The following is a 288,358-nucleotide window of genomic DNA, read 5'->3' as shown; positions in this document are numbered from 1 at the left end:
ATAAGGTTTTCTTTATCTCAATAACTTTTAATATGATTTATTTTTAGAGCATTTTTAGAGTCACAGCAAAATTGAGTGGAAGATACAGAAAGTTCTCATATTCTCTGCCCCAACACGCTCACAACCTCTCCCACTGTCAACATTTTTTAAAAGATTTTATTTATTTATTTTAGAGAGAGAGAGCACGTGTGAGCAGGGAGGGGTAGGGAGAGGGAGAGGGGAGAGGAAGAAGCAGAGGGTGGAAGAATCTGAGGCAGACTCCACACTGAGTGTGGAGCCCAACTACAGTGAGTTCATGACCTTAGCCAAAACGAAGAGTCGACCACTTAACCAACTGAGCCACCCAGGCACCGCACCCTCTCAACACTTTCAACCAGAGTGGTACATTTGCTACACTGGATGAACCTACACTGAACATCATTATCACCCAAAGTCCATAGTTTACATTAGAGTTCACTCTTGATCTTGTACATTCTGTGGGTTTTAACAAATGTGCAATATCTCCATCCACCATTATCATATCATACAGAAAAAACTTTTACTGTCCTAAAAATCTTTTGCTCTCTGCTTGTTTATCCCTCCCTTCTAACCATTGGCAGCCACTGATCTTTTTACCTTTTCTATAGTTTTGCCTTTCCATTACATCATATAGTTAGAATCATAACCTTTTCATCTGGCTCCTTTCGTTTAGTAATCTGCATTTACGTTTCCTCCATGTCTTTTCATGGCTTGATAGCTCAATTCTTTTTATCACTAAATAGCATTCCATTGTTTGGATGTACCATAGTTAATTTATCCATTCATCTACTGAAGGACATCTTGATTGCTTCCTAGTGTTAGTGGTTATAAAAAAAAAAAAGGCTGATATAAACATCCATGTGCAGGTTTTATGTGGATCTAAGTTTTCAGCTAATTTGAGTAAATACCAAGGTGCATGACTGCTGGATCATATGATAAGAGTATGTTTAGTTTTGTAAAAACCTGCCAAACTGTCTTCCAAAGTGTTTGTACCATTTTGCATTCTACTTATAGCAATGAATGAGAGTTCCTGTTATTTCGCATCCTCATCAGCATTTGGTGTTCTTGATGTTTGTGCTGTTTTTTTTTCCCATTCTATTTGTAGTGGTATCACAGTATTTTAATTTGCAATCCCCCAGTGAAATATGATATTAAGCACCTTTTTTTTAAGCACCTTTATAAATGCATATTTGCCATTTTTATATCTTCTTTGGTGAGAAGATATAGGAGATACTTCTATGCAGATCTTTGGCCCATTTTTTAAATGGGTTGTTTTCTTATTGAATTTTAAGAGTTCTTTGTATATTTGGTATAACAGTCCTTTATTAGATATGTTTTTTAAAAATATTTTCTCCCATTCTGCACCTTGTCTTCTTATTCTTTTCACAGTGTCTTTCTTATAGTACAAGTTTTAAATTTTAATGAAATCCAGCTTATCAACTACTTCTTCCATGGATCAAGCTTTAGATGTTGAATCTAAAATGTTATCACTATACCCAAAGTCATCTAGATTTTCTCCTATGTATCTTCTAGGAGATTTATAGTTTTGCATTTTACATTTAGGTCTGTGATGCATTTTGAATTAATATTTGTGAGAACTGCTAAGATCCTGTGTCTAGATTTTTTTTTTAAGTAGGCTTCATGCCCAGCATAGAGTCCAATGTCAGGCTTGAACTCATGACCCTAAGGTCCAGACCTGAGCTGAGATCAAGAGTCAGATGCTTAACAGACTGAACCACCCAGGCACCCCAAGATTTTTTTTTTTTTTTTGGTATGTGCTGTTCAGTTGTTCCAGCACCATTTGTTGAAAAAACTATCTTTTCTCCATTGTATTATTTGGTTGAAGGTCAGTTGACTGTACTTATGTTTGTCTATTTGTGGGCTCTCTATTCTGTTCGAGTGATATATTCGTCTATTTTTTTGTTGGTACAACACTGTCTTGATTATTGTAGCTTTATAGAAGGTCTTGAGGTTGGGTAATTTCAGTCCTCTGACTTTGTTATTCTTTAGTGTTGTATTGACTCTTTTGAATCTTTGCCTGTCTACATAAATTTTACGTTATTTATTTATTTTTTAAAAATCTTATTTATTTATTTGACAGAGAAAGAGAGCACAATCAGGCAGAGCAGCAGGCAGACGGAGAGGGAGAAGCAGGCTCCCTGTGGAGCAGGGAGCCCAATGCAGGACTCGCTCCCAGGACCCTGGGATCATGACCTGAGCCAAAAGCAGACGCTTAACGACTGAGCCACCCAGGCTCCCCTATATAAATTTTAGAATCAGTTTGTCAATATCTGCAAACTAACAAGTTGAGATTTTGGTTGGGACTTCTGTGAATCTGTAGATCAATTTGGGAAGAACTGGCATCTTAACAATATTAAGTCTTCCTATCTATAAACATGGAATATATCTCCATTTATTTAGTTCTTTGATTTCTTTCGTCAGAGTTGCATAGCATATCTCATATAAATCTTGTATGTATTTTGTTAGATTTACACCTAAGTATTTCATTTGTGGGGATGCTGATGTAAATGGCATCATTTTTCATTTCAAAGTCCACTTGTTCATTGCTGGTGTATAGGAAAATGATTGACTTTCGTATGTTAATATTAAATCCTGCAACCTCGCTAGAATAGCTGTTTAGTTGCAGGAAATTTTTTGGTGATTTTAGTCTACTAATGAGCCCATCGAAGGCATTCTTCATTTCTGTTACTGTGTTTTTGATCTTCAGCATTTTTAAATTTTTTCTTTGAATTTCCATCTCTCTGCTTACATTATCCACCTATTTGTGGATTGTCTACTTTTTCCATTACAGCTTTTAACATGGTAATCATAGGTGTTTTAAATTTGTAATCTAACAATTCTAACAGCTCTATCACATCAAGTCTGGTTCTGATGCTTGCTCTGTCTCTTCATACTGTGCTTTTTACCTTTAGTAAGCCTTCTGACATTTTGTGAAAAGCCAGACATGGTGTACTGGGTAAAAGGAACTTAGGTAAATAGACCTTTAGTGATGTGGTAAAGCATGGCAAAGGAGAAGTGTTCTTTAGTCCTATGATTAAGTCTTAGTCTTTCAGCCAGCCTGTGTCCCGGGGCTGTGAACCTCACAAGTTCTTCTTAGTTTCCCCCAGTTAGGTGGGACTAACTGGAGTTGGTATTTTACTTCCTCTACATCAATATTTTTGTTTTTGGTTTGGCATGATTGCTCATTTTTTAATAGACTTAATTCTAAATATTTGATTTTGGGGGCTGCTATTTTAAGTAGTCTTGTTTTTATAATTTATGTCTCTAATATTTTTCTATAGCTAAAAGTGAAATAGATTTTTTAATATTAATCTTGTTTCCAATGAACTTTCTAAATTCATAAAGTAATATTAAAATTTCACAAATTTGCTTAGATTTTCTGTGTACATGATCATATTATCTGCATATAACAATTTTTATTTCTTCCTTTTCAATTATGATATCTTTTCCCTCTGCCTTATTGCTGTGGCTAGGACGTCAGCTACAATGATGGTAAAAGTGATGATAGCATAAATCCTATCTCATTGTTGATTTCCGAGGAAAAACTTTCAGTACTTTACTATTAAGTAGATGTTTGTTGTAGTTCCTTCCTTCCCCCACTTTTTTTTCGTGGATAACATTTGTCAAGTTAAGGTATTTCTTTTTATTCCTAGTGTATTGAGTTTTTGTCTTAAATAGGTATTGAATTTTATAAAAGGTTTATCTGCATGTGTGAAGATGATCATATGATTTTATTCTGTTTTGTTAATATGGGGAATTTCATTGATTAATAACTTGAAAGTTAAACCATTCTTGCATTTCTGGGAGAAATTCAACTTGATCATGATACAGTAGCCTTTTTATGAGTGGCTGGATTCCATTTGTTAATATTTCCTAGAATATATGCATTTATATTCTTTTTTTAAAAAAGATTTTATTTATTTGTTTAAGAGAGAGAGAGAGAGAAAGAGAGCACAAGCAGGAAAGAGAGGAAGAGAGAATCTGAAGCAGAGTCAATGCTGAATGCAGAGCCGGTTGCGGGGCTCAATCCTACGACCGCAAAATCATGACCTGAGCTGAAACTAAGAGTAGGTCGCTTAACTGACTGAGCCATCCAGAGGCCCCTATGCTTTTATATTCTTAACAGAGATTGACTTGTATTTCTTTTTGTGTGTGACTTTTTGGGATAATATTAGGTTGGCTTAATAAGTTGGGTTACTACTTGTTTCTCACATTTCTAATATCTGCAAGAGTTTGTGTAAGATCAGTATTATTTCTTCATTAAATGCTTATAAATATTCAACAGGGCCTGAAGATCTCCATGTAGGAAGATTATAAACTATGGATTCAGTTTTTGAAAAAATAGAAAGGGAAATATTTACACTTTTCATTTCTTCTTGCGTGGGCTTTTTTTCTGAGTTACTTTTTTAAAATAGATATATTACTGGGGCATCTGGGTGGCACAGTCGGTTAAATGTCCAGCTCTTACTTTGGCTCAGGTTGTGATCTCAGGGTCATAGGATTGAGCCCCAGGTCGGGCTCTGTGCTCAGCACAGAATTCACTTAAGACTTTCCCTCCCTCTCTCTCTGCCCTTCCCCCCTCACTGTCTCTCTCTCCAAAGTAAATAAATAACTCTTTAAAAAAAGAAATATATTGACATATAGTAGCCTATTCACTTCATTTGTGTATCATAGTGATTCAATATTTTTATCCATTACAAAATGATCCCCACAATAATTCTCATTACCCTGTTACCATACAAAATTATTACAATATTATTGACTATAACTATGTCACCATGATTTATTTTATAATTGGAAATTTGTACAGGCATATCTAGAAGATATTGTGGATTTGGTTGCAGACGAGCACACTAAGCAAATAAAGTGAATTAAATGCATTTTTTGGCTTCCCAGTCCATATAAAAGTTATGTTTATACTATACTTAGTCTATTAAGTGTGCAATAGCATTATGTCTTAAGAAACAATGTATTAATTAACAAATACATTATTGCTAAAAAATGCCAATTATCATATAAGTTTTTAGTGAGTTATAATCTCTGTTTCAAAGATCTCCACAACAGGGGCACCTGGGTGGCTTAGTCAGTGAAGTGCCTGACTTCAACTCAGATCATGATTTCAGGGTCCTGGGATTTAGCCCTGCATTGGGCTCTCCACTCAGCGGGGAGTCTGCTTGTCCTCTGCCCTTCTCCCCGGCTTGTGCTCATGTGTGCTCTCTCTCTCTCTCTCTCAAATAAATAAAATCTTAAAAAAAATCTTCACAACAAATATAATGGTAATGACAAAGTTTGAAATATTGTGAAAATTACCAAAATATGACACAGTGACATAAAGTGAGCAAATACTGTTGGAAAAATGGTGTCAATAGACTTGCTCAATGTGGGGTTGCCACAACCTTCAATTTGTTAAAAATGAGATATCTGTGAAACATAGTAAAACAAAAGTGCAATGAAAAGAGGTATGCCCATACTTCTTAATCCCTTCACCTATTTTGCCTACCCCTAAACCCCCTCTGGTTTGGTAACCAACATTTTGTTTTCTGTGTAAGTCTGTTTCTGTTTTATTTGTTCTTCTGTTTTGTTTTTTAGATTCCATGTACAAGTGGAATCATATGGTATTTGCCTTTTTCTGTCTTACTTATTTTACTTAGCATAATACCCTGTAGGTTCATTCGTATTGCCACAAATGGCAAGATTTCATTTTTTATGGCTGAGTATTATTCCATTCCATTTGTGTGTGTGTGTGTGTGTGTGTCTTTCATTATTTAGCGACTGATGGACACTTAGTTTGCTTCCATATCTCAGCTATTACAAATAGTGTTTCAGTGAACATAGGGGTACATATCCCATTTTGAATTAGTGTTTTTGTTTCTTCAGATGAATACTCAAAAGGTGAAATTGCTGTATAATATGATAGTTCTATTTTTAATTTTTCCAGGAATCTCCATTTCCATAGAGGGACACAATTTGTATTTTTACCGACAGTGTACAAGTGCTTCCTTTTCTACACATCTTTGCCATCACTTGTTATTCTTGTCTTTTTGATAATAGCTATTATGACAAATGTGATGTGCTATCTCACTGTGGTTTTGATTTGCATTTCCCAGATAATTAATGATGCTGAGCATCTTTCCACGTGCCTGTTGGTCATTTGTGTATTTGCTTTGGAAAAATGTCTATTCAGGTCTTCTGCCCATGTTTTAATTGGGTTGTTTGGTTTTTTGTTATTGCATTTTAGGAGGTCTTAATGTTTTAGATATCAACTCCTTATCAGATGTATTATTGGTAAGTATCTTTTTCCATTCGGTCTGTTGCATTTTCACTTTTTTGGTTTCCTTCACTGTGCAGAATCTTTTAGTTTGATGTAATTTCATTTGTTTATTTTAGCTTTTGATGCCCTTTCCGGAGGAGGCTGGTCCAAAAAAAATATTGCTGAGACCAATGTCAAAGAGCTTACTGCCTATGTTTTCTTCTAGGAGTTCCATGTTTTTAGGTCTTACATGGAAGTGTTTATCCATTTTGAATTTATTTTTGTTAGAGGTGTAAGACAGTGGTCCATTTTCATTCTTTTATGTGTAGCTATCCCGTTTTTCCAGCACCATTTCTTGAAGAGACTGTCTTTTCCCCCATTGTATATTCTTACCTTCTTTGTCATAAATTAATTAGCCATAGAAGTGTGGGTTTATTTCTGGGCCCTCTTCTAGTCCATTGATCTGTGTCTATTTTAATGCCAATGCTATACTTTGTAGTATAGTTTGAAATCTGGGAGCATGATATTTCCAGAGTTTTTCTTCTTTCTCAAGATTGCTTTGGCTATTTGGTGTCTTTTGTGGTTCCATACAAATTTTAGGATACCTTGTTCTGGTCCTGTGAAAACGCTTTTGGTATTTTGATGGAAATTGCATCGAATATGTAGACTGTTTTGGATAGTAATAAATCCCACTTGATCTTGGTGTATGATCTTTCTAATGTGATGTGGAATTCAGTTTGCTAATATTTTGTCAAGGATTTTTGCATTATGTTCATCAAGGATATTGGCCTGTAATTTTCTTTTCTTTTCTTTTCTTTTCTTTTCTTTTCTTTTCTTTTCTTTCTGTGGTGTCTTTGTCTAGTTTTGGTATCAGGGTAATGATGGCCTCAAAAAATGAGTTTGAAACTGTTCCTTCCTTTTCAGTTTCTTGGAATAATTTCAGAAGGATAGGTATTAACTCTTATTTAAATGTTTGGTAGACCTCTGTGAAGCCATCTGGTCTTGGACTTTGAGTGGGTTTTTGTAAGCTGTACTTTTCTAGGAATTGGTGCATTTAATTTAAACTTTCATTTTTTTTCTTTGGCATGAAATTGCTCATTATATGATCTTGTTATATTTTTAATACTTATAAAATTTGTAGTGGTGTCACCATTTTTTATTCTTGATGTTAGAAATCTCTGTCATCAATTATTTTCTTAATCAGCTTTTAGGTATTAATCAATTTATTCATTACTTTAAAGAACCATTATTTGGCTTTATTGAATGTGTTTTCCATTGAATATGTTTTTATTTTATTAATTTTTGCTCTTATCCTTATTACTGCCTTCCTCATACTTTGAGGAACTTAATTTGATTTTTTTTTTTTACCTAATTTCATGAGATAAATCTTAAATCATTAATATTTGGCCATTCTTCTTTTCAAATAAATTCATTCTAAGGCTAAAAATTTCTTTCTGGGTACAGCTTTATCTCCATTCTGCCTATTTTTTCTTTGTTTGTAAACAAACAAATTTGCTTTCATTATTGAAGGATTTTTTGCTCTGAATAGATTTTGACATTATAAATTCTTTTACTTTAGAATTCCAAATAGTGTCATTCTGTTTTTTCTTGGATCATATCACTTATTTTGAGATGTCACTTTTCAGGATTATTTTTGTTTCTCTGAAGGTTTTATATATATGCAAGTTAAGATTTTGTTTGCTTTTTCTTTTTTATAAGCAGTTTTGCTGTGATGTGCCTAGGCGAGATTTTCTTTATATTTATATTTCTGGGAGTTTATAGCACTTTTTGAATTTATGGATTAATGTTTTCCCTTACTTTTGGAAAATTGTCGGCCATCATCTCTTTACCTTGGTACTTTACTCTCTTTCCTCTTCCCTTCTAAGATATAATTACCCTTATGTTAGGTCTCTTCATCATGTCCCCTGTAGTATATTAAAGGTGGCCACAAGTTCTTTGCCCCTCTTGCCGTTAAGGGGCAGAATCTATTTTTCCCCTGAGCCTACGTTCTTGTATTCTGGACTGGCTCAATGACTTGATTTAACTATGAGTACCTCATTTCTGCAGCCAATGGTACACAAAGTATAGTCCCTGGACCAGCAGTATAAGGATCATCTAGAACTTGTTAAAAATGCATATTTTTTGGACTTATTCCAAATCTACTAAATTAGAAACTCTGGTGATAGGGCACTGTGAGTGTTTTTTGGCAAATCCTCTGGGTGATTTTGATGCATGCTAAAGTTTTAGAGTAACTGTCCTAGGCAATGGTGATTGGTCCGTGGGATGATCAGATGAAGTGAGACATTTGATTTCTTTTCTATGATTGTATGAAACCTAGAAGGAGGAAATTCTCTTTTCCTGGTGATATTGCTAAGGGAGTATGATATAGCCCCGGATAGAACCCCGACAACTTTGTTTGAACTCTGAATCCAACTGTGCCTAAAACTCCATATTAGCCCTTGACTTTTCAGTTATATGAACTTCTTTTTTTCTCAAGCTAGTTTGATTTGGTTTGTGAACTTATAAGTAAAGAATCTTGACTAATACACAAGTAAACTCCCACTTCTTTTTCCAAATGATAATCTCATGCAGTGCCCCTGGCATATAAAATAGATCGTTATAGATCTTCTCTGAGTGGAGCAGAGATAGAAGACTTCAAATCGTACCATGTGGCTTTTCCTAGGCCTCCCTCACCAACTCCTGGAGACTTTTTGCAGAGGTAGACCTTTTGGTGGCTTATGACACAACCTCTTGTTCTGCCTGATTTCAGCTGCAGCTGTGATGCTTAAAGTGGCCCAACTCAAGCATCCTGCTTTGTCTTTCTGCTTGTCAGTTACTGGGCTTTCTCTCAACTAGGGTTTGCTTAGTACAGAATAGGCAACCTGAAAATCCAGAGTAGTTCATTCCTCTGAGGTCAGACTTCTACAGGGATGGGTATGTAAGTGTCCTGGCCTTCCATCTTGTGGAAGCACTTTTCTTAGACACATTTTCTGTAATTACAGAGGCTCTCCAGTGGGATTAGGGTCTAGAAACCCACAGAAGTAACAAGATCAATGCTTTATCTTCTTTTTCCCTCTTTCTCTGCCTCATTGTGTATTTTTTTGGTGATTACTTCCAAAATAAGCCACCTGTATCCAGTTCTTTTCTCAGACTCTGCTTTTGGGAGGACCTCAACTAAGACATCAGTGTTATAAAGTATAGAACTGGGAGTTAAAACATATTTTTTGAATCTTAGCTCTGTGAGTTAAGTTATGATATAGGCCTAATCATTTCCTTTCTCTAGGTCTTAGATGTGTCATTTGTAAAACAAAGAGGTTGAATTAGCTTCTTACTTAGTTTATTTTATCGCTGAATTATCAGGTTCCTTCTGGCTCTGACTTTCATGTAACTCTATATACTGTTTCAGAAGCTGAATAATTACACATGAAATGAGAGTGATGAGGCTGGCCAATCTGAATAATCAGGCCTTTGTGGGTTTTCCATTTTTTCTGAACACCCTTCTTCATTTTTCTCCATATCCGCCGCCCCCCCCCCCCCCAGGAGTATCCAGATGACTTGCCTTACCCTTCTCCTTGATTGGTCCCTGTAGATACAGATCCAGAAAAACAACCAGAAATACCCAGCCCTGAGCAGACTACACATGGCTATTTTGACAGGCCAGCAGCTCTCAAAACCACAGATATTTAGAGCCTCATGTTTATGTAGGACATAAAGATTGAGAGTAAAAACAAGTATAGGCTGAATATGATCAACTATTTGGATGACTAAACACAGCATAATAGACTTAGTACTTTAGGGCTAGAGCCAAAAATATTTAACAAAAAAATGGCTTCAATTTCATATTGATTTAAAAAAATGAAATGTTACACCTGGGGATCCAGCCGTAGATTTCAATCTATTTTTCCTTGTAATTTGAGACAAATTGGAACCTATGATAATGAACACAGTCAGGAAGGAAAAATCTGTTCTTTTCTTCCTTCAGCAACTAGAAATGATCAATTTTAAATTTTATTGTTGTTGTTTTCACACAGTGGTGGCCTCCAGTGGGGCCTTAATACAATGATTGTGTTGATTCCTGTTGGGAAAAGAAGAGAGGGAAGAGATGCTTGCTGTTTAAAAGGAAGCAGGAAGAGGGTGGAGGGTGTGACAAAGAGGACATTCCTGCATACTGTTGTCAGGTGAGACAGATTCCCTCATGCTCCCCAAGGGTTCCCTCTGCAGGGCTGGTCTTAACACAGGAGGAATAGGAGCCACCTACAAATGTTGTTTAAGGGATTCATGCAGAGTTTCTGTCTTTCAATATGCTTTCTGCATTTAGTCCTTAATGTCTGAAATTCCTTTGAAGTCAGATCCCTTCCTTTTCTAAGTAAAGAAAAACTCTATTGTAAAGCACCTTTGAAGAGTAGTTGTGGATAGAGTCCTGAGTTGGTAGTCAGGAGGCAGAACTTTTGCCTCTGTTCTGCACATAATTAACTCTGTGAAATCACTTAACCTTTCTCTGGTTTGGTCTCCACATCTCTGAAATGAGTAGGTTCAGAAACAATGATTTCTGCCATTCTTTGCAGCTCTAAAATCTGGATTGTTGATGGAAATAAATGGTAATATTTAAATTTTTTAAAATTTAAGCAGATATGTTTTTTCTTAGAGTGGATTTGATGAGAAGAGTTGTATATCTGAGCTTAGAGAATCTGGAGGGCCATGGATAAAAAAAGGATGAAATGTGTTTCTTTACGATTTTTACCTGTCCTGCTTATTGTCACCCCATGTGCGACATTGCATGAAATGACATGAAATACAGTAGGAGGCTTAGAAGCGTCTAAAATGAATGGCCTTTATTGAAAGACAGACCTAGGTCACTTATCAGTGGTCACAGGAAGTTACCTCACAGCTCTGAGCCTCCATTTATACACCAATAAAATGAGGACAATAATACCTTCATTATGGGGTGTCAGATATACTGAGAGTGATAGTCAGGCAGAAATAGTCACGGGGAGGAAGATTATAAAGTTTTATAAGACAGTTTTGTCCTCTGGGTGACACTGTCTCCCTAAAACAGAAGATTGTAGAACTCTGCTATCTGCAGGGTATTAATGTGAAAGATGAAGGGAGTCATCGGGCATACTAATGCTTTGGCAATTATACCAAAAGTTAAGTTACATTATTACTGCTCAATGCTGTGTCATTTCAAAGATGGCAACCGGTGTTGATATCCTTAGAGTTTGCAACATTTTCCAAAAGCATTGATGCATCATAGATGTCATCAATATTACTTTGAAAATGGACTCATATCCAGACACATGAAAAGCAAAAGCATGGTTATGGATCATTGCTGTGCAGCACATGGGCTGTATTCAACACAGAAAATAGTCTGAAATAACTGAAACCATTATTTTGATGAGAATAGTCTGCACTGAAACCCATGCTTATTATTAACATTCATGATGTTGTTAGAAAATCATACTAATTTTCTTGCTTTCTAATAGGTTTGTTAAGTGTAAAGCTTCAACCATAGCAAAGAACAAAACATCTAAGGATATATTTTTAGTTGACTCTGGAAAGTCGTCATTCTACAATGTGCTCTTTATACCTTGGAGATGAATTGATGATAAAAAAAAAAAAAAAAAACAACAACTCCTTTTATAATTCCTGATTTTTTATTAAAAGGCTTTTAAATTCTTCTTTAGACCCGTGACTCCCAATCTTTCTAGTGTTATGTGATCAATCTCAAACCAAGGGCATTTGGAAATTCATCTTAACTCTGAGGATGATGGATTTTGAAATTCTTAAAAATGCTATAATAGTTTGGGCCTAATATGTGGACTACTTAAGATTAAAATGCTGCAACTTTTCAGCTCTCCCTATTATAGAATCAACAAAATTTATTCCTCCTTTTATTTCTGAACAGTAAGAATAATATTTAGATTTCCTGCAGCTCATTCCTGCAGGCCGGGGCATTGAGATGCAGATTACTAATGCCTACTGTGAAAAGTTGGTGTGGGAAAACATGCAAGTTTCCAGTAATTTTTCCTTCCTCATAAATTGATTAATAATTCCTTTTAAGTGAAATAATGCAACATATACTTTATAGGTATTACATGGCTCCTTATTAGGACTAGAAAGAAGAGCAGTAAAATGCAACAGGCTACCTACTTCTTGGTGGTTTTAGTACATCTATAGGTAAAACTACTAAACACACATTAACTCCTAACTGAAAGATTTTTTTTTGTATGAAAACAACATGTACATCTTAACTTCTTTTCTAACACTGAACGCCAAGTACCTACATGAGGAAGGGAAATAATATCTAGAGTCATTCAGAAGATTCCTGATGAGTATGACAAGGTCCCAACTTGCAGCATCCACACAAAATCATTTGATTAAGAAAAAATTTCTTTTATTAATGGAGAAACAGTGGGCTGTGTATTTCTGTTTCGGTTGAAAACTACCCAGCTCTTAATTAATTACCTTGGAGCACCTTTATTCTCAGGAACAACAGCATTATAATGGATGTACCATCAGGCAGCAACCAGATTTATTTCCTGAAACAGAGGAGCTTTGCAATGTATAGTAAGTAGGACATTACTGTGAGCAGAGAATAAAAACAGCTGAAGGAATTTACTAAAGTAGAGCATGCTATTTGACCTCTTATAATTGTATACTGTTTGCTAAAAGGTCAACACTGAGGTGATAAGGGAGGAAGAAAGTATGGGAGAGACAGAAGAAATGACGGGGTGTCCAGAAAACTTGAATTCTTTCTGCTTTGCAGCTTGTTGAATCCTTTGAAGGATTTCCTGTATGACCAGGTTGGTATTCTGATTTTGAGATGGTTGGATTCTAGTTGTGAGCTCATCACAGGGTGACCATCTTCATGTACTATTTGTATCATGAAGCTCTGCTCTGGTAGGATAAATTATTGAAATATTAGTTTGTGTTTTGTTTAGGCTGATCTGAAAGAAGCAGAACTACTGGGAGCTATATGTATGATATTTATAAATGTTGGTTTCTTTTTTTTTTTTTTTTTTTACAGTGTATCCAAGTCTTTTGTGTTCCTTGTCTCAAGGGTATTTCCTAGGCCTAACACAGAAATTGGTTGAAGGCAGTCTTTTCACTTTGCTTTAGTGATTACTTTTGAGGAAGATGTGGCAGAAGCAAGGGAGAGATATAAACTTCCCTAAGAGTGAGTATTGGGTGGAGGATGGTGGATCCAAGTATACTGGAGACCAATACCCTAAGCTTAGTTGCATGCCAGGTGGTGGGATCTCAGAAGGAATTGGTGGTGTGTCCAGACTGTGGGATCTGCAGGTAGGCTGGTCAGAGGATGACCTTTTACCTAGACTCGCTTTCCCAGAGTCAGCTCTTTGGCTTGGCTTGAATTGGCCTTCACATGGGAACCTGAAAAGACTTATAGAGTGGGGGGTGGAAGCAGAGAGAATGCCTCTAATGGTGTAGGTTGAATCTCCCAACGACTTGGCGGGAAAGAGACTTGCATTAGTTTGCTAGGACTGCTGTAATGAAATACTACAAACTGAGTGGCTAAACAACAGAAATTTATGGTCTCATAGTTCTGGAGGCTAGAAGTCCATGATGAAATTGTCAGCAGGGTGGGTTCCTTCTGAGGGCTGTTAGAAAGAATTTCTTCGATGATTCTTCCCTAGCTTCTGGTGGTTTACTGGCAATCTTCAGCACCCTCTCACTTGGAGGTGTATCATCCCAATCTCAGGTTTTTGGCTTAGTCATTTAGGGCTGCTTTAACAAAAATGCCACAGACTGAATAGCTTAAAAGACATACATTTATTTCTCACAGTTCTAGAGGCTGGGAAATCCAAGATGAAAGCATGGCAGAGCTAGTGTCTAGTGAAGACGCTCTTCTTGGTATGCAGATGGCTGTCTTTTCCTTGTATCCTCACATGGCAGAGAGGAGGGAGAGGAAGTAAACTCTCTTGTGTCTTCTCTTATAAGAGCCCTAATCTCATTCATGGGGGCTCCACTCTCATGACCTAATCACCTCCCAAAGGCCCTACCTCCTGTTATCATTACACTGGCAGTTAGCACTTCAGCATATGAATTTTTTGGGGAAAATTAATTCCATAACAGTGTTGCCACTTACTGAAATAGGGGAAATTGTGGGAGGGAAAGACTACAGGGTGGAAAAAACCTACAGTCTTTTGGCCAAGTTCAGAGTGAAATGCCTATAGAGACATAGACGTCAAGTAAATAGTTGGATAGATGAGTTTTGAGCTAAATCGAGGGGTTAGAGCTAGAATGTCATTGTCATTGTCATACAGGTTATATTTAAAACCAAGATCCAGATGAGATCATTTGGGAGAAGGTATAAACAGAAAAGAAGACCAAGGACAAGTTTTGGTGTACTCACATTTCAGTGATTAGAAAGAGGAGAGAGAACTAGCAAAAGTGACTGAGAAGGAATGGCCAGTGAGATAGAAGACAAGTCAGGAGAAATAAAGAGTTGGGAATATTTCAAAAAGGAGGGAGTGGACAACCAAGTTAAATGCTGCTGAGAGGTCAAGCCAGACGAGGATAGAAAAATACTCATTTGAGTTGGAAATATGGAAAACACCTTACTAAGTATGATTTCAGTGGAATTGAGGGGTGGAGTGGAAAGCCTGATTGTAGAGGATTAAGAGGAAGGTAGAAGGTGAAGAAGTAGAAATGTATTTGTATAGACAGTTTTTAAAAAAAGAATTTTGCTAGAAAACAGAACAGAGATATATGAATGGGGTTATACTGCAGTGACAAAAAAAATGAATAAAATCATAATAGAACTTGATTACGTTAATTCGGTAGCGAGAGGTCAGCTATTCGCCTACACCATGGGTCTTCTGATTTCTGGACACAAGCTGACAGAGCTCTCCCAACCTGGGACATGCTCTTTTGATGGAAGAAGGAGGGAGCAAGAAACAGAACTGTACTAATCTATGTCTCAAATCTTCAGCTGGCACTTGCCATAGTTGATGTTTGTTCACATTGCATTGGCCAAAACAAGTTACATGGCTAAGCCCAATGACAATGAGGTAGACAAGTATACTTCTCCAGAAGGCACTGTATGTACCTCACATGGTAAAGGATAAGTGTGTATACTCGACATTCTAAGGAAGAGGTAGTGAATACTTGGAAGGAATAATGCAATCCAGCCCCCCAAATCCTACATACATATACCTTTTTTTTTTCCCATGGGTGATATAAAGCATGTTTGTATCCTATTAAAAATAATGCAAGAGAGAGACACATTTATTGCAGAAAAAAGTCTGTAAGAAGGTGAGGAATAGGTTTTTTGTTTGTTTTTTAGGGATAAGCTCTTTCTTACTAACAGGAGGAAAGGCATAGAGAGAGTACAGATATTAAAAAGTTGGTAGTTTTTCTTTCTAAACTTTGGTTCCATTCTGACTTCCCAATGACTTCTAAGATCAGGATACTTAGAAGTTATATTTTGTAAAACTTGAATGTTTAGGAATCTTCCTTTGTTGCCTTCAACAAAAACAAATAGATTGGTCTAGAATTCTTTTTTAATCTCCAGATGTCTTAGAGACATTGTTACTTTGTTAATTGTAAAAATTAGGACTATAGAGGAGTTCAGGACTAAGACCTCATTATCTCCAGGACATGCCTCCTGCGTGTTATAGCAGCTTAATACTTACTTATTAATGAGTACATGCATGAACCCCACCCACCACATTTTTCAGGCAACTTTTTAATGCCTAATTCTTTAATATTTTAAATTATATCATCTCTTTTAATTCTGGGAGAGTGAAACCCAATTCCCTTGATGAATATGAGGTATGAAAGGAAAAGATAAATCTTATAAGCATATGCTTTGAGAATGAGGTCTTTAAATGTAGATAGATCAAGTACAATTAAAAACCCTTACATGTAAGTTGTAGCCTCAATTCTGAGACCAGTGAAGAAAAGTTACATATCTATTAGGGTAGTAAAGTAGCAGGGCTTTCAGAGTGGAAACTGGATCTTCTGTATTAAGAACATCAATCTTAGTAATAACTTCTACTAGATGAACAAATATGAAGGATTTCACTTACCTAGAGTTAAGAAATGAACTCATTTCCTTCTCATAAAATATTCTTTTCTTCATAGCAGTGATATAAGGTAGTAACTTAAGTAATTATCACTGAGGAATGAGAACACCTACTTAAAGTGCTCTTATATAGATGGTTTTCTTGCTCTCTTCCCAAAGCAAAACCTTTGGGTTTGGAGAAATGAGTAAGAATGCTCAAGTGTGTGGGCACTTCAATATGCAATAGAATTTTCAGCAGGTTTTGAGCTATTGAGTTGCTGCTTGTTTCCTCTGAGAATCATGATTCTTAATTATGAGAAACCCATTTTGACAAAGATTGAGAGTGGCAGAGACTTACGTGGGAAAGTTAGCTGTCAGAATATCAGCTGTCCCCCATTTTTCTGAGTTTGGGAGAGTATTTGGGAACAAAGTCCCAATTTCACAGCTAGTGCTCCTTTGCAGATAAATTAGCAACGATTTGGGAAAGAGGCCCATGTCATTTCTGCTTGGTAATTTTTAAATCATTCTCTTAAAAAAAGAGTCTGCTTGGTTCACTTTTGAAACTTAGTCATTGTCTCAACCAATAGCAAGCTCAGAGATCTCTCTAGCAGACAAGAAGTCTTCTGCTACTGTTTGGATATACGTGGACCGAAGTTTGAAAACCAGTTCTGCCATTTACTAGCTGGCTGACACTGGGCACATTCTTTTACTTTGCTGAAGCAGGTTTAACTGATCTATAAACAAGAATACTAGTACTTGTCTTACTAATTTATTAATTTATTCTTTTAATAAACATGAATTACTATATTCTCATTCCTGGGTTGTGGATCCTAGGGGTACAAATAACAATGACTAATGTCTGGTGAATATTAACCAAGCCACTCTAAATATACCTCCTTTATTCTTTGCATCAGCTTTATGAAAAAGTAGATACACTCATACTCTTATATCAGATAGGGAATCTGCTCCTAGAATTTAAGTAACTCATCTAAGTTACGTAAAGTAGAAAGCATGGAGACAAAATTCAAACCAAGGCAGCTTTCAGTTGAAAGTACATGTTTTTTTGTTTTGTTTTGTTTTGTTTTAAAGATTTTATTTATTTATTTGACAGAGAGACAGACAGCCAGCGAGAGAGGGAACGCAAGCAGGGGGAGTGGGAGAGGAAGAAGCAGGCTCCCAGCGGAGGAGCCTGATGTGGGGCTTGATCCCAGAACGCTGGGATCACACCCTGAGCCGAAGGCAGACGCAAAAGTACACATTTTTAACCATAATGCTGTAACCATTTTAAAGTTGCAAAGATACAATCCCTGCTGCTAGTGTGGACCCATACAAGAAAGTGAGCATTTATAGTAACTGGACACACAGAGTGTTCAGGCATTGTGGAAGAACAAGCACTTAATTCCTTGGGATTAACTTTGGTTTGAAATTGAAGACCATGATGAATCTACGGAAGTTTTATCTGTAGTGTTTGTATTGTTGCTGATTTCAGAGCTACTGATATTTTTAGAAATGTCAATATTTATCATTTAAAAGTCAACCTCTTTATAAAAATTAATGATGTCACGGTGATAAAGTACTAGAAATTTTACCAAATGTCCGCTATCTAGGAAATGCTTAGCCTATGGCAACATTACATTAAGAGGATGATTGGACTATTTAAAAGATTCTGATTTTGTTAATGATGGAAGTGTATTAAGAATACACTTCATGGAAAATATGCTAATATTATTTTCATTAGTCAAGTGCATATTTTAATAATAACTGAAAAGTGATTTTTATGAGCATATTATAGGAGGATGTGATATATGAACTGTGCTGTAAAGGCACCAATAAATCAGAATGGAACAAATGAAAGTGGTACATTTTTAATGACTTGAAGTTTGGGTCAGATAAAATGAAGCTGGAAAGTTTTGAATTAATAGCATACCACGGGCTTGGAGACTTGCATGCAATCCAATATATATATATATGTACTGTGTGCTATTAACTTGAAAGCAAAAATGCCTTCTGTAAAACATTGCTTTTTGTTAATTAGACAACTTTGAACCTTTGAACATGAATCATTAACTGCTGATATTGCCCTAAGGACAAATGTTTGTGATATCCTGGGGCTGTTAGAGAAGAGAGAAAAACAATGAGGGAAGGAAAGTGCTTATTTCTCAGTTTTAGATTATCTAATTATTTCAAGTAGAGAAATATCATTAATAGCATCACTTAAAATAGAATTAAGTGGGAAAATAAGAAGAAAGCATCTCAGTTGCAGGCATGGAATTTTGTGACAATTATAAAAAATAAAATTTATTGAAGAATAGCTATTTATCATTTTATGGTGACAGGAGACTAATGCGTTGCAAGTTTCTATATGTGAGGAAAATGTGACATGCACCAGTAACATCCATATTAATACGGACTGTGGGACTTTGTTTGCAAGCAAGCTGATCAGTCATTATTAAGGAATCCTGTGATGTTCTTGGCAAAGGCCAAGTAGATTGAAAGGGAAATTTCATTATATCTTTAAACATTTAAACATTTGGATTTATAGTTCACTGATCTTGAGCAGCCTGACTCTCATTTTGATTCAGGTTTCTTTTGTTCTTTGGGTTTTTGTTGATGGTGACTTTTGTATTTATTACATCATATGGAGGGATGTTTTTGCCCCTACATATACATAGGTTTACTTCCCATGTACTGTTTTTGTCAGTGATGCTGAGCGCTTTATCCAACAACCCACACTTCCTGGGAACATTTGTTCTGGTGTCGCTATCTGCTGCACATGTGCTGGGGAAAGGGACACTTTCCTACTTTACCCTGCAAAGTATATGTAACGAGGCCTTGCCTTCTTTCCCCGGCTCTTACATCTCCTCTGTGGCCTCTGCTAGGGAGCAATAAAAGGTGTAGAGATGGTAGGTGAGAACCAAGATGTTGGCCATTCCATTGACATTAAGAGATACCAGTCCCTAGCGATTGTAGGCAGTAGATACGGAAAAACAGAGTGGGGAGGTCATGTCAGGGAAAAATGGTTCTTAAACATTTTGTAAGTTGTAAAGTGCTGTATTTAAAGATTACAAATATTATTATTGTTTATTGCTTTGACAGCTTAAATTCCCTGAGATTTCTCTGAAATGATGTGAGGGACTAGGGTACATTTTTCCTTCTAACACTTTCCTTCCCTTTCTTTTTTTGTCTGCACTCTTCTTTCCATGCCTCCTATTCTGGGTCAGTAAGTGGAGGTTGGAAGATCCAGCCAGAGCTACTCCCTGCCCCCTCTCTCTTCCTGTTCCCCCTCACCTTCAAGCCATGAGTGAACTAAAGGCAGCATATTTTGTATCTTTTTGAATGACCATTTCACAGCACTGTTGTGTTCAGAACCTTCCATTTGAGTCACCACTAGCTCCCTGGCCCTGTATGTCTGCCTCTCCCATGTCCTCTCCCTCATACCTCACTTATCTGTGACCTATTCCTTGCCTCTGTGGGAGGTATTTTTCTTTTATCTTCTTTTTTTGGAGGGGGCCTCTTTATGTACTACATTTTAATGAAAATGCTGGCCCTTTTGTACTGGCTGGCAACATTTCATGATGGCCTTCAGGCAATAAAAGAGATAAACACATTTTAAATGAAAGCAACAGGCACAGTATGCTCAGATTGCCTTTGTTGGAAGCAAGCCAGTTTGCACAGCTAATGGTCTTCTTTTTGCATAGGTGGTTATTAGATGTTTAATGACCATCACTGTTAGAACTTTAGATGGTCTTAGATCTGGCTGAGCAGTTTGAAATCTGGCTGCATTAGCTAAGGCCTTGCTGTAGGAAAGCTTATTTCTACCTATTTCTAGATGAGATCCCAAGCAAGGTTTACTTTTTGACTTGGATAACCCTTATTTGGGGAGTGGGGGTCTTGAAAAGTATGGGTCTGTTTGTTAATGATTGTTATTAATCATGTAATGATCATTCATCATATAATAAGCACTTGGATATTTAGAAAGAAGGGAAATTCAAATGTTTGGAAAGACATCTTGTTTATAATTTCATTTATGAGGCAACACATTGCTCCTTGATTGCAGATTTGGGGATTCTGTTGTTGTTGTTGTTGTTGTTTTAATATTTTATTTATTTATTTATTTTATTTTTTAGAAAGATTTTATTTATTTATTTGAGAGAAAGAGAGAGCACGAGTGGGGGAAGGGACAGAGGGAAAAGGAGAAGCAGACTCCCCGCTGAGCAGGGAGCCTGACATAGGGCTCGATCCCAGGATCCTGAGATCATGACCTGAGCTGAAGTCAGATGCTTAACTGACTGAGCCACACAGGCACCCCTATTTATTTATTTGAGAGAGAGAGAGTGAGAGAGGGAGAGAGAGAATCTCATGTAGACTCCCCGCTGAGTGCAGAGCCTCATGTGGGGCTCAATCTCAGGACCCTGAGATCATGACCTGAGCTGAAATCAAGAGTCAGGCGCTTAACTGACTTAGCCACCCAGGCACCCCTTGGGATTCTATTTCTTTCTGCTTGTCTGGAATCTAGGAAGAGATTTGGTCTGAAAGGGACTCTTATTAAGTATTTGCTGAATAATGAATGCAAAATGAAACATAGGAAAGGAAATACATTGCAAGCAGAATGTAGATGGTCAGGCACCATGAATGAAGCCATTAGTTAGAGGCTACATCTCCAGTAGAAAAGTTGAATAAATAAAGTGAGTCTTGCTTTGTCTTTGTGACCTCTCTGTGCCTCAGTTTCTTCATCAGTAAGATAAAGGGTCTGAATTAGATCAGTATTTTTTAAAACTTTAGCTTTGTGCATGATGATCGCCTTGTTGAAGTGTTGGTAGGATCTGGGACTCTGGCTCCAGGAGTCTGATCTGGTGGTTCTGGGTGGATAGTAGGGGTCTGCATTTTTCACAAGCCCCAGAGGTAATTCTAAGGCAGGAGTCCATGAGTGATGTGTAAGCCCCTTATTTGCCTTAGAAACTTCCCTTCTACTTGTCCCAAGGTACTGACATCTGCTAAAAGGCCTTTATGTCTTCGTGAAGTCATCATTATGGTGCTGCTCACAACTCATTACTCCCCATACAAACCCAAGAGTTCCAATCTTCAGCATCTCTGTTGGGCAGAGATTTTCATGTTCAGCCACCTCCGTGGGTCAGTGGCTAGTTTAGGAGTTGGCTGCCCTTGAGTCAAGTTCAAAAAGTTGTGGGTAGAGTGAGGCCAGAGTCCTATGTACAGAAGATGGTCATCTCTGCTTGAGGTACTATTTCTCTCAGAAGGGTCTGTGCATGTGGGAAGCATTGTGACTGATCCACTCAGGACAGTGCTGTCAAACGTGGATCTCACATGCTCATACCTTTTTTGGAGACTCCCCTTCTCAAGGTCACCGAGATGTTTCTGGTAGAGTTGGAGTCACAATGGGTTTAACTGTTCCCTGTTCCACCAAGGAACATCAGCTTTCAAAATGCTGTGCTTATGTTAACAAAGCTGACACATTCTACGTGAACCTTTGCTGATATCATTGGTGAAAAATTGGTACCTGTTTTCTTTCCCCCCACTAAATCCCTTTTGGTGATGAATATTCTTTAGCCTGGTTTATGTTCTGTGGCACTCGTGACTTGAACTCCAGTATATATGCCTTGATTTCCCTTCTGTTTCATTTTTTTACATGATTTTTATAGGAATACATTTTACAGTGTTTTTTAGCAAGAAAAAGTGAATTAGCACAGGTAAACCTGTTAAATATCTCTCTCCCTTGAGTGCAGTGGAATTTCTTTTAAATCTGATAAATCTTTCTCATCAGCTTGACATTTCTTCCATTTCTTTCTTAGGTCACTCTTATTTTCTGGTTGATAGTGTCTGTAGCATTCTACAAATGGCTATCCCATAATAGGGCTTTGTGAGGCACGTAGTATTGTCCTTTGCCTCAAATTGCAAATATTGTCAGAGTTCATTTCCATGATATGTGTTGGGTACTAGTATGATGCTGAAGCAAGAATGCAGTGCTTGGCATATAGTAAATCCTGTAAATGCAGTTGAATGAATGGATTAATGCTTGGATGCTGGGTGTTAAAAAGTTTAGGGTCTAGTTCCTGCTATGCTACTTATGAGTTCTGTTTTCTCAGGCAACTCTCTCAAGCCTCTGTGAGCCTCAAATTTCTAATCTGTGAATGAGGAACTCAATCAGAGTAGATGGCTTCTTTCTGCTAAAAATACAATAATTCTAATATAGCCCAAAGCATAAAAGACACCCTGGGTAGGTACGGTTGTATATTGAATATTTGCCTCTCCCCTCAGTTAGGATATTTTCAACTGCAGAGCAAAATAATAAAATCCCAGACTCAAATGGCTTAAGCAGTAAGGATATTTATTCTGTCATATAACAGGAAGATAAGAGGTAGTACAGGCTTTGCATTTCAGGGATTCAACAACTTAACAATGTCATTAGGAGCCCAGGAGCTTTCCGTCTCTGCTCAGTGATTTCCCATAAAGCTGGTTCTCCTGGCAGCTATATGTAAATTAAAGCATGATGCTTCCTTTTTTACATCCATTGGGAGAGAGAAGAAAGCCTCCTAACCAACACAACAATATGATTCGTTTTCTGCAAACTATTTGAGCCAAGTGAAGACCTGTGTCCATTCTTGGACCACCTGAGTCCTGGGGGACTTGAGTGGGGTGATTGAATTGGACTGGTTATCTGGGTTAGAATGGACATTAGGGTGCCAACCACAATGTCTACTGCATGTAATTAACCATTATGTATTTGGTCTTGCAGTGCTGAGTAGAAGGCAAAATCTACTTTGAAGTCTTTATATATCTACATATGCAGTGCAATGTTACACCTGCCATTGTAACTGTGACAGACCAAGACCCCTCAGTTGCCCACTATAGAGTGGGACCTTTGACATATTGAATCCAACTTTGTTACCTTATAAAAGATTAAGCTGAAGTAAACAAAACGCAGTCCTTGTGTTCTCATAGGAGAAAAAAGAAATAAATATCTGAAACAAAGTAAATGAGAGTACAAAGAAAGTGTATGTCAAGTGTCAAAGGAACCATAACAATAAAGAAATTACTAGACACCTGCTGTGTACCAGGCATTGTGTTAGGTGCTTTGCATATGTGATTACATTTAATTCTTGCAATGACCTTATTAGGTACATGGTGATATCACTACTTGATAAAGGAGAAAACTGAGGCTCAGATTAAATACCATGCCCAAAGCCATTTAGCTAGTTAGTGCCAGGGAATTTGAACCCAGAGCTGTCTGTCTCCAAAGCCCATGCTCGCTCTACTAAGTTATGCTTTGGACAATGAGTGAAAGTTGAACCACAAACTTCCAACTAATTAAGCCATCTTATTATACTATCCAACCAATTATAGCATCTTATTTTGGGATGATGGGCTAAAAGAGGGTACAATTAAGAGGACAAAAGTCAGAATAAAAAGAGTTAGTTGTCGCTGGTTAGGTTCTTCAGAAGATGCTGAAATGGAAATTGAGGTGCAAGATATTTATTGGAGATCAATGCTTGTGAGCAGAAAGAGCACACAAAATTGGGCAGAGGAAGAAATCAAACTGTGATCGAGACCCAAACAAAGTTGTGGCCAACCCGGAGGGGAGCGTTAGAGTAAGCATTGTCCTGCAGAATATCCTGATCCTGGCTGAAGAGTAAGGGCTTTATACCTTCACTTTGCTTGGCCACTGGGTGCAGGGCACACTGGGAAAGTGTGACCTCAGTGAGCCGGTTCTCTGGAGCTGAGGCAGGCCCTAGAGAAGCTGACAGCTGGAGGCTGTCTGCTAACCTCCCTCCTTGCAGCTAGGTGGGACATTTCTGTGTCTGTCACAGCATTGCCAAGGGCAAACTGCCTATGTATCCCACTTCTGCCCATATTCTAATTTGTGTCCAGTGAGTGTTCCTAAAAGTGGTGACTGGGGGCCTGTTTGACTAGGAGACTGGGTCTGATAAGATCACAGATGTCATTTGCATGCTTGCTAAAATGCTTACAGGAGCCCATCTTTCAGTTTGGCTTCATTTCTTTCAAACCAGGGTCTCCTTTACTCCTCGAAAGTGAGATTTCACAAATCCACTACATTGTATCGCAAGACAGGAGTTAATGTTTTCTCATCACAGCAACACATTTCACCAGATTTCATTGTTTTTCTAAAATTGGTAAATTTCTAGGATTAGGCTCTGCTAAGGCAATTGCAGGATGTTCACAGGCTTTTACAGGTCAAAAATCTGCTCCTTTCATGTAATAGTTTTATTAGATTGATTGTACTAATCATTTCACTCTGTATATTTATATCAGATCATCATATTATAGACGATGAATATATATGGTTTTTATTATGTAAAAAAAGACTAATAGCAGCCCAGTGATAAAGCCACTCTTGGTGTGGCTAAGAAAACAAATACACATTATGCAGTAAAGTGTGGATCAGATCAGTGCAAATTTGAATTCTGCATTATCAGTTACTGGTTGTATCACCTTGGGAAAGCTTCTCTCCAAAGCGCTGTCTTCCTTTGTAGAATGGATTAGCTATCGCTGTTGCTGATGTTATGATGTTGGTTTTGAAATATTTAATCCTGTCGATTATTCTCTGCCTGCATTCTAGAACTTACCTCTTAAAATGTGAAGTTCAGACATGAATTTGATACGCTCGACCCAGTATGACCAAAGTGGTCTGCAGTGAGACTCAACTGTCCTTGTCCTGGACCAGACACATGTATGAACCCGGCACCGGTCTGCAATAGCATGGTTGATAACCACACACATTCTTGGTCCCCTTATGATCAATATCTACAGAATTTTTTTCTCACCAACTGCAGATAAGTCAGGTTTCCCCATGCCCAACCCTGACTCCTGTCTATCAAATACAATTGAATTAACCAAAAAGTAGGAGTTTATGTTTATTTCAGTTAAATTCCATATTATTTGAAAAGCAAGGGGGATGTTTCTCACCTATCATACACCCCCTCTCTACCAGTTGTCTGTGCTTTACTGGTCCATGCAAAGCAGGGAAAAAAAAAAACAAAAACAAAAAACAACTTATTCCTTTCATTTGGGGACCTTGGCTAACCTCCTGACTCATCCGCAGAGGCCTTGGTTAGCCAAGTGACCTGAAGATATTTTCATTCCCATACTGCCTACCTGTATTTTTGTGTCACAATTACGAGATATAAGAAAGTCTAAATCCACATTAATATCCTCAGAGAACAGGGCTGGAGGAGAGGTATGAACTCTCCCTTCTCAATCAGATATCATATGAAATAATGTTCCAACTTGCTTAGTGGCCAGACGAGTCTGGAGTAGTCCTTCCTGGCTCTCTAAGATGCTGGGGTAACTTGAACAGGAGGCCAACCCCACATAGGTTAGTGGGGATATTTGCAAACGAGCAGTTTGCACCTGTGAAAGAATCCTTCCACAGAGGCTTTGGGGCTGCCAATGGATTTTTAAAAACCATTCTCCCTTTTGCTACCCAGAATGTGCTATTTTCCTTCATAAGCCTTATCAGGCTCCTGGGCTTGCTGGGTGAGCATGAGAGGCCTTGATCTACCCTGTCTGGGCTCCCAGACCTTAAGCCATCAGCAACCGTAGTTGGTGGAGGAGCCTAGCTTTTGGCAGGTTTCCACATCAGCTCTATTGGAGTGATAATTGGAGGGGCTGTCATTAGGTACCTCTTAATGGCTTTCTTAAATGTGCTGACTTAAATTTATTTAGTTCCAGGGGTTCTCTGAGCAGCCATAACTATATTTCAAATAGTGATTTCTATAAATTAGAAATGCCATTTTTCTTCAGCCCAAGAATTTCAATGAACCAATTATTCAAAACCAAATTTAATCAAGTTCATTTTTTTTTTCTTTCCGTCTGCAAGTGTACATTCCTTGGGCCTGTAAAGAAACACGATGTTGCCCTCGGATTGGCTGAACAGAGCTGATAGATGGGGCTGTCAGAATTTATTGCTAATTTGGCTGTTAGGCCTTGGAAGGACTTGACAGCACTGGTGCCTTACATAATGATATTTAATGTTTGGTCTTGGGTTTGAACTTCACTTTCCCAAGTATTGGTAAACACACAGCTTTGCTCTGCTTGTGCAATACATACTGTCAGCTTAGTCCATTTCCTTTGGTAGAGGACAATTTTCAGGTGTGTCAATAATGCTAGTGCATTCTCTCTTTGTTCTAATTAGGACCATATGCTAAGACTTATATTGGGTCTTTTAAGTGACCACCTTTGACTGTGACATTGCAAACCTAGGGTATGGGAAAAATAAAACATGCTTGAAAACCTAGGATATGAATGGGGCGCCTGGGTGGCTCAGTCGTTAAGCACCTGCCTTCAGCTCAGGGCGTGATCCCAGCATTCTGGGATCGAGCCCCACATCAGGCTCCTCCACTGGGAGACTGCTTCTTCCTCTCCCACTCCCCCTGCCTGTGTTCCCTCTCTCACTGGCTGTCTCTCTCTCTGTCAAATAAATACAATCTTTAAAAAAATAAAGAAAGAAAACATAGGATATGGAAAAAATAAAACCTGCAATATCCTACTTTACTTCCTTGGCCAAGGGTAGGGGTTCATGCCAAAGGAACAGAATTCTGAGAGTAGTGTAGGATGGGAAAAATAAGAGGTTTGTTTGTTATCATTTAGAAACCCCAAATGTGTTAAGAACATAAGATTGTTAAGAGCCCAAAATTGCCTGGACCTGAATCCTGGCATCATTACTTACCACTTGTGTGACCTTGAGTGAATTACTTAAACTCTCTAAACCTCAGTTTTCCCATTTATAAAATGGGAATGATAATCTTTTTTTTTCTTCCTAGAGTTGTTATGAAGAAATAATATTAAGTGGTTGCCCATTGCCTGAGTTAAAAGTACTCACTTCATGGTGACTATTGTTACCATCAATTCAAGGGTAGACGGTATTCTTAAATGATTGTTTCACAGAATTCTGGCACAAAGTAACCCCATGTGACAAAATCAAGTCATAAGGACCAATAAATGATTCCTTTCTCACCTTCCACAAATATTCATTGAGTTTGATAGATGCATAGCACTGTAATGGGATTTCTGGCTACCCAAAACCTAACAATAATAAGAGAGGAAGGCCTTGTTCTCAAGGTTCCATAATCAAGATATGATTAGAATAAAAGATATATAAGCTATTTTTCAGCATAAAAGTCTTCTGTGATTGGGGGTCTCTTCACATTCAGAAAGGGTGATTTTTATCTTCTAACATCTCCAGGGAATGCTGGGATGAATCTAATAGTGAAGTCTTCAGTTTGGGGTTTGTGGCTATATATGGAGAAATGTGGAAATGCAGCCAGAACCTATTTTCCATCACTATCTCAGGCTTTCAGGACCTATCTCAGTTCTGGAGCTAAGCTGAATGACAGAAGGATTTCCCCAGGTAGTATGGCTAACTCCTCGGCAGCATGATAGGATTTGTCTCTACTATGGATAATCATTCCAATAGCTAATATTTATTGGGCACTTATTATGTGCCAAGCATTGTGCTAAGTACTCTATGTGCATGTATTTAATGCTTACACTCACATTACAATATAGGTATTTTTAGAATCCTTATAATTACCTAGGAGGAAATTGGAGTTAAGTGGGATGAAATAAGTGGCTGAGTTGGAACGTCAGTCCAGATTGCCTGACGCCGTATCTCCTGTTCTTAACCATTGTGTACCATGCTTTTGGTCTTGGCTTTGCCCAGTACCAGCATGGTGGCATGGACTAGTTCTTTCCTCACTCATGTTCTTACTCTTCCCAGCTGCAAACTGAGTTGTGCTGGGCTCTAACATTCCTCCAGTTATAACATTCTATGACTTTAGATGTTTCGAATGCTTTGTATCAAATAAAATATTGGCAACATCCACAAGCATGTAACTCATTTCCCTCTTCCTTCTCTCCTTTGACTTTCCCTTAAATTACCTGAAAATGGATTGCAGAGAAGTGCTTTATACCTACATTTTCTTTTCTTTCTTTTTCTTTTTTTCTTTTTTTTTTTCTTTTTGTTTTTAGTTTAAACTGACTCAAATAGGTCACCAACACACTTTGGACATTGCTGGGCTCTGTGTCTGGTTCTAGCCCTGAGGGACACCCATCCTTGCCTACAGTGATATCTGAGAGTAGCTCTCTGGGGACATTTGACAAGTCTTGGGTGAAGCGAGGAAATGGTTCTGTTGGATAGAATGTTTTCAGCCAAGTTAGAGCTGAAATATGAGGAGAACAGGTAACAGTTGACCCTCTATCAAACAGAAAGATTTGAGAATTTGGGAGTACTTGGGAATGTGTGATAATAAATATATGGTATAATTTTACTCAGATTTAGCCTATCACCCCTTCAGGTTTGATTATTAATAAGGAGGCTCTGAATACTAAAGCTCTCCCTGCTCTCTAATAAATGATACACGGAATTGAATGAAGTATGAAGACACAGCAAAGAGAAAGGGAGGGTTAACTAAAGAAGCTTCAAGTCTAGTCCTCAGAAATAGTATAAACCTTCAACTTCTTAGAGATTTTCGTCTCTTTCTTGGAACAATACATAATATAAATTTTATAAACTTACCCAATGACTGTGTTTTTCACTAAAACAGCATTACAGAGTTTTGACCTTAACCCGACAATTAGTGGCTAAGGATTGGTGATAAACAAGACCCATTCATCTTTTATTTATATGCTTATTTACCCACTCAATAATTTTAGCAAATTATCTGAAGCTCAGTTCCTTTACTCCACTACCACCTAGATAAATCCTTCCATTGGTCTGCTTTCAGCTTAATTATTTCCGGTTGGCTCCAAACTATTGGTGCCCCTGATGTGTGTTCTCGAAGGTGTTTAGCACTTCTCTTGTAATAGCACTTAACACATTTTATCGTAATTGTTTATTTCTCAGAGAGCTTTTGGCATTTTGCTCAGGACAATTCTTCATTGTGTTAAATTATTCCATATGTTGCTCAGTAAATGCCAGTGGATTATCCCAGTCATTGAACAAACCAAGATACCACCATTCTTTTCCATAGGCCCTAGAGGGGTGAATATTTTTCCTAGTTAAGAACCAATGGAAGAATATAAATTGTAGGAAGGCAAGCATCATACATGCCTTGCTTGCTCAATATGGATTCCTCGTACCTAGTGTGATGCATGGGACACAAAAATGTTCAATACAAGAATACTTTATTGAATGAGTGCAGTTTGGGACTGGTGTCGAGAGGGGAAGATAATAAAACTGTTTGAAGTGCTGATGGAGAAGACGTTGTATAATGCTGTCTGCCAACCAGTTTGCTGCTAGTTTTATTTTTTCTAAATCTTTCTTCATTTGATCAAGTAATAGAGAAGGGAGAACAGTAGAGAATAATGAAGTAAATGCTATATATTGAATTAGGATAGAGTAGGGGCTTCTTCCACCAATTTCATTTCATCTATCTTTCGGAAATCTGGAGATAAAATTTATGAAATATTGAAACATGGGGGTGTTTTTAGGAGTCATGCTAAGATTTCCCTATTGATGGTTATTTCCCCTACTTAAGAGAGAGTAACATCTCTACTTCAGCCTTTGAAAAGCAAACACAAAGCCTGATGGAGTTTTCAGTCCTCCATCTGTGTCTGGGTTCAGAATTGTTCATGTAGGATTGTGTCTGAACTTTGGACAGCTGTTTGGTACTTTTACTTCAATTTCTTTCTTCGTGCAATGAATTAGAAATTGCTAAAACCCAAGGACCTTGACATTTGAAGGCCACCATAAAATATTTGAAAAGGCAGATTTTAGGAGACTCTGCTAAGCTGGATGTATTTGTTTCTTGGCTGCCTGACTCTTCAAAGACTGAGCAACTAGTTTCGGGCACCTTCTGAAACTTATACATAGAACATATAAAAATATGGATGAAGGAATGGAGAACAAACAAAATTCCAACCATTAGCGTTATCATAACTGCCAAACATTAAGATTTGGCCAAGAGCCTCCTGGTCACAGGAGAAAAATGGAAACACTGAAAGTTACAAAGTTCTCTTTTTTAACCAGTTTCCTCAGGTGGCAAAAGATACATTTTTATTTTATCTCAGATGATAGAGATTTTACTATTAGAATATTCCAGAAGGTAAGGAAAGAGTAGAAACCCTCTCAGTAACCATATAGCCATGCCTCACTCACAGCTCAAATGTTCATAATAGCATAGCAGTTTTAATGACCTAAGAACAAATTTAAAGTGAGCTGCCTTCACAACTCAGATTTTTTCTGTCCTTGTTTATTTCCACTTCCTTACTAAGTGGATTGTCACTTCTCTATGTATATCATGCATTCCATTTCCCCAGGAGAGGAAAACTGATTGGAATAGTTGGTTACTAGCAATATGGAGAATTCCTATCAGGCGAATTCTTAAGCCAAGTCACCCCAGAGATCACTTCCCACCACATAGAACTCTATTTCAACCTGTTGTGGCTAATTTGGCCTGGGAAAATGGAGAAAGCATGCCAACCTCTGAGTAAATATCTACCAGTAATAGTTTTCTCAGAAGAGAGCCATGTAACTGGCAGAAACTGAGGCTTCATGACTATTTGATACACTCTCCTTGTTAGAAAGGAATAAATCTGTGTTAATCTCTCTACTCTATGTCTGGGGCAAAGACACTTTCCTTTTCTGGGATATGGTAAGCCTAGGGTGCGCAGTTGTTCCATTTCATCCAACTCATTCAGGGTGCCAGGAGAGTGAGTCCTGGGCTCCTGAGACTTTGTTTCAAGCAGTCATGCTAACAAGTAAAACAGGTGAGAGAATTTGAATAAGCAATCATGTTATTTTTTGCTACAAGGACTTAACTAGCACCAGTGAAAGAAACAACAGGCCTATAGAATCTAGAGATCCACTTGATGGTGTATGTTCAAGTTACCTTTTTGTTCATAGCTCAATTCTTCTATTTTGTTTATTTCCCAAAGTCCTCCTTAGACCTTTTCTCAAGATGGAGATAATAGATAACTTGTGGCTCCACTTCTAATTACTATTTACTTCATATTATGGACTGAATGTTTGTGTTCCCCCAAAATTCATATGTTGAACCCCCCCCCCACATGCTGATATTGGGAGATAGGGCTTTGGGGAGGTCATTAAGATTAGATGATGTTATGAGGATGGAGCCCTCATGGATGGGATTAGTCATGAGAGAACTTGCTTCCTCTCTCTGCTCTCCAATATGTAAGGATATAACAAGAAATCGACAGTCTGCAACATGGAAGAGGGCCAGAACCCAATCATGCTGGCACCCTGATCTTGGACTTCCAGCCTCCAGAACTGTGAAAAATAAATTTGTTGTTTACAAGCTATACAGTTGAAGGTACGTTGTTATAGCAGCCTGAACTAAGACACTTGATCTGTATGTAGATTTTCTCATTTTAGTGCCAGGGCAAGTAGCAGTGAGGTATCTACAGTGAAGTGTTTATCACTTGTTTGGCTTCCCACTCTGTTTTTGGTTCCTCCTTACTCTTTAAGAACAATGCAAACCTTTCCAAAGTTCCTCTTGATTTCCCTGACTGTATTATTTCCCTCTTTCATCATGATTTCTGACTGTGACTTGAATTTATTTACTCTTTATGTTTTTACTAACGTTCATATCTTCGCCTCTCCTGTTATAACTTGTTCCCCTTCCATTTATCATATTGCCCATTCAATATGTAACACTTTTACAGAAGAAACAAAGCTTTTCTTGGAATCAACTTTGAAAATAGGGTTCTGAAATGGACTCTTTTTGGAGATTGAGTAGGGCAGTTAAAAAATCGGTGATGAGTTATATAACAAAACTAAGACAATTTTGCTTTTGGCAACACCCAGTGCTCCTGGGCAGAGAGCCGAGGAGTCATACATGAGATTCCCAAGAATGGAAATATAAGAATTCCACTTTTTACCTTGTTTTTTTTTTTTTTTGGTCCTGTATTTCCTACCTGTGACAGATTTATCCCAATAATCTGTCCCTTTGTTGTTGTTATCTAGGATAATTTCTCAAGATGGGAAATGTCAAGTCAAATAGTGTGACAGGGCTTGCTGAATGATTGAGTCAACTCTTGACCACCAATGGCATTGTCAACCATGGCTGCTGAATTAATGAGGAAAATTAAAACTCGTTTTTTCAGCGGTCGAAAGAAGCTCACTTTTGTAGTTTGACTTCATGTGATTGATGACCATTTTTCCACCCTTTATTTTAACATCTTTGATATAGAAAACTACCTGCAACAGAACACCGCTTAAGATCAGAGACTCTTCAAATTTGAGAGGTGGCACCTTAGAAGGAACTGAATGGTAAGTGATCTGTGCTGGAATCCTAGCTGTGTGACCTTGGGCATATCATTGAACCTTTTAAAGCCTTGTTTTGTTTTGTTTTGTTTTTTAAACCTATAAAACTAAGGTCAGAATCTTTATTTCACTGGTCAAATAACATGGTCAAAATGAAAGCTTGCAATCTGTAAGGCACATTACAAATCTATATATGGCAATGCACTTAGCTTTTTTGGGTTTCGTTTGTTTTTGCTTAAAATTGTCTCTAAAAACACTATTGATCAAATTTTTCTTAAAGATCTTAGTGCTATATTTGATCTGCTTTTGACAGGCAAGTGCTATTAAGAGATATTGCATTAGAAATAGGATACTTCCAAACAAAAGACAAGAAAATTTTCCTTACCTTTATTTTTTAATTTAATTTTATTTTTTATTATGTTTAGTTAGCTACTGTATCACACCTCATTAGTTTTTGATGTAGTCTTCAATGATTCATCAGTTGCATATAACACCTGGTCCACAATAGCCAAACTGTGCAAGGAGCCAAAATTTTTCCTTTAAACAAGAGGATTCACTAAATTCCAAAAAGATTGTCCAGAACTCTGAATAGGAGTACAACTACTTAAGTGATATGGCTGTATTAGTTATCTTTGCTACTTAACAAATTAGTACAAATTTAGCAGCTTAAAACAACAAATGTTTATCATCTCACAGTGTCACTGGGTCAGGAACTCTGCTTAGTTGGGTGACTCTGGCTCAGTATCTCATGAGTTTGTAGTCAAGATGTCAGTTGGGGTTACAGTCATCTAAGGCTTGAACATGGTTGTTGGCAGGAAACCTTTAATTCATTGCTGCTTGTTTTTAGAGGCCTCCGTGTTTCACCTTATAGGCCCATCACTAAGGTTGTTTGAGGGTCTTCACAAAATGGCAACTGGCCACCCACGGAGAGACTGATACAAAAGAGAGAGGAGAAGTAACAATGCATTTTATGACCTAGTTTCTTAGACCACACACTGCTACTTCCATTGGGGTTGCCAGCTACAATACAATTGAAATTAATTCAAATTAAAATTTGAATTTCAGATAAACAACAAATAAAAAGTTTTAGTATAAGTAATATCCCACATAACATTTGGCATATATTTATACTAAAAAATTCATTATTTATCTCAAATTCAGATTTAACTGGGCATCCTTTATTTTTTCCCCCCAGTTCATAGTATCTTTATTTTAGAAAATAATGTAGGAAAGATGTTAGGGTTCAAAGCCAATGGCCAAGGAAGAATTCTTGAGATGTCTTTGGTGCAAGAAGGTGGTTTTATTAAAGCATAAGGATAGGACCCCATGGGCAGAAAGCACTTCACTGGGGTCATGAGGAGTGGCCCACTATATACTTTCAGGTTGGGAGGGGGTTTGGGATAATAAAAGTTTCTAAGGAATTTTGGAAGCAAGGTTTCCAGGATCTTGAGGGGGCTAGCTATTGTTTGGAAAAGGTCATTTATTACCATCTAATAAAACCGTAGTCATGAGACCCTTCAGATGTATATTGGTGGGCCATGTGCTTGGGGGATGATTACCAACATGTATCTTGGGGGTTTAGAGATAAAGGAAGTTTCCAAAAGAATTTTGTGTTAAAGTAGGTTTACAGGATTCTGGGTTTGGGGTGCGGGGGGCGGGGGTTGCTGTTGGGCTAGGATTGCCTTTTGCCCTTAGCCAAGTGTCAACATTGAGGTAGTTGAGTCCCTAGAGGAATGTCACTCTTATCTGTTTCAAGGACTTGTCAATGGGCTCTAGATAGTAGAGAAATTTAATGATTTTTCTTCTGCCTGTTTCCCACATCAGAAAACATATTGAATTAGACCTACTCCTTCCTTGTTCTGTGTATTTCTGTCCTCCACTTGAAAAAACATACAAATATATCTTTGTCCTTTCTGTCAGTGATGTAATAAGCAAAAAGCATTACTTGTTGCTTTAAAGAACCATTTAGAGTCAAACTCCAGGAATCTTAATCCTATTTCCATTTTTTGCCCCCTTTGCTTCACTTGGTCTGTCAAACTCTAGCTCTTTTCCTATGCAGATTTTAAGTCAGTAACCTTCAATCTGAGGAATTCTTTCTGCTGCTGCCACCTACCAGTTTGTTTCTCCACTGCTTGCAGCCTGGAGCTGGGCCTGAATCCAAACCACTGCCTTTACCATTCTTACGGTAATGCTACATTGTTGGAGGAAGGGGAATTTTAAAGGGTGCTGACCCCAAAAGTTCTCAGTACTTCTCACTTATCAGGAAATGGGAAAAAAGGAAAGGTTTTTCTCTGGGTATTACTTTGGTTGGTTAGTTTTGGTTTTTTTGGTTCCGGAAAAGGATTTTCTTAGGATCATGTCTCATTATCCATATAGGCCATAAACTTCAAAAAGAGTGGGCCAGGAGGAAAATATGGCACCAGATTTTTTTTTTAAGATTTTGTTTATTTATTTGAGAGAGAGAGAGAGCACGCACGCACAGTGGGGAAGGGGTAGGGGGGAAGGGAGAGAATCTCAAACAGACTCTGAGCTGAGTGCAGAGCCAGAGGTGGGGCTCCAACTCAAGACCCTGAGATCATGACTTGAACAAAAACCAAGAGTCTGACGCTTAACCAGCAGAGCCACCCAGGTGTCCCATGGCACCAGATTTGATTTCACAGTGTCTCTAAGCTTCCCAGACCCCAAACTGAGGATTCATTGAATAAAGAGTATTTGTTTTTTCCTTGTTTTCTTTTTGAGAAAGAAGAGATGATTTTGAAAGTCAGTGACTTCTTTCAATGTCTTTGATAACTTTTCAAAGTCTGATAAAGTGCTTGATGAAAGCAAGTCTCTTGTTGGGTTCCAGGGTAGTTTTCTAATTGATAGAATATAGAGAAAAATTTCAAAGTTCAGTGGAGTAAAAGCCAGCAGAAATGACCAATTTTAGGCACCAAAAAAGAAAAAAAGCTATTAAAAATTTAAATAGAATAGTTCATATTGTGTGTTTGTGTGTATTCCTGTTTTCATTATGGGTAACATAAAAACAACATCAGAAAGATGCACTTTTATAATGCAATTCAGAATTACAGTTTTAACAATACTCAAAAATTTTACAGTAATTCAGATTTGGGCATGATAATGACTATACATATTTGATAAATACACTTTTATTTCTCAGGAAGATTATATGAAAGTTATTAAACATTTATGAAAGCATATTTAACTTTCAGTTAAATATATGGGCCATTCATTTAGTTTCTTTCGGAATGATTTGTTCTTATTCTTTACCTTAATTTATGAGGGAATTTAATAAGATATCCATGTTTTTGAAGTTTAAGATGACCATTCCTGCACTTTTCATTAAGATGCATCCTGTTTTTATTTTTTAAATCTGACACCCTAACTTCTTTTTTACGTTATTGATGAGGACACGGAATACTCGTGAGGTTCAGTGGGGTGGAGTCCGGAGCCGACGACCAAGAAAGAATTCTTGAGGCGTCTTTGGTGCAAAATTGGTGGTTTATTAAAGCACGGGGACAGGACCCGTGGGCAGAAAGAGCTGCTGCACCGGGTTGTGAGGGGTGGCTGATTATATACTATGGGGCTGGGGGAAGGTAAGGAAAAAGGGAGGCTGAGAAATACTTTCATATGTTAAAGAAGACTCATAAGATACAAGAGTCCTTGCCATTGTCAAGTTAAGGTTGTTTACCCCTCTAGTAAAGTATTAACATGAAGGTAGTTGGGAACTTCCTGAGCCTGCAGATTACAAGGACACTTAATTGTATCTACATTCCCTTCGGAAGCTAGGTTATTGGTAGAAATCCTTCTGCTCTTGTAAACTGCTAAGACATTTGTAAACTAAGGGAGACTTAAGTCTTGCAGGATTGTGGTATCTATAGGTTAACTATTTCTTTGTCCTTTAGGGCAGCCAGGAGTGCCTGAGGAATGTCACATACATCCCATGGGTGGGGGGGGGGTTGCGGGGTGTCAGTTTCTGCTTTGTCCTCAGCTTGCCTTCTGTTCCCTCATCATTATCAGTTAGAAACTAGTCACCAAGTCCAGCCTACGCTCAAGAGGAGGGGAATTGAGTTCTACCTCTTGGGAGTGAGAACTAACAAAGAATTGTGAGCATATTTTTTAAACCACCATAATGGCATAGTGGAGAGAATGTGGACTTTTAAAGCTGACAGACATTGGGTTCAAATTCTATTTCTTCTACTCATTATCTGTGTCACCCTAGGCCACCCCTCTGTCTTCTCAGAACCTCTGTTCCCTTATGTGTATATTGGAAATAGTAATGCCTACCTGCTAAAGGTTACACAAAAGCCATTTACAATCTTCTCTCTTGCTGGATCCCACCACACAGGCTGAAAAGCTTAATATTCACACTGGCTATATGCCCCAGCTGTGGTCCCTGGAAAAGAATAGAAGTGTGCTAAGTTGGGGCCTTCTGCAGGAAAGCTTTCACTTTCCTTATATAAAGGGACAGACCTCTGTTGGCACCAGCATCTGATTGGCAGAGTCTAGGTCATATCCCTGTGCCCTAGTGGGAACGGAAGTTAAGAAGAAAGTGGCTGGCAATTCAGCTTCTAAGAAGGCAATGTTTTGATATGATTGCCATATATATGACATTGTGTTTTATAATAAATATTTATTTCATCTTCATCCCCATGCTGGCACAGAGTCCCTAAAACCCTTGGATTTCCTAAGTGAGGACAGCAACTACAAAGGTATCTTTTGTTATGTTAATAAGGTGACTTTTAGAATGCCCCTCACCTTAGAATGGAGGCTAGTTGCCAGCTGGAAACCAACCAGGTGGTTAGAGGGTCGGAACTTTCAGTCCCGCCCCCTCCACTTTACCTTCCGCACACCCTGACCTCTGGGGAGGGAAGAGGGGCTGGAGATTGAGGTCAATCACCAGTGGCCAATGATGTGATCAATAATGCCTATGTAATGAAGCTTCCATAAAAACCCAAAGGGGTTTGGGTTCAGAGAGCTTCTGAAAAACACGTGGTTTTTCAGGAAGAGTGGTGTGACTGGAGAGGGCAGGGAATCTTCTTGCCCTTTCCCTGTATGTTGTCCTATGCATCTCTTTCATATGCCTGCTGCTAAGTTATATCCTTTATAATAAATTGGTAGTCTATTAAGTAAGATGTTGTTCTGAGTTCTGTGAGACACTCTGGCTAATTAATCAACCCAAGCAGGGGATCGTCTATAGCCAGTCTATAGCCAGTTGGTCAGAAGCACAGCTGGCAACCTGGGCTTGCATCTGAAGTGGTAGGGGTGGGTACAAACTTGTAGGACTGAGCCCTTAACCTGTGGGATCTGACACAATCTTCAGATGGATAGTTAGAATTGAGTTCAATTGTAGTATACCTGGCTGGTGTTGGAGAATTGTTTGGTGTGGGGAAAAACCCACCACAGTGGAATTGGGTGCAGAATCATTAATATAAAATTAATTTATGTTTTTAGACTTTATAGATGCTCTGTAGTTAAATGTCAGACAATGTAAAGAGTGAGTAAAAATGGTAAAGATACAGACATAATACCTGAAAAAAGCAATTTTCTTTGAATAAGTGATGTGCAGTTCTGCCATTTTAGCCAATTTGAGTAATTTGCATAGATCACAAAAATAAAGTTAAGATGGAGGAAGAGTATAGCATAGTAGTTAAGAAGATGGCCTCTGTAGTTCCCATTCTAGCTATATGACTTAGTGCATCATTTATCTCATAGAGACTTGATTTCCTTATCTGGAAAATGGGGTTTTATTTTCTTAGGATCAAACAAATTTTCTATAAAATAAGAGCTTAAAAACTGTTGTAATTATTCAGGAGTGAATGAAATATAGAAATGAGTAAGAATTGGTCTCAATGGAGGGAAATTCTGTCTTTGACTAGCTAATCACAAAGAACCTTTGGCATCTATGTGTCTGGGTTTGATGAGTTATATGTGTGAGGGATGTAATTTGTCTTCTATGAAGCACAGGCAGATCATCATTAGATTATACCCCATATCCTATATGTGGTAAGCCATTAGAGGTCCAGTGATGAACCACACATTAGAAAACTTGGGTTTGAGTGTCTCGGGCAGCTATTGCTATAATAATGCTGTGTGACAAACCACACCAGAGTCAGGGGCTCACAATAATTAGCATTTATTTTAGACTTATGCATGTCTGAGTTAACTGGCTTCAGGTCTGCTCCATGAGTTTCTCATTTTCCTTGGATCAGCAACTACTTACTAGTTACCAGGGTATGTTTTCTCATGGTGAAAGACATGAGCACAAGAGGACAAACCCAACCATTCAAGTGCATTTCAAGCCATTGATTGTCTCAGGTCTGTGGATATCCTGCTGGGTAAAACAAAGCACATGGCCAAGTCCAAAGCCCAAGGGCAGGTACTTTAAACATCTCTTGCTGCAAGGCCATAGCAAGGGTGTGGATGTGTAGTACAAGTACAGAAAAATGAAGAATTGAGATCAAGGACTGGATCTATCATAGAATCATAGCTCTGTTTTGAGTTGTTGGCTATGTATTCATGGGTAGGTCACAGTGCCTCTCTGGGCTTTCATTTTTTAATTTGTAAAGTGAAGAGGTTGAATTTGATTAGCTGTTCTCAGCTCAATATTAGAATCAACAGGGGAAGATTTTAAACACCCACCCCCCCCACCCACCCACCCCCACACACACCAATTACCTGGGCCACCCAAGGCTAATGAAATCACTATCTTTATGGGGTAAGGCTCAAGCATTGGTATGTTTATAAAGCTTTCTAGATGATCCTGCGATATGGCCAGGATCAAGAACTACTGTGTTAGTTTCTAATGTTTCTTCTCTTCTAAAGCTAGTTTAGATTCTAATAGAACTGGTTGATTGGCCATAATGACTTGTTCAGTGCTGATTGGTAGAGTAAAACAGTTTGTATCCTTTAATAATTGTGGAGTTTTCCCATAAATAGCAGCAACTATATTGTTTTCTCTCAGTTCCTTTGCTTGCATACATTCCTTCATTTCCCCAAATGTCTTCTTCCCCCCCCCCCAACCCCCATCTTTTGCAGCTGCTGGAAAGTTTTCTAAAATAAATGAGAGCTCTTCTCCCTCTTCTCTGTCATTTATTTTTTAGATCTTGCTTAAATTAAACTTCAAATGCTGCTTTCCCCCTTTGCCATTTAGAACTATTAAGTGTCACCCACCTTCCCGTCAAGGTTGGCAGTGATGATTAGCACACCCCCACATGCTGCCACTCTTTACCCACCTACCCCAGTGTCAGCCTGTTCAAGGGAATTTGCATTTCTACAGCAACAACTGTAAGACCCGTTGAAAGGGGCTCTGGAATGAAATGCAACATAAATGCTTACTGTGCATTTCAGAGATGCTGTAGAAAAGATACTTGCAATGGGTGGGAGGGGGACAAGTGACCAAGAAGTTTTCATTCCCTGCAAGGACTCCATGAATATTGTGGGAGATATATGGTTAATTCACCATGATCATATTTTATGATTCGTTATTGGCGCTCTCTGTCAAGTTCCTTATTTTCTTCCTCACTAACAAGAATTATAATTTGGGGTATGTAAGTGAATGAAAAATTCACAGATAGATCTGAGGTCACTGAAAAATTAATTTAATGAGAACTTACTATTTTTCCTTTTTGTCTTCTCCCTCATTTTTTATCATTGTACTATTTATTTGAAACTAATATATCCCATCAATTCTAAGGTGCATTTTTTTCCCCCAGAATTTTATTTCTGTGCAATATGGATGTGTCTCATGGTTCATGGAATCTTACAATTAATTGGCAAATTTTTTTTTTCTTGGAGGCACATGCAATAATGGTGCACCTTATAATGAATAACATCTTAAAGGCAATGAAATAAGACATTGTCTAGGCTTTGTGCTAAGTCTCTTGCATACATTTTCTCATTTTGTCCTTACAATAATCTATTGATTAATTAATTGGTCAGTACATTTCTTCCTATTAAAAATATTTATTGAGGTAATATAATTAATAATAATAATTAACAACAATTGAGTAGGCCTTATGTAAGATGTTTACAAATACTGTCTGTACTTAGGATGACCCTGGGAAGTAGGTATTGATATTATTTGCATTTTATGGATCAGTGAAAGAGGCATTCAGAGGTTAGGAAACTTGCCAAAGTCATAGAGTTGGTAGAAAGTAGGCAAGACTCAAATCCCAGTTGCTCTGCCTTCGAAGCTTGTGCTATTAACCACCACCCTGCATTGCCCCAAATGCTTATTACTATTACAATTATCATTGGTGAAGTACTTTACCATTTACAGTAAGCTTTCTCAAGCACCCAATTTTATCCTAGACTAATAACTTGGCAAATGCAAATTCTTACATATCTTTTGCACTTAAGGATATAAAACACTGCTGAAAAACATTATTAAAAGCCCACTTAAAAAGATATTAGCAAACCAAAGAAACACCAAGGAAAGCTAAAAAGATGCAACTCTTCACTTCATTAGGGAAAGTAAATAAAAGTTGGGTCAGAGTTCATGCTGATTACTATCTGAAGGACAATTGCCTACTTGATTTTGGAAAGGCAAATTATCACAATGTACTCTGAGATGTAATTCTGCATTTCTAACTAAGTAAGGAAAATACTATCCAAACTAAATGGATTTTAAAAACAATAGATAATAATAGTTTGTTAAATGGATCATTGGAATTGGTAAATATGAAAAATTGAACGTAGGCTGATAACTCTTCCATAAAACTTCAATTTTATAAGGAATGACCCGAGAATTTAAGACATTAATGTATTTGGGTTAAGTCTATTGTTTTTTTATTCAAGTGATTTATGGACAACAAGGAATTCCTCAAAAAAGGGACTGTGTCTGAATGAACAGATGAATTATAGTTAGATTGACATTGCTTTCAAATAATTCTATTCCTATAATCTATTAAATAACCTAGAAACATCATAAAGCCACAGAATCACAGGTTTCTAGAGGTAGAAGGGCCCCCAAGGGGTTAAATGTTTCCCACTTACACAAGTAGAAGCATAAATTTTCTAAGACAGCAATCACTGTTTCGCTTCATTTCCTCTTTGCTGGATGGCTTCTTTAATATATTTTGTTCTGTCGAGTAAGACTTCATAGGTATCTGACTTGGGTTTATTGGTTTTGGCAACTCCTGTTTTTGGGGATTACCACCTTCTAATCTTCTTCTAGCTACTGAGGGTAAAATTGTGATATTTAGCTTTAACAAAGGGCTGGAAATCTTGCTGTTTTGAAAACTGGACATCCTTTTCCAAGTACCCCATGATTTATGCCAGAGATGAATTATGCTTGGTCCTAGATGATTGCCTTTTAGTCAGAGATCTCAAGGGTGAATTAAGTCCCTATCAAGTACTTAAAGGGTTATCTAACCCCAAACTTTTCCTTCTTCCTGTCCTCAGTTTCTGTGGTATAAAAACAGCCTTTATCCCACAAGACAGATAGTAATTCTTTATTTTTGCTTTGTGGAATACCAACATTTCATTAGAGTCCATTTTGCCTTTTTTTTTTTTTAATAACTCAATATATTTGTCATGGAATTATAAGAGATCTAGGGCTGAAATGTACCTCAGAGATCATTCATTCCAATTCCCATATTTGCAAACAGGAAATTTTGTTCCTGGAGCAATTAAATACTTTTTCCAAGAGTGTATAGCCAATTAGTGACAGATATAACTAAAACTCTGGTCTCCTGACTCTCACCTTAAACCCTGCCTACCCTTCAAAAATCTTCTAGTCAATATTGGTAACTTCTTGCAAATGAGAACAATGTCCATGAAACTCTTTTTTTTTTTTTTGAAAACAGCAAAAGACCCTGCAAGAGATTTCTCCTTAAGAGTAGGCCTCAGAAATGACCTTTGAGGGCATTTTCCATATTTCTGATTAGTGGGTGCAATAACCTTTACCTGAAGAAAAGGGCACCCAAAGAGCAGAGTAATAATAGAGGAATTACTTTGGCAATTACCATTACAATTACAAGTCCACCTGTGAAAATAAATGGAGAAACTAGTAATTGAAAGAGCATCACAGCCTATAAGAAGAACAGAAATGTCAATATCAAACATCTAGGCCATTCCATTGACTTTCCTGGTTGAAATATAATCGAAACCAAATAAACAGTGCCTTTTCCCCACCATAGTAAATGCTATTTTCCACATAGTTACATGCTATTAAACCAGAAGAATTACTTGGTACCTTTTCATTTGTATGAACCAAGGCCTCATCATCTCTAAAATGGAAGTAATATAACCTAACCAGACTACCTCATGTGATAAACATAAGTTTAATAAATGATCAGACTGAGAAACCATTGTGGTATTGAATGAAATGTTTGAGCTCTGTTGGGGCTTTCTCTTAATGAGAGTAGCTTTTATTTGCAATTTTGTAGACCATTTTATTTAAGTGTTGACTCCAGCCTCCCAGGTCTCTGTAGGATATGGAGGAATTCAAAGAGTATGTTGCCTGAGATCAGAAAAAACTTCAGGTCACCTTTATTTAACCTATTCAGTTTAGGATAACTGAGTGAGAGTAATTACCAGATGTACATAAGAGTATGCCTTCAACACTTCCCAAAATACAGCCTTTGTTCTGCGCATGATGGCATCATTAACAAAGCCCATCTTTGCATAGCAGAACACTGACTGGACCCATTCAAATCTTCACTTGAGCAAGTGAAATTTGCTCTAGCTTTATTTAGCTCTATTAAGGATGCAATGAGAATTTTTTTTTTTTTTTTTTACCTTTTGTCAGAAATCCACTTTTCTAGATACTCAAGTTCTTAACTTTTGATTTTTTTTTTTCTAGAATTAAGAGTTTTGGTTCAGGTGACATGGAGTATCAGTGGGAAAAAAGATCTTCACAACTCTGCCCACCATCAATTCACAAACCCACTTGGGACCATGACAGTTTTCTTGCATTCCTCTGTTTCCTCCTTGGAGGAGAAAAGCAGTGTCTTTTAATAGTTTACTCATTAGGGATATCCTGAGAATAAATGAAACCATTATGTGTCAAGATAATCCTCCAGACAAAGATGCTCTGAGAATCTAGATAACATTCACAGTTGTAATACATAATCACAGGGTCCAAACACCCTTGTTCTCCTGTGCTAAGCTACCCCTGAGATTTTTGAACATACAAAGGTTTTACTCCGAGTTCTCTCATTGGTTGAGGCGTAGGGCCTGTTGAATACCACTTCTTAGCTCTGTGCTAGGCCTTTTCTATCTCTAAAGTAGGTATTATCATCTTTGACATCTTAACCAGAGCTTCTAAGGAGCTTCCCACTTCCAATTCAGCATAGGACTCTACCTGGACAGATGATTTTAAAAGTGATATCAAATAAAAATATTTATACCTGTGTAGCATCTTTTTAGATATAAGCATATTTCCTCATTCACTGACAGAACATTAAGCTTAGATTTAGAAGAGTATGCTTTCCCCAAATCTGAAGTATTCTTCATGAACTAGCTATTAAGGCATCAGCCCAGCTCTGCCACTTAAAGTTTCTGTTTCAATTTTCCCCTCTGGGGCGAGGGCCAAAGATTTTACAAGAATAATGAAGCCACCACTGGATTCAGATAATCCCCTGGACCAAAAATGCCCTGTGAACTTAAAATAACATTAGTTATTCTGTGGGCTTTGTGTGTTGCTGTGCATGTATTTATGCATGACCATTCCCCGGGCACTCCTTCATTAAATTAAATTGTTTTCATGTTTGTTGTTTTATTTTTCTTTTAATACTCCTTGACCACATCAAGATCTTTGATTTCATGCTAGGCTTTGAGACTTTGAGAATGAACTATGCTACCTGGTATAAATGGGGGTTCCAGTTCAATCTAAGAATTTCAGAAATTGCCTTAAGCTGTAATCAGAGCAAAGGAGCAAGTATCAGAATATTTCTGTCTCTAATGGAAATAACCAGAGAAATGCAAAAAATCTTTCTCTATTCTGTTTTAACCAATTCTATTTTAGATTCCAAGGCAACTGTCAATTTAATATTAGGGCCCCTTTAAGCAGAAGTTTTGACTTGCAATGAATTTAACAGGCTGCAGGCTATTAAATGACTGACTCTTTTTATAAAAACTCCCTCTTTCCTTTGTTTAAAAAATTGAAAATGGAAATCACATAGCCTAAAATTCCTGATTATTTTACCTTCCTAACATCACCCCTCTAACCCATTGGGAGCAACAGTGCTTCGGGAAGAATTTCTTAATTTTGGTTTCCCTAGAAGCCAACCCTGAGAAAATAATTTGAGTGCAAGTAGTTTATTTGGGAGATAATCCCAGGAAATACCAGTCCAGGTGTGAGGAAGTAAGACCAGGAATGAACCAACAAAGGATATGTGATCAAGTAAATCACAACTATGGGTCACTGGAGCTTGTTCCCGCTAGGCACTTCTTGCAACATGGCTCCAAGCTATCTTGGGGGAGGATGAGAGAACTCAGTGTTTATATAACAACTCCAACAATTGCCACCGGATTTTGGTTGAGTGTGCAATTTACTAGCAGCAAGTCCTCGATGATGCCATTTAAATCATCTGAACTTTGTTGTGTCATGTGCAAGTTGGAAATGAATCTTGCGTCATAAGATTGTGGTAAGACTTCCATGCACTAGTATATTAGAATGCTTTCTAAGTTACAAAAGTTACTATACAAATATTATTGTACAGGTAAAAGATTATAGTTATTAATATAGATAAATGCATGTTCCATTTCCCCAAGGACTATTAAACCTTATGAAGAAGTGAAGCCATATACATAGATAAATAGCAAAAGCAGTTCATGATCAATGCCATTAGAGAAGAGCAAACTTCTCCGATAGCACAATGAGCTAAAAACTCAGGTATTGGTGTTCAAGCCTTGGCTCTGCCATTTATTAGCTGTGTGACCATAGGAAATGTATGTACCTTCCCTGAGTCTCACTTTTCTTATCTATGAAATGAGAATGACAAAATTGTTCATGGAGTTTTTACAAATATTAAATTAGAGAATGCATGTAAGGTGCTTAGTACTTATTAAACGGGGGTATTATCATCATTACCATCATTATTGTTATTTTTGCTACTACTCCTGCATGGGATTCAGAGGAGGGAGAGATCACAACTAATTTGAAATGTGATGGGCTCCAGGAAGAGTGTTGTTAAAAGAGATAGTGGACGTGAAGGCCCTTAGTAAATTCTTCTTTCTATCATGAACTTTAAGGAATGATTATTTATGAAAAAGGTTATGACTTGGGCATTATAGTAGGTAGAATTATGCCAGGCAGAGATGAGAGCAGAAAGGCATTCTAAGTTGAAATGAGTACAGACAGGGGTATGATGGGCAGGTTTGGCAAACAGTGAGCAGTGTGTTTGGGTAAGAGCATGGAGCATATTCAGAAGAGGAAGAAGAGCTAAGTGGGGGATGGAATCAGAGCATGTAACACCTTGAGGGGCAAGCCAAAGAGTAGGAGACCCAATGAATATTTTGAATCAGTGAGTGACTTGGAATCTTTGTCTGCTGGTTTGTGCTCCTGAGCCTTCATCCACTCACATGCTGCCTCTTCAGTCCTGAATTTAGAGCTAGCATTGTCTTGCTCCGCTTTAATTTCCTGCTTCTTACGCTGTCCTTCATGCTCTTCTTCTCACTCTCCCACATCGTATTCATCTCTTCTTGCATCTTTGTTTATGCTGAACTCATCACCTGGAGTCCCCTTTCCCTTCTCAAGTCCCCTTTCCCCAGCCTGTCATGTGTTTACCAACCTGCCCATAGTGATCTTTTCTGCCCTAGCACCTTTAACACTTTTTGTCTCTACCACCTAACTGACCCATCTCTCAGTAAGAGTAAGGCCTTGGAATGCAGAAAATGTGCTATCTATTTTAATATTATACACATCGCTGAATGTGCAGAAAATGTTCAGCAAATACTTGGCTGATGAGACAAGTAGCCATAAGATACCCAAGAGTCTCAGCTTGTGTCCATCACATCAATGATGTCTTTCTCTAATACGCCTCATCGTTGTTGGTGGAGCAAAATATGACAGGCCTGTCATAGCCCCTTCTCAGGAATGTCTAGTGATGTTAACATTACATGGCTGCTCTGTGAAATGGGAACTGTGAGGTTCCAGGTAGCAATTTGGGAAGAAAAACTGATTTATTCTATGATGTTTCAGATATAATTGACTTGTGTGCTATTAAAGTTCACCTTGATTTACTTAAAGCTCTGAGCTAGAAGTCAAGGGATTCAATTTTATTTCCAGCTTTGCCATTAATTAGCTGTGTGACTTTGGACAAGTCTTTTTTTCTCTCTATTAATAACAGCTGTTGTTTATTGGACACAAAGGGCCAGGTCCTTTGCAAGGTACTGTATATCCATTATTTCATTTAATCTTTACATCAACCCTGTGAGGCAGGGGTTGTATATAACAATGACTGTTGATGTAACAATGACTATTCCTATTTTCAAATGAGACTCAGTTCAGTGAAGTACTTTCCCCAGAGGTACAGAGCTAATAAATGACAGAATCAGAACTCAAAACTGGAATTGCCTGATTCCAAAGCTTATGAGTTTAACCATTATGCTTTACTTTAGTTTCTTTAAGTCTCAACCTTAAATGAAGAGATGAGATTGGTTTCACTAGGAAGCTTTTCAAGTTTGTGACTCTTTTTCTAAGAGCACATGTTATTTCAGGCATGAAATTGACACCTGTAATTTGTAACCTAGCCACAATCAACCTGGTTTCTAGCTAACACTACTCTAGTTTCCCTGAAGAAACTCTCATTTCCACTCTTACCTGGCAAAGTTTTCAGGGTTTAGTGGAGGTGGGTGCTGGCTTATGACCCAGGACTATGCCGGTCTCATGTTTCATCCTTGGGCTGGTACTTGGTTTAGGTGTTGTCATGTGGCTTAATTCAAGCTAGTAATAACTAAGCTTGGGACTTCTACTCTGACTTCTAGGGGAAAAGGAGTATTTGATAGCATTGAAATTGAACCTGGTCAGCAGTCACCCATGTTGGTGGCAGTTACCCATGTTGCTTCTTGTGGAACCTGAAAATTAGCCAAGACAGGGTAGAGCATAGCCCAAAGATAACATTGTGTTATTCCCTGAACCTACCCTCACCTGAAGTCAGGCCAAAGCCTGTACTTTGCAGATAATTGAGTCACTATTTTCCCTTTGGAAGATCCAGTTTTCTGTTACAACTACCAAAACATAATATGAGATAATGGCTTTTTTTTTTTTTTTTTTGGCACAAACATACCAAAATCTTATTGAACAAGTAATTTCTTCAGGATCAGGTCCAGCCAGAATGCATCAGGCCTTAAATCATCTTTAATTTTCGTAGAAAATACATTATTATAGTGGATGAAAAGGTACCTAATTTATCATTTTATAAAATATCTGTTAAGTGGTACAATGAAACTTTATGACTCCCTTTTGCCAGAAGGCTTCCTGATCATTTGCTTGTTTCCAGAAGATGTTAATTGCTAATTGTCAATGTGCTTTTCAGGAAAGTGAGCTGTGGCTTATGATGTCTGTTAGCTTTAACTGGCAACTGATTTCTGTCCCCTCCATTTCTTTGTGATTACTTTTGAACTTTGAAACCAAAATCATTTAGGTTAAGGCAATATGACTTGACTGAATGAATTATTTCTGCACTTTTACATAAGTCATTTTATTTTATTGAAAAATCACAGAATTTTAGGGTTGGAACAGACTTTTAGAGAACAGCTTTTTCAACCCCCTAATTTAGTAGGTGAGGAAAATGGCAGGCAGACATTGGCATAGAGTCATACAGTAGTTAGAGGTTGTCACAGACTAGAATCAAGGTCTCCTGACTTCAAGCCAGGATGATTCTTGCCACATGACATCACTTCTCTACCCTGTCCTCACATATTACATGAATATAAACTACAAAAGCCTGAAAGACATGGCAAGTAGTACAAGTCTGCCAAATGAGAATTCACCTCATTTAGTCTCCACATTCTCTATTCCAACCACCTCTATTCTTTTTTGGGATAGGCTAAAGGCAGCAGAAATGCCACCAGGGTAGCCAATCCAATCAGGAAACCTACCAGGAAGTCAATGTAAAGTATGGTACAATCTTGGGCATTTTTCCCCAGAAATTAAGGAATTTGTGATGGGTTTTGTGATTGGAAAAGAAAAGAATTTTCTAGAAAACCACTTATAAATACAGATAAATCTTGAGTTTTCATTGGAGTAGATTTGATCTATAACTCTGCCAGGGAATACTGTTAGGATTTCAATTTGTGTTATTAAATACCCTTGAAAATAAGGAGATCCCAATTATTCATTATATTCTCTAAGTTTATCTTTCTCCATTTCATATTCACTCTGTGCACCAAGATTTTAACCATGTAGGGTTACTGCCAACAAGAGAGAATATTGAATTTATTTTAGGATCACAAAGTTCACTGCTGACTAAGCCACTTGGCAGTTAGCGAGATGCAGGAGTGTTATCCTAAGTTTTCATCATAAGGGATTTTCTTTCTTTTATTTCCCCCCCTGTAGAAAGTTAATTTGTAGACTGCTGTCAGAGATTTGTCAGAAATAAAAAATCAGAGGAGAATCAGAAGGGAGACCAATAGGAGACTTAGAAGCTTAAATACTTCTTTGGATTTATAGGGACAGCTTTGTAAAGGTGGCTTTCACTTTAGTGACAGTAAATAACCAATTGAGGTTGGTTAACCAAGGCATAGCCTATCACATAGTCTTTTGGAGTGAGGAAGGACAGCTGCAGAAATTACCTTTTGAAAATGGACAATATAAATGATGGCCCTTTTCTGTTGTCTCTGAAAACCAACTATATTGTAGTTCATCAGTAGAGCACTAAAAACACAGGATCTCTGAAAATTCCAGCTTTTGATGGATTGACTTAACAATAGAAAGTGAAAATGTCGGTTCAGAATTAGAAACATAAATTAAAGATTTATAAAGTAAACTTTGATTTTGATACTAAAAAATCCAATCACAAATATGTGTTCAATTGTTGCTTATTGTTGATAGCATTAAGGTCATAAGAAGAAGAAAAAAAGTAACTTTGGGAGATATCAAAATAAGACGCATTGTAATTTTTCCAATAGTGAGATGATTTGAAAGTGATTATTTGTTTCTCTTAAACAAAAAGCAAGTGGTACTATTGATCCAAATAAGCTGGATTTTTGTGTTTTTTTTTTTAATTTTTATTTATTTTTTTGAAGATTTATTTATTAGAGAAAGAGTGAGCACATGAGCAGGAGGGGCAGAGGGAGAGGGAGAGCACATCTTAAGCAGACTCCACTCTGAGCATGGAGTCCTATGTGAGGCTTGCTCTCACAACTCTGAGAGCACTACCTGAGCCTAAACCAAGAGTTGGACGCTTACGGACTGTGCCACCCAGGTGCCCCCCCCCCAAAATTGGATTTTTAAATGAAGACAATAATCTTAGAATCCAGTTCTATCTTTTTTTCTTTTTTTAAAGATTTTTATTTATTTATTTGACAGAGACAGACAGCCAGTGAGAGAGGGAACACAAGCAGGGGGAGTAGGAGAGGAAGAAGCAGGCTCATAGTGGAGGAGCCTGATGTGGGGCTCGATCCCATAAGCCGGGATCACTCCCTGAGCCGAAGGCAGACGCTTAATGACTGCGCCACCCAGGCGCCCCGAGAATCCAGTTCTATCTTATATAAAAATTGTTGGGAGCTTAGTGAATGTCTGTTAGAAAATGTTGAATCCCTGTAAACAATTCTGCCAAACAAAGAGGAAAAGTTCCCACTCTCTGTTAGCAGTAAAGCATACTTTATGGACTTGAAATGTTAAAGGTGAATGGACAAGTTTACTACTGATATAGTGTCCTGTCTCTGCTATTTTCTAAAGGTGCACATAGTAAAGAAAGGAAGGCCTGTTAACAGGAACTGCCCCCTCGGAGCCATGGTTGGGGGTGGAAGGAGAGCTGGAGACTGAGCCGGGGGATGGCCATTTAACAAAGTTGGCGGGTGTTATGAAGGTGGCTGTGTTAACAATGTGAAAAGGCCCTCCAGAGTCTATTCAGAAAATCACTACAACAAAATAATCACAGCCACAACCTCCCAGGACAGTGAAAGAAGGGAAAAGAGCCAGATGGTAGGCCCTCAATCACATCTGATAGTCAGGTATAATGGCAACTCTCCCTGAGCACCCCAACACCCCCTAGGGCCTGTCTGCATGGTTGTGTCGACCCATATCTGATGTCTGCATGGTTGCGTCTACCCATATCTGAACTCTTCTCTGAGAACTGAGAATGCCCAAGTTCAAAGAGATCTACTCATTCTAATTAGTTTTGAAGATTAAATAATGAATGCATTCTTCAACAGATACTTATTGAGACTGTACTGAGTGTCAGACCTCTTTGCCTCATAACCCAGAAAAACTATTTATTTATTGAGCAACAACTGTGTTCCAGGCATGATGCTAAGTTAATAAGATGAACATAGGCCCTAGCCTTTGGGAATTTTTGGTCTAGCGAGGAGATAGGCAGTAAGCAAAAAAACAAAACAAAACAAAAAAACAAAACAAAACAAAACAAAAAAACAAATGACGAATGTATAAATTGTTGTAATTATAAAGAAGAAAACAGATAAGTACAATATAAGATAATAATAGGAAGAAGGAAGAAACTAGGTACGAAATGGATCATGACGTGTTTTAGACCACTCAGGAAGTTAATGGTTGACAGTTGAATCAAATCAGTAAGTAATTATTTATCTTTTACTATGTACCAGGTACTATTTTAGGCACTAGTGATATAGCACTGAAAACAAAACAGACTGAAGTCTCTAACTTGATGGACCTTAAATTTTATTTGAGGAGATAGCCAACAGATAAATGAGCAAATAAAATATACAGTATGTTTGAAATTTCTAATTATCATGGAGAAATTTAGAAAAACAAAGCTGGGAAGGGGGATAAGGAATACCAGATGGGGAGAGACTTGCTATACTAAGTATCTTGATCAAGGAAGGCCTCACTGATAAAGGGAATTTGGGGCAGGTACCTGAAAGAGGTGAGGAAAGGGGCCATGTGAATAATATGTCAGAGAAGACCATACTACACAAGAGTAGGCACTAACTACAGGTAGCTATTTACATTTAAATTGATTAAAATAAATACAATTAAAAATTCAGTTCCTCAGCTGTGCTAGCCACATTTCCAGTGCTTAATAGCTACAGTTTTCCAGTGGCTACCATATTGAACAGCACAGGTTTAGAACATTTCCATCATCAGAAACTTCTATTGGGTGGAGAGAGAGACTTATTTGCGTGTAAAGACCGTCGGAAGAAAGAGAGGGCCTGGAGTGTTTGAACATAAGCAAAAAGACTGATGTGGCAGGAGCAGAAGATTGAGTATGAGTGTAAGAGTTGGGGAGGTCATGACGGTAGTTGGCAGAGTAATAAGAGCTCATATTCAGCCTTACTGTCCATTTTCAGCCTTTTGCTCCGAGTAAGCTAGGAAGCCATTGGAGGATCTTGAGCTAAGGAATTATGTGATCAGTTTTATATTTCAAGAGGATCACGCTAGCTCTTCTCTCAAGAATAGAGTGTAAGAGGCAAGGACAGGAGCAGGGAGGCCAGTAAGCAGACTCTTGTACTCAACCGAGCAAGAGATGATAGTTACATTTGATTCAGGTGAGAACCAGTCAGACTTCAAATATTTTTAAGATAGACCATATAGGATTCTCCAATGATACAAGTAAGAGGTGATGGTGGTGTGGATTGGGTTTGTATTACTGGAGGAAGCAAAAGTAGTTGCATTCTGATTTTTATATTGAAGGCAAGGCCGACGGGATTTGCCAGTAGAACATGTAAGTGATATTAGAGGAAAAGAGGAGTCTGGGGTGATTGGAGTTTTGAGGTTTGAATGGAAGATGGAGTTGCTCTTAACCGATATGGAAAGGATTTGGGATACAGCATGTTTGGGGGGAAGATCAAGAGTTCAATTTTGAACATTGTTAACTTTAAAATACCTGTTAAGCATCAGTATAGAGATGTCAAGTAAGCAGTCGTATGTTGAAGACTGGAATTTAGGACAGAGGTCTGAACTGGAGATGAAATTTCAGAGCCATGAATGTGCAGATGACAATTTAAGCCCTGAGACTGGAGTGTAGATGGAAAGGAGTGTGAGAACTGAGCCCTGGGACACTTCATTGTGAAGAAGTCAGGGAGATAAGGAGAACCATCAACAGAGATGAATAAGGACTTGTTATGGAAAACCAAGAAGGTATGGTGTTGTGGAAACCAAGAAGGAAATAGCTTCTGGAGGAGGAGGTGATTGTTAGAAGGTGGAGCAGGAGGGACTATAAAGTATCCTTCAAACTGAGATGGTACCTTGAGACTGAAAAATGAAACAGGCAACTCCATACAGTTTACACAGTTCTTTTATGGATAATTTACTGACAGAGAGGGTCAGGTGGATGATGATTCAGACAGATGTGCAGTTTTTCTCTGCAAAATCTGGACAATAGTCTACAGATTTTATCTAGCAAGAGGATGTACAGGAGGATGTTGTGGTGAGGTCAAAGGGTCTGCATACACTTAATTGAGAACTCACACTTAATGGACCTCGTGCTGCATCTGTGTGTCAGGAGAAGGGCAGGGAGCAGAAACTATATTATCTCTAATAGTTATCTGAACAAGTTTAGGGAAGACCTAAGAGCAAGACTCCCTGTATTTCAGTCAGGACGTACACTACTCTCCAAGGGGGCTGAAACACATAGCCCTGAGGGAGGACATTGTGTGGGCATGGACAGGGCAGCAGGCCAAAGATGGATTCTCTATTTTCAGCATTCCTACAGTGGTGACTGTGTCAAGTGCTGCTCACCATTCAGGTAAAATGAGGTGTTAAAATCAACCATTTGATTGAGCAGCATGGAGGCCATTGTTGTCTTTGTCAAGACGAATTTCAGGGAGGTAGATTCAAAAGAGAATGGGAAAAGAGAAAGTAGATAGGAGTTTTGCTGTAAAGGGCAGCTGAGTGAGAAATGAGGTGGTAGCTTTTAAGGGGAATAAGTGGGTTAAGATTGTTTTGTTTTGTTGAGATGGAAGAAATTATAACAAGGATAATTCAGTAGAGAAGGAAATTTTCGTAATGCATGAAAGAGGGAACAATTACAAGGACAATATCCAATGGTAGGCAAGAGGGGATCTACTGTACGATTAGGGGGAATGAATTAGGTAGGAGTAAGGACAGTTATTCCAGGAAGCAAACAGGAGTAACAGGAGGGAAAACAAAGCATATGGACACAGATGCAGACAGAAGCATGTCTTGGGTACCTGCAAGACCAATTGATTTCCACTTCCCATAAGACCTACTTTTATAGCCCTAGAGGCTGGGGAGTACATACTGAGGTCCCATCAATGAGCAAATGTTTGAGAATCAGTAATATCTCCACAGAAGATTAAGGATGTTATGTCCCAGGTGTATACTTAAGGGTGGGGTTAAACACAAACAAAGAATGTTGGGTGTTCAAGAAGGCTTCCCGGCACAGAGTGGTCATCACAGAGGGTTTGTCCAAGATGGTGTTAGTCTGGTTCACACTGTGGTCATGAACTTAAAGGCAGAGCATTTCTACAAGTTATAGTTTTTTTCCCCAGCCATGTTCAGCTACACAGGTATAACAGTTGCAGTTAAATGACAACTAGTAAATAGTTGGAGTTAACTAGAGTAGGTATGAAAACAAGCAGATGGGGCAAGGGAATGGGTGTTCGATGTACCTCAAAGAATATAATGACGTATCAGGAATGTAAACTGGGTAAGGAAGAAATGACAACATGGGAGGTATAGGGGACAGTAGAATGGCATTAGAACTAATGGATTGCTTGTCCTGGTTGTGTACAAAGAATTATCAGAGTGAGCTGGAATGATAGGGGGAGAGTAGGTGGGGTGTGGGATATTTGAATTGAGAGTATGGAGGGTTGTTAGAAATGATAAGGTCCAAAGTATGCCTGTGGGGGTGAGTGGCTGAGGTCATGTGGGGCACAAAGTCATTGGAAGAGAGGAAGGAAGCCAAGGTATTAAGATGCTATGCAATTAGAAGGGTTAACAAAGGTAGATATTAGAGTCATCAGGAATTATGATAATTGTATCAGAGAAAGTGACAAATGATTCAGAATCTAACATCTCCAGGAATAATAGAGAGTGACCTGGGGGTCTGTAGAAGCCAGGAACAAGGAGAAGTAGTAAGTGGTATAGCCAGATATTGGGGTATTTTGTAGAGGAAGGAAGGAAGGAGAATGGTCTGTAAGTAGAATGAAGCACCTGCCACATCAGCCCTATTCTTTTTCTGAACGCTTGTGTCTTCACCTAGTTCCCATAAATAGGGAGTTCCTTCTAGATGAAGGAAAAGGGCTAGGTTCTGCTCCCCACCAGATAGAGTTAGCATTGTTCATGATTGTCAGTTGAGAACAATAACTGTGTGCCAACGTCCGAAGGTTAAATAGACACATGATTGTAGGAGATGTTGACGGGAACACAGCCCATTGGTGAAAGGTTTCATTTCCAGAACTAGAGAATCCTATGTTCAAATGCCTCTTTTCCTACTTATTAACTATGTGACTTTGGGCAAATCACTTAGCCTATTTTTGTCCTCCATGTCCTTATCTGTATAACAAGAATTAATAGTAGTATCTAGTTTATCAGATTATGATGAGGATTAGAGGATTGAAGGCTCTTGAATTAAGGGCTCTTGAATTAAGGGCTTTGAATGTACTTTGTGTTGGATGAGTTTTACTATTATTAATATTCAGATTATGATGTTTATCTTTAGTCAGCAAGATTTGTATCTTTTTTTCTTTCTTTTTTTTTTTTTTTTACAAAATACTTTCCTAAATTGGGAATTGGTTCATTCCTTTCTAAAAACTGTACTTGTAATTCAGGTAGGTGCCATCAGAGGAAGTAAGGGCTTGTTAGATTTTCCGGATACACCTCCCCAGGCTGGCCTAGCTGATTATATGTCCTCTATTCAAGATCTGAGAATTTACTTCTGACCTTGAGCAAACCATTTAATCTACTGCACTTTAGTTTCTATGTCTGTAAATTGAGGTAATAACACTTCTTTTACCTAATACAGAATTATACGAAGAATCAAATAACAAGTGTGTATTACAATATAAACCATATTGTTTATGTAGGTGTAAGCACTAAATACTACTTTTATTATAACACTAGTCTTGCACTCATTTTTAATGAGTTTTCCCCAAAATATCTAACTAAACTGATGTTTTTGTAACTTGGTTTGACCAAGTTTTGCCCTTGTCCTCATGCGAAAGTTTTATGTAGATATATCTCAAAAAAAACCAAAATCTCTGATGGCAGCCTTGTAGCTAACAGTTCACTAGAAGACAAGTTCCATGAGGACAGAGATAATGTCTGTCTTTTTCCTCATTTTATTTTTAGTGCTCAGCATAATATCTCACACATAGTGGGTGCTTAATAAATATTTGTTAAATCAGTTGGTCAGTCACTAAACTGATCAGTCAGTTGGTCAGTACTTGAAGGAACTTACCTTTTCAGCCTGCCTCCTTTCTCACTGCTCCCCATCTGGAAATCCATGCTCTTGTCATACCGTACTATTTGCATTTTGAAGAACATATCATTTACTTTTATCCTTCTGTACTTTGCTTCTATTGCTCTGTCAACTGGAATTTTACCCCTGCTTTTCCAAATGGCAAAATTCTACTTTGCTTCATGGACCAATCATAAAATGATCTTTTTTAATGTATTATGTGACATAACATAATTATGTCAATTACATATTATGTAATATGTTTTATGTATTATGTTCAGACACTTCAAGACTTAACAATGGCAACAAAAACAAAAACTAAGTATAGTTTCCATTGTGTCCAAGAGCTACAGAGGGAAATGGGGTGTAAAATAATATCTCTATGTGGTTAGCAGTTCAGCCTTTCAGGATTATTGATTGTTCCACTAAGCAGGCAATTAAAATGAAAAACTAAGAGCTAGGGGTGCCTGGGTGGCGCAGTTGTTAAGCGTCTGCCTTCGGCTCAGGGTGCGATCCCAGCGTTCTGGGATCGAGCCCCACATCAGGCTCCTCCACTGGGAGCCTGCTTTTTCCTCTCCCACTCCCCCTGCTTGTGTTCCCTCTCTTGCTGGCTGTCTCTCTCTGTCAAATAAATAAATAAAATCTTAAAAACAAACAAACAAACAAAACAAAACTAAGAGCTAAATATCCAGATACAAACAAATGCTTATTTGAAATTTTGTAAAGCAAAGACATTAAAACACCTTCTATTCTTCAGCATTTCTTTGAAGGAAAAATGGGATTCTGAAACTTGGTACATTCAGCTCATCAAATTTATAGACAAATATGCACTGTCCTGGAGAGGAAAGTAACAGGGGCAGGAAGAAATAAGACAAGTGTGATCAGACCCAAACTGTGGGGCCTTATCATTTCTCAGAATTTTTAAGAGATTGGCTTGTTATTTTGTTGCAACTATCACAGTTAAAGGATTTGTGTTGAAATTGTGTAGTCCCTAAGTGATGAAAATATTAAAGAATTTCCTAATTAAAGAATGGGGTGAAGATGGGGACTATGACATTTAGAACAAGAAATGGTAGCCATAGGATTAATCTCCTTTTAGAAACATTCTCCATTGTCTTTATTAACAGTTGTTCACTCTCTGCTTTCTTTATCCGAGGTATTCTAAACATGCAGTTATGTTTGTATTAACCATATGTCATATTATAGTGGGGGAGTGAGGGAATAAGCAATTTCATTGTTCTTTATGGGCAAAGATGAGTCTCATTATAATTGTATTCCCAGTGGCTAGCGTAGCCTCAAAAGTATCTCAAAAGTAGTACATGCCTGAGAAATATTGGCTAGGTATATAGGTTGTAGGTAGTGTCTGTGTTGATTATTTTACATGTATTATATTTTACATATTTATAGTAGTATCCTGTGGGGGTAATTACTATTATTATCTTCATTTCTAAAATGAATGAAAAAACCCGAAGAGGTTAAGTTCTTGTCCAAGGTCTCAGTAAGTGGCAGAACCTGTATTTGACCCTAGACTGTTTGACTCTGGAGCCTCTACTTCTGAGAACTTTGCAATTAAAATGAGGGTTTTAAATACAGCACTCTTGTCTTGAGCATCTCAAGCTCATGTTTCAACTGCCACCTTTGCAGATCACTTTTGTGAAAAATAGGATTTGCCAAAACTGTGCAGTGCAGAAGTCTGCTGTCTTCTCTTACATGACACAGTTATTGCTGTCTCTCAACTTTATTTCTATAGGCAAAATTGAGTCACTTCTTTTAATCTCTTCTTGAAAACTTAATTTTCAACTCCCGGAAGTACTGTGTTTCTGAAGAGTCAGGGGAAAAAGAGCAAAGCATGAAAGAGGAATGAGAAGAATAGGGTAATTAGAGTAGTATGCGGCTGGGCCTATTTCTATGTGCACGGTTTGATATGAAGCAGATCCTAGTGGGTCATAGAAGAACCTTGCTTGATGTTTTCTTTGCCTTTCTGAGAAATTTTCCCATCCATTCTCTCCTTCTTTGAACTCCTGATGGTAGGAATCCAGATTACACAATGCAGTGTTTGAATTTGTATTGTCTAGATGTTTCTTAACTGCAAAATTTTCTAAAATTCTAAGATTTTTCAAGAGGGAGAATGTATGTGACTTGCCTAAGGTCACATTCCAGGCAAGTGACAGGGCTAGAATTGGAAGGCAAGTCTGCTTGTTGTTAGACTAGGAGTTTGGCCACTAGATCAAACTGCCTCTTGCCTTCTCATTTCAATTTTTAAAAATATCTTAAAATATTTATTCTTTCATTTAGCTAACAGACATTTATAGAATGTCTCCCATGTGCCATGAATGCAGTAGGATACTGAAGTACAAAGAATAAGCGATGGTCCCCCTTCAAAGAGTTCAGGCATAGAGACAAAAAATTCCCTGGAAATACAGCATCACAGGTGGTGAGCATTAACAGAGATGTATACAGAATGCTCCCAGGGCCTCTCTGTGAGCCCAGACAATGACCTGAGCAGGAGTTTCCTAGACACATTGGGAGGTAAAGAGCACCCTGGCAGAGAGGTAGATTTTGGCAGTGGCGTGCTGCATGAGAGGATGGTGTGACGATGAGGTGGGCCACCTGAAGGGAGCAGCTGCTTGGGGAGTGGTGGACAAAGAGGCTAAAGACTGCGGACAAGGGCCAAACTGTGAAGGGTTTAATATGGTATACCTAGAAGGACAGACTTTATCCTATGAGCAAATTACTGCAGAGTTTTAAGGAGGAAAATAATATGATCATATAATGTTCCCTTTACTGTTTCTAAAACCCCCACATAGAGTCAGATTGGTGCTGGGAATATAAAGACGTGAAGCTAATGACTTAAGAACAGAAACTAGATCACATATGCACTTTCTCTTTCAGGAATTTCTGGAAAACAATACTTTATTAAAATTAGCATTGTTTTTAGGCAACTACAATGCTTTATACATGTGGTGGTTACTATAAAAGTCACAGACTTTAAAATAAAGGCATAGTCAACTTATTCTATCTGTCTCTCATTTTTTAAAAAATATTTTTATTGAGATATAATTCACATACCATAAAATTGACCCTTTTAAACTGTCTACTTTGTTGGTTTTTATTTGGGTATATTCATAAAGCTATACATCCATCATCACTAATTCTGGAACATTTTCATTGGCCCAAAAGAAACCCTGTACCATGAGTAGTCACTCCCTATTCTCTGCTCCATCTCTTATCTCCTCACAACCACTAATATACTTTCTGTAAAATTTTTTCTAGAGATTAGCCTATTCTGGACCTTCATATAAGTAGAATCATACAATATGTGGTCTTGGTGAATGGCTTCTTTCACTTAGCCTTAATGCTTCAAGGTCCAGCCATGTAGGAGCATATGTCAGTACATCATTCCTTTTTATGGCAGAATAATATTCCATTGTGCATGTGTGTGTATGTGTGTGTATACAGTTGACCCTTAAGCAACACAGGTTTGAACTGTGTGAGTGCACTTATATATGGATTTTTCATAGTACAGTACTGTAAATGTATTTTTTCTCTTTTAAGATTTTTTTTTTTTTTTTTTTTTTTTGGTAAGTAGGCTCCACACCCAGGGTGGAACCCAATCTGGGGCTTGAACTCATGACCCTGAGATCAAGATCTGAGCTGAGATCAAGAGTTGGACTGCTAACCAACTGTGCCAGCCAGAGTCCCCAAGATCTTCTTAATAACATTTTCTTTTCTCTAGCTTACTTTTTTAGAAGAATACAGTATATAATATGTGTAATCTACAAAATGTGTGTTAATTGTTTGTTATTGGTAAAGCTTCCAGTCAACATTAAGCTATTAGTGGTTCAATTTTGGGGGTGTCAAAAGTTATACATGAATTTCTTATTGTGTTGGGGTTAGCACCCCTAACCCTGCATTGTTCAAGGGCCACCTGTGTATGTATGTATGTATGCATACACACACACACACACACACACACACACCATATTTGCTTTATCCACTCATCAGTTAATGGACATTGGGTTGTTTCCACTTTTTGGCTATTATGAATAACATTACATCTGTATATAAGTTTTTGTGTGGACTTATGTTTTCAATTCCCTTAGGTGTGTGCCTAGGAGAGAATTGCTAGGTCATATGGTGACTCTTTGTTTAACCTTTTAAGGAACAATTTTCCACATCATCTGCATCATCTTACATTTCCACCAGCAATATACAAAACTTTGATTTCTCCATATCCTTGCTAACACTTGTTATTATTTATCCTTTCTTCATGTGCAGTGGTTCTCCACTTGGCACAAACACCAGAATCTTGTTATAGTACTGCCCTACATGCATGCACATAGATGAAGTAGAAGCGTAGAAAGAGACAGCATGGATTGATTAGTAGAAGATGCTCAAAAGGAACTTCAGGGATACATACTGAGCACTTAATGATCAGAGGCTGACAGTGTATATTTCAAACTCACCTTGGCCTTCATTTCCCTTTGGGTTATTTCCTTTTGTACTGCTTATATCCTACATTTCCTTCTATAGATAGTGCCATATAGTAATTTTCTCCAATGTTTTAAGAATATTTTTATAGACTTTTGTGATTATAGTGTAAATTAAGATCCTTTCTTTTTCTTGGGCTTGCTCTGTAGATGTTTAAAAATTGACCTTTTATCTTATCTGTGATACTTGGATATTAAACATTGCAGGGGATGTTGCAAAGCTAGGTTTTATAAACAACACCAATGTATTATAAGCCCCTGACCTTTTCTGGGGCCCTTTTCAGATAATAGACAAGGCCATTTATCTCAAATTGACAAGAATCCATAGCAAGAAAATAACATTCTAAGATGATATTCACAGAGAGACATCAAAGTGTGATTTTGCCTCTTTCAATAATACTCCTCATTGCTTACTTAATGATTGAATTGCTGTGGCAGAAGAGAGGGTGTTTGCCACTCTGGGAGGAGATTAGGAAATAGGTTGCAGTTTGGTGATAGAGTAGAGGCCATCAGTGTTCCGTCCTTATGTGTTGGATGCACACCAGCCCGAGGTATATATGCCTACACCTGTATCTCTTTGCCTGAAGGCTTTACTCATCTTCATTCACTTACCGGGCTGCAGGCCAGAAATACTGGAGAATTAACATGCCAGAAACAATCCCTAACCAGTGAGTTGGTGTTATGTATTAGTTTCCTCTTCCTGCTATAACATTACTACAAACCAGGTGGCTTAAGACAATACAGATTTATTATCTTATAGTTGTGGACATCAGAAGTCCAACACTGGTCCCATGGGGCTAAAGTCAAGGTATCAGCAAGGCAGTGTTCCTTCTAGAGGATCTAAGGGAAAATCTGTGTCCTTGCTTTTTCCAGCTTCCAGAACTGTTTGGCTTGCGACACCATATCATTTTGACCTCTGATCCCATGGTCATATTTTCTTCTCCAACTCTGATCCTCCTATTTCCCTTTTATCATGACCCCTCTAATTACTTTGGGTCTGCCTGGATAATCCAGGATAATCTCCCCACCCCAATATCCTTAACTTAATCACATTTGCCTTGAAAGGTGTACAGACTCTGGGAATTAGGACATGGATATCTTTGGGAGTCATTATTTACCTCAGTGTATAAACACCCCAGTTTCCTCACTCTTTGAATGGGAGAACTCTAAGCATATGTTCTACACAGTGCCCAGAGTTTCCTAGTGGGATTTAGCTCTAACTATCCACGTTGGTTATTAGGTCAATGACAAACTCTTTTCTAGTTTTCTTCCATTTCCTGTTTCACTGCTCCCTATTTCCTGGAATAACCTCCCAAATTCAGATACTTGCATTCGAATCTGCTTCTTGTAGCTCAATTGTTTAACTTCTGTAAACCCTTACAAGAGTGCATTTCTTTGGGTTCTCCAAGAATGATGGGAACAAATAAAAAGCATACAAGAAGCAGCTTAAAGGAACTCCCACTGATCCAACTGGGGACAACGAGAGCATCAAAATAAATTATGATCATTCAGAATTACAACCTATTGAATAAAATAAGAATCCATGAGTCCATTGATACATAAAAGCAACAACAACAAACAAGAAGTGGAAACTCGTCATTATAGTCAAATGTAATCAATGTAGAAGGGAGGATGGAATTATAAATCATTATTTGGCAAACGCAATAGTAACTAATCCAAGCAAGAATGTTCAGTAGATGCTAAAACCAGGGAGTGAAAGTGAGAATAATAGGAATTAACATACTCTCAAAGTATTTTCCTACAAGATCATTATAAAGGGTAAATGAATAACTATATGCTAGAAAAACCTAGTAGGCATTACCTTAACCAAATGATCTAATTGGTTAATGGGATGTATTCATAGCATGCACCTTCTGATATATTGAGAAGAGTTCAACATCACTTCTGTGGTATTCCAGCCCAAAGCACATAACTTGGATCCAATCATGAAAAGAGGGTACCGTTTTATAAAATAACTGGTCCATCCTATTCAAAAATGTCTGTGTCATGAAACACAAAGATTAAAGAACTATTCCAGATTAAAGATATGAAAAACTAAATTAAGCATGTGATCTTGGATTTTTGCTTTGCTCTAAATAACATTATCAGGGCAATTAGAAAAATCTGAGTAAGGGCTATAGATTATAGTATTTTATCAACATTAAATTGTCTTGATTTGGTAAATTATACCAAGGTCATGTACAAGAATATTCTTATTTTTCTATGTTTAGAATACCTAAAAGAATATTCTGATTTTTAGGAAATGCATACTAAATTATTTAAGGTTAAAAGAACATCACACCTGAAACTTAAAACAGTTCAGTAAAGGGGGGTTGGGATATAAAATATATATAATAAAACATCATTATTTGGAGAATCTGGATAAAAGTATCTGGGAATTCTTTGTACTATTCATGCAACTTTCATGTATGCCTTAATTATGAGAAATATTTAAAATGTAGAAAAGTATAAGGGCTATAAATCATTGAGTCATTTCCCTGCTTGCCTGTGGGTTGCTGTCTTGTCATTGTAAGTAAAATGTCCTCAGCATTATTTTTTAAAAATATTTTATTTTATTTTATCTTAGTTTTTAAAGATGTATTTATTTATTTTAGAGAGAGAGAGAGAGTTCGAGCAGGGAGGGGGCAGAGGGGGAGGGAGAAGAGAAAGAGAATCTCCAGCAGACTCCCCACTGAGCATGAAGCCCAACACGGGGCGGGGCTCGACCCCATGACCCTGAGGTCATGATCCTGAGATTACGACTTGAGCTGAAATCAAGAGTTGGATGCTCAACTGACTGAGCCACCCAGGTGCCCCTAAAATGTCCTCAGCATTCTTAAGTCACAATGTCTCTATCTTCACTGTGTCCCAAGGATGTGTTGACTATGGAGGGAGTTTCTGATACCTTTAACAGAGCACTGGATTTAGAATCAAAAAACTGTAATTTGAATTCTGGCTCAATAGTTGTGAGACCTTAGAAAAGTCATTTTAATTTTCTTGGCTTCAAACCATGTCTGGAATTTTAAAGGTTTGAATTGAGTGATTCTTCTTCATCCCTCCCAGAACACTCATTTATGATTCTCTGATGTCCTTTGGATATTTAAATAACTGAATCTCTTCTTCTGGATGTGGTTCATGATGACTCTGCCTTATAATAAGTTCCACTTGATGTGACTACTGTGAATTTTCATCAAAGGAATTTCCAATGTAGGGTCATTTGTTTGTCTGTTGTAAAGAGGATAAAGCCAGCTGAAACAGTCAACAAAATTATTCAGTTTGTAATTCCATTTACTAGATTTCTCACATAGGAAATTTTATAAGTTTAGGTAAAAAACTTCATATTAATGACTATTGGGAACAATTTTCTTGGTGTAACAAATAAGCCCTTTTGCTGAGTTGGGATTAAGCTGGTTTGCTTCCAGAACCTTCAGGCATGCGTGAGTTGCCAATTTATGCTGAAGGATAGAATGAACAGTCTAGTGGAAAAAGCTAGGAACGGGGGCTCTGAGCTCAGCTACAGCATCAGCCCCGCAGCTGCTTTGTTCCTTGATATTTGGCTGGTCATTGCCCTTCCTCCTTCTTAAATAGAGGTAATGAGGCTTGAACCTCTTGCTTCTCAGGAGTGCTGCAGTGATGAATGAGCATGCCATTTGCAAACTGCTGTGAGTCCTCTGCTAAGGAGATATTTAAGTAACAAAGCATCCTCATCAGAGTATAGTTAGCTCTCACTACAAAGCCAACACCGAGGAATTTTTCATATTAACATGATCTAGATTGTATTGTAGCCAGCAACACAGGAGGAAAGGAATGGACTGCCTCTCCTATACCAGTTATTCTTATTTCGGTCTTTTTCTTCCTTATAGCACTTATCACATGTGTAATTAATTAACTAATTCTCTTAACTTAGTTATTCAAGTTGACTTTGTTCTTCTTGTGTCCCCAGTGCCCAGCATGGTGCCTGATGTATAGTAAGGGCTCAATAAAGGCTTATTTAGTGGTCAATGAAAGAATTATGTAATCCATGATACAACCTTGCTATTCCTTTATGACAGGATTTGAGCTTTCAAATTCCGATAACCAAATAGGCAATTTCCCTTTTATGTGGTTTTAAAAGATACCAGTTATAGAAAATAATTAAATAAGTTGACACATGGTACGTAGGCCTCTCATTCATCAGTGGGAACCTCTTGAGGAGCTTTAGCATATATACCTGGTAGCAATAAAATGGATGATTCAGAACGTGGATTCTCTTTTGGTTTGGAAAGTAATTTGTATTATCTCTTTATTTTTCTGGTGAAGAGGCTCTCACATTTCATTTTGTTAAGTTGCTGTAAAAAGTGCATCAGTTTTATGGTAGTTTTGAGAAGCTAAATAACTAACGCCACTGAAGGCAGAAAGGTGGTGAGGGAGCAGTATGTATACACATTGGGATTAATCACTTGCCCTGGATAATTCCCAACCTGTATACTTCTTCTATGGGTGATTGATTTTTGCTTCTATACAGCTTTAAAAGATGAGGCTGTTTGTGTGTTTAACCTTTCAACAACCACCTGTGAGGATTTGAGTCATCTGTCCCTACAGCTTTCTTTGTTCTGGTGCCCAAAGCCTGATGACCTGAAACCATGCATGAAATGGGGGTGAGGAAGGATGGGGACTCTCTTAGTGACTGCATCAATTCCTTAATGGTAGTTGAGATTAGGAAGTAGCCTCTGTTCTTGAAAGCTGTGCTTTTTTCACTCTCTCTATAAATTCTGGGGAGGTCTTTTTTGTATTTATTTTGGACACACCATCTATGGTCACAGATCCCTTTGCCTTCCTGAAGAATGATGTTAATTATGGCATTTTCATTGTTCAAAACCTTTCACAGCTCCCCAGCACTTGCAGAATAAGGTCTCAGGCTTTTACTCTGGCACTCGGTTTTCCTCCTAATCAAATTCTAGGATAGTGTTGTGGTTATAAGCATAGATTCTGGAATTAAATATCTGATTCTGCCTCTTGGGTGATCTTGGGTACATTGCTTAACCTTTCTAAGCCTTCCCATTTTCTCATGGAGAAAATTATGGAACCTAGCTCATGGGGTGTTTTGAAAATTAAATTAAATTATGCATATATAGTGTTCATTCTTGTGCCTAGAACACTACAAAGGCTCAATAAAGGCTTATTTTTACCACCTCTCTCTCCTGATCCAGCAACTCAACTAATTATTGTTGCAAACACTATTGCAAGTACCCCATAATTTACATTTTATTTCAGATGTCTTTTGCCTCATGCTTTTCCTTACTCCTTCCCCACTTTCCCAAGTTCAAGTGTTCTTCATTCGCTGATGCCCTGTCACAGTGCTGCCTTCTCTCTAAATGCATCCATGAATGTAATTCCTACTTTTCTGCTCTCCACAATTTTAAGTGATCTCTCCTTTCTCTGAATTCCCTTGACATTTTTTTCTGAGTTGGAAAGTGGCAGCCACTTGAATCAAGGATGCTCTTCTGGATTTTCACTTAGGTAGTTGAGATCTGGAGCAAATTTCTTCCTTTCTCATGCATCTCAGGGGTGAGGTAATGTCAGTCCTCCTAGCATGCTACCTGACCCTAACTAATAAACACACCCATCCTGTGATCATGTCCAGCTTATAGTAGATGCTCAATATGTATTCAGGGAAAGGATCTTATGGAGTGAAAGGAACTTTTTGTGGCTATTACCTGTATCACTCCATCAGAAGATCTCGTTTCAGCCTAAATTGAAATTCCTCAGAAAGTGTGTATAGTGAGATTCTGAGAGCCTTTGAGCTTTGAGCCTGGGAGGATTTGGTGACATGTCAGATACATTTTATGATTCATGAATTTAAGTTGGTTTTGGGGATTCTTTTTTTTTTTTTTTTAAGATTTTATTTATTTATTTGATAGAGAGAGAGAGCCAGCAAGAGAGGGAACACAAGCAGGGGGAGTGGGAGAGGAAGAAGCAGGCTCCCAGCAGAGCAGGGATCCCGACGTGGGGCTCGATCCCAGGACCCTGGGATCAGGCCCTGAGTCCAAGGCAGACGCTTAACAACTGAGCCACCCAGGTGCCCCAGTTTTGGGGATTCTATATGAGAGAGCTGAATCTTTTTGGATTAATAGTTCTTTTCTCTATGACAACTATCATTTACAGTCATGGCCCAGGTTAAAAACTACTGCATGGGAAGAAGAGTGCTTTGGTATTTGAAAAGATTATGATGGATTATTTCTGTCTTGCCATCTTTTTCCTTCATAAGATGGCAGGAAAAAATTAAGTCCCCTATATTTTGAATAAATGTCTCTTTTTAAGAAGAGTAGAAATGGCTTTGGGGAGGTGCTGACTATGGTTTTGCTTAGCACACTGATTTGGGCAAGATGTTGGGGTAAAAACAGAAAGGAACTTTTCCACATATATTATAGGAGCTAAAAGTAAGATTTTCATAACCAGAAATATATATCACCACAGATTATTCATCCTTGACAGACTAAATGAAATAAACCTGAGGCAATTATCCTGATAATGCAAGGTAGGAAAACCTCAGGGCAAATCTTGGTTTTCCTATTTCTGAAGTTCAGTTTTGGTTTCTCCACTCACTGGTTAGGAGATCTTGGCCAGGTTGATATCTTTTTCAGTTTCTCCATCTGTAAGAGAAGAGTGTTAAGCTAAATCGTCTGTGAAGGTTCCTCCAACATTCATTTCTAACTAAGCCTCAACGAGATGCCATCAGGTCAGAGGCACCCATTTGATGAATGAGGAAAGCAAAACTCCCTTTGTATGTCATTGTGAAGAATGAGTTCACAGTGACAGCTGGCTAATTGTATGTACCCATCCAAGCAAGCCTCCCAAGCAGGGCTGTTGTGGACTGAATTGTATACCCCCCAAAATCATAGAACAGAACCTAACCCCCCAGTACCTCAAAATGTGGCTGGATTTGGAGATAGGGCCTCTAAAGAGGTAATTAAGTTAAAGTGAGGTCATTAGGGTGAGCCCTAACCAAATATGACTAGTGTCTATATAAAAAGATGAAATTGGGACAGACACACAGAGAGGGAAGACCACGTGCCTAAGTGCCCAGGCCTTGACACAGAAGTTGGACATATATTTACACATTATTTGGTTGGGGAGGAGAGGAGAAAACAACAATTAAGATGCTGGAGATTCGTTAGCGAATAACGACAATGTGGTTGCTCCCCCTGTATTTATTTTCTAGTGGCACGTGAGGTCAACAGCCTTCATGATTGCTTAGAAGGGCAAACAGGGTGATGAGAGAAAATATGATAACAGGCTGAACTAACTTAATCTGAGGGTTTGGGGAAGGCTTGTCTAAAGAAGCTGTAAGGAGAGGGTGAAGATTAAGAAAAGAGGAGGAGGTGTTCTAGGGAAGGGAGAGGCTGTGTGTGAAGGTGGGAAGGTTTGACCAAGGATCCGAAAAGCAGTGTAGTGTGGCTGCAGCGCTGCGGGCAAGAAGCAGGAATGTGAAAATTGAAGGTAGTGAGTTAGAAAAGATAAGCGGCTTAATGCTTTTTATAAGAAGAGGAATCCAAGACTAGGGCCGTGACTGCGGGCTAGTCTAGACCCTATCATTCATTCTCTAATCTCCGAGAGGAATAGGCAAGGGATGCTCAAGCCAACCATGTGTATTTTTTTAGATTCATGGAGAGAACTTTTGCTCTGGATTTTCCTTTTCATATTCCCTGGGGAACTGGCTGGCACAACTTAACAGAAAACTTAAAACTTAGGAAACTTCCTCCACTAGTCTAGGTCTAACTTGAAGTTCTCCTCATTCCCCAGAATATACATTGCCTGTGAAGAATGATACCCAAATGAGAGAGGGGTTAAGAGTAATTGCAGAAATATTAGACAGTCTTGCTTTGAGAAAATGAGAAATGGAGAGGGAAAAGATCAGTTTAAAAGGCTCTTCTTTCACCCAACTTTAATTTGTCCTTTCTCCACTCCTGCCATGGTTGTGTGGTACAGAGCTTTTAGGGAGGGAGGGAGGTGTCTGTCTGCGCTCTTCCCCTACGAAGTTTTCTGTTCCTAGTGTCTAGCATTTCTGTGGTGGCTGCATGGCTTTTTTCCCCAATTCCTCCCTTAGTATTATTGCTTTTCCCAAAACGCCTCCCCAGTGGGGCCGTTGGTAGTTATGGAACATGAGGGAGATGTTTTACGAATTCCTGCTAGTCTTTAAAGTGCAAGGTTTTCTGGGAAAAAAACAAAACAAAAGGATGGCTGTGCTGTTTCAAATAAAGCTTTCAGAGTTTGGGGATTGGGAAAGTGTATTTCACTAAACTATAAAGAATATGTACTCATCTACATAGGGAGTATTTGAGGCTACCATACCCACTGATTGTTAAACAGACAGAAAATGTGAACTGTCGTGTGCTCAGAATTGCACTTTGGGGGCTAAACACAAATCTCAACACAACACTCGTGGATCACCGTGAGTGGCTCAGCCCAAGCAGATGTCCTGGGTCACATGATTTCCACAAACTTGGACTGAAGTTAGGAGAAAATTTCCCAGGCCTCAATACAGAAGAGAAAAAAAGAAAGAAATGCTATCTGTTTCCCAAATCAACCAAATGTCAGCTTGCTCTCTGCAGCAGTCTAAAAATCTATTACCAGACAAAACAAAATCTAACTAGAGAAATTAATCTGCTTCTAGCAAAAACTTGTTATTCACTCCAAAGTCAAAGTTATGAATGACTTTTTCATTCAATAAAGCTCTATTGACTTTTGGATTGTCCAGTGTTTTTCATTGTCTACAAAACTGCTTGTCTCAATTTATGTTCCTAATGGGAAACTAACTATAACTTACATTGTCTGTCTGGGGAAATGGAATAGAATGAAGATATCTGTAGAGTGGTTATTTGAATCTTTGTACAGAGAGAGAACAATAATTCACAGGGTGGGTTGATGGATTCTGAAAACAGGCTTGGACAAATCACCCAATGATAAAAATGCCATTAAGTATTATGTACACCAATACACTTGTTAAAAGCAGAATTAGGGAAAAGAACCTCTTGTACTAATCTCTTCTCGCTACCATGAATTTCTATTCTCAAAAATTAATCAAATTAAGAATCCAAAGGAAATCCTGTAGGAATAGATTCTACATTCAGAAGTGCTTTCTATTAGGTTACACTACAATGTCTTTGACCTATTTTACTTTTGGGAACAAAGGGGGTGCAGTGTGAGTTTGAGAGTAGATGCATCAAATTATGGCTTGTCCTTTATCACTGTTCCCAGGGCAAGATCTTGTTATACCATTAAAAAAATCAGATTTTTTTTTCTAAGTAAGTGAACCAGAAATATTTGTATTTAGTAGGCAAGGAGCAAGTGAAACAGAGGATGAATTTGTGCTTTAAAACCCCACATCATCAGTTTCCATTTTCTAACTATGCACTTCTTATTTCTTGGACACTACAAACACCACCAAAGGAAACCTATACTGACTGGAGGTCACTGACTGGGGTAGATCTAAGAAATTTGGGCATTCTCTCATCTGTTTACAGTTTAAGTTTTATGTATTACCACAGCTGAGATTCCACATGGAGGCCCCAGGCTTGGGAGGTTTATCAGACTGCTCTTGCAAGCTTCTTTTATCACCCAGGGATTATGTTGAATGGCATAAATAAATAAATAAATAAATAAATAAATAGCAAAGCTCTTTCTGGGACCCATAGCCTCCTTGTATTACTCAGCCTCCAGGGATTATGTTGAATGGCATAAATAAATAAATAAATAAATAAATAAATAAATAAATAAATAGCAAAGCTCTTTCTGGGACCCATAGCCTCCTTGTATTACTCAGCCTCTCCCTCTCATCTTTGCACAAAACCTTGCTCTGTCTTCTTTCCTACGTCAGCTTCCTATGTAGTTACTCTGTATTTTTGGTAGCCTCTTCCCCATCACAGGAATGTCTCCAGAATCTCCAGTTTCTCTGGGAAGGTTTCTTCCATGTCCTCCGAAGCTCTGTAATCAGGGGGATTTGCCCCCTCTGTCCAAGATGCCCTCCCCCTGGATGTTGGCTTGGTGAACACTCACCTCATCTTTTAATTCTGAGCTTAAATTGTGAGATTTGAAGTTTGAGTTCCCAGCCTGACCTGGGTTCATCTTCCTTGGGGTTTCGTGCCACTATTTCATCCTTTTGGTGGTAGTTCTCACACTGGGGTCATTTACGTAGATGTCCGTCTTCCTCTGTGCCCTGGAGAGCATGAGTACAGTAGGCTCATTTTCATGCCCCTAGTGCTTGACATAGAAGAGGTAAAATGCCCCCAAAGAGAAAGAATTGTTCAGTACTGGATATCTATGTAGTAGATGATTATACAGACTTTAACATCTTGCTTTCCAAGAATCTTTAATAATATGGAAAAATGCTTATTTTTTTTGCGTGTGACAGAAAAAAAAACTATATAAAACTATATACATCAGAATACTAATTCTATATTCATAAAGACATATATTTTTATAATTACATGTACATATACATATATAATTATATGCACAGAGGGATAAGAGACTAGAAGAAAGTATACCAAAATCTCACTTGCTTTTTTGGGAATTGTGGTATTATGTGCTATTTTTTCTTAATACATATTTTTCTCCAGATTCTCTATAGTGAACATATATTACTGTTACAATCAGAAGAAAAAAAATAGCATCTCAAAATGAATGGCAGATAGGAACTGTCTTCTGATGTGGGGAAGGGGCCACACCTAAACTGGTTAGAATAAAATTAGGTGAAATCAAACATTGTTTCAAGTGTGTAATGCTCTAACAAGAAGGAAAATAATACGGAAGCATGCATTTTAGTTAAGAGTCATAGTTGCCTTCTTTTCAGTTTCATCAGTAGAATAGGAGTTGCTTAAACCAGTTTGCCTCTTAGAAGATAGAGAGTAATGTATTTTTTAATTAAGGGCTATTGAGATCACAAAGATATGGGATTAGGTGTAAGACTTCCCACTTTAACAGTTCTCCAGGGATTGTATCCTCCCTGCACCCCATACTCTGAAATGACTTACAGGAAAGTTAAGATTAGGTTACATAGGGAATCGGAACAACTCTTTGCTCTGAATAATGTGTCATAGCTTTAAAAAAATATATCAGAAAGATTATTAAAATGTGTGACTAACTTCAAGGGTTACAAAAGAAAAAGACTGAGGCAGCATTTTTCCTCTTACTTAAGCTTATTACATTAATTCCATGTTAACAAACCTTTTGTGGGAAGGCCCATGAAAAATCCTAGACAGGTCAGGAAACCTACTGTTTTCTTTGCTTCCCACTCAGGAAAGAACTAAACCAATCAAGCAAATGAGAAGGCCAGCCCAGTACTCTGAGAGCTTCTTCAGCCAGAAAAAAGTTTAGTGGTTAATCTTGGGTTTTGGAATCCGACAGCCAGGGTTGAAACCTTGGCTTCATCACTAATGACTGGTGAACTGAAACTCAGCTTCTCCATGTGAAAAATGGAGATCTACCTACTCATAAAATTATTAAAGATTACATGAGATAATATAGGTCAAGTGCTTCTCACATCTGGACTCTGCCAAGTGTTTCACATAGAACAATACATGGTATCTACTCATACTTCCACCCCACCCTACCCCACCACTGTTAAACAATTTTTTCTTCTGCAGCTTCAGTCCTCCACTTGTTTGTATGCAGATGTTGTCACAAACTTTGGAAAGTTGTCCTTTATTTTTCCTTTCTTTGGCTTGGTGTCATTTCCATGTATTAATCTCAGGTTTGGGCCTTAAATTAGACCCCTTAACTTAGATGCCTCACTGCTGGGCATTCCTCCCTTTGCTCCTTTTTTCCCCTTCTGTCTCAAGTGCCAAACTGACTTTTGGGCTATGTGTTCCACACACCTGATCCAGATTTAGCTTGCAGACTATTTTATAAGTGAACAACTATAAGTTTTAGTTATAGAGACCCCAAGTTAAAATTCTGCCTCTTACCAGCTGATTTCAGGTAAATTGCTTGCATCTCTGAGGCTGAGTACTCATTTTTGTCATTCTCTAATGTAGCGACAATAAGACTCAACTCCTGGGGGCAATCAAGAGAGCAGTAAATGTAAATAATCTATGTGAAGCTCCTAGGGGAGAGCAATATAGTGTTTTTCCCTCCTTATTCCTTCAGAAGTCATTAGGGTAAATGGTTTCTTTTCCTTCCCCCATGACTACCCCGTTTTCTGTTTATATGAGTGAGACATGCTAACAAGAAGACTGATGCATTAAAATACCGCTTAATTCAGGACCTCCCCCTTATTAGGAACTCACGACCATCCTGTCAGGGCCCAGGCTGAAATTTACCTTGTCATTTAATCCTATGGGACGAAGAGGAAGGCCAAGGAGAAAAGGAGAAAAGTGGCAATGTCTGAGCCACGTTGTGCCTGGAGCTACTTTAGTGAGAAGCATGAGACTGGTTTTGCTTCAGAAAAAGTAGCATATTACTGACAATGGGATATGTTGGGGAGGCTGTTGCATTATTTAAAAAAAAAAAAAAGACACCTTTTTTAATGTCCTATGGCTTCCAGCTGGACTTATTTGAGGGAACAGTTTCCTGAGTATAAATATACCACAAACTCCACAAACTTGGTGATTGTACAAAAGCCTTTTGTTTCCGGATATGTCAGATACCAGCCTTACAACTAACCAACTACATGAACTTCACATTTCCCCACATCAGTTTTTGAGCTAAACACCGAGTTTGTCAGTGATGTTATATTAGCCTTCCCTGGTTTACTGCTAAGGAAAGAATGAGCTTGGAATGTCCTCCACAAAACCTTTAAAACTTTAATTTTCTGAGCAGGTAACAGAGAGGAGAAAGTATAGGGAGATTTGAAGATTAGAATTAAAATTTAGCCTGATGTAAGGCTCCTCCACTGGGAGCCTGCTTCTTCCTCTCCCACGCCCTCTGCCTGTGTTCCCTCTCTCACTGGCTGTCTCTCTCTCTGTCAAATAAATAAATAAAATCTTTAAAAAAATAAAAATAAAATAAAATTTAGCCTGATGGAAACAGTTTTGATGTATAGCTCACAGATCTCCAGCACATAAAGCTTCTTAAGGGGGAGAGAGAAGTGCATTTTGAGACATAAAGAAAACTTTCAACGTCATCTCTCATTAGCTCTTCTTGATGTACTTACTCTGCCTTACCCACGTGCCCTGTGACTTCTAGCCTCTGCCCTTTCACAGATGCTCCTCTCCACTCTAGAAGGGGGCTGGACAGAGGAAGAGGAAGCTAGACGTGAAGGGCCCTATCATGGTTACCCACTTACAGAGCTTTATGGGGTCAGGCAAATGACTGTTCCTATAGATCTTAGTTTCCTTATCTCTAAATTGTAAAGAATAATAATCAGTTCACCAGAATTGTTTTGGGGATCAAGTTAAATCCTCTCCTCAGGATCTGTAGGATGGAATAGTACCCTGAGACATACCAATGGTAAATGGCTGTGGAAAATGCTGTGTTCTTTATATTAGTGCCATCAAGTCTCTGAGGAATTACTCAATACAAATAAAATAAAATAAAAATTTAGTTCTGTTAACCTGTGCTGGGCAATGCCAAACCAGCAAGTACAGTAGTAATGAGTTCCATTGTCATCTCCTTATTTTCACCATAGGCCCTAAGTTTCTGACTTAGACTAGTTCAAAGAGAAGGAGCTGATCTCAGTGCATGTGGGGTCAGGAGGGGAGGACAGAGAAAGCATGCCCACCCCAGAGTCCTGCAGAGATTTTAGGCCAAGATAATTCTGCAGGTCTGGAGGATGATTCTAAAACTCATCTTTAAAGAAATATTTTCCCTCCAGTTAACCCCTTATGAATAATAATAATAATAATAAAAATAATAATAATAATAATAAAGTCTATCTGCAACCAGGGTAAGAGTGAAAAGATGGAGGTGAAGAAAGCACTTTCGGTTGTAGTTAGAATGCATCAGAAGTAGTTAGATTCCCCTTTTCAATGACTAGTAAAGCAGAAAGTATGGTTTCCCTGGAAAAGTGCTAGAGATACAAAATATTTTTCTTCCCCCATTTAATAAAAACAGTAATGAAGAAATAAAAATGCTTTGGAAAATGAATGCAGAAATAGAAAGCAAACAAGTGAAGAGTTGATTGTGGTGTTTTCAGCAAATGAATGAATGAATGCATGAATGGATGAGTAGAAAACCACATGTGAGAAAATAATGGATTTTGGTAGTGTTTGTTTGCTAAAGAATGGAGATGATTCCTTTTTACTAAACTAAACCCACAGCCAAATTAGGAAAATTTATATTCAAACATTGCATTTGTTTTTATATTCATGGCATCATTTCAATTTGTCATTAATTAAACAGGCAAATTTGAGAATGTCTGTTTTAAGTAATACCTCCAAAAATAACCTTGTAAAATCAGGTTGAGATACATTATATGTCCTGAGGGCAGCAAAAGGGAAAATACGAAATTAGAAAGTGACCTGTAATTGTCACTTCACTGGTAAAGGTGATATAACCTCCATTATCAATCAGGAACTACTTTGATGCCTAATTTCACTGGCTGTCTAACTTATCAAATTGAATTAAGCACAAATGAAGAAATACTTGGCTAGGGAAAAAAGCACCATGCCATTTTGCTTTCTATCAACTGAAAACCAACCCAATTAGCACAGACAAGGAAAAATAAGCTCAAAATATTTTATTGGAGGAGTAAAAGTTAAAAGGGAGTGTTTCCCCCAAACTGGCCTGGCAAAAGGTTGTTGACAAAAACACTTGGATTCCCTGGTTGCTTGCTATGTATCCAGAATAGAGGAATGGTTGTTAGAGAGGAATGGTTGTTTTCCTCCATTTATTTTACTAATATTTGAGGGATGATAATGTGGCAGGTTCAAATCGTTGCTTTATGGGATAAACGATGCCACCTCTTTCTTCCCTGCTCTAAGCATGATGCTTCAGTATCACTCCCCTTTCATTGTTTGCAGAATTACTAGGAGTTTGCTGGATGGTGTACTACTCTCTGTAGATATTTGAAGACAAGAATCACCCAACAGGAAACTTCCCCAAGGTTGCATCCAAAGCAAAATCAATTCTGTTTCCTACATGTACATGGTAATATCAACAATGTAGCTTTTCTGACCCTCAGGTTCTGCTCTTGTGCTGAATTTTGTCCTGAGTAAATGAGCACTTGAGGATATAAAGCATTTTTGAAGCAAGGGCACTAGAGGTCGTTGAGAACTGTGAGAGATGAGCTCTGCACGGGAGTCTAGAAAGTGGTAGGACCCAGAGCCATAGATGGGAGTGCAGAGTGCTCAATGAGCAGGAGAGTCTGACCAGGGCAAGTTACAGTTCTTCTCTGGGTATAGGTTTTTCTCATCAAGAAATGAAGGCTCTGGGAAGAGATGCTTCTAGCTCAAATACTCATTTTTCTGCTGCAGCTCATTTGTTTCAGCATATGATAAAAAAAAAATTTCCCCTTTAGAAATGGGGAAAAAAATGATCTTTTTTTCCTAAATGATTTATGAAACAAGGAATTTTACAAAGAAAGAAATCCTTTCAGCTTGCCTCACCTGCGTGTTCTTTCTGCTCCCTTCTTCTTGCTTTTGCTCAGCTGCCACCTGCTAGCTCGCAGTCCCTTTACAATCTTATCGTTCCTGGTGTGACGGCATGTCTCTGGCAGCAGGTGCCATCTGGAGAAGCTTTTCTTTATTTCTGTGTATTATTAATCTGCATTTGCAAATGGTTCCTTTTTCCTCTATATATCTTTAACTCTCTCCCCACCTCCCCCCCCCACATACTTTGTGGAACTGACCTTCTACCTAAATCTAGCTCTTTCCATTTACTTGTCTCAGCAGATCTCTCCATACAGATATATGAGCTAATAGGAGTCTAAGCATATAGAAAGCCATTTAAAAAGGAGTAACATGTAATATATTTTGGAATACTGCATAGCTGTATGTTTTAGACTTTGATGAAGAGTGTGGATACTACTAAAAAAATTCAGATTTTAACCAAACCCTTACAGAAAAGGAATGTGACATATCTGTCTCTATCAATGTGTCTATCTCCATTTTTTTAAACCACATTTAGTGATGCATGGTGTACAGTAATATGCCTTTTTATTCATAAGGATGTTTCCCTCCATTAGGTCTGATCGGTAATATTTAAAATATAGAAATACTTTTCATTAAAATATCTTCACTAAAATAGTTATTTCTTCCCTTAGAAAAAGAATTCAAAATTTTTTAGGGCCTAGTTTTAAAAAGCATCATGCTTTAGTTGATTTATTTTGGTGGTTGTTTTAGGGATGTGAAATATATCACCACTGCAACTAGCAAGAACTATAAATGATACATTATTGCAAGTGTTCTAAAAAATCAGAACAAAACTAATTTATTATAGTTCTGTCTTCATTATACACCACATGTTGGTGAGTTAAACACAACAAAATTGTCTTTTCTTTTAAAAGTGTCTACTAAAGATAAAAAGAATAAGTAACAATTAACATGTAGTTTGTTACATTAAAAAATCTGATATACATATATCTATTGCCTGTTAGCTTATTCTAAGCCTCTTTAACTATTACAAAAAAAGAAAAGTCATTGTTCAAAGGCAAACATTCAATTCAGTTGATACAACATTACAGTACAGTCAACTAACATCATTCAACAAAGGTAACAAGTCTAGCCTTAGCTTCTTGAGTTAAAAGTCTGTAGACCAGATTGCTACAAAAGGTTCAATGCTGCTTCACACTGTATGTTAGCTTTTTGGAGGACATGGTACTTTCTACTGATGGCTTCAGAAGGGGTAAAAGCACAGGGGAACCCCAACCTGTCATTAATCATTTTATTGAGCATTGTAGTTAGAACAGCATTATTGAGTTTAGCACAACTAAAACAAAATAATAATAATAATAATATAATAATAATAATCATAATAATGATAAGAATAAAAACCAAACACAAACTGGAAGCCTAGAGATGCTGCCAGCCGTGTCAAACCCTTGCGATACGCTATACTAAAAAAATTTGAAATATCCACCCATCCTCTCCACTCTGCCACAAACTAGCAAAGTCAAAAATACAAAAGTCTTCAACTTGTTACTTTTGCAGAATAAAGCAAAAACGTCTTTGTGCTCCTTACTACCAGAAGCAAAATATCCACTGAGTTACCACATGTAATAGCTTCTGGATGTGTCAACCTGGGTTGGCTTGGTGTCTGCAGAACCATCTTTATCTTTCTCACTGTCACCTTCCCAGAGGTTAATGAGTGGTGGGTACAGCTCATTAAGTGGGATTGAAGAAGTTTTTTGCATATACTTTTTTAATGAATGGTGGTAGTTTTTTCTCTTAAACCTTTTGGCAATGTACACAGCAATGGACGCAAGGCTAATGATGGCAAACATGGACCCCATTACTGCAGCAAGGGCTGTACTTGTTTCTTGATCAGAAATGTCCAGTGCAAAGGCAGCGTTTTTAGTTGTGACATTAACACATGACTTTTGAGTCTGCTGATGAATATTAGACACTGTGAGACACACTTCATAATCTGTGGAAGGCTGCAGATGTGTTAGGTTGTACTCATGAACATCTACTGGGACCCTGGCAGTATATGTTATGTGAGGATTGTCAATCTTCATGGTGGCAGATGACCATTTTAAGTTTGATGTCATGACATTGGAATTAACTTTCCAGGACACTAAAATGGAATGAGATTCTGTCTGCTTGACATATATTTTCAGCACCTGGGTACCATCCAGAAGGGTTCCATTAACCTTAATTGTTACCACACGTGTGTCGGCCCCTTCGACGTTCTGGGCAACACAAGTATATCTTCCTGAGTCTTCAATTTGTATGTTAGATATTTCTAAAGTACCTTCACTACTTAGCTTATATTTATCTGAAAGTGTATCCACAGTTATCTTATTTCCAAGAGGAGTGACCCAGTAAATTTCGGGTTCTGGCTCAGCCATGGCCCTACAGTCTAGGAAAACTGTTGTGCCAATATCCATGTTTAAATGATTTGGAAATGTGTCATGAGATATCATTGGGAGGCACTGTTCGCTTGAATCCTGGATTAAAACTTCCTTTACCTGCTGCCCTCTATATTCAGGGGGCATGGCACAGAACATGGACAATGGCTCCATGAAGCGGATGTTGGTCTTGTTGGAGTTAATCCAGTGGATGACACAATCACACCTCAGGGGATTGCTGTGGATACTGATCTCACGAAGATTGGGAAGGGATTCTACCGTCTTTTGGTAAACGGCATTCAAGGCATTGTTGTTCAACATCAAGCTTTCTAGGGCAGGAACACTTCGAAAAGCCAAGCGGTGGATATAAGATAATTTGGGGTTATTGGTGGCTTCTAACTTTGTGAGTTCAGGCAAGTTATCAAGGGCATAGCGATCCACAGAAACGAGTTCCCCCATATTGTTGATTCCCAGTTCTTTTAGCCGAAGCATATTTTTGAAATCCCCTTCTTGGATTTTGTGAATGGGGTTTTTGTTGAGGTCTAAGAATTTTAAATTTGGAACCTTTTGCAGGGCAAGCTGAGGAACTTTGACCAGTTTGTTATCATAAAAAGACAGGCTTTCAAGGCTATCCAAGCCCACCAAGGCATTTCCAGGAATATCAGTGAGATACATTCCTGCCAAAACCAGGCTTCTCAAATTTGAGAGGGGTTTAAAGTTCATATCTAGAATTCCAATCACAGGGTTTTCCCCAATCATGAGAATTTCCAGGTTGGGTGTTGAATCAAACCAGCGGCTATCGATAACTTTCAATTTATTGGAGTTCAAGTGAAGCCTTAAAAGATTTTTTAAGCCTGAAAAAGCATTTGCAGAAATAGCGCTAATCTGGTTATGGTTGATATAGAGTTCTTGAAGGTTGCTGAGGTCTTGCAGGCAGTAATCAGTCATTTCTGTAATCTGATTTTCCTCCAAATGTAGAGTAGTGAGCTGGGTCAGGTTTGCCAGCCCTACCTCCTTAATATTTGTAAAGTTGTTTTGGGAGAAATCTAGCTCAGTCAAGTTGAAAAGCTGCTGGAGCTCATCCACGGTCTTTGCGATGTTATTGCTCTGTAAGAGAAGCACTTGGGTATCACTAGAAAGGTTGCTGGGAATCCTTGTTAAGCGGAGATCATTGCAATCAACAGTAGTGGCTTCTCTGTATGTTGACTGCGGGGTAAACCAGGGCCTAATTTCACATACACAAAGTTGTGGACACTCACTATTTTGTAGGGACGACCCAGTTAATGAAGTCATTAGCAAGCCCAGCACCAATTGGCAAGCTGCTAAAACAAAGCTCATCCTAGCCATGCTGGCTTGCCAAGCAAGCTCAACTCCTGACACGCCTAAGTTTTAACAAAAGGTGAACACTGGATAGTGGTATGTAGGACAGCAAGCAGAAAATGTAAACATTCAAGCAAAGTCTCGGTTGAGATGTGTAAAACTCCGGAGTCTGAAGGGATGGTTTTCAGTAGTTTTCAAAAAGGCAGGAAGCAATTGGGAGTCTTTTAACTGTGTCTCTCAATTCCAGGCATGCCCACAGCTCTGTGGTATAAGTTACTTCAGCCAAATCAAAGTCTGGAGATGTGCCTGAAAATTAGATTAGGACAGATGTTATGTTATTTTTCCCATATACTTTCTATATTATAGATTATCTTTTGTCTACTAAAAAGGCATAATTACAAATCTATTAACAGAATGTTCAAAGTAACTACATAAGCTTTTAAATTACAGTATACTTTTCTATAATTCTACTTACTACACTAATGCTGTTACCATTTTTACAATTTAATTGGGTAAAGTCATCAAATGCACACAAAAACTCTTTCTTAATAGGGACACTTCGAAAAACACACAGCTGTCATTTCTTTAAAAATAAAGTTGATTTTAAAAATTGCAAGGCTCCAAAAAAGTCAAAATGTCAACAGCAAAGCACAAAATGCAGTTTATACGAGACTCAAAGTTCATTTTTGGTTATTTATATTTTATTATTTTTTAAAAAGACATTTATTTATTTGAGATAGAGAGAGAAAGAGAGAGAGAGAGCACAAGGACCAGGAGCCCGGGATCATGACCTGAGCTGAAGGCAGGAACTTAACCAACTGAGCCATTCAGGCACCCCTAGTTATTTATATTTTAACTAATAATTGTTTTTATTTGTTTTCATCAGTTTTTCTCTTCCAAATGGTATATTCTGTAGACATATTCAGCCAATGCTTTTCTAGCTCAGTTATTCTTTTTTTTTTAAAGATTTTATTTATTTATGTGACAGAGAGACAGCCAGCGAGAGAGGGAACACAGCAGGGGAGTGGGAGAGGAAGAAGCAGGCTCCCAGCAGAGGAACCCGATGTGGGACTCGATCCCGGAACGCCAGGATCACGCCCTGAGCCGAAGGCAGATGCTTAAGGACTGCGCTACCCAGGCGCCCCTAGCTCAGTTATTCTTATGCAAAAAATTAATTTAACACAACTCCAAAAAGCAAATATCAGTTTTTCTTATATTCTAACAGTCACAGCTGATCTTGACTGAATAAAATAGTCAAAGGATTTTACCCCACTATTATCACCGATCTTCATGAAAAACACAAACATACTTACACATGTTTAATTTCAACAATCTCAGGGGAATGTCACTGGCCACTTAGTAGCTATAAAGCATGGATATAGTAGATATGTTCTTTTTTGGGGATATGTTCTTTAATATCTTGAAGCCTCAGCTTCTTCAACTGTATAAGATAGGGTTGGTCATTAGAATTATCAAGGGAATTAAAGGAATCTATATAAAGCTCACAAAAGTAAAAAGTTAATTTTACTTATTGTCATCCTTTTTTTTTTTTTTTTTTAGATTGAGGAGCAGAGGGACAGGGAGTGAGAGAACCTTAATCAGGCTCCATGCCCAGTGTATGAGCCTGACGTGAGGCTCATGACCTGAGCTGAAACCAAGAGTAGGACACGTAACTGACTGAACCACCCAGGCATCCCTATTGTCATCTTATTATATTTCTCATCCATATTAGTTTTAGCTAGTGGTTGTTAGTGGTGGTTAGAGAACAAGTAAATGAAGGAAAGCTGGGGACCTTTGATTTTATTTAGTCCTTGTCTATTGTTTTTTTTTTTTTTTTTAAGATTTTATTTATTTATTTGACAGAGAGACAGCCAGTGAGAGGGGGAACACAAGCAGGGGGAGTGGGAGAGGAAGAAGCAGGCTCCCAGCAGAGGAGCCTGATGTGGGGCTCGATCCCAGATCTCCGGGATCACGCCCTGAGCCGAAGGCAGACGCTTAAGGACTGCGCTACCCAGGCACCCCATCTATTGGTTTTAATAAGGTCCTCTGAGGTCAAATATGTATTGCTCATCTGCTTATAAAGATAATATTAGCAGTTAATGTTTCTAGTTACCTGGATTCCAATCAGGGATAAAAAGCCACTGTGGATCCATCGTCTATCTTGCTTTCTCAAAACTAGGCCTGTCACTTGCTAAGCTATTAAAAGTAGAGTTACGTATTTCCTTACATTTGTCTTTCTATAATGAACTTCAGCGTTGAGTACTGAAGGACCTTCAGTGACTAGTGTTTTCTTTAGCCTCATAAAATTACTGTAAGAATTCAATAAAATACAGCATATAATGTACTTGAAATCTAGTGTCCAACACATAGCAAGCTTTCGATTCATATTTGCTGCTATTACTTTGTGCTTTGCAAAACATAGTTATCCTTGTGACTGACCAAGAAGCAAACTAATACAAGTAGCCAGTCCTAAAAGTTGTATATCTGTCATATTTTAGTAGAAAGAAAGAAAAGTCCTACATTTCTGTTGTTGTTATACAAAATATGCAAACCAAGCTATTGGTCTAAGGAGATGGTATTAAAAAAACCCACCCAATCCAGATTTGACAGTTGGAGGAAGAAGAAGGAAACGAATGTGTTGCACAATGCTGACGCTGGATACTTGCTATTCTTTGTGGGGAGGAAACACACCACATTCTCCTCACCTAATCTGGTTACTTTATCATATATTATGTACGTACAAAACTTTTCAACATTATAAAACTACCTGATTCTGACTTTTATCAGGAAATTCCATAAAATAAAAACATATCTCAGGGAATAATAATTTCCTAAATATTATTACCTCCATAAATTTATTCCATTCTTTTTGTTTCCATTTAGAATAATCCTAAAACATGTATAATGACCACAGTCAATTTTCCATTAAGAAGATTTCTGCCTCATGTTATTGCTTAATTTTAATTTAAAATAGAAAACCAAAAAAATAAATCTACTTTTCATAACTCTGAGATGGAATTTCAACTAATATTTATGTTTTGACAGAATTTAAGGAAACATAGCAAAAAGTAAGTATGTCTTGAAGTTGTGTGAGACTCTCAAAACCATCTGTTGCCATTGAAAAATATCTTTTATGGGGCTGTACTTTGGATATTTACATGAATAATGCCTCCATTTTAGTTTAAAATATATGATGAGGTAATTGGATTGCAATGCTCAAATTTCTGTTTGACATACACATTCCTCTTTAAACAAACAAACCACACAAGTTGAGAATGTTAGACACCATAGCAAACATAGAAGGAAGACATTTTCCTCTCCCAAACCTGCATTTGGCTTCTTTGGGAGTGGAGAATGAAACTTCCTTGACATAAAAGGAGGTGTTTTAAGATGTTTCTAGTTGTTTGCCATTCTGAATTCTCTTTAGCATATTTTCCAGCCTAATTTTTGAACATGACATTATACATAGAACAAAGCTTCATAGAGTGCTTAAACCATTTTGTATGTTTAAAACATAAGGCATGTCTCAGAAGTTATTCACTAACAGTGTTTAAAAGTAAATCCATTATCACAACAAGAGTAGAAAACTACAGACCAATGTCCCTGATGAGTACTGATGCAAAACTCCTCCACAAAATACTAGCAGATTGAATTCAACGGTTTATTAAAAGGTTTATACACCATGAATAACTTGAATGCAAGCATGGTTCAATATATGAAAACAATTCAAAGTAATACACCATATTAACAGAATGAATGACAAAACCTGCATCGTCATCTCAGTTGATGAAGAAAATGCACTTGACAGAATTCAATACCTTTCATGATAAAAACACTCAACTGACTAGGAATAAAAGAAAAAACCATATATGAAAAGCCGACAGCTAAAATCATTCTCAGTGATGAAAGAGTATAAGCTTTTCCTCAATGATCAGGAACAATATAAGGATGCCCACTCTAGCTACTTCTATTCAACTTAGTATTGGGAAGTCCTAGCTAGAATAATTAGACAAGAAAAAGAAATAAAGGATCCAAATTGGAAATGAAGAGACAAAATTCTGTTTGCAGATGGTATGATCTCACCTGTAGAAAACCCTAAAGATGTCACAAAAAACCCTAAACTGTTAAAACTAATAAACAATTTTAACAAAGTTGCAAGATACAAAATAAATACATAAAATCAATTGTGTTTTTGTACACTAACAGTGACCAATCCAAAAAGGAAATTAATAATCCAACTTAACAATAGCATCAAAAGAATAAAATACTTGGGAATAAATTTAACCAAGGAGGTAAAAGACTTGTGCACTGCTAAAAGAAATAAAATACATAAATATATAGAAATACATCCCACGTTCATGAATTGTATTGTTAAAATGTCCATACTATCCAAAGTGATCTACAGATTCATTGCAATCCTTATCAAAAGCTCAATCTCAGTTTTTGCAGAAATAGAAAAAAAAAGTCTTGGGTGCCTGGGTGGTTCAGTCAGTTAAGCATCTGCCTTTGGCTCAGATCATGATCCTGGGGTCCAGGGATCGAGTCCCGCACTGGGCTCCCTGCTCAGTGGGGAGTCTGCTTCTCCCTCTCCCTCTGCTGCTCTCTCGCTGTCAAATAAATAAATAAATCTTAAAAAAAATATTGAAATTCATATGGAATCTCAAGGGACCCCAAATAGCCAAAACAGTCCTGAAAAAGAGCAAAGTTGAATGAACTTCTAAGACATTATCCTAGATGAAATAAGCCCATCACAAAAGGATAAATGCTGTATGATTCTACTTACATGAAGTATCTAAAGTAGTCAAAATTATAGAAACAGAAAGTAGAATGGTGGTTGCTAAGGGTGTGGGAAGGGGAGAGGGGAAATTTGTGCTTAATGGGTATTTATTTAAGTTTTACAAGATGAAAAAGCTTGAGAACTCTGTTGTACAACACTACTGAATTATATACTTAAAAATGGGAGCTGGTAAGTTTAATTTTTTTATCATTAAAAAAACATGAGGGGCGCCTGGGTGGCACAGCGGTTAAGCGCCTGCCTTCGGCTCAGGGCGTGATCCCGGCGTTATGGGATCGAGCCCCACGTCGGGCTCCTCTGCTGTGAGCCTGCTTCTTCCTCTCCCACTCCCCCTGCTTGTGTTCCCTCTCTCGTTGGCTATCTCTGTTAAATGAATAAATAAAATCTTTAAAAAAAAAAAATAAAATAAAAAAAAATAAAAAAACATGAATCCATTATAATTCAGGCCAACTTTTATCACATACATACAAATTGATTAACTTAAATTCTGCAAATTAATAAAAAATGGTTGGCAGATTTTTTTTTTTTTTTTTTGAAAAGTGGAATTGCTTTGTTCTAGGGCTTACTGGACTAAGTTGGTCAAATGTGAGAAGAAAATGTCCTGCTAATTACCAGAATGATGTACCATAAACAATTCTGGCAGTTTAAAGAAGCAGTCCCTTAAGTAAAAACCCATAGCTTTAAAGGCCCAGAATTGGCAAGGGATGCATTTCAAAGAGGACCACAAACAATTACATAATTACTTTGATGGTTCTTTTTCCAATAAAGATATGTTTAGGACATTCCGCTCTGAATATAAAAATTCCAAAGGAAATGGACTGCATGGTCATCACCATCAGTGAATTTGGCACTGATCCCCATTTTCACCATAGAATCATATGAGATGGGATGTTATTTTAACAAAATCACAGTATTTAGTATGACTTGGGGTTGGATCCTTATGCATTGAGTTCTTATGAAGTTGGACGAAAGAAATAAGAAATCACAGTAACATGATGATTAAGTTAATTCTAGTTATATTAAAACCCAGATAGCTCTCAGTTTATAGAAAGAATTCTGTCTTGGGGGATCAAGTGATCTGTATTCAGATTCTGACTTCTTCAGAAGTCACTTCACTTATTATCTTGTATAAGATAATATTATCTTATTATCTTGGATAAACTATGGAAATTCTCTATCTCAGTTTCTATGCCTAAATTAAGGCTAATTATACATACTTCATATATGAAAATGATGATAACTAAAGAGCCTGGGAAAGAGTCCAGCATGGAGTGAGCCCTCAGATACTTATTTGAATCTCTGGAACCTCATCAAGTTTGCTATTAAATTTCATTTTCACCCTGCAGGAGTATTGGGAGGTAATGAATAAGCAAATCTCTTTAAGACCTTTGGGCATGACACGTGTTTGGAAAAAAGTCATGGTTATTTTTTACCATTTCCATTATATTTTCAACTGGTATTATTGGAATTAAGTGTTAGAAATTCAGAGACCAAATACGGCACCAAATAGGCTAAATTAAAACCCTATGCAGGCAAGCAAATTATGGAATACAAACCTTCAACCTGGAAATTAGCATCCTTTCATAGACATAGTAAGTCACAGCAGTGAAGAACTAAATTTTTGACCACCCGCCCCCCCCGAAAATGAAGAAAAATGCCTTCTTAGGACATGTGCTTTTATGCATACTGTCTTTGGTGGCCAAATTCACACTGTGTACATGTTTAGGAAAATCAGTTTTTTAGCTTTATTGGTCTCCAAATAGATCCAGAGCTAATGCAGCATTCGAATTTGCTTATCTTCTTTTAGGTATGGCTTAATAATGGGACAATGGGATTTTTGTTCAGTGAAGCTTTCCTTCTGGTTAAAAAATGCAATGTCTCGGGGCGCCTGGGTGGCTCAGTCATTAAGTGTCTGCCTCGGCTCAGGGTGTGATCCCAGAGTCCTGGGATCGAGTCCCGCATCAGGCTCCCTGCCCTGCTGGGAAGCCTGCTTCTTCCTCTCCCACTCCCCCTGCTTGTGTTCCCTCCCTCACTGGCTGTCTCTCTGTCAAATAAATAAATAAAATCTTTAAAAAAAAAAAAGCAATGTTTCAATATAAATTCTCCCTGTAGCCACTCTGTTGTGGGGGGGATGGGAACAAGGTGGAGCCAGACTGCAATAACTGGGTTGACCTCCCAGAAGTAATTTCCTGTGCTGAAGGCCACCTTGACTTTTGCTGCAGGTACAAGTGGATGATTCTTAGGCTCAAAAGGCTATACTTTTTTTTTTTTTAAGATTTATTTATTTATTTGACAGAGAGGAAGTGTAGCAGAGGGAGAGAGAGAATCTCAAGCTGTCTCCCCTCTGAGCACAGAGGCCAAAGTGGGGTTCAATGTGGGCTCGATGCAGGGCTTGGTCTCATGACCCTGAGACCATGACCCTAGCCAAAACCAAGAGTTGGTGAGATTGTGCATGACCTGAGCCAAAAGCAAGAGTCGGGTACTCAACTAACTGAGCCACCCAGGCATCTGGCTATAAGCTTTTGGAAACGGGAGTTTAAAGAGCGTGGCTTCTGCAGAGACAAGCCTGGTTTCAAATTCAGTTCTGTGACCTTGGACAAGTTACTGAAGCTTTCTTTCTGGGTCTCAGTTAATTTTTTTTAGAAAATGGAGATCATAGAATGTACTTTGCAAAGGTGGTGAGAGAATTGGGATGAGATGTTAAATGTAAAGCTTTTGGCAGAGGGCCTGGCACATAGCGAGTGCCCAATAGATGTTAGGTATTATTTACAGGTTTGATGTCTCATTGGATCTAGTCTTTTTAATGGGTGTTGAGTATGAAAGGAAGGAATAGGAAGTTGAAATCAGCAGAGGGTACCTTTTGTGCTATTAGCAACTATAAGTTTTGAAAAAAGCCTGGCCAGAGGCCTTCCTTTTTTTTTTTTTTTTTAAGATTTTATTTATTTATTTGACAGAGAGAGAGACAGCCAGCAAGAGAGGGAACACAAGCAGGGGGAGTGGGAGAGGAAGAAGCAGGCTGCCAGCAAAAGAGCCCGACATAGGGCTCGATCCAAGAACTCCGGCATCGCGCCCTGAGCCGAAGGCAGACGCTTAAGGACTGAGCCACTCAGGCGCCCCTAGGCCAGAGGCCTTCTAACAATGTAAATGGCTAGTGCAGGTGGAGCCAGAAAGAGAGAGAGATCACAGCAAATTCTTTCTGGAGGGTATATTTTATTTTCCTTGGGAAGAAAATAAGATCTTACACATACATTGTGAACACTGAATCTGCATGGGCTATTTTTTAAATTATTTTTTTAAAGTAATCTCTTCACCCACCCTGGGGCTCAAACTCTTGACCCTGAGATCAAGAGTCACATGCTGTACTGACTGAGCCAGCCAGGCACCCCTGCATGGATTATTTTTAAAGATATTAGTTTCTTGGACTTTTGTCTGGTCCCTGGCCCTTTCTGAATCTTAGATTTCTTTCTTCAACCATTTCCCCAAATTATGTTCCTTGTTCACACATTATCCAAAGCAAAACACCCTGTAGTGTGTGTTAGTGATCACAGATGGAGGGTTCATATGGGAGGAAGAGCTATAATAGTCTCCATAACACATTAAGGAAACAATAAAGTCTATCCCCTTGCAAGGACATAATGGAGCTTGCTGAGGCTCTTTTGCATAAGGAACTGTTCCTGAGAGCCCACATTATTCATCAGCAAGCAGTGCAGCAGCATGTCTGAGTGGGCCGAGCAACAGAATGAGGACACCAGGGAAGGGATTCTTAATTTTGGCTTCACCACAAACTTCCTAAGTGACCTTGAGCAAGTCTAGCAACTTTGTGTCCTATTTTATTTATCTTATAGTAAGTAGGTTGAAAGGAAAGGTAGTCACAGCTTCCCAGGCTAAGAGTGAACCTCAGGAAGTCATCAATCAACCCATTCTCCTGGTGTCATGCAAAACTACTTCTAGCTATTTTCTGAGAGGCAATCCTTCTTCTCTTCTTCCCTTCCTTTTTTGTTATTGAATTGTTATGGAAGCAACTAGCTTGATTATGCCAAGATCTCAAACTCCAGCACTTTCGGGGCTAGGTAGGTGAAGGCAGCTGAATCTAACACAGTCATGTAAAAAACTGGAGTGTGCATGGACTCCCAATTGTCCAAAAATGTTAACTGGGTAGCCAGACAAAAACCATATGCTTTCCAAGGCCTTTTATGGCCTGTGGCCAGTTTGCAACCTTTGAATTATAGATAAATATAATAACAATCATATCAGCTATAATGCTGAGCTAATGTATTTGGTAAGTAGATGATTAAATATCAATTTCAAACTATTATTGGCAAATACTCCATATGTGAAAACCTATAATTAGAGACTCAATATATTACAGTGTGAATCTTTGCTCTGAAGAAAACTTTAGTGGTTTTAAAAAAAGTGCTGCATTTACAAAAAATTCATTTTACACTCTTTTCTTTTGGAAGACCTAATTTTAAAGGCAGGCAGAACCTTATAGGTCCCCTAGGTCATCCCAGATGACCCAGTTAATTGGCAGAGAAACGAAATAAAACCCAAATGTCTTGATCCCTAATTCAGCATTTCCTAATCTGATCACTTTAAATGTTTATTGTTTTCATGGTTCCCAGAGAAAAATTTAATTGTCTGTTCTCTAGTTTTATTTTAGTTTTTTCTTTTCCTCCTTTTTCTTCTTGTATTTGTTATTATTATTAATTAATAAAGTCTCAAAAATTCTCTGGTATACTTGGGTAGTATAAATGCACTGCTGTGCAAAAAAGAGGGTAAACACAGTGATCTTTTGATTCCCCCTCATTTTCCTTCCCCTTTCAGTCCAGGGCAAATCCATCACACTGCAGGTGCAGTGTCGGCCAACATCTCTGGGAAAACGCAAAGGCGCAGCTGGTCTCCAAACTGAGCATAGAAGCTGGGGTCACAATTCATTCAGCTTCTAAGAGGAACTGGGCATGGACAGCACGTTAGCCCTTGCAGGAGGGTTGGCCAGGCACAGTAAACGGCAAGGCTAGACTAGATGGACTGAAGAATTACAAAAGAAACTTTAAAAAAAAGAAAGAAAGAAAAACGAAAAGCAGAAAGCCCACACACAGCCAGCTGGCATAAACCCAATCCAAGTAGGTGGCGTGGCATGGGGGGGGGGAACGTGCTTATGGAAGAGCCCTTGGGAATAACATCTATTTCAGATTCTCGTTTGGCTTCAACTGATCAAAGGCAAACAAGCCGACCTCCCTGTGAAGTATGAGAAACACGAATTGTGAAAGTTGGCCTCAGAGATCACGTAGCACATCTAAAACAGCTTCTCATTTTATAGAGGACAACTCAGAAGGGAGATGTTACCTGTTTGGAAGCCAAGCTTGACTCCATTCTACTCTCCAAACACATGATCCTTTACACTATAGAACTCCGCACTGCTTCACTTAGTGTAGCGTTAGTTGAAATTTATATTCTTGATCACTTGGGCAGGAACTAAAACTCTGAAGGATGTTAGCCTTTAGTGCTCTATTAATCAATTACCCTTTATTAGAAGCATAAGAAAACATCATTCAATTTAGGGAGTGAAATGGCTTGTTTAATAACCACCATTTTGACCTTTGATTAGGTAGGTCAGGGATAGGGTAGACAGCTCAATTGATCATCCTGATGGCCAACTTATTCCAAAAAATTAAGTCAGGTCAGCTTAACCACGTTCATTGATTTTTTTTTTTTTCTAATGTGGCAGTGAATTGATCATAGTTGATCTATTCTACATAAGCATGGCCAAATCACAAGTTTGATTTTTAGAATGTATAAATTAAACTTCTCTTAATTTGACAATGGATAATGTGTTGTGAACTCTGTGAGGGCATAGAAATTCAAATGTAGGAAATGTAAAGTGGATGTGAACAATTAGTAGGAGTTGGAAATGGGCATTCAAGATTGAAGAGGCCTCGTGAATAATATAATACTAGGAATATAACTTTAATAACATTTAATTTAATAAAAGACTATGTATTAACCGCTATAGTGAATGACTACATGTGTATGGTGTAAAATATATCATCCCTGTTTTTCACAGAGAAGTTGTCACTTGTTCAAGATCTCAAATAAGATAGCAGGTCAAGGGCATAGGAACCACGCCCTAAAGCTATCTAGCTCAGAATCCCTGTCTGGTTCTCAGGTAGTTTGAGAGGTAATGTGGTACGGAGACTGAAGCACTGGACCAACAGTTAGGGGATCCTTACCTCTAGTTTTGCCTCCAACTCAAATCATGCAGGCTATCTCTGCCCTACCTGTAAGTGTCGACGTTAGGCTAAATCTAGATGATGTCTTACTGCTTCTTCAGCTCCAGGATTTTAGGCATTTGATGATTCTTTTCTGGGTTTCTACTTTTAAAGGCACCCATGTAAGCAGCACTCCTTATGGCTGAGAGCAAAACACTTGGTCTTGGCTTTTAAAAAGAAAAAAACACTTTTTTTATTTTATTTTTTTAAGAAAAGGCATGGTCTCAAGAGGCAGACAGAGCTAAGTCCATATCCTGGCACTACCTATGGTGCTTTGGATAAATTGTCCACCTCCCTGGGTCTTGGTTTCCTTATCTGTTAGGAGATAACTCTAGATCTTCCTCATGAAAGAACAAGGCTTGAGCAGCAGCTAGTACAGAGTAGAATCTCAACAATCATAAATTTCCTTTTGAGTTCTCAACTTAGAAAATTAGAGTCAGGTACTAAAAACCTAAGTTATTATTTGCTCTTCCAACAAGGAAACTAATGGTTTTCTTGAAAATTATCTGGAACAGATATCCTTCCCTTCCGTCCTTCCTTTTGTTCTTTCTCCCACCTACCCTCCCTCTGTCCCTTCCACCTTCCCTTCCTTGCTTCCTTTTAAACCCATCCCTCATTTGGTGCTTTATTTTTTCCTCATGACTGTCCCCTTTCACAATGAGGAAACCATGCATAGAGATAGTAAGTAACTTGCACAAGACATGTAGCTAGACAGTGATAGAGCAGGATTCAGAGATAGCCTGACTCCAAAGCCTGTGCCCTAAACACTATCTCCCAAATGTCACATGGTCATCCCAAAGAACCCTCAATTTTGAAATGGATGAATCGGACTGTCAATGAAGTATCAGAAGTATAGATCAGGTGGCTGGGAGCATTTATAGCTCTTGAAAGCAATGCAGAGTCTTTGACTGGAGCTCAACAAATCACAGTGAAGGCCTAGGGATGGTTCATCTCTTTGCCAAATGGCTTGGTTACTACTGAGAAATTCTCTGTCCCTCGGGTAATGATAGAATAGATTTCTAGAATATATCTTCTAGAATACGAGAAAGGTTTTAAAGCAAAGGCACAGGAGCATTTCTGCAGTTTGGTTTGCAATGAATTTTACAGGAGAATCTGGTAGGTCCAAGATATTTTATTTTATTTTATTTTATTTTTTTTATTTTAATATGATTTCAGGTACATAAGCAGGTGTCCTCCATCAGACAAACAATGGGCAAAGCTCAAAAAAAAAAATCTCAAACTGCAAACCCCCCAAGTAGCACATCCCCCCTCTTTTCCAACTCATTTCCAGGATATATTTTCAAAGGCAATGTCATTTTTGGAAGAAAAAAGTTACACATTTATATTAATAAGACCATGCTAATTAAGTCTTTGCATGCTAGTTACTTAGGATTTCAATTTTGCAGTTTAATGGTAAACAGCTTTAAAGGATTCTCCTTTGCGGCTATGTTAATAAGTACATACTCCTCTAAGAGAGGTTGCATGACACCCAAAGCATTTCTGCTCCTAATTGTCTTGGAAAGAAATGTCCCAAATGAACAGAATCCTATACCAAAGAAACAAAAATAAAACAAGAGATGGGCATCTAGCAACATATTTTGATCTTAGTTACTCTGGGTGCAAAATACAAACAGTAAGCAAAGGGAATTAAATTGTTAGGCTAAAAAAGACAAGAAACATCCTTTCTAAATAATGAGGAATTTTCTAGCCATATTAACACTGCCCATTATTTACATCTAATGTTCATTGCAGGGTCATCCTGGCTGAGTAGCAGTTAGCACTTACTAATAGCACTTAGCTCTTACTATGCAGCATGCATAGCACTAAGCACTTCACACAAATTATTTTATTTAATGCTTACAACCGCATGAGATGGAAACCATTCCCCCCCCCCTTTTTACCGATGATGAAATGGAGACTCAGATATAATGAAGCAATCTGGTCAAGGTCTTGGGGCCAGGACAGTGGTGGAGGTTCTATGTGAATATAGGCACCTGAGGCCAGAGCCCAAATCATGCTCCTCCCATCCCAGCCTGTCTGGGCAGGGGGAGTCCTTGCCAATATTTTAATCTGCCAGAACTAGAATGAGTATCACAGGGCAGGGACCCTGTTTCTGTTTTGTTCACAGTGAGTCACCCAGGGCCAGGCACTAGCCTGCTATCTACCTCATGGGTACTCAATAAATAAATAACTGAATCAATTAAAATGTGCTTTCCAGGTACGCAAATATAGCAATAATTTTAAGCTTGCAAATACAGTGCTGCTGGGTCTCTTCTACACTTGGACTGATATAAAAACAAATAAAAAACCTTGCCATTTAAGCACATATCTGCTCCCCATACAGCCTAATCCTTGTGGTTTAGGAAAAACCTGCTCTCATTCTTTTCTCCAGACTCCAGTGAAATCTAGACTCAGACTAAATGCAAAAGAGGTCCAATAAACTGGTGCCTAATTTAATTAGAGTAACTAAACACTGATTGGGTGTTTACTGTGCCACTGGGCCAGAAAGACCAGACCCTACCCTTAAAGAGTTTATAATCCTGTGGGGAGAGAAGACAAATGACTGAGTAGCTATGTGGATCCTTGGGAAGGAGAACAGAAGAGTTGCCAACCTGTGCTGGCTCCATCAGCACTAGTCAGTACAACTCTCTGCAATGACAGAAATGTTCTGTATTGACACTCCCTGATTGGGTAGCTCTTAAGTACGAACTGAATACTTGAAATGTGGCTGGTGTGAATGAGAAATGGAATTTAAAATTTTTGAATTGTGAAACAAAATTTCTGCTAAGCCAACCAATTTTTGGTATTTTGTTGCAGCAGTCCTAGGAAATTAATATGCTGCTCTATGGGCATCAACTACTCTATTTTTATATGAATGCTTATTTTATTAAATACTTAAGGTGCTGACTCTCCTCACCCTCCTTCTCCCCACGGCATACCTACTACACATAAGAACTGATTATGAAAGGAGATGTTTTCTACTGTTGCCTGTAATCTTAGGGATGGTGAAATACCCATTTCTTAATTTTAAAAGTGGTGGTAAACTGAATGATCTTTGCAGCTTCTTCTTCTAGGACCTAGGAAGCAATACTAATATTTTTTATGAACTATCTCAGCTCTATGCCAAAATAATTTTTCCTCCAATATTTTAAAAGTCATATACTTTGAAGAATTCTTGAACCTGTGGTCTTTCAAATCCCTTTTTAAAAAGCTGAGATTCTGTGACAGGCAAAGTAGGACCAAGAAAAACAATTTTTTTTCTCTGTTTAAATCAGTTGTAGGATCAAGAAAGTTTTTTTTTTTTCTTTGTAAGAAATTAGCTATTTGCATTGCTGGAATCATAAAGTAGCAATTTAACGTTATTGAATTGAGAAACTGACAGAAGGCTAAACAGAACAAAACATGAATCAACAACTGGGCTATTTTTATTGCTCCTTTTTAGTACCAGCAAGTGTAGTGATATAAAAACTACCATGAAATCAATTACTTTTATTCTTTTTACAAATTATTTTAATTCTCCTCCCATAATATGTCTATATGAAATAATTGCTTTGCAATTACCGACATGATTAAACGTTAAATAAATGTAAAATCTTCAGTTTGGCAGCCTTATCTGCCTAGAAGGCTCAGTTTCATTACTTCTTTTTAAGTACTTCACAGTATATTGCTTAGTATTTTCACTGCAGACATAGATTTTACCATGCCACATTAATAAATGTTACATAAGGAGCCAGTTGCTACAATGGCTCCTGCTTATACATTCAAAACTACAGATAGACCAATGACATAGCAGACTTACCATAGTTGGTACTGAAAGTGCCAATATGTAGGCTGCTAATACCAATACTGTAGATTTTTGGATGCCAACCAAATAAAGCAATTCCATTAGACTATATCAGATTTGCTTTTGCTCCCAGACCAAATTAAAGTTTAGTTCGTAATAGTGAAAATAACTTCTCATCAAGAAAATGGCAAACATTTTTCACATCCTTTTCAGAGTATTTACTGTATTTTTCTTTGCTCAAAAAGAGTTCTATACCATCTTTTGTTATATTTTTAATCCACTAATAATCCTTATTAATTATCTGACATTTTAACAAAATTTTTACTTAAAAACATGAAATATCCAATGACCTTAAGATGGGAGCCTATACTTTTAGCTCAGATCTAATGATATTATTTATCTACAGACTCTGACTGCTTAGAATTTGCCAATTAGAAGACAAAGTGGTTGTTTAAACTTTAGACAGAGAAAATGTCAAAAACATATCCCTTCTACATTAAAATGTTCCTTTAACAGGTGGAGACTGATATATGGAAGTGCACATATATTTAGCATTAAAGCTCCTGTTACTCAAGGTTAAAGACAGACCTGTTTGGGTAAATGACAGTACTTGCCCATCAACTTGATAGACCTCAAGCACATTGTATTTCTACAGAATGCCATCTCTTTTAAAGAAGCAAAATAAAGCCATCTGCCCCTCGATTCTTAAAATAAACTTGGTTTCCAGTTATTTTTCTCAATTATTTTTTATGATCTTCTAATAAAGGAGCTGAAGAGCTTGATGTTCATTTGAGAGAATGAATATAGTAAAGTGTGCCTGCCTGTTTAAACCTCTCTGATGGCTTGGGGCTGCAGCGGCTTTCTAAGGAAGTATCACAGTGGCCAAAGGACAGGATAGAGAGGATACAAAACAAAGGGGTAGCACCATGGAAAGAGCTTTACGTTCTCACAGGACCCAGTGGAGGCAGATGTGATTATTTTTGTTTTTATAAATGACTTCAGGGTTCAGAGATTAAGTGACCTATCAGAATTCCCACAGCAATTGGTCAAAGAGTTGAGATTAAATTCAAGTTTGTTGTGTTCTGAAGTCAGAGCCTTTTCTGTGATACTACCTGCTTCAGTCGTCTTATTGGATCTCCAGAAACACTGTGAGTGCAAACAGCATTCTCTTATGTACACATAAGAAAACTAACTTGTAGAGTAAAACCTCGGTTAGCCAAAAGATTAAGGGAATTTGCAAATTTAATTTTCTGGGTAGCTGAAGGTTTCCTAGAAAGCTTTTAGTTTTAGTAGCTTTAATACCCGCTTTCTTGCTTTTGGTAAAGGTAGTTATGCTTTAGGTTTTTTAAGGACATTTTTCTTCAAGCCCTGATAATGAACTCATATTGGAAATCTTTTTTTCCCCAAATGTAAAGTCTTGATTTTTAACTTATTTTCTTCCAATTTTCACTTTTCTCCTAAACGTGCACTCCAGAGGAAAAAATTCTAGTTAATTAGAACTTCTGGTAATCAGGTTTTAAAATTGTTTTGGTAAACGAAAATCAGGTGAAACGTTCCTCCCTGAATTTGAAATTGTTTCTTATTATAGATTCTTCTTGATGCCAGTGTGCTCCCCTATGTTAGTATGCATTTGAAACTAATGGTCCAATACTCAAAGTGCTCAGATCCTTGATGACCTGGACACCATAAATCCACCAGAGCAAATTAGTGGGATGGTCCTTAATTACACAGTTTAGGCTTTGTGTAATCAAATGGTTCAAAGGAACAGCTGAGAACATTAAAATGCCAGCAGGTATTATAAATCATAGTGCTTTCTATAGTCTTTCTTTTACTCACGTGTTTTGTTAAATTGAAAGTAAAAAGAATAACTTTAGTCGAATATCCATATTGTCATTTATAGCCATTAAAACATAAAATAATGCACTGCTATTAAAAGATCATCTTTATTATTTACCTCCTAGTTGTCTAACAGAAATTGCAGTTATATTTTAAACTTTAAATATAGGAATCATTTTTGTTAGTGAGACAAAATTAAAGTTATCTCTTAGAAAGGTAGACTAAATAAAAAGGCTATCTCTAAATAAAATACAATTTAGATAAATTGCAGTGCAATCTTATCTATCTAGGACTAACGTGCACCTTAAAAGTTTTCTGTAGAGTTTTAGATTTAAGGGGACACAATTTAAATTGTGGAATGTTCAAATTGTTATAATGGAGAGGAAATATATTTTAATGGTGGTTTATTACTTCAAATGATATTTAAATGAGGATAATGAAGACCATATTTGAAAACAAGCCCAGCAAATGAGATTCATTTTCTTGGAGAATTAAGCAACTTTAAGTAGTAAGCTTCGGCAACTTGGCATAAAATGTGTAGCTTATATTTGCTTCAGGGCTTTTAAGTCTCAAAAATCTAACTATCACCCATGTTAGCACTCAAGAGAAAATTCTGGGTTAAGAAGTATTACCATCTGCATGTGGCCGGTAATTCAGTACCATTCCAAATGCCCATAGGAGTGATAGACATCAACCAGAATGGCTTACTGAATAGGAATTCTATTTAAGGTCCTGGGGGTCATGGGGCAGGAAACAGGACATTCTTGGTGAAGGGGAAGGCGTATGCAAAACAGTGGTGTCCTGAGCCAATTGTCAGCATTTCTTTCCAAATCCAAGTTCAGAAACATCGTGTCAGTAACTTAAAATTGGTCCTGCCTGTATTTACACCCCAGAAATTGGTGAGCATTACAAATGAGGGCTTTATGTTTTTGGAGAACTGGCTGTTAAACATTTACCAGCACACCACAGATGTAAAGGTACCAAAGCAGCAGAGCTTGAATAGGTACATGGAGCAGGAACTATTTCATTTTGAACTATTTCATTTTGAATGGGATTTAAGATCTACCAAGCTAGGAATGGAAGTCAAGACAGAAAAGTTAGATGGGGGATGCCTGGGTGGCTCAGTCGGTTAAGCATTTGCCTTTGGTTTGGGTCATGATCCCAGGGTCCTGGGTATCGAGTCCCACAACAGGCTCCTTGCTCAGCGGGGAGCCTGCTTCTCCCTCTGCTTGTGTTCTCTCTCTCTCCCTGACAAATAAATAAAATTCTTAAAAAAAAAAAAAGGTTGGATGGTACCTAGATAAGGAGGGCCTTTAATGCTTCACTAAGGAGTTTTCTTTCATTTATTATCCTTGTTCAAGACCTAGCAGAAAGCAGATGGTACATTCAAAAAGGAGTGACCAAAGCAAGTTCTAAAAAAGGAACCATTTATGAGGCATGGACAAGGTGTAGGTAAGCTCACAGAGGATGGCCAAACACCCCCGAGCTAGTTGCTCCAAGAAGCAAAAGCCAACAAGAAGCCAGGTGGCAAAGGACCCATTGATGCAGTCCATTTGAGTCTGATGCCCAGAGAACAAAGAAAAGTGGAGAAGGGCAGAATGGCTCTGGAAGGGTATAGAAAATATCCAGCACAGCCCCACAGCAAGTGGGGACCACTAAACATCTTGTAATGGGAACTGTGGGTTCACTTCTATAATTTAGAAAAATTTATCCACCAGCTATGTATAAGACTGACTGGAGAGGGAACATGATGGATATAGGGAAACCCATTAAGAAGCACTCACCAAACTGAGCGCCTCAGAGGGGAGGGGGGTGGGGGAATGGGATAGACTGGGGATGGGTAGTAAGGAGGGCACGTATTGCATGGTGCACTGGGTGTTATACGCAACTAATGAATCATCGAACTTTACATCGGAAACCAGGGATGTACTGTATGGTGACTAACATAATATAATTAAAAAAAAATTAAAATAAAAAAAAAAAAAGAAGCACTCACAATAAGCTAAGTAAGAGGTATGGAACTGGGATTGTGATGATAAGCACAGAGAAGGCCCATTATTTAGGAAACAATGGAGACGTAAAGTAGGGAGGTAATTATTAGATATTACACTTGACTAGATGCAGAGAGGGAATTATTTAGGAAACAAAGGAGACATATAAGTAGGGAGATAACTATTAGATATTACACTTGACTAGATGTAGAAATGGGAAAGGGAAGAGTTAAAAACAATATCAAGGTATTCTGCCTGTTTGACTTTGATGATAATGGTTGCCAAAACAAGATAGGGGCATACAAGAGTAAGAGCTCACTTTGAAAGTGGGCTGAGTTTCCATTTGTGTGATTAGAGGGTGGGAAGAAAGGTCAGAGCACACTTTCCTCCAGTTTTCTCCTTGCTGAGCCAGTTTATGGTGGCTTTGTTCTTCTGCAGAAGGCTATGGTATACTCTTGTACAGCCATAGCTCATTGTGGATCCTAGAAACCACTGCATCCCTTTGACTCTTTGGTGATGTAATTTTAGGGTGAAAATAGCCAGCAGGCATTTGGAGTTTGGGAGTGAAGTTATAGAGAAGTTGGATGTTTTTCTCATGACGATCTAGTATAGAAGACTTAAGATCTCAAGAGGCATAGAGAGAAAATGAAAGGGCTCAGGGGAGCCAGAGATGTACTACCATAAAACGGTACAAGGTGAAGGTTAACTCTGCATCTTACTGAAAAGTAAGTGACTATCTCCACCATCTCCTTTGATAACTATTTGGTGATAGTGTCTGAATTTAGTTATATGTCAATACAAAGATGGAGCTAAAACAAATTATTATAGGGACATGCATTAGCAATTTAGTGTTGAAATGATCTCTGCATTATGAACCATAATAATTGAGATGAGGTAGAAAAGTAGATCTCTCCATGGAGGACAAATCAATAACAACGAGGTTTTATGGTCATTCGTGCTCTAATGAAATTACTTCCCATCTAAATCTCTTGGAGGATCTTGAACACTCAACATCCGTCACCTCTTTCATGTTAACACCAGCCAGATGTGGCTAAGTGCAATTTACATAATGGAGATCATGAACAAAAATAGTATTTCATACATGAAGCATGTGCATGCCAAGCAAGAGGGATTTTTAAAGAGATCCCCAAACTAGTATTACAAAAAAATACATCTGTGGGCAACACAGGCGATATGCTATATCAATTACCCAGTACCTTAATCAGGGGTTCATCTACAATAGAAGGGAAATGTATTACAAGGGGGAAGATAGGCAATAGAAAGCAAATAATAAAGGAAGGTAAACTAAATTACTAGACATTATGTGCCACTTTCACATACATTATATCTTTAAGAGTCACACAGAAAATGAAGGACAGTGTGTGCCCTTTAGCTCTTGGAGCTTGGCACGTGCCAGTCCAAACATGCCAGGCACTAGCATGTCACTCAACCAGCCAAAGCCCCAGAAACCTTGCTTATGTGATTCGTTTCTCCAGACATTCAAGCCTTCTGTCATCTTCCCCCTTCCATGACTAGATTCAACACATCCCATCCCTTCCACACATAATGCACACTCTCCTTTTGTGGAATTTCATATAACAAGCAATTCTGTTTTCTCTGAACTCCAAATATATTTTAGAGGAAGGGGCAAAGGAAGGTTTGAGATTAATGATCTCCCTTTTTTTCTATTCTAAGCCACACTGGTCTTCTCTGTGTTCCTCAAACCCATCAAGCTCCTTCCAACATCCAGGGCTTGGCTTGCAAAGCTCTTGTCTTGCACTCCCCGTCCTTGAGTAACTCATTTATCCTTGAGATTTTGATTGAAATGTCACTTCTTTAGGAAGGATTTCTCTTATAATCCTCCATGTAATATTCTTTTCTCTTCTGGCCTTGTGTACTTCTCTTTCACTGGACTCAACACAGCCATACTTCTACATTTACTTGTGTGGTAATTGGATTAATGCTATTATCCCCATCAGATGGCAAGCCCCACATGGGAATGGACCATATTTCATCTGTTTTGCTTGCCACTGTATCATCAGCTCACAGAAGATCTGCACAGAGGTGGTGGTGTTGATATTTGCCAAATGACTTAAGTGAACAACTGTTATGTTCTAAGCACTGTCTCAAGTGCTGTTCCACATATTCTCATAACAACCCTGTGGGTTCATATTATTCCTCCATTCTATAGATGAGAGAGCTTGGGGGTCAAATAAATTGAGTCTTTTAGCCAAGATCACACAGCTAGTATGTAAAAGAGTTGAGATTCATACCCAGACCCATCTCATCTGAGTTCTGTCTTCTTTCTTTTTTGTTGTGGAATTTCTATAGATGATCACTTAATTATTTTCTGTCTTGTTTCTATTCATCCTTTCTCCCCAGTGAGTCTCAAAACTCATTTGGGATGGAAGTAACACCATGTACATTTTTTTTTTCATCCCCCACATCACCCTTCTAATAGCACTTGATATTCTACATGCATTTAATGAATACTTTTTGATTAATAACACTTCCTTGGCATTAATATCATAAAAGCATCCCCAAATGAGTTCAACTTTCTGTAATAACCTCTTAAAATAGTAAGGCAGTGCATCTCTGATATAATACAGGTTTATAATCTACTCATTTCTACCGAACTATATAGGAAATAATTTTGTAAAAATTTTTTTAGAAAAAGCAGTATGACAAAATGAAATAGATAGGATATGAAAATCCCTTTCCTCTTTCATTCAATGGCTATTTGCTAAGTGCATTTTCCATGTGCCAAGTGTTCTTCTAGGTGCCAAGGATCCAAGTCTAAGTAAGTCATAGTCTTCCCTCATGGAGCTGCTGTTGGTGGTATTATTAAGGAGATGAAAGTAAATAATCCTAAATTAAGATAACACATCCTATACTTGGAGTGAGAACAAGCAACTGTGGGAAAATCAAGAACATTGTGACTAACTCAGCCTGGGGGAAAACCAGAGCAAGAACCTGGTCCTATATACTTATTAGCTCTAAAATATTGGGCCAATTCCTTGTCTCAGTTTTTTTCATCTTTAAAGTGGGGATAATACCTCCCAGAGTTGCTGTGTACTTCTCTCAGCACACTTAGAAAATGCTACTTATTGGCCTACAAGAGTTGCCGGAGGCGACTAGCTTGGTGGTGGGTACTAGCTGTCCCCAAGAGCTAAGAGTATAGATATCTCCAATTACCTGTAAATGCAGTACCTATCAACTGGGGAACTTTGACTAGGAAGATTAAACAAGACAATGAAAATGAAGTTCTTTGTAAATAACTGTTATTTCTAGCTCCAAAAGAACTCAAAGAGTAATGAGGCAGTTAATACATATTCTCAATGCTCTCCTTTGTGTATATATGAAAATCTGCTAACTCTAACAGGATAGAGGCTAAGTCTCCTTAAGGGTTACTTGATTTAGCTTGCCTGGTGACCCCCTCTTGATTCGTAATTGACCCTGCTACTAAAAGGACTTTTGGTTACACTGCACTGGGTTCTAATCTGGTCCCAACCAGGAGACTTGCAGTTTGGTCCAGAAGCAAAATAACGACGTTAAAAAGATGATGATACCAAGAATCAACAATAACAGTGGTAGCAGCATGATTTATTGAGCACTTACAAGATGCTAACCATTGTTCTAAGAGTTTCACAGGCCCCAACAACTTCATTATATAACACTGGATCCTTCGGAGTTGAAGCTTTTGGGTCTGCTAGTTTTGACAATGTCTTGAATTCAGTTCCTCTTTGAGGAATGGTAGCTGTGAACCAAAGCTGTTCTCTCTGGTTAGAAAATTGATTATATGAACAACTTAGGGGCATTATAATATTTCCAGAGTCAGAAAAGATAGAGTGGATACAGAACGTAATATAGAAACAAACAAAAAGGCTGTAATATTCCTCTGTCTGCCGTTTCTTTTAAAGCATATCAGCTGACTTAAGATTTCTTGAATGGGCAAATAGAAATCTCTCTTGGGGTCTACCACGAAGGTGACAGCCATGTGAACTACTGACTTCACAAACATCTAATCTGAATCTTGTTGTCTCTTAAAATCCCTCCACGTGCCATCCTTGTAATGCAGACACCATATATTCAGAAAGGTCAGATTTCAATATAATAACACTTCTACTAATTGCTCCTATTTACAAAGTACTTACCTTGGTCCACGAACTGTGCAAAGGGCTGTAAATGCATGATCTCATTGAACGAGTCAAATGATACTATAAGGCAGGTCCTATTAACTTTATTTTACAGATGAGGATACTGAGGTTCAGTGAAATCACTCCAGACCACACTGTAAAGATGCAATTTTGGAACTAATTCCTCCCAACTCTTAGTCCTGTCTAGTTATCCACTCTTTTTGCCCTGCCTTGGGCTATACATCCTGTAACACTATGGTAGTGACTCACATTGTTCTGATGTATCACTTGAATGTCAGAAAGATCCCTTAAAGCAAAACAATCTTTAGAAGCAAACTCAAGTAGTTTTTAATATTGCTAGCAGTTTTAAGCTCTTATAAAAATCATTCAATACTTTTCATTAAGAGTCAGGAATCTAAATTCTGCAAATTTCAAAGATACAAACTTTCCTCAAAATTAATCATTTTACTTCTGTCTTTTTTCTGTGTAATAGAAAGATGCTTTTCAGTTTTTAGAAACCTTCTAAATTTAGACAATGATGATATAACACTATACAGTGTGATGGTAATGATTATAAGAATGCAATCTTTATGCATTTCTATTCACTAAAATTTTTTTTATCTTAACTATGATTTAAAAATATGCTGTTAATGGGGTGCCTGGGTAGCTCAGTTGGTTGAGCATCCGACTCTCGATATTGGCTCAGGTCATGGTCTTCAGATAGTGGTACTGAGCTCCCACATTGGCTCTGTACTCAGCAGGGAGTCTGCTTGAGACTCTCTCCCTCTCCCTCTGTCCTTCCTCCTGCTCTCTCTCTCTAAAATAAATAAATCTTTAAAAAATAATGCTGTTAATAATGCCAATATAAATTTAAAGAATAATTCAATGATGATTGGTTAAATAAAAATACCAAGGTAGATTTCAAAATTTAAATAAAATACATCATGTTTCATTTTATATAAACCTCACTTTAATAATGGAATTACAGAATTTTTAGGGCTAGATGGGCTATGAGAGCTAGTCTAGTCCAATTCTTTTGTTTTATAGCTGCAATTAAAGATGAAGAAACATAGCCCAGTGCTTTAACAGTGCAAGTTCAGACTCAGACAGACCCAAGTTCACACCCTTGCTCTGCCACTTACCAGCTCTGAAACTATCTGTCATCCACAGTCACAGAGCCAGTTCTTGCAAGTGCCCTGCCTAGAAAGCAAGACCGTTATAAACTGAGAATTCAAATAAAAGACTCTCTCCTCTAAAACAGATGTATATTCATTCATTCATTCATTCATTCATTCATTTGACAAATATTTATTGAGTATAAACTAGTTGTATGACCTTGGGCAAGTTACTTGTTTTGTGCCTTCGTTTCCTGCACTGTAAAGTGGGTATCCATATTACAGAGTTTTTGCAAGGATTAAATGAGTTAATGCATATAAGATGCATGAAATGGTTCCTGGCACAATGAAAAGGCACACAATGTTGGACATCATTACCTTTCTCCTACTGCTACTACACTCTATATTAGGTAATATAGTGGGGCTCTGGGGATATAATTCAGGAGCCCTATGTAATATTTTCCTCCTAATTACTAAAGCATCTCTTCCAGGGAATAAATCTCTCACTCCATTGTCATTCCTGAAGGTAAAGCCATTTGTGAGCTTCTTTACTAGGGTTCTATTTTGACAGTGCTATCCTTCATGCATGAAGATAAAAATATCTCACCAGCATTTGCCCACATACTTTGTGTTTTTCTTTTAGTTGACTTTGAAGACACTCAAGTTTTTTTTGTTTTTTGTTTTTTTTTCCCCTGGTCTCCCAGGTGAGAAATGATGAGTTTGAGAGTATGTGAGGAGGTTGGCTGGGATTCCAGAGACAGGTTGTCCCCAAAGGACATAGCAGAACTAACTAGTCCTTCAGGGGTTTTAAACCTTACATGTAGTCCTCACTGCATAGAACCATAATGAGCTGGAAGAACAAGCAGAGAGATCCAGTTAATTGCCACTCCAGTGTCTTCAGTGGTTCTATCATGGTTGGATGAGTTACTATGGATTCCATCAGTGTTCTGGAAACTCTCAGGACATGGGCTGAAGTCCTACATAACTATCACTCATGATCTTGGAAATCAGAGAACTGTGAAGATGAAAAGAACCTTGAGTGGTCATGTAGCTTCTCAGTCTTACTTCTCACAAGCAAACATTATGCTATCCCAGAGAAGCGAGAAGTTATATCTTTAAGACCCCTTGAGAGAAGGCTCTTTACAAAACTCATTTTGAGGTGTTCAAACAAAAACATAAACTTGTCAGTATCGAATTTGTCTCCCCGTTTGTGTATATGTGTGTGCACGTGTGTGTATGTACACACAAAGTTAAAATACCCTTGCCAAACAAAACCAGAAAACCATGCCACTATCGCTTTTCTTTTGTAGGCAGAGTACCCTCAGTTCTTCCCAATGTTCTGGGATATCTCATTTTCTTATCCTAGTCATCACTCTCTTATGAACCTTTCTTTGCGGCTTGTCACAAGTTTTTTTTTTTTTTTTTTTTAAGCTTCTAAGGTCAGCTTAAGGTAAGATGTTAGAGAGAAAGTCTGATTAGTCCTTAAGTGTCTGGGAAACCCAGCTTAAATTTCCCTGCATGATACGTTTTAATTGATACATCCCAGATTCTTGCTCTCCTTGGTAACCCAAACACTAGAGTGCTGAGTCACTGTCATATTACCTGTTCTGTCACCACAGTCCAGGAAGCAGGCTTGGTGCAAGCAGGGAGCCTCAGGTCTCATTCCAGATCCAGTCTTACACTAGATCTGTATGACCTTACTTAAATTCAACTTGCACTAGAAAAGTGAGAGTTGCAACCCTTCTTCTTCTTTTACAGCGGAACCTTAGAAATGTATTAAGTGACTTGTCCAAGGTCACACTGAACCTGTCCATGCCTCTGGTCCCTTAGTTATTGAAAAAAGAGAGAAAGAATGACAGTTGGTGTCTCAGAATGTTACAGGTCAAATGAAATACATACTTAAGAATTCTGCAAAATGTGAAGTTCAAAAACATGAGGCACTATTCACTTTCTTTGTCAATGAAGCCCGTCTTCTCTTCATGCAGCATGTGCTGGTATAGGTTTCCTACTACTGACTTCATTCTGTTTCTAGCTTCCTCTCCTGCTTGCTCAAGACACTGAATTCTAACCAGTTTAGAGGGGCCTACCGTCTGGTAAGCAACCATTCATTTGTGTTCAATGAGACTAGATTTAAAATTGTCTCTTGCCAAATACTTGTGTTCCAGGTGAAAGCCTGTTCTGTGAATTAACCATACGGTTTTTAAAGCCTTTGCTGATGGCCAAAATCTGAATGAAGGCTCCTGCGTCTGTACTTTTGTATCTCACACTTTTGCCATCACGGCACACTTTATTGCACTTGTCACTCTCCTTTCTGTAACCCCTAGTGGACTTTAACTTGGTGAGGGCAGAGCCAATGTCTTTTAGAGCAAGTTTCTCAAAACCTTGATACTATTAACATTGGACCAAATAATTCTTTGTTGTGGCGGAACTGTCCTATGCATTTTAGGACGTTTATCAGCATCCCTGGCTTCTACCCACTAGATGCCAGTAGCAGCATCCTCCACCTTCAGTTGTGATAACTGCCAGAAATGTCTCCAAATATTGCCAAGTTTCTCCTGGAGGGGGGAGCAAAATCACCCCCCACTGAAAACCCCTGTGCTTGATCCAGTAGAGTGCCTTTTTCACTTCATAAATATTTGTAGAAGAATACATGACTGATGGAAACAAAATGCTTCTGATGGATTTAATGTACAAGCTGCAGAAAAATCAAGCTAATTTCTTTTGGTTTTAGTACCTCCTATAATGCCTGGCACACAGCTGGAGCTCAGTATATATTCATTGGGTGAACAAGTGTTCCAAGATCATAAACAGTTTTCTGTATCCCAGGTAAAATTATTTCCCTCAAGAAGGCCCAGGTGAGGTGATAGGAATTGTCACGTTAGGAGGAGAACATTTTTAAAAGAACAAAAAATTTTCTTAGCTGTGGGATTAGGAACCAGAAAAAATACCTTGCAGAAAAGAGCATTATGGCTATGTTCCCCAGACCTTTAGTTCTCCATCCAATTGTGGCGTTTAGGGCAGAAATAAAATTCTTTGCAGTGGTAATGCTAGAAAAATCTAGCATTCCTGCATCCTTTAAAACAACTCAGTTAGGGACATGAAGCACCAGGAGGGTTGCAGGACATCTAGAAGGTCACACATTCAGTCATTAGTGTCAGAGCTGGGAAATGAGCCTGTGCCTTCCTGACTCCCTGTACAGTACTTGATTACAGTGATTATTATGGATGCAAATTAAGACTTATTACTATTGTGAAATAACAATGCAGGTTAATGATATTCTTTATTGCCATGCTAACATTTTTTCTAGAGGGGAAAATTATAGGCATGAAACCAATTAAGCAACCTTTCTTTCTCTGCAAAGCTTTTTAGTTTTCCTAAATGAAGATTCTCTCTTTGTGCTTACTGCTTAATAGGGCAAACTGATTTTTTGTCTCCTAGGTCTTCCTGAGATAGATGCTAATACTGGTGCTGTCTTTTTTTCCTGTATGAATTGAAAATGACTATGCTAATACATTATCTCACAAAGGGCAGTCATAAATAGGAAGAGCAAATATTTTGAAATGAATATTTAATGGGCATTCTCCTATAGAGGTTAGGCATTGTTGGAAATGCCTGCCTTGGAAATCTTCGTGAGCCAAAGTCCCGCAATTGCCCTTTCCTGGACACCACTGAGGGACAGCTCTCCTCTCGTGATTGAAATGGTGGCTCCAGAAAACAATGGCAGATTAATTTACGTAACTCCCAAACTTTACATAGTTGTCCTTCACTCCCAGTTCTACAAAATACAAAAACCTTTCACGTAGAAGGATGTCATGTCACATGTATATTGTTATTGTAACTATGGGAACCAAAAAATGCCACCAGTGTGTCTGTTTCATACACAAATGAGGGGACAGCTGTGGAGTCCACATGTCTGCCAGTGGTATAATAGATGTGAGGTAGGATGGCCTGGGTCAGAAAATTACAACTCATTTATATTAATCAGAGCTTTCAAATAACATTCCAAACCCTTTGCCATAAGGAGCGTAATGGAAGGCAATAAGCCACTGTAAAAGCAGTTTCATTCCATAGCTTTCAAAACCAAGTGTTGTAAGTAGAGGCAGTAGCATCTTCCGAGCGGACTCTCAAGTCTGAGTTGATGGAACTTCGTTGTGTATCACTGAAAGCTTAAGCTTAGTTTCTCTGCATGTCAGGGATGATTCTCAGTCCAGTAAGCATAATAGTTCCATCCAAGTTAAATGTTTGTTAGTTACGGTATTGGAAGCACAGCTTCCACAAAACCCTTCAGCAGTTTCACTGAGTAAGTTAGTCCTTCCAGCTCTATTCACTCAACACTATCATGTTACAAATGAGAAAACTGAGGGCTGGCAGGGTTATGAAACACCTAAGATAACCCAGCTAGGACTAGATAGTAGCTTCCTTACCAACCAAATAACGAATAAAACTGCTAATAATATCCTACCTTTGCTAGACCTTTTGAAAATACCCAAAAAGTAAAAAATAAAATAATATGTAACCCAAATGTTTCTCTTTGAAAAAGTGTAACATAAAATAGCATATATTTTAATTACCGAATAATATGCATAAGAGTTCTATAGGTGCTATAGGTCTGGAAATATATGCTATATTATTTTATCATGTATTGTAAATGCAATGTCAACTATTTATTATACATTTGTGTATGTTTTAAGACTTGGAGGCCATACCCTGTAATATATCTATAAAGTAGGCAGATGATAACATGCTAAAACAAAAAATTTAGAAAACAAACTTCAGTTAAGATTTGTAGAGCGAGTGGTTCCCCTGGATAGTAACTATTGAATTTTACAGATAGGGTTTAACTTTTGTTTCCATTCTATACTTTAAGCCAAAAACAGGAGAGGATACATGTTTTCCTGACTTCATCTATATAATTATATTCTCACCCTGAATAAAATATTAATCAAAGCTCTATTCATGAGTCAAAGAAAATTCCATTGTTCCCAGAAGCCAAAATATGATTCTAAAATGGAATTTGCTTTATCTCCTGACTGGCTTAACCCCAAATAGATATTCAGCATAATTTTGAAAAATTAAATATAATATTTAAGCAACCTTATATTAGTATTCAAGTGAATCATTCAAAGAACTATTATTTTGTAGCTGAAAATAAAATTTAAGAAAGCATTGTGAAAGTCAAGTAAAAAGTGACATGCAGATCCTATAATTTACTATATTTTATTTATGGTGTCTGGCTTATTTATGGTGGCAAAAAAAGCCCACCATTCCGTTTATTTATAGTCACACCCAACTGGCTTGGAAAGTAGCAATATAACTCTATAGAGGTAGAGTTTCTCTAGTACCTACCAGTTTGTTCCCATGAGTGTCACTGCTTTAGGATATGTGGTAATTGCTCCAGCAATTCGGGTCAAGAAACTAGCCTTAGCAGGGCCTAACGGGAATGAGATCAATGGCGGAGTCTTCCCTTGCTTTTTTTGAATTCCAGATACTATCCAGAGCTATGCATTTTATCGTTCAGGGCCAGAGTCTGCAGTAAGAACTGGTCTAAGATTTCATTTAGCACAGTGATGTTTTTAAAACAATTAGTACTTTATTACTTTTATTTACCAAGGAATGAGCTCTAATCTTCCCTTTTATTAGAACTGCAGAATAAAGATTTCACATAGGCAGGATAATAACCAAAGTGCTCGCAAATGTGAGGCTGTAGTCATTTTAAAGTTAGCAGGTTTGTTTCAACAATACTTAGATACTTGACAGTATCTAAATTGCTTTATAGCTTAGTTTAGAAAAGTCAACTATTTTATAGTTAACCCTTAAGTGAATGAGGACAGAATCTCAGGCTTCAGTCACATTAGTGTTTATTATAATGATTTGTTACTTTCTGACTTCTTGATAGCTTTAAGACACAAAATTTAATCTTGGCTATAACATTTTCTTACTTAAATTTGACTCAATTCATGTCTCCCCTCCTGGGAAAATACTGCCTTATGTGTAAAAGTCACTGAACCAGCAAAAATAACTTAAAGGAAACACGTAAAATAGCAGACTAACATCTGTTGTGCACCCCTCCCCAGCAAACACCAAGCCCTCAGAACAATGTTGTCTTTTGGTGGGGGGAGCGGTATTTTAATGTCCTTTTCAGTGAATATACAGAATACAGGGGCAAGCACTGTTCAGTGAATAGGTTCTTTTTCTCTTCAACAGTGTTTCAGACTGACAAAAGAAGAGGCCAAGGGGGCTGGCTTGTCAGTAGGTGTAATCCCGGGGCTCACGTGCAGCCCACACCACCGGCCTTTTGTTTGGCGGTCACGCTACTCCAGGAGGTGAGCTGTGCAGTGGTCTATTAGCTAATGTTGGACAAGGCAGAAATTTCCCTATTTTGGGGTCCAATGCATGACTGTCTCCCATTCATTGTTTGGTCCTGTGACCCGAAAACCCCTCAGGTGACTAGGAACATGATGGTTTCTCACCTTCGGTTCTCCAAATTTGATGCCTTAACAACTAAAATAATTTAGACTGAATAGTAAACATTCTTCATGTCAGTCAACTACAACTATTTTTTCCATTTGTCTATCTCTGTGGATGGAGAGCAAATGTGAGCAGGGGTAAAATTACTAAAAGAAAAAGAAACTCTAAAGGTTAAAAGGTCAATTCAGTAATCACCTCAGACCACCACAAATGGATTAAGGTTACTGCCTGCTTCACTATCCAGCTCAGAACATCTAGCTTGAAAGTTGCACAAAAATACTCAGCCAGGTAAAGAGCAAGTAGTACTTTGAGCTTTCAACACAATAGCACTCAGAGAATTTGGCTCTTGAATAAAGGTGTCAGCAAGCCATGGAATTCCTAAACAGAAAAACTCACACTGCGCCTTTATTCCATTTTCTGAAGGTCTATTGTTAACTAAAGACTCCTTGTCTTTTCAAATTCCTTCATGTGAATGGATAAGGCCAGACATCTGCCAGGATTCGCTCACATTTGCATGCAAATCAGAGACTTTGGGACACACACGGCCAAGGAGCCAACAACACCACTTTTACTCTAGACGTACTGATCAAAGTGTCTTCCTGAACTTTCAACATCTCTAGTCCTAGCTCTTAAGCAGGAAGTAATGAGCATATCTGAGTAATATTATTTAGACCGTGTCGGCAAAGCATACAGCAAGACGAAACAACATATTGTCTTCAGAAAATCCTACAAGTAAAGCCCAAATCAGCAATACCTGTTCCCCCACTTAATCTGGTTTGTCCTTTATTATGTAGGTCTGGAAATGAAAATGCTAATGGTGACATAAGATTTAGGGAAAGATCCATTTTCTTGGGCTCTTGGCCTTTGCCTGTGTAGTTCAAATGCCTCAAAACTATTCACACCCCATCATTCATTCATTCATTCATTCACTCATTCATTCATTCATTGCCAGGTACTGTACTTGGCCCTGGTGCCACAGCGGTGAACCCAGCAGACAAGATCCCCCTCTCCCAGAACAGGTACCCCGGCCGAGTCTCCCACTCCGCATATCCACCTTGACTCGTTCTCAAGGGTCCCGGGACGGATTTTCCACCAGTCCTGGGTGCGTGGCTCCGCTCCCGTGGTTGGATGTTTCTACATCACCCCAGCCTGCCAAGGCAGGGGCTCCTACCGCGGGAGGTGGTCGCGACAGGGCCCGGGGAAACGCGGAGTCGGGGACTGCCCACACCCCTCTTCACGCAACACAAAGGGCACTCGCTGGCAAACTTTCCTTGCTCCTACCCCCTTGCTCCGAGCGGGGAACTCAGCACCAGCTCGGTTCCTGGAGCGGACGGAAGCTTCCCTGACATTTCGGCATCCCTAGCAAGCCTCCTGAGGCTGCTACTCCTGGACTCAAAAAACATGTAGGGTGAGGTCTTTTCCCCATTTACGCTGTCCGACAATTGAGTAGATTCTTCTGAATGCTCTGACTTCATTACACTCAATGCTTTGTGAATTGGGTCCCTTGCCCCTTTCTTTATCAACAAGGCCACCGCCAAAACATTCTTCCTCTTAACCTCTTCCCACTACCTGCCACCTTCCTTTCCCATCTCTTGGTTCTCTTTCCAACTCCCCAGGCCCCCTTTACGCGCTCCTCTCCCGCCCGGACTGCCTTACCCGTTCACATCCAGCAGCCCCTCCTTCCTTTGGATCCCCGGGCACCACCCTCCCCCGCCTTGGTCCCTGAAATTCAGCGCGCTTGCCTCCTGTCACTGCCTTTTGCCCATTTCAGTCTGGCCTTCATTCCGAACTATCGCTGTACCCCACCACTATGGGTTTTTGGGGGAAAGGGGGCTGGTGAGAGGGTTACTAGATTCCCGTTTCCCCGACTTGGTCATTTTCCCCAGCTCCATGAGCCGCGCCCCCTCGTCTCCCGTAGGCCCGCGATCTTATCCCGCGGTTCCCCAGACCCTCTCGGGCCCGCCGCGACGCCAAGTTTGCCTCGACTTCCCCTAGCTGCTGCCCAAACCTCCCGCAACCGCCCGGCTAGGCGAGCGCACTTACCCCGAGGCCCGGCCGGCGGGGGTGTGGGGTGCGCACGGACCCGCGGCGGCGGCAGGAGGAGGACGACCGGCCGAACGGCGCCTCCCTCCCAGCCCGCAGCGCGCGGTGGCTCCTTGGGGGGTTCCCAGCAGAGCACCAAGACAGGAGGAGAGGCAACGACACGAGCAACAGCTGCTGCGCGGGCCTGGGCTCAATCCGACTCTCCGGGGTCGGGGCAGAGGCAGGCAGGATTGGGAAGGAGGACTGGAGAAGTGGGGCGCAGAGGGCGAGGCAGAGAGCGGCCAGGTCCCGAGAAAGGCACCCGGGGCAACTAGGGATGCCACCGCGCGGATTCCGCCGCCTGGCTAACACCACCAGCCCCTCTCCCCAATCGGAGGGCGCTGCGGCCGCTGGCGCACGGGCCTCGCCTAGCTCCCCGGCTCGCTGCCGGCGCCCTCGATGCGCCCCGCTTTGTGCTCCCCGCAGCCGGCGTGCACCTGGTGTAAGCAAAAGCGGTCAGCTGATGGGCTGAGCGCCGATTGGCTGCTCCGAGGTCTCCTCCCCTCCCGCCCGACCCCCTTCCTGGCCTCCCCCTCCCGGCCTCCCGCCCCCGGCTCAGACCGGTGCTGGGGCACCATTTGTAGCCCGCCCAACAAAGGCGCAGCGCCACGGGTCTCGGGTGGCCCAGCAGCCCTGCGCCGCCGCGGCGACCGCTGCAGGGAGCAGTGGGCCGCCGCTTTTTGTCTGGGGGACGACAGGCTGCGGCTGGGTTAGGGAGGCAAAGCATACTGCAGTTTCTTAGCAAAAGACATACCAAAAAAAAAAAAAAAAAAAAAAAGCCCTTGCTAGAAGTCCAGCTAGGTATAGTGGGGCCCAATCTCTGCGCAACGTAGAACTTGGGCTCAGAGGCTGAGAATCAGGCAAAAATCAACCCAAGAGAGAGCCAAGTTTCAGTATGAAATCTGACCTTCGTCTTAAAATGCATGGCGATTACTTGGAAGGCAGCTATGCTGGCCACTACACCACCGACGCTGCACTGAATGGTGATCACTTGGGCTGTGTGTTTGCGTATCTAGGTGGCTGTGGAACCGGCTCCTGCCCTTGTCCTGGGAAGTAGTATTTGTGGACACTTAAATGAATGGCGAAGCCACTTCCGATTCAGGGAAGCTTCAGAAAAAAAACAATTACGAAACTTTGTAATTACAGCTTTCCGATTTGTTAGGTGTGAAAATGCGTTCAGACAACCGGAAGATTAGGAATGCAGACTTCAAAAGTGGGGGGTGTCTAAGAGCAAGAGGTGGAAATGGGTTTTTGGAAATGCACATGAACCTGAAACCCAACTTCCAGTGACCAGCTTAGAACCAGGCTGGAGAGAAGCCCTTGGTACTTGTCACTGGGGAATCTGCTAGACAATTATTAACCCCTCATTACTGAACAGCTTTGGGCAAGAATGTGGTGGCATTTCCTCAGGATGCCCAAGCTTAGAACTTTTGGAGCATTTGGAAGGATACATTATTACAGAATCATCTTTTGAATTCCTTGAAGACATAGTGTACATTTAATAACAATAATCTTCTATCTTGGTCTTTATAGCATTTCTTGATGTCCTTCATAGATGCTCATAAATACTGATGCTACTAATGTTCATCTCCTTGATGTTATCTTGAAACTATCACGGAGATACCAGTGGGTCACAGCCCGAGAGAAAGGAGATGTTAGGATTGAGGGTAGAAGGTAGTTGAAGAGTAGAACAAGTATGTAAAAAGGTCCATTGCAACTAGGGTAGGAGGGTACTGCCTATAAATGAATAAGATTCAAGAACTTTCTAAGCAAGTGGAGTCTAGAACCCCTCCCAAGATTCATATTTTTGTCTCTTTCCTCCTTTCTCATACTGATTATATGCAAGTTAGAGTTTGTCTGAAAGAAGGCATGCCTCTGGTGAAAATACAGAACTTAGGGGAAGCTAGAACACAGTTTTCTTAGGGAGTCTCCTTTAGGTTTTCCAGCCTGCCTTGCTGGGAATGGAGGGGAGTTGACGCTGTCCCTTGCATGGTGGGGCTTTACAGAGGTATGTCCTGGAGGGCGGTTGAAGCAATTAATGGAGGTGGGGAATTATCTTTCTAAGAGGCAAGATTGACAGCCTCCAGGTTTTGGAAGAGACTTCATGAGAATGGTATGAAGCCTAGCTGAGAAGAAACCAAACCAGGCACCAGTGTATGAAACCAACACTGCTTTAAATCCCAGCACTGCAATTTATGAGATGTGTCCCTCTGGGCGAGCCTTAGGCTCCTTGGCTGTAAAGCGGGGTTAATAACAGTACCTATCCCAAAGGGTTATGCTGATTGAGAAAGAGTAAGCACATAAAATGCTTAGTGCAGTTCTTGGTAAATAGTAAGTAATCAACAAATGTAAGCAGTAGGCATTATTAGCCAGTGAATTGGCTTTAGTGAAGACTAAAGCCAAACATCAGGTCAGACAGATGGAATTATTAATTCACAAAACTGACACAGATGACAGAATATGTTAAAGGCATTAGCACCACCAATGAGAGAAACAGACTTGTCTCCTAACTATTCAATTCATTTCTTTTAAAATCAGCATCTCATTTACTTAAACTTATTTCCCTCCTCCCCAAGGCAAGAGTAAGAATGGAAGCTCTGCCTATTTCTACTTGACCAGCGCATTTATTTGGCTCCAGAGTATTATCATTATGAAGAAATGCATGTGTCAGAGATGGGAGGAGGCTTGGGCAGAAGGATGGGGAATGTTTTGTGTTGGAAAGATTGCTGTGGGACAGAAGAGGACAAATATATGCATAACAGTTACAAAGGAATCTGAAAGTTAGTCTAGTGGTTGGAAATTTAATAAATTGCCTGAATGGCTAATTGGTCCAAATTTTAGAAACTGCCTTTTTGTGACTCTGTAAAAGGGTTTCAGGATTATTTTACCCATAGACACTTAAAAGCCCTTCATCAGAGGGGTGAAAGAAGAGGAAATACCCAGTCAATGGACAGGATAACAAAACCAAACTCACTTGTTTCTTTTTTAGAAGTCTATCTGAATTACTCCTAGTTTGCTCACCTAGTCCTGGGGTCCTAAATTTATTAGTAGAAAAAGGCTTTACCTTAATACTTATTTATTTGGGGCATTGTAGAAGACCTTGGAGGCTTTGGAGGACAGTGGAGATGGGTAGAAGGACCCATGAGTTCCCAAGAGAGCCAGATCTTACTACTGATGGAAGGAGTAGTTCTTGCCCCTGGAGCTGGCCATGTTGAGACATTACAAATCCCTCCGGGTTGCCCCAACTTCCCCTTGAGGTTCTTTAGCTTTGGTTTGAAGAAACATTATAATTGGTATTAGCCTAATTGTACTGATCTCTGTGGTAAATGAGGGGAAAAAAAAGAAAAATGAAACTGATCATATTAGAATAATCTTTAAAAGAACATCTGTATTTTGAGAATAAAATTATAATATGCCATTTAAAACCATAATTTTTAAAAGTTGAAAATATGTCTCTCTCTAATTGAAATATTAATAGAGTGCTGGTAGTCAGTGTTCTTTACAGCTTCTGAATTAATATTATAGTTTTAAAACAAACATCACCAAGCTCTTAGAGGATAATGACTTTACAGCTCATAATTATGTGACTGTTGTGATTATTGTTAAATTTCATCCCAAATGTGTTGTTTCTCTAAAAAATATTTTTAAGACTTTTTTTTTTATTTTAGAGAGAAAGAGAGAATGCGTGTGAATGAGCAGGGGGAGGGCAGAGAAAGAGAGAGAATCCCAAGCCGACTCCACGCTGAGCTCGGAGCCTGACTCAGGGCTTGATCCCAGGGCCCTGAGATCATGACCTGAGCTGAAATCAAGAGTCAGATGCTTGACTGAGTCATCCAGGTGCCCCTGCTTCTCTAAAAATTTTTGACAATTGACTGGGTTTACTACATAATATGTAATTCCTATACTTCTAGTTTTGTTCTGCATACCAAGTCATTCCAACACAAAATTATTCCAACACAACACAAAATTGAGGTTTCTGTGATTTAAATTATTTTAAGTCAATAATTTGGCGTGGAACTAAGGTGACCAGCCATCTCAGTTTGCCTGAAACTGTCCAGGATTTAGTCCTAAAAGTCTCACATCTCAGGAAGCACCTCAGTTCAGGCAGACCAAGATGGCTGTTTGTCCTAAATGGAACTCACATTAGTAAGTGTATGGTACTGTTGTAATTTTAGTTGAATTATAACCTTGCAGATACAACGAATAGGATGCCTGATGGGATCAAGTATCCTGTTTTCACTTGCAGAACTTAATTGCTGCAGAGCCCTTGACAATGATCTAATTTAACCTCCTTATTTTATAGATAAGGAAACAAAGCCCTAGAAAGAACTCTGCCAGTCTGTTGACAAAGCCTACACTAAAAAGTTAGACTATATACTGTTTGAAAGCAGAGAGCAGATGGCGAACTCCTAGGCCAGCATTCAGTATGTATTAAGGACTCATTAAACATTTTTGAATCACTGAATTGAATAAATTAAATAAATGAATGTCTTTATGTAATTGGAGCACATTATATCACAAGCATTTTCTTCATATCATTAAAAAAAGTCTTTGAAACTATAATGCTTAATGACTGTGTAATTCCACAGTCCTCTGTTGATGAGAAATAAGGGCTTTATCAGTTATTTGCTATGACGTATTATTATAAGCATACATGTTAAAAATGCCCATTTTGGTTATTGAGCTATAGATACATACACAATAGTTTGGATTAGCAATTTAACATTACATTTTTTTCCATTTTTATTACTATTTACCTTTAGACAGCCAGACCTTACTAAAAAAATAAAAGGTCATTTAGGTTTTTTGCTTTTATATTGTGAAGATTTTTAGTTGATAGGATTTTAGAATCAAGTTTCTTTGTTTTCAATTATTTGCTCTCCATTTTGATTTCTCTTTTCCCTGTATAATAATAGCTAACATAAATTAAGTACTTTGTGCCGGGTACTACACTTAGTAATGTTTCCTCTATTGAGATAGGTGGTATCGTACAATGGTTACGAGCAAGGGCTCTTGATTTGTGCTTCTGAGGTTTATACGCCAGCTCGACACAGCTGTGTGAATTTGAACGGGTTAAGTTCTGTGTTTATAACAGTACCTATATCATGGGGTTTGTGAGAATTAAAGAGATGTGTATGTGCCTAGCATATAGCAAGCATTCACCAAATATTAGTTAATAGAATGCTAGCTGCTGGAACAAATCAACCAAATAACCCTGGTGGTTTAAATAAGACAAGTCTTTTTGTACTCATGGAAGGGAGTGTGTGGCTGGCTGAGTGGACTCCTCATGGTCACTCAGGGTCTAGACTGCTTCCATCTGTTGGTTCTTCCTCTTCTATTTCCACAGACCTCTTTCCATTCACATAGAGGCTAGGGAAAGAGAGAAAGAAGAAAGGACCGCATGGGCAAATTTTATGGACCAGGCTAGGAAATGGCTTGCATCACCTCCATCCACATTCTGTTAGCAGGAACTCCCAAGGAAAGGCTGCATCTAATAGCAAGTGAACATGGGGAATGCAGACCAGGTGTGTGCCTAAAAGGGTGAGGAAGAAATCTTGCAACATATAATGATCTATATTAAAAATATAGCTACATATGTTAGCAATATAGCAGTCTCTCCTGCGGACTCTCATCTTACTTAGTCCGAATCATAAGTCTGATAAGGTAGGGGAGAGGAAATGACTGGATCAGGGTCATATGGCAAGCAAGAGGCTACCATTATAGCAAACAAAATATACTTGAAACAACTACTAGGCAGGGCTTTCCAATTATCACTTCCTTTTAAAACTGTTCTTGGGTGATTGCCAACTTGGATAACATCACACATTACCTTTCTGAAGTTCCTAGAGACCTCCAGCAGGGACAGGAAGACCATCAGCTGCCTCAACCACAGCTTATACTCCTTTTTCTTTCAGTAACAATCATAAAACTTTAAGGTAGTTCAGAATCGTTCCTCACAAGAAAATGCTTAGAGACTACTGCACTGGAATTCAGTGCCCCTATTATCATAAATTTAATATCCACATTTACTTTTGGTCCTAGGGGCCTACCAGGCTATAAAAGAGAGATTGGCAGGTAGAGTAAGAACAACCGGTTTATATACATTCTGCAGAAACACTGAAGCTCACAGAATTTTCCCTACATTTCATCTAACACCTTCCTCTGTCAGGTTTGTCTGCATTTTGCCTGCATTTCATTTTATTTTTATAATAGAGATGCTCACACTTTTTATCTTTGAGCATATTAACAGTCTCTTCAGAGTGAAGCATTGGCCAAGTTCCATTTTTATGGGTAACTAAGTACCCATCTACCAGACTAATCATCTGTTGGAATCCTTATTCTCTTAAATTTGATTCACATTGTGCCCTTGACTCTGTATCCTTGCCCAAAACCTTGCATTGAATGCACGCTGTCTTTTGGAAAAGGGACTTTGTTTTTGAATTTTGTGAGTTTGGGGAAAGAAAAGCTGCAGAAAGATATGTGATGTATAAATGGTGACTTATGCTAGTCACAAGAAGCAAGTCCATACTGCAGTTCAATTTAGCAAGTACCATTGGAGTTGAGGACTGAAAAAACCTTAGAGATAATCTGGCTCAACCCTTTCATTTTATAGATGAGCAAATCCAAGTCTCAAAAACACTAACACTTCCATGTACTTGAGAGCATCTGGGAAATTTGAGTAGTTTTAAACCCTTACTCAAAGTCATAGGGCTGGTTAATAGGAGCATCGAGCCTAAAATTTAATTCTTCAGATTTTCAGATCAGGAATCTTTCTTTAATATTAGTGTAACCTTCCTTGGGATCCTCAGAACTTCCAGAAGTTTGTGGATACACTCTCAAGAGTCTGCTAGGTTGCTGTGAGAAATTTGTGTTTGTTCTAATTACAATAATACTATGAAAAGTAAATATAAGAGTATTCTGAATATCTGAGTGACTTTCTTATAATTGAATGCAGAGAAATGACATCTAGTGCCAGCATTCTACATTTGCGTTTATGATCATGTTGATGCCAAGCAGTGCCACTTAAAGTATTTGGAGCCAATGAGAAAAAAACAGAGTGGTTTTGATATATAAATGATGTCTTCTCACCAGTGAAGGCCAGATGATGTCTCAGCACATTTTAAGAAAGAAGGGTCTGTAGAAATTTCACGAGTTAAAGGTGATGGGTGAAAAAAAGGATAGAAAACCGAGTCATCCCATAATATGGAGTAGTCTAAGCGTGTAAAAAAAATGAAAGAGAGAGAGAGAGAGAGATTGGGCATCAGTACCATATTCACACTTCAAGAGAGGATTTAATTTTACAAAAAAGAAAGAAAAAAGTTCAACTATTACATAAAATTGACAGTTGAATTTGGATTTAATTGGTTTGGTAGTTTTTTCATAAATAGTTTTATTTAAGTGTAATTGCTGGTATGAGTTGAATTGTGTCTCCCACAAATTCATATGTTGAAGTCCTAACCCCAGTACTTCAGAATGTGACTTTATTTGGAAATGGGGTCATTGCAGATATAATTGTTAAGATGAATCCTACTGGAGTTGGGTATCTATATAAAAAAGGGGAAATTTGGACACAGACACACAGAAGGAGAACACCATGTGAAAACAAAGGCAGAGACCAGGGTGATGCTCTGCAAACCAAGGAACAAACCAAAGATTGCTGGCAAACTGCCAGAAGCTAGCAGCGAGGCATGGAACAGATTCTTCCTGATAGCCCTCAGAAGGAACCAACCCTGCTGACACCTTGATCTCCAACTTAGTGTTCAAAAAAATGAGAAAATAAATTTCTGTTGTTTAAGCTTCTCAGTTTATAGTAATTTGTTATAGTTGCCCTTGCAAACTTTTACAACTGACATAGAATAAACTACACATATCTAAAATATACAATTTTTACAATATACACCTGTGAAACCATCATTGCAATCAAGATGATGAACATATCCATCATCCTTAGAGGGTTCATTGTGCCTTTTTGTAGTGAATTCCCTCCTACCCACCATGACTTTTTCTTTGCTGCCCATCCCTCGACCCAGTAAACTCACCTGCTTTCTGTCACTGTAGATGAATAAGTGTTTTCTAGAATTTCTTTTACTCAGCATGATTATTTTGAGATTCATCCATGTTGTTGTATTGTTTTTTATTGCTGAATAGAACTCCATTGTATAGATACACCACCATACGTTTATTAACTCACTGTTGATAGGCATTTGAGTTGCTCCAGATTTTGCCTGTTACATATAAAGCTGCTTTGGGTATTTGTGTTCAAGTCTTTGGCTCGATATATGCTTTCATTTCTCTTAGGTAAATACCCAAGGATGAAATGACTGGATCATTTCATGTAGGTAGGTATATGTTTTACTTCTTGAGAAACTGCCAAACTGCTTTCCAAGGTGGTGGTACCATTTTTCATTCCTACCAGCAGTGTGTGAGTGTGCCAGTTGGTCTGCATATTTGCATTAAAATCTCTTGAAGGCAAATCCCTTTAGGAAGGTAGGAACTTTTGGATGATTCAGTCACACTGTGCCTCTTGCCTTACACCCAGCTTGATTCACACACTTATGTTACCCATCTGTATGGTTTTGAGTGTGCAACCTCTGATTTATAAATTGATTCAGAATTGGCTATTCAAATATGTTATTCACACATTATATGCGTGCAAATCACTACAGAGTCCTGGGCCAAAGTCAGAAGATATGAGTGTGCTGTTGACCAATCATGTTCCTCTCAGTGTGCCATAGCTGCCTCTTAGCTTTAATGTGCTCCCTGGGAAGTCAGAGTAAAGACATTTGTCCAGCTTGCCTCCTCATAGAGTTTTTTTTTGGATCAAATCAACTGTTCAAGGAAGCACTTTGCAAACTATGGGATATGTAGACTATTTTTTCATGATGCCATGATAGTGGAAGGCTCTTTGAGAGGTGAGTTTCCACAGATTGTGACAGCCTTCATGATGTGGGTGGTGTCTAATGTAGGGTGCACTGACCAACTGTACCGCTCTCTCCCCCATTTCTGGGCACAAAACAGGTACCATAGACCTTGGGACAATGGCTAAACGTCCTAATAGACAGTTTCTGTCAAAGTCTCTATGGAGTCTGGGATTGAAAGTCAGGAGACAATAATAATAAATATGGCAGCTCTTATTAAACATGTATTATATGCTAGGCTGGTACAATTTTTTTTTTTATTGAAGTATAGTTGACACACAGTGTTGGATTAGTTTCAGGTGTATGACATAGTGATTCAACAACTCTATATATTATGCTATGCTCAACACAAGTGTAGTTCATGGTGCAATTTTTACATGAATTTCATGTAATTCTTATAACAATACCATGAGATAGATAGGTATGATTATCACTCTTGGTTTTTTGGTTTTTTTTAAAGATAAGGTAAATTTGAGATCCTAACAAAGATCTTAGATAACTTGCCCCAGGTACTAGAGCTCTTGCTCTTAAATGGTATAATCTATAGTGTCCAATCCTATCTATGCTATAATAATATAATCTGAAATGTCTTTATGATTTTAATCATATTGACATAGAAACAACTGTTGAGAAAACATTCTTAAAATTAAATAAATAAAACAGACTGAAGTAGTGTCTCAGGAACTGTTCCCAAATATCTTAATACTTTTAGAAAGGAAGAATATGAGGAACACTGCTCAGATTTTATTGGAATAACGGTCACATTCACAAAATAATAAGATTTGAAAGTCAATAGCAAGGGATTTGAAAATTGTTGAAATGTAAAAAGCAATGAAATTTTAATTTGTAACACTAGAGCTTTTGGACAGGTGTGCATGAAGGGCCAGCCATCGGCCACCTAGTTGACTCTTAAGGGCTGAGCAATCATATGGGATGTAGTTTGCCAAGGACCAGTATTGGTCACTCCTGGAACATCACTTGGTGAGCCTATAGAGAGAATTAGATTCTAGACCAAGCTTTATCATTAATAGTCTCACTTCCCTGAACCCCAGTGTCTTTATGTGTAAAATGAAGTTGCTGATAAAATGTGTGAAAACCATAGAATTCCCCCCAGAATTCTTTAGTTAAATTAAATCATAGGGAAACACCACATGGAGACATAAAAGGAAATTTGTCCAGGTTCTTTGTTAGAAAATCCAAATCTACTTTAGGTAGTTTAGGTAGGAAGAGATTTACTAAAAAGTACTAGTTAGTCTTTGAGTCTTTGGAAGAGTTGGAGAGCTGGGTGTGGATGTTGCACATCCAAGAACAAAGCAGCTAGAGAACATGCCCTACCACCAGGCACCTATTTTCGTGGAAGCACCATTGTCACTGTTGTCCATCACTTGATCCCTACCACACTATGGTTTGGAATCTAGAAACTCTACCCAGCCCTCCCTAAGATGCTGCCGTGGTCCTTGCCAGATTTGAATCCCCAACCTGTGGTTGCCTTTTCATGTAGTTCACTTGTACCTTTGTGTTGTTTGACTGAACCCAGGCCTTGTTTAGGACAGAAAGCCATCTTTGGAAAGGGGTTGGACTGGGTGTTGGGTGGGCCAACTCACAGCATCTGCCATCAGTGCTCCTTTAAGATGGCCAGAGCCCCTATTCAAACTTCACCTGTCACTGTTCCTTGATGATGATGATGGGGACTTGTTGGCTGGTCATTCACTAAATAGGCCCCCAAGGCCCCTGCAGACCAAAGTTAGAAAACCACTAAACTAGATTTTTCTAAGATTCTCTCTAGGGCCAAAATTCCTTGATTCTATGCATTTCCAGGATTAAATTAAAGTAGAGATGTTTAAAGAAGTTTTTTCCTGTAGGGCTTGGCTAATTCCAATATATTCTCTGTAATTGTCGATAGTTAAGAATATTATACCCAGGGGCTATGGCTTCATGTACATTTGCATTTTAGTTGAATCCCTCAATTAGGTATATTAGTACAAGAATATCCCATTCACACGAAAGGAAAGGAAATGGTAAGAGAAAAAAAGGGGAACATTTGACAAAGATGTATAGGATTTCCTTTCAGAAGGGTGTATTTTGAGACTTTTAAGGGAAGCGTTTTTAAGTTGTGAGTACTTGCAGATGCAGTTATAGGGAAACTGCTTACAGTGTTTGGTATAGCTCAGATTTACAAAATCCAAGCACAAAGGTCCAATAATCAGAAGAAAGAGCAAGCAAACTTAAGCTACCTTAAATTGTACACATATCTGTTTACATAATCTTTTGCAATCTAACATCTCTCAATGACCAGAAAGTAAGATTATTGTTATCACCAAGCCACTCCGAAGACATGGAAAATCAGTGAGATACCCTATTATCAGACATGGTATGTCCATCAACTGTATGATAACTTGGGATGTACTATGTCATTGTGCCTAAGAGCTTGGGCTCTGCATTCAGCCCTGTAGAAGCTTTAGCTAACTTACCTAGAAGATGGGAATAATGATACTAACCGCATTATGTTGCAAGTATTAAATTGGGATAATGTATGTTAAATTACTGGCATGTTCCCTGGGATATAAGAAATGTTGTCTAGTGCAGTCATTAGGGCACTTACACTGGCCTTTGGTCCTGTGCAAGCTCAAATGGTGTTGGCAGCCAAGAAGTTATTTAGGGAGGCTGCTGCCCAGAAGCGGAAAAGTGGCTCCACCCGTTGATTCTCCAGGGGAGACATGTGATATTCATAAATGTGCAATCAATCCACCATCCTCCACCATTACCAAGACATAGAGATGGATCATCTCTCTTCCCCAGAGTCTTCTTTAACTCTTTAAGATTGCTCTTGCAATTCATTAGGGACTGATTTCACCTGTATTTGATTCTAATCTGCATGTGCATCAACTACATACATGCAAAGCTCTGTGGCCTATGAACTGGGAGACTAGACAAATGTGGACTCTGATTTAGCAAATGTTTGTTAGGTTTCTACTATATTCTAGGGGCCGTTTTTGGCTCTGAGCATTCACTAGAGGACCTGATATGGGCTATGGTGGTGACATGGGGGAATGATGTTAAATAAGCAGATTGGATTGACTGTGTCCCTATACATATGGAGACACCACAGAGAGAGTAAATAATCATCTCAGTTTGCCTGGGACTGAGGGCTTCCTGGGTGCACACAATTTTCTGTTTTTTAAACCAGGACTGAGTTATTTCTCAGGATGTGGTATTTTGATGCTAAAACCAGGAAGGTTCTAACTAAACTGGGATGAATTGGTCCTATTAACAGGTTTTATATCCCCTATTGGACAGTCTCTCTACCTCTGAGGACTTTAATTCCCTTCATTCAAAATGAGGAACTCTGCCCTGGGATACAGCTCTGATGTGCAAAGAGATCTGGAGTGGGTTTTCAGAGAGCCGCTGAAAACTTGACCCTAACTCTCATTATTGTGATGACCCTTGACAAATTACCTCTTTGAGCCATGGCTCATTCCTCTAGAGAAGCAAGGATGCCTACGCCCTGGGTGTCTGAACAGGTTAAATGAGATAATATGTGTACAGAGAGAAGCACAAAAATTTTTAAAAATTTTTTCTATTTTTGCGTAAGAAAACATATGGTACTGGCTTAAAAATAAGTTGCTTTTGTACATGGTTGTCTACATTAGCTTTGCATCATTTGTGTTTCATGTATTGTCCTGGAAATGCTCTTTAAATGTTTCCATCAGGTGTGTTCCAGGTTACTAACAAAATTGTAAAACTCCCTGAGCACAAGCATGATCCTTTTACATTTTTGATATCTCCTAAAAGCTTCACAGTGTGGTCAAATCTTGGGGACACAAAGTGCTAAGGTTGGTTTGTGATGCCCTGGAGGTAAAATAAGCAGCGAATATTGTGTTTATTTTTACCTGCATTTTATTTTATTTTTTAAAATATTTTATTTATTTATTTGAGATTGCTTGATATTGAGAGCATGAGCATGGAGGAAGGAGGAAAAGGAGAAACCGACTCTCCACTGAGCAGGAGCCTGTTGTGGGGCTCGATCCCAGGACCCTGGGATCATGACCTGAGTGAAGGCAGACACTTAACCAACTGAACCACCCAGGCGCCCTTTACCTGTGTTTTAAACTGCAAGTCTACTACAATGACTGTTATTCTTATATAGACAAAAGGAGCTCACTCAGATCAAATCTTTTTGAAGCCTACCCCTTACCTAAATTATTGCATTTTAATCCCTTTACCTGTGTGATTTGCTCGCAATGTGCAAATTTAATGGAAGGGAAAGGTGGCAGGAGGGGACAGATGTATATCTTGCCATGCTAAGTGGGCAGAAATCCCTCTGTGCCCATGAGCCTGAGAAAACACAGTTTAAATGTCAAAGCTAACACTGTGGGTCCTAGAGTTTATAAGCGGCAACAAGCCAGAACATGCAAACCACATTAGCCAAATGGAGATAAACTTCTATGTAATTTTGAATTTTCTATTAACATAATAGGTTAGTGGGTCTGTTCCTTTAGGAAATCCTAAAGAGATTCCTTTAAAAGTACCATTTAGAAGAGAAAATGTCACCCGTTATTAGCTAGCTTGACTTTTCTTGTATTAATTCCCCATCTCTCTTTTTCCAGCCTCTCTCCGTATCTTTCACATCAGGCAATTTCTGCCACCGATTTCTTACCAAATGTTCATTCACCATCCTTGACATATATTGTCGTACAATGGCTGTAATGGTCTTCACATTAGGTCTCTTCTCCCGATAAATGAATCAGCTGGGCCAGGTGCTCTTGTGGCTAAAGGCACCACGGATTCGGAGACATGGCTTATCACCAGGTCATTGGGATCAACCCCTAAACCAGAGTGGAGAGCTCTACTCAAATCGCATTATCGGAACCATTCCCTTCTGGTGCTTGAAGGATATTCCTGAGTTTGTGTCCATAGATTACAAGAGGTCATTCCTAATGCTTTATTTTCAGGGTAGGAGAAGGGCAGGGAGGGTTCTACAGAATGTTTATAATTGCTAAAAGAGCTAATGAAACCTCAGGCTGTATTAAAAGAAGTATTGTGTTTAAAAGAAGGGGGGATAAGTTTTAGCACAACATGAGCAGCAGTCTTCAAATTAAATTATTCATTTATTCAACTAACATGTGTGACATCTACGCTGTAAAAGGCACTGGGCTGTGAAAGATACAAACATAACAAGTAGCACACTAAGATAGATATAAATAGTATTAAGTGATAGTCCTGTGCTGCTTTTCTGGTTTGGCTCATGGGACTGCCAGAATCTTCACTAGGGCAATCACAAACCAAGATATCTAAACAAGGCTGGCTGTTCCGAGTAAAATAGCCCGGTGGCAACTGTGCCAAATTGGATAAAACATGCCCTGTTTAAAGTGGGCTGCTGCTATTCAGTACTATTAGATTGTCAACTTGTGAGAATGTGGATCTGGTTTTGCTAAGAGAAACTAGAGATTCAGAATTGCATGTGAAGTATTTCATTTAAAAACTTTGTCAAGATGGTAGCTAATTCAAGTATTTAAGAGCTCTGTAGAATCTTACATGTCCTTGGGCTACATCTTGCTCATGGGCTTTCAATTTATAAATTCTACTCTAATCAGTAGATTACATCTAGTCAAGGTGTATTTGCCAATATTTAGAGGGGCTCTTTAACTTGGGACTTCACATAAATAACCAATTGGTATAGATTGCCAGGAGTCTATAATGAGAATGACTCAATTTACTTAATATAACCAGTAGGTGAAGATAAATGAGTAATGTATGTGTATTTTATATGATTTTTGGTGGAGAGAGTTGGTTCTCGACTCACAGTGACAAGTTTTAGCATATTCAGCTGTCTGTGTACTAGAGGCATTTCACACTCCCACTGAGATAGTTTAAGGGGAATAGAAACTCCTGGAATTCACTTGTTAATTTGAGACTGAATGAAGCTATTTCTCTGGAGGTTTCCCGGGATGGATTTATGGTGGCCTCAGGCTAAATTCTCTGTTGATGCTTTGAACTTATGTCCAGAGCATCCTATCCATTACAGAGGAACTTGCCTTCTCCATGTCCTCATGAAAGAAATGCTTGTGCTCAATTACTGGGTGGTTAGCTCTTGAGTACCTTCTGAAATTGTCTGATGGAACAGCCAAGTTTCATCTCTTTCCCTGCTGCCTGTATCATGCCAAACAGAAATGCTCTAACTAAACCATGTACATGATGAACCAGCCCCATTAATAAGAGAAACAATGGGCCATTTTTGTCTCAGTTATTAATTATGTAAAATACATTTGCAATACCAAATTTGATAATGGTTACTATTTTATTTGTTTGGGTGGAATAGAGAAGGTAGTTGGTATACACTCCAGTTGCCTTTTTTTTTTTTTAAGTAAAATAAATGGAATAATGGTTACCATTATCAATGAGGGGTGATCACTCATTTGTTGCAAAGAAGTGAAGATTTGGCTGGTACATTTGTTCAGATTTGTCTTTCTTGGAGCAGGAAAGCTAAAATTCAGACAAACCTGTCACTCACACAGAGACTGGCTAACTACTTTACCTATGACTCGCCTGGATTAGGCTGTCCCATATTATCGTAGGTATGGCATGATTAATATGCTTTGGGACAGGGCTGAAGGAGTGAGGAATACATTTTATATTTGGTCATGAGATGAGTAATTGAAGCATTAGCAGCTGTTGAACTTATCATCTTTGTTTTTATTTTCTTAATAAAACATTGTGATTTTTACATTTTTTACATAATGAAGAGAAGTGTAAGTTGTATTTTACAATTATTTGTGGTGATGATGATATACTTTTGATAAGTCTATCACATTTTCACCATTTATAATTTTCTTCCAATGGAAAGTTGAAAATTTTGTGCCCTTTTTAATTGATGCTTATGAAAAGTAAGTTTTCTAAAGTTCTTTTTTATGTGTGTGCTTTTTCTAAGCACTAAGCACTTTACAAAACTCAACCCATTATTCATTCCAACGGTTTCCTGAGGTAGATAGCATATCCTGCTTTACATCGCAGGATCTGAGGCTCAGAGTAATTAGCAAATTGCTTGAAATCTTGCAGTTAATAACTTAAATAGACAAGATTTGAACCCAGCTCTATTTTATTCTCATAGCAACTCCCTTGCCAGTTATGAAATATCCATGTATCTTGCTTAGGTCTCAGGAAAAAATTATTTTTGTATTTACTTTTACCTAGAACATAGTTAATTTGAGTCCAGATATTTTTAGCAAATACATTTAAACTAGGAATTTGCCTAACACTCGAGAGGCAAAGAGATGGCACAAACCCAAATTTAAAATTGAACAGGAATACAGTTGTCTTCAAGCAAATTAACGAATATAAATAAATAGAAATTACCCTCTTCCTTGTGATACGGTAGTTAGATCTGTGCTTTTGCTTTATGAAGATCTACATTGAGGTTTGAGTAAAGAACCGATCCGGGTGCCTGGGCTCCTGGAGCTTTTAGGCAAGTCTTTTAGATCCACTATCATCAAAAGGGCTATGATGAAATGTACATAATCCAAATAAAAGCTGCTACTTTCCATAGTCCAGTCCTTGTCAGTGTTGCCTTAGAAGAAAAATTCAACCCATCAATCAAAAGTAACTTAGTCAATTTGAAGTTTTACTGGAATCTCCAAAATAATGTCTAGGCAGATAGGATCTGAAACTCCCATCAGTTTCTTTCTTTTTTTTTTTTTTTATTAAAATCATCTTTCCCTAGTTCTCTCAAATACGGTATCTCTTAGATAAATAGCTGACCTTAAAATTTTTCTCTCATCACTGTCAACATTCCAAGTGTTTCTTTTATACCTTAAACAAATCTTTGTTTTTAGTATCTTATCCCTTTTCCTTCCACTACTTATTTCTTTTCTTCCATAAACAAATCATGACTCTTTAAAAATACTGCTGTTGCCCAGATCTTCCATCACAAAATCCCAGACAGAACTCTCATTAGAGCTGTCTCTCTCTGTTAAATAAATAAAATCTTAAAAAAAAAAAAAAAACCTCTCATTAGAGAGAGACTAAGGAAGGTAAGACATGGAATATTCACAATGTAATCATTTTTGTTCTATCACACATAAAAAATGCAATTACTAAGGATCATATATATCAAATATGCTTGAATGTACTTAATCCCTAAGTGCCCCTTGCACCCTCACTGTGGACAAAACTCTTCTGAAGAATAGCATGAGGCTGACACAGTAGGAAAGACAAGTTTCAGGAGAGATTCATGTATGTGGTGAGAGGTGAGGTCAGGTTCACAGGTGTACCGAGTATGGGGCCTGGATTGAAACTCAGCATTGCGTGAATATGACAGTGATTTTTGTGTGTGTGGTTTTTAAAACAGCATTTGATGGCTTTCACTTTGAGCAGCATCGAAAGAATCCTGTACCACAATAACTGCTCCAGAAAGTTGTTGACTCTGTCTTTGGTCCACACTATGTTCTCTCTCTTTTCCACTTGTATCAATTTTTCCAAATTTCTACATTCCAGATCAATGTTTAAGTTCTACATTGAGCTTGGAAAGATAAAAGTCATGGAGTTCAATGGTTTCCAAATAACAACCTGAGCTGTTTTTAAAAATGCACATTCTTATATTCTCACCCTTTAGAGGTGTTCATTTATTAGTTTACTGGAGGGTTCCAGAATCTGTTTCTTTGTTGTTGTTTTGTTTTATTTTATTTTTTTTAAATCTTCCCAAGTGTTTTCATTAATTATTCTGGTTGGGAAATTCTTTTTTTTTTTTTTATTATGATATGTTAGTCACCATACAGTGCATCATTAGCTTTTGATGTAGTGTTCCATGATTCCTTGTTTGCATATAACACCCAGTGCTCCATGCAATACCTGCCCTCCTTAATACCCTTCAGCAGGCTAGCCCATCACCCTACACCCACTCAAAACCCTCAGTTTGTTTCCCGGAGTCCATAGTCTCTCATGGTTCATCTCCCCCTCTGTTCCCCCCCCCCTTCATTTCCCCCTTCCTTCTCCTAATGATCTCCCTGCTATTCCTTATGTTCCACAAATAAGTGAGACCATATGATAATTGTCTTTCTCTGCTTGACTCACTTCACTTAGCATAATCTCCTCCAGTTTGGTTTGGGAAATTCTGATCAAATTCATCTCCTTCCATCCCACCTGATGCTTCCCTCCAACAGCACATGTTGCTGGTGGTCAGCCCAAGGATAATGATGGTGGTGATGAAGGAAGCTCAAATGTATCAAGTGTTGACTAATTGTTAGACATTGAGCTAAAGGCTTTACCTAATTTGTCCTATTTAATACCTATAACAATCTCAAGGGACAGACAAGATTATATACATTTTCCCTCTAGTCTTTGAATTTGCTATGAATTCACTCTCTTCTAGGTTTTTGCTTAAGTGTTACTGGCCCTACCCCCTGCCTAACCTAAAGTCTTGGTTACATACCTTTCCTTTAAGCTTCTGTAGCATGTATGCTTACTTCTATTCTTCCATATTTTATTGAGACAACAGTAGAGTTTAAAGCTAAGGGTGTGGATTCTGTAGCTACTCTGTGGGTTTAAAACCAGCTTTGCTATTCCCTGGCAATGTTACACTGGGAAAGCTAACATTGTTCTGCAGTTTCCTCTTCTATAGAATGGAGACTTAAAATAGTACCTCCTCACCCAGTCTTGAAGGAGTGGCCTCTTGTGTGAGATAAACCTTATCATTCAACCCTGCCTCAGGTTTTGGTTGTCTCTCAAACTTTTGTGCTTGTCCAAGTAGCCTAATATATTTTTAATACGTTTCTAGTAGTTAAGGATGTGCCAAGACCTGTCAGTGTCCCCAAAGGGAGGTTCCCAGAACATCGAATCAGGCAAGCCATACCCTCAGGCAACAGCTTTTAAAACTATGAAAATATAGTCCTGTGAGATCATAAGCATAAGCCCTACTGACCACCAGAGCCAGGCAATCTGGAGGTATTTTCTGGGTGGCAGTCCACAAAAATCAGGGCTCCAAAGGAGTATTTAAGATCTTTTCTGGATGATACCAGTGAGCTGGAGCAAGGCAGAGGGGGAGGACCAAGATGGCATTCCCAGCCTGCTCTGTGAGAGCAACTGTAGAAGCCACGAAATGTGTGCCAAACCTGAAGGCTGCCCCTTAGGCCGAAGCTCCAGGACAAGCGAAGAAGCCTCTTTCACAGAAAGACTGAGGGGTGTGCCTCAGTTTGCCGTCTGTGCAGTTTCCCAGGGTGGTAGCCTGCCAAAGACCATCTCTCTGATTGCCACGGTCCCATGGGACCCAAGAATGCAAGCCTCCTCAGAAGCTCAAGGATGTCCCCAGTCAGCAGCCACAAAAAATAAGGCACCAATCATAAAAACCAGGGCGCCAGGCACATGTAAATCTTCCCTCCAGGAGACACTGGCACTCTAGAGCATGGCAGAGGATGAGTGCGAAGTTAGCTCCCACCCTCCTTGGTCTCTGGGAAGGATAACAGCCAGCCCTTACATGTCTATTTAATTAGAAGCCTGCCCCTCACGCCACAGCCAGGAGCTAATAGGCCTCCTTCATGCAAAGACCAAGCTCCAGGGTTTGTTGCCTCTTGCTGTGCCCTGGGGGTGGTAGCAGTTTGAGAACTCTTTCTTCATTGGTCATAGTCCTGAAGGACCCACAAATATAGGCCCCACTGGCTGCTAGAGCCAGGTGATATAGAGGTGTCTCCCAGGTGGCAGCTGCAAAAACTCGGGCACAAGATGCATGTAAAAGCTCCCTTTTGGGAACTACTGGTGCCTGGGTGCATGGTAATGGGAAAGTAGGAAGATGGTGCCTGCTGATGTCCATCCTGAAGCATGTTCTAGCAGGCTGCTTCGTGTGTGTGTTTAATTATGTGCCTGCCCCTCAGGCCAACACTTTATTGTAAGCAGGTGAAACTTCACTTTAAGTCTAAGTGCAATCAGCTGCTTCTGAGTGGGGCCCTGGGGTAGATCAGTCCAAGCACAGGAGGCCTTTCAGAGCTGTTTCTCAGATTCCGTCAGTCTTGTGGGCCTCAGGATATGAGGTTTTCAGTGTTAGATGTTTTGGGGGCTTATCTCTCAAGTATATGTCTTAAAAGCTGGAATGCTTGGTGTAGTGTTTGAATGCTTTGCTATCTAGGGAGAAGCCCTGGGTTGTGAGTTCCCCCCCGGTTGTGGTTCACAGCACCAGGGCTGGGGTTTATAGCAAGTTTGTGTAGGGCATATGCATCCCCATGTTCACTGCAGCATTATTTACAACAGCCAAGATATGGAAACAACCTGCATCCATCCGTGGATGAATGGATAGAGACTGTGGTGTATATATGTACAGTGAAATATTATCCAGCCATAAAAATAATAAGATCTTTGTGTTTGTGACAACATGGATGGACTTCGAGGGTATTATGTTAAGCGAGGTAAGTCAGAGAAAGATAGATACTGAATGATCTCTCTTGTATGTGGAACTTAAAAATAAACACAGGTATTGCCCACTAAACGTTTGCATTACACCACTTTGCTTCTATGAAAGACTTCCATTAGTAGTTTTCACTAACTGAAAGAAATCCAAAGAGGATTTACGCTTTTGTGGAAAAAGGCAAAAAGCAAAATAACACCCAGCATTTGTATTGCAGTGAGCCCTTTTAGGGGCGGTGCACACCCCAGTAGCAGGAATGTCACTGCCAGACTGCTTCCCTGGGAACTGTACTCAGCTTCTCAGCATCAAGCTGCCTAGCCTTGAACTGTGTCTGGGAGCATCTGTGCTTTATCTCGATTTATTTTGTGCATCTGTTAACAAGATGTGTCCTAAGGTATCAGAAAAGCCTATGAGAGTGTATTTTTGGGGTCTGGGAATGCCAAAAAAATTTTTTTTCCATGTAAATTAATGGTAATTGCTTTTTTGCTTTAATCCATTTTGGTTTAGGACAGGTTTTAAAAGGAATGCTCTACTTTGGATAGCAGGGAAACCCATTAAAAACAAAACAAAACAAAACCCAAAACCAAAAAATACCGAGTTCTTAGATACAGAGAACAGATTGGTGGTTGCCAGAGGTGTGGGGTAGGGCTTGAGAAAAATAGGTGAACTTATTGTTGTTGTTGGTTTTTTTTTTGAGTTTAAAGAAATTGAACTTAAAAAATGAATAGAAACGTGATTTGGAGAAGACTTTTACCCTTTATTGTATGTCAGATTACATATATAATACAATTACATTTTAAATCATGTAATTGAACAAAAAATTATTTCTTTATGTAAACTATTCATAGGTGTTTTGAAAATGAAATCATGTGTATATAGTAGTATTCATAAACGCAAGTACACTAATCAAAAGCTATATAACAACATTAACAGCAAATCTAAATACAAACAAAGATATTCCTCTGAATTTTATGTTTCATTGAACATCAGAAACCACCACTGTAGTAAACTGAGTTAAGGTCAGAAAAAGTATTTTAAAAATTATATAAAAGATTTAACACATCCTACTCACTTTCTTTTTGCAATAAGCTAGTTTGGTATTTGATCTAAAATGCACAAAAGAATGGAATTCACTGTTTACTATGATAATTGGAAATGAACTAAAAAAAAATTTCAATTTTTATTACTCCCCTTTCATGTTTCAAGAGACCAATTCACCAAAAAACACTGAAACAGTGCTAAAGGTGATAACTTATAGATTTAAAAAATATTGTTGGGTACCACCTAAAAATTATTCCCAGTCTTTCGGCTAATTTGTAAGCCTCACTTTTTCCACCAGGTAGTGTATATATATATATATATATATATATATATATATATATATATATATATATATATAACATTTTTATTTCTTTTTGTATAATTTAGTTTGTCCATAAACTCAACCTCAAGAAGGAATATTTCGTTAAGTATAGTATAGGCCCAGGAATGGACTAACTGCCTAATAAATGTTACATAATTATTGTCTTATTACACCAAATTTTGATTGTCCATATACTTTTCTTTTTAATCTACTAGGCTTTGAGCGTCTTGTAGGAAGAGATGACATCTTGTTTAATCTTGTATCCCAAGTGTCTGCTATAAGCCCTAACCGATAATAAGTGTTCAATAATGTAATTCTAATCTGTAGGAGGGTTCAGAATAAAACATCATAAAGACCTCCAGCCCATACTCTGAATATTTACAGCCCTTCCTAATGATACCACTCCACTGTCAATGAATAATAATTTATGTTACTATTATTTAACCACATGACTCTGTAAGTATACCCACTGCTTTGCCTATCAGACCCCCTGGATTTGAATCTTGCTGCATCTCTTACTCTCTTGACTTGGCATTGGGCAAGTCATTGCACCTCTTAGATCCTTGTTTTCCTCACCTGTAAAGCTGAAATGAAACATTTACCTAGCGGTATAGTAGTAGGATTAGCGTGAGCGACATGGTGGAAAGTGCCTGTGATGGAAAAGGTGCTCAGAGAGAGTCAGGTAGGCTTGTTCTTGCATGGAAAGGTTTCAATAGGAATGTTTATTGATATAGTCTTGGCCTCTGTTCAGAGTTCTTCATTCACGTGGCCTGAAATCTTTTGGGGTCAGATTTCTTTAAGTACTGTGATGGTTGAATTGTATCCCTGAAAAAAAATATGTTGAAACTCTAACTTCTAGAACCTCAGAATGTGACCTTTTTGGAAAAAAGGTAATTGCAGATGGAATTAGTTAAGATGAGATCCTACTGGAGTAAAGTGAGACCTAATCCAATATAACTGATGGCTTATAAGCAGAGGAGAAAGAGACACAGGGAGAAGAATGCTGGATGATGACAGAGAGAGCCAAGTGATACAGCCACAAGCCAGTGTGTTCTAGAAAAGAATTTCATTTTATTTATTTCTAGAAAAAGTCTTTTTTTCTGCAGAAAAAAAGTATTCTGTTGCAAGTCTGAAATAATATAACCAAGAATCCAGTCCTGTTCTGGAAAAGATGTCATTCTCTGACCTTTGCTTATGTTCAACTGTCATGTATCCCTCCTGATCTGAGCTTCAAGGAAGACACTTAAGTTCTGGAATGGTGAAATTCCTCTTTTGAAGGAAGCAGTTCCACATTTCCTGGCCAAGGTGAATTTTTTGGCCAAGGTTCCTGCTGCATAGTTATGATTTTCTTAGCGTTTTTTACAGATGAACATTTTCCCCCAGAATTTTTCTAAAATAGCTGGATTACCATAGAATATGTTTTCCTCTTGAAGTCCATCTTCTATTGTTCCTGGTGTTCTCCATCTCTGTTCCCTAAAACACCCACTAAATCATTTTCATTCATTCATTTAACTCTGGTCTGTCACTAGAGTTGCCAGACTAAAGTCCATGGCTGTATTTCTAGTACTCACATTTTTGCAGATGGCGGGGGGCGGGGGGAGGACAACGAAAGAAAAATATTTTGTGACTTGTGAAAATTATATAAAGTTCAAATTTTAGTGTCCAAATAGAGTTTTATTGGAACACAGCCACACTCATCTGTTTGCATATTTTCTGTGGGAGGTCATGGCCTTTCAAAGGCTCATAGCCAGTCTAATACCTCAGGAGTTCTGTCTCCTCAAAGTTTTATATACGCCAGCGCCACCCTGACTTCTTGTTGCTGTCATGGCCCATGGCCTTGCATCTATTTTAATCTGTTCTCCCCAGCGCCTTTTGTGTGACACTCCAGTAGAGTTCTGCATGGCTGGATTCCAAATTTGTTCTTTTCAAAGTAGCTCTGCAGGCCATGATCTAGCACCACCCACTTCTGATTCCAGCTTATCCATTAGTGTGACATCTGTTTAGTCAGCTTGGGCTGCTATAACAGAATACCAAAGTCTGGGTGGCTCAAAGAGCAAACATTTACTTCTCACAGTTCTAGGGGCTGTGAAGTGCAAGATCAAGGCGCTGGCAGATTCATGTCAATGGAATGGGTCCACTTCCTGGTTCACAGTCAGTCATCTTTTCAATGTGTTCTCACATGACAGAAGAGTAAGAGAGGGCTCTCTGGGGTCTCTTTTGTAAGAGTACTAATTCCATTGATGAGACTCCATCCTCATGACCTACTCACCTCTCCAAATCTCCACCTACTAATACTATCACATTGGGGGTTAGGATTTCAACACATGAATTCTGGGGAGCATATATTCAGTCCATAGCAGCATGTACTCTCCCATGTACTCTCTTGCCCAAAGGGGAACTTACACAGTGAAGGGATAAATCATGAAGTTTTAAAAAAAGGAATAGCTCTCAAGCTGGGCCTCTCATCTTTCATTTGATTCGTTGTTTCTTTTCCATTTTTTTTAAAGCTTAAATATAAGAATCTTCTTTCATACTTATTGTATTTCTTCTGACTTATTTCAGCCCAGCATAGCTGCCTGCAGAGATGGTTTTGCAACTATATTTTGTTGGCTATTATACTGCTATCTTTCCCAGAATTGTTTTAGTCTAAAGTGTTTTTTACAGATACATATTGTACATTTTAATCGGATGTATTGATTAACATATTCAGGAGAATTGGACCCCAAAGAGAGCTTTGTGGCACTATTCTAGGGACTTCTCTCCAATTCAATATTGATCTTTTAAGCAGCACTCATTGGGAATGGTTCAAATCATTGCTAATCCTTGTAACAACAGGTGATTATGGAAGACTGTGTGAAGTGCTTTACTAAAATGGACATGAATTGTATCTAAGCCCTTACCCTCATGCAGTAGCTTAGAGGTTCCCATCGGGCTGTCTGTGAGTAAATTTATCATCCTACATATTTGACTCTAATTCCTTAGCATCAAATTTTTTATTAAAAATTTTTAATCTCCTATTTAAGTTCTTAAATATTACTGATTGTCTTTTCATTTTCAGACCCCCATTATGCAATTTCTTAAATATGTGGATATGAACATATGGAAGCAGCCAGGTATTTCAATATCATCTCTCTTTTGCAAAGCTTCTCTTGATTTGGGATCAGGAGCTCAGGATCAGGAATAAAAACATCTAGATGCCAATACTTAATCTGTTCCTTAATTAGCTGTGTAACCTATGATATGCCCTCTAACCTCTCTTAACATTAGTTAATTCCTCTGTAAAAAATGGGTTCTACTAGATGATTTCCATGAGTTCCTTCATGTTATAGAAACCATAATCATAATCAACCAATTTAGCACAAACAAGAAAACCTCAGAGGAGTTTATAGGGAAGGAAGATGAATGGTACCATTCAGTAACTACACAATTTCAAAAAATGACAGTGAAAGTAAGAGTGGCATGTAAATGCTGCAGGAATTTGGAGAGGGGAGAGAGCTGTGGGGGTTACACTGTCTGGAGTGGATTTCATGGATGCAGCGTAAACAAAAGGGAGAATAGAGGTAGGAAAGGGTTGATATCTGAAATACTTTTTATTCTTGTTTTGTTTTGTTTTGTTTTGTTTTGTTTTGTTGGTGTTTTAAACCTCTCCAAGGTCAATGTCAGTGCAAGATACCTTTGATTCTTTGGAATACTGCCTTGACACTTAATCAGGAGTCCTAACTTACACTTTGATTTCAGAAATGGACAAAGTAGTGCTAATCATTTCCAAGCACACCATTTTGAAGTGATATATCATTTTATTTGGAGTGAAATAACATTCAACACATAAGAACTCATAAAAGTAGGCAGAACAATTTAGAAATTGTCTTTTGGCCTTAGCAGCATTTGAAGGCAAACAACTCAGGTAATTGCTACTAGTGTTTGCTTTTTAATGTTGAATAAAGGTTGAAAGAAAAAAAACCAAGGGAACAATAGATGGCATCAATTTAGCTTGCTCTTTGTGGGATGAAGTAAAATGTGGTGGTTAGGAATATAGGCTCTGGAGTCAGACTCGGAATCCATCCTTTGTGGTTGGATGAGGTTGTACATGCCACCTAACCTTTTGTACTTCAATTTCTTCATTCATCAAATGGGCATGATAATAAAACTTATGGAGATTTCGTTAGGGTGAAATGTATTATCCCATAAAGAACTTAAAGTTGTAGCTGGATTAGAGGAAACACCCACTAAATGTTGATTATTATTATTATTACCATTCTTAGTGTTTTTGTATTCTCCCATAAAAGCATACACATTACTAAAAGGAATACAGGATGGAAACAACATGAAATGGAAAGGAGAAATTAGAAGAATTATAAATTCTTCTATAAATTCTGAGTTATAAATTCTGAAGGCATAAATTATGGTAGGTGGAGCCTTGTCTACTACAAAATCTCTTTATGAAATGGTCTCTCCAACCGTTGGTCTCTTCGTGCCTCTTTACTTTTGAATCCAAAATTGTTGCAAAATTAAAGCAAAAAATCTTAGAATTTTGAGTGATCTCTCTGGACCTTAGAAATCATCATGTCATGTGACTCTAATCTGTGATTTTATTATTCAAGATTAATTTACTTATTATCATTGAACTATAATAATTAAAAATGGCAAGAATGTAACAATAGCAAAATATAAGCATTGTTTTGCCTAACCTGTGAATTCACTGCAATAATTTAGTGTGTGAGAATTTAGTTATACAATAAAATAATTAAAAAATCTATTGAAAATCATTAAAATGAATAACCCAAGATAACTAATCTTTTTAGGAATTTTTGGCAGGAAAAAAAAACTATTCCTAACTGTCAAATCGGTATAATCAATACTCCTCTTTCAAAATGTCTGTGATTCTTTTATCCTGATTAACTCAGTTGTGGGAATCAACACCTGGAGAATGTAGTGGGATGAGACATTACATGTGGGAGTGAAGAAAGCATAAAAAGGCTTTAAAAATTGGGGGTACTCAGTAGGAAATTCATCCACTCCTATAAAGGATCAACTAGCTGATGATTATAAAGCACTTCGTGCATTCTTTTTTTTTTTTTTTAAGATTTTATTTATTTATGTGACAGAGAGACAGCCAGAGAGAGAGGGAACACAGCAGGGGAGTGGGAGAGGAAGAAGCAGGCTCCCAGCGGAGGAGCCCAATGTGGGACTCGATCCCAGAGCACTGGGATTACGCCCTGAGCCGAAGGCAGATGCTTAATGACTGCGCTACCCAGGCACCCCCACTTCATGCATTCTTAATTCTGTAGTGGAGCTAAGACCTGTTTCTTCAACTCTGTATGTCTTTTCTTCTCAAAGCCTTCTGACAATTCTCTCTCCTTTTTTCTCTGTCTCTCCATGTCTACTTTTGTTGGGGACAATATGGATACTGGTAGGAAGCAGTGAATAGAAACAATAGGATGAACATAGTCCAATGTACACTTAAAGGTAAGAAAAGACACTTCTTGAACAACAAGAAGTCTTAGGCAGTGAAAGACTCTTTGCTTGATCTATTTAAAATAAAGCTAAGTAAAGCAGTGGAAAATGCCTGCCAAGCAAGACTTCAGCTTTGTCAGGAAGATGGGTTAAATGCTTCAAGAGGTTCATCTTGAAGTTCTCTATTTTGGTAGCACAAAACATTATTAGTTCGTTGTACTGAGTACTGAGAAAATTGTTTGCTGCTATAAAATGGCTACATTTGAGCGAATGAAAACAAAGTCAATAAAGAGCTGCAAGATAAGACTTATGCATAAAACCAAATGACGTAGTTTCACAATGAGCCCTCGTTGAATGCAAGGCTTAGTTTTCTTTCAGGTGGGTCACCTGTGAATCTATTGAAATGTGGACAAACTCAACTTTCCTCCGAGAGTTGGATTAGGCTATAGAGAAGACACACGCCGTATTTGTCACCTAAGTATTTCTTTGTCATTCATTCTCTACTACCTCCATTGTCTTTGCTCATGAAATACAAGTTGACCCTTCTCTGCAGAACCTTTCTTTCCCTACTTTATAAAAGGAATCATATTTGAAATGACATAATGCATGCATGTGTACTATCTCCCACAAAAGGACTGAAAACCATTGAGTATCATGGAAAACAATTTTTTTTAACCTTTTCAAATGTTTTGACTTGTCACATTATATTTTCACCTCCTGCCTGATTATTCTTCATCACCTTGACAGGGCAAGTATGTTCTCTTTTGTGATTTTCTCTCCTAAAATAAGTATGAAAAGTAAAGGCCACCTGTTGCCATTTAAGAATAAGGTTTTTCTCTAAATCCACTTGACATTTCAAGGCTTCACATCTGCTACTTTGCGATAACATTTTCCTTTACAGACCATGTGGTTTCTAAAATGGTGTCACGTGAGTCAAAAATCTAGCCAAGAACGGTGTTTACAATTTCTAAGCTTAAGGTTGTTTTAGGATTTCATCCCCCATTGGCAAAAGGGTGCACAGTGATTTTTCTGGGCTCTTATTTATAATATATGAGCACATTTCTTCTTGTGTGCCCATTCTGATTAGTTGAAAGTGACTGCTCATACTACTGGGTTGATATTGGTGACTTATGGATGCCCAGGTGAAACAGTCCTCGCCAATTTGGGATGTCTATCAGTGGTGAGGGATTGGCCAGTGTTCTGTATTGGCCATTCTTTCTTCAGAGGCTTCTTACAGTCAAGAGCAGACTCTCACCTCTGTTCCAAACACATTTACATATCTGACTGAGACAGCAGGGTGGCCACAGGCATATGGCAACAAACTTCTACCTACCTGTCTCCCCCGTTCCGCTCCTCTCTTAGCTTGACTGATATTCAATCCCTGTGGTTTTCTGAACAAAGAGGAACTATTGCTGGCCTAGATTAAAAAGCCTAGGCAGGGTGATGTGTGCTTATCAAGATAAACATTTATCTGCAACCCTCCTCTCTGGACCTCAGGGGGCTCTTAATCACCAAAGAGGTTCAGGTTGCAGCAATATTTGCTCTTGGTGCATTTTCAGAGGGCAGGGTAATTCCATGGCCTGCAAATGAAGATAAGAGGCGGGCTGCAGACAAGGCAGCAGTTGCTGGTAGATAAGAGTGTGTTATTCCATGCCAGAGGTTAATGGGAATTGTCAGTGTGGTGGTGATTTTTCCAATCCTTTGTCTCTATTTTGACAGAGGACGTGGCCCCAGCCAAACACAGGATCCTATTTCCAAGAACACCTGTCGCTTCATGGATCAAATGTAAGAGATACTTCTTGGGAACTCCTTCTATCCCAATACACCGTGTCCCTAGGTCATATTCTGTCTACATTCTTGGCATAAGCTTTCCTCTGGCCGTGCCTCTTGTTGCCAAATGGCTAATCTTCTCTCTTCTGCATGTTGTTTGCTTGCAAAGCTTTAAAAATGATTCTCTATTTCTTTCTCTCTTCTTTGTTTCTGAGCAAGCTATGTAAATGACAAATATTTCAAGTCAACGCTTCAATATTTCTGTGAGCATTAACAGCTCTGGGTAATAATAATCCACAAAGGAGTCAAAGTTAAAGTTTATTTTTATATTCATGTTTAGGATACAGTCAGTTAAACAAATATAAACACACCCACTCAGTACCCAGGGTTGCCCTCTCTCCATGGCTGCTGTCTGCATGTGAGTCCAAATCTAGGGAAATCTGGCCCCTGCAATTGTAAATGATTTGGACCTAGTGTTTAAATGACTAGCATTAGTTTTCAGTAGATTTTTTCCTTCTGCTTATCTGAATAGCTGCAAACGGGTTCTGTTATTTTAAAAATGCAAATATTTAGTAGACTAATCTATAACATGAGAGGTACCATTCACCAGCCTAAAGAAAGCAATTTACCATAATCAGTTTGTTTCACCTAGAGAAAAGGGGCCTCTTGAGAAAAGAAAAAAGACTTGTTGGTTCTGTTTTGAGGGCATTAGTCATTGTGTTATCTGCTGTAATAATACCATATCCCATTTACTGAGTGCTTACCACAGCCAAGCACTGAGTTAATGTTGCACGTGTGATCCCATTTAATTCTTATGGAAAGTTCCTAAGATGGGTATCTGTCTCTCTTTGATGGATGAGGATACTGACCTCAAGTGATGAAGCAACTTGCCTGAGGTCACACAGCTAAGAAGAGATTGAACTAGGTCTTTCTGCTTCCAGTGCCCATGTTCTTTTCTGCCTCCCGATAAAGCAGCAGACTTGGCCTTCAAAGAAACAGTACGAAAGGATATCTTTCCATTTTCTGAATTTCTGAGGCCTTCTCATTTTTCCAGACTTCCCTGAGATCTTGAATATGTGTACCTACCAAAGATGAGCCCTTGCTAAGAGGGCTGTGCCTAGAGTCCATGTTTCCTGCCTTCTAACCAAGAGCTCTTTCTCAGTTTCACCACTCTCTTTCTGGGGGCTAATGGCTGGAGGAAAGACAACAGCAAACCATTTTCATAAGCCCTTCCCCCACTTACCTCCTCCCCTCTCCACTCCACAGCTACTCTTCTTTTCTCATTTTCATAGACTGTATCCCTCAACATTTTATTGCATATGTATTTGCTTTTTGTTTTTCATGTTTCCCCGTAATAGAATGTGTGCCCTAGGAGAAGAGGGACTTTGTTTCATTCACTGCTATATCCTCAGGACCTAGAAGAATGTCTGGCTCTAGTAGGCCCTCAATAAATATTTATGGGATGAATGAATGAAGACACAGATCTTTACAAGTCTTAGTTAGATACTTCTATTACCCGAACGCAGTGGTGTTTGAAATTAAAAAAAAAACCCTCTCCACATAGTATATATGAAGAGCTGTGGATACTTGGTTATGTACTCCAGAAGCAGGAGGGTTTTTTGTTTTATAAAAATGATTTAATACATCGTTAATATAGTAACGTTTCATATTCAGGACACATTTGTCTACAAGCTCTGTCCTTTTGAAAGCTCAGGCCAATTTGTAATTAAATATACTTCAGAAATATTGCTCTAATTTATCATGCAACATCATAGCACTAAACGATTTGACGTTTCTTTTTCCTCTACAATATGCAAAACAGAACAAAACTGAGCAACCCCTCCCCCCATTCTATTACATTACTTAAGCATTTGGTAAAACTTTTTTCAGACATTCATTAAATTTAGGCATAGTATGCACATACTATCTCATGTTAAAAGGTTCAGAAACTCCAACTCTGAAGGATGTAGGGAAACTTAAGCTTTAATGAGATTTCCCTGTTTTGGGGTGTAAAAGGAATGCCCAAGGGTGTCCTGCAGCATTTTTGGCCTTCATTGTTCCCCACGCCTTGCAGGGTATTTAAGGATTGAGATTCAGGCTACAACACAAACTTTCCAAGGCATTAATACTTACAAAGCTGTGAGTGTCAAAGGGTTAAGAAAGGCCATGGTTGCTTGCTGCTGGAGGGAAAGCTGGGAAGAAAATATTTTTGTGCTTCTAATGTTAATCTAGGGAATGATCTTTCCCGCTTGGATAAGGGGAAAAAAAGCTTTCTTCTTATTTCATAATGCAACTGCATAAAACGTGATCTTTCTTGCATATGGAAATGAATCATTCTGAAAGGGTTTTCTCAGCCAAGGTTATCAGCTTTTCATTTTTCCTTCAGCACTACTAAAGGCTCCTTTGCTTTCTCTTTTCTCACCTCCCCACAGTGAGCTTTTGCCGTGTAATTTCTTCTGAAAGATCCAAATTCCCATTGACTCCTTTTACTTTAGAGTGTTTACTTAACAGCAAATGATCAATGTTGAGCTAAATAGGGAAGAAATCATCTGTATAGTTACATTTCTTTATATCTTTCAGCACATGCTCGCCTATTTTAAATGCTAACATGGCAAACTGTGTTGGATAAGCATTCTGGGATGTCCATGTGTTCGTTATTTTGCAACATAAAGTGGAGATACTCAATCCTTGAAAATTGCTTTCTGAGATTGGATGCTGCACCGTGTCTCCTAACTCATATTTATCCTTAATAAAAAGGTATTATGGGAGGAATATGCTTGTACTTGCTAGATCAACTCTTTACTATAAAAGTGGGTTAAGATACATTGACGTTTATTGTTTTGAGAAAAGCTGCTGTGGAGAGAGAGAAAGACAGAGACAGAAAGAGAGAGAGTTTAATATACAGCTATTTACTAGGTGGACTGACTTCATCAGGAATGGTATGGATCCTTTATAAGAAAGTTAAGGGTTAAGAGTGTGGCAACTCTAGAAGGGCAGATCTGAATTTGAGTTTTGACTTCAGTTTTCCAGTTTCTGGACAAATACTCAATACCTCTGCGCCTTTGCTTGCTTCCCCATCTACACAGTGGGGATAGTAAGAGCATCAGTCTTAAAATAGATTTAGTATGAGGGTTCAATAGTTGATCTGTATAAAGTGCTCACCACAAAGCTGAGTGTATGATAAGTAATTAGTTTATGTTAACTACTACCATTATTGTTATTAAATAATTCAGCTGGCAAGTGGACATACAGTGAAGCAGACCAAGATTTAGAAAGGGATGATCAGTGGCCTATGGGTCCTAATTAATTAATGTCATATCCTCAGAGATCCCTGCTTTGAATCCCTAAATTAGGGTAGGCAACCCCTGGTATATGCTTTCACAACATCCTTTACTTTTTTTCTTTATACAATTTACTGCTTTTTTTTTTTTATTATTTAAAGATTTTACTTACTTATTTGAGAGAGGGAAGGAGAGAGAGAGCATGAGCAAGAGGAGGGGCAGAGGTGAAAGAGAAGCAGACTCCCCACTGAGCAAGGGGCTTGGCATGGGGCTGGACCCCAGAACCCCGAGATCATGACCTGAACTGAAGGTATACACGTAACTGACTCAGCCACCCAGGTGCCCCTAAAATTTACTACAGTTTTATTTATTTGTAGGATTATGATTTAGGGTGTGAGAGGTGATGGAAGGGATCCTATGTATTTTGTTCACTGCTTTAGACCCTGTGAATATCCACAGTGCCTGGAACAAAGTGGGTTCTCAAAATCACTGGATGAATAGATGACAAATTCAGGAAATATTTATGAGGTACTTACATACCTGGCAGAGCACCTCTGTAAATGGATGGATGGATGAACTCTTTTGGTTTCATCAGACATCTTTGGCTGCTTTTTTCAAGATCCTTTGCTGGCCCTTTCTCCTTTGCTCCATGTTTAATTGTATTTAGAGTGATATAGATAGATAGATAGATAGATAGATAGATAGATAGATAGATAGATATAAGAGTACAAATGTAGATTATTCCACAATCCAATTCCATGTCAAAACTGTTTTATTGCTTTGTTACATCACCGTTCTAGAGTCTGCAGTTTAGTACTGGAGAAACAGTCCTTGAGGTCTTGGAATAGGTTCTATCTCTCTGTTGTGCCTGGTACTATTCAAATTCCTCTGACAATGGCTTCCACAAGCGTGCATGACATGAGGGTCTTGGTTCAGTTGGTTTCAATGGAAACAGCACACTTGCATGTACATGAGGACCAGACAGGTAATATAAAGTAGGTAAGCTGGCTAGTAGATGGGGACAGTGGCAAATGACATGAGTGGCCCATTCCAGGGGCAGCCATAACTCAATTTCTGTTGCTTTTTGACACATGAAAACCCAATATTGCCAGATCTGCCAGTTTTTTAAGAGAAGCTTGACATCTCTATTTCTATGGGAAGTTTTCTTTTTAAAAACATTTTCAATGAATTATTAGTATTTTTTTAATTAAAAAATTGTGTGCTCCAAACTGATAGTTCTTAGGGCTGAAACCAGCCCATGGGGAAACTGTCTGGACAGTTATGTCTATATAACCCCAAATCGTTCACTCAAGTGAAAAAGAATAGTGGCCTAAAATGTGGGAAAAGCTACTACCAAAAATGTCTACAAAGAGTTGGACACATAGATATAAATATAGGCTTTGGATTCATACAGATCTAGGTTTGCAATGTGATCTTGAACAAATTGCTTAATCTCTCTGAGATTATTTCTCCTGATAAGATTCTTCAATTCTCTAAGGGCTTATTTAACAGAGAGGAATATAAATTTCTTTTTTTAAAAATTTTTTATTATGTTATGTTAGTCACCATACAGTATGTCATTAGTTTTTGATGTAGTGTTCCATGATTCATTGTTTGCATATAACACCCAGTGCTCCACGCAATATGTGCCCTTCTTAATACCCATCACTGACCTATCCCAATCCCCCACCCTCCTTCCTTCTGAAACCCTCAGTTTGTTTCCCAGAGTCCACAGTCTCTCATGGTTCATTCCCCCTTCTGTTTACCCCCCATTCATTCTTCCCTTCCTTCTCCTACTGATCTCCCTGCTATTCCTTATGTTCCATAAATGAGTGAAACCATATGATAATTGTCTTTCTCTGCTTGCTTATTTCACTTAGCATAATCTCCTCCAGTCCTGTCCATGTTGCTGCAAATGTTGGGTAATCGTTCTTTCTGATGGCTGAGTAATATTCCATTGTATATATGGACCACATCTTCTTTATCCATTTGTCTGTTGAAGGGCATCTCTGCTCCTTCCACAGTTTGTCTATTGTGGACAATGCTGCTATGAACATTGGGGTGCATATGGCTCTTCTCTTCACTATGTCTGTATCTTTGGGGTAAATACCCAGTAGTGCAATTGCTGGATCCTAGGGTAGCTCTATTTTTAACTTTTTGAGGGACCTCCACACTGTTTTCCAAAGTGGCTCTACCAACTTACAAGGAATATAAATTTTTGTCTATATTTTGTAATAAGCTCAATTTACTAAATGTACATACCTAATAGACAAAGCTTAGAGACTCAAATTGAATATTTAAAATTTATTATAAAATGAAATTAGTTAAATTCTCATCGAAAGTGCAAATTACAATTTAAATTTTAATGTGACTGGAACTTTCGAACACTATGAATAAATACCTTGCGGAGTAGACAAAATGACTATAATTACAATATTTACTTGATTTGTTACTGTAATTATACTAAAACTATTCAAAATTATTGATGCTCTGATTTCTTTACTATTTTGATATATATTCTTAAATACCTTTGTAGGATTACAACAGTACTTGTTTTAATTTAACTTAAAATTATAATAGAGTTTATATTGTCATCTTCCAGGATTACAAGGTCTTTGCTAGTTGCAAAAAAAAATCCCCCAAACCAAAACAACACCAGTATCTTCTCACAGCACCTTCATTCTTGGATCTGGATTATCAACAAGTTAGTTTCTGATGCATGAATGGGACTGATTGCTTGTCCCAAATTGATTTGCACCAGCCAACGATTACCTGGCAAGATCCCTTAATGAAACTATACTGTATTTTTTACATTAGTGGCATGATTAGAATTCTGCATCTTTCCCAAAAGTTTAGACCTTTGTAATTTTGTTTTTTTCCCCAGAATGAGGCATTCTTTAAATTTTGCATGGCCAGCCCTGTATCATCAAATATCCTGTCAATGATTATATATTACCCTCTCCTATAAGTATTATTAACAACTTATCTATGCCTCATTTAGTATTTAATATAATTAGTAGGGCCATCTAGCTTTCTGAGAACATTTGGCTAACCAATCTTCTCAAATTCTCTGTTGAACCCTCTTTCTCTTTGATCATTGAGTGTGACTACTGATTAAACCTCATTCCACCTGGTTATTATTTGTGACCATAATCATTTTTTTTTCTACTTGAGGGTTTAGTTCCAAGGTTCCTTGCAACTGCTTAGCTGACTTATACTTTTAGACATCAAGTACATATCTGTACCTTATGAACAGATGTACAGAAGAATATATAGAAGCAACACACCTACATATAATCTCTCTTTTAATTATTATAATCAATCAAAAGGCCAATACATATATATATTTATAGTCACTCTTCTTTTTGCATTAGAACTACATTTTCATTTACTTTATTATAACTTTCCCTATTTGTTATCAGGATGGAATTGTGGCCTTTCACGGACTCAAACTTGTTCTATTTAACTGTAATTATTATTATTATTTTTAAGGATTTTATTTATTTGTGAGAGAGAGCATGAGAAGGGGGGAGGAGCAGAGGGAGAGGGACAAGCGGATTCCCTGCTGAGCAGAGAGCCCAATGCGGGGCTCCATCCCAGGACCCTAGGATCCTGACCGGAGCTGAAGGCAGACACTTAACCAAATGAGCCACGTGGGTGCCCCTGTTTTTCTTCTTCTCATGCACCAACTGGCTTAAGTTGGTCACTATGAGTCTCTGTAAGCTGGCCCTTTGTCCTGATGTCCTCAAGAGCACCAGTGTTCTTCAGCAAATGTTCTGGCTCTTCTTATATGACTCAGTTCCAAGGCAGGGAACCAGTTACCCTCTGAGAATCCCAGGTTTCATTTTAGAAGAAACATATTGGAAACTAATGTCTGGGACCTAGAGATCCACATAAAGAGACAATGGGGTCAAAGTACTGCTGATCCTGTCGAGTGATTTTTAGAGAAAAAAAAACTGAAAAAAAAGTATTACCTTTTAGGAAATAAAGTTTATATTATTTTTTCCAATTTAGCAATTCTGTCACTGGATCTTTCCTTAAATATGGTTTTCTAAGTAATTTTCTCCATATTAGAAAAATTTGGGGGTGTGGCTCAGTGGCTTAAGTTATCAGACTCTTGATCTTAGCTCAGGTCTTGATCTCAGGGTTGTGAATTCAAGCCCTGTGTTGAGCTCCATGCTGGGTGTGGAGCCTACTTTAAAAAAAATAAATTTATCCCCCTAACCATATGGAAATTGTATAATCTTTGTTGAAGTCCTTATATAGTCTCATTTTTAACTGATACATAGTCAGTTTGGGGGATTCTTCCACCTTTGAAATAATAAGAAGTGTATGTGTGTGGATGTGGTGTGGGTGCGAGTATCTGCCATCTGCCCCCTATTCCTGATGCAGAGCTCCTAAATTCTTTGAAATTTCCTGGGTGATTGATAAGAGATCTTTTGTTCTAATGTTGTGATTCTTCGTGGGCTTCTAGATGGGGGCTGGTGGCTAGAAAGACTAAGCTATGATTAGAAGCTTGGACTTTTCAGCCCCACCCCACCCCCCATTTTATGGAGTGGTGAGAGAGACTGGAGATGGAGTCAGTAATTGATCATGCAGCATGATGAAGCCTCTGTAAAAATCCCCAAAGTGTAAGGCTTAGGGAGCGTTAAGGTTGGGGAACACATCCAGGTACTAGGAGAGTGGCCCACTCCCAATTCCATGGGGTCTGAAACTTCTGTGCTCAGGACCCTTCCAAACCTCACCCTCCATACCTCTTCATCTGGTTGTTCATTTGTATCCTTTAAAATATTCTTTGTAGTAAATGAATAGTAGTACATAGCTGTTTTCCTGGGTTCTGTGAGCTGCTTTAGCAAATAATCGAAAACTAAGGGAGGGGGTTGTGGGAACCTCCCATTTATAGCCAAGCTGGAAGAAGTGTGAGTTACCTGGAGGTACACTACTTATGACTGGCATCTGAAGTGGGACTGAGTCCTTGACGTATGGGGTATGTATCAATGCCAGGCAGTTAGTGCCAAAATTGCTTTATATGGAAAACCCACATACTTTCTCAGTGGGTTGACTAACAACATGTAGCTTACAAGGTTGTAAGGAGTAGAGAAGTTCCCTCAGCGCATAGCACAGAGGACATATTTGGAATATGCAAGCTGATATGATTAAGCATACATAACCTTAAGAAGCACACTTACCTACAATGCAAGCTACCTCTTAGAAAGTAGCATTCACGTGTAAGCTGTAGAAACTCTATTTAAAATGTACAAGTGATACACAGAAAAAAATTAGTTTTTCAAAAATAAATGCCTTCTATCTCTTTTGTATTACTAGTCCTCTATGTGACATTCTGTAGCTCTTTTAAATATTTTTGTATTAACATTGAAATTATCCATCTGGGTGGTTTCTGCATCCGCTTGAGTATTAATAATTTGTTCTGTTCTGTCTCCATTTATGGAGAAGCTGTTACACCATAAAGGATTGGGTGGTTTGGCCTGAAACCATTAGGAAAAAGCAGATCCAAAGGTTAGGTGACCTAGATGTATTGGGAGCAACCATGGCCATAATCATGGGCAATTCTTTTTGTAGCTGTTTTTTAAATCCCCAATTACCACGGCTGGCACTATAAAAAATGAATCCCCATCCGTGCTTCCTTTGCATTACTGATGAAGCTGATTTTGAAAGAGATTTCATTTTATTTATCAATCAGAAATCCGTCAGTCTTTTCATACATACACACTAAATACCTACTAGGTGATGAAAGCTGCCTGGTGCACATAGCGTCGTATTTAACAAGGGACCTGTATTTAAAAAAACACCCTTCACTGTTACGGAGAAGGAACACTAGTTTTCGGGTCAAAAGTCCTTATTTTAAACTCAGCTATATCTTAACTAGCTGTGCAACCTTGGGTGAACTGGCTCCCTTTTCTGGGACTCTGTTTTCACCTCGATACACAGGTGAAGAAAATACTTACCTAATTAGATTTTAGGGAGGAATACATTTAACGAGATGATGTTTGAAAAAATGCTTTAAACACTAAATGTATACACAAATCTTTTACTAGTGAAAAGCAGAATATAAGGTACATTGATCTTATGATTTAGACATACCTAATAAATTTGTTAACTGCAAAGTAATAAACTGTCATTGCCTAAAAATGATCATATTCATGAGGTGTCTTACTAGTTCTGAGGAGAAAGAGAGCATACTTTAGAAGCTGGGGTGGGCAGGCAGTGCTCCAGGTAGGAGATAAGACTGAGATTAGGCTGTGAAGAATTACTAAGAGTTTGGGAGGAAAGCAAAGGAACAGAAGTGAGCAACCTACAAACATTTCAGGACAGAGTGCATAGACGCAGCTGGCTGTAACCGAGGCTTCCTGAGAGGAGCAGATGATACAAATTTGGAGAAGTCAAACGGAGCTATATTTTGGAGACTCTTGAATGTCTGGCTAAGTATTTCAGACTATTTTGTCAGCAGTAGGGAAACTTCAGTGGTCCATAAATTGATTTTAAACTATAAGCCCCCTGAAAGAGATTTGTCTGTTGTTCCATTCACATATAGGTAACTGTTTTACTTAATGATAGGGTAAGATTTGCCTTGATACTGTTTACCATATTTTTCAACTAATTTTTTCTGTAGCCCTTGAAGATGATTCTGGGAAGTATTTTTCTTTGCTTTTGCAAAGGCAAAATTTCTGGATGAAATTCAAGCCCAGTGTGTTGATCCTCTAAGCCCATCTCTTCACTTCCTCTTTCTTCTTGCAGACAAATATTTTGATCTGTTCCCCAAACATCTCTGTTTATAGACCTCCTCATGCTGTCCAGCATGCTGTTCTGTGTCTGGTAGCATTCCAGACACTCCATGAGTACAGAGACCCTCTCTGTCTTAACTGCCATATCTCCAGCCTCTGCCATAGTACCAGGCACATAGTAAGTCCTTAGGAGAAGTTTGTGGAACAGATGAAGGAAGGAAGCAGGGAAGGATAAAAATGAAGGAATGAAGAAGGAAAGCAAGCCTACCTAGAAAATGACAGGCAGCATCATTTAAACAACAAGTTGCAACCCCATGTGTTGGACCATTTACAAACCCAGTTCTTCATGATGGGGGTGTTAAAGGGTAAAATCAATTAAAAAAATTTATCTTGCAAAATAAAAGAATGTTTTGAGAAACGCCTTGTCATGGAAGGCCAGTTGGAAATTTTTAATGGGCCACATATTCCTGGCCATTTTTCCCATCAATTGACTTGGTATGATGTAATTTAAAAGTGCTTGAGAGCTTAAAGGAGATTTAAAGGAACTCTGAGTGCTGACATGAAAAATAGGAGCAGTGGATAATAGTTGCTGTGTCGGTTGGTTGCAGCTACATATCGACAAAACAAAGTCACAAGACTATTTTGTTCTCTACTGCCTTCCAACTTTTTTTTCTTCCATCAGAGAGGAAGCCTTTATGTCTAAAATGTGGTGATATTTTTAGGAGAAAATGAGTATGTGAGCAGTCATAAATAACTCTAATCTATTATTTAGAGACATTAACAAGTTCTCCTGTGTATATATGGCTTTGAATAGAAAAAAAAGGCAGAAAATCACAATGGAAGACTAAATTGCAGAATGACCTTTGAAATGCCTTTATCATATTACTGCTCTCCTGTGGGACTAAGTTTATTTGGAAGCAGGGGTTTCATTCAGCTATAAAGAGAGGGAAATCACCACTTTTTATTTTACCATTAATATCTTCTAGAATTACGGCATCCATTATGGCAGCCAGAGCCATATGTGGCTATTTAAATTTAATTTAAATGAATTGAAATTACACAAAATTTAAAATTCAGTGCTCCGTCACATTACCAATATCTCAAGTGCTTAATAGACACATGTGGCTAGGGATGATGGTACTGGACAGTACAGAAACAGAACTTTCCATCATTGCAGGACATTCTATTGGACAGTGCTGCTTTAGAACAAGCTGTATCTATTTTCTTAAAAACAACCGGGCTTTGGGCATAACTATCAACAGCCGATGTTATCTGACCTGGATCTCACAGTGTCTCTAGGTCTTTCACTTCAGATTTTTTTTTTTTTTTTTAGCTGTTTTCATTTTCATCACATATATGAACAGGGGAGATTATCCTGAGCCTGTTGGAAAAGGCTAGGATGGCTTGGTAGGGAGCAGCAATAGGGAAGCTTCTATTAATCACACTTAACTATTTATTTCTTGCTGTGTGAGAGGTTGAAAAATAATGTTAACTAATTACATGCTTCTTTAAAACTCCTAATATAATATTTTCTAAAATGTGCTGTGAGGGTCATTTCAGAGAAGGCTCTTTAGATGAAGCAGGGCTCCATGTCAAGTAAGTGTGGGAAATGCTCTGGGCCATTCTTCACACTGTCGTCAAAAGTCAGTTTGTAAGAATATTCCACTTCCTCCTTAAACAAAACAAAAATTATCTCCAAATGCTTCCTTCTGCCTCTTATTTTTTTTAAGCTTTATTTATTTAAGTAATCTCTATACCCAACATGGGCTCAAACTCATGAGCTGAGATCTAGAGTCACACGCTGTTCTGACTGAGCCAGCCAGGCACCCCTTTCCTTCTGCCTTTTAAAATCCACACTCCCTAGTAGGAGGTCCAAGGCCATGCATCTAGATCCCACTTACTTCTGCAACTTCATTTCTTGCCATTCTCTCCTACTTACTCTGTCCTGACACAGTGACCTTTTAAATCTGTTAAAATGACCATATTCTTTGCAGGCTTATGTTTTTGCACATGCTGTTTCTCTCACCTGGAATGTTATTCCCCTTTTTCCTCTGACAATCTTCTCCTCATTACTTAGTACTCAGCTAGAATATCTCTTCTTTGGGGAGGACTCATGTGACCATCTCCCCAGATCCCAATGGTGCTCTAGCTGACAGGGTTCTGTTTTTCTTCCCTTGGCCATTCCTTTTACAATTTAGCCTCATATTGGCTTATTAACTTGTTTGTTTTCTTTTGCCTCCACTAGACCATAAGTTCTACAAGTGTAGACACCATGGCTATTTTATTTGTCATTGCTTAACACCTAGTGTGCCAAAGTCAGCTAGAACTGGCTGGAGAGGGCTGAGTGTAGGCATTTTTGTCACTACACCAGGTTCGGTGATGTTACCTTGATGGCTTGAAATCGACCATGTTTGAGTATATGCATTATGGAAATTAGTAAACACTACAAGTTGGGGAGTTTGGTATATCTTTTTTCTTTAGAGAGCTGGTTTTTAAACATTTGCCAACACACCTCTGTTGCCATGTTACCTGGCATATGGTAAATTCTTAATATTTGTTAAATGAACAAGTTAATGATTACTGTCTCTTGGACAATAAAAATGCCCACTAATAGGTTAATGCTCTGAGACATTCTATAAATCAGAATCATACATAATCTGATATTACCAAACATATATGGCCAAGGAACATCTTGTCAACTAATTTTGGGATGTCACTAAGTAGTGTGGAGCACATTTTGGAAAATGTTGCCCTAAAACTTTAAGGAAGAGGAAATAGACATGCCCTAATTTGGCCTCTCCATTCTATAATGACTCCTTATACAGAAGATTCCACAGCATGTATTCTAAGGAAACCAAATCTCATAACCATGAGGCATTACTGTTGTGCCTACTACACACAACACAGTACTAGGTAAACCAAGAAATCTTATTCAGTAGGGAGCTCTTAGGGGGGCTACTTATATAATCTATAAGCATGAGTTAGCTCTTTATTGTGTGTAGAAATTGTATAGGAGATTTGTAGCATTCAAAAGAAGTAACAAAAATATTTCTTGCTCACTGGGAAATTATAGTCTTACTGAGAAAACAGAGCCATTGTCTGAGGAAATGCTAAGTGGTTGCACATTTGGCCATGTATCCATCTTATGGATCATAAGTGAGGTACCATGTTTCAGGTGAAGGCAGAGGGGTGGGAAAATGCATTGCTTGATTGGTTGTTTCTGCAGGAGCACAGGGCTCATGTTAAGAACTCACCAAAGACACATTTGAAAAGGAAAATCAAATTTTGAGGACCTTGTATGGCAAGCTAAAGGGTTTGGACTTGACTAATATGGGGAGGGCTCTGAAAATTTGAGGAAATAGCTAAAATTCAAGTAGTGGAGTCTACTCCAGAGAGACTCTTTGTAGGCTATTAGAGTAGAGCCAGATCATTAATCCAGCCTGCAAAGACCTTGCAGGTCTGGCCCTGCCTACATCTGTAGCATCACCTGACATGATTCTCCCATGACTACTATTATTTGTTCTAGACCCTCTGGCCTCTGTTCAGACCTTGAACCATGGTATGCTTCCTTCTCCTCCAGAATCTTTCCTCTGGCTTGAGTATTCTTCCACACCTTTACCCCTTTATCTGGTTAACTTCTACTTGTCCTATAGGCCTCAACTCAACTGTCACTTCTCTAGGGAAGGCTTTTCTTCCCACTTCCCTGCCTATATCCACATTAGATTACTTGGTTATAATCACTAATAAAATTGTACTTTTAAATTTCAGAGCAGTTAGATTAGGTTGTAATTACACATTCATTAGTCTGATCAATTATAATCTGTCATTCCCACTACATTATATATTTCCTAAGAATAAGCATAAGTGTTTGCTCTGTATACCTGGGCCTAGCCCAAACATGACACCATAATTGACACTTACTTAATATGTATTGTTTGAATGAATGAATGAATGAATGAATGAGTGAATTAAATGCAATTGATTAAAATCCAAAATTCTGTAAGATAGGGTGAAAGCTTTGGATAGTAGATACAGTTTCTAAAATTATCTTGACAGCCAAATGTAACAGGCTGAAATTTAAGAGGGAAAATATGATGAAGAAGTGAGGAGGCAGAGTAGAGCAGATGGGGAAGGAGCGAGTTTTAATTAACTGTAGGTTTAATGTGGTCTCAGAGTAGTGTGGCAGAAAAGCTGATGCAGCCTCCAACTGCAGTAATTGGAATGTATACACTCCACATGAGAGATAATTGTTTCCCTCTCCTCTGCATTCATCCGATTACTCATGGAAGACTGTGCCCAATTCTGAAGAAAAAATATAGATAAAAAGAAGTATGTCCAGAAGAGAATAGCCAGAATGATGTGGGAAACTCAAAATGATGTGAGAGTGAACTTCAAGGAATTAGCAGTACTTGTCCTGGAGGAAAATGAAAGTCTGAGGGACCATGTTGATTGTTTGAAAATCTCTGATTGTTGTAAATATTTTAAGAGACTAAATTGCAAAAGTAAAAAAATAAATTACAAAAGTAGATGAAAAAAGAAAAAAACCAACAATCCTGTTACTTTTTTCCCTTTAAACAATAGAAAAAATACTGAGATTTTAATTTTAAAAAAGCATTTGGAAATGTGCATGGAAAGGCAGATTTTGAGATGTGTAGAAAAAGTCTACCATTAGGAAGAGCTAGCTAATAATAATCACAGATATCCTGTAATAAAATGAACTACCTTATGAAAATGGTGAGTTACTTGTTAGAGGGGATGCAAACAAAGTCAGTCTGAAGCCTGTTGGGTTTGCTGTTGAGGGAAATTCATTTATCAGTTAAGAGTTTGGCTGAATTGCCTCTGAAATTCAATGAAGAACTAAAGACAGTAATTGATCTCAGATGGCTACTCTTTAAAAATGGAGTTTAAAAATGAACTGTTCAATTTGGAGTCAACCAAGATGTCCTTCCTTAGGTGAATGGATAAATAAACTGTGATACATCCAGGCAATGGAATGTTATTCTGCACTAAAAAGAAATGAGCTACAAATGATGAAAAGACATGGAGGAAACTTAGATGCATATTATTAAGTGATAGAAGGCAAACCTGAAAAGGCTCCAAACTGTATGATTCCAACTATATGACATTCTGGAAAAGGCAAAACTATGAGATAGTAAAAGGATCAATGGTTGTCTGGAGGGTGAGGGGAGGGAGGGATGATTAGACAGAGAACAAAAGATTTTTAGTGCAGTGAAACTACTGTGTATACTATAATGATGGATACATTTGCCAAACCCTATAGAATGTATAAAACCAAGAGGGAATTCTAATGTAAACTTTGGGTGATAATGATGTGTCAATGTAGATTCATTGATTGTAACAAATACAGCTCTCTTGTGAGGGATCACCATAGTTGGACACTATGCATATAGAGGGACAGGGAGTATTTGAGGACTATGTACCTCCTGCTCGATTTTGCTGGGAACCTAAAACTGCTCTAAAAAATTAGGTCCTTTTTTTTTTTTTTTAAATGAGTTGTGTACCAATTCATAGAATTGTGGATCTGTTGTCTTTTGCTTTTCAATCTAAGGCTTAAAACTTTTATTTTCAAACTTTGACCATGTCTGTTTTTATCAAACAAGTTTATTTGCAGTTTTACAGAAAATGTAGAAACACTTTTCTTGAGCCTTGGTACCAAAATTACTTAAACCTTTCCTCTTAAGTATCAGTTACATAAAAATCTAAATTTAGTCGCAAAAATACTTTTGACTTATCTGATAATATATACAAAATCTTGACCTGAATAATATGGTGCTTTGCTCTTCAGGACAATGAAAGAGGGGGAAAAACAGGCAACTGTAAGACTGCAGTATGATTTTCTTCCTTTAATAAATAGAAATTAAGAATCCAATCCCCAAGGGAGATGTTAGTTCTTCGGGAAATGAAGAAGAATGCTTGATTTTCCCTGGTTGCCAATATAATTCAGATTCTAGAGCAGTGATTTGGAAACTCCAAAAGGATAGTTGCTTTTGATTTTCATTGTTTCTGAAATTCATCCCCTCCTGGTAACCTGTGGTCTGCATCTAGCAAATGGGACTACTGAGTTTCTGAGGTGTGTGTGCCTTGACACGACAATAACACATCTAGTGTGGAGCACGTGGAATAAGGCATTGCTTTGATTTTTATCAACTAAAAGATTTAAAAACTGAAAATATTCTTAAAAACAGTAGTAAGAATTCTGAGGCCTTTACTGTCAGATTTTCATTCAAGTCTGCCCTAGGTCAGCATGTTCATTTTCTTTGCTTGTCTGATGTTTATCTAGAGGCTGCTCATATAGGAAAAGAAAGTGATATCTGGAAGCCCCTTTCTTACAGTCAGCATTCTGACTCAAATTCTAAAGAGCCCTACCCCCCACAGGAGAATTATTCACGTGTTCATGCCGGCCTACAGAGAAATGATGCCTGCATTTTCTAATATTTGGTAAGAAAATAGGATCAGAAGTGAACATTTTCTTATTTTTTTTAAGACTTTATTTATGGGCAACCCCTTTGGGTCCCCTACCTCCTTGGGAACTTGTACAATCATTTTGCTATCACTCAATAAACCTTGCTTTGCTGCCCACCAAAAAATAAAAATAAAAAAGATTTTATTTATTTATTTGAGAGAGAGAGAGAGAATCAGCAGGGGGAGGAGGGACAAGCAGACTCCCTGCTGAGCAGGGGGCCCAACACAGGGCTCCATCCCAGGACCCAGAGATCATGACCTGAGCTGAAGTCAGATGCTTAAACGACTGAGCCACCAAGATGCCCCAGAAATGAACATTTTCATTAAATAGAGCTGGGAAGTGGAATGTCCCAAGAAGAAAAAGTTTAGAGCTGAGAGTAGACTTGAGGGTCAGGCCTACCTGATGCTGGGTAAATCAACCCAGGACCCCCAGCATCCGTATGTAGCTTGGTCCTGAGAGGTTGGAGGAATACGTGTCCCTACTGGACCCTTTCTGCACAGTGCCTTCTGGTCAGTCAAAGGTTTATGCCTCTCAGAAGGCTATCAAAGACTCATTTTTTTCTCCACAAGCAACCTCATTGTTTTCTTCTATGGGTAAAAGTCATGTTGTGATTTTTTCATGGTGGCTTCCATTGAGGAGGTAAAATGTTTCTTGATTTTTCCTCTTAGACCTCTTCTCTCCTCTTTCTCCCTGCTTACTGCATGGAGTACAAGCGCACTAGTAGTGATTATAGAATTCTAAGGTTCCATGGAAGTGTCATTTGGAGGTTCCCTAGGATGTGACAAAAGAGGTAGGCAAAGACAGGGCAGGAAAATGTGGGCAGGCCCTACCCGTGCACATAACTCTCCACAACCTTGTTTTTTAGTTCCTTCTCTCCCATTCCTCCTTCCTATAGTCTGTGCACCTAGCCCACCAAGCTGTTTCTCATATGTGCTCATGTTTTTGGCTTGCCTGATAAGACTTTCCCCCATCATGGCCTGCTAATTCTCTTTGCTTCTGCAAGACATCTTCCCTGGCTCCCTCACAGGTGGTTTGGTGCTGCCATATATTCTGTGTTTAATTCTCCTTGCATTGTCTCAAGTTACTTGCAATGACCTGTTGAAACATGCCTGTTGCACCAGACAGTGAGCTTCCTGAGTGTAGACACTGTATTTGATTCATGTTTTATCTGTAGGACTTAGCAATTGCTTGGAATATAATTGATGATAAGGAAATGTTTTTGAATGAATGAATAAATGAAATACTTCTTTTCCTAATACGCCTTTCCTAGAGGTTGAGTCTCTTCAAGAATGTAATCATTTATACATATCTTTATTGAGCATATAATAAACTCTGGGTTTGGTGGAAGACATCAGGAACTGATGCTTGCTTTCCTCCTATTATATCCATAAACTGTCTTCCTGAAAATAGATGGAAATACCTCCTCTAAGGTCCACTTAAACATTACTTACAATAAATGGCTAGATGGATTATAGGGCTTAGACTAGTAAAGCTCTACCATTATTGATTAATTCCCAATTGAATGCACTGAGAGGGCATTTACATTTCTTTATAGAGTACATAACATTGATTTTCAAATTCACCCACTAGAGTATGGGGAGTTCTCAGAGGATGCAGGAGGCAGGCCCAGGGCACAAGGGGGAAGACTCTGACTGGAGGGTTTAGTACCCCCCCATCTACTACTCTATTTTCAGCTCTGGTTTTTTTTGTTGTTGTTGTTTTGTTTTGTTTTTTTTACAGTCATTGTCCCATAAAACTCCTTTGAAGAATGGATTTGCTGTCTAAAATAATGCACAAATCATTGGTATTATTTCTGAGAAGTAAGGTTAAAGAAAAGAAAGGGGTGTGTGTGTGTATGTGTATTATTTACTTATTATTGTGGTAAAAAACACATAAAAAATTGACCATCTTAACCATTTTTAAGTGTACAGTACCGTCATGTTAACTATATGTACATTGTTATGCAACAGATTTCTAGAACTTTTTTATCTTGCAAAAATATATTCTTTTAAATACAGTAATATTTGAGCAAGATGACATTTTACTATTAATTGCTCATTTCAGTCTGATTTTAAATCTATTTGCCTCCCTTTGGTCAATTTATCATCCTAGCCTAAAAAGGATATTTACTTCCTTATTACTTATTTATTTCCTATTTATTCCCTCTTGTATTTTTTGGGTGAAGAGGACATATTGGCATGATGTGTTGACCCTCCATTCTTAAATACCATATCTTGGCTTTATTTATGTGATGAAGCCTTTCAGGGCTAGGATTTAATATGGATCATCTAGTTCAACCTCCTTATTCGACACATGAAAAAAAAAATACATCCAAGGAAGCTAAGTGACTTGCTCACAGTCATGGAAGTAGATAGTAGCAGAAAATGGACTAGTTTTCTTACCTCCTGATCCAATATCATTCCCCTACTTTATTAGCTTTATTTCAAAATCAAGAGTGGGTGGATTATCTGCAATCTTTTACATTGAATTCTTTGCTATGTGCACATTCCAATCTTTTTTGGTAAGTATTGGTGGTGGGAGGAAGAAGAATATTAATGATGGTATATGTCTAATTGTTACCTGCTACAGGCCAGACACTAATTAGGGACTTTACTTAGGCTGTCTAGCTTTTTTTTGACTTAAAAAATTATAGTAAAATATGTACAACATCCAATAACCATCTTTAACATTTTTTAGTGTACAGTTCAGTGAATTAAGTATATTCACATTGTTGTATAATCATCACCACCATCCATCTCTATAACTCTTTTTATCTTGTAAAACTGAAACTCTGTAGCCATGAAATACTAACTCCCCTTTCCCCCTCCCCCAACCCCTGACACCCACCATTCTACTTTCTGTCTCTATGAATTTGATTACTCTAGATAGCTCATGTACGTGGAATCATACAACATTTGTCCGTTTGTGACTGGCTTACTTCACTTGTTTTATCCTTAAGCTTCATCCATATTGTAGCATGAAAGTGTCTGAATGACCTTCTTTTTAGAGGCTAAATAATATTCCATTGTGTGCCTATGCCACATTTTGTTTATCTATTCATCTGTCAGTGGTTAGGCTGTCTCACTTTTGAGGGAGCATTATTATCCTCTTTTCATGGATAATGAAACCAAGAATGAAAAATGCTCAATAACTTCCCACTGGTCATAGAGCCATAAGCAGGGGAGTTATAAACCAAGCCCATATATACATGAATCTAAAAGTCATGTTCTTTTCAGCATCTGAGGCTTTCTTCCAAATCTGCAACATATTTTACCTACATTAGCATGGTGTAGGGGATGGAAGTCCTTAATATTACACTTCAGATGCTTTATTTCTTTTACTTTAGAGGTAATCTAGAAGGAGCATTCACTAACCTTTTAAAAATTGATCAGGTTTTTAACCTTTAAGATTTATCTACTTGCTGGGAATAAGGTATTTATTCAAAGTGATTTTATCATAGTATGAATAGATGGCCATATTCAAATAAAAAGTGGATTTTTTTTCAAACACATAGTTCTTGGTAAAATACAACATGTAAAAATCAACTTACAGTGTTCAGAAAAATCATTATGCCCTTTAGAGTTGGAGGAAAATATTACCAGCACAGGCTTCTCTTCTGTGAAACCAAGCAAAATAAACTGAGCTTTAAGGATCTATATCCCCACTTTCACGATAATAATAGCTAACATTTACTGCCTTCCAGCTATGTGCCAGGCATTATGCTAAACACTTTACATACATTATCTCATTACATCCTCTCAGCGGCCCTGTGAGGTCAGTACTCCCAGTATTCTCATTCGATAAAGGGGAAGTGATATTGGGAGAGAGGTTAGGTAACTGTTATGGGTGAAATATATCCTTCCCCATAAAGACATGTTGAAGTCCTAATTATTAGTATCATAAAATGTGATCTTATTAGGAAATGGGGTCTTTACAGAGTTAATCAAATTAAAATGAGGTCATTAGGATGGGCTCTAATCCAGTATGACTGTGCCTTTATAAAAAGGGGAAATTTGAACACAGAGATGGAGACATGCAGAAAGAAAATGACCATGTGACTGGAACGATGCATCTAGAAGGCATAGTATGCCAAGGGTTGGCAGCAAATAATCAAAGATCGAGGCCAGGAAGGTTCCCCCCTTGGGCCAGCAGAGAGAGCATGGCCCTGCCAACACCTTGATTTCAAACTTGTAGCCTCCAGAAGTGCCAGACAATAAATTTCTGTTGTTTTAGCCATCTAATTTTTGGAACTTTGTTACGGCAGCCCTGGGAAACCAATACTGTAACTTTCAAGGGTCAAACTGACAATAAGTGATGGAGCTGGTCTTTCAACATGGGTACCTAGTAAGAGCTCAATAGACGTTATCTTGTATTATTATTTATAACACTATTAGCAATGATATTTAATACTGCTATTATTGATGATAAAATTTAATGCTATTCATCCACTATACTACAATTGGAGCTTGGTTGTCTTAGAGTCAAGAACCTCTCAATCTCGGGGCGCCTGGGTGGCACAGCGGTTAAGCGTCTGCCTTCGGCTCAGGGCGTGATCCCGGCGTTATGGGATCGAGCCCCACATCAGGCTCCTCCGCGATGAGCCTGCTTCTTCCTCTCCCACTCCCCCTGCTTGTGTTCCCTCTCTCACTGGTTGTCTCTATCTCTGTCAAATAAATAAAATCTTTAAAAAAAAAAAAAGAACCTATCAATCTCACTCAAAATGGAATATGAAATCAGTTATCTATACTTGAGCAGCTTGCCAAGTTCAGACACCAGATAGTACCCACTTAAAGGAAATGTGCCCTTAACAAATGTGTAATACCTACCTGAAACTGTGTGAGAGAATATTTGTGAATGATACTAAATATAGGCCTTGTATATGATACCCCCCAAACCTGAACCCTACATCCTGAGAGAGTGAAGAGAGCAAATTGTTGAAGTCCTGCATTTGGATGAGGATTTATCTGGAGAGGATCATTATAGCTCCCAACTCTGCTCTAATTCTAGCATCTCATCATGCATCCACGGAAACATAATCCAACTTCTTAATTTTCCAGACCTGCAGATAATTGGTTCCATAGAGACAGAAAGACTTAACGCTCTCAACATGTATGCCAGAGACACTGCTTACCAGTAATCAGAGGATCAGTTCCCTTTGAAGTTATAAAAATATGAGTGTGTGTGTGTGTGTGTGTGTGTGTGTGTGTGTGGTGGGGCTTGTGCGGGTGGGCAGAGAATCATTTCTGGGTTTTTTATAATTACAGTGGATTATGATTTTTTTTAAAAGGTAAAGCAAACTTAGCAGCACCAGATCCAAATTTTTCATCATCTCCTTGCTCTGTGCCTCAGCTGAAGTCTCATGTGGTTTGCCACGCTGAAGATTACACTGGAATTTAGTGGAAAACAAAGCAAGCAGTTTTTCATCGTTTCTCAAATTATCTCCATCCTCATCTTTGGAGGAATTACAAATAGCTAATTTGGAGAAATTACGAGGGCAGAGCTGGCCTTGTGGACAAAGCCACAGGCAGGACATTTGGAGATGTGGTTTCTAATTTAGGTTCTTTTGCTGGCTTGCTTGGACCCTCTGGAAAATCACATGGTTCCCATGACCCTGATTGAGTTACTTGTGAAAGACCAGAAACACACAGCCTAGAGCTGCATTATGAAGTGGTTGGGAGTGTTACTATGGAGGATTTGTAAATATGGTGATCTTCAAAAACAAAGGTCACTCTTATGGAACCCCATTCTATGTCAAAATTGTTTGCATGACACAATGCATCCAATTCTTAGACTAGTTGGAGAGAAGAGTATATAGCTAATATTAGGCAACAATTTTTACCTCCTTTTTCACCTAGCCTTTTATCATAGCCTTGGAGTCAAAATAATTCCACATATCTAAATTACATTCCAGTTACACTTTGTGACTCTGGCTATCTCCAAGGGTTCAAGAGTCAGGGCCAAGCAAGCAGTTACAAGCAAATAGCAACAATCAACTCAGACATGGGATGTGACTCTTCAAGTTGTGAGTGCCATTTCTTTATCCTGATCTGAACTCTAGCTCTGAACTATTTTCCCATATAGGTCAGCTGCAATGAATTTTATTTTGTTTTGATCCCTCTTGTTTTGGCATTTGATAATAGTTCAATTGCTCTATTACCTTGGAGTCCCACCTCTGACATTTTTGCCCCTTGCTTGAGAAATTTAGATCCAAAAGAGCAGATCTCACAGTAGCTGAGAACAGTAATGATAGATGGCAAATTCACAACATAGTCAAGGGATCCAGTGTGTGGCCCATCTTGGACTCAGTGCTAGAGAGATTCAGAGAAGGGAGAGCAAAGGATTGGTTTACCTATTCCTGTTAGGGAACAGCTAGAGTTGTTGGTTTCTAAATCCTGTACGCTATTTCCAGATTAATCTTAGATAGCCTTAGTTTTGCCCCCTTTCAGGCCTCCAAAAACCTTCAATAAGCTGTCAGTTCTATCAGTTAGCTTCCACTGTGAGCCTAATCCAAAACTTAGTGGACTAAAACAATAAGTATTTATTACTTCTTATAATTCTGTGGATCGGTTTTCTAATCTGGGTTGGCTCTGTTGGTCTGTAACACCTAGGATAGCCTCATTCCTTTGTTTGAAGGTGAGTTGACTGCTTGGTCTAGGAGTCTTATCTGAGATGACATGTCAGAAGTGCACCTGTCTCTCCTCTTCTAGTAAGCTAGCTATGGCTTCCTCACATATGCTCTCAGGGTTTGTAAGAGCGGTAAGAGAAGGCAAGCACCAGTGCGCTAATGCTTCTCAAAGCTTGACTTGCATCACACTTGCTAATGAATCATTGACCAAACCCAGAATCAAAACAGGGATCAGGAAGTTGTGATTTTTGCAGGGGGTCATCGCTATACTGTTTAATAAGATCCAAACTCCTTAACATGGATTCGTTCTGAATACAATCTACCATTCCAACACTAATGTCACACTATATCACTAGCACTTATGTTCCAGCCAAACTGAAGTTGCTGTTTCTTATAGCTGCCACACTTTCTGGTCTCCTTGCCATTATTCATGTACTTGCCTCTGTTGGAATGCCTTTCCTCCACTTGCCACTTGGCCACATTCATCACAGAATAAAAAATTTTTAAGTCTCCACAATGTGCTAAACAGTATGCTAGGTGCTGGAGATAGAATCTTGCTGGAGATAGAGCTACTTCTCCCGTATTAATTTGCTAGGGTTACTGTAACAATGTGCCAATTACTGGGTGGCATAGACAACAGAAATGTATTTTCTTACAGTTCTAGAAGTTGGAAGTCTGAGATCAAAGTTTCAGTAGGATTGGTTCCTTCTGAGGACCAGGAGGTAAGGATCTGTTTCAGGTCTCTCTCCTTGGCTTTGGGATGGCTGCCTTCCCCCTGTGTCTTCACATATTCTTCCTTCTATAAATATCTGCATCCAAGTTTCCTCTTCTTCTGAGGACATCAGTCATGATAGATTGGAGTCCATCCTTATGGCCTCATTTTTACTTAATCACCTCTTGAAAGATCCTATTACCCAGTCACATTCTGTGGTACTGGGTATTAGGATTTCACCACACAAATTTCTTGAGGGGAATATGATTGGGGACATGATTCAACTCATAACATATCCTTAAACACCCCACTTACTTTGCCACCTCTTCTTTATTTTTTTTAAAAGATTTTATTTATTTATTCGACAGAGATAGAGACAGCCAGCGAGAGAGGGAACACAAGCAGGGGGAGTGGGAGAGGAAGAAGCAGGCTCATCGCGGAGGAGCCTGATGTGGGGCTCCATCCCATAACGCCGGGATCACGCCCTGAGCCGAAGATAGATGCTTAACTGCTGTGCCACCCAGGCTCCCTAAAGATTTTATTTATTTATTTGAGAGAGAGAGAGAGTGAGAGAGGGCACAAGCAGGGAGGAGAGGGAGAAGTAGGTTTCCTGTGAGCAGGGAGCCTGATGTGAGGCTCGATCCCAGGACCCTGAGATCATGACCTGAGCTGAAGTTAGACGCCTAACTGACTGAGCCACCCAGGTGCCCCAACCACCTGTTCTTCAAAGCCTTTATCCTACCTCCTAGATAAAAGCAAATTTTATCTCCTTTTAACCTTCCTTGCTAACTTATTTGTCCCTTTTATGATTCTAAACATTTATTATCTGATGTTATAGTTATCAACATCTCTATTTCTCCCATTCATTCGCTATGTATCAGACACCAGCCATGTATCACGCATTGTGCTCAAAGCCAATTAACAGAGGAGTAGCAGACACTGCTGGTGCCCTGCCAGTTTTACTGTGGGCACTCACTGCTGCGATATACTGATGGTATCCTACGTGAGGTCCGCAACTTTCTGCTCTAGTGCTTTCTACCAGGTACACAGGGCGGGTGGGAGTCCCAGAGAGTTAATGCCCCTGGGAGCAACCTTCAGCCAGCGGTGGATAGGAATTAGTGAATAAAAGCCCATCTTCCTCACCCCTGAAGCTCTTATCTTCATCCAAAGGGGGATGAGGGTTGGTGGATAAGCAGCACAGTTTCCTCACCCCTTCAGTGGAACAACTTAGAGGCATGATCTCCCAGAGGTTCCTAATGGTCTGGAGCCTTAGCTGCCCACAGCACTCACTGGCTAGATAAGTCATACTCTTGTTATTGTCTCCTTCACCCATTCTTGCCTTATTTTCTGGTTCTCCTAACCACACCTTCTGGCATTAACTCCAAATGAACTACTTGCTCTCAAAACCTTGTCTGGGGTACTACTTCTGGGGCAACTCAGCCTAAGTCAAGTAGTGAGCATAGAAGTCATAGTTTCTGTTTTTCCATAACTTATTCATTAGTGGGGGATACAGACATGAGATTGGAGAATTACAATACAATATGATAATTGTGTAGTCTGAAAGCAATTCTAATAAAAATAAGAAATATTATTTCCATTTTACATATAGGGAAATAAAGGCTTAGAGAAATTGGAAAGTGGCCCAGTGGCAACACAAACTGATGGTTACTGGGGATTTATGCCCAGGTTGATAAGATTTCAGAGCCAGAACTCTGCCATTTGGTTACCTTCCTCTCACTCGCTTCTTCCTCCTCCATTGACAGATGGTTTCAGAAGAGTTTGATTTATTAAAAAAAAAAAAAAATTAAAAAACATAACAGGGCTTGAAGTTATGGGCCATAAACATCACCCAGGTGTCTAATTAATGGTTACAATCCATCACGTGGAGCCCTGGCATGGAGTCATGAGGCACTAGGGCCCAGAGCTGCCCCAGGCCCTGAGATGCATTCATCCCTCCAAGCCAGCTGGTTACTTAGAGCAAATCCCCTCCCTGCAAGCACCAGCCAGACTTGGGAACACATGGTTTGCTTCTTGTAGCAAAGCCAGTGGACCTGGCATCTTGGGTAATAGCAGCTGCTAGACTGTCAGCTTCCAAATGGTAGAGACCTCTTTCCTTCTCATCCTCTCCTCCTGAGTGCTGCAGTATCAGGATGGGGGCAGGGCTCTTTGGCCTTCACCAGGTCACCTATGACAGCAGTTCATCTTGGACAACTAATTGCTCCATTCTCCAAGTGACTCTTTTGACTGTTCCAGGTCACCAGGGCACCTTTTCCCATGGGAAGCCAGAGAGACTGATCCTTACCAAGGGCTGGCCTGTCTGGAGAGCAGCACTGGGCCCCTGGGGAGAGCCAGGGAAGCAGTCTCAGTGCCATTGGGCTACGGGGCTGTCCCATTTAGCAGGGATGTCACAGGCAGAACTCAGCACCTAGAAGGCCAGCAACCTGTTTCACTTTTCCTCTCTTTCTTCTTGGATCAAAAACAAAAAGATCAAAACCCCCAAACAAAAACAATCATAACATAAGCATGGATATTTGTTCCATTCTGTTTTACCAATTCCTGTTATAGAAAACTTAGGTCTGAACTTCTGTTCCATCAGACCCTGGCTGTGTGATTTTGGGCAAGTGTCTTCCCTTCTCCCAACTTCTGCCTTTCCTGCAGTTAAGCAGGGTAAGCACTTATCTAAGGCCACGTGGCTAATGTGGCATATTGAGACTCTAACCCATGCTTTTTTTTTGGTATCAAAACCCATGTTGCTGCCTCTTAGAGAGGGACTGACACACAGTAAAGGCTCAGAAATTCAGCTCTAGGATACTGCACTGCCACCAAAGTGAAATTGTGAAGGGGAAATAGTATGTGTTTTTTGTTCTCAGTGTCACCCTTTTCTGTCTTCCTAAATTTCAGGCACCCAGAATCCTTGACACGTCTGCCCTTCCCCCTATTATACCTGCTTTTTAGAAAGAGCCTGCAGTTTGGATTCTCCTGAAATCCTTGGACTTGGGTGCCAACTCTGCAACTTACTGGCTGTATAATAGTGGATATATCACTTCTACTTTCTGCATCTCTATTTCTCATTTTTTAAAAAGAAGAGGCTAGGGTCATCTGGGTGGTGCCGTTTGTTAAACATCTGACTCGTGATTTTGGCTCAAGTCATGATCTCAGGGTAGTGAGATCAAGCTCCTCATCAGGCCCTGTGCTGGGCATGGAGCCTGCTTGGGATTCTCTCTCTCTCCCTTTCCCTCTCCCTCTCCCTCTACCCTTCCCCACTTTCCCCCCACCCCAATGCTCACGTGTTCTCTCTCTTAAAAAATAAATAAATAAAAATTTTCAAAAAAAGAAGAGGCTAGTCTAGATGATCTTTAAATTTTTCTTGGTTTAAAATAGTAGGTTCAGGGTCGACTGGTTGGGTTTAGAATCTCTAGGTGTATGAACCTGGGCAAGCCCTTACCTTCCCCAGGTCTGGAGTTACTCGTGTAAAATGGGAATAATGAACCACTCCCTTTATGGGTAGGGGAGAGGAAGTGTCAATGTGAGTGAAGCATTTCTTAGGACAGGGCCTGGTGGGTAATATTCCTAATTTAAATTCTCTGATCTAAGGTCAAGTCAGTCATTTCCACCTCAACTTGAATTTCCGCCATGGTGTTTCCTTTCTCTGATGGCAATTGCTTTATAAAGTCATTGTTATCTATGAGGGGATTTCAGTCAAAAGGAAGTATTTGAGGGGCTTTCCATGTTCCCTGGAAAGCATACCACTTGGGCAGCTGCTCTGACAACCTATAAAAGGTATTTTGTGTGGAGCAACAAAGTAGTTAGGCCATCAGGTCAGATTTTTTTTTTCCCCCTACAGAAGCTCTCTGTGAATTCCCAGGAATTGCATACCCAAGTCTTCCATTTGAGAGCATGTTGTGTCAGAGGAGGAGTAAGGTGGAGGAGTGTGGCTGAAGGTGAAAACCCAGTCCTGGTCTGACGTTTTCTTTTTAGAATTTAGAAAGGCTTCCCTATGCTTTTGCTTTCTCTAGGCTCTGCTGGCTTGGTATTCTTATTCAAATCAGACACCAGTCAGAAGGGAGTGCACATCAGTCAGACACGCTTGCACGTATGGGCTTTAATTACCCCATGTCTTCCGACTGTTCTCACCCAAAGGAAATCACTGCAGTGACGGAGGATCTGGACTTTATTCTCAAAGGAAACATTCGGTGAATAGAAAGTGCAAAACCTGTAAAATGCAATGGAAATTGGCATGCAGACAGAGATGGGGGCAAGCCCTGGAAACTTGGTCAGATGACTCTCAGAACCCAGCAGAGAACCTCCAAGCCCTTGACTACTGAATGCACCACTTTTTCCCAGAAACCACTTACTGAATATTTCTGCTTGTGTTGTCAACTTCCACAACAGAAATCTTTCTAATCATAGGAACATGATTTCATGTGATTCAAAGGGATCTTAATGGATACATGGTCTATCATCCATTTGATACCTGAAACCCCACGATGCCATTTCTGCACACAGGTCTGCTAATCTCTGCTGGAATGTCTCCAGTAGCAGCAAACTTACTTGGCCCAGTCCACCTTTACTCAGCTATCTTAGAAAGTTCTTTCACAATGAAGTATTATTCCAGAAGCCTTTGCTTCTAGAACCTCTTGGGGCCATTCAGCACATGTATCTCAATGTTTCCTAAAATTCAATTATTCATGCACCACTTTTACAATTGTTTCATATCTTTGCATTACCTGTAATGTTGTCAACTTAATATTTTCCTTTTAATTGACTTTTTTTTTTAACGTAAATAAGTTTGTCCTAAGCAAAATGATCTGTGATCCCTAATTTGAAGGGTGAGTATTGTTTTTTATAATATATATAAGAATAAATACATGTACCAGGTAAAGCCATCTGTGGGATGTCAAGGGTGGCACACTGTACTTCTGTACTCTAGCAGTGCTTTATCATATTTAGTAAAATGAAATAAATTAGGGGAGAATTAATATAATAAAGTACTTACTATATGCCAGGTATAGAGTAGGTGCTTCATATATGTTCTCTCAGTGAATAGTTTAGAGCTTACAATAAACTTCTGAGCTCAGTGTCATTTTTGTACTTGTTTTGCAGATTAAAAAAAAAAGAAGACTCTCAGAGAAAGAGAAATATTGCCTAAAGTTAGATGGTTAGTGAATGAAAAAGTTAGGACTTCAATTCATGTCTTCTGGTTTCAAATGCCATGTTTTGCTCACTGGACTACAACATGACCAGAAGTTGTATTTATCCCAGAAAGAAGATACTTCCAGTGTTTCGGTGCCTTTGCTTTCTTGTCTTAGCCAGTGTGGAAGAAGCTATCTTTGTCTCCAAACAGCTTACTGCCAATGAGAACAGTTGTTCATTCTTCAGTGAGGGCTCATAAAAGCTCTAGGTAGCCAGCTAAGTTGACAGACATATATGTGGCAGCTGTATCTTAGCCACGGTTCCTTTCTTTTGAGGAATGTCTTGGTCTGTAATTGAGCCCAAGGCATGCTAGACAGGAATAACTTGGGTCGATATAAAAGTTTGGGATGGAGTAGAGAAAGGGACAAGAATAGTTTCTCTAGCATTCCGGATCTAATCCTTTCAGCCTTTTTGTGCCACTTTGAAAGGGCATTGTGTACCATGAAGTGTGGTTGGAAGGTAAGGATGTGAGAAAAGGTAAGGACAAATTATGGCAAACCTGTAGGAAATATTTGCTTACTCAGCAGAGAGACAAAACCCTTTCAGCCACCCAAGATCCTTGGGCAAAGAGAGTGATGTCCTTTTGCCCTTTTCTTCTTCTGTTTATCTATAGTAGGTTCAAGTGCTTACCTGCAGTGTTCCCCAACAGCTCTATAGAATATTGATATTTAATAATATCTTAGGGGTTCCTGGGTGACTCAGTCAGTTAAACATCTGACTCTTGATTTGGGTCAGGTCATGATCTCAGAATCATGAGATTGAGCCCTGTGTCAGGCTCCATGCCTAAGCCTGCTTAAGATTCTCTCTCTCTCCCTCTCCCTCTGTCCCTTTCTGCTTTCTCTCTCTCTCCCTCTCTTAAATAAATAAATAAATAAATAAATAAATAAATAAATAAATAAAATCTTAAAATGAATTCCATGAGAAAAAGTTGGTCCCATGACCCAATAAATTTGGGAAGTAGTCCATACTATTTTCTCTTCTTATTGATCCTAAATGTATGTTACCCATTAAAGGCTCTGAGAAGAGGTTAACTGATAACTTGGTTTAACCCATTTATTTGACCACTGTCAGAAAAAGTTGAGAGACTGAAAGGGCCAAAAGAGGTTTCTGGGTGTGCTTTCAATTGAATATGAGGCATTAGCTGCCTCATTCTTTTGGCTGATTTGATTTTCTAGGGACCTTGGGCTTTTACTGTCTTCGACCAAGCTATTTTATTTTATTTTACTTTATAATAATTTTTTATTATATTATGTTAGTCACCATACAGTACATCCCTAGTTTTTGATGTAAAGTTCCATGATTCATTACTTGCATATAACACCCAGTGCACCATGCAATACATGCCCTCCTTAATACCCATCACCGGCCTATCCCATTCCCCCACCCCCTCCCCTCTGAAGCCCTCAGTTTGTTTCCCAGAGTCCATAGTCTTTCGTGGTTCATTCCCCCTTCTGTTTACCCCCCTTTCTTCTTCCCTTTCTTCTCCTACCAATCTTCCTACTTCTTATGTTCCATAAATGAGTGAAACCGTATGATAATTGTCTTTCTCTGCTTGACTTATTTCGCTTAGCATTATCTGACCAAGCTATTTTACAGATCCATAAGTTGTAGACAACTAATGGTAATGCAAATGATGCTTGTTCTTGCAAGTGCAAATGCATTTTTCCCCCCAGTGGAGTTGCAAGGATGCATCTGCTAGCAAATTTATTTCAGCATTTCTGACTGTCTGTATCTGTCTGCTCTCCAGATTCTCCTTTGTACTCATTTTTTTTTACATCTTGTTCCCTCATTATTTAATGAGCTAAATAAGATCTTTGAGACATTGTAATTTTTATATTTATAGAAGCACAATTTTTCTCTTTTCTAAAAATTATGTTTTCAATAGCCAGAAACTCATTTATTTCTAATCTGTTATGAATTTTGTTTCTTAACACACCTGTGCATCTAGCTGCTGTGACTTACCAGTTCTGGCCCCTAGCATCTCTTTGTCTTCTAGCTCAGCACCTTTAGGTCTGAATCTTGCTCTACTGAAAGTAACCACTTCCTGGTCTTAACACTCTTTCTTCTGCAATGCCTGCAGGCCAGTTAGCCTCAGGATGCATTGCATCCAACAATTTCTCTACTGGCCCTTCCAAGAACATATTTTTTATTTTCCCATCATCACTTCTGGCATCGTTTTCTAATTTTCTTGAGCTGCCATCTTCCAATCTTCACTTACCCAAATCCTTCCTATCTTTCCATGCAGCTGTCCTGAGCTATTCTAGCCTGAATTACTTTCTTCCTCCACTGAAGTGCCTTAATTTTTATCACTCCTATGGGCTTTCTTCATATACTTCCTCATGCTATTTATGTACATTTAAAAAAACTCAACAAATTCCAGAAAAGAGAGATAATTCTTTATATTTTTTTTTGATGAAAGAATCATATGGTCAGTCCCGTATGTGGATTTGTTCTCACTGACTCAGTCAAAATGGGAACAGTAATGATGCATGTGCATGTGTATGTCTGTGCACACAAGTGATTTATTAAGGAAGGACTCCCAGAAAAGAGCCTGGTAAGCATAACAGGAACCAGGGACAGGGATGAAGCCAGCCAAAGGTGAGAGTTCAACAAAATCTTTCAGCAGCTACCTTCAACCTGATCCCACAGGGAACTATGGAACACAGGCTGTGCCTCAGAGTTGTCCTGACCAGGGAGCACCCATGAGTTGTTGGGTAAGGCTCAACCACTCATGTTCCGGGCATTTGCATGTTCAGAGTGGCTCAAATAGCCTGAGGGGAGCCCTCCAAAGATATGACACCGTGATGTCATTAGAAGCAAAATCATACAGGAAAAGGATGTATAAACATGTTAAACAGAAATCTTATGGGATCTAAGTGAAGCACCAACATTGGCCATGATAATGGTGCTGTTTCCTAAAAAATTTTCAAAATTTGTGATAAAATATATACAACATAAAACTGACCATCTTAACCATTTGTAAATATGGTTCAGTGGCATTAAGTACATTCACATTGTGCTACCATCATCATCATCCATCCACAGAACTTACCCCATTCTTGCAAAATTGAAATTTTTGACCTAAGGAACAATAGCTCCCTATTCCTCCCTTTCCTCAATTCTTGGCAAACACCATTCTTTCTATCTCTATGAATTTGGGCTACTCCAGGTACTACATATAAGTGGAATCATACAATATTTTTCCTTTTGGGGAACTGTGATGCTTTTAAACAAATGCCAATAATCCTTTAAAAATAGTGCCATGTACTGTTTACATCACAGAAATGGCCTCTCCAGGCCTCTCTTATTCTTAATGGGTACTAGAGACCCCTCTTGTTTCTGCCAGCAATTTCAGATAATCAGGAACGGGCCCAGGAGAATCCTGATTTACCTGGAGCTGTAAGACACCTGATCCTGGCTCTGAGATCAAGTCACCCTGACACCTCTTAAAATACAGATTCCGAGGTTCTTTCCAGACTTATGATTCAGAATCTCCTGTGCTGAGAGTCTATGTTCTGTGTAAGAAAATCCTTTTTCCATGTGAATTTTGTGTAGCCACAAAAACATTTCACAATCACCAATCTCAAACAGTACTTTTCAGCCTTGTTTTGAAGGCACTAAATTCTTCCTAGAAATGACATTTCTCACAGGACTCCGTTGTCCCATACAAAAAAAGTAGGGCTGTTCAGATGATGGCAGAGAGGAGCCTCAAGATTTGGTCACATTTCACCTTCTTCTGTAATTCCTGCTATTCCACTTCAGAGCTACACGGCTTTTTGGAAACAGCTTGAAAACTAATGATCTAAAAATATATATTGGAAGCTTCTTTTTTCTACCCATGTGTGATAGTTGAAAAATACCTCTCCACCCTGACCAGGATATCCACACGAAGTCCCTGGAACCCGTGAGTGTCGCCTTATTTAGAAAAAGGGTCTTTGTAGATGTGATTAAGTTAAAGAGTTTGAGAGGAGGGCATTACCCTGAATTACTCCTGTTGGCCCTGAATGCCATCCCAAGTGTCCTTACAAGAGGAAGGAGAGGGAGATTTCAAGCCGAGGAGCAGACAGTCACATAGAAGATGAGGCAATGTGAAGACAGAGGCCAGTATTGGAGTGATGCCATTGCAAACCTAGGAATTCTAGGGCAGACACCAGGAGCTGAAAGAGGCAAGAAATAAACTCTTCCCTAGAGCCCCTGGAGACAGAATGGCCCTGCCAGATTTTGGACTTGTAGCTTCCAGAACTGTGAGGCTGTTGTTTTAAGCCAGGGAGCTAGTAGTAACCTGTTACAGCGGCCACAGGAAACTAATATGCCATGTAATTAAAAAATAATTTTCAAAGGTGTTAAAAATTTCTATAGCTACTTTCTGTGAAAACAATCATTGATTATTGTCATCACTTCCCCTGGCAGAATATGGGCCCAATACTAACATCTTGGATAGGCACCGAAATGGAATCAGAAAACTTCCTGCCTCTTTCTTCCTTAGGGGGAATAATGAATCTCTATCATTTCAGCTAGTTCGATTTTCAAGTGTTTCTCTATCAACTTACCCTTTGGAGAAAGTTTCAGAGTACAAGCCCTTTTCCCAGTCAAATTTTCCCCTTCAAGGACTATATTTTGTTTCTGTGGTACTAATCTGTTTACATAAGTTCTGTCTTGGGGAGATGGAAATGTAAATGGCTTGGAAAAAAAGGACTCTGTCTGCAGTAAGAGATAATGCACCTTTTTATTTCGTGGAAATTAAACTACTACTGAGTTCACATAATATAAATATTTAAGCCATTAAGTGGCATTTTATGCAAATCAATAAAAGAGAAGGAAACAGCACTTGTAGAAAAATAACTTCAGTTTTGTAGAAGTAGCAAGGCCACTTTTAGTCAGTTCTCACGTACAGGAAAATCATTAGGATGGTCATGTTCTGTAAGTCTCAAAAAACAAATTCCAATAGGTATTTAAAACCCTAATAATTCCTTGTGTTTGTGTAGTACTTTACAGTTTGCAAAATGCTTTTGTATTCCTTTTTCTCTCAGCCTGGCAAGTAGGTAAAGCAGGGATTTCCAGCTGCTGTGGGTTGCATCAGGTTTCTGCTCCCACTCACATTCTGCCAAATTCACATACTGAAGTCCTGACCCCCAGTATCTCAGAATGTGATCTCATTTAGAAATAGAGTCATTGCAGATGTAATTAGTTAAGATGAGGTTGCACTGGGGGAGGGTGGGCCCCTAATGCAATATGACTGGTGTCCTTATAAAAAGCGAAAACCTGAACATGAGCACACATAGAAGGAAGTAATGTAAAGAGATGCAGGGAGGAGATGACCATCTATAAGCTAAGGAATACCTGAGGCTTCTCGAAGCTAGAGGAGAGACCTGGAACATCTCACTCTCTCAGAGCTCTCAGAAAGAGCCAACCTTGCTGCCACCTTGATCTTGGATTTCTAGCCTATAGAACTGTGAAATAAGACATTTGCATTCTTGAAGTCATCCAGGTGTTGGCACTTCGTTATGGTGGCCCTAGCAAACTAATACATCAAGGAACTCTTGCCAAGATCATATAAAAATGGATCCAGGACTAAAACCTGGATTTTTTTATTCCTTGTACAGTAATGTAAAAATTTCAGATTCTGTTGATTATAGGTGCCAGAGCTGGGTTAGAGGATATGAGCCATTATCTGTAGCTGAGGAGAATCAAGAGTAACAGTTAAGTGGAATATCATCCTCTTCTAGGGGTGAGATGAGAAGCATAGAGGGATCCAAGTAGGTAGCATACACCAAACATAGTTATGAACTCTGAACCATAGTAAGCAGCTGGGTTGTATGGTTTGCAGGCATATGCTAAGGCTAACATATTAGCAGTTGGTTTAGGGGTCAGAAAGCTATGATTAATGACTGAAGAAGTCAAAGAGTTGATGAGTTAAAGCTAAGCTCACCCTTCCAGGTGCCCAAGAATTCACTCAAATAGGGGAGGGGAGCTCTGTCATCAAGGTGCAGGGATCTCTATGGTCTGAGCCAGCTCAGGACATTCCCTGGTGATTCTGTCTGGGGACTGTTCTTTGGGACTTAGAGGCAGCACATTCCCACAATCAAGAGATTCCCCCAAGGATCATATCAATTATCTTTGCTCCTGACTTTTTTCCACTTAGTTCTTGTTTTTATTTGGAGACATGATGGGGAAATAATGGGTTTTAAAGAAGGATGTATGCTAGCTGACATTCTCTGCTGGTCCTCTGATAAGAGCCCGGGTGTGTGCTCATAACTGAAGACAACTGCAGGTTCCCTGCCTCCTACCTTTCAAAGAATAAGTGCAGATACAGCCTGCTGGTGCTCCCTGAGAGTCAGCTGTGTATGTGATGAGGACAAAATGTTCAGTCCAATGGGAAGCATATGAAGTAGGTTCTTTTGGTTGCGGGGAAGAGACTCAGGCTACCTTCAGGGTATTATCATATTATCATATTAATTCATGAATTAATAAAGAAGGCAAAAATATTGGCCATGCTGTTGATCCTTTCAGAGGATTGTATATGGTCTGAATACTGGAGAGATACAGCACCTCTTCGATGTCATGCTGTCCATCAGCAGAGTAGATTCCTAGATTCATACTCATATCCTCTATTTCTCTTTCTTTCTGTTTCTGTGATTCCTGCCAGTAGAATCTGCAGAAAACAGAAAACCCAACATATAACAGAGATACCATGACCAGTAAAAGTTCTGAAGCAGAGTGAAGAGCATCTCCCTACAGAAAGGCAGGAGGTGGTAGACAGCCAGATGACTGATCCTTTGAATAATGGCAAAAAGATTTTGTACCAAGAATTTGAAAAAACAAAAGTGGGCCAGCTACAGTCTCAGATTCAGTTCGCATTTGCTAAGAACTTAACACAGGCTATGCAATGCCCTTGATGCTTTTACTTATTCCATTTTCAAGCTGAAAGTAGAATTCCTTTTGAGGAGGAAATCATTTCCATTTAGGGAAATGCTTGGGCTGACAGCTTTTCTGAATGTGTAAGAAGTCTTTCCTACACCTCACTTTTTATGGGCAGAAGCCAGATATGGAAAGACCTCAAGCTTGGTATAAGAAAGCTGGAGAATATCCAGTTTCCAAAGACAGTCCAAGAAAGAGGGGGTTATAGCATTATGTAACTTAATCCTCACAATGGCTGTGGGAGAGATACTATTCTTACCTTCGCATCATAAAATAGAAGACTGTGCGCAGCAAGGTTTAGTAATCTGCCCACGGCCACACAGCCACCTAATGCAGTTTGAACACATTTTGTTTGATGGGAAAATCTGTACTTTTAACCATTAGGCTATATCAGTTAGAAACATTTGCCTATGAGTATCTAATGCCATAAAGAGAGTAAGTCTTTAATGTTTCCAGGTAATTTGCCACTTGGCTTAAAGAATCCAACTGCCCGGTCATATTTCTAAGTGGCTAGTGTGGTTTGTAGCAGTACAACCTGCACAGTGTTCTTGCAGACAGTCATCATGAGGGAGACTAGAGCATCATCTGTTTCCTCCTCCAAGAGAGGGTGTAACAACAACAAAAAATGGCATCTCAACAGAGGTGCTTCCAGGCAGACTTAAGCTTTTTGGCTTAGACTTGACTTTGTAATATTTTATGACTGAGAGAGAGACCCTGAAATTTAATGCTGGTTTGAGACAATGCAGTAAACTCGAATGCTTAAGTGATTTGCAGGGAAATTACTTACCAACAGAAAATAGAAAACAGATTTTGTTTAGAACGCATAAGCTGTTTAGAAGTCTTACATTTGGACTGGACAGTCCATTGCTCATGTGGACTTGTTAGCGAATTTTAAGCTTCTTGGCAGACTTACATTCCTCAGGTCGGTGGTAGGGATGGATTGAGTGTCAAATTTCATTTGTGGAGACCATGTGTTGGACTCAAAAAATATCAAAAATAGCTTTTAATTTGCTTCCCCTGTAAGCGGATTATATAGAATTTGATTTTCACGTTCTGAGGATCTTACTTCTAACCCAGGCTGTCAGGGGAAGGGAGATGCTCATGTTCTGCAAAGCCAAACCATTGTGTTTCCTTTGAATTTAACAGCAACAGAAGACAGGAACAATTTCTCTAGATATACTTTGCTTTAAATCTTGAAAAACCTAGAGATATTACACACCTACCTGACTTTGAAAACAGAGGATTCCTGTGGGATGTTTATTTCTTTCATAATCAGAAGATGAATTGATAGTGCGTGTGCTGGGGTAGAGGAAACAAATAGACAATTTCCAAATGTTTTCGCAATGAATATAACTAAACTGTCTTAAAAGAGCCAGACTAGTCAAAATAAGTGCAATTATTTTTTTAAAAAGTCATCTTTATAGGAGAAGCAGTCTAGAAACATAAGCTGGGGAAAGCAGAGAGAGAGAGAGAAGGAGGAGGGGAGGGAAGGAGGGAGAAGTTATTGGGTGTCAGTCTTCAAAGCCTGCATTTGTCTGACAGTAGTTGCTTAAATTCTTCAGGTTTTTAACCATAGTGTATATCAAATGAAGGAGGAGGAGACTAAAATTCAGCCAACCATTGTACAATTCAGGATGCAGTCTGTACACTGTGACCAGGGTTCTTAGGATGAAAAACATTAATTTCTCTTAGTTCCTAAAAAAGTTTTGGAACCTAAGTGTCTATTTCCAGTTCTGTGGAAATGCATTTTTATTTATTTATTATATTCATAAAATCCACTTGGTCCCATTTAGCCTCAGGATACACATACAATACCATTTTAAAACATCTGGAATTAGTAGCCATTTAAAGAAATCCCTCAGAAATCCCAAGTTATCTAGTATTTTTTATTTTTAAAAAGGAAATGCAGGCAGGATGGAAGGAAAGAAAGATAGAAAATGGAAAGCAGATCAAACTAATTGACCAGTGGTAGCTTGAGTGCTGAGTCACTCTTTCCTCATTTCATAAATGACCTGTGTTGCAAGATAGTGTCTTTGGAACACAGTGGCTGGTCATTAAATATTTGTCTTTCTTTGAAACTGTTAGAAAAAGAAACTTCCAAATTGAGTGATAAGGGCCATAACATTAAGTATTATTTATACGTAGTACTTTAGAGATTACAAGGCAAATATCACACCATTACATCTGTCAAAATGTAACCAGAAATTGGGGTGAAATGGAGAGGCACGGAGGGGAGAAATGTGAGCCTTCACTGGTAATAACTCCTTATTACTTGATTTCAATCATGGTTCTTTTACTATTGGTTGTTAACTTTAATTTTTAAAAATTTTTTAAATAATTTTTATTTTGTTATATTAATCACCATACAGTACATCCCCAGTTTTTGATGCAATGTTCCATGATTCATTATTTGCATATAACACCCAATGCATCATGCAATATGTGCCCTCCTTAATACCCATCACTGGCCTATCCCAACTTTCAAAGTTAAGAATTGGAGAAATGAATGAAAGGTGTGAACCCATTCCTTAGGAAAATAAACACGCAAATAACCAAAACTCTATCTGAACTTTCAAGAGGGTAATGGATGCCTTATAGGCTGGCGGTGGACCTGCCTTAGAGAATTTGACTTCTTAGTATAAGCGGGACAGTACAGAGCAGATAGCTAAGAGATTACAGGTAGGGATCTTATACTTTTATTTACCACTTTGTGCCTAATATCTGACACTTTAGGTCGTACACAATAGGTGTTTAATAGACACATATTTAATGAATGAATGATAATGAGACTAAATTTCTAAATTCTGTCTTTCAACCAAGCATCTCAAAATTTTAACATGATCATCTCTTGATTATTTAGGTCTAGTTTTTTTGGTTTTGAAGAATATTAGCAGGAAATATTCAATTTGTGTCAGTTTTTTTTTTTTAAACTCCTGCTATGCCCTCATGTCTTATTCCCAACCAAGAGAGAACTTACAGAAAGTAACTGGTTCTAATATCTATAAGTCTTTGTGAATTTGAGTGAATCTTGTCTTTGCTAAAGTTGAGATGCTAATTTAATATCTTCTCTCCTAATATCCCACTGGGATGTTGGAGAAAGAAAGTGATGTGACATATGTATGAATTTTCTTTAAGTAGGGCCAAACATTTTCCAAAGCATTCTAGCTTAACCATTGGTATGGGCCAGGGATAAGGGTTCGCCCTGTTGATCATGGTGGAAGAGATGTACTATATGCTAATAAATGCTTAGTGGCCAAGGTTTGGCCTGCCATGTAAGTGATACCTTAGGACAGTATTTTATAATAGGGTTATCTCAGGCAGAACTAGAAAAAAAATAAATTGGAAGGGCTAGTTGTCTGCCTAATATTGAACAGTGACTCCCCTGGTTCTTTCTCTTCTTAATCTTCATCTCCCATTCTGTCATCATCATCCCAAATAGATTAGCCCACATTTCCTCACCAGGAAACTGATATTGACCACTGTCTGCCCAATATACTCTCTTTAAAGCCTTTTTGTATCACCTGCATTGACAATTTGGACATGTAAGCTTCTCTCTCTCTCTACCTTCAGGAATGCCGTTTAAATATTCACAGCCGTTATTCTTAAAATCACAACAGGCTCCTGTAAATCAGCACACCCATGAAAAGTCCCCTTCTTCAGTCTTTATTCTCTCATGTGATTAAAGACCTTTGCCCTATTGTAAGACAAACTTGGTTTAAATCCAAGCTCTTCTTTTTACAAACTGTATGTGCATAAGATTTCAACCTCCTGATACTCACTGTTCTTGTCTGTGAGGATATTTTCATAGAGATATTGTAAAGCATAGATAAGCAAATGTCTACACAGCACTTAGTGTCATACCTGATCATGGGAAAGAGCTTTATAGCTGTTAGTTGCCACTGCTCTTGTCATTGATTCTGGTGATGTTTGTTTGTTGAAGAAGCTGTCCCGAGAGCGCTAGTCAGCTCTGAGTTAGAGTGAGTGCTCTGACTAAAGCAAGGGGATTTCCCCCAGGGGACTCCAGCGAGGTCTTCAATCAAGGAAGAGAGGTTCAACTGTCTGCCAGTGCTGATAATCTGACACTCTGAGACTTCTTTTTTTAGGGATGCTTAAGGGCTTTCTTTCTTCCTGGCTCAAGATGTACAGAGGCTTCATCAGGGGCTGAGTTTCTTAATATTCAAGGAGCTGATGAAATGAGCTCTTTTTAAAGTAGAACTTAACAAAGAACCCTAGAGCTCTCTGCCTACACTATGATAGCAGTTCCCAGACCTGCAACAAGACTGCTTTTGGTTCATACTAATTTTGCTGGCCCCAGAGTCTGTCTTTGTTAACAGTTTAGAGTTTCTCTATTAGACAAATTGTTGCATCAGAAACTGTTAACCAATCTCCTCCTACCCATTATTTGATTAATCAGTGCTTTCTATACCTTATGTAAAACATATTGCCTAATGCCTAGAAAATGTGGATGGCTCCCAACTGGTGGGCTGCTCTCTGTTTCTTCCTGGTTCTTCTGTTCCCACTACTGCAGTTTCCTACTTGCCAAGAGTCAGTTGTGTTGCTGCCCATATCTATTTGTGCCAGTTCTATTTGTTATGTAATCACATATTCAATTAAATGTTTCATGACTGATTTAATATAAGTACAAAAAGGGAGTTGTTGGTTCCATAAATATTTTGGAAAGAGTACGTTTGAGTTGCTGGAAGTGCTGTTGAATCACATGTGGGTGCAACAACTCTGAAAGCCTTGGGGTGGAGGGGATCATAAAACTAGAAAGAGTTTGCACTCCGATGGTTTCACAAAAGTATGTACATTCTCACTCTGCTTGATAGAAAGCAAAAAAGTAGATGATGCATTGTTTGAGTTGTTTATGCAAGAGAGAGAATATGAACTCTGATTATTGGACCAATTTAAGGCAATCACGGCAACAAAACTTGGTCTACATCAAAAGCTTAGAAATGGATCCAATTTATACATTTTAAGTTAAAATAAAAATTTAAGGTATGTATGCATAATTTTAAAGAATTTTCCAATTTCATCAATATTTTTTATTAACTGATAAACTACCCATTTTGTCACAATGGATGATTACAGAGGGTTTCTATGTCGAAGGTACCCACCGTGATACACGATGAATCCACTAGCCACTGCACAAGTCTTTTGGGAACAATCATGGTAGTGGGTTGTGCAGGTAGATTCACAGTCTCTTATCTGGTGTTTGAGTTCACAGTGCACAGCAGGCACGTAAGGCTAAAGATACAGCCTATGGCCGAAGAAAATATATGTGGCTACTTACCTATATTAACTAATACTATATGGATAATTTTTCATATATTGCTTTATTCAATCTCCAAATAGCACTTGGGAGATTAGTAATTGTTATCACTGTTTTGTAGATGGGGCTGCTGAGGTTCAGAGAAGTTAAATAACTTGGGCCTAGTCCCACATGAAGTAGAGACAACTAAGGTGGGTCCTAGACTCCAAATCCTGTGATTTATTCATCAAGACTAATTTACCTGTTGACTTGGATAGTGACATCAGCTGATCCAATCAGTCCTGAGATCCAGGTCTCAAAAGCACTGACACTGAGCTTTAAACAACTTCTGCTAAACATGGTTCTCATAGTCTTAAGATTTTGATCAGTTGAACTAGTTTCAGGCAGGGAACTTGATGCAGGCCAGGTTCTAAGCCTGGGCTTCTAAGTCAGGGATTGGTCAAAGCAGCACAACTAATGAGCCCCCAGTGCCCTCCACTTTCCTGTGAGCTGTGCTGCAGATGTTCTGTAAGCAAGGGGACACGCTAAAACTTTCAAAATGAGCCACCTTAACGAGAGGGAAATGCTTTTGGCAACACATATCATTCACATTGTTGCAACACCTGCTTGTTTTGGTGCAAGATAAGAATCTGTCAGAAATTCCATTATTCCCCCTTTTTAATCTATATAATGGGAGTTATCTGGCTAACTCTTTTCCCCCTGGTCTACAATTTGGGACATGGTATTTCATCTCAGCTAGCATTGTTTTATCACTAAAAATACTGTTGGCCCTTTTAAGTTAGTATTGAATCAAACTCATGTGTTTGCTTTTTGTTCTCCAGAATACTTGTGGAAAAGTACAGGAGAAAGTGCCTGGCTTTTGATAAAAGCCAGAGGGGGAAAAACACTTTGGCAGTTTGAATGAATATTTTGTAAAAATTTTTGTGTGATCCATCATTATTGGAATTACCAGAGGAACTTATTAACCACCCGTATTTCTGGACTTTACCCCAGATCTGCAAAATTAGATGCTGGACAAATGGAACCTGGGGTCAGTCTGAGAGCCACTGGCTTAAATGAATTATGTGGAACAATAAATATCTGTATCAGTTTCCTAGGCTGCTGTAGCAAAGTACTTCAAACTTGGTGGTTTAAAATAATAAAAGCTTATTCTCGTATAGTTCTGGAGACCAGAGATTTGAAATTAAAGTGTCAGCGGGGCTGTGCTCTCTCTGAAGGCTCCAGAGGAGAGAATCTGTTCCATGCCTTTCTCTTAGCTTCTGGTACTACAGTAACCCTGGACTTGTAGGCAAATCACTCCAATCTCTGCATTGGTGTTCATATGGCATTCTCCCTGTGTGTCTGTGTCTCTCCTCCTCTTCTTGGAAGGACACAAGACATCTTGGATCAGAGCCCATCCTAGCAAGTATGACCTCATCTTAATTTGATTATATCTGTAAAGGCCCTATTTCCAAATTAAGTCACATTCACAGGTACTGGGGATTAGGACTTCAACATATCTTTTCAGGAGAAACAATTCAGTCCATAACTACATCCTACACATTTGCTGACAGGACATTTATATCAATGGGAACAATACATATTTTATACCCTAAATGGGAAAATTGAGCAGTACTTACGATTATGAGAAATAAGTATTCAATTCAAACTAGAGATGTTATTTCATGATAGCCATTTGAAATTCTGAAATCATTTTTAAAGTGTGTTTTCAGTCACGAAACTTCCTTCACGTAAAGAACTCTTGAATTTCTTATTTTTTAAATAATTTTTCTACTAGCTGAAAAATAATAGTGAATTTCTCCTTTTTGTAGTTTATTCGAGAATCCCCAGTAGCTTGCCGTGATGCTATGGTGGTTAGGACTCTGCATTGTGTAATTTATTCTGAAGGAAAACATGATATATTATTAATTGCATCCATATTCATCCAAAAGCATTCACAAGAAAATGATACATAAACTTTTGTATTATGACATAAAAATGTTTTTTATTAGAAATTTTATTTTTTCTCCATTGCTAGGATGTATTTATTAATACCAAATTTTCTGTTCATATTTTCCCCAGGTTTATGGAGACATAATTGACATATAACATTGTATAAGTTGAAAGTGTACAACATGTTGATTTGATACACTTATATTTGCAAAATGATCACCACCATAGGGTTAGCTAACACATCTATCACATCATATAATTATCGTTTCTTTTTGTATTGAGAACATTTAAGATTTACCCTCCTACTAATTACATCTATACATGGTATTATTAACTATAATCATCATGTTATATATTAGATCCCCACCGTACATTTTTCATCATAGAACTTGCAGTTTGTACCCTTTGATCAACATTTCCTAATTTCCCCATCCTCCTGCCCAAAGGTAAACATCACCATTCTACTCTCTTTCTCTGAGTTTGGATAAGCCCTCATAGTGGAGGGATTTGTGTTCTAATGGTATAGACTGACAAGTGATTCAGACATTACATACAGAGGAGCAAGTATTATGGTCAAAGTACAGAAAACTATGGGGAAATGTGGCAGGTGGGAGAGGTAAGAAGATAAGCATGGAAGGCTTCCAGGAGGAGCAAAATTTTGAGTAAGGGGTGGAAGGAAAAGCAGAAATTTGTCAAGTGCAAAGTGTTGGGAAGGGTGGACAAAAAATTAGTGTATCTGGAAAACATCCAGGGGTTTGTGAAGATGGAGCAAAAGGAACGGTGAGCTGATGCTGGGAGATAGAAAGGTTGACGAGGTTGGACCATTAAGAGCCTGTGTGTTTTGGGTGATTTGCCTTTTTTTTTTTCCTGGAACAGAATTTGCTGAAAGTCGAACACTGTATGATGGGGCTCCTTCTTGCTAAACACTGCATATTATTTCATATTCCTTTCTTACAGATTGACAACACTCCTTCACTATTAAAGGTTCTAAAATATTCTGTAGAAAGGAAATCTATTTTACTTTAATTTAGCATTTCCCGAATTTCCTTGATAATGAAATTCCATTATGGAACTGTGAATCTAAGTGTTTCCTGGGCTTGCATCAAAATAACCTAAGGGGACAGGCTGTCTAAGGGAAGAGGCGTCAGTGATTAAACTCGGGAGTAACTCTTGAAGAGTGGTTAAAAAGCAATCTCATAATAGTCTCAAGTGGGAAGCATTTAAGGCTGCTCCTCTGAAGTAAGAAATAAGACAGAAGCAGGAGGAACGACAAAGAAATTATATTAAGCGGTGTAAATGATCCTAAGATTAAGAATTATTTTTTTAAAGAACATTTTAACTTAAAAACAAATGATTGTAAAGGTAATACATATTTATGGGTGAAACTGCTTAAAACAATACAGAAGTATACAAAGTAAAGCAAAACATAAACTGTTTTTATTCATATATATTTATTAAAAAATTTGATCATGCTCTACTCTGTTTCCGATGTTGCTTTTCACTTAATTATGTATTTCAACCATGTCTGTACACGGAGCATTATCACATTGTATTGGCATGCCATAATTCTTTTCTCTAAATCTTTAAAGATTTTAGAATTATTTCTTATGTTTGATTGTTTCAAATAGTGCTGTGCTAACTATCCTTATGTATATGTCTTTGATACCTGTGTAACTAGTTTCTAGAAGTGGAAATCCTATTTAGATACAGGGCAGAGATTGCTAGTTGCCTCTAAATATCCATGATTCCCTACTTCTTTAATAACGTAACTTTACATTTATTCCTGGCAGTAGTGCAGCCAACTAAGGACTACATTTCCCAGCCTCTAGTGCAGCTATGTATGGCTGTGTGACTTTTAATTAATTAAATATGAGCTCAAAGCTATCTAATTCCTTTAATAAGTCTCTTCACTAAGAAAAGAGCAAACTTTCTTTTGTCCTTCCTCTTTCATGCTGGCTAGATTTGAGTATCCCCTTGGATCGTGAGGTGACATGCTAAGGACACAAGGGAGTAGCAAGACTGAAAAAGCCTGGGTGTCTGATAACTTAAAGCTACCGTAGTAGCCTTGGAGGGCTCCCTCTGAGTTTCTTTTACATAAGGAAAACTAAATTTCTATCTTGTTTAAGCTGCTACATTTTTGTTCCTATTACATACCCTCAAATGAGATCCTAACCTAATTGAATCAGATGCACATTGAAAAATTTGAAAATAATATCCAAATGCACTAAAAGGGGATTATAGCAGTATACACCCTGACTAGCAGTAAATGAGACTGCCTGGAAAAAAAAAACTAAATTTGGTACAAATGATGTGGTCCTTATCATTTTCTTCAGGAGAATTTTAGGGGCTTTCCGAACTTTTGTTTTAAGCCTCCAAACATACCTAAGTCAACAGTGTTCTGTAAAAAGGTAGTAGAGTCATACAAATTTCTAATCATATCTTGACTTGGTCACTTAAGAACTATGTGACTATGAGCCTGAGCTAGTTTAGAAATTTTTGGAACCTTAGTTTCCTAGTTTGTAAGGTAGAGTTAATAACAGTACCTCTTTGGGTTATAATGAAGAGTAAATAAGGTAATGCATGTAGTATACTTAACATAAAGTCTTCTATAAGACACTCAACAAATGTTAGCCATTATTATTTTTCGGTAAACAAATTAAATATCTGCTTTTGTAAGCTATTATGTGGGACACAGTTATGGAACCCAGTGCCTGTAAACAAGTAGCTCACTAGACTAACGGGGTGGGGGGATTGGGGGGAGAAAGCAGGGATCTCAAAAAGGGAAAGTACACAATTAAAGGAATTAGGGGAGAGGGAGATTACTTCTGTTTAAGAACATAGTGTCAAGAAAAGCATCTCAAAGGCTTTGAAGGATGGGGAAAGTTCCAATTGACAGAAATATCAGAGGATGGGGCGCCTGGGTGGCATAGCGGTTAAGCGTCTGCCTTTGGCTCGGGGCGTGATCCCGGCGTTCTGGGATCGAGTCCCACATCAGGCTCCTCTGCTGTGAGCCTGCTTCTTCCTCTCCCACTCCCCCTGCTTGTGTTCCCTCTCTCGCTGGCTGTCTCTATCTCTGTCAAATGAATAAATAAAATCTTTAAAAAAAAAAAAAAAAGAAATATCAGAGGACTTCATTCTAAACCAGCCAACATGGCAGCAAAAAAAACCCAAAAACCAAAAAACATGTTGGGATGAGTGGGTTGACTAGTGAGCCAGGTGGCTGAGGTGCAGGGAACATGCAGGGTAGGCACAGAGTGTCAGCAGAAATATAAGGCCAGATCCTAAAGGACCTGTTCTCATTGAACAGTTTGAATGGAAACGTAATGCATGGAGAGTCAATGAAAGACTTCAGTGTGAGTGTAAGGACAGACAGATGAAAGGTGTGCTATGTGAAAGTTAACCTGGCACTGGTGTGCACCATGGATTGGACAGAGCTAAGACAATAGGTGCGGCTTGGTAGCTACTGCCCAGTGTTGCATTGTCACAATGGGAACAAATAGGAACATATCCCCGCACAGAATATCCACTGTTAGAATTTTTTCTAATTACCATTTGGAGAAACCAAGAGGTAGAGCAGCCCTATGTCTTCCAAGGTTGATAAATGAGTCAGTAATGAAACCATTAGCAAGTTGCCTTTGATTCCTGCTCCTTATCCCAGGGCAAGTTTGTCTCTTAGCAACATATTTTGAACATGGCAACACTTAGAGCACTCTGTGAATGAATAAACCAAAATGGAGGGAAATGTGAAAGTTACATTGATGTGAGGAAGTATGTCTCTGGGGTATGTGTATGCTGGGCATGTGCTGGATCCCCAGATTTCAGTGGGAGCCAGTGAAATGCACAGTAGGAGATCTGATGTTCAGTGACTAGAAAGTTCCTTTCTCCCGGCAATTGGAAATAGAACATGGTTTTAAAATGCATAAATTAGGCACTTACAGAAAATTACCTATTTTTGTTATTAAAGAAAGGGACAGCTAAGTATGAGAGATGACTTTACAAAGAAGGCAAAGAATAGCTACAAAGCAAAAATTAAAGCAGAATATCCATTACCTCAACCTCATTATCTGCCTTGCCACATACACTTGTTGCATCTTGAAGGCCTGCACTCTTTTAAAATTGATTTGTCTTTTAAAATTGATTTGTCTTTTGCTTAAGATTGTGTTACAGACAGGTAACTTCTTGCTGCTTTTATACTGTCATTCATTAAACACATATTTACTGAAAACTTCTGATATACTAAGCATTTTTTTCTAGGCTTTCAATGTTCTAAGCATAGATTTCACATGGTGAAGTTTGTTTTTCATTTACTTGGCTACCACTGTCAAAGCTTGATGAAGAGGGGAGAGAGACTCTGCAGAAAGGCAATGAGGAGGGTCTTCTCACACCTGGCCAGCTAAGGCATTGTCAGAACAGGTAGAGTTTTCTATAATGCATAATACATTATCACAGATTTAGTGACTTACAACAACACTTCAGTGTCGCACAGTTTCTGTGTGTTACCTCACATCCCTAAGCCCATGAATGGCTTGACTGGGTTCTCTTTTAGTTGGGTTCAGGGTCTCTCAAAGACTGCAATTAAGGTGTTGGCTGGGTTGCATTCTCTTCTGGAAATTGGAGTGGAGAAGGATCTACTTTCAGCTCTCTCAGGTTATTGGCAGAATATTTGTATTTATTTATGTTTCTGGGAGCTTCAGTATTTTTGTTGGCTATCAGCCAGAGGCACCTCTCAGCTCTTAAAGGCCTCCTTCAGTTCCTTGTCATGTGGCCTTCTCCATATGCAATTTACAACCTCTCGGCTCACTTCTCCAAGACCAGTAATACAGAGATAGCCTCCAGAGCAAGACTGCTAGGAGTGTTACACAATATAATCATGAGGGTGACCTATTTTGTTGTATTGTATTGGTTAGAAACAAGTCATAGATACGCCACTACACACACTCAAGAGGAGGAGATTATAGAAAGGTGTGAAGACCACAAGGCAGGGACCAGTGGGGATCATGTTAGAGGCTGTCCACTGGAGAGGGCACTGGAAGACAGATAGATGCTCAAGGCAGGCCAGAATAGATCTTATTTAATTTTCTATCCTCATTGCCTGGTTCATAGTGACTAATGAAAGTAAATGTGATTAGGCATCTTTACTGATTAAATGTGAAGAGTGATGGAATAAGTATGTAAGGAGGAAGCTTCAGGGATGATTCTGAGGTTTCTAAACAAGGTTCACTGAAAACTGATGCAATTTTCTGGGATGGAAAATAGTGGAAGAATTGTTGAAGTTTAAGGATAATAGGTTAACTTTGAGACACGGTTCAGGTGAAGAAGTCTTCTACAGCAGTTCTTAAACTTCAGTGGGAAGATTCCTCAGGAATCTTAGTGAAATGATTCTGATTCAGCAGGTGGGGCCTGAGAGCTATAGTTCTAAGGTCCCTGCTGATTTTGATGGAGTCCAAGGACCACATTTTGAGTAGCAAGGTTCAGAAGCAAAGGACTCATAATGTTTTTGTTTCTTCAAACGTTTTGTTTTGAAAAGCTACCTTCTTGTACATTTGTGAGTTGATATCTAATATTTTTCATTTTGTTTAAAACAAAGAATATGATTTCTAGTATGCTGTCACTATTCATATTTTAAAAGAAAACATTACATCTCTCTTTTACATGTATCATACATTTGATCATCAGCATCTATTTAACAATATACTTGAAGAAGTTTTTCTTACATAGTGAAAAAATTATACATTATTTCTTTCTCTCGTTGAACTCACATTTCCATTCTACTTTTCCTACAGAATTTTATCCTAAAGCGATACATTTTTCTTTTGAAGGCTTTTGTTGATCTATTTACTTAGTTACTGCACAAATGTGCATATAAATTCAAATTTTAAAAAGATTAGAATTTTTTGTGTCTGTAAAATCTTAAATGTTAAAAATTTCTTCTGTATTACTTGTTACAATTAGTAGACAATTGATCACATAATACACATAATCAAATTTCAATAAACACTAAATAGAATTGTATTGGCAATATATCTTTTAATGAGATAACTGGGGCTGATTTTCTTTTTTAATTAGCTCCAGTATTGAGGATAAGAATTACTTATTGTTAGAATGTGACATGATGCAACATCAGTTCACTGTCACTTTTCTGTTTTTTTTTTATTTTATTTTTTTTATTTTTATTTTTATTTTTTTAAAGATTTTATTTATTTATGTGACAGAGAGACAGCCAGCGAGAGAGGGAACACAGCAGGCGAGTGAGAGAGGAAGAAGCAGGCTCCCAGCAGAGGAGCCCGATGTGGGACTCGATCCCGGAACGTCGGGATCACGCCCTGAGCCGAAGGCAGACGCCCCAACGACTGCGCTACCCAGGCGCCCCCTCTGTTTTTTTTTTAAATAGCAATGTTACTTAATGCTATGAACACCTTTAAAGATATATGCCAAGAATCATAAAATCTATCATCAAAGTCATTTTAATGACGTGTTAGTGGATATGTTCGTTAAATTCTCCTTCAAATTCATTGAAAGCAAAGAATTGGAAACCACCTGACTAATCTTATGATAGTAAAAAATCATAGGTGAGAGCTGTGCCTTTCTTTTGTAAAAAGGGAGAAAATTGGGTAGGAGGAGAGGAAAGGCAATAGGCATAATGCTGACTAGTTACATTTTCTTAGGAGATAGGTTTTAGGGAAAAGTATTCCCTTGAAACTATTCATGCCCACATAGCCTTTGGAAAATCTGTGCATAGGAGGGCACAAGTTTTACAGTTTGAAGACCTGCAGTGGAGAACCGGAAATGGGTGACACTCAGGAGAGACTGGGCTGAAAGCAAAGTGAGAGGGACATACAGACAGAAATCCATGCACATTAAAACCTGCATTGCACGGACATCATTAATTCAGAATTTTAGGAGTAGATTCTGGATCAAAAGAGATTATGCCCTATGTATGGAAGGAAAAAAAAAGTGGCTAGCACACCCAAGGGCCAGATAGGCTTATAGGGAGACAGGATAATACAAAGTACCTTTAAATCCTCTAGGACATCTTAAATCCATGTGTACAGAAGTAATGATGGGTGATTGGTATGTGATTATAAACCACCCTTATCTATCTGCTAGAGTTAGCTCTCTGCTCCGTAACACTTTGTCAGTTTAATTCTAGTTATTCTGTGTACACAGTGTGCCTGAGTTAATGAAACCTCATTACTAGAAAGAAAGGAAAAAAAGGAAGGAAGCAAGGAAAGAAGGGGAAAAAACTTAACTTTTATTCAATCTGCCTATCATTATTCTATTTCAAGTGGCTAAATCTAGGTGACTTCAGAAGATTCTTTTAATATCAGGTGTTTTTGGTTCTATGAATCAGTCACATTTTAAAGGTATATAAAATAGAGTGAATCACACTTTTCCTTTTTGCTTTTATTTTGAACAGATCCTTGGGAAGGTCTAGTCAGATATATTTAATTTATTTTCATAGGGAGGCAAGGTGTGAGAAAGAGACGGTGAGAACTTCTATTACCAAAGAGGTGCTAGAACTCTCTTATTTGCAACTTTATCAAATGATTGGTAAGGAAATGTTATAATCCAAGGCTGCAAATGACTGCCTTAGCTGAACAAGTCAAGGAAGACAATTAGAGGGTTACAAGCCACATTCTAAAGCCAAATAACCATTCTCAGAAAGAATGTATTATCTGTCTGTGGCATCCTCAGATCTGTGTTGTGCCTACCTCTGTCACTTCTTTATGCCCTTTGCTTTCCAGGCTAGAGGACTTTGCCTGCACTGTTGGTATCTATCTATGATCAAATACCTTGTGACATTTAAGCTTAAGCAGCAAGATATTCCTGAGAACAACTGTGGTTCAATATTTTCCATAGGACTAATAATAATCTGCCGCCTTAACAACTATAAAGAGCAAGTGATGCCTCATGGAAAATGTGGACTAGATTGGATTTTCTCAGTACAGATCACAGGGTTAGAAGAAACCTTTCTTTGTTCCTATAAATTCATCCAGCTTTGTTCCCCCCCCTCCCGCCGCCACCCCTCGCTTATCATGTGAGAAAGTTGAAGGAGGCGTAATAAAGGTTCTAGGTTCTTGCCTACACATTTGCTATATCTCCCCCCCACCACCACTTCTGTCCTATTTCTCCACTTCTGACCTAATATTCGTGTGCACACTTACCCGTTAAATAGGTTAGAGGAGATGCTGTCACTCCAAAGCAGCGAGTCAGCAGGGAGAATAATCTAGGATCAAAACTCCACTCTGCTGCAGATCTTAAGTATAGAAAGGCAAAGCTGTTTTTGCCTACATCTTTTATCTTTTCTTCATCTGCCAAAGTGTGCTTGGCATTTCATAGGGGCTTAATTCTTAAGATTGGATGCAAAATTTTGCATGTTTGTGAATTCTTTTCCATAGCTTTCATCAGAGCCTTGAAAAGATGCATTTCTCCCTAAAGGTAAAGAACCACTAATATGAAGGGCTTGTTTTTCTCCATGACATTAAATGACTCCTAGAGTTGCCCTCATGAGGTGTAGAATTCATGGCACCTCTCACTCCCCAATCTTTGAAGACCCTGGAACTTCACCTAAATAAATACCAAAGTTTGCCCTCTGGTGTGTGTTTTCTTAGAGCAACTTTTCTCCCTAGCTCTAGAAAATCTCAATTGCTTTTTTTTCATCAAAAATGTGGTGGAGGGGCACCTGGGTGGCACAGCGGTTAAGCGTCTGCCTTTGGCTCAGGGCGTGATCCCGGCGTTATGGGATCGAGCCCCACATCAGGCTCCTCCACTATGAGCCTGCTTCTTCCTCTCCCACTTCCCCTGCTTGTGTTCCCTCTCTCGCTGGCTGTCTTTATCTCTGTCAAATAAATAAATAAATAAATCTTTAAAAAAAATGTGGTGGAGATCATGAAAACACTTTTTCAAGATCTGCTATGCAACTGGGAGATCCTGTCCATATAATCTGATAGTAATTCACTAGCGCTTAACTACCACTACCTCTCCCAACATTTATTGGGTCTTTACCTTGTGTCAGGAACCATGCTAATCACATCATACACATTATTTGGTTTAATCTTCGTAGTAACCCTTTTAGCTATGCATTATGGTTATGCCCATTTTGGATATTGTCATTATGGATAAGGAAACTGTGACACAGAAGGGTAAGGACCTTGTTTATAGTCCTATAGCAAATACGTGACAAAACCCAAACTCATACCCATACAACCTGTTTGTGGAAGCTGAGCTCTAATTTATCAAGCTGTTCCTGTCAATTAGGTGACATCCATAGTAGTGTGATCAATCCACCAAACAAATGGGAAAGCACAGAGAATTAATCAGAAGCCTGGTATTGGAGAGGGAGCATTGGGTTGGGGTTCTGGGAATCTGTTTCTTAATATCCCCTTGGTCATCAACTTCTGGAGTAATGGTAGTACAGTTATTTAATATTTCTGTGTTGATTTTTTTTTCAAAATGGGAAGTTGCTCTTTAAAATTTTCATTTATCATCAAACTTAAAACAATAGATACATACAAGTTTGATAAAGAAAATCATAATGATAATAATTATAACAATAATAATGCATCCATAGATTCAGATTAAAGGCCTCAATGAAGAAAAACCCCAGATTTCCTTTGTGCCCAATGTCTCCTGAGCATGGTTCTTATTGTCTAGAACTGAATTCTAATCTTTTCTCCAGGTTCCTCCCATTTCTCTTTCTGAATCTCTTCCGTGCATTTTTCCTTTTCTCCTCAGCCCACTCTCTCCCTCTCCTCCTCTCCTCACCCCTTTTCCTCCCCTTTCCCCCTCCTTACTTTCCCTCCCCTGCTCCCCTGTCTTGGATTACAAAGACTGCACTGTGCCTGGTAGAGTGCCTAAAGGGTGCAGGGAGAGATGAAAATGAGGCCAGATAAGTTTTAACAAACTCTGTCTCTTTTTGCAGCTGCTGTTTGGAAAGCAGGCTTCCTGCCATTCTCGGGCTGAACCTGCCAAATGCCTTATCCTGGGCTGAGCCCCAGGACCTCAGCCACAGACTACTGTCTATGGCATTTCCAAATGCAGTCCCTCAGCTGTGCTGCAGGCAATAAATATCTCTTTCTGTAATAGGGAAATGGGTCCGTGAAATCTACCCGTTCATCCTTCAGAGCCTCCACTCAGCCACATCTTTATTTTCACCCAAATTGCATTATTGCTCTTTAAGATAGAATCTGGAGACATTTATCAAGTGCTTGTGTGCCAAAGTTCTGGGTATTAGAATATTCTCAAATTCTCCAAGGGAGAAATCAATAGAAAATTGTAGCCAGAGGACTGATTAGCAAGATAATATGGAAGATATTTTTCTTTCCTAGAGACTGTAGCCAGCTCAAATCACATCATTTAAAATTTCTTAGCCCCTTGCTATTAAAATGTAATTCAGGTCTTAAGGTTTGAAATATTAGATTTATTTTCCTAACATTAAAGAATAGAACTGGGAGCATTACATAGCACTACTTTAATGTGGCAGATAAACCAAATGATAATAATATCAATTATTATGTCCAAAACAGCTTTGCAAAAAAAGATATTGTTAGCTGACTTTTACAAATAAGGAAAGTGAAACTAAGTTTGCCCATAGGTTTTTCTTCTTAATACTCTAAATATTAAATTTACATGCTGAAAGCAGGCATTCTCATACATTGTTGGTAGGAGTGTAAAGGTAGCAGATAATTTTGCAATATGAATCAAAATTAATTACAAGCATAACATAACCTTTTACGAAAAAAGAGAATATATATCTATACTTATGCATGTGTGTGGATATATCTGTATACACGTGATCACAATTTATATCCATTTTTTATTTGGGCAAAAGTTGTAGAAGGACAGACATGGTTATCTCTAATGAATGATACTGGAGGATTGTGGAGAGAAAGAAGTCTTTTGTTTATAACTTTATGCTCATCTGAACTTTTTATTTATGTATATAATAGCCATTCTAACATGTGTGAGGTAATATCTCTCATGGCTTCTTTTTTAAACTTTTGATTTATTATGTTTTGCCAAGATCATGTATTACTTTTATATTATAAAAGATAGCTTAAAATGAAGTGAAAATGAGCATATTCTTTGACTCAATGATTATATTTTTAGTAATTTATAATAAGGAAATTACAAGGCAATTGTACAAAAATATGCAAAGGTATTTATTGTACTGTCATTAGAAGCATTTAAATAGTACAGATGTTCAATTATATAAAATATGGTGTGTTCGTGTACTAAAATACCACAAAATGATTTTTTAAAATAAATGAGCAGATATATGAGTATCAACATCAAATTCCCTCCAGCTAATGCCCACCAGACACACACCTGGAGCTGAACAAGTTGGGATTATTTCTCATTTCAGGGAGGGAGAACCTCACCATGGGAAATGTGGGGCATCTCAGTTAGAGGGTGTTAGAAATGTCTTATTGGGGATTTGGCCTTGTGTCAGGTGGTTTGGGGAGGATTTAAGGAAGCAGGGCTTTGCTGTGGTTTGGATGCTGTCAAGCAGGGGTGCAATTCCATGAAGGTATATTTTGATAAATCTTTTCTAGAAAGAGGACATAGTAAGCAAGATTAAGTCTATAGATGATAAAGAAGCAGCAGTCACTGATATTAGTCAGGAAAGGGAAATGTCTGGTTATTTTTGTGGCATCTTGGACAATGTTCATGTTTTTGTTTGTGTTCAGGCATGAGTACAGGTTGTCTTATTTCTGTCTTGATCCATCATGGTCACAGAATGGTTTTGTCTGATGTTGATGTTGTATGAAATTGTTTATATTTAACAGAGAACATCAAGTGCTACCTGATAGCACTCGGTCAGCTGTCAAATGTCAGAGGCTTCTTTTCTCTTTCTCAAAAGACACTCATAGTATAATCAATAAAAATAAATAAATAAATAAGTAAATAAATAAATAAATACATCCACATTACAGGACAGTAATTCCATTTTAAAAATATCAACACAAAAGTATGTTCAGACATAGAAAAAAGATTGGAGGAATATACTCTTTGTTATCAACAATGATTTCATTAAAGAGGGTTAGATTATGGGAGATTTGTGTGTGTGTGTGTGTGTGTGTGTGCATGTTTTACTTTCTATTTTCTGCATCTCTGTTTTGTTTAAAATTTTTTAAAAATAATGAGCACATAATATTTTTACAATAAGACAATTTAAAATATTTCTAAACTGAAAGTAAAACTGGAATGTCTATCCAAGTAGCATGTGCTTGCTTCTCTCCACCCAGAACTTACATGATGAATGTATTCTCTTTTCCATGCTGGCTCTCTCCATGAAAGAATTTAGAGATAAAGCCATATCTCTGATGTTTTAAACATATGGTGGCCACAGTTTGAGTTGTACTTTGTCATTCGAGGAATAGGGATAGGGCAGGTGATTTGAATTTTAATAAGCAAGACGGTCTAACCCTCTTCCATTCCTACTTTCTCTTCCTCCAAGATAAAGAGGTATATACCTATATGAACTACCATGAGCACATATAATAGGAGGGTCCCAACCCATGGTCCCAACTTAATTTTTGACAACCCTCTAGTTCTAAAAATTGTCCTGGTTTGGATGACAGATTACATAGTCACACGAGGAAAGGCTTTCCAGAGGAGAGCTGACTGGGCTGAGTCATTTGACAAATGTGGAGGAGATTAGGTTGGAAGACAGAATAATTGGGCAGATAGTGCTGTATGTGCAGAGGACTGAGGTGAGTGGGAATAGGGCACATTTGAGGGGCTAAATAACCATAGTGGCTGGAGCTCAGGAGGAGTTAGGGGAAATGTAGTAAAAAATAAAGCTGGGAAGAAGATTTGAGAGCTGAATACATGAGGCCTGTCAACGTGGTTAAGGAATCTGGACTTCATCTTGAGAGCCATGGGAAGCCACTGACTTGTTTTAAGCAGAGTATGACATGATCAGGTTAGTATTTTAAAATGAATCCTTTATCAGTAGTGAGAAGAGGGACAGTAGGGCTAAGAGTTGGTTCATGGTGGCTGTTTAGAAGGTTGTTACTAAAGGCCAAGTAAGAAGTGATAGTACCTTGCACTACGGTACTGGTAGTGGAGATGGTGATAAAAGGACCAAATGGAGAGATATACAGGAGTTAACATAGCATTCTTTAAAAAATTATAAACTGCATTTATTACTCCAAGTCCTAGACAAACAATATACATACAAGAGAAACTAGGGGCAAATAATAAGAATGGCTTACAGTAAGTTCAACCTTAGTATCAGCAAAAGTTGATGGGTTGATCGCATTATCATTTTGTCCAGCATGTTATGCCAAACCAAAACTGCCCCTCCTTTCTGCACCTATGAAAGACATCACTAATTGATCATAGCACTTTCTCCTACTGAGCCCTGGCAGGGTAAAGAACCATTTCCAAATCAACATTTCAAGAAGCCTCTAAGAATTATTCAGGATTGTTATGCATGAAAAGTCTATCTGCCATCTTGCTTATTTAGGAGACAAATTATTTCATGGATGCTCTTGCTGATTAAGCAAGTCCCCTACCCCTTTATCTTTCTCCCCTACACTAGGCCATCTGAGCATCTGGATGACAGAATTGGAAGAGCTCTGTGGGCACTGCATTATTTGGATCCAGATGGGTCTATGCTTATCTTATGAAATTGAAATGAGATAAACCAAGGGGGATATTAAACTTATTCATTTTGGATTGAGGACATGTTTACCATTAAAGTGCACCTTCAGATTTGGCATTTGCCTTGCAGAGGAATTTGGTGTTTTTTAATCTTTTTCTCTGCTTAAAAAGATATATCGACTAGGAAAAGAATGGAGTAGGTGAAGCACCCTACATTTATAGTGTGCTTATGACTGTCTTATATGCTAATAGACAAAGTGGGTGGAATGGAATTGCTCTTAAATAAGTAAAAAACTTAGCATTCAATTACCTTAAAAAATGGGCTTAATTTGGAGAGTTTCGCATAACATATTGCCGGTCAAAGCTTATTTTTTTTTAAAAAAACTTTCTTTTGCTAATGCAAGGCAGAAGAGTTTTGTGCACTAAATAAATAGACCAAGTTCTTGTTGGGGAGAGTCAGAGATCTGGGATTCTTATATTTTGGAGAAAGTGATTCAATTTTCCCAGGATTTTTTTTTTTTTTTTGAGAAAAGTGATAATATGTCAGTGACCGGCAGTCATGGGGATGACCCCCAAGGGTGCACAGAGTTTTGCAAAAGCTTAACTCTGTCCCAAGAGGAAAAAAAAACCCCGTCCCATCTACTGTACCTGCTGAAAAAGACAACTATCCTAGGACTGTTGCTTCTTACAGAAATTGTTTCAGACAGCTCCCTTTTTTTCAGACTCTCTGTCTTTCCTTTGTTGTTTTATTTCCTCTGATTGTACCACTGCAGGGGAAATACTTTGTGTAGCAGAGGGGGCAGGTGCAAGGACTCTGAAGTCACATAGGCCTCCCAGCAAATTCGCATGCTATTATTTATGAACAGTGTGATCTTGACTATTTCACCAAACACTTTTGAGTATTTTTTTCATGTGTAAATGGGGATAGTAATAGTTTCTACTGATTAAAGTTCTTTGAGCATTAAATGAAATTGTGCATGTGAAGTGGTAAGCACCACATAGGTATTAGCAGTTGTAGTATTTTTACTATCATTTTTTTAACCAGGCTCCATACCAGCGTGGAGCCCCAATGCAGGGCTTGAACTCATGACCCTGAGATCAAGAGTTGGACACAACCAACTGAGCCACCTAGGTGCCCTGCTATTATTATTTTAATCTGTAGGGGTTTGATCTAGCCTGAGGTCCTCATGCATGTGCCAACTCCAATAGCTGTGCCAGCCATACCCCTGGGCACTATGGCATTAGAAGTGACAGTGGAGGAGGTGGTGGTGACCAGGAGGGAGAGAGTGAGGCTGGGGGAGAAAGGTGTGGTATAAAGGGGTAGGCTACTAGAATACCTAGAATCAGGAAGCATCCCATAGCTGAAACTGTGATTGCTGCATCTACCCACCAGAAGGGGTTCTTATCCAAAGCGCAGTGAAAGGGCACTAAGATAAGAACTAATAATATGAAATTCTCTTGTAATGCCTAATCATGCTTGAAACTTAGTCTGGCAAAGAACTTTTGCCCTTGGCATTTAGAATAGTTAAAGGTTTTAATATTAATAACAACCATTTTGAACAATAGCTCTTGGACCACTTAAAAGGGAATGTTGCAAATAGCCTGCCTAGTCAAAATGCAAGAAGTGATTTCACTTAACCATGGAGAATGTTAACTTGCTGACCTGCCCATATAGCAGCTGGCATAGCACTTATCTCCACATGCCTGATTAGACAATTGTAGTTATTTTGTTTCTGTCAAATACACCTGGATTCTTAGTAAACACCCTGACTTACGTCTATAGGGACTCAAAATAGAACCAACTTAAAATCAGGGTACAGCTATTTAGGATTCTAGGTGTATATAGAAAAATTAATCATTTTAGGCCAGGAATCATCACAAAATAAACACCTTAAGGTCCTATTTGCCACGGGGTTGCATGGAGCTATATTTAACAGGCACAACCCCTGATTTAAAAGAAGTTATCACCTTCTTGCCAGGACAGTTGGGATAGTTTTAGGGACCAGAGAGCCAGGCTTTAAATCCTGGCTCGGCCATTTACTAGCTTTCTTATCTTGACAAAATCACTTCTCTCTCTGTACCTCTCTGGCAATTTTAAAGGTACTACCTTACAGGGATGTTTTGAAGATTAAATGAGTTAATAAGTGTATAGTCGTTTGCCCTAGATGCAGACAGGAAGGGGAGAGATGCACTGTTTGTGGAGAGTTTGGAAAGAATAATGAAACCAACTAAAAGTCTGGATGCTTTTCATTTTCTATGCCTATAGTCCTGGAACTGACTGTTTCTTCTACCCTCACCCTTGATTACACCACTGGGGAACAGTATTAAGAGCACCGCTTAGCACAGAGAACTCTCAAAGCATTGTTACTTGGTATTATTTTTCCTTGAAGTTCCAGCTCTCATTACTCGCTCAGAATCCTTCAATGACTCCCCACTGCCTAGAGAAATGTGGTTGAGATTCAGTCTGCCATTCAAGGCCCTCCTTATCAGATTTGGGCCTATTGTTTTCCCAATTGTATACCCATTAGACACTTTCTTTTCACTCACAGGAAAACCAACAGAATTGTATTTTCCCTGAAAGCCTCGAGGCATATGCATATAACATATTCTTTCTCCTATCTCTTCAGGACCAAAGAACTTGTGTTCTTTAAGACCTCACCTAAAGGATATCAATTCCAAATTCCTCCATCAAAGTCATTGCTCTTGCTTAGAACTCTCCTAATGTTTCATTTCTTTTTTTCTGAGTGTTTCTTTCCACCTTGTTACATTAATACTTTATCTCTCCCACTGCACTCTAAATTCCCTGGGACGGAATCTAAGTCAAATTGACCTTTGATTTCTCACAACACCTTGTACAGCACTTTACTCCTCCTGAATATTAATAAAGACATGTTGAATAAACTAATTCTAGGAACTACTGTGGAGTGAAATCCAAAGCCAGTTTTTCTAAGGAGATGAGACTCAGACCTTGCCACCATGGTCATCACTCAACAGAAACACTGTACTTGATAATTAGCCACACTGTATATTTTTCAGCTCTTTCTGGAGATTTAGAAATCTGCTAACATGAGATAACTCTGTAATTTGGTATATGAAAACTTGGTGAAAGATGGCCATTCAAGTTATAATACTGAGGGCCCATTGTATGGATAGCAAGCATGAACTTGAGATGGCCTTAGAAATAGAAGACAATGTCCTTGCCCCTGGGCAGCTTACAGTCTGGTTGGTGAGAAAAAAAAAAAAGGTTATGCTAGAAACTAGGTAACACTTAAGCAATGTGTAAGCCTGTGTATATAGGTATATTTGCTTTGTATGGAGGTATAGTTGCTGAAGAAATGTCCATATATTTGTGGAGTAAAGAAATTACCTTAAAGGTTAGTGTCATTCAACGTCTCTTTGAAAGGAGGGCAGGGAGATAATTTGCTGGCTGTTGTCTGTTTACCCCACTGGATCTGCTCTCCACCCTTGCTCCCCTTGCTCTGTGCCCTGGAGGCTGACTTCAATGGAAGGTATGGATACTCTACCATTCTCTCAGCTTTCCCTTGTGTTGAGTCAAGGAAGGCATTGGCAGGAGACTGAAGGGCTTGAAGAGCTGGGGAGGAGGAGGTTGGGATGGGTATGGGTCCCTGATTCCTGACCTTCTCCAGAAGGTCCACACTCTGTCAGGCAGCCCTCTCTCAGTACCTAGGCTTTAGCTACGCTGTCAGGGTTCCTGAAACTGCTCTCTCCCCCTCACCCCTTTAAGGGCTAGAAAGGGATAGTAATTCTTTGTTATTGTAGCCCCAGGATGCTTCACGATCCCTCAATGATGAATTTACCCTAATGCTGCCTAGACCTTGTAAATAGTCCTCTCCAATTACCCAGTGTGAATGGGCCATCTGTTTCCAGCCAAGATCCTGACTAATACAAGTGAAGAGGTTAATGCACCAGCTCAGTTCCAAAAACACCGACTGAACATCTTTACATGTCTGGCATGGTTCTAAGCGTTGGAAATAAAATGACATTAAAACAAAGTCTCTGCCATTAAGGAACTTCTAATCTAGCAGGGAAGACAAAGGTACCGAATGATTTTAAATTGAGAAAGGTGTTTAGGAGAATGTATTATAACAGGGTAACAATGGGGGAGGCACTGATGAAGGAGATGAAGAAAGCTAAAACCAGCTGCCTGACATGTTATCATAAAAATATGTTTAGAATCTTTAGAACTAGGAGGATTAATAACTGTTTATCTGGACTGATGCCTTTATTTTACAGGGGAGGGATTTTAGAGTCCATTGAATTCAAATTACCTGTCCCCACTCCTGAATAGTGAAAAACTGGAATGAGACCCAAGTATTCTTCCTGCTAGTCCCCTGTCGTCTCTCCTTTTTCCTCTAGACTATAGATAGTGCCAGTTCTAACTTCTACCTCTGTCCCCCCTGCCTCTGCTTGGCTTCTTCCTCCTGAACCATTTTTCATTTCAAAGCACTTGAGTACTTGGAGCAAGGAGAGTGAACTTATTGATTTCAATATTCTCATTGTCACAGTCAGAGGGAGAGGTGAAGAGGGCTGAGACATATGGAGGTGAAGTGTGTGGTTAAGGACAGACCACCAATACTAATCCACCCACCACCAGAAGCAATCTGAGTGTCGGCAGGCTTTGAAGTGTTTCCAAGCTTCCTCCCTGTGCTTGTAAGCTTACTGGATGCTCGAGCAGACTGGGCACTAATAAACATCCTGTGTGGGGCTGATTCATCCTGTCTTCTATCAGCACCAGAGACAGGCTGAAATACAGGGTAAAATTTTCCACTAGGTATTGTATGTGATAGGAAAAGAAGCTTCTTTGTATAAAATGACTTTGAATGTTACAACTTAATTTGCTTGGGAGCTGAAAGATGAGTGTTATTCATACAAGTAACTGAATGACTTGGAGTTAAATATCAGGGTTTGAATAATCACATTAACTTCCATTTATGGAGTGATTGCTATGTGGCACACACTACTGAGGTCATGTGTTAATGCGTTAATTAATTTAATTCTGTGAAGCAGATGTTATTATGAGTCTTATGATTATTTATATTATTATTATTTCCACTTTACAGATGTGGAAACAGAGGCACATAGAGCAGAAGTAAATGGACCAAGTTCACATATCTTGGAAATGATGGAGCAGTGATATAACCCAGGTACCTGACACCAGAGCCAGTCTTGCCATGATGTTAAGATGTTAATATAAATAGTCATCCAAAAGTTAGTGTGCTTTGTAATTGCTTTTCTTTGGTTTCCTTTTATTTTCTGGAGTACCTTCATTTCCAGACCAGAAGGTGAGGTTTTGGGGGTGGAAATATAACCTCTGGGAGCAGGACCTTCAGCCTAGCACCTCATGAGCTTTTAAGCATCAGATCTTACCTGAGTGAAGGGAGGAGACTTTCTGAGTCACAAATTTGACTCAAGAAAGGAGTAACATGAGTGGTATGTGGGGAATAAAAATGTTAGCTCAATATGGAGTCTACAGGGATGCAAAGAATTGAGGTAACAATACCTGGGTCTTCAGTGAGCTAGCTGGCACAATGAAAGCTCCCTTTATGCTAAGGTGACCAACTGTCCCCACACTGGGATGGAATGGTTTCCTGGGACATGGGGCTTTTTACGCTAAAACTGGGAAAGTTCTTGGTATCAAGATGGTCCCTGACTTATAATGGTTCAACTTATGATCTTAAGACTTTATGATGGTGCAAAAGTGATACGGAATCAGTAGGAACCATACTTGGAATTTGATCTTTTCCCTGGCTAGTGATATGTGGTATGATCCTCTTCCGTGATGCTGAGCGGCTGCAGTGAGCCACAACTTCCTGTCAGCCACATGATCATGAAGATAAGCGATTGATATACATATAACCATTCTGTACCTATGTAATCTCTCTAGCTTTCAGTTTCAGTACAGTATTCAATAAATTACATGAAATATTAAATATTCATTATAAAATATGCTTTATCCTGTTAGGTGATTCTGCATAACTATAGGCTGATGGAAGTGTTCTAACCATGTTTAAGGTAGCCTAGACTAGCCTGTGATGCATGGTAAGTTAGGTGTATTAAATGCATTTTCAACTTATGATATTTTCAACTTATGATGGGTTTATCAGGATATAACCCCATCATAAGTTGAGGAAGATCTGTATAGGGATGAGTTGACTACCCTACTTTACACATTGTTGGGGCCAGTTGAAGGTTACTTCTTTCCCAGAGCCTGAAATCAACCTTACCTAAATCTGTGTTTCTTATCACATAGGGCATGGACCACCTGCATCTGGGTCACATGGTACCCTTGTTAAAAATGCTGATTCCCATACTTCACTTCAAAGTATAGAAGTGTGATATGCAAGCAAAGTTAGGTTAGAACTCAGGGAATCTGCCCATCTAAAACAAATCTGCCAAGTGATTCTTATGGTCACAAATATTCCCAAAGTACTGACTCAGTCTATGAGGAAATGAATAAATAGCAATTTTATAGCTTGGGGGCTCTGGATGTATCATTCTCAGAGCTACTCTTTCTTTTATTTTTTTTTTTAATTTTTATTTAAATTCCAGTTAGCTAACATACAGTGTAATAGTAGTTAGAGGTGTACAATTTAGTGATTCAACACTTACAAACAAACCTGGTTGGTGCTCATTATAACAAGTAAACCCCATCACATATTTAGCTGATCCCCTCACCCACCTCTCGCTGCTACTCTTGTTCTGGCTTGGTGCCTCAGTTCTAGTCAGTAGGATCCTGCTCTGTTTTTCCATCCCTATTTGGCCCACAATTTCAAGAACTGTATTTCTGGTCTCTTCTTCCTATTGTAATCCTGAAGGCTATCTTGAAACGTGATCCAGCTCTCATTTTCTATAAGACCAATGCCTTATCCTGTCCTCCCGTTGTCCTGAATTAGTTTGTCTCCTAAAGTCCCATTACCTGCAGAACTGCGGGCAGTCAACCTCTAGTCTGTCTGTGTCCAGCTTCCCAATGTCATGTTCACATCTAATCAAAGCCAAGATTGAGAAGTAAAGCAACTGTTTCCTTAGTTCTCATAAGAAACTGTCTGTTGTATGGTTAATAGGTTGAAACATTTACATTGGCTTCGAAAACTGGCCCCTTTGGAACCTGTATCTACCTAAGCAAAAGCATATATATATATTTATTTTAGCAGTGAATCTGATCACAGTTAATGCACTAGTAGGACTCCCTGCTCTCTGCTGTCTCTCTAATCTGGTATACCACTATTTGCAGTTAAGTAGCAGCCCTCTATATCATTCCCTTACATTTTCCCAGAGAACACTTACTCAAGCATCTGTTGTCCTCTGAAGTCTTCCCTGACTTACCAGGCAGAACTGATTTTTTCCTCTTCTGGGTTCCCCTCTGCAATGACAAACTTCTACAATATCATCTGTAGCAGGGGCTGTTGATAGTGCATCCCAAGTCCTCTTGGCTACTTCAACAACACAACTTCAGCAGCTGTGGTGGGAAGTTACCCCCGCATGCCAACAGCTTCCTACTTCAAGAGCTGCATCTCTCTGCCTGTCTTTCTAAGGGTGTTTTCTAGCTGATAGCCCAGGGCTTCCAGATCAGTGAGGAAGAGCAGAATGGAAGGCTCAGCTCATCCATCCCTAAGCAGATCAATTCTGAGGTATGCTGTACATTGTTCCAGACAAGGTCCTGTGGAATTGAGCTCCAGTTGCTCACATAATAACCTGCTCATTTATGATTCTAGAATCACCTTCCAAATAAACTGCATGTACTCATGTCTTTGTAATGGAGTCTGCTTTTGGGGAAATCCAAATTAAGACACCATATTTTACATATTGCTAGATGTAAATATTTATTTGTCTGTCTCCTCTCCAACTAAATGTTTCTTTATAGATGGGATTATATCTTACATGCCTTTGTATCCTAAGATATAGCCTGATACCCCATAAGCACTCAGTCAATATTTGTGTGTGAATGAGTGAGTTTATCTACGTTCCAGTGACATAATAGTGTTTCTGAGGTACTATAAAATCTTAAAGTATGTCTAAAAGCAACCATTGTAGTCCTTTAGGAATTTTAGTGTAGTAACATTCTTTTAAAAATTAAAAATCTACAAGATTCTGCAGGTATCTTAATATTACCTCTCTTAGTGGTTAACCAGAATACCCCATTCCTTTTATTGAAGCAGATAAGAGAGAATATATTATACATTTCTAATTGTTATATTTCTTTTTGCCTAAACCAGGATAAAATCTGGGTCTCCATGGCATTTAATAAATATTAAACCTATATTGAAAGCAAGTCTTTTATCTGTAAATGATGATAGTAAGGATGAGTGATATGGGACAACTGTTAATAAATTGAAAACTCTCTTTTTAATGTCTTACTTAAATATGTTTTTTAAAAATTTATTAGACTCTGAGAAAAATTCAAATTAGTTTATCCCCAAGGGACTAGTCTTTATCTTCAAGTGGAGGAAGAACTCACTCTGGCGATTGTATGTCATTTTGTTAATATTCTCAGAAAGCTGGCAGTTCTTGAGCAATATTATTAAACCAATAATTTATTCCAATTTTCATCTGAAATCGGTAAGACATTTATCATCAGTGAGCTTTTCCTCCATCATTTAATTTTTTTCCTTCAAATTTATGCACATTCAATTGCTTCAGCAGTGAAAAAACACAAAGCCTGCAGAATTATGACTATGTCACTTTGCTTCTAGCAAAAGTACTAGAAAGAACTGAAGGGAAACGATATGAACTGTAATAAAGAAAGATGCACTGATTGACCAAGAACAAGTTATAATGAATATTTATGGTTAAAAATGTAATAATTTCCTATTTATCAGTGTTGCTTTACACCAAAGTAAGTGATATTATATTCATAAGAACAACGAAAAGACTGAGCTAATAAGAGGGTTTTTAAATAATTTATATCAGGAACATTGCTGTCATGAGATATTCTTTTTAATAAATCAGTCTAATCACATATTATTGAGTTTTTGGGTACTCCATTTTTCATTAAAATATATGCTGAGTCAAAATGGAAAAACTTGATAGTCTTACTACAGCTAAGGATTTAGTCATAAAAGACTTTTTAGGAAGAACATAAATGTTGACATGGGACTTTTAAATCAACACTAAAAACTAGCAAGAAATCCATTATTTTTACATGAAATCCAAAAAGAAAAGGCTAGCATTACAATTAAATAATCAGATTTTTAAAAATTAGCTATTAAAGAAGTTATGGTAGATATTTATTGTGTCAATTTTGATTAACCTCAACATTGCTCCTTATTATATTGTAAGCTCCTCAAGAGTAGGGCCTTTACATTTCCCTTGGTGAATTGTGCATAGTAGAATTTCAATTATCTGTTGAGCAGACATTTTCCCTTTAAATATTAAAAAAATATATCTTAGAAGGAACTGTGGAAATCCTTGTGAACGGACAAAAAATAGAAAATAGGACATTGTGATTTATTTCAACAACTCAAACAAACCATCTTCTAAAGCAAACATATGTCATAGATGTTTGGTTTTTCCCCAAGAAAAATAGATTGTTCTATACTAACAGATGGTAAAGCCTCAACATCGGAAGTCACCATATTCCAAAAATCTAGATTTCTAGTTCTAAAAGCAAAATAATAAAAATATTAATTATTTTCAAAAAAATTAATTATTATTCTCATTATAAAGAGCTATACGCTTCATTCTTGCAAAGTAAGTTCCTGAAAAGTTCAAGTCATATAAGGCTTTGACTTCATCTTAATCTTCAACCAGGGAGCAATACCAAGAAATGGTCCTCCTAACTCAATTACTCTGCTATATAGCTAGATAGAAAGTCTTAGTGTACATTTAGCCTGTGAATTGAGATTCTTGCATCAGGAAGAAAACTGACCAGCTGTGAGGAAGACAAACCTGTATAGTCAGATAATACTTTGCAAGTGTTTTGAGGTTTATTTGTTTGTTTTTTTTAAGATTTTATTTATTCATTTGACAGAGAGAGACAGGCAGCGAGAGAGGGAACACAAGCAGGAGGAGTGGGAGAGGAAATAGCAGGCTCCCAGCGTAGCAGGGAGCCTGATGCAGGGCCCAATCCAAGGACTCTGGGATCACGCCCTGAGCCAGAGGCAGACACTTAAGGACTGAGCCACCCTGGTGCCTGGTGTTTTGAGGTTTTTAACTGGAGTTCCCTTTACATGCACCCTTTCATTGTTTGTGTTCTCAAACAAATTGTTCTTGTCTCATTGAATCTTAAATATTCATTGCCCCAGGTAAGGGAGAAATACAGCAGAACAACAGAGAAATTACTCTGAATACCAAAAACTAAAGCCTTTGAGTTGCAAGAACCTGGGATTAGTTTCAAAATTTGAAGTTCTGAGGATTCAGGGTATAAAATTTATGCAATAAATAGATTAGATGAACAGAAATACATTATGCTCCCCAGCATACTTAGCTTTAGGGCGAGATTACTACAGTGTGAGTTGGGCTCTCTGGGATAACTAAATTTGAGCAAAGCAATTGATTTTACGTAATATCCTTGAGAAAAATGTCTGCCATATTGTAGTGATTTATGGAGATTCGAAAGTTGAATGGTGTTATCAGATCGACTTTGAGCCAGGTTGCTGGTGGCATTCTATGAGGCTTTGCTTTGTTCAAAATTTTAATAATTTGAAAGTTTGCCAATGAGGTTTGTGAGATGCCTAAAATTAGAAGAGGTTAAAAGTCTTATTAAAAATCACATGGAAAATTTAAAGAAAACCAGCCAAGTAGACAAATTGGGCCTGATTTAATAAGATATAAATATGCAAGGATAAATGTAAAGACCTGTGTTTAGAATTTTTAAAAATCTGCACAAATAAGGGGCTGGCAAGGCCTGCCTGAAAAAATGGTTCTATGAGCAAGACTGAGGGCTCTGAGTTAATTTCATGCTCAAAATGAATGGGTGACATTTTTGCCAGAAAAGATAATGTTTGGTTGGCTTATATTCAAGGGTTTGGGAATGAACTCAATGTACTTTGCTCTGGTCAAACTATACCTGGAAGAGTGTGTTTAATTCTGATTTTTATCTTCTGCATTTGATATCAATAAACTGTAGGACATCTAGGGTATGTGGCTAGACTTTATATTCAGCAAAAATGTTTCTGAATTCTTCTTATGTGCCAGACACTGCTCTAGGTACTAGGAGTATAGTTGCAAACAGGAGTTAAATATGGTGGAGTTTCTGGAAAGGGGGTAATTAATCTGGAGATTATGTGGGCCTCCTTGCTAGCAGACATCTGTTGAACAGCTGACACATGAAAAAGAATTAGCCTGATACTATGTGGCTCCAGGGGGATTAGGCAAAAGTTATAAGGATGCAGATTTCAGTTATAGCATCTGTTCACAAGTGGAGAGTGTGGCCTTGGGTTGGAGAGTACCTTGTCATTTTCCAGCAGAGGCAGAAGTGCATCTGTCTGGGTGAATGATGTAATGCAGAAAACAGCACAGTACCCGGGCACTTCACAGGTGCTCAGTCAATGGAACAAAATAGTCGTACAGGGTTTTTCTTACCTCTTTTGGGAGTATGTAATAGATGATTCAAGAATTCTAGAGAACAGGAACTCTTACCTATAATTTTTTTCCTCTGTGCCCACCACAGAGTTTGGCATATGGTTGGTGGCCTTTAAATATCAAATACATGAATGAGAGATTTGTATCATGTCTAAGACTGTGCATTAATAATTATGATGTTAAAGAAGGAGCATTTATAGTTCCAGTTCCATTTTTAGTGACAATGAGATTTGACATTACATTTTTCCAGCATTTTTTTTTTTTTAACCTGTTACTTAAAATCTCAGTCATTCTCTGGAGCACATGGATCTTTCTGTCATTTCATAGAATGTCAACATTCATTGCCTTGTGGATTTACTTAGAATTTATAGAAGATCCATAATTACATTCTCTAAATCAGGTAGGATCCTTTCAAAGCTCAGCTCATTCTATTATAACTCGCATTATTCTGATACACACAATACATCTTCCTTATTTATGAAGTCATCTTATTTCTAGAAGGTTCTCTCTGTTTATCCCTTTTCCTCTCAAAATAAGCATTATTATTTTCCACGTCCTTTCTACTCACTCTTCTTTCCCCCTAAACTCATTCTGGAAATAATTGATTATTTCCAGTTCTGTCAGAAGCTGGATAAATGTGTCAACGTTAAATATCCTAAGGTTCCTTTATCATCTTTTGATTGCTTACTGTGTGCCAGAAGCCTTACATACCTTATCTCCTTTAATGCTCCTGACAACTTTCTCGTGTGGGTATTTTTTTTTTCCCATTTTACAGATGAGGACAAGGAGGGTTAGAGAAAGTAGATAATTTCACCAATGCGATACAACACATTAGTGAAGGAGCTAGGGTTTGAACCACTTCTTTCTCTTCATCCCACAGTCTATGGACTCCTCACGTCAACTAGAATTTTGGATTGAAACTATAAACACGTAAAAAAGAGAAAGGGAGAACTGGGCTTTGTTTTGAATGTGGTTTATTTTTATCAAATTAATTGCATAGCTCCTTTGTACAACTAACTATAAACAAAGAGAGTCAAAAGACCGATATCTCTCAAAGTGTCCTCAGACCTTCAAAGTTAGGTGACTCTCTACCAATCAGAATAGAAAGTTTCTTCCGGAGGTTTCAGGCCAACCTCTGGTTTTGGGACAAGGAAAGGCATACTGACTTCCTCAAGACCACCTAGCTGGTTAACAGCACAAAGAGGACTAAAGGCCAGGCTTCCAGATTTCTAGACTATCAGACTATTTCTGGGGAACTTTGAGTGAAATCATGAATATTTTCCCCTGAATAAAAACTACTCAAACACAAGACACAACAGAAAGGATATATTTTGATAGTTTCAAAAAAAATCTTGATTTGAGATCAAGCAAGTGTTTATAAAGCATTTCTGAACTCCTTGGAGAAAGGTACTTTCTAAATAAAAGTTTCATTTGATCATTTTGAAATGTTTATTTTAGGCAAGCATTCTTTTCATAAAATATTTACATGTGCTCTAATACAAACATTCACATTAGTATGTGCTAAAGATCTGAAATTTACTTAGCCAAAATTATTTACTTTTCTGGGTCCAACCAGCAGGATTTCCAGAAATCCGAAAGAGATAAAGGGATTTCCTTACAAAGCCTGTAAAAGCATCAGATAGGAATTTGGAAAGGGCAATTCTAAAATAAGGCTCATTTAGAATAAGAACTTCCTTAAGATCTTGACTTGAAGTCTACCCTAGCTCAAACACCTGCAAAATGAGCAAATAAGGCATGATTTCCTCAAGACGTTATGCCCAAATCTTGCTAAATTTATCTTCACTGCCAAGGACTCAGTTAATGTTTCAAAAAATGAAGCACAGCAAGGTTTAGCAGTTGTTGTTGTTGTTGTTGTTGTTTTCTGGATTTCCGGAAGAGAAAAAGCAATATGGAGTAAACTTCTGCCTCTATTAGAGGTGATTCTAGAGGTGTCAAGTCTTATTAATGTTGGCAGCAAACCTTGTGGGAGGTACATTTTGAATGGAAAATAACCCCACCTGTTCCTTTGAGCTTATTTTGAATAAATCTCCTGGGAAATCATAAAGAACAAGCTCTTTCTGATAAAAAGGAAATTTCATTGCCAGAAGTCCCATGATGTAGCAGAAAGAGCATCAAGTGAAAGTAGCAGAGGATTTCTAGTTTCTTCTTCCATCAGGATATATGTTCTTAGGTAAACCACTTGCCTGACCTGGGCCTCAGTTTCCCCTCTGGAAAAGGAGGGCACTGGGCAATTTCTGGTTTTCTTTCATCCCTGTCCTTTTCTGGAGCTTTGGCCGTGGCTTTTCCCCCACCCTTCTCATGAATCTGTGTTCCAGAAACACCATATCCTCATGAGGTACAGCTTCTTTCTGCCCTTGCAAATGGCATTTGCAAGGCAGGAGGCACATGCATCAACTTCTCATCCTTTCGGTCACTCTTCTTACATGTTGGAAACTTATCTAGTAAAACTTCCTTTGTTATGAGCTCATCAAAGTTTTTCTTTGCTCTCTTTCAGAAAAGAAAGTAGCAATCAGTTAAGAAAACTATGTAAGTCAGGTTTGTAATGTTTGACTTCCTGAAGAAAATAAACCCTTTCAGCTTTGCAGCTAGTTGGTTCTTACGATGCAATAATGACAAGACTAAATGTTAGAGTAGGTTTTGGCAAGGGTTTACAATCTGTTAGCCTTTGCTGGATTTATCAAACATGATTGAAAGTAACGAGGCCCATTTCTTTAAGAGTAGACTATGGTTGAGACTTTTTACTCCGTGGCTACATACATAGAACTAATTAGGTCTTTGGATCCAAATTGACTTAACAAATTGAGTCGAGGGAAAAAAACAACAAACAATTGGTTACATCTCAAGAAGTACCACCCGCCAAAAGAGTTAATCTGGTTGTACATCTCAATAAATGCTTTTCAGTTTATAGATCAAGACTGATTAGCAGGTTGTGAGATCCATGTATTGGCTCATGGACAGTATTTAAAAACAATAAAATAGAGTAGAATAGGAAATACCAGGGTATATAATGATAATGGTTAGTATCAATTTGCAAAAATTAATTTTATTCATATAGAGAGAACATATACATGCATATATGGTTCTGGTCTCAATGTGAATTTTATTTGCCACTCTAGGTCTGGTTAAGAAAACGTCACATTCCTGGGGAAACAAGTTCTAAGATGAGATTGGTGTGCAGTGGGTTTATTGGGAATTGCAGAATAGGGACAATATATGTAATAATGAGAGGGAGCAGATTTGGGCAGAAGAAACTGAACAGAGATGCAATTACCACAGATGTCTCAATCTATCCCTATGGGGAGCTCTGGAGCTTAGCTGGCCCCACAGAGTTGGCTTAAATTGAGGAAGGAGGCAGGGCCTTTGTACCCTCCACCCCACCCCCAACCTGGCCAGATACTGGTTGTGGGCTGCTCCCAGAAAAGGGGTGTTACTTTGGGTGAAGTGGTTCTCTTTATTGGGGGAGGGCAGCTCCAGCAGAGGGACTCTGCTCTGAGCAGTTAACATCTTGCACAGCTGGAGGAATGAGTGCCTCGCTGCTGACAGGGGCCATCCGATGGGCCCACAGCATCTACAAGGCCACTACCGACATACAGCCTGAATCAGACTACCCCCAGTTGCAGCACAGGGGTTCTCAACCCCAGCATTATTGAAATTCAAGCCTGGAAAACTTTGTGGTGGGGGCTATCCTGTATTGCAGGATGTAATAAAGAGTCTGACTCCATTTTTGATGGTTGACCACTGACAACTTTCAAGCCCCACCATTCCTCACCCACATCTGAACAAGCCCTAAGAGAACCAGATGTTCCTTCCCTTGGTTCCAGCAGGGATGTTCAAATAGGGGAAACTTAGGATGAGAATCCTCACCCTTGCTTCACCTCCTAACTACAATAAAAACCCAAACCGTTTTCAGACTGGCTTGGGCACCTGCCCTGCATTCTCCAAGAAGTTTCATTACGTGAGCAATAAACCTTTTCATACTCTCTTAGTGTGCGGGGTGCGCAAGCGCGCATGCGTACACACGTGTGTTTGGCATCATCAGTCTTGACATCTGAACTAAAATTTGAACATAGGATATTCAACAGCGTTCCCATTTTCTAGCCAAGAGATAACAATAGTAGCCTTTCCCCTTCAAGCTGTCCCCAAGCATTGCCAGATGCCGCTGAGGGACCCGATCACCACTGGTTGAGAACCATTGCTTCAGAGCATGAATGAATTTCTGCTAGATGGGTAATTGATATCAAGATTTAAGTCCAGTGCACTGTGTTCTAAATATTTTTTTGTAATAACCAGCAAAGACCTGTGGTAGTTCTAAATTATCACAACTCAACAGGATGGTAAAGATAATTTCATGGGTTCTGTGTGATTAGTTAAAATGTCTGGTTTCCTATTTCTAATCTGGCCTGAAGTCAGAGTGGGTGGTCTGGTGAGAAAACAGACTGGAGGCTTTAAACTTTGACTGTTTTATTTATGGGATACATTAGCTCCTTCTTTGGAAGCACGTAAAATCATTTGGGCCCAGTAAAATTGGATAATGTGGTGATCTGCATTTGTCTGCCATTGAAAAAAAATCCTTTTTTATGAAGTAGGAGTGAAGCAGAATGGTATAGTTGGGTTTTAATCATTAAAGTTTGACCTACCCTCTTGGGAGCTGTTATGCAATTTTAAAGATTAGAAACTACAGAGAGCAAGAGAATAGAGGTGGCTAAGACGGAAGGAGTGGCTTTTAAATGAGTAATTGCTGAGGATGTTTTTGCTAACAATTGGAGACCACAGAATCTCACAATTTACCTTGGGTACCTGAATTTTTAAATCATGCTTACCCTAAAATATGGGGATTGAAATGAGGTAGAATGGCCTCACAATTATATTAGGCTCACCCAATAATTATTCCCAAATATTTATTTGGGATAGTAGGGGAAATCTCCAGCTCTCATTTAGGGATTCACTTTTGTTCATGATAATGAATAATATTGTTTTCATGACTTGAAAGTTAAAAACACTGCTATTTCAGTGGTGCCATTAACCAAAAATTTTAAGAGTGTAATTTTTTTTTAATTCATCTGTGAAGTACTTTAATCTTGACACATACTAATGTACATTTCAGCCTTGCATATTTTGGTTTGGTCAATTCAAAGGTGATTTCGTTTAGAAGAAAGTGGCTTTTAATGGGGAAATTATCTGTGAGAAAGTCATTATCTCGTTTCTGGGCTTTGGTGCCAAAAGCAAGCTGGGAGGTAGCATCAAGTCTAAAGAAAGTGTAAGAGCTGGGAAATACTGTAGAAATCAGTGCAAAGACTGCTTCTCTAGACAGAATTCTTTTGATTGCAAGGAACAGAGGCTACTCATGTTAAAGCAAGAAAATTGGATATTATACAAGGATTTGAACATGTTTCATGGAATCCAAGAAGAGGACACAGAGCGTTGCTTGACTTCATAAGAACCAGAAAGCTGGCGAAACTAGGTCTGCCTTCGCCATCATCTCTCAAAATTGTTTGCCTCTGCTTCAGGTTGACTTCATTTTATTGCTCTTTGCTATGGATTATTTTCCTCTGACATTCCTCAGATTATCAAGGGTCCAAAATACTGGACTCAGAACAGGAGTAGACATGACTTTTCCTAACTTCACATATTTATTGGCCTAGAGTCCCAAATCCAAAATCTCTTGGAGAGTCTGATTGGCTCAGGCTCAGTTATCTGTCTACCCTTCTTCCTATCAGCTGTGGCTACCTGGACCAGCCCCTTGTGCAGCATTTGGATGGGTAAAGATAACAAACCAGGTGTGCTAGGCTTTCATTTTAAAGATGAGAGAACTGAACACCTGTGAGGGGGTGATTTATTTTTACTTATATAGCCAGTTATCAACTGCTAGACAGTAATGGAAGCCAGGGCTCCTTATTTCTCAGTTCACACCACATTTCCCCCTTTCCTTTTTTAATCGTCAAATGTGTATTATATCTGCCACACCTCTCTAGAATTTCTTCAATAATTAAAGGGAAGGAGAACACTCTTGGACTGGGAAACTGAGGCAAAGGGTGATTGGCAAGTCAGAGATACATCTAGGTTTTCTGCCTTACTATTCTGTAATTCAGTAGGTTGTCAATTCGATTTCTGTTAAACAGATTTACTGAAGTATAATTTCTATACCATTAAGTTCACCCACTTTAAATGTACAAGTCAATGAATTTTAGTATATTTGCAGTTATGCAATCATCACTGAAATCTAGTTTTAGAACATTTCCATTGCCTTATACCCATTTACAGTCACTCCCCACTCCTAACCAAACCCTAACAAATTACTATTCTACTTTCTGTCTCTGTATGTTTGCCTTTCCTGAACATTTCATAAATATGGAATAATATAATAATGGGATTTTTGTGCCTGTTTTTTTTTTCACAAAGGATAATGTCTTTGAAGTTCATTCTTGTTGTAGCATGTATCAGTACTGAGTTCCTTTTTACTATGAATAATATTTCATTATATGGATACACCACATTTTGATTCTCTTTTTACGAGTTGATGGATATTTGGGTTGTTTCCACTTTCTGGCTGTTGTGAATACTGCCTTCATGAATATTTGTGTATAAGTCTTTTTGTAGATATAGTTTTTCTTTTCTCTTGGGAATATACCTGGTAGTAGAACTCTAAATTATACGATAACTCTATCTTTGACTGTTTAAGGAATGGCCAAGTTGTTTCCCAAAACAGCTCCACCATTTTACATTCCCGACAGCAACATTTGCAAGTTTCAATTTCTCTCTACCCTCAACACTTGTTATTGTCTGTCTTTTTTATTTTAGCTATCCTAGTGGACGTGAACCAGTATATTACTATGGTTTTGATTTTCATTTCCCTAATTACTGATGATGTTGAACATCTTTTCATGTGATTACTGACCATTCATATATCTTTTTTGGAGAAATGTATACTTAAACCTCTTGCCCATTTTTTTAATCTTTAAAATCAATTAATTAATATATAGTGTATTATTAGTTTCAGAGGTAGAGTTTAGTGATTCATCAGTTGCATGCAACACCGAGTGCTTATTCCATCACATGCCCTCCTTAATGCCCATCACCCAGTTACCTCATCCCCTCACCCACCTCCTCTCCAGCAACCCTCAGTTGTTTCCTATGAGACAAGAATCTCTTATGCTTTGTCTTCCTCTCTGATTTCATCTTTTTTTATTTTTCCTTCCCTCCCCCTATGTTCATCTGTTTTGTTTCATATGAGTGAAATCATATGATATTTGTCTTTCTCTGACTTATTTCGCTTAACATAATACCCTCTAGTTCCTTCCACGTCATTGTAAATGGCAAGATTTCATTCTTTTTGATGACTGAGTAATAGTCCACTATATATATGTACACATCTCCTTTATCATTCATCTGCCAATGGACATCTGGGCTCTTTCCATATTCTGGCCATTGTGGACATTACCTTTTGCCCATTTTTAAATTACATTACTGTCTTTTTATGCTTGAGTTATGAGAGCTCTTTAAAATCCCTTATTGATTTGAAAAAGTAAATTCAATTTTGCATACACAGCAATAATCTAATTCCTTATTTTTTATATTTTTCAACTATAGTGTAAAACAGGCATTATGCTAAAATTGTTATAAAACATTATCTTTGTCCTGTGTATCTTGTATTTGAGCGGTAACATATTTCTGAATAATATAGGAAAAATATAATATACATTTGGACAAAGGGCAGTGGCAATGCAGAAGAATAACCAATTCATAAGTACATAATATAAGATAATCATTTATTATAATAATTTATAATAACTATAATAACATATTAGCTGTAATAACATTATATATTATAGTTATATATTATGAGAATGAAATTATTATATATATTTATGTGGTTTTATATATTATATATTTATGCATTAATTATACAATATATAACATTATAAACATAAAATGGTTGCCAGGTATGAAACTTACTGCATGTGGGACAATATGCTAAGTATTTTGCACATGTAATTTAATTCTAATTTAATTTTACAGAAAATGTGTCCCTGGATTTTCACATTCAAAAATTATAATATTGGAAATTGCATATGATATTAAACCAACTTGAGAAATATATATTAACTGTCTACATACAAATCACCTTGGATGACACTACAAAGAAGTATGTGGTCTAGCCCCTACAAGTATAGAAGGAAAAAGTATATACTCACAAATTACTATTTTATAAAGGCAAAATATTATCATATCCCTTCAAATAGCTATGAAGTCATAGAAAAGAGAGAAATGATAACTTATGAAATTAGGGAAGACTCCTTGTAAGAGATAGTAATTAAACTTTACATTGAATAATGCGGACAATTTTAAAAATGAAAATGGACCTAGTGAGGTGATAATTTATTGTTCATCCTTGGACAACAGGAGAGGGAACAGAGTGAAAGGAGAGCTTATTAATAATTACATTGATGCAATATGAATAAACTGGGAGTGTCCTGAGAAATGGATGTGTGAACACCCTAGTCTTTGGAGGGAGGATATAAGTGGATGAGACAGGAGCAAAAGCTCAAAGGTGGGAAAGGGAAGGCCATTTAAGGAAACAGCATATGAAATGATGTTGCTATGCTTAGCAGCACTCTAGTTCACAGGAGCCATGTCTATTGGGTTCTGTCCTCTCCCATCTTGGGTCATGAATCCATTTCCCCACCAATTCCCCACCCTCTAGGGATAACAGATGTGGCTCTGGGAAGCATGGGAAGTTGGGGACTTTGGATGGTCAATGGTCAATAAGGTGGATCCTGGAGGTCATCACTCACTAGGTTCCCAATCCATTTTCTTTCTCCAGGTGGGGTTCCTTTTCCTCCCTCCCACTTCAAATACTCCAGTTTCTCCACTCCTACAGTCTAAGTTATATTTATAATCCCTCCTCCCCCTTTCTAGCCCAGTTTTGTGGGTTTTTACAGAAGAGCAAACTCTGCACATTTTTCTGTCTCCAATTTCTGCCAGCTAATTATTTGAGTCTTTGTTTCTGGTTCAGTGTGAGCTGAAGAATAAAGGTGAGTTATAACACTGCCAGTACAGTTAATCTAGTATGGTTGTTACCTAATTGTAACTAGGGCACCGGTGGTGGGACTGGAAAAATTCATGAATGAAGGACAGATTTGTTATGGGTAAAATTCCTGGGGTCTAGTTTCAAAATGCAGAATTTCACAGAAGTAGAAAAATTCAATTGATTTTCAACAAGGGTCATAGAATAATGTCACACATGGCAAAGGAACTAGGTTTTTACTAGGGAGATCAAAGTAAGATTCTGGAATATGAGGAAACTAAAAGGATTGGTGATGGATGAAAACTGGTGCCAATTTTATTTTTTAAATACAATTTTGTTTTGAAGAAGTCCTGTGAACAAATTAGGAGCATTAAAAACTAGGGCCTAATTTAAAGAGATTTAATTTGGAAGAGCATGAGCTATACCTTTCATAGAATCTGCCCATGCACCTATCTAAACATCTATTATTTGACCTTCATCTTGAGAACAATTGTATTTCATTTATGTTCTAAGGATTACATAGACCCTTCTCATGAAGTACCAAGAGGAAAACTGAACATGAGACATGAGAGTGGGATATGTACATGTGGGATTTATTCCAAGATACTGCCTGGAAGTTCAAAGCCTCCTAAAATGCTATCCTGAAGAACCTTCAGCTAGTTTCCCATCTATCAACATTTCACTATGCATAATAAAACATAATATTTTATGACTTCCAGAGCCTATATAACTCTTGATTTTCATATAAAATCTTAATATTATAACAGCTTTAAAGTAAAGAAGAACTCTGATTTCATGTGCTTCTAGAGCAATTTAATAAAGACATCATTGTAATTAACCAGCAACATTTCAGAGATACCCACTGAAGAGCTCCAAAATGAAAAGAAATGATCTTTAATGTACACTAAGCTAATTAAAAAAGAACTTGGTAATTTAAGGTTTTTCATTTTCATTGAGTGTCAAAGTATAATCAAGATAGTTAAAACAATATAATGAGATACTGTTATTTTTATTCCAGTGATGATCCTATGAAGCAGGGATCAACACCTTGGAATCATCATTATTCCATTGAAAATGAATCAGCATTGAATGTCTGTTGAAATTTATCGCAGTCCGATTATGAAGCCACATTAGCTATAGTTTATGTAAGCTGCAAGCACACAGTAAACTCTTGGCAGATTATTATTAAGAGCATAAATTCAACAAGAAGTGAATAAATCTGTAACATTACTTTAATAAATAGAGAAAGTTCTTTCTTTATATCCTAAGTATTATAGAATTTTACCCAAATGAAGAGCACTGGAGTTCATCTTGTCAACCTAGTATTTAATAAATGAAGAAATTGAGAATTATTAAGTGATTTATCCAAAATCACATAGCTAATCAGCAACTGATCTAGAATCAGAATTCATGTGATAGAGTAAAAGTGAAATATACTAACAGGAAGTAGTGTACTGCTATGCTTAGCTGTGACTTGCTGGTAAAAACCTCTTTACAGAAGGATGTTTGTTTTAATAAGGGGTGGAAGGAAAAGTATATCTTTCTGGCACTTATAAACTAGGACCAAGACACTTAATCTCAGTGTCATGATTAACTGGTTAGCTAATGGAGATAATATCTGCCATGCTTCCTTCTTTGTTTGTTATGGAAAATGAATGAACAAAAAATTCCTTTATTTATTCTGTATTTTATTGGACACTTACATATTTATACTGTCATGTTGAACATTATCTCAAAAGTAAATCTGATTGGATCCTGTCTTTTAAACGCTTGCAGGATAGTCAAAGAGCTTAGACTTGTCTGTCTTCCCCACCAGAGTGCAGAATTATGTTCATTGCTGTATCACCAGGATCTGGCTTATAGGCAATGTTCAATAACTACTAAGTGAATACATGAATCAAGGACCAATTGAACATACAGAAATAACTCTAATGTAAGGTAAGAAGTAGTAAGAGTCCTAAGGGCACAGCAGGTTGTATTCTCTAGGTGTTTGTAGGTCTTTGTTAGTTTGCAAAGAGCACATGAAACTGATGTTAACACCTTTAACTCAGACTCCACAAGTCTTGGGTTCTAGAGCCAATCCTAACACAGTACCTATTTCTACAATATTGATCAAACTATATAGACTCTATTTTATTTGTAAAATGGAAATGCTAGACCACAGAGGCCCGACCAATAATTTAAATGAATGAAATAGAATGAGGGCAAGGTAATGAGGCCTGTGAGGGATTGTATCAATCTAGAAAGCTTCCCTGTCTGCAAAGGATCACTCCTTCTCAATCAAGCAGATTGTTTCCCTTCAGGAATAAGGACCAAGTGCTATCTAATCTTTTGCATTTTCAAGAGAAATCCAGATTTTTCCCACCTTTAGGGTTTTCCAATTTTTAAATGTTAGCAGCTAATTCAGTTAAAAAAATGCAAGCCAGACAATCTGTCTCTGGACGAGATCTGGCCCATGGGTCACTATTATTTTACATCTAGATTAGATGATCTTCAGGATTCTAATAATCTCTAATCCTTCATTTTGCTGCATGTCTTAAACCAAGATTGCTAAGCTTAGGAAATGACACATTAATTTTGGAGTGACCCCAAATTTTTCCCAAAATACCTCTTAGTCAACTTTTACTTAGGAGGTTCATGCTGACGGTTTGTTGTGCAGGTATGTATGGTCTATCACATCACAACATAAATATTGCTTCCTGGAATTTTCAGAGGATAATTAACATTTGGAAATCAGGCAGAGATCTGGAACTGCTGCTCATCATAGACAGAAGGACAAAAGCAAGTAGTTTGTTTTTATTAGGGTTTCTCTATTCAGCTTATCTTGTAATCTTTTTATGAACTGTTTTTCCAGAGAGTTTGCCCTTACTTCAATGTTGACAGCTTAGAACTAACTGGATGATGTTCTTGGCTTTCCCAACATGCGTTTCTCTCTCTGATCTGTGTATCCATTTACAATGAGCTGACTGTTTTAGAACAGTAGATGCCTTTTATTATTGCTGACACAGGTCGGGTGTTTTTTTTCCCCCACATTTGCACCATGTAGATTGATTTCTTTTATGTTTATTCAGCTAAAACTTACATGCCTTAGAAAAATTAAAGTTGTATGCCATTTGTCATTTTATCTGGCCATGTCTTTAAATACTGCCTGTTTTTTTTACTGAATATTTGCAAAAATAATTCGTTTATAGAATTGATATGAAAGCAGCCTGGTAGCATATTGCAGTATCTTCTATCCATTGACCTTATGCAGTACTTCTTCCTCTTTCCTTTTGTAAGACATGCTTTTTAGGAGGAGGAATTCATAGGCCTCCTTTTACTTTCCTGTAACACAATCTGCCTTCAGTAATTTATCTTCATTGCACTTTTTTTCTAGTACTTTTTGAACTAAAAATTAAAATAAAAGTGAACATGGAATAGTATGGTATCTGCTCTGAGTTAGATTGTCTAGGTGAGACTTTCATCTATTTCCACCACTTACTGTGTCCCTTTGGGGCAAATTAACCACACCCAACCTCAGTTACCTCATCTGTAAAATGGAAATAATAATAGTGCTATCTCATACAACCGTTTTAAGAATTAACTATTAAAATTAATAGTAGATGGTACACAATAATTATTAGGTAGTAATTGTTAGCTGTAATTTTCATTGTTATCATTTTAAACTGTCTCTTAGGAAGGATAGCATTAGGCTACAAGTAACATTAGGCTGCAGTTTAGGGAATAGCATTTCCACTGCACTGTCCCCTTTTCCAAAACTCCCATCTTCCCTCCCATTCTTTCTTCCTGCTTTCCATTGTCCTCTCTCCCTGTTTTTTTAACTTTCTCTCAGTCTTTAACTCATTCTTGAATATTCGAGTACTTACTATGTGCCAGGCAGGGGCAAGAAACCACAAAGACATTAGTGATCCAAAAGACCCAGTCCCAGTTCTCAGGGAGCTTGCAGGATGTTGGGGGCAGGAGGCAGCCATTAATCCAGAAATGTCATGAATATACAATTCCAGACAGTGACAGCTAATCAAAATTAATGAACACCCTCAATTTACCCTTGCTTGAAGAACTGTGATGCATAAGAACATTAACAACTAATATTTAAGATGTTTACTGCTTGCAAAGCACTTGTGCTTATTTTATTTGAACCCTATAATGGTGGTGTGATGTAGTTATTATTAATTCCCACTTCATATATGAAGAAGCTGAGAAGTTAAATGACTTGCTTATGGTCACACAGTAATCTTACTGAAAGACTTAAAACAGGGGCGCCTGGGTGGCTCAGTCATTAAGCGTCTTCCTTGGACTCAGGTCATGATCCCAGCGTTCTGGGATTGAGCCCCCCATCTGGCTCCCTGATTGGCAGGAAACCTGCTTCTCCCTCTCCCACTCCCCCTGCTTGTGTTCCCTCTCTCACTGCCTCTCTCTCTGTCAAATAAATAAATAAAATCTTTAAAAAAAAAAAAGAGTTAAAGCAGGATCTTCTGTCTCCAAACTCTATACTCTTTAAAAATCTGCAAAATAAGATTTTTTTTCAGAGAAGATCCATTTAGTTTTAATATTACCCTCTCATCAAAACTAGGACTGAATTGCCATATGGGAATATAATATTGGCAACATTTTCTAAGACAGTGACATCTATTTTACCTGGAACTTTTAATGTTTCAGACTTAAGACATAGAAGAAAAAATAATATCTAACATTGAATATTTTGCCTACTCTGTGCTTATAGCCTTCAGATTCTCCACAGGAAATAGGTTTCACATTTAAACAGGGTATTTGAAATATATCTGAGGAAATATTAAGGAAAGAACTATTTACAAAATGTGGGCAATTAAGGAAAACCAGAAAGGCTGGGCGAAGCATGTCAGGGCTAGCAAGAGCTATAAGCTGCTAATGCTTAGTCAGATCTGAAGAGGCAAGAGGATAAAGCAATTACTAGAACCTGGAAAATGCAACTATAGTAGTAAGAGGCGGCTCTGAGGTCGGAGCTGCAGTGTTTAATAGACTCTGCAGGAGTGGGGGGGAATACATACCCCAATCTCAACTTCCTCTGTCCATCATATCTTTTGCAGATGATTCCCATTGGTCACACCCAGCCCTAGGGTAAGGGAGTTCTTTGATGTAGTCTATATCATTAACTTCCCAGGAAACAAAATAGGGTGGGAGGGCTGAAGAGTAGACCTGGAGAAGAAAACAAAAATATCCAGCACCATCCACCTCTTTTGCTTTTCACTATCTATTCTTGTTCTTCTTGATGAGAAATTTATGTACCCATACAGAATATTTCATTTTATCGTATTTCATTTGATCATGGGATGATAGCACTATAGATATACTCTCACCTAAAATATAAACGTTTAGCCACCACCATTTCTTAATACTTAAAAGGGGAGGGAAAGAGACAATGTGAAACTTAGCTTTAACACTCCTGTTTCTGTAACTTCCGTCTTCCAACACCCATTTAAGGCCCCTTTTATCTTCTGCAACTACCTAAAATGGATAGTATTCTTTACCAAGTGCCATGGCCCAAACCTGTATTTCTGGGATCTAAATCTTTTCTGGCCCTGTCTTTAGTAGACTGCTGCAGTGTTCCATTGACCATTGTTGAGGGGGCGCTAAAAGGTACTAAAAGTCAGTGAATCCTCTGATTCCAGACATTGTCTTCCTTGTTGTATATAGCAACCATCCATTTGCTCCTTGTTAATGAAGAACAATCCCTTCACCAGGAGAGTGTTCCTCTTCTCTGGGTGAGGGGACTTCTTGATGTTGAACCCACGAAACTTGTATTTGGTTCTAGAGGCTAGAAGTCCCAAATCACAGTTTGGCAGGGTTGGTTTCTGGTGAAGTTTCTCTTCCTGACTTGCAGATGGTGCCTTCTCTTTATGTCCTCACTTGGTCTTTCCTTGGTGAGTGTGCATGGACAGGGAGTGAGTGAGAGTGTGAGAATGCAAGAGCTGCAGAATAAGAGTTTTTGAAATTGTCAAACTCACCTGGCAGCTTGTGGAAATGACTGTGCCTCTCAAAGGACTTGTATTCAAATGGTTTTTGGGGGGCCCAAGCTCTAAGCTTTAATCCCTGAATAGACCAGTTGACCAGTCATTGACTGTGGTTCTATTCCCAGCCAGTTCTGCCCAAAGCAAGTTGTGAATACCATGCAGGGACATTGAGATTATAGCCTTGGTTTATCAGGACCCACCGTTGCTGTTGGGAAAGCCCACTTAAGGTCCAGATAAATGTGCAGATGCTTTTCTACCCACTTGGTTGCCTCTATACCAGAGTTCCTATTGTTGCTACCCCCCACTGGTGTGATTTTCTTTCAGGCTGCAAAGACAAAAAAGACAAAAGTAGAAAATATCCATTTCTTTCTTAGAAATTCTTAGAATATCTAAGAACAGAGTTGCAAAGCCACCAACTATAGCTGGACCAAGTAGGAATTCCATTCCTCCAGGTGTGTGTGCATATGCTTCGCTGGGCACAGTGAAACCTGTGGTGGCCTCACATTTCAGGAAACAGGCATGGGACTGGGTCCTCACACTTGGGATACGTACTCAGAGCAATATATAGGGAAGCTTTGCATTTATTTCCCTTGAAACTACACCTTTATACAGTCCATCACATTGACTTGCTTGCCTGATGGTAAAACGTGGCTCTAACAGAAGTGATTCTATTTTATTACATTCAGGAGGATCATAAGCAGCTATATAACACAGGGCAGCCTCAGCAACTAGTTTCAGGCATTAACCCTAAGCATGCTCCCTACTCCATCCTTGAGACTGACTGGTATTTATAGCCACAATGGGATAACTCATTCTCTACTATTTGTCCTAGATGACGTAAAGCACTGTCTTCAAACAAGAGATTTTGCCTTCATTTTTAGCAAAACTTTTCATGAGTTGTTATGCAAAGGAAACATAGGAGCAAAACATAGGAGCAAAAGGAGTCTTGCCATTTGGGATTTGAAAGTGCTTTAGTTCAGTGCCTTCATTTACTGATAAGTTAACTGGGGCATTGTGGTAGGCAAAATCATGGCCCCTCAAAGGTGCACATGTCCTAATCCTCAGAACCTATAAAATATTACCTTACATGGAAAAAGGGACTTTGCAAATGTGGTTAAAGTTAAGGTCCTTGTGGTGGGAAGATTACCTTGCGTTATCCCAATGTGCTCATTCTAATCACATGAGTCCTTAACAACACAAGAGAAAGCAGAAGAGTACATCAGAGAGATGCAGTGTGAGAAGAAAACCACCAGTGGTTGCTGGCTTTGAAGCTGAATGAAGGGAAACTTCAGCCAAAGAATTTTAAGTCCTGTAGGAGTTGTGATTGGCTCTACCTCACAGGCAGCAAGACAATAGGAACTTTGGTCCAACAAAAGCAAGGAACTAAATCTTGCCAACATTCTGAATGACCAAAGACACAAATTCTCCCCTAGAGCCTCCGGAAAGAAAAACAGCACTGCCTATACCTGACTGTAGCCCAATGAGACCCATGTTGGATTTCTGACCTATTTGTGTTGTTTTAAGCTGATAAATTTGTGGCAATTTGTTCTAACAGCGACAGGAAATGAATATAGGCATAGAGAGGGAAAGAAACTTTGCTAATGTCACATATTTAATTTATAGCCCAGCTGGGAGCTGTACCCAGGACTTTTGACAACTTATTCTAGGTCTTCCCCACTGATCCCAACTTCAATTCCTCTCTGGAGGAATTCCTTCCCTTATCCTGGTGATCATTCCTCAAATGAATCTGAAGTTATCTTGCTTCCTTACTTGGTTTCATATTGCCTGTGTTACTGTCTAGACTGGAATCTCCTTTAGGACAGGGAGTTTGTTTTTACCGCTTACTACTTTATACTTAGTTACCAGTACAATGCTGCATATGGAGTAGGGCTCAGTAAAATATGCTGAATGAATGAAAAAAATGAATAAATGAGTGAGTGCATGAATTAAACTGTGTCAAAATTAATGACAACGGAGCTACCAAATGGAAAGAATTTCATAAACTGGTACTCAAATTTCTCATTTTATAAATGAGGAAGTCTAGCACTGAGCAGATCACAGATCCAAATCTTAACACATCCAGAACAGCTTAGGCCTTCTGACCACCTATACAGCACATTTCTGTTTTTCATTTGATGTGTACCAAAATGTCACATTTTAAAAGCAGTGTGGAAGTAAATAGATGCTGTGCAACCGAAGGGTAGGAATTGGAACTGATACTACCCGGGTGTACATATTTCTGAAAATATTCAGAGGCACTACCTCTCCTGAAGTTGTTTGCCTTTTTTTTTTTAAGTATCTCATTTAATTTTCAAACAGATTAAGGTCTTTATTTTATATTTTTTTATAATAATTTTTATTATGTTATGTTAGTCACCATACAGTATATCCTTAGTTTTTGATATAAAGTTCCATGATTCATTACTTGTGTATAACACCCAGTGCACCATGCAATACGTACCCTCCTTAATACCCATCACCGGCCTATCCCAGTCCCCCACCCCCCTCCCCTCTGAAGCCCTCAGTTTGTTTCCCAGAGTCCATAGTCTCTCATGGTTCATTCCCCCTTCTGTTTACCCCCTCCTTCATTCTTCCCTTCCTTCTTTTTAATCTTTCTTTCTATAATTAGCTCAGATAGACCACAGGCATCTCAAGCAAGCACTTTCATTCATTTTTGAAAAAAACATGATAAAGCTCTTTAGTAGGAACAGACTTGGAAGCTCTGTTCAGCATCCTGATTGTGCTGGTCTTTGTTAAAAGGAGTCATTGCCTGTCTGGGCTATAAGTTTGGTTTTTAAAATCTACTTCTAAGTGGCTCATTTGTTGTTCCTATTTCTTTTCTATTTTATGCACCCAGAGTCCAATATTTTAATTACTACCTCCATGTGTTGTAATCAAAACTTTTGTGTGTGCGTGTGTTTTATGCTAGAAAAAAAAAATTGGAATAAGGCAATTTCTTATGTCATCTACCAGCTTCATCAACAAATATCTATTGAGAATTCTCCAGGGACAAGAGCAGAGATGCCAGCTTTGAGGGAACATGCAAGCTTAGATCAAGGGCGTCTCTGCTGTGACTATCATGGACAGATGCTTGGAGGACTCTTTCTGAGAGGGTCACAGCAAAGTCACCAACTCTTGTGAAGCCAGACTACAGGCCAAATTGTGGTTTGCACTTCTGCATACATGTGGTGCTACAAACTGAATGCTTGTGTCTCCCCAAAATTCAAATGTTAAGATGTAGTCCCCAATATGATGGGATTTGGATATGGGGCCTTTGGGAGGTGATTAGGTCATGAGGTAGAACCCTGATGAATGGAATTAGTGTCCTTATAAAAGAGGCCCCAGAGAGCTCCCTTGTCCCTTCAGCCATGTGAGGACATAGCAATAAGACAGTCTGCAACCCAGAAGAGGGTTGTCACCAGAACCTTGACCACACTGGTACCCTGATCTTTTTTTTTTTTTAAGATTTTATTTATTTATTCGACAGAGATAGAGACAGCCAGCGAGAGAGGGAACACAAGCAGGGGGAGTGGGAGAGGAAGAAGCAGGCTCATAGCGGAGGAGCGTGATGTGGGGCTCGATCCCATAACACCGGGATCACGCCCTGAGCCTAAGGCAGACGCTTAACTGCTGTGCCACCCAGGCACCCCTGGTACCCTGATCTTTTATGTGCAGCCTCCAGAACTGGGAGAAATGAATTTATTTGTTTAGAAACCACACGGTTTATGGTTCTGTTTTAACAATCTGAACTGACTAAGACACTTGGGATGTGATTTTCTGTTGAAACATTTTCTTTTGATTTACAAATCCTTCCTCAGTCTTCCCACACTGGCTTCATCTCCTTTCTCTTTCCTGAAAAAAACAGCCCTTTCCCCATCAGGGCCAAGGATGAGAAAACCAGGACATTTTAAAATTGGAAAATAAACAGACCAGCAGGCTCAAGGGGGAAAAAAGGTAAAAACATCAATTCCTAGTCATGGGTGACTTGAGTCTTATTACATTTCTCTTTCTTCTTGTCCTGTACTGCCATTTCACTTCCACCAGGCAGTGTCTTCTGTTGGGCCAGAAGGTCAAGTCAGATATGTCTTCTGGGCTGTCTGGAAACACAGCCCGTGCCCAGGCCGGTGGCTTTTATCAGCACAGCAGCTTCTGTCTGCTTCACTTCAGCCTCCTGCCTGCAATGAGGAAGCACAACGGGGCTCCCACGGGTGAGTGCCACAAATCAAATTGTACGTTCCTTTCATAAACCTGACCCAGGCAGTCACTCCCATGAGACAGCTGTTTTCCAGGAGAGCTTTTTCTATTCTGACAAAACCCATGAGGCAACTGTTTGCAAAGAGATTGAATCTAGCTCTCCCATCAGGATGGAAACTTTCAAAATTACACTCTAGGCAGCACCAAGTCACAGGAGACCTGCACGGAGTCCCGTCTCATTTTGCTGCTCGCCAGCTGGTCCACCTTGGGAAAAATATTTTAACTTCTCTGGGCCTTGTGGCTTTCCCATCTATAAAGTGAGAGTTGGTCTAGTATCAGATATAACATGGAGGCCTGGGGTCTGAATTCAGTCTGCATGTGTATTTTATTTGTTTATTTTTATTTCTTTTTTTAAAGCAAGAATTTTAATGTCTTTAGTTGAGACGGTTGCCAACCAGTCTCTCACAGTTTCCCCCAGTCTGTCTTGGTTTAAACTGAGTTTAAACTCATTTACCTTATTTGGCCCCTGCTGGCATTTCATTTCATACCCCTGGACTAGATGACCTTAAAGTTTATTCTTGGATGTCATAGTTTATGATTCCCTAATTCTAAGTCACATGAGATGGAACAAAATAGAAAGTGATGAATTAGACATTTCAAGTATGTGTTCAGCTAGACGCTAGATTCTAGAGAACTAATGATTGTTCCCATTTCACATGTCCTCCAATTACCATGCATGGTACATATTTTCAGCAGCACCCTGGACTTTGGGAAGTGTGTTTAACTTGGTGCCTCATGAAAGAGGAGAACATGAGAGGTAGTGGCTGAGCAAGTCAAGGGACTATGTGCAACAGTTTTAGACTTGCAGAAAGGAGAAACTCTGTGGTAGAAAGCACAGTAGCTGTGATTCCCTTTATGCATTGCTTTCATAAGGTGAATTTGCAGCTTCTCCCACTGAGGTAGAGTACATTTTTCCACCCCTTTAGCCTAGGCTGGCTTTTGACTTTCTTTGGGCAATAGAATGTGGCAGAAGTGACCTTATGCCAATTCCAAGTCTAAGGCTTAAGGAGTCTGGCACACTCCATTGGTTGTCTCAGAGCCCTAATTTAATACCTGATAGCTGTCAAATGAATGAGCCCTGGTTGACTATCTGGAACATGAGAGACATGTGGCCTCATTGCCCACTTTACCCCAGCCAACAGCCTACCATCCTTGAAGCACAGTTGCCTACCTGACCAGCAGTTGACTGCAATGGCATGAATGAGCCCCCCTAGGGAATAGAAGAACCTCCTCCAGCTGATCCTAGTCCAAATAGCTGAGCCAAAGTTCATAAGCTAAAGAAATGGTGGTTGTGCTGAGCACTGTTTTGGGGGTGGTTTGTTACACAGCAGCACCTGGTACAGATTCATGTGCTCAATTCATTTCAACAAACTCAACAAGTAGCATGTGAGAATACAGATGAGTAAGATACCCTCTCTGTCTCAGCAATGTACAGTTTAGCTGAGAAACAAGAAAACTAGATAGATATTTACTGGGAAAATGAGATATGGCAGGTGTCATAATGAAGGCACAAAGCTTTGGAGTTTGGATTGGAAAATACTTAGTCAAAAAGGCACCATTTGAAGTGGATATTAGATCATGTGTAGGATTTATACAGGTGAAGATGAGAGATGGGTTTGTTATTTAGGGGGACAGGTAGGTGGATAATAACAATAACACAGATGCAGAAACAAGAAGCAAGAGCAGTTTCAACAAGCATTTACTGCACTCCCATTTTCCTCTTTGTGAAGACACAAAGACATACATGATAAATGCCTCGTGATCCAATTGGAAAGACAAGACACAACTACATGAAAAAAATGATAAAGTAAAACATGAGGCTTCTCCCCAAGCCACCACAGAGGAGGGTAGCTGTGACAGCAGATGAGGTTGCAAGGCTCAGGTTGTCTAGCCTGAGAACAATGTGAGCTTTGGGAAGATTATCTGCAAGGCAATCCCAGCCTAACTCATTTTTATGGGTGACTAGACTCTTGCTTTCCATGATATTTCCCTTTGCACACATACACATTTTCTGGTGATACTTCAGAAAAATATTTCTCAGATTTCTGTAGCAGAAAGTGATGATGATAAAAGGTTTTTCTTGGGACATTTTATGACTGTTGGCAAGAAATGTGCTGTTGATCTGGGCTTGAAGAAGTTATTGAATGGCGGTGAGGGAGAGTTTGATGGGGGATAATCTGTCTACCATTTTCATCCCCATGTTCCTGGAAGTTAGCAGATGAATTGGCCTCTTGGCTAAGCATGCCTTAGGAATAATTTATCCTCCTCTAGGCAATAACGAGGTTTGCAAGTTCCAATATGTTAAACAGAATTGTACAGAAACTATGGACTGTGGGTGATTACGATGTGTCAGTATAGTTTCAAATTATAAAATATGTATACTTATTTTTTGTCTGTATATGGAGAGGATGAGGAAATAATTTAAAATCCCATACATAATAAGACATATTATTGCATGATTAATAGTAAAAAAAAAAAAAAGCGTGAGTTAAATGACAACACAAAAGTAGCCACTTCCTCTATTAGGACCATGAGACACACCAGAAATAGGGTTCAATATTTTTCAAAGGGTTTTCCACAGGTTCTCAGTCCTGTAAGATGCTGCATGGTCCACTAAACTTAGGAAAGGCTATGTGCTGTAAATTGCTTGTGAAGATTAATTCTTTGTTTTAATGTATAAATGTTTTTGAGATGTTCCTGCTTTAAAAAGATCAATGTAACAGTGTTTCTTGAGGAACAACTAAAACATCTGGGCAAACTGTGATCTACTCTGATCTTTTCCCTTGTCAGAAGGAAACAGTGGCTAAGTGATTTACTTAAAATCTCAACCCAGTTAGTGCTAGAGATGAGCTAGGACTCAGATCTCACCAAGAGATTCTTGGTCAGGGGTATTCTTTCTCAGACCTCTCTTTGCCTCACACAAGGTATCAGAGACCCTGTCCATAAACATCAGGACAATGCATACAGTGAGTCCACAAGTAGGAGTACACCAAAGCGTACACCATGGGGAAGTTCCCTGATGGTGTTGTGTTGGGTATCGAGTGACAGGGGGGATTTGGGTAGGCCAAATGAAGCAGAGGACATTCCAGAGAATGCATAGAACATTCCAAATAGGACTCACTCTCACTGCTGCATCCCACCTCCTCTTTTTTTAAAATTTTTATTTCAATAGATTTTTTTAAAAAGGAGATTTAGTTTCATAGCAAAATTAAGCATAAGGTACAGAGATTACCTTTATAATCCCTTCCCCCACATATGCATAGCTTCCCCCACTATCAATATACAGCATTACAGTGGTACATTAGTTACAACTGATGAAACTATACTGACACATCATAATCACCCACAGTCCATAGTTTACCTTAGGGTTTACTCTTGGTGTTGTACAATCTGTGGGTTTAGACAAATTTATGGTGACCTGTATCCACCATTATAGTATCATACAGAATGCATCCCTCTTTATATTTGCTATAACAGATAAAATCAAAATATAACAGCAAAGTACCTCCACTCTGTACAAATAAAGCAAAATCCAATTAGGCGAAAGAACCAAATTGCCTCAGGAATGCAATTTTATAAATCATTTGCATTTAGGTTTTTTTTTTAACAGTGCATTTATGCTGTGATATTATGCATTGTATCCAGTAATATAATAGGATAGGGTTACCCCCCCTCTCTGTTCCCTCTTATTCTTGAGTACGTTATCAGTAATTGTTTCTGTCCTCTGCATATGACTTTGCTTTTAGAGTATACTAATTCAGCTAAGATTGAGGAATAAGCCAGAAGCTATTTAGGAAATCGTGAGGGCAGGGTAGTGAAGAAAGATTTGCTTAAAGGTATTAATTACACAATGTTGTGAAGATGCAGTGCGGGGGTCATGTAGATTAGAAGTACACGGATTGCCCAGAATGTCAGGATAGAGTGATTAGATGTTTGCACAAATGATGGGCGTTCCTCAGGCCAGAATTCCAGTACACCTGATGTGTCCTCAGTCTCCAGCATGGCAGGTAGGCCTTTTGTTACTGCTTGAGTCTTCCCACAAAGCAAGGAGAGCTCACTTAGGAATGAAAAGGAAAAAAGAAGAAATGAAGGGAAGAAAAGTTTGGTGTAAAATATGGTCTTAGGTTTGAGAGCAAGGTGCCTTCAAGAGCGTTTTGAATATGGTTTTTTGCTCCTTCATTTATTCCCAACAATTGAACATGATTTTAGTGCTGGGTTGATTACTCAAGAAGGAGGGATTTTTCCTTCTCAGACAGGCATAATGCAGAACTTTCAGAGATCTTCTCTCTCCATGATACCTTTCCATTTTTCTCTACCTTCAGGTTCAAGAGCTGTAGCTTGCTCTTTCTTGGACTCCCTTTCCTGTGATTTGAAGGATGCACATTTTTAGAGGAAATATTATCTTCCTTTCTCATTTAAATCTGTCAGGCCAGCTTCCAGAGCTCTACCTACCTGTGGAAGAGACACATTGGTGTAGCAGGTGTAAACGATGTTCTTTTGTGGCCAGTATCCCACCTCTACTAATTTTACATGTGATAATGAAAAACAGATGTTCTCAAGGGCCTCTTAAACTTTGGTTCCATGTTTTGAAGCCTCGAGTTAGCTTCCAGAACTTTGTTAGTCTAAATCTTACAACTGGCATCGACTTAGACATGGCTGTGTATTTCTTGTCTGTAAAAACACCTGCTGCTCTCTCTCCTGGTCTGCTTCTCCTCCACCTCATCCAAAAAAGCAAACTGCTTCTTGCTTCTGGGCAGAACAGAAGCATAAGTGAACTGCAGAGCTGGGTTGGTGTTCAACCTCCACTCAGCATATCTCTGGCTGACTGATTTACCGAGACTCTGCTCACAATGGCCGTCCTGGGGCTTATAAAGACTTTTAGGGGAGGGAATTATAGAGGAGGAATGGCCCAGACATTTCCATGCGAATTTCTCTGTACTTCAGGGAGGGCCTGAGTTTCACACCATGCCAGGATCAGCTAGCTGTGGGTGGCAGCTTTCTAGATTATGGAGTGTAGGGTTTCCCAGGCAAAGCTGGAGGGGTTGGGTGGGGGTAGTTTGGCAGAGAGGTTATAAGGCACTGGAGGAGGCCCTTAAGCAATAGAAAACATAATGGCTGTCCTCTGAGAGCAAAGAGTCAATTCTAGATAAGCAGTTAGGACACAAGGGTGGTGGGGTGAGGGCGGTGATGACAAGTCATTAAAATGGAGTAGGATAAATAAGTGTCAAGGGAACAATTGTGAAAGAATTTAGAGAGGAAAAATTATTTCTTTCCAGAAGATTCTGGAAAAGTTTCAGAGGAAAGGTAGGATAGGATTTGGAATTCGAAAGAACCAGTATTACATCAACTTAAAAACTATAAAAACAGTTTCTAATGTAAAAATTACCCAATAAAATGAAACCATGACCTTATCATGGAACCACAGTAACTACTTTTATTTTCCTTTCAGTGCATTTCAAAGATATAATAGTGTGCTAACAATTATGTATTGTGCTTTTTTCATTTTCCTTATGTACATGTTTTCCTTATGCACATGTACATTTTCCTTATGTACATGTTTGAAAAATATTTTTTAGATATGCTAGGTGTTTCAAAAATAGCAATGCCCAATAGAATGATCAAATTGTTGTCCTACTTTAGTTTCTGTGACTTTCTCATTTTTAGCACTGAAATTCCTACATCCTACCAGCCCCCTTCCCCACCTGCCCAGCCTGGTATAACTGAGCTGTTGGTCATCCTAGAAAAAGATGTTGGCCTAGGGGAGCCTGGGGGCTTAGTTCATTAAAAGTCCCACTCTTTTTTCTTTTTCTCTATTTGCATATATTTTTTAAAATAATTTTTTATTATGTTATGTTAGTCACCATACAGTATATCCTTAGTTTTTGATGTAATATTCCATGATTCATTATTTACAGATAACACCCAGTGTACCGTGCAATATGTGCCCTCCTTAATACCCATCACTGGCCTATCCCAATCACCCACCCCCTCCCCTCTGAAGCCCTCAGTTTGTTTCCCAGAGTCCATAGTCTCTCATGGTTAATTCCCCCTTCTGTTTACCCCCCCTTCATTCTTCCCTTCCTTTTCCTACTGATCTTTCTGCTGTTTCTTATGTTCCATAAATGAGTGTGAAACCATATGATAATTGTCTTTCTCTGCTTGACTTATTTCACTTAGCATTATCTCCTCCAGTCCCGTCCATGTTGCTGCAAATATTGGGTAATCGTTCTTTCTGATGGCTGAGTAATATTCCATTGTATATATGGACCACATCTTCTTAATCCAGTCAACTGTTGAAGGGCATCTTGGCTCCTTCCACAATTTAGCTACTGTGGACAATGCTGCTATGAACATTGGGGTGCATATGGCCCTTCTCTTCACTATGTCTGTATCTTTGGGGTAAATACCCAGTAGTGCAATTGCTGGATCCTAGGGTAGCTCAATTTTTAACCTTTTAAGGGACCTCCACACTGATTTCCAAAGTGGCCGTACCAACTTGCATTCCCACCAACAGTGTAAGAGGGATCCCCTTTCTTTACATCCTCTCCAACATTTGTTGTATCTTGCCTTGTCCATTTTTGCCATTCTAACTGGCATAAGGTGGTATCTCAATGTGGTTTTGATTTGAATTTCCCTGATGGCTGATGATTTTGAACATTTTTTCATGTGTCTGTTAGCCATTTGTATGTCTTCATTGGAAAAGCGCCTGTTCATATCTTCTGCCCATTTTTTGATTTGATTATTTGTTTCTCGTGTTGAGTTTGAGAAGTTCTTTGTAGATCTTGGATACCAGTCTTTTATCTGTAGTGTCATTTGCAAATATATTCTCCCATTCCGTGGGCTGCCTCTTAGTTTTTTTGACTGTTTCCTTGGCTGTGCAGAAGCTTTTTATCTTGATGAAGTCCCACAAGTTCATTTTTTCTTTTGTTTCTCTTGCTTTTGGAGATGTGTCATGAAAAACGTTGCTGTGGCTGATGTCAAAGAGGTTGCAGCCTATGTTCTCCTCTATGATTTTGATGGATTCCTGTCTCACATCTAGGTCTTTCAACCATTTGGAGTTTATCTTTGTGTATGGTGTGAGAGAGTGGTCAAATTTCATTCTTTTGCATATAGCTGTCCAATTTCCCCAGCACCATTAATTGAAGAGACTGTCTTTTTTTCCACTGGATGTTTTTTCCTGCTTTGTCAAAAATTAGTTGCCTAAAGAGCTGAGAGTCCACTTCTGGATTCTCTATTCTGTTCCATTGGTCTATGTGTCTGTTTTTGTGCCAGTACCATGCTGTCTTTGTGATCACAGCTTTGTAGTACAGCTCGAAATCCGGCATTGTGATGCCCCCAGCTTTGTTTTTCCTTTTCAACAATTCCTTGGCTATTCGGGGACTTTTCTGGTTCCACACAAATTTAAGGGCTGTTTGTTCCAGTTCTTTGAAAAATGTCATTGGTATTTTGATCGGGATGGCATTGAAAGTGTAGATTGCTCTGGGTAGCATAGACATTTTATCTATGTTTATTCTTCCGATCCATGAGCATGGAATATTTTTCCATCTTTTTGTGTCTTCTTCAGTGTCTTTCAAGAGCGATAGGTAGTTTCTAAAATATAGATCTTTACCTAAGTTAAGTTAATTCTGAGATAACATATGATTTTTGGTGCTATTGTAAATGGAATCGATTCCCTAATTTCTCTTTCTTCAGTCTCATTGTTCGTGTATAAAAATGCAACTGATTTCTGAGCATTGATTTTGTATCCTGCCACATTACTGAATTGCTCTATAAGTTCTAGTTATTTGGGGTGGAGTCTTTTGGGTTTTCCATATAAAGTATCATGTCATCTGTGAAGAGAGACTGTTTGACTTCTTCTTTGCCAATTTGGATACTTTCTATCCCTTTTTGTTGTCTGATTGCTGTTGCAAGGACTTCTAGTACTATGTTGAATAATAATGGCAAGAATGGGCATCCTTGTCGTGTCCCTGATCTTAAGGGAAAGGGTTTCAGCTTTTCCCCATTGAGAATGATATTCGCTGTAGGCTTTTCATAGATGGTTTTTATGAAATTGAGGAATGTACCCTCTATCCCTACACTCTGAAGGGTTTTAATTAGGAAAGGATGCTGTATTTTGTCAAATGCTTTTTTTCTGCATCAATCGAGAGTATCATATGGTTCTTGACTCTTTTCTTGTTGATATGATCTATCACACTGATTGATTTGCCAATGTTGAACCACCCTTGCATCCCAGGGATGAATCCCACTTGGTCATGATGGATAATCCTTTTAAGGTACTGTTGGATCCTATTAACTAGGATCTTGTTGAGAATTTTGGCATCCATATTCATCAGGGATATTGCTCTGTAATTCTCCTTTTTGATGGGGTCTTTGCCTGGTTTGGCGATCAAGGTAATACTGGCCTCGTAAAATGAGTTCGGTAGTTTTCCTTCTGTTTCTGTTTTTTGAAACAGCTTCAGGAAAATAGGTATTATTTCTTCTCTGAATGTTTAGTAGAATTCCCCGGGGAATCCGTCAGGCTCTGGACTCTTGTTTTTGGGGAGGTTTTTGATCACTGCTTCAATCTCTTCATAATTAACAGTCTGTTTAAATAATCAATTTCTTCCTCTTTCAGTCTTGGTAGTTTATAGGTTTCCAGGAAGGCATCCATTTCTTCCAGGTTGTTTAATTTATTGGCATAAAGTTGTTGATAAAAGTTTCTAATGATCCTTCCTATTTCATTGGTGTTGGTCGTGATCACTCCCCTTTCATTCATAATTTTATTAATTTGAGTCCTTTCTCTATGCCTTTAAATAAGTCTGGCCAGTGGCTTATCAATCTTATTTATTCTTTCAAAGAACCAGCTTCTAGTTCTGTTCATCGGCTCTACTGTGCTCCTGGTTTCTAATTCATTGATCTCTGCTCTAATCTTGATCACCTGCCTTCTCGTGCATGGGTTAGGCCTGTTCTTCTGTTCCAGCTCCAGCTTCTTGAGGTGAGAATATAAAAACTGCATTTTAGATTTTTCTATTCTTTTGAGTGAGGATTGGATGGCTATGTATTTTCCCCTTAAGACTGCCTTTGCAGTGTCCCATAGGTTTTGGACTGATGTGTTTTCATTCTCATTGGTCTCCAAAAATTGCTTGATTTGATTTTTTAATTTCCTGGTTTACCCAATCGTTCTTGAGCAGGATGGTTCCTAGTTTCGAAGTGTTTGAGTTTCTTCCAAATTTTTCCTTGTGATTGAGTTCCAGTTTCAAAGCATTGTGGTCTGAGAATATGCAGGGAATAATCTCAGTCTTTTGGTATTGGTTGAGACCTGTTTTGTGACCCCGTATATGGTCTCTTCTGGAGAAAGTTCCATGTGCATTCGAAAAGAATGATTATTCTGTTGTTCTGGGGTGTAGTGTTCTGTATATATTTATGGGGTCCAACTGGTCCAGTATGTCATTCAAAGCTCTTGTTTCTTTTTTTTTTTTTTCTTTTTTTTTTTTTTTAAAGATTTTATTTATTTATCTGACAGAGATAGACACAGCCAGCGAGAGAGGGAACACAAGCAGGGGGAGTGGGAGAGGAAGAAGCAGGCTCATAGCAGAGGAGCCTGATGTGGGGCTCGATCCCATAACACCGGGATCACGCCCTGAGCCGAAGGCAGATGCTTAACCGCTGTGCCACCCAGGCGCCCCAAAGCTCTTGTTTCTTTGTTGATTTTCTGCTTCAGTGATCTGTCTATTGCTGAGAGTGGAGTGTTGAGGTCCCCTACTATTAACGTCTTATTATCTATATGTCTCTTTATTCTGGTTAAGAGTTGGCTTGTGTATCTAGCTGCTCCCCTGTTGGGGGCATAGATATTTCTAATTGTCATATCCACTTGTTGGATACATCCTTTAAGAATAATATCGTGTCCTTCTGTATCTCTAACTATAGTCGTTAGTTTAAAATCTAATCTGTCTGATACGAGAATTGCTACCCCAGCTTTCTTTTGAGGTCCATTGGCATGAAAAATGGTTTTCCAAATCTTCACTTTCAGTCTGGATGTATCTTTAGGTTCAAAATGAGTCTCTTGTAGACAGCAAATGGATGGATCATGTCTTTTTATCCAATCTGCAACCCTGTGGTATTTTATGGGAGCATTCAGGCCATTGACATTGAGAGTGATTATTGAGAGATATGATTTTAATGATGTCATGTTGCCTGTGAAGTCTTTGTTTCTATAGATTGTAAATTTCTCTTCTGTATCACTCTTGCGGCCTTTTTACTTTTATAGAACCCCCCCCTTAATAGCTCATGTAGGGCTGGCTTTGGTGGTTACATATTCCTTCAGTATCTGCCGATATTGGAAGGTCCTTATCTCTCCATCAATTCTGAATGACAGCCTTGCTGGATAAAGGATCCTTGGCTGCATGTTCTTCTCAGATGGAGCTTTGAAAATATTATTCTGATATTCTTCCGTCTGTACGTAAGGATTTTCTTCCCCCTGGCTGCTTTCAATACTGCATCCTTCGATCTAATATTTGCAAATTGCACTATGACGTGACATGGTGTAGGTGTGTTCTCACTGATCTTGGGAGGGGTCCTCTCTGACTCTTGGACACGAATGTTTCTTTCCTTTGCCAGATTAGGGAAGTTCTCAGCTACAATTTGTTCAAATATCTCTTCTAGACCTCTCTCTTTCTCTACCCCCTTGGGGATACTGATGATTCTGACATTGGAACCTTTCATTGAGTCAGTAATCTCCCATAATCTATATTCTTGAGATCGGATCTTTTTGAGCCAAGTTTCCATTTTAACTTTTCTCTTCTACCATCCCATCCTCCAATTCACTAATTCATTCTTCTGCCTCATTTACCCTTGCCATCAGAGCATCTAGTTTTGACTGCATTTGATTTATAGCATTTTTAATTTCTGCCAGATTTGCTCTCATTTTTGCCCTTAGAGATTCTATATTCTCATTAATATTTTTGTTAATATTTTTTTTCAAGCATACACATCATCTTGACCATTGTTACTCTGAACTCCATTTCTGACAATTTGGTTCTATCAATATCCATCGGTTCTGTGGCAGAGGCCACAGACTCTGTATCTTTTCTTCGTTGGGGGGGATTTCTCCTCCTCGTCATTCTGATGAGGAGAGGTTGTGGGGATGCACAGAGCCGAAATTATTGACCAGGACCCAGGGAGTGTGCACTTGTTTTATAGGGACCTTAGGGATGTGGGCTTCTTGATTTTTCAGCCTGCCTATTGGGGGAGGGGCCTGCTGTGCTGATACTCAGGCAACCCTGTTTGGGTAGAGTCGCCCCGTCCCCTGCGAGGGGGGATGGGGATGGGCACAATGTGAACTGATATTTCTGGGCTTTTGTTCTCTGGTGGCTTTGCCTGGCGGTTTTCTGTACCTCTTCTGAGAATCAGAGCAGCAGTGACTGTATCCTAGCCTCTGTGTCAGAACAGAGAGAATGCAGTCCACTCTCCACTGAGCTCTTCTGGATACTTTAACTCTGTTTCTGTTGGTGCTGCTAAAAACCCTACAGTGTCCTGGGATGTGCGCCCCACAGCCACTCTCCCAGCCCTCGCTTCCAGGGCTGGCAGGTCTCTGTCCTTTGTGCTTCTTACACCAACAGCCACCCCCAGTTCCCGTGCGCGCTTCCGAGCTCCCTGTGTGGTTGGAGCACACTCCGGAGCTCCGGTTTTCAATCTGGTCGCATGCGCATTCCCAGGCTCACGGTCTTAGTCTGCTCTCTCGCAGGTGTTGGTCCGCAAGTCCAGCCCACTCCCCAGTGCAGGAGGCCACTGCTTCCCGGCGCCTGAGCGTGGCGGCTCCCTCCCCCTTCCGTTTATCTTCAGTATTTGTGCGCGTATTCATGGCTCCCCGCTCCGTACCTCAATACTCAGCACTGGAGATGTTCATTTGTGGAGATCCAGATGTATCTTCCTGCGTCTCAGGCTGATTTTGTGGTGTTCAGGATGGTCTGGTAGATATCCAACTCGACTCAGGGGACCAGCTGAGAAAGGGGTCCCCTACTCCTCTGTCATCTTTTTCCAAAAGTCCCACTCTTGATTTTGGCTCAAGTCAGTATCTCACGGTTGTGGGATTGAGCCCCACGACAGGCTCTGCCTTCAATGTGGAGTCAGCTTGAGATTCTCTCTCCCCTTGCCTCTTCCCCTCCCCCTGCTCCCTCTCTCTCTCTCCCAAATAAATAAATTAATAATAATTTTAAAAAACCCTGGACTCAAGGAGATTACAGTATGCTGGAGACAAGACTGTGAGCCTATAATTTTATGTGCACTGAGTGTTATGAGGGAAGTTTAAGAGCTATTACAATGACTGGCCAGGGGGAGGAATCCTGGAGGTACTTACATTTCTTGAAGTCCAGAAAAGTGTTAGTTCGGGGGAAAAACCCCCTAAATACACTGCACCTGGAAGCACACCCACTGTGGGAAGTTAACTTACATTTCCAAAGTTCCAAAGTTCCAAATCTTGACCCTAGAATCAAGATTCTATGAGAATATGAGGTTGACCATATAGGGGAGGTCTGTCTACGTGACTCAGTAGTAGAACTGCATATCAGTTTTATTTTTCTGAAATGATAAAGTTTGTTTATTTGTTTTTTATATTGGTGACATGTTTTACAATTTTTCGATTCTAGAACTTCAGATAGAACATTAACCAATTGGTAACAATTTACATAGATGATTTCATAAATTTCTGACTCTTTTTCTCATGTTTTTGACAATTAAACATGTTTATTTCCTCTCTGAAAAATTTGAGGCACATGACCTCCACCTTCCCTTACCTTAGGGTGATAGCCTTAAATTTAAGGATGCGCCTTCCAACCTTAAAGTGACTGTATGAAAACAGACTGGTGGAAGGCACTATATCTCCACAGTCCTGGGTACATACTGCCCAAATCTTTTCCCTTTTTTCATATTACATATGGACCACGCCCCATTTCTATTGATGTGCTCTTTCTTCAGATATGCTAATACCATCGATTAAGCTACTGCTTTCTTTTGTAGTTAAACTTTGATTAGGTGTTCACTGTCCTTTTCTTTTTTTTCTTACTTTTTAAAATTGAATTATAATTGATATATAATATTACTTTAGTTTCAGGTATATAATGTATTGATTTGATATTTTTATATATTACAAAATGATCACTTCGATAGGTCTAGTTATCTTTTGTCACTGTACAAAATTATTGCAATACTATTGACTATATTCCCTGTGTTGTACATCTCCGTGACTTATTCATTTTATAACTAGAAGTTTGTATCTCTTAACCCCTTCCACTTGTTTCTCCAGTACCCCTAACAGCTTCCCCTCCCACGAGTTTGTTTTCTGTACCTATGAGTCTGTTTCTGTTTTACTTTGTTTGTTTTATTTTTGAGATTCCACATATAAGTGAAATCATGGTATGTCTTTTTCTGTTTGACTTATTTCACTTAGCATAACACCTTCAAGGTCCATCATGTTGTTGCAAATCACAAGATTTCATTATTTTTAATGCCTAAATAATATTCGTGTGTGTGTGTGTGTGTGTGTGTGTGTGTGTGTATTACATCTTTTTAATCCATTCATCCCAGTGCTTTTCATTTTGCCTTTGGCTTGGGAAATACTCTACAAGGAGAGTTGCTTTCTGAAGCAGTTGAAAATCAGCCAGTAGGATTTTACTGGTGATACTCTCAGGGATTATGGGGGTATTCACAGGTTGCTCTGTGTTTTAAAAATATTTCTCTGTTGACATTCTCACCCCACCCTATCCCATGCTTTGCTCCAAAAGGGGGATTTTATGTGCCTCGTTTGACTTCCAAATAAGGTGCAAACCCCTGAGTGGGAATAATGGGATCAGCTTCCTTGAGAAGCTTAGAAGTAGAAGTCATCCTTGTCCCCAAGAAACTTGACATTCAGAAGCTCTCATAATGCATTGTTCCTTTCCAAATGAAAAATAGAAAGGAAAAAAGAGATTTTAGTTCAGGGAAGAGAGAAATTTTTGTGTAGTTCAGAAACATTTAATGGAGGAGACTTGATCTGGGTTTTGAAAACGAGGAAGAGTTGAGCTTCCAGTTGAAACAGCTATTTCCCTTATTACTGTATTTTCATAAGTAATGGTAAGGTGCAGTGGCATTTTCCTTCGCAAATGTGTTTCATACAATACTTGGGGCTTCACATCAAGCCCACTGACCCATAAAAGAGGCCTTGAGAATGTTCTTCAAATAGGTAACTCCTTACCTGGAGCAGGTTAGGATTAGGAAGCTGGGGTGAAAGGTTTGCTTCATTTCTGTCCAAGTTTATGAGTCTGTGGCCAGCCATTCACACAGCCGCCTCTTCTAAGAAAATGATGATATATACTGTCCTCTCAAGCAGAGCAGTGACCAGGCATGGGGCTGTAGCAGGAAGCTGGTGAACAAGGAAGAAGGCCCTCATAATAGAGAATACCTAATCAGATTTCAGATCTCCCTGCAAATATCCAGTCAGGCACAAATATGGCTTTACTACTATATAAAATAATAAATCATAAAGAAAAATGTGCTAAATTTTTTTCCAAATTAAAGTTTCATTAAAGCCTATGGCTTCTGAAGAATAAAGTACAGCTAAGACAGACATGTATTTTGTGAAGGCTTAAAATAAAATTTCATCTGAGCAAAAAAATAATAATAAAAAATGCAAGTTTAATGTCTAACAAGACATACTGTATGTAATTAAACTCAACTTTATCAGCTCTAGCATTCATTAATGGATTCTAAGCCTGAGGAGCTATGAAGTTCTTTAAGAGGCAATCAATAATCCATTACAATTGTGACACAAACTCTGAACCTAATTATCAGCAACAGAATAGTTGTGGCCCATTTAATAAGAGAGGAGTATTATTAGAGGTGAGCAAAAGTATGGGGGGGTTAATCGACATTGGCTTGTATTTCACCAAACCTATGCCTTAATTTTTCCTTTATAATACCATCTAGGAAAAATGTTAATTAGAACTGTTCATTAGACCTTCCTGTTCTTTCTAACCTTGAACACCAGGTTTGTTCTTTCTGAAAACTTTGCTTTTCAAGTGCTTTGAAGAGTGGATCATTTAATTTTGTGGGATTTTACAAGATTTCCACTGAACATTTCTCATTTTCAGCAGCCTTGTGAATTGCCTTCACCATTCTTTCTCTTAATGCCCTTTAATTTACTCTGATGGAACCCCACTCCCCCACAGGCATTTTCACTTGGATCTTTGAGTGTCATTGTCGTGAACACTCTATATTGAATTTTCTATGTGCCTCCTCTGCCAGAAAAAATTTGAAAGAACCAAATTTTGTATGTGCTACTACCCTATGTTACTGATGTCACCTACTTTCATACTTTGTGTTCCTCAGAGCAAATCCTGAGACAGGATTTGATATAAGCAGTTTATTGGGGGTATAAAAAGAACCCCAATAGGGATTGGGGAAGTAAGACAGTAAACGGAAGGCAGACAATGAAGAAGGATATTCATCAAGCCTGATTTACTATGGCCACTGGATTTTAATCCCGTTGGGGAAACTGGAGGCCAGGGAAGAATGCATACCCCAGAGTTTTGCTCCCCAGCAGGCCGAGGAACTGGGTAATTATACACCAACTCTGGTCAGACATTGTTTGGGGACTATTCCAAGAGTGCATTAATTTCCTGGTATGTCACTTGGATGGCAGAGTGCTCAAGAGGTAGGAAAATGCCCTTAGTGTTGGGATTTGGAAGTCAGGCAGTATGCACTGACATGGTAAAGGCAGGGGATGTGAAGAAGTTACCCAAAGTTTCTGCTTCTTCTACCATTGGTGATCTTCTGCCCACACCTGCCTAAGAACAATTGACCGTTGAACAATGTGGAGGTTACGGATGCTGACCCCTGTGCAGTTGAAAATCTGTGTATAATTTTTGACTGCCTAAAACTTAACTACCATTTGCCTGCTGTTTACCAGAAGTTTAAAGGATGGCATGAACAGTTGATTAACATACATTTTGTACATTATATGTATATTTCATGCTATAGTCTTACAATAAAATAAGCTAGAGAAAAGAAAATGTTATTAATAAAATCATAAGGAAGAGAAAATGCATTTACAGTACTGTACTGTATTTATTGAAAACAATCCACATATAAGTGGATTTGCACACTTCACACCCTTATTGTTCAAGGGTCAACTGTATTAGAGGTCTGTAGGGTCTTGACCAGAATCTGACATTCCTAGCAATGTTTGTTGTCCTGGTAGACATTTTAGATTTACAGTAGATATTGGTAGCTAGAGAAATGGGTTTGGGAGATAGCTATAGAAAAAGAATGGGAACGATCTTGGCAGGAGAAGAAGCTAAACGTCTTCAGATGGAAAGAGGAGGGGAGAAGAAGCTTAATGACTGTCCCTCATGATTTTATAGACAGTTACCACCAGGGACAGAAAGAAATCACTCAATAAGATTATTTGTTAACTCCTGATAGTTCCCAAAGGGTCAAAATCAAGTAACAGCTTACGATCAAACTGTGGGTGTGCAAGATCCTACATGTGTGCACACATGAACATGCGTGTGGGAGCCAGAGGGTATGTAATACATGCTCATAGGCTGAGAGATGGACTCGAAGGACTGCAAATCAGAGATCACTTGTTTTGTTTAGGGTTTGCATTAGACTGAACACTCTAATGCAACCCACAGTTCTGCAGCCTTTCTTTTGTCTTAAAACACTGTTCTTCAGGTATATTTTTAAAACCATGACCTGTTGCTAAAGGCCAAATGACTCCAAGTAAGTAGCATTATTTTAATGAAGAAGTAGAAGGACTTCTTAAGAAATTCAGCTGGTTATCTTGAACATAACCCATGAGGTTTTTCTGTGATTGTGATTTTCTCTTCAAGTGTGTTATTTTGGGGAGCAAAATCAGCATGTGTGAGGCTAAACTTCCAGACTGAGTAAACGTAAGGAAAATCAGACTTAGCTCTTCAGCATAGATTGTTCAGTTGTCTCTCTTTGGGGCTGTTCGTGTGTCTGTCAGTGCTTATGGTGGCAAACCCTGCAATTATGTTTGCTTACCTATGTAATCTAGATATGGACAAGTGTAGATTACCTTGTGCATATGCATGCAAATGGAATCCCATAGAACATTTTAGAATTTGCAAGTTTCCTTTGTTTTGATTGAGCTTTCATTGAAAGCGTTTTTTTCCATTCATTTTCTATTTCTCAAGGACCATTAGTATATCTTGAAATGATTTTCTGTGCAATAGTCCTGTGGATGCTAATTAGAAAATCATCAGCCTTTGTAGTCTTTTGGAATCTCTTAGGAAATTAACATAATTGGCTATTTCTTGCCTTCTGAAGTTTCACATACTTGATGAAGGACACGTTCATCTTGCATTGATCTTTCCTCAATTCCACATCCCCGTTTTTTGTACCTAATGGGTGTACAATAAATCTCTGTTGAAATAAATGTATCTTCTAAACCTTTCAAAGTCAATCCTTCAGTCTTTTGTTCAGTTAATACTATGGAATTTTTCAAAACAGTAAAGCTGTTTATTCACCAGTCCCTTTCAGCAACAATGACCTATGGGTCCCACTGCAGGCTCAGCTCATTCAATCCCTGTAAGAGTGAGCAGTATGATATTAGCCCAAGCCAAGAGTAGGCTTTGAAATTAGACTTGTTGCTTTGAATTTGGAATCTGTTTCACCTGAGGGTACAGGTCCACTAAGCCTTAGCATGCTCTTCCTGTGGTGGCCTAGGATGTATGGCTGTAACTTTGCTTTGATTTCCTTCCCTAATCATTCAGTTTACTGGGACTGCAACTTGTTCAGCATCCAACCTACTCAGCCAGGCTTAGATATTTTGCTTAAATCATACTCTCTCTACTCCCAGGAGCTAAATCATACACAAATAACTCAAGACCACTGTATGTCTCTTATGAATAGAGTTTGCATCCAAAACAATTTTTTCACTGTGCACTTGATTGAAGGAATTTGATGCCACTTAGACAAACGACATTGTATCATACTGATTAAATGGTTACCTCAGTTTCCTATTTTCCTTAGTCATTCAAACAGCTACACATCCAATTTTTTATTCACTGATTCTCTTACCCTTCTGTGAAGACTACTTTGCCCAGGCACAATTTCAGAAGAGATTCTGTGTTTTGGACCTGTACTTTGAATTGTCAACTCCTCTCTCTAGAGCCAGTTCTACACCTTGTCAGGTGTGAAAATCCCTAGATTTTCACCCATACCCAGCTTCTCCTCCTCAGCAGCCCAGTTATAGAAGTCCCTACTTATCTTGTAACCAAGCCTACTCAAATTTAACAAAAGCTCATCTCAATTTGGTCTTTATGTATTCCTTTTACTCTTGCCAAGCACATCCTATTGTTTCTTTAATATGGCAGTTAAAGTTAAGAATTGAGTTTTGTATCCTGAAAGGAAGAATAAAATAATATAAGTTAGTTAATTGGACACATATTTATTGTGTACCTACCATGTGTCAGACACAGTGGGATGCTGTGAACAAGGCAGATAAGACCTCTACTCTCAGGAAGTTTATGACCTAGTAAGGAAAGCATTCATGTAACTGGAACAGTTGATCCCTCGTTATTCCCAGATTCCATATTTGCAAATTCATCTACTCACTAAAACATATTTGTAACCCCCCAGATCAATACTCACTGCATTTACAGGGTCATTTGCAGACATGCATAGAGCAACAAAGAATTTGAGTTGCCCAACCCCCATGTTCCCCGCCTAGGTTAAGTAAGACTTAACCTTCTTGTTTCAGTTTGCATACTGTAAGAAAAGTATCCTTTTCATGGTGGATTTAGTACTTTTTTTTTTTTTTTTTTACATTTTTTTGGTGAGTTTTCTGTTTAAAATGTCCCCCAGGCTTAGTGCTAACGTGCTGTCTAGTGTTTCTAAGCACAAGAAGGCTGAGGTGCCTTAATATATTAGATAAGCTTCCTGACATCATGATTATGCTGCCATTGACCCTGATTTCAGGGCTAATGAATCAACAATATACACTAAATGAGGTATCTTTAAACAGACACACCATAAAACAAGGTTATGTATTGAGCAGTTGATGAAAATGTAATGACCAAAGACTTGCAGGAACCTGACCAGAGACTTGTAGGAACCTAACCCTGTATTTACCCCTGGGAGCCACACTTTGGTATTTGCTAATTTAGTGTTCATGGTGACTTTATAGAACGTAAGTGCTGTCAATGACCAGAATCAACTATAATTTAGTGAAAAATTCTTTAATTATGTTATGATTGGTACTACAAATTAATGGCACTCCATACTGTGAGAGTGTTTAATAGTGACTTAACTTCATATAAATGGTTAGAAAAAACTTCCCCGAGAAAATGATGTTTTAGCTGTGACATGAAAGAGATGTGGGGATTAGCTGAGTCAAGAGTGGGAGGAAGGGCACTTCAGATAAAGATAACAGCATGGAGATGGCCCTGATAGAGTAAAGACTGTGATTTATTTGGGAAGTACAATAGGCCACTGTAAGAAAATGATTGTGTGTGGAGGTGGGGGCAGTTCACGTAGGACCTCATTGGCTAGGTTAAAGATTTGAACTCAACTGCAGTGAAAAGACGCTGACAGGTTTTAATGGGAGGACTGATCTTTCCTTCCATTCCAGGAAGAATGGAGTAAAGATAGCCAAACTAGAAATGGAGTGACCATTGAAAGTCAATTTCAGGTTTCCAGACAGGGGATGATGATGGTTTGGACTAAGTTGTGATGGTGCATATAGAAAGAAGGAAATAGATTTGTAAGGTTAGAGGTAAAAATGGCAACACTCAGTGATTGAAGAAATGCAGAGGTTGAGGGTAAAGGAAGGTAATCATAGTAGGAACATCTGGGTATATGGGGATACCATTTATGAAAAGGGGAACTCTGGAGGAAGAATGCAAGCAGAGAGAATGTAGTAAATTTTGTTTCCAAAGATGGCTGCAAAAAATATCTCCCATCTGGTTTGTTTTTCTGAAGTGTGAACTTACTATTCTTCCCATAAGAGGTAAGATTTATTTCTCCTCGCCTTGACTCTGGACTGGTCCTTTGACCTGCTCTGTCCTGATAGAACACAGTGAAAGCGAAGTGATGCTGTACAGCTTCTGAGACTGGACCTTCAAAGAGCTGCAGCCTCTGCCTTGTGTATTGGAATGCTCCTTCTTTGAATCCAGTCATCACCTGCAAGGGAGCCCAAGGAGCTACCTGGAAAAGCTCATGGGGAGGAGAACTATACAGTGGCTCATCACCCCAGCTGACTTCCCACTAGCAGGCAGCATTAGCTGCCAGCCATGTGAATTTTGGAACTTCCAGCCATCCTAACACCCTATTTGCCCCACATGGAGTAGTAGAACCATCCAAATAACCTACAGAATTATGAGAAAACATACTTTTCTGTTTTAAACCATTATGTTTGGAGTGATTCATTATATAGCAATAGATGTCTAAAGCAGAGATAGGTAGGAACAAATTTATGGACAGGTTCACAAAATACTATGAAACATTTTGGTGAAGATATCTGTCTGGGAGTTGGTTATAAAGTCTAGAGCTGAGAAGTAAGATCTGACTTGAGTTGCTAGCATATAGGTGGTGTTTTTAGCCATGGAATTTGAAAAAACAAACAAAAAACTACTGAGAATGTAGAGGGGAAAAGAAAGCAAACTAGAATTAAGACTAGGCTTTGAAGAATTCGAACATTTAATTGCCATGTATCAAGAAGGTGCCCTCAATGGAGATTAAGAAGAGCAGCCAGAAAGGTTTTCTTGGCATCACAGAAGTTAAGAGAAGAGACTATTTCCAGGAGTGTGTGCTCAGTAGTGGCATCGAAAGCTAAGTTACATAGCATGTGTTAAAAAATTATCCTTTGCTGGTTTAAAAGCAAGGTGGTCCTCGATGAGCTATCTATGCAAATTTCCAGAAAATTTACTTCTTATACTGCTGATATTTTTGTTTTAAACGTTTTAGGTATAATAGCTGACTTCACACTCGTGTGTGTAAGGCACTGTATTGGATTCTTCACATATATTATGTCATCTCTAATTTAAACATTGTATCAACCATATTTATTTTTGGAACAATTAAGCCTTAAGGAAATTAAATTTTTCAGCTGGTAGGTGGTTACATGGCCTCCCTTCCCATCACCATCCCCTGCTGACATCTAATTTGCTCCTCCGAGTTGATTAAAGGAAAGAAAGCTACACATGCAAGCTTGATACAATTGTGTCCATAAGGAGTAGAAAAGTAGCTGTTATTAAGATAGTATTAATTATTTTAGGTGTAATAATTGCCATTTTCATGGGAGGTTTTTAGAGTCTTATCATTTAGAAGTACAAACTGAAATAGTCACAGATGAAGTTTTACATCTTGCATAAGTTTCAAAATAATCTGGTTGAGAGGGGAAGTAGATAAGGTATAAATGAAATTAGATTAACCATTAGTTGATATTTGTCCAGGCTGTGTGATGGGTAGAGTGAGTCATTATACTCTTCTCTCTACTTTTCTATAGTTTGAAATTTTTTATAATATAAAGTTAAAAAAATCAGTGTCTCAGTGAGGCTCTGAGGGCTTTCCAGTGAATAAAAGCACATGGGCTTTGTAATAGTTACTTTGGTACTTAGAGCTTTATTTCTCGTGGTTTTTTTTCTCTAGTATTGTGGATAGCTAGAGGTGCTAGATAAATGGCGCTGGACATAGGAGGAACTATTTATTAAATAGTCTATACAATATGCAAAAAAGAACCTCAAATTTCAATTTACCAAATAATCGTTAAGTGTGGCATTCATCATCACTCTATAAGCTTAGTACATTTTTGAGATGACAATTAATTAGCTGGATGGTTTTATAAAATACATTTTTCTTTTAATTGCTATGGCCCATTTTCCTTGTTTAATACAAAATTGGAAGCTCTTAAATGCATCAGAAATCTTTCTGGATTTGCAGTTGCATGGTTCCACAGACACTTTCCCCCGGAGACATGGTAATTTTGCAACTTTTAAATATTCAACACAACTCTAATTATAAATAGTTCTCTTTCAAAAGCGATAGCCAGACTCTTGGCACAAACCACCTCTTGTTATATGAGTAAGGATGACAGCACAATGACTGATGATATGTGTTAGATTCCCTCATTTCTCTTAATTAGGATTTTCTCCGCATTATCATGCTTTTTAACTAATCAGCTTCTTCCTGACAATGGTTAATGTGATTGGGAATGGTTTTAACTTTGTATTTCATCTGGAGAAACAGCCCATCCAGTCTGTCTAGTAGCCTGCATGAACAGAGGAGAAACCTCCCCAACTCCTTCACTTTTTCTGTTCTACTTAGGCTAGTCAGGATATGAAGAGGGATAAGGGGAAAGGGAGCACATTTTGTGCTCTTTGAAATGGAGGAATAGATGCAGAGGAAAGAAGGATGCAGCATTGGGAGAGAAGGCAATAAGAAGGTTAGAGAAGGTCACCATATGGAGTCATAAATCAGCAGCTACCCAGGCAACAAAGCTGACCCTGGACATCTGGTTCGTGACTCACCAGTTATTTATTGAGCACCTGCTGTGAGCACAACCCTGCCTCAGCCACTGTGGGGGAATACAAAAGACTCCAGGGACCTTTTTTTCTGCCTTCAATTCTAGTTGGAGGCAGGCCATCTACTATTCAATAGCCTCCTTGAAGACAGAGGCTCAGTCTCTTTGGTTCACCCTTATATCCCATTGCCTGGTACCAGGTATAGCTCACAGTAGTTATCTTTGATAAATGATTTGCTAAGAAAAGGGTGGATGAATGGATAGTTATGGGGCCACTAACAAAGTGCCAAAATAACCCACTTTAAACTGAATGTGTAAATGCTGATAGGGTGGTCACAGAATATAGAAACGATCAGAGCAGAGTGAGTTTCTACAAGACGTCAGCTTTCTGGAGAACCAACCGTAGATCCCGTCCCCCTCCCCTCCTTATCCAAACATGGGATAAATTAAGATAAAACTGTGAGAGTTGAACAGCTTAGGCCCCACTCATGGGACATTTGTATAACAGAATTCCTGGTACCCAGCTCTCAGGTAGGCAAGAGAGTGTCTGGCAATTATAAGAGATTCCCAGCTCCTCACAGGTTGCACAGACACTGATGGGTCTGCCACTTGGAAGAGCTGTGAGAGGACACCATGTCACTTGACCAGAGTCCCAGGTGAGCTGGGTGCAGGATACAGGTGGATTTTATCATGTCTTTTTGGGGGTTTGTGTTGTGGCCAGTCCTTTGTCTTTCAAAGCATAAGAAGACAGTGTTCTGGAGGTCAGTCTTTACGGTGTCCTGGAAAAAAGAGCCTTGTACACATGACTTGAGAGGGAGAGACATGGCAACTTTAATGGAAGACTCAAAAAAGATACCAGACTTATGCTTTGCCTTCAACCCATAGATTGCTGACCATCAGCAAAGTAAGGACTTAGGGTTTGGTTGGAAAATATAAATTTTGTTTTGAGATCCTTCTCTTTATTCAGCAGAATACCAGGCTTGAAACAAATACTTAGGTAATTCCATGGTGTGACTTTATCTAGAAGTTCACATCATATTTGTCCTTCGAATTAGTGACATGTTAAGAAAAATAATGCAACTAGAGAATTTATGAAGAATACTCTCCTACCACCCTCCCCACACAGACTTCTGAGAGCTTCTTTTCTCTTCTTCCAGTGAATATGTGAAGGTTTTGCTAAATGGAACACATTGATTGCTACCACATGGCTAAACTCCTGCTTAGAACAGAATGTCATTGTTATGGACTGAAATGTGTCCCCCCAAATTCATATGTTGAAGCCCTAATGCCCAATGTGACCATATTTAGAAATAGGGCTTTTATGGAGATAAGTAAGTGTAAATGAGATCATAGTGGTAAGAACTTAATTCAATAGGACTAATGTCCTTCTAGGAAGAGGAGGAGATACCAGGCATGCACACACAGAGGAAAAACCATGCAAAGACAAAGTGAGAAGGCAGCCATATGTAATCAAGGGAGAAACATTTCACCAGAAACCAACCCTACTTGTACCTTGATCTTGGGCTTTTAGCCTCCAAAACTGAGGAAATACATTTCTGCTGTTAAGCCACCCAGTCTGTGGTATTCTGTTACAGTAGCCCTAGCAGACTAATATAATCATCTAAAAGTAAATAAATAAAACATGGCTTTTCTTGTCAATTAACTTAAGTTCAGTTGAGGAGAATAGACTAATGTGGGTAAGATAGAGAAGATACACTGCTATGTTGAAGAATGCTGACAATAATATAACAAAAATAATAACCCTATTTTAATGGTCAACTTACTATGTGATCATTAAACTTCTATATGACCATGTCAACTTTATGTTAGACCCTCGTTATGAGTTGAATTGTGCCCCTCCTCCACCAAAAAGATATGTTGAAGTCCTTACCCCTGTTCCTCAGAATGTGACCGTATTTGGAAAGAGGGTCTTACAGAGGTAATCAAGATAAAATGAGGTCATTAGGAAGGGCCCTAATTTTCTGTGATTAATGTCCTTATAAAAAGGGGAAATTTGGATATAGAGACAAATGCACAGAGGGAAGAAGACACACAGGGAGAAGGAGTCACGTAACTGGAGTGCTGCATCTACAGGTCCAAGAATACCAAGGATTGCTGCCACAACCAGAAGCTGGAAAAGGCAAAGAGGGATTCTTTCTTAAAGCCAGCAGAGAAAGTATGGTCCTGCTGACACATGGATTTCAGAGTTCTAGCCTCCAGAACTGTGAGGCAATAAATTGCTGCATTTTTCTGGTACTTTGTTCTCAAAGCTCTCAGAAACCAACACAGCCCGGTTCTCAGAGCTAGATAAAGGGTGGTTTACCAGAGCAACTTCTCAGTCACTAAACCACAAGAGGTTCTAAACCGTCCCTGGAACAATCTAGAAATTATAGTGCCAGCCAACTCAGCTTTCCTCAGATGGGGTGAAATGTTCCTGCTAAAGTAGTGAAGTATCTCTACTGGAAAGAAAATAATAATCTAAAACATCACTTGCCATCCTCCAACTAATGCTGGTGAGTATTTTTGAGATGCACTTTCTATAAAGTGACTTTCCATAAAGCAGATACTGTTATTATCTCATTTTACAGCTCAGGAAAGGAGGGTCAGGGCAATTAAATGATTTGCCTGAGTTGCCTGTGGTCACACAGTTAGTAAATTGTAAGCTGGCATTAGAACTGAGGTTTCCTAGAGCTAGGTACTCAGTGGTGAAAGGATTTGGATAAATAAAGAAGAGAATAGGAAGTACTTTTGATCTGGGAGGCTAAACATAGTTATTTCCACTAGAGATGTTTCTAGGCATACATAAAAGAAAGAGTGGAAGATTTGATTGGGGAATGAGGAGCCTAATATAATAGGATTAGGGTGGACAAAAGATCAAGGTGGCCCTTTAGTTACATTTAAGGCCGATTTTCCCCATCCTTAGGATTTCCTGCTTCTAAGAATAGATGAGCAGACAGTAGAACTTGACCTAAATCCATTTAGTGTATGTGATATAATGATTTATAAGAAATATATCTTGGTCATCTGAAGATATATTTGGTCTTCACCCACAGTTTCTGAAAATGCTTCAGAATCATACAAGTGAGATAGGTATCTTGTTATTAGTGAAGGTGACTTTTGGGCCCCACCCAAAGGAGGGGTCTGGTTGCCAGGAGGACCATCCATGTGATTAAAAGGTTCAGACTTTCAGTCCCACAATCCCTCCACCCTCTGCAGAGTAGAGAGGAGGTGGAGTTTCAATCAGCCAATGGCCAATGACTTAGTCAATCATGACTATGTAATGAAGCCTCCAAAAAACCCCAAGAGGAGAGCTTCTTGGTCCTTTTTTCTGGAGAGCTTCCACATGTAGGGAAACAGAATATCCCCATGTGCCACCGAACCTGGCCCCAAGTTCCAGTGGGATAGGAGCTCCTTTGTTCAGGACCTCAACCCATGGATCTTTTCATCTGCCTGTGTATTTGTATTCTTTATCATATCCTTTAATGAACTAATAAATGTTAAGTGTTTACCTGAGTTCTGTGAGCCACTGTAGCAAATTAATAGAACCTAAGAAGGAGGTCATTTGAACTCTCAATCTGTAGCCAGAGGTTAGCAGCCTGGGCCTTGTGACTGGTATCTGAAGTGCAGGAGGGGGCAATCTTGTAGGACTGACCCCTTAACCTGTAGAATCTGATGCTACTTCTGGGTAGATAGTGTCAGAATTGAGTTGAGCTGAGTTGAATTCTTGGACACTCTGCTGGTATCTAAGAATTGCTTGGTTGTATTTGTGGGGGCCCCCACCCCAACACCCACACATTGAAATTGGTCTCAGAGCACCAAAAGAGCATATCTGCCCAACATGCAATTCTGTGTCCTCTTCTTGCCGCTCTATATCCTGTGGTGTGGGGGACTATGTAGATCATTAATCATATCAATCACAAAGAAAATCCATGTGTCCCTTCTGAGATTTACATAGGAAAATCTACGCAAATAATGAGCATTTTCTCCAGAGCTATTTTGTATTTTACAAATAAGTAGTATTATCTTTAATTTTCCATTCCTTAAGCATGGTGCTGTAGTGAATCATCGTCATCATCATCATCATCAAAAATGGTAAAACAAAATAGTAACTGCAAACAATGCTGATGTTCCAATGAGAAGACCATGCGGCTTCACTGAAAGTCTGAACTGTGGAGTAGTTAACAAGAAATGTAGCTTCATAGCAGAAGTCTGTAGCTAAATATGGGTTAATAGAGTGTGGCCAAATAAAATGTAAGAATTTACTTAATAAGTACGAGCATCTTGTTATTAATAAAGCAGGGTGAGGGCATTGTGTAGAAAAAGTTCTCATTTGTGACTGGAAGATCTTGTTTTGGTTCTGCTGCTTTGTGGCTTTGGGAGTCTCTTCACCTCCCAGAGCCTCATTGTTCTCACTTATAATATAAGGAGATTTCATTAAAAAATCACAAGTTCATCTTGATGTGTAAGTCTGGCCTTATCATGTGTAGAACTCTCAAGTGCCTGATGGTAGTTCTAACTCTTTGAACTTTGTAAACATGGGGAAGATTGTCTCCAAGCCTTCTGGCTTATAAAACCCTGTCTTGGTTCAATTAGAATTACAATAAATGCAAATCAGTGATGTCTAAATGAGGAAGGTGTTACAGTTGAGCATATAAGCAGGCCTGGGTGGTTACACTAACATGATCTTTCTCTAATCAGTAACTTCTTGTGCCATACTGATAATTTATTCCTTGGCAAATGATTATGTATCTTAGATTCTGAACCTAGCTATTTACAATTGTGTCAATATATGAGCAATAGCCAATTGGTTGTATTATTACCTAGAATATAGAATACTTATTAAAGCCACTGCAATCTCCTGAATTTCACATATTATTTACATGGAATTTCTTTGGTATATCATTTAGATATAAAGCAAATAATGATCCAAATAATAATTTTAAAAGGAAAATATTAGTACCTCCCTTAATTAATATCCACCTAGGAAGGAAGTTCTTCTTATTATTATTCCTTACTATTCCTTATTATTATTATTATTATTATTATTCCTCACCATGTTAGGAGGAATAAATAATCTGATTGATCAAAACTGGGGACATTCACTGAGCCACATTTCCTAGGGGACAGGATGACTAAATTAAAAAAGCTGCACCAGACCCTCATTGCTTTGTTTTGTGCTGCATTCTGCTGCTGCTGATGTTTGGGGCAAGCTATTCTCTTCTATTCATCTGAGTGAGAGAGCACATCTCTTCCGCAGACCCAGCTATCCTCACATGGGTTGACCCCAAGATCCAGGTTTCTGAAGGAAATAGGAGTTACTCACTGAACTCAAAGCTACATACTCCAAAACCATTTACCAAACCACCCCCTCATTTGAAGATCATTGGGTGCTTGTCGGGCCATCAGTAAAGCTAATGCATTGTGTCGGTTTCTTGCATCCATTGGTTAGAACCCTGGTACGGAGAAGGGGTGAATCTTGGTCCTCTCCCAACTTCCAGTGTTGTGCATCAGTGTTATAGACAAGAGCTTGCAAATTCCCATCTCTTCATCTGATTTGATCTGCCTCTTGACACAGCTTCTCTATCCAGTTTTCAAGACGTGTGTGTGTGTGTGTGTGTGTGTATGTGTGTGTGTGTGTGTTTAAAGTAATCCCATTTTAACTAGCATAGCTGTTACTTTTATGTGTTATTATAAAACAGTGCTTCAGCTGTCAGCATGCTGTTCTCCTTCCATATGTTTCCCCAGTGTCTTCTGACACTGCCTTTCCCAGGGCCCAGAGGAAGCAGGGGGAGTCTACAGCTTGCCTGGAGGGCTGCCTCTGGGTCATGGTGCAATTCTGAACAGCTCTGTCTTCTCACTTAGTGCTTCTCAGTGCCGCTTTGCTGAGTCAGTAAGATGCGCCCATATCTGCATGGGGGCTTTTGGGCATGAAGCCTAGTTCTTAAACTTTGGTCTTATAACCCAATGCTGAAATTGCTGTTGCTGCCATCTTATTGTAGCAGACGGAAGGCAGACAGTGTTTTGAAATTTTGTATCTTCTAAGAGTGAAAACTATCATGCTCCTTTGGGCTTGTAAAAACCCCTTGCATATGTATAGTACTTTATGGTTCACAAGATGTTTTTAGATTATCTCCACTGAGGCTCACAACATTAAATACTTCTTCAAGACCTACTATCTGTAGACCAATTAGAATGGTGACAAATCAGCCATTCAACAGGCATTGTTTGAGCACTGACTGTATGCTGGGTATTAGGGATTTGAAGGTGAGTTTATTGTTGCTATGATTATTGTTGTTATTTATTCTTTATTTCCTCCTTTATTCAGTTATTATTTAGTTCTACTTTTTAGATGACAATGTGGCTGAGAGAAATTAAGTAAATTATCCTCAGTCATCCAGATAGTAAACAATGGAGTCAAATTCTCAAAACCAGGTTTTTTCATTCCAGCTTTAGTAATAGTCCTTTTGTATACCATTCTGACTTGTCCCTCGACTGGGTTCTTCTAACTTACCACTTCTCTTTGAGAAATTTTTTTTCTTCTGATATAGCTCAAAGGTAAACAGAATAAGCAATTCTTTACTGAGTATCTGATAGTCCTTGAATAATAATAATTAACACTAAGTTAGTGTCAGAAATGAGAAGAAATGTCTTGGAAAAAATATAGATTTAGAGAATTCGGAGTAAAGAATTGCAAAAAACAAGAAAATAGACTTTAAGGAGAAAAGAGATATTAGAATGATCTTTTTTTTGTACTTCCCACACTGATATATGGATTGTTAAGCATTTTTTTGGACTGGCAACTGCACTCTTTGGGCATATGGAAAAATTAGCCTTCATTAAAAAAAAATGTATGGTTTCCATCATAACACAGGTTTTAACTTACAGAAATATTAAATAACAGCTAGGAAATTATTTTGAATCAATAGAAAGAAACTTAACTGAAAAACTATTGAGGATATGAACCAAATTCCAAAATAAAATAAGGTGTAGAATAAATATCTTAAAAATTATGTTGCCTTTGTAGCAGTAATAATATGTTAGACAATTTGTTAACATAAGAGATGATATTCAAAATAACGTGACAAATACTAAAGACCCAGGAATCAACTTAGAAAGTAACATATTACTCCTGGAGAAAAAACAAAAAACTTAACCAAAGGCTCAAATATTGAGCTTTTTAACACATGGACAAGTAAGTGACTATTATAAATATTTTAATGTTTCATAAAGAAATACACATGTTAGAAGAGGGGCTCCAAGATGGTGCGATAGCAAGATCTAGAACTCACCTCCTCCCACGGACACACAAATCTACAGCTACATAAGGATCATTTCCCTCTGAACTTGATCTGAAAACTAGAGGAACTGTTTTCTTTAGTAAGGGCTAAAAGGACCACGTCAAGAAGGTAGGAGAGACAGAGGCACAGCCTTGCAAAAAACCCACCCCTGGTCCTGTGACACACAGTACACACAGTAGGGAGAGATCTTACCAGCCAAGTGCTTCTCCCAGAAGAGTAAAGGGTTGGTGCTCCACATTGAGCACCCCAACCCCTGGAATCTGTATAGGACATCGGGCTTGGAAAACCAATGGGGCTGAAGTCTGGGGGGGTCCCAAAGTGTTGTAGGAATCTGAGATTCCCCTCTTGGCTGGCTCATGAGCAGTCTTGCTCACCCTCAAGCCAAGTGAAAAAAAAAAAAAATAACAGTTTGAAAAGTACCTAAACTATATGTAAGGGAGACTTTTGGCTGATCTGGGGCCATTGACCAATGTGTTAGGGGTTAATTGAGACACTCCCTAGAAATGGAGGTGCTGGTGGAAGTCATTGTTGCACTCTCCACATAGCCTGCCGGCACAGTGGGTAAGTGTAATGTGGTACCTTCTCACCACCTTGCTGTTTCTGTCAGGAGTGAATGGTTCTGGCACTTGCTAAGACCTGAGAGTACAGGTGGTTGCAGTGCTTCCCTGCTCCCTTAATGGGATGGGCAAGTGCAAATGGTCATGGAGTTCTCCTGCTCTCTCGCTAAAGTCTGTAAGCATGGGCACTTCTGATACTCCCTTGCCCCCTGGCTAGGGCTGGTGAGTGCTAGCAATGGCAGCCTTCTCCCACTACTGGCCTAAAGCCAGCATTCACACAGATAAGGAACTCTTCCTGTTGTGTTGCTGAAGATTTTGGGCAGGCACAGTCAAGACATTTTCCTGCTGCCTTTCTGAAGCCAACAAGTGTGCTTTGTCTCCAACACTCTCCAGCTGCCTTTCTAAAGCCAATGGGCACATGCAACCCACACAAGGGATGCCCCTTGATTGCCTGGTTGTGGTGGCCAAGAAGGCTGGCATTTCAGAGCTCCAAGGGACTATAACAATTGGAAAGACACTTCTTGGCAGGCTACCAGCCCTGGGGCACTACGCAGACAGCAGGCTGACACATACCTCAGTCTTCCTGTGAAAAAGGCTTATTTACTTAGCCTGGAACTTCAGCTTACGGGACAGGCTTCAGGTTTCCCACACATCTGGAGGGTAGGGAAGTGCCCCCAGGGAATGTAAGCAGGGAGACACCAACCTTGCACACCCCTTTGGTCTTGCTACAGCTCAACAAGACTTCCCACAAAGTAATTTATACACTCATCTGGAGCGCCAGTTTTTCCACCTGTCACCCAAGGGCATACTTCCAGATCTCCTGGTCTGGCAGCCAGCAGGGGTTATAATTGTGGTTCTGCAGGACTGTATATATTTGCATACTTTGTTATTTTATTATTTTGTTATTTTTTCATTATGATAAGTGTACCCTTTAATCCCTATCACCTATTTCACTCATCCACCCCATCCACCTCCCCTCCGATAACCATCGGTTTGTTCTCTGTAGTTAACAGTCTCTTTCTTGGTTTCTCTCTCTCTCTCTCTCTCTCTTCTTTCTTTCTCCTTTGCTCATTTGTTTTGTTTCTTAAATTCCATATATGAGTGAGAGCACGTGGTATTTGCCTCTCTGACTGACTTATATCACTTAGCATTATACTCTCTAGCTCTATCCACGTTGCAAATGGCAAGATTTCATTCTTTTTTATGGCTGAATAATATCCCATTGTTTGTGTGTGTGTATATACACACATATATATACACACACACATGTGTGTGTATACGTGTATTCCACTGTGTGTGTGTGTGTGTATACACATACATCTTCTTTATCCATTCATCTATCTGTGGACACTTGGCCTGCTTCCATAATTTGGCTATTTTAAATAATATTGCTATAGGGGCGCCTGGGTGGCACAGCGGTTAAGCGTCTGCCTTCGGCTCAGGGCGTGATCCCGGCGTTCTGGGATCGAGCCCCACATCAGGCTCCTCCGCTATGAGCCTGCTTCTTCCTCTCCCACTCCCCCTGCTTGTGTTCCCTCTCTCGCTGGCTGTCTCTATCTCTGTCAAATAAATAAATAAAATCTTAAAAAAAAAGATAAATAAATAAATAAATAAATAATATTGCTATAAACATAGGGTTGCATGTATCCCTTTGAATTAGCATTTTTGCTTTTTGGTGTAAATACCCAGGAGTGTAATTACTGGATCATAGGGTAGTTCTATTTTTAATTTTTTGAGGAATGTCTACACTCTTTTCCAGGGTGGCTACACCAGTTTGCACTACCACTAACAATGCACTAGGGTTCCTTTTTGTCTACATCCTGTCAACATCGCTGTTTCTTATGTTTTTGATTTTAGCCATTCTGACAGGTGTGAGATGATATCTCATTGTAGTTTTGATTTGCATTTCCCCAATGATGAGTGATGTTGAGCATCTTTTCAAGTGTCTGTTGGGCATCTCTATGTCTTCTTTGGAGAAATGTCTGTGTATTTGCACACTTTAAAAGCTGCTGCCTGAGGGTCTGGCTTCCAGTCAGCCTGAAAGTAGGTGCTAAATGAGATTCTTCCTCTTGTACTACTAACAGGTTTTGCCTCCAATAATGGGGTCATATTAAGGATAAATCATGTGATTTTAGACAATCACAAAGGTTCAAGAGACAAGAGCTAGGGCAATGTTGAATGAGAATGATCAACACCTACACAAGGCCACTCTATTAAGACCAAGAGAGGTAGCTTTCACTTAATACATAGAAAAAAACACAGGAGATAATGGTGAGCAAAATAAGTCAAGCAGAGAAAGGCAATTATCATACAGTTTCACTCATTTATGGAACATAAGAAGTAGGAAGATCGGTAGGAGAAGAAAGGGAAGAAGAAAGGGGGGGTAAACAGAAGGGGGAATGGACCATGAGAGACTATGGACTCTGGGAAACAAACTGAGGGCTTCAGAGGGGAGGGGGATGAGTGAATGGGATAGGCTGGTGATGGGTATTAAGGAGGGCACGTATTGCATGGTGCACTGGGTATTATACACAAGTAATGAATCATGGAACTTTACATAAAAAACTAGGGATGTACTGTATGGTGACTAACATAATATAATAAAAATTATTATTAAAAAAAAAGAAAGAAAGAAAAAAACAGAGAGCCAAGCAAGATGAAAAAACAGAGAGGGGCACCTGGGTGGCTCAACCATTAAATGTCTGCCTTTGACTCAAGTCATGATCCTAGGGTCCTGGGATTGAGCCCCACATCGGGCTCCCTGCTCAGTGGGAAGCCTGCTTCTCCCTCTCCCACTCCCCTTGCTTGTGTTTCCTCTCTCGCTGTCTCTCTCTGTCAAATAAATAAAATCTTAAAAAAACAAAAACATAGAAATATATTCCAAATGAAACAACAAAACAAAACTTCAGGAAAATGCCTTAATGGTATGGAGATAAGTAATCTACCTGATAACGTAATAAAAGTAATAGTCATAAAGATGCTCACCAAACTCATGAAAAGAATAAATGAACACAGTAAGAACTTCAATGAACAGATAGGAGACATAATAAAATACCAAACAGAAGTCGCAGAGCTGAAGAATAACAAAACTGAACTGAAAAATACACTACAGGGATTCCACAGCAGACTGGATAAAGCAGAACAGATCAGTGAGCTGGAGGATAAAGCAGTAGAATTCACTCAGAGCAGCAGAAAGAAAAAAAAAAAGGAATTTTAAAAAATGAAGATAGCTTAAGGGAGCTCTGGGACAACATCAAGCAGAATAACATTTGCATTAGAGAGGTCCCAGAAGGACGAGAGAGAGAGAGAGAGAGAAGGGTTGAAAACTTATTTGAAGAAATAATGGCTAAAACCCTTTGTAATCCAGGTAAGAAAACAGACATCCAGATCCAAGAAGCCTAGAGAGTTCCAAATAAGAGGAACCCAAAGAGAGCTATACCAAGACACATTATAATTAAAACATCAAAAGCTAAAGATAAAGAGAGAATCTTAAAAACAGCAAGAGGAAGACAAATTGTTATATGCAAGAGAAACCTCATATGCCTGTAGGCAGATTTCTCAGCAGAAACTTTGCAAACTAGAAGGGAGTAACAAAACATATTCAAAGTGCTGAAAGGGGAAAAAGAAAAAACTTCCAACCAAGAATACTCTATCTGGCAAGGTTATCATTCAGATTTGATGGAGCGTTAAAAGTTTCCCAAACAAGCAAAAGTTAAATGTTTATCACTATTAAACCAGTCTTACAAGAAACATTAAAGGGACTTTTAGCTGAAAAGAAATGACGTTAATAACAAGAAAACATATGAAGGTAAAAATGTCCCTGGGAAAAGATAATATATAGTAAAAGTAGTGGATTAATCACTTATCAAGCTATTAAGGCTAAAAGACAAAAGTAGTAAAATTAACTAAAAACTACAATAATTAGTTAAGGGATACATAAAATAAAAAGAAGTAAAAAGTAGCATCAAAAACATAAAATGTGTGGAGAGAGTAAAAAAGTAGAGTTTTGGAATGTGTTCAAATCTGAGTTGCTATCAACTTAAAATAGACTGTTATATAAATAATATGATATATGTGTACATCATGATAACCACAAAGCAGCAACTTATAGTAAATACACAAAGGAAAATGAGAAAGGAGTCTAAACATAACACTAAAGAAAGCTATCAAACCACAAGAGAAGACAAAAATGGAAGAGAGGAACTGAGAGAGATAAGTCTAGAAATAAAGCAAGAAAATTTTGTATAAGAAGAGTAATGAAGGGGAAACTTGCCTCCCTAGATATAAAAATCTATTAGAAGTCACATCAAATCAAAATATCACGTTAATGTTTCAAGATTGGACGGAATGCAAATAAGAAATAGGAACACAAATGGAAAACAAAGGTGTTAAGGGCTCAAACTTCTAATAATAAAAAATCCAACTAATACATCAAAATATACTATTTTTCATTTATTAAGGGGGGAATTATTTGGCAGAAATTTTAAAATGGTAATTTTTACTGTTAGCACATTCAAGTATGCTCACAGAAATAGTCATGGGAAATATAGGTGGAGGAACAAAGTAAGCTATTATACTCTTTACTCTTAGACAAGAAGGAGTATGAGTTGGTATATTAGTACTGAGGGAATCCAGGTACAAACAAAGGTCTAAAAATTATTCATGACCTTTGACCCCATCATTTGACTTTCAGAAATGCACTAGAGATGCATGTAAACAATAATCTATAGGTATGTATATTGCATTATTAGTTATTTTTTAAATGATTTATTAATTTATTAGAGAGAGAGTGTACATGAGCAGGGGGAGGGACAGGGAAAGAGGGAGAGAGAGAATCTCAAGCAGACTCCCCTGCTGAGCAGAGAGCCTGACGTGGGGCTGGATCTCAGGACCCTGAGATCATGACCTGAGCTGAAATCAAGAGTTGGACACTTAGCCAACTGAGCCACCCATGTGCCCCATATTATTACTTATTTTTAACAAAAATTGGAAACCCCCCTAATGGTTAATGATAAGGACTAATGAAACCATGAGATATACACACACACACACACACACACACACACACACACACAAATGAGCAACTACCTTATAATCATCAATTATACATTTTTAAAGTCTATCTCATAAAATGGGGGAAAGGAACAAAATGTAATGTAGGTGAGAACAAAACAGGATCCACAAGCCTATATGTGAATGAATTACTGAGTTGAAAGATACACCACACTTAATAATGGATATGTGTGGAAGATAGAAGTTAAGGCCATATTAAACATTATTCTTCATATTTTTTCAGAGAAGAGTGAATAGAATACTGAACCTAAATTGAGATAGAAATACAATGTTTAGGTCGGTTTATAAGAGTACATGTGAATCATGTATACTTATTATTATATTTTTTTTTAAGTAGGCTCCACGGGGCTTGAACTCATGACCCTGAGATCAAGATCTGAGCTGGGCTCAAGAGTCACGTGCTCAACTGACTGAGCCACCCGGGAACCCTAATCATGTATACTTTTTAAACAATTGCAGGGACAATTTCTCTTTTGAACTAGAATAATGGTTCTCAACGATTGGTGATTTGGGGCCCTAAGGGTCATTTGTCAATATCAGGAGACATTTTGGGTTGTCACAGCTGGTGTGAGAGTGGGTGTATACTGCAGGCATCTAGTGCTTAGAGGCAAAAGATTCTCCTAACATTCTAAAATGCACAGGACAGTCTCAGCAACAATGGATTATTTGGTCCAGAGTGTCAATAATGCTGAAGTTGAGAGATCCTAGCCTAGAATGACCAAATAACTCTTTCTGGAAAAAAAAATGTTACATACGAAAGAACAGTTCCTCTTATTTGGAGGCATCTGCCATTGTAGCTGTAAGTCTTTAACTGCACTGGAATTTAATAACAAAAAAATTTCCAGAAAACAAATACTAGTGCTTATTGGATTATTGAGTTCTACTAGGATTCCAGAGACTAATGTTCTTACCCCCACCCACCCTGTTTCCATGTAGCTGTGTGATGGGAAATAAGTTTCCTCATCTTTCTGGGGGAATCTTCATATCCTAACCTGTAACATGATGTGAAGATAGAGATAATTTATATAAAAGTAATTGAAACTGTGAAGTGCTATGCAGAAATATAAGGTGTTTTTGAATATAAGATTGTTCATATATAAACACATATGTTCATTATGACCAGCTGGTAGCTACCTTTCTTTGGTGCTGACCACAAAGGGACTTTCACAAAGGGCATTAGCTTTTCCACTAATTTGCTCTTTTCTCACAATAAATAAGAAAGAATAGCTGGTTGAGGAAAGCAAGTTTTAAAAGTATCTGCTAAATTTGAGGAACAGTCCTCCATCCAGAATAATCCAGAACCATTTGCCTTACTTAAGAGGTTGTGGAACTATTTATTTTTGTTAAAGATCTATAGTTCTTGTATTGAATGATATTATGAGCTGAATTGTTTCCCCCAAATTCATATGTTGAAGTCCTAACCCCTAGTACTTCAGAATGCAGTAAGATATTTAAAAAGATAAGCAAATTAAAATGAAGTCATTACGGTAGGTATCCTCGTGAGAGATTAGGACACCCACAGGTATAGAGGAAAAACCATGTGAAAACACAGTGAGAAGGTCACCATCTGCTAGCTGTGAAGAGAGGCCTTGGAAGAAACCAAATCTGCTGACACCTTGATTTTGGACTTCTGGCTTCCAGAATTGTGAGAAAATAAATTTCTGTTTAAACCACCTAGTCTGTAGCACTTTGCTATAGCAGCCCTAGGAAACTAATACAGATGGGCCATTCTAAATGTTTCTCCCTGGAAACCATAGCACGTAAAATATGCATCTGGTCTTCTGACTCCAAGATCCTGGGGTAATTTCAGCAAATAGAACTTGGCTCTGGAAAAGGCTTTGTGCTTTCATTATTTGCCATTCTAGGGCTTTTCATGGAAGGCAGGAACAAGGGCCAAACCCATACAGACTCAGATGGAATCAGTTTGAGGGGGCTGTTATAAATCTATCATTTCTAAGTTCCAGAGGAATCCTACATAACTCCTTCTCTCCTGCAGCCTTGGAGAACAAGGGCCTGTAGCCTTCGTGGGCAGCATCTGTCACTCCTGTGTGTGTGCTCAGCCTCAAGGCGGTGTGCCCTACTTGTTTGTAAATGTGTAGCTAAAACCAACTATGTTGGTCTCTTCATGATGGCACTGCAAAACGATGTCCCTAGGTTGCAAATGTTTTGTATCCAGCTCGCCTGAGTTTAGCAGATGAGACCTAAAAGCATTTTGTTACTCTCCTGGGATAATGGGTAATTTGACCCTGGGGCATCTTGAAAGCAAGATGCTTCTTCCTCTACTTCTGCTTTCCCTTCCAAGATAGTCCTGGAAAGTTCTCAAACATGCCCTGTTGTTTTTACTTGTTTGTGCAAGAATGTGAGTCTAGGGCAGTGCTCGGGCTGGGGCTGGATTGCGTGAGTACAACTACTGATCTGCCATCTCCTGGCTTTATGACTTTGGGCAAGTTATTCAACCTTGCTGTGCTTTAATTTCCTTACCTGTGAAAAAGGATAATCCTAGTACCTATCTGCTGTGGTAGTTGTAGGATTAAATGAGTTAATGTATATAAAGCCATTAGAACAGTACTTGGCACATAGTAAGAATTCAATAAATGTTACCAATGTAGATGGGATATAATAACTGTTGAATATGAGTTTTTTTTTCCAATACCATAGAAGGATAATGGACCTCGCAAAATTTTTGCTATGTAAATGCTGCAATATATCTGCTCCCATAGGCAGAATAAAAACAGTACTATTGAGTCTTCTTATGTGTCAGGCATCATGCTGAATATTTTATACGCTTATCTTATTTAAGTCTCATAACAGTCCTGTGAGGAAAACACTATCAGGATAGGGTAGGTCAGGACAGGGTAGGTTATGCTAGCGTAGCAAATAATATAAAAATGGCTAAATGGAACAAAGATCTTCCTTGTTCACAGTACATTTCCACACTACATTTTTTCCAGCAGATAAACAGGAGTATTTGCTTATCACTATCATCCAGAAAGGTAGGCTGATGGAGGATGATGCTGTCATCTCAACACAAGCCTTTAGGGCTAGCCATGGTAGGGGTGAAAGCCAAGAGAATGGAGTGCTAACTCTTTCAGTACTCTGACACTGGAATGGTGTAGATCACTTCTGCCAAAATCAGCCACGGAAAGTCAAATGACCATGTATAACATCAGTGGGGAGTGTGCCTGGAAGAAAAGGAGAGAGGCATCTCAGCGAGCACGTACTACTATTGTTCTTGTTCTACACATGAGGTCACTTCAACTTAGAGGGGAAAGTAACTTGTTCAGTGTCACATAGTAAGCGGAAAGCCACAATTTCAATACTAGACTATCTGACTCTAAAACTGGTGCTTCTAACCATTGTGATGATTGCCTGTCTAGACCAGTGACATTCTTGTTGAAGCCTGTTGTGAGTTTAATTGTGTCCACCCAAAAGCTGTGTTGAAGTCCTAACCCCCAGAACCTCAGAATTGACCTTATTTGGAAATACAGTATTAGCAGAGGTCATCAAGTGAAGATGAGGTCATATTACTTTAGGATGGGCCCATTCTAATATGACCAGTGTCCTTATAAGAAGAGAAAACAGAGGCACAGACACATGGGGAGAACACCATGTGATGATAGAGGCAAAGCCCCAAATGCCAAGGATTGCCAACAATACCTGGGGTTGGGAAAAGTCAAGGACATGTGCTTCCCTAAAGCCTCTAGAAGGAACATGGCCCTGCTGAACGTTGATTTTGGACTTCCAGTCTCCAGAATTGTGAGAGAATACATTTCTGTTGCTTAAAGCCATCCAGTTTGTACTTTGTTACAGCAGCCCTAGAAAACTAATACAAAGCACATCTTACAATAAGAGCGTGTTTTAGATCTTCACTTACATATTGTCTGTTTTGTTCATGTGTCCTCTCTAATCAGCCTGGAACTTTCTCAGGGGCTATCTGCAAGAAGTCTTCTATGTGCCATGTTTTACTTTTTGTGTCTCTGATGCCTCAGACAGTTTCTTACACTGAAGAGACACTCAATAATGCTTGTCGAATGTATATAATAGAGTCGTTTTTATTCTTTGTTTTCCCAGTTTTGTAACAAGACATGAATTTTATTTCAGACCTCAGGAGATACTGAGAGTTTATAGAGCACAGTTTATGCATTGGTTCTCCTTATGAAATGCTTGAGCACAGGTAACGGGCTCAGCTTCATATGTAAAACTTTTTGCAGTTTGATCCATGCTGGTCTCTAGGTTGAGCTCTCCAGGAGCAGAAGGGAGATGGGGTTTGGGATTCCAGATACTTACTGGAGAGCACTGCCAGTGGAAAGAAGAAGGGGAAGCAGTGTTGAAGAAAAGAAGTCAAACTGTGATGCAGGCCTGACATGGCCTTGGTTAACCTAACTTTTGGGGGCTCTGGAGGAGTTCTGTCTATCAGAGTGTCCCCTGTTGGGCCAAAATCACCAGGCCTTTATACCCTACAGGCTGCCCCAGGAACAAAACCTTGGACAAACAACTCTCTGCAGCTGATCCCACCCTGAAATGTTGACAGCTGGAGTCTAGCTGCAGACTGCACTCCCTGCAGCCAAAAAGCAAGACTTTCCTTGAAGAGGATTATACATGGTGCCTCTATACTTCTACTCCATCCATCCACCTCTCTGACTTCATCTATTTTCCCATCATCACCTCCAAAACCCTAGCCTTCCCCTACCACTCCACTTGCAGATCTTTAAAACCTCCTGTTTTCTACCTCCATGCCTTCACTTTACCATCACCCTGGAGCACCACTTCTCTGTTTCTCCCAGCAAACTCAGTCTTCGTCTCCAGCACTCCAGATCTCATCTTCTTAGGAAGACTTTGCTGACCTCATGTCTATTTCTTTTTTGTAATCAGTACCTTATAACACCATCATTGCAGTGCTTATTACACACTATCACATCAACTCCTCACTGGACCCTGAATTGCCCTGAAAAGGGACTTTGAATTCAAACTCTGTGGCACCTGTGCCTAGTCTGATGCCTGGCTCATATAGGCAATTAATAAATACTAATTGATGATGGACTGGCTGAAACATACAGAAGGAATCAAAAGGAGACTTGTGATGTCAAGAGAGGGAACATTTGACTTGATCACAGATCTCAAACTCAAATTAAGTATTTATTATCCTCTTCCATTTGCTCTTGGACCAGCCAGAGCCAGTGTCCTATGAAATCCAGCTTTAACAGATCACCTCCTCAAGGATCTGAGAACCCCAACAGGAATGCTACAAAGACAAACAGGGAAGATGTATAACTTAGGCAGGAGCAACTTACCCGTGGGGTATGTTGTGTAAACCAGACTCTAACTGCAGAGGGAATTGTACCCTAAGGATTTGTCAGTGGAATTGGCCCAGTCTTTAATCTGTTAAAAGGCTCCAAAGGTAGCTACAGGGTTTAAAGAGCCTTGGATAGCCTAATAAATATCTTCTGTCTTTGTCTAGCGAGTAGATTTCTCCTTTATTGGAAACAGCCCTAGTTTTTCCTTAGGGAACTATCCTTTGCTCATTTGCATCCAATTAGGAGGAGACTATCAGTCAAGGACTCTGGCCTCTCCCAAATACAATGAATAGTTTTGCAGAGGGCTTGGGACTCAAGACAAGCTAGTCAAACCAGTGGGCATTAGTTCTGGGAAAGAGAAATTCTTACTTTACTAGTTGTTGGGATGATAGAAGGTAGGATTAGAACTGCTGGAGATCATCAGGATACCAGGAAGGTAGAGCTGCCTAGGATGAAACCAATACTAAGAACATCAGAGACAAAGGATAGAAAGAGACAAGTTCTTGATATCATTAGAGCTACACTTGAATTTAGCACAATCATCAAATTTTTAATTAGTGAGCCAGTAAATCCCTGTTTTTTTGCTAAATTTGAATTGGGTTCTTATTACTTGAAACTGAAAGTTTCCTCCTCATCAGGAATAAACCTGTCCTTTTGCTTAAATTTTCAGATGAAAGAGTAGGAGAGGTTAAGTAGGAAACACTGTTTGGTCTATATCTTTGACTGAGCTCTGTACTTCAGACTGAAAACCAAACCAAAACAACTCCTTTGTGTCATTTGTAAAGTGAATTTTATCCCTGGGAATGACAAAAGATATATAGGAGGTTTTCTCTATCTTCAAGCAACTCATAGTTCAGTTGGGGAGACAGGCTCAGCACATATGAAAGCAGGGCAGTGTAAAAGTTTAAGTCTCACTGGCCAGCCAAAGATTCTGACCTCTGATGATCTTGGGGTTCACCCTTTAGAAGGCCTGGCAGCGGATTCACGCGGTTTACCAACATGATCAGCAGGAAGCTTCATCTGGGGTGACACGTGGTTACCCTTTCACCCTGGTGTAATTAAGTTTTGTCAGCCTGGAACTTAATGGAAATTAATAAAATGGTATATCGGGGTGCCTTGCATGGCCTTGTTACCGGGAGCATAGTAATCTTGGGGACAGATTACTCAGAGTTTCAGCCTTTTTAGGATTGGACTGATTCATTCAATGGTTACATTGCTTAAGAAAGAAATAGCAAAAACATGGAGACATGGGAGATGACTTCATTTCTGGAAAGTTTTGCAAGACGGTTAAAAAAGTCTTAGCTTGGTTCAATAGCTATTACAGCGTTTTATAGTTACCACTTATTGGACATTTACAACATGCCAAGACATGGTGCTAAATACTTCCCATGGATTGTTTCATTTAATTCTCATAATTACCTTATGAGGTATGCAATTCATCCTCCTTTTGCAGATATGTAAACTTGTAGCTCAGAAAGATAAATTCGTGTACCCAAAGTTCCAGAGCTAATGAGTGTAAGAGTCAGGATTTGAAATCAGTTCCAGAGCCTGAGTCCTAGCACCACTTACACTGCCTTTCCAGCAAGGCAATGACCTAGTGACCTCAAGGACTGATGAAGAATGTCACTGCACAGAGAAGTGTGTGGTAAGGAGGCCCTGGATCCAGAAAGACCAGCTCAGAATTTTCTTCTGTTATCCCAAAACAAAATAAAGAAAGCGTGGACTGTGGGATGACAAGAGGAGAGGCAAGGACAGATTTTGCAAAGGAACATTGCAGGATTTAGGTACTGCGTGAACAAAAAAGAGAAAGAACAATGAGTCAAAACATATCAGAGTTCACTTTAAACATGGGTATAAAATATCAGTGTCCAAAATAGTAGCTGTCAAGAGATTACTTGCAGTATATTCCGGGAATGCATTTAGTTTTTGTGGCTGAAAGCTGTGTCAAGTAAAGAACTCTTCACATACACATTTATCAGAGGCTCATTCATCTCTTTAATGTATTTTTAAATTTTTAAAAGATCATTCGCCACAACTGTGTCTGGGTGCATATATACGGGGGGGAAAATCAATGTTGAATTTTACAAATACATGCCTGTCTCTGCCCTCACTTTATCATTCCCATTAGGCAAATGACAAATAACATTATTGTGCAGAGTGGAGTTGTTTAGCAAGCTTGAAGAAAGTTTCAAGATGCTGGTCCTTTCGTTTTTTAAAGACAAGTTCTTTATGTCAGCTTTTCTTCAGCTTCATGTTCACATTGACCCACCCACACTGTGTTTATTATTTTTTAAGGTTCATGTTGAAATGGATGAATAGGAGATATTGCAGGTGGGTTTCCCCAAGCCTGCAGGCTGGAGTGAGGCTATAACAGAAAATGTCCACTAGATACCAGGGAAAAAACAGCAATCAGGCCCTGAATGGCAGTAAAACTGTGGTTGATAACCATAGAGACTGCTACAAAGCCTGACTTGACTTGGTTCATGGATTGGAGAGCTGGTCAGCCCAACTCACCATCCTCAGCACTTTGCACATTGCACCCTTCTTATGATGCCATCAGCATTTAGTAAAAGGATGCCAGGCTAGCCCTTACCTTTCTCCCTTAGAGAGATTCCAAACTGGGGAAGGAGCCTGCTTAAACTAGTAAAAGGACCCCTGCACTGGAGATAAAAAGATTGAGATGGAATCCTACCTGGGTGGACTTGGATGTGTCATTTCCCTGTGCTGGGTCTCAGTTTCCTCATCTGTAAAATGAAAAGAAGGGACAATGTGATTTTGACACTTCCCCGGAGCTCACACAGTCTGATTTTACTCATATGGAACACGTCTAACACATAAAATAAAAGAATATGCACTTCTTGGGGAAATAATGTGACAAACTTGACTTAAAAATAAATGTATAAGTGGTGATATGAGATGATTTAGGCTGACATGCAGATAAATATTTTAAATTTTAAATTATTTATCTCTTTTAATCTATATTAGAAAAGGTATGACTAGTACTTCAAACCTGTGATTACATTGTTATTGCTTACAATGATGATACATTTATTTAAGGCAAAAAGTGAGTTAATTTAAAATAGTAAAGAACTTGGCTGGCCTTTGTTTCTGGTTCCCTGGAGGTAACTTCTTAATCCTTGGAATCACCAAGTGATAGAAGTGTTTTTGTTATTCACTGTGGGTTTTTCAGAGTTTATGCTACAAAATGGCTTATGGTGGACACTTAGATAGTTTCAGGTTGGTGCCAGCCATGCTATAAAAACCAAAAACCAACCACGTGATTCAAAGAACAGGGTTCTAAGCCAAGAGACATCAACCAAACCTCTGGGGAGGTTGTAGATTGAGTGCAGTCATGTGACCAGTGAGTCACTCATGGCTGTGTAATAAAACCTCGATAAAAACTCGAGACACAATGGGGCATCTGGGTGGTTCTGTCCGTTAAGTGTCTGCCTTTGGCTCAGGTCATGATCCAGGAGTCCTGGGATTGAGCTCTCCATCAAGCTTTCTGCTCAGCGGGGAGTCTGCTTCTCTCTCCCCCACACCCCTGGCTTGTGCTTTCTCTCTCTGTCAAATAAATAAATAAAATCTTAAAAAAAAAAAAAAACAAAAGCAAACAACTCGAGACACTGAGTGCTGGCTGAGTTTCCTGGTTGGTGATACACAGTAATGTTGGTGATATACATCCTGAGAACATGGAAATTTTGTGTTTGGGATTCTCCTAGATCTTGTCCTATGTGTCTCTGCATTTAGCTGGTCCTGATTGTATTCTTTATAGTAGAACTGTGATCATAAGTATAGAACTTTGCTGAGTTCTGTGAATCATTCTAGCAAATTATCAACTTGAGGCAGCGGAGACCCCTGAATTTGTCTGGGAGCCCTGTGAGATTTTGTGGCTGGTGTCTGAAGGAGAGCTAGTCTTGTAGAGGACTGTTCCCTTAACTTTTGAAATTTGACCTAACTTTAGATAGTTAGTGTCAGAATTGCACTGCAAAGGGGCAATATTAAGTCAATAGCAATTTATTTAATAATAAAATGGTACATTTGGATATGGCCCAAATTCTGTACATGGTATAAAAATGACCAAAGTTTGGAAAACTCTAGCGTAATGTTCTCTGCATTAACTTTAAAACCTATTATGTCTTTTTTTATAATTTACTGCTCAGAAAAACCCTATGAGGTTGATAACTACTAAAATTTCCATTTTACAGATTAAGAAGCTGAGGCCTAGAGAGGTTAAATAAGGACGTTACAGGTAAGTGGCAGTGTTGGGATATGAACTTAGGCAAATGTCTCTCGAAAGGCTTTTCTTAGTGTGTTCATCACACTAGTAAAATATCCACCTTGTGGGGTGCCTGGGTGGTGCGGTAAGTTAAGTGTCCGATTCTTTGTTTGGGCTCAGGTCATGATCTCAGGGTCATGAGATCGAGCCCCGCATCAGGCTCCACATTCAGCAGTGAGTCTGCTTGAAAGATTCTCTCTCACTACATCAAAAACTAATGATGTACCGTATGGTGACTAACATAACATAATAAGAAAAAAGAAAGATTCTCTCTCCCCCCTCGCCCGTCCCCCCCACTTTCTCTCTCTCTAAATAAACAAATAAATAAAATATTTAAAAAAATATCCACCTTGTAGGATCACTATAAAGATTAAATGACATATTGCATATAAAGCTCATCGAAGGACTTCTAACAGACTCAGTAAATGTTAGCTTTTGTTATTCCTGTTGTAATTAGATATATATTTCTGTATTTAATGATATCAGTCCTTAAAGTAAATTAGGGGACATCTGATTTGGTCATACCCTATAACATTGTCTAGAATCGATTGGAAGACTTATGTAAGCTTTGTTTTATATGGAAAAGAGGAATTTTCTGTCTGTAAGGTAGAGAAGGTACAGGACTTGCATTGCAGACTTTCCCAGGCATAGAGCAATCGCTTTTCCAGGCAAGGAATATCATTAAGTCCAAAAGTAAAGTCAGCATGACAATGAACCTGGATTTTACAATCTTTTCTTGGTATTATATAATTCTAGGTCAGGTAGTAGAAGACAAAGAGAGGAGAAATTTTAGCTAACATAGCAAAGCGTGCGTTTTGAGATTCATTTAGGTGACTACAGTGCCTTAGTTAGTTAGAATGCTCTAGACCGGTAATTTATCTTTATTTGTCAGCTCCCTAGGGATGAGTTTTTATGAAGGGCAAAAAGTAGGAAGCAAAAATAACTGCCAGTTTTTGACTAGTGATTGTCTTCCAATTTTGGGGTGGTACATCTCTAAAAGTCTTTTGTTAGAAGAAAACCTCAATACTCCCCTAAAAGATTAAATGTATAACTTAGCAGGAATTGGGAAACATATTAATAGTTCACGTATTTTCTTTCACATGAACATATGATGATATTAACAATATTGGCTGGGAAGTGATACCTAGATATATCAGTTTAAGAAAAAACACAAGTCTATTAGAATGAAGGGGCTTTTGACATAACCTAAGGAACATTTTAATAAGAGCACTTTTTCTGGCTGCAGTATTGAGTGAGTCAGTTATAAGCTCTGAGAAGTGACTCTGTGTTTCCATGGAGGAAAGAGCAAAGGGAGGAAGATCCTATCTCCCTTGCAAATTCACTGACTCCATGGAGGAAGGGAAGAGTAAAGGAATCTGATTTTAGCACAGTAGGGGAAAATAAACAGATTCAACTCCAGAACCCAAAGGAAAGGGTAAATGGGTTGCTATAAGTCAGCTCTATCCTAGATGGTCAGTTTCCAGTGGACACAAATTACATGTGTTTTTCTTGCTTTCTCCCTAGGCCTGATCAGTTGGCCACTTAAGTGATTCCATTGGAGCAGCTGTAACACTGGTCAGTGTGTTGGAAATTCTGTTTTCTGACATGTTTAGAAAGGTGCTACTCTATTTGGATTAGTTAAATATTCTGATTAATAGAGGTTATCATATATATTATGGCAGATGGCAGTTGTAATACTCATTGATTCATTCATCTGCCCAGGAAATGATTATTGAAGACTTTCCATGTATAGGCATGATTTTAAGTACTGTGGATACAAGATGCTTCTGAAGAGTATAAATGAGATTCTTGCTGTTTTGGAATTTACATTTTAGTGGGAGAAGACAACACACAAAATCATAAATGAAGACCATGATTTCAAATTGTAAAAAGTGCTTGAAGAAAGTTAACAGGGTACTGTAATTAGAAAGTGACTGCCGGAAGGTGGGATGATTTAGAGTGTGTGGTCAGGGAAGGCTTTTCTGAAGAAGTGCCATCATAACTGAGACCTAAATGATAAGAAAGAACCAACACTATAAAGGATCTTCAACTGAGAGAACATCAAGTGCAAAGGTCCTGAGGTTGAAGCAAGGTAGATGGGCTTAATGAACAGCAAGATGAGTGTGGGGTGAGAGTGTTGTGAGCAAGGAAAGTAGGGTGGAGAGGTCAACATGGTAGGCAGAGGACAGATAATGTACAACCTTAAAACCTTGAGGTTCAAAAAGTCTGGGATTTTATTTTGTATATGATGAGATCCATTGAAGCAAAGGAGTGACATGATATGGTACCTATTTTATTTATTTTTTTATAATAATTTTTTATTATGTTATGTTAGTTACCATACAGTACATCCCAAGTTTTTGATGTAAAGTTCCGTGATTCATTACTTGTGTATAATACCAGTGCACCATGCAATATGTGCCCTCCTTAATACCCATCACCGGCCTATTCCAATCCCCCACCCCCCTGCCCTCTAAAGCCCTCAGTTTGTTTTCCAGAGTCCATAGTCTCTCATGGTTGATCCCCCTTCTGTTTACCCCCCTTCCTTCCTCCCTTTCTTCTCCTACCAATCTTCCTACTTCTTATGTTCCATAAATGAGTGAAACGATGTGATATGTTACCTATTTTAAAGCATACTTGTACAGTGGATGTATGGGGGGTGCTGTTTAGAAGACTAGGCTTATCAGTGCTTTTAAAAGTCCAAGAGAACTGAGGAGAAGAAATGGCAGTATTTATTAAACAGAAGAAATGGAACCTAGAGTCAGGCCTGGCTCTGTCACTCATTTGCTGTGCTTAGTTAAGACCCTTCTCTCTCTGGGCCTCAGTCACATCATCTGAGACAGAAAAAAATCATCTTTAATACTGGATGCCCTTCCAAGTACCCCTGCACACCAGCATTGTGTGGTTCAGTAGTTTGTGACCCTTTAAAACGAGTAAAACTTCCAAGATTGAAATCACAAACTATAACCAACCCAAGCATGATTGATGGAAACCAACCAGGTGAAAGTAAATCTTTGGAATGTCATCAATCCCCATGAACTGGTGTGTCATCTCTTTGTTTGCATGAACTCAGCACATACTAAACACCTTTGTTTGGTGGCTCTTCATTGCCTCTATTTTTTTATGTTTATCGTTTGCATTTGCGACTTCTTGACACTCCTTGGGCCCAACACTGGTCCTGACTGCACCTAGGCTGGGTAGCTTAAGGACCTCTAGCAAGAGAAAGCATGTCTGACAATCTTTTTGTTTCTGATTTCATTGGAATATACACCATTTTGTTGAGTCTGTGTGTCAGCATTGGCCCTTAGAAGTAGGACAAGTGGATGTGAAGTAAATTGTGCTGTTCTCAGTACCTCGGCAGTCTGGGATTGTTGCAGATCCAGAGCAAACTGAGAGGCTTAGCATTCCTGCCTAACCTCATGGCTTCTTCATGCAGATATCAGGAGCCCAATTTAATAATAAGGTGGTGCCCTAAAAGGTATACATCATTGGACCCATTCCTCTCACCCCCATTCCCATAGAAAGGGATTTTTCCCCCTTAAATTGACATTGTTATGGTTTAATTTATTTTAAATGCCCCGTCTGGATTTATTATTTAAGCGTTTAATTTTGAAATGCCTGTATTGTCATATTCCCTTTTTAGCATGGAGTGATTGGGAAACTCAAACTAAAACTAAAGAAATATTGAGATGTTTTAGAAAAGAGTGTGGATAAATACACCATACTGTTTATCAAGTATTATTTGACTATTTCTTGAGTGATAGCACCTGATTTTATCACTGGTCTAGCATTTAGGTAATTATCTCTGCTGGATATGTTAGTTTTGATTGCTGTGTGACAAGTTGCCACAAATTTAGCAGCTTAAAACAATACCCGTATTTCTTCCATGTGTCAGAGGTGAGAAGTCCAAATGGGCTCAGCTGGGCTCTCTGCTCAGGGTAACAGAGGCTGAAATCAGGGTGCTGGCTGGGCTGAGATCTCATATGCAGGCTGTGGGGGAATATCTGCTTCCAGGCTTAACTTGGAAAGGATGAATTCTTGGAAGAATTCAGTTCCTGTGGTTGTAGCACTGAGATCCCTGATTCCTTGCTGGAATTCCAGCTCTTAATTAGAGGCAGCTTGCATTCCTTGCTCCTTCTGCAAGATAGTAAAAATGCATGTGTTGAATCATTCTCTTGCTTTGAATCTCTCTGACTTCCTTTTGTGCAACCAGCCAGAGAAAGCTCTGAGCTGGTCTCATGTGATTAGATCAGGGATACCCAGATAATCTCCCTATATTCAGGTTGACCATGTCATAAAATATAACTTAATCATGGAAGTAAAATCCACTGGATTCAGTCTTGGAGATTGTACAGGCCATCTATTCCATGGGGTGGGAAATCTAGGGGCTTATCCTAGAATTCTGCCTACCACATTAGTTTAACACAATTTAATTGGGATTTTTTTTTTTTAAGTTACCCAAAAGCAGGCTTGAATTTGGGTTCCAGTAGCTTATTTGGGAGGTGGTTCTGGTTAGCCCAGTGAAAGAGCAGAGAAGTGAGACAGGGAAGAGAGGAAAGTCAGGTAAGGAGTAAGTTACTACTGTAAGCGACAAGGGTTCATCTGGGGACCCTCTAAGAGAGGGTAGCACATCCCTCAGAACTGTTCACTCCTACCTACCCCCATGGGTTGAAGATTGCTGGGGGCGGGGAGGGGGCATTGATATCCCAGTGTTTCTGGTCTATGCTATGTGAGAGCAGGACGTGGTTTAGAGGCCAGAGAATGCTTGTGGCATGAGACTCAGGACAATGCTGGGGTGTAGGTTCACTGCAGGCAGTCACTAAGGGCTGCCTGCCAGCTTGGAACTTCACCTTTATCATCTTTCAGTTCCTCAATTTAGCCAGGGAGTAGGAATTATTGTTGCCATTTTGCACATTAGGAAACTGAGGTTTAGGCTAGGTGGCTTGTCTCAAATTGCTCTGCAAGTAGGTGATGGGCTATATTTAATCTACGTTGTCCAACTCACTCATAGGCTACAAGGGAAGACAGAAGCCACAAGCAAGTCCCCTGCTTCTGGTGTTACTCAGCATCTTTTTGAATCTATTTTTCAAACAACTGGGGAATAAATACGTGCTGATGAGATTTTGAATAAAGGTGATCAGAATGACAATAAATAATCCATGGAGGCAAAATGGAGGAGGTCCCCACTAATTCTCAAGGGAAAATTCAGGGCTATCTCACATTCGTTTGCTTCCATTGTAGACTATTAGACCATGCTTACTAATAAAATCTCACATGATGAATGTGCTTTAATATTCTTGTTTAGGATGTCATTTACTCCCCATCTACTTTTGTGGTTCATAGAAGAGGTGTGATAGTGCTGTCATTTTGAGCTTGGGTTTTAGAGTCAGTTTTTCCTGAGTTTAAACCTATGCTCTGCCTTCTTGTGTGATCTGAGATATAGACTAAGGCAGGGAAGGGGAGGCTCCTCTGTCCTCAGTGTCTTCTTGAAAGAATATGCTAAACCAGAAGGCATATTAAAAGTGTTTAGTATTATGAAGTTCTCAGTATTTGGTAGCTACTGTTATTATTATTCTCATTGACAGATGAAAAACTAATGTTCAAAGAGAAGTGACTTGCCCAAGGCCATCTTCTAGCTGGTGGTAGAATTAGGGTTAGAACCCAGATCTGGGTGAAATCTGTCCTGTCTTCGCTGCAAAGAAGATAAGAATTTTCCTTGCTCTTCTCCAAGATGCAGGATAACACCCAAGTGAATCATCTAGTACCTTTCAAGAGGCACTTTGGTCCTCCCAGGACAGCCGATTCTCAGCACCAGGTGCAGGGATCTATACCAAGGGAATTAAATGGATGCAGCATCTTCTTCCCTTGGAAAGTCTTTTCCGCAGTCCCTCTAGGCACATGGCCCTTAGTGTACTATTCTAGAACTCAAAAAAAGGCAGAGAAATGGTTTCCAATAGGTGCTGGTAGAGAGCTGACCACCTCCTTGGTGGTCCTGAATGTATTTTAAGGCTGACTTCTCTGTATTGCAGTCACCACAGGCATTTGACCTTATGGTGGCAAACTGTGCCAGTTAATTTCTGTGTGAGGAGCTACTTTTTTATTAAAGAGTTACTTTTGAACAAAAAGCTATGGAATATTTTTCCTTGTCTACCTTAATAGGCAAATTGAAATTCTAGATTTTTCTGTAACTAATTTCTATTTAGCTTTTCCTTCACAAACCTTCAATTTAATCAACATGTATTGAATGTCTACCATCCACCATGTTCCAGGTCTTGGGGATACAGTAATTAGCAAAATATACAGAGCTCCTGCCTTCATGGAGATTATATTGTAGTGGGGCAGGGGGAAATTGGTAATAGACAAAATCAGGTAAATTATATAATATGTCCAGAAAATAAGATAGGGAAGAGAGGATAGAGAAGGCCAGAGGTTTATATGACAATGGTCAGGGGAAGATGCTCTGAGGAGGTGATATGTAGATCAATGCTTGGAGGGAATGATATAGAGAATCATGCAATATAAAGATAGAAGGAAGTGTTAGTTTGAAGCCCATCTGGTATGTGATTTGAGGAATAGTAAGGAGGACAGTGTGGCCGGACAGAATGAGACAGAGAATTGTAATAGATGAGGTTCTAGGGAAATAGGAGCCAGAATATAGACGGGCTGATGTGCCATTGTGAAGACTTCAGTTTTAGCAGTGATGGCTCACTCAAGCTGCCCTCATAGTGTCTCTGGCCTCATAGTTTTCTTCAAAAATATAAAATAGCGTATCTAGAAGAAATGTGGAACTAATGGTGCTTAGATTTAATGCTATTCAAATACCACAAAATAGGAGGTTCAAGTCTCAGTACTAAGAATTGGAAAAGATATATTTGGGATATTCCTCTGCTACCCCATGGCACTTTAATAATGAGATCCAGCTAAACTTGTGTTTATTCTGGTCCTTTAAGTTTTAGGGTTTTGTTTTTGGATTTGTTTTTTTGTTTTGTTTTGTTTTTTCTTTCATGTGTTTTGTTGTTTTGAGCTAAAAATCATTCTCTAAAAAGGAAATTTCAGAAAAGAACATCAAATGTACTAGCACAATTTTAACCCTCTAGATCAATCCCTCACTTGGAAAGTGTAGTTTGAATAATTAAAATCAATTGTTATGCTTTTTGCTACCACCATGATAGCATATTCCTGTCAAAGAGTTCCTGTGGGCTCTAGAGTAAGTTTGCTAATAGGATGTGGACCATCTATAGCTAAACCATTTTCAGCAAAAAACCATAAAGCTCCAATTACACAGGCTATTCTTTAAAAAATCCTTCATGGTGATTCTATTGAGCCACATTACAAGAAGCAAAATTACATTATTAAAATGATCATTTGATTATTTTTGTCTTTTTTTTCTCTTCTTGCTGCTGGGGAAAAAAACTCATTTCAGATCTACTTAGGATTTATTGCTTCTAAGAATTTTCTCTAAAATAGAGGGTAGCAGGAGAGCTACAAGACACTTTGCAAGTAATAATGGAGCAGCTTACTGTGCTAACCAATAAACAAATATTAAATAAGTGCACTTGAAAAAAATGTACTGGAACAGTGGTATAACTGCCATAAACTGCACCAGAATCATTTACAGATTGCTGTGCCCCACCCTCTGAGTTTCTGAATCAGTAGCAGGCCCACAGAGTCACATTTTTCACAAGGGGTGATAATGCTGCTTGTTTTGGGACCCATTTTAGGAAACACTGTGCTAGGACCATGATATGCAAGGCTGCCTTAGGTCCTGGATTTTATTCCAATGGTTAGTATTGGTTCCCGTCTGAGTGAGTCTAGATAATAGATATTTAAGAATTTAGCTTTAATGTATATTCAATCTAACAAGTGTCTAAGGTGTAATATTAAGTTCAGCAAGGCTTCAGAATTAATTTGAATGAGGTTCAAGTTTTTGAAAAGAACATGGTCAATTTTAGAGTGTTTCTTGATCGGTTTTGGATCTACTAAAGCCAATTATTTTAAAACCCATTCTCCATACCAATTGCTTAACTTTTTGCTTTATACACCTTCTGGCTACACCATAGTTTCACTTACTTATTTTCCCACCCAAAATACCTCCCACATTGTTGTCTGTCTAAATAAACCTGACCCAAGACCTCGGTCAAATCCCAACTCTTTTATGAAACCTCCCATAATTCAGTTTCTCCTTCCTCTGAGAACCTATAGCTTTTATTACTCAGACAATTAACATGGAATGAACCAGCGACCTGTTTTTGCTCTGCATTACAAGATTAACCTGGTGTGGTTATCTGAGCTTTTGCAGGAATATGTTTGACCTCCTCAACAGACTGCAAGCAGAAATTGTGAGCAGAGATTGAGGCTACCATGCAGTTGATGTGTTAATATGTGTTTGAGTTTGACTGAAGGCACAAATTCTACCAAGCTAAGCATGCACTATCTTAAATATAAGAAAAAATAATTAATGTGCATTGAACACTTACTCTATAGGATTTTATCATCTCATTGATTCTCTATAATAATTATATGATGTTGATACCATTATTATCCTTGTTATACCACTGAGAAAACAAAGAACGCAGTGAAGTGCCTTGCAGAAGTTCACACATCCAAAAAGGGTAGAGGTAAGATTGGAAGCCAGTCAGGCCCCAGAGCCTGTACCTTATTCTTTGCAGTATTACTGAACATGATCCTTTTCCTACCCTCATTCTTGGCAGCTCATTCCTTCAACTCTGTGGAGTACACAGTATGAAGCTAGTTTCTCTTCCCTCTGCCCCAAACTCATTTGAAACCACAGAAACCACATGAAAAATGGAGTCTGGCCACCTCCAATCTATGCATCCCAGAACTCTCCTTCTGTAATGATTCACCATCAAGGGCTCTAGAAGCCACAGCAGCAATAAAGGACTCTTGTATTGATCTACTTTGAAATTATAGAGGAAAATAAATTACCCTGAATTTTTTATTGGCATCGAGTGCTAAGTCCAGACAGAATATAGAAAAAATTAGCTTTTAAGGTTTAATTCAAAAGTCCCTTGCAAACTATGGATGCAGGAAAATGAATCATTTTATATTAGGGGATAGAGAGATAATGATAATAAATGCCTCTTTGAAAGTTTTGGTTTCCAAACATAAGCCCTTCCCTAATAGTTCATCAAAGTTGATTAGAAGCTCTAAAAATCCCATTATGGCCCAAAGCTGGTAACTCTTCATTTCCCTTTTGTAGAAAGATTTGGTCTGATAATATCCAAATAATAACCATTGATTGAATAAGATCCATTCTATGTGATTATACTATATGTACATATTAATAATTAGATGCTGGATAATCATCTTACTGTCTTTATTTTTTAAGTAATGTCTGAATCCAGCATTGTTTTAGACATTCAAAGAATACATTATATGCAGAAGAAGAAAGAGTCTTCCTTCAGTATCCGTCTCCCACTTGCTCCAGTCCACCCCTGTTCTCAGCTGTAGCCACAGCCAGTAGAGGAGTAGACATCCCTTATTCCCCTTGCTGCACACACATATATGCATATGTGCATGTACAGAAACAAAAATACTTTTTTCTGTAAATAGGATCATACTATAAAATTTATTCTGTCTATGACCCTTTTTTTTGCATTTGAAATGTTGAGATGTTTCCATTTTAATTTGACACAATGCCTCTTTTTCATCCTTTTTAAAGGTTTTAAAGTTAGTTTTAAATACCCTTGGCGTTATTCTATATTCGATTTAACATTGTTTTTATACGTATCTGAGATATCGGGGGTTTTTTGAGTACAGTTGACACACAATGTTACATTAGTTTCAGATGTATAACTCAGTGGTTTGGTAAGTTTATGCATTAGGCTATGATTACCTTAGGTATAGCTACTATCTATCCCATTACACCGCTTATTACAATATCATTAACTATATTCCTTATGCTCTGCTTTTTATTCCCATGACTTACTCATTTCATAACTGGAGTCCTGTATTTCTCTCTCCCTTTCACTCATTTTACCCAAACCTCCCCTCTGGCAACCATCAGTTTGTTCTCTGTATTTATAGTTCTGATTCTGCTTTTTGTTTCTTTATTCATTTTTTTGGATTCCATTTATGAGTGGAATCATATGGTATTAGTCTTTCTCAGTCTGACTTATTTCACTTAGTGTAGTACCAGCTAGGTCCAACCATGTTGTCACAATATCATCTTTTTTTATGGCTATGTAATATTCTTACACACACACACACACACACACACCACATTTTCCTACCCATTTGTCTATTGATAGACACGTTGCTTCTGTGTCTTGGCTATTTTAAACAATGCTGCAATAAACATAGGGGTGCATATATCTTTTTGAGTTAATGTTTTCATTACTCCTAGGTAAATACCCAATAATGAAATTATTGGATCATGTAGTACTTTTATTTTTAGTTTTTTGAGGAAATTCCATACTGTTTTCCAGAGTGGCTGCACCAATTTACATTCCCACCAACAGTACATGAGGGTTACCAACATGTCTTCTTGATTTTAACCATTCTAACAGGTGTGGTGATGGTTATTATGGTTTTGATTTGCATTTCCCTGATGATGAGTGAGGTTGAGCATCTTTTCATGTGTCTGTTGACCATCTATATCAGGGATGTTGTTAAAACAACATCAGGTATGGTGAAGTTAACAGATTAGGAGACAGTTGCCATTGAAAAGATGGTCTGTTCTCAGTGGTTCGCAAGAGGAAGGAGCATGCTATGCCATGCAGGACCACATGGAGGAAGTACCATGGTTGGACAGAAGCTACAGTGAGGGGAGAAAAATATAGTCTTTATTGTGGGTTTTGTGGGAAGAAATGGGTGAGGTGAAGTAAGCAAACTGAGCAAGTTCAGGATTGGATAGTTGGAATACTTTCAGCCGACTCTGGGATATAGGGGTGGTCCCTGGCCCTGGAGTGATTTAGGGCAAAAAGAATGTTGGCTTGGTGTGTGAAAGTTAAATAAAGGACATGATTAGCGGTATGGGCTCTGGATTGGTTGGTTTGCACATGAGACGCAAGCTTGTAGGAAAGTTCTTTGTAGTCTCTAAAAATTAGCTAGCCCTTGGAAAAGTGGTCCCTCCCTGGTTCCATAAGTCCCCAAGATGTTAAGGCATCATAAAACATAGAAAATGAAAAACATGATTAATGCAAACAGTTCTTCATTTGCTGAACATTTTACTTTTTCTAGCGTGTTATCATTGTTCTTATTCTGCCTACCTCACGAAGTGCGAAAATCAAACAAGACAATTGATGTGCAAAGACCATCAATTGAAAAGTGATAGATATATGAAGGGATGCTAATATCATCTATAGTACCCACTGTTGAATATACCATAGCTATAATGTTTTATATATTATCATATATTATGTCTTTTCCTATATAGTAATTAAGATGTAAATGAAACCTCATATTTAAGCCAGTGTTTGACAGTGTTGTGAAGAAACACAGCTTACATTCATTTTGTATAGTCCCCATAGTGATGCTGTCTACTAGCTCTTGTCTCAATTTTACAGAGAACACTTAGAGGCTATGAAAAAATAATGTGTCGAAGGTCTCTTAGTTCCTAAGGAAAACAGCCAGCTATTGTTTGAAACTTAGTTTTCTCTGACCCTAACGTTCTTACTATGCATTTCTGACCCTATCTGGTTCCAATACTTTGCTTTTTCTTTCTCTTACATGTAGCTGCTAATTGATCTCCATCTATAAGGGAGCCCTACCTTCAGCCCCCTGAGCTTGGAAACTGAAATAACACCATAGTAACCTGCCTGACAGAGGTCCTTATGAGATTTCACAATGTCCCTGCCAAAGGCTGAGGTCACCCCAAACCCTGATCTGTCCCACGGATCCTACTGCCTGCCCAGAGAGTCTCCAGATGCAGATTTCCTCCTGGATTCCCTTTGGTGATTCTGGCCAAGATTTCCCCACTGCCTCCAGAACCTCAGGTGCCTGCCGCTTGCTTATTCCATGACCCATTTTATGTTAAGTCCTTTTAATAGTCTGCAGTGCCTGCCAGGCTGGGTTTTTCCTCAGCATCTGCAGTAGCTCTATGTCTCATTGTCACTCCAGTTCCAGGACCAGCCCTTGTAGCCAATCAGGCTGTGCTCAGTTGTGCCTCCAGTTGAGGTCTTTTTAGTGCCCTTTCCCCTCAGTTGCCCTCTACCTCAGAGATCAGATAAAGCCCCTTACTCTTAGTTCTTGTTTTATTTATTTTTATAAAGATTTTTATATTTATTTAGAGAGAGAGCAGAGATGGAGGGGAGCGGGGAGGAGCAACAGAGGGATTGGGAGAAAGAATCCTCAAGCAGACTCCCAGCTGAGCATGAGCCCCACATGGGGCTCCATCCATCTCACAACACTGAGATCATGACCTGAGCCCAAATCAAGAGTCATCGCTTGCTAACCGACTGTGCCACGTAGGCTCCTCAATTCTTGTTTTAAAATATCACTCACCTGATCCTACTTTCTCTGGAGTCCTTTTGTCTTCAGTGATATTGGGAATCACAACTATGATATAGATAGCCAACATTTATTGATCACCGACTATGATTTAGTGAATAGATAAGGCACTTTACACGTACTATCTCATTTGATCTCGCAATTTTTTCAGGTGAGTGTTATTAGCTCCGTTTCTAGTAGGAAGGAATTGTGCCTCAGGGAGGTCATCCAGTCTGTGCAAGATCACACAGCTAACCAAGGAAAGATGATGATTGCCATTTATCTTTAACTGACTCTAAAGACCTTATTCTTCCTGTTATTCTCTGCCTCTTTAAAACTGGATACACTAAGTTCTGGTCATCATGGGCTAATATGTCAACACTTAACCCATCTGAGTTAAGCTGGATGATGGGGATAGGATGATCACAACAACTAATGCTAGCCTGCCAGGATCTGTACTCTCAGGGCAAGCAGACCTCAGTGCATCTTTCAAATCTTCATTCTTACTCTCACTTACAAGATGAACTCTGTCCATCCTGTGAATTAAACCTACATCTGGGCTATATGGATGCTGCATGAGTAAAGCAGTGGGGGTCCTCATCAGCACAAGAGAAAAGGAAGAAGCGGAATTAAGGTATAAAGGCACTAAAGTGGATGTCACACAAATTGGATCCTAATCTTGTGTCTGGCTCCAATTCATATTTGAAATGTGGGGATTAGCCAGGAAGGACATCTCTTGTTGCAAATGCTATCGACTGGGTAGTACTGCCTCGAGTACGATGCTAGAAAGGATGTTTAGGCCATATCTGGGCTTAGTAGTGAATTTCTGGGTACAAGTGGTATGAGAGGGCCTAAGTACCAGGGATATCCTTCCCTGCAAACTATAAAATTTGAGCCCCAACATTCAGGAACTAGCATTCTTCACTTCATCTCCTTGTGACCCTCACATAGGAGATTCCAGGACATATCCCATTGAGAAATATTATGAGTTTCTTGTATGTTGACCTCTTCCATGACTCCAAGAAAATAACATACAGGTTAGCTGTGTAGCAGTGCTGACTACTGCTAAGAGATCTGTTTAATATATATTTAAAAAGGAGTTTTGCTTGAAAACCCAAAGACCTGACATCCTTAAATTCTTAAGGCACAATCTATATTTTAATTTTCTTTGTCCTCAATTATGCCAGCACTGTAGTAAGCATACACTACATAGACTGGAAAGAAAATCAACTCCTTAATGGGAGAGCCAAAAGTAGTGGAGGTGTTGAAGGTTATTTTTTCCCTGTTGTCAATGTTAGCTGGAAGTTGAAGCACATTTTTTGACCCTAGAAAGTTTTTGCCTAGTCTTCCCTTTCCTTTTAGCCTTGTTTTTCTCCCAGCATGCATTTGTCCTTCGCCCAAACCCCTTTTCATTTTATGCAGATTATTCCTGCTACAGGGAGGCAGTTTGCCCTCCATTACCTTGCATGACATAAGAAGCCCATGATATGGCAAAGCACAGGGGAGTTGTTATGCTTTAACTGGCTTGGGCACTCCAGAGACCCTCTGTGACAGTGATACAGCAGGAGCCAACTAGGGAAGCCAAACTGTAAGTTATAAAGCCCTTAGTAACCTTCCATCTAAACCTATGCCTTTTTTCATACATTTCCCTTGCTCTGGGTTTTGCATCTGTAAATCTGTAAGCAAATGTTCCTTTTATGATAAGGAAACCACAAACTAGCCCTAGCATCCCTTTGTGACACTGATTTGGCAATTCTATATTGGAATTCCCATTTTGGCCTTGTCCAAGACTCATTCCCCCATTGCTGTCACCAGTGGTTACTTACCCTTTCCCTAACCAGCTAGTGTGCTTGGGACCTTGAACCAGATGGAATCACATTCTTGCATACTTAGTAGCAGCAACAGTAAGAATTAACACCAAAGAACAGTTCTTTGTTGGACCCATCATAAGTAATATGGAGGCTCTCACAGGTGATAGATCGGTCTAGGCTTTTGGGACAGTATCTGCACATAAGCTGCTCTTTTATCTCAGGACCAAGGGCACAACATTGTAACACTTTCTGTCCTTAAGCTCTTTTCAAAACTCCTTGCACTTCTATGTTGAGCTTTTTCATTGTCTC

General features: G+C 38.7%; 1 protein-coding gene and 1 long non-coding RNA gene across 3 annotated transcripts; one reads left to right on the top strand and one right to left on the bottom strand.

The window, feature by feature from the left end:
• Positions 1-76,888: 76,888 nt before the first annotated feature.
• LRRN1 (leucine rich repeat neuronal 1) lies at positions 76,889-112,714 on the bottom strand. 2 transcript variants are annotated; one of them, XM_044385025.3, is made up of 3 exons: positions 112,258-112,714; positions 103,774-103,831; positions 76,889-80,126 (listed from the first exon to the last, which is right to left on the bottom strand). In XM_044385025.3, exon 3 carries the CDS (start codon positions 79,845-79,847, stop codon positions 77,697-77,699), a length of 2,151 nt encoding a protein of 716 aa, XP_044240960.1. In that variant the 5' UTR covers positions 79,848-80,126; positions 103,774-103,831; positions 112,258-112,714; the 3' UTR covers positions 76,889-77,696. The 2 variants fall into 2 exon arrangements, with proteins under 2 accessions (XP_044240960.1, XP_026357045.1); XM_026501260.4 differs by lacking the exon at positions 103,774-103,831.
• Positions 105,161-285,979, top strand: LOC125280912 (uncharacterized). Its single transcript, XR_007187773.2, has 6 exons — positions 105,161-110,069; positions 141,137-141,202; positions 203,040-203,123; positions 273,718-273,761; positions 275,313-275,363; positions 285,486-285,979. It is a non-coding gene; the product is annotated as an uncharacterized LOC125280912 (long non-coding RNA).
• Positions 285,980-288,358: the final 2,379 nt, after the last annotated feature.

The sequence above is a fragment of the Ursus arctos genome, unplaced genomic scaffold (genome assembly GCF_023065955.2).
Source record: "Ursus arctos isolate Adak ecotype North America unplaced genomic scaffold, UrsArc2.0 scaffold_14, whole genome shotgun sequence".
Lineage (NCBI taxonomy): Eukaryota > Metazoa > Chordata > Mammalia > Carnivora > Ursidae > Ursus > Ursus arctos.
Note: the sequence above shows the minus strand (reverse complement) of the source record. Positions and strands in the feature narration are given on the sequence as shown.

What these genes read in the sequence shown, in the direction of transcription:
- LRRN1 (XM_044385025.3), bottom strand. Translation starts at nt 79,847, where the DNA reads ATGGCTAGGATGAGCTTTGTTTTAGCAGCTTGCCAATTGGTGCTGGGC.